General features: G+C 44.5%; 10 protein-coding genes across 12 annotated transcripts; 8 read left to right on the top strand and 2 right to left on the bottom strand.

Annotated features, from left to right (window-relative positions):
• Positions 1-6100: 6100 nt before the first annotated feature.
• Positions 6101-28058, bottom strand: LOC133370602 (uncharacterized). The gene is made up of 7 exons (XM_061597154.1): positions 27849-28058; positions 21207-21320; positions 17787-17933; positions 16372-16515; positions 14408-14542; positions 12048-12209; positions 6101-10251 (listed from the first exon to the last, which is right to left on the bottom strand). Exons 1-7 carry the CDS (start codon positions 27895-27897, stop codon positions 8783-8785), a joined length of 2220 nt encoding a protein of 739 aa, XP_061453138.1. The 5' UTR covers positions 27898-28058; the 3' UTR covers positions 6101-8782.
• A 23429-nt stretch (positions 28059-51487) lies between these two features.
• LOC133370605 (heat shock cognate 71 kDa protein-like) lies at positions 51488-71089 on the bottom strand. The gene is made up of 9 exons (XM_061597164.1): positions 70950-71089; positions 64479-64688; positions 63032-63237; positions 61387-61539; positions 60531-61086; positions 57144-57346; positions 55630-55828; positions 54285-54517; positions 51488-51938 (listed from the first exon to the last, which is right to left on the bottom strand). Exons 2-9 carry the CDS (start codon positions 64681-64683, stop codon positions 51747-51749), a joined length of 1947 nt encoding a protein of 648 aa, XP_061453148.1. The 5' UTR covers positions 64684-64688; positions 70950-71089; the 3' UTR covers positions 51488-51746.
• A 6910-nt stretch (positions 71090-77999) lies between these two features.
• LOC133370609 (interferon-inducible GTPase 5-like) lies at positions 78000-83217 on the top strand. 2 transcript variants are annotated; one of them, XM_061597170.1, is made up of 2 exons: positions 78000-78130; positions 79886-83217. In XM_061597170.1, the coding sequence occupies exon 2, from the start codon at positions 79908-79910 to the stop codon at positions 81129-81131; it is 1224 nt and encodes a 407-aa protein (XP_061453154.1). In that variant the 5' UTR covers positions 78000-78130; positions 79886-79907; the 3' UTR covers positions 81132-83217. The 2 variants fall into 2 exon arrangements, with proteins under 2 accessions (XP_061453154.1, XP_061453155.1); XM_061597171.1 differs by lacking the exon at positions 78000-78130 and adding an exon at positions 78207-78357.
• A 14661-nt stretch (positions 83218-97878) lies between these two features.
• On the top strand, positions 97879-121785 carry LOC133370735 (phospholipase A2 inhibitor and Ly6/PLAUR domain-containing protein-like). Of its 2 annotated transcripts, none has more exons than XM_061597443.1 (6): positions 97879-97911; positions 107425-107598; positions 114125-114229; positions 116306-116452; positions 119104-119241; positions 121081-121785. In XM_061597443.1, exons 2-6 carry the CDS (start codon positions 107523-107525, stop codon positions 121302-121304), a joined length of 690 nt encoding a protein of 229 aa, XP_061453427.1. In that variant the 5' UTR covers positions 97879-97911; positions 107425-107522; the 3' UTR covers positions 121305-121785. The 2 variants fall into 2 exon arrangements, with proteins under 2 accessions (XP_061453427.1, XP_061453425.1); XM_061597441.1 differs by having other exon boundaries at positions 97909-97990; positions 107358-107598.
• Positions 121786-128614: 6829 nt separating this feature from the next.
• Positions 128615-138409, top strand: LOC133370832 (phospholipase A2 inhibitor and Ly6/PLAUR domain-containing protein-like). Its single transcript, XM_061597702.1, has 6 exons — positions 128615-128648; positions 130870-130921; positions 132815-132931; positions 134185-134334; positions 136028-136168; positions 138188-138409. Exons 2-6 carry the CDS (start codon positions 130873-130875, stop codon positions 138331-138333), a joined length of 603 nt encoding a protein of 200 aa, XP_061453686.1. The 5' UTR covers positions 128615-128648; positions 130870-130872; the 3' UTR covers positions 138334-138409.
• Positions 138410-141355: 2946 nt separating this feature from the next.
• On the top strand, positions 141356-148723 carry LOC133370872 (phospholipase A2 inhibitor and Ly6/PLAUR domain-containing protein-like). The gene is made up of 5 exons (XM_061597751.1): positions 141356-141404; positions 143890-144006; positions 145151-145300; positions 146172-146312; positions 148549-148723. The coding sequence occupies exons 1-5, from the start codon at positions 141356-141358 to the stop codon at positions 148704-148706; spliced, it is 615 nt and encodes a 204-aa protein (XP_061453735.1). The 3' UTR covers positions 148707-148723.
• A 6765-nt stretch (positions 148724-155488) lies between these two features.
• Positions 155489-166009, top strand: LOC133370870 (uncharacterized). Its single transcript, XM_061597750.1, has 6 exons — positions 155489-155555; positions 159150-159263; positions 161736-161885; positions 162511-162654; positions 163705-163800; positions 165753-166009. The coding sequence occupies exons 1-6, from the start codon at positions 155489-155491 to the stop codon at positions 166007-166009; spliced, it is 828 nt and encodes a 275-aa protein (XP_061453734.1).
• Positions 166010-188127: 22118 nt separating this feature from the next.
• On the top strand, positions 188128-216002 carry LOC133370869 (uncharacterized). The gene is made up of 9 exons (XM_061597748.1): positions 188128-188217; positions 190846-190962; positions 192548-192691; positions 195395-195532; positions 200657-200761; positions 209756-209872; positions 211344-211493; positions 213113-213256; positions 214942-216002. Exons 1-9 carry the CDS (start codon positions 188157-188159, stop codon positions 215172-215174), a joined length of 1209 nt encoding a protein of 402 aa, XP_061453732.1. The 5' UTR covers positions 188128-188156; the 3' UTR covers positions 215175-216002.
• A 32166-nt stretch (positions 216003-248168) lies between these two features.
• Positions 248169-253224, top strand: LOC133370868 (phospholipase A2 inhibitor gamma subunit B-like). The gene is made up of 5 exons (XM_061597747.1): positions 248169-248217; positions 249769-249885; positions 250568-250720; positions 251685-251816; positions 253025-253224. Exons 1-5 carry the CDS (start codon positions 248169-248171, stop codon positions 253222-253224), a joined length of 651 nt encoding a protein of 216 aa, XP_061453731.1.
• A 12013-nt stretch (positions 253225-265237) lies between these two features.
• LOC133370867 (phospholipase A2 inhibitor gamma subunit B-like) lies at positions 265238-276383 on the top strand. The gene is made up of 5 exons (XM_061597746.1): positions 265238-265256; positions 271792-271908; positions 272951-273106; positions 274194-274331; positions 276235-276383. The coding sequence occupies exons 1-5, from the start codon at positions 265238-265240 to the stop codon at positions 276381-276383; spliced, it is 579 nt and encodes a 192-aa protein (XP_061453730.1).
• Positions 276384-278636: the final 2253 nt, after the last annotated feature.

Here is a 278636-nt window from a genome sequence, read left to right as displayed (position 1 = left end):
CGGGGGTCCTCTCAGAAGAGTTCCTCTCGTTCAGGGTCATGGGGTCATAGACCCCTTACTTTTTTGTTAGCAGGGTCCCAGCTGAGTACCTATCTGGGAGCCAATTGGCATGAAAAGGGAGCATGTTAGCTACTGGGGAGGTCCTTTTGTGATGACTGGAGACAATCAGAGTGAAAGGAGTTGAGTCAGCCACTGAGAAGGCTCTTTTCAGTAGTTAACACACAGCCTCCCCTGTCATGCTGATTGCCTCCGAGGGACATCGGTTGTAGTGGAGTGTGGACTCGTGAGAAGATAGGGAGAGCAAGGGAAGCAAGGGGAAATGGGTGTGGCTGTGAGGGGGTGTGGTGTGACTATCATGAAGGGACCCTGCACTTCTGAATTTGCCACTGGACTGCTGCTCCCCTGCTATGTCAGTGCACCACCAAAAGCGGCCCCCTTGTGTCCAAGCTCCTCTGGTCTGTCCCAGATGGCCACAGAAATGTGGAGAACTGAATTTAAGTATGGAAATGGAGAGGACCGAAATGGACAGATTCTTCCTAAGTTTCATCAGCATTGGTTCTAGGGAGGTGAATTTAATGAATTCAAATACCCATAAGAAGAAAACAGAACCCCCAATTTACAACATAAAGAGAAGGAGAACAAAACAATGGTGCCTCCTTCCCATTAAGACAACCACAGTGCCTCCTTCCCATTAAGAAAATCCCTGCGGGGGCCTGTTCTGCTCTGCTCTGCTCTGGAGTTCCTGTCATGCTGACTCACCTTGGCCTTAAAGGACTCTTCTCGGCTGGCTCAGTCAGACCTCTGAAAGGAACCAGGTTTGCAAAGGGGGGAGGGGTTGGGAGGAGGGAGGGAGGGCAGTTTCACATTCCTCTCCTGACTATGTCTCTGCTGCATACCAGTTCTTGCCAGCGGCAAGATATTTCATTGGGAAGCTGATCTGTCAGTTTCGGTTCTCTCCGTTTCTCATTCCTTCAGTCTTAAATTCAGTTCTCCATATTTCTACAGTACAGCAATTTACTTAAAAAACAAACCCAAAACCTCATGAAAAATTCCCAGCATGTTGGTGAGAAGTTCTCCTAATACACATTTTGATAAGCAGTTTTGACTAATGTACATATTTTTGTAAACCAATTCTCATTATATAATGCTCATTTTGTATGTTATTTTCACTCATATATTCATGGTTATGCACACTTTCCCTTAATACCTGCATTTTTTGTAAATGTTTGTGGGTTGGTGAACTGCCTCGCAAAATTCAAATACAGTAGGGGCCCGCTTTACAGCGCTTCGCTAACACAGGGGTCTCAATTAGATGCAATTAGACTAAAGCTCCACTCATACGGCGCTTGTTCCGCTTTTACGGCAGTTTTCAGGCATTGAGCGCCATTCTATTCAATGAGTTCTGCTTTGAAGCGGTTTTCGCTTTACATCGGGGGTCCGGAACGTAACCCGCCGTATGAGTGGGGCCCTACTGTAAGTGTGAATTTCAAAGGACGGCTGTGTTTCGGTTGTTGTTTCGGAAAGTGTGGATTTGATAAAGTCAGCTTTCGATGAGAACTCAGTCGAAATTCTCATGTATCCTTACTGCAGAGTTATGACTTTATCATCTTCCCATCCAGGTAGGACTTGCAGGGGAGGGCATCCAGGCCCCCACACTGCAGAATGAGTGGGAGGGCCTTTCAAACAGCAAATCCACATCAGACCAACCTACCACTAGGGATGGAAAGAACTGTCAATTTCAGTTATCTCAGTTTCTCACTTTTGTGATGTTAAACCCAGTTCTCTCCATTTCTGCAGCAATCTACATTTTTTTTTAAATCCTCATGAAAAGTCTCCACCATTTTAGTGCAAAATTCTCCAATTAAACACATTTTTTGTAGGCAGTTTTGACAAAGGTACAGATTTTTGCAAGCCATTTCTCATCACACATATATTCATTTTTATGCACCCTTTCCCCTAATATATGCATTTTTATAAATATTGTTGGCAAACTGCATCCTAAAATTCTAATAAATGCAAATTTTGAAGGATGGCTGCATTTCAGTTCTCATATTGTTTTGGAAAGCGCGAATTTGATAAATTCTGCTTGAAGTGTGAACTGAATCGAAATTCTCACCCATCTCTACCTACTGCACTGTTCTTTGCCTACCTGAGCTGCCAATGAACAACTCTCTAGGACTGTAAGCAACATTCCAGATGCTAAAGTCACCAGGGTGGGCCACTGAATGAGGCTGGGAACAGAGCAGGTCTCTGACCTGTAGCCATGATGTAATGGGGTGTGTGTGTGTGTGTGTGTGTGAGCGGAGAGGGGTTTTCAAGTCCCTCTTAAGCTTCTAAGGAATTTGCTGTGTCATAGCGCTGAGCTGTAAAACGCCTCTTTGGGGCTTTCCAAAGTCACAGCTAAAATCCAAGGAGTCAGAGACAGACTATTTCATTAGAAAGCAAGACCTCGGTTTTAATTTACTATTTTTTTTTAATTGATTGACTTCTGCCTTTATTCCAAGGAGCTCAGGGTGGCAAACATTATTCTTTCCCTCCCCATTTTATCCTCACAGCAACCTTGTGAGGTAGGTTAGGCTAAGAGACAGCGACTGGCCCAAGGTCACCCAGTGAAATTCATGGCTGTGTGGGATCTGAAGCCTGATCTCACACATTCAAATTCCTCAAAGTTCAAATTCTTCAAGCATTTCTATTCTCCTGCAGTCGTCTTTTCAGGTGTCTTTTTAAATCTTACAGTAAATATAGGACCTGGAAGGCAGGTGTGTAGTTGTCCAGGGTCTCAGGGGGTCTTAGACCCCTTACCTTTTTGGGATCCAGGTCCCTGCAGGGCCCCTATGTCTCCAGTGTCCTATGAGCCAATCCGCATAAAAAGGGAGCGTGTTGGACACTGAGAAGAGTCTTCTAACTTGCTCTTTTGTTAGTTTCCTGTGATTGGAGGCAATCAGTGAAAGGAGTTCCAATTAGTTCCTACTTCAAAAAGCCAAGTTGTGGAGAGGGAGAATTATGTTACTGCAAAAATGCTGATGATAGCATCCCATCTATATCATCAAGCAGTTTCTTAGTAGCAGGAGACAAATGTGTAGATACTGAATCCAGTAATTCAAGCAATATCTCTGACAGTGAGAAAGGACAGCCAAATGGTGACAGTGAAAGCAGTATTCAAGCCTGGCCAGATTATTCTATAATCTTAGAAGGTTGTATGATCTTAGAATGGGATGTGGCTTTGACTAAAATTAAGAGACCCTGCACTTCTGAATTTGCCACTACACTACTGCTAGGAGGCCAGAGTTCATATCCCCACTCAGACATAAAGCTGGCTGGGTGACCTTGGAACAGTTACAGTCTCTCAGCCTAATTTACCTCACAGGGTTGTTGTAAGGATCAACATGGATAGGGAGGAGAATCCTATATGCTACCTTGAGCTCCATGAAGGAAAGGTTGGGTATAAATGTAATACATAAATAAATATGTGCAGGTCCTGGCAGGGCTGGCACCAGGCATGACTGGGCCCTTGGGCACCAGCCTGCCCCAGACCCATGGCAGCATAGCCCAACACACCCCAATACAGGCGGTCTGGGGCTAATAAGCCCACCCGTGCACCCCACTAACCTCTCATGTCATGTGAATGTGTAATACACAGGCCTGCCATCACCCAAGATGGTGGCAGGGGGCATCATCCCTTAGGGAAGCCCCCGCTGCCATTGTGGGTAGATGCAGGCATGTGAGCAGAGCGCGCACGGCATTCACACTGACAGGAGAGGTAGGTGGGGTGTGCGTGCTGACTTATTGAATCCGGTGCTGTCTGTATTGCCTGGGAGCTCACTTTCTGCAGCAGGGTCGGTTGCTATCCTCCCACCCAAAGAAGGGGCCCTTCAGGGGCCACTGAGGCCCTCGGCCCTGGCCCAACCTGGCCACCCTCTGGCGCCAGCTCTGGGTCATGAGTGGACCTTGCCATCGCCATGTTACACTCCTTCCCCCCCCACACACACATATTCATACTATATGCTAAGAATGCCTGAAAAAACTTTAATCACTGGTGCATATATGCTTTTGTATACACCCAGTGAAAACTCTGTGGCCACCTCATTAGCAATCTCATTGAAAGCAAGAATTCTATACTTAGATCTGAGAATTTAGCTGGATTTCCTCTTCCCTAATTTAAGATCATTCCATAACGGAAAAGCCTTGGAGTTATAAATAAATGGCGCCCAGAAGAACACCCCTGGACTCCAAATCCTTCCTAATTTTATCCCACACCATGGAAACCAAACTTGACATTTCGTGTGGCAATAGTTAATTATTTTAAGGAAATGCGGTTACGGTTGTAGACACTTTTTAGAGAAATGAAACATTGGGCACCAATGTACATGCTACACATTTATTTATGTCAGTTTCAGAGTCAGGGTTCCTCCAAAGAACCTTCTGGGAATTGTTGTTTGCTGATGGTGCAGAGAATCCTCTGTCTGAGATCTGTATAGATCATTGGCTTCCTACCGTAAAACAATACTTTGCAAAGGTCCCTGGTGAAAGGGAACTGGTATTAAATCAGCTCTAATGTAGATATTTATTTATTTATTAGATTTATTAGTTGCCCATCTAGCTGGTTGTCCAACTACTCTGGGCGACGTACAGAATAAAAACATACAAATACAAATACATTAAAACATTAAAATATCACAAGGTGGAATTCTCCCTTCCTCCTGCACAACTTTTTAATATACAGAAGACCTCTTGGTTGCCAGGCCCAGCCTCCAAGAGGTCTTCTGTATCTTTAAAAGGTATGCAGGGGGAAGGGAGAATTCCACCTTGTGGTTTTTCTCATTACAGTGATGCAAGAACACCTTCACTTGGCTGACTTTCTCTCCTCCTAAAGATACAGGATCGGTCTCAGGCCCTGAACCTGGCAACCCAACATCAGAATCAGCCAGGAATTGAGATCTAAGGCAGGAACCAGGGGTGGGAGAAAGTGCCTTCACACCGGAGAAGCTAGAGGAGGATTTGCCAGTGTAGTACACATGGGGGTGAGTTTGCCCACTAATACCTCCTTCGGAGTCCATCAAAGGTCTCAGTAAATATCCCCTCAAAGTGCCACAATGCACAAGAGATTGTTTGCTCTTCCTGTTCGGCCCACATTTCATTGGATGCAGGGGTGTAGTCATCCAGGGTCTTGGGGGGTCTTAGACCCTTTACTTTTTTGAGAGCGGGGTCCCTATGTCTCCAGCATCCTTTGAGGCAATCACCATGAAAGGGGAGTGTGTTAGCCACTGAGAAGGGTGTTTTAACATGCTTCCTTGTCCTTTCCTGCTGATTGGAGCCAATCAGAGTGAAAGGAGGTGAGTCAGCCACTGAGAAGACTCTTCTCAGTAGCTAATGCTCTCGCCTTAGATGCTTATTGGCTGCTAGGGATGTCTGTTGTTGTTGTAACTGACATGAAGGGACCCTGCACTTCTGAAGTTGCCACTATTCTACCGATTGGATGCCAAGACTGGACACCCATCCTTCATTCCTTCTATTCTGAAGAGTGGAGAGGGACTAAGAGCATCTCTGTGAGCGAGCGCAGTGGTGGCTCTTGTTGGGTGCCTTTTTTCCATTGATTGGAAGGGGGGAACTGATGGAGCGGCATGCCCATCCTTTCTTATGTCTCTCTCTCTGCACTTTTAGATCTTGCAGCCATTTTGAGTTATGCCAAACCACCACAGCAATCATGTTGTGACTGGCACCCACGGAAACTTTCTCAAAATTCCAAATGCGCCCAATGGCCCCCAAAAGATTGGCCATCCCTGGGATAGGGCTTTATAGGGTCTGGTGGAGGGGGATTGCCCTTGGAGGTGTTTGCTGTCAAGAACGCTCAGACAGGCTGGTACTGTGACCTAGATGGTGCCCTCAAAGCACCTTTGGCCTGACAGGCTTGTGGTGGAAACAGAGCACTAGTAAGAAGGGTGAACGGGAGCCTTGACGTTGCTCATCGATGCAGATTCAGGAAGCACACAGGTCACTTATCACCGTTTTCTCCACTATGGTGAGATGTGTTTTATTTATGTTTGCATTACAGTCATTGTTTCTAAATTTGCATCAGTCCATAGAAATGAGTATATTGAAATGTTACGCAAACGTACATCCCCTTTATTTTATTCCTGTTGGTGATGCATTTCCTCTGTTTTGGCAATACGTAAGCAACCACCCGAGCACCAAGTCAGAATTTGTCCTGAGGAAGGCGAGGGCTTCCTACTCTGACTGACAGCAGCTCTCCACGATTGTAGGCAGGTCTCCTCATCACCTGCTACCTGACCTGTTACATTGGAAGCTGCCTTAGACTGAGTCAGGCCGTTGGTCCATCGCACTGAGTATTGTCCACACTTGAATGGCTGCAACCTTCTGGGGTTTCAGACGGGGGACATTCCCAGTCCTACTTGGAATCATAGAATCATAGAGTTAGAAGGCCCTAAGGCAATCATGTCCAACCCTCTGCTCAATGCAGGAATCCATGTTAAAGCCTATCCAGCTGCCTCTTGAAGGCCTCCAGTGTTGGAGAGCCCACCACCTCCCTAGGTAGATGCCAAGGATTGAAACTGGGATGCTCTGTATGCAAAGCAGATCCTCTGAGCTATGGCCCTTGCCCTATTAACCAGAGAGGCTGGGGATTGAATTTGGGACCTTCTGCACATGCACATGTTCTCTATCACTGGGTCCCCTCCTAGCTGAAATTGGAGTAAGACCTCAACACATTGAAGACACAAGATCATCAACAATAGCATATCTTGATTCCTTCCCCCTTTGCGCAGCACGTAGGGAGTGCCATCCAGAAATTGGGGAGCAGAAGTAACAGGGAATAAGATGGAAGACAGAAATGAGATCGACTCCACACAAGGCAATAAATCAGCCTCGAACCTGAGAGCAGCCGGATGGCTGGCCAGGGATGGGTTGAAGCTGAAATGAAGGCGGAGAAACCTGTTTTGAATCACAGCCACCTACCTCGCACGGCAAAAGTTAGCAAAGCCCCAACAGGGAACAAAATCACACACTTTGCACTCAGCAACTCAAGCTTTCTCAGAAAATTTATTATAGTTGTTATTGTTTAGCATCACAATTAATATGCAAGGCACTTCAACAAGAAATGCCAAGCAAAACTAAACAAGTCTCTGCCCCAAGACGCTTTCAATCTCACTCAAGATGTTGCTAGGAGGAAGAAAACGGAGGGGAAGAGAGTGTGTGTCAAAGCCCAAAGGATGATGAATTCCAGTATTTGGAGCTTCTTTGCAGCTGGGGAGGACTAACAGGCAGCAGAACTTCTGGCATGAATTTTGGGTTCGATCAGCATTTATCACAAGGAAAATCCCAAGTGCTTCAGGACTGAAGGGCTGTAGTTCAGTGGCAGAGGATCTGCTTTGCATGCTGAAGGTCCCAGGTTCAATCCCTAGTATCTCTTGAAAGAGACACACTGCCTGAAACCTTGCAGAGCTGCTGCCAGTCAGTGTAGACAATATTGAGCTAGATGGACCAATGGTTTGTTTCAGTATAAGGCCTGATTAATTCCTATGCTCCTATGAACACCTCACTTCTCTGTCTTGTGCACAAAATGGAGGTGGGAGTTCCAAAGGATATCTGTCCCATTCTGGTTTGAGGTGACTGCACAGTTCAGTCCCGCGGTGCACCCGGGGCCCGTCCAAACTGGGGCTTTATTGTGGGTGTATTCTGCAACATGCTCTTGGCACAACAATAGTGCATTAGTCGGGGATTTATTCTGCTTTACTATTTGTTCTGTGATGCTTCCCCAGTGCCACCACATTCTTGCTGTCTGGAGGGGCTATTGCACAACAAAAGCGGGACAAAAATAAACCAGAGCATTTGTGGTATAAGACATTGCAGGTTTTCACCAGGAAGTTACAGGACATGCACAGACTGCAAATGAAACAGTGTGACCGCCCTGAAACACTTGCAGGTGCAAACAGTCTCAAAATCAGGTTCACGCGTGACTGCCCAAATAGCATCAGGAGCACAGATCATCATTAATGTGCAATAACAAGGCTGGCTGGAGGGGGCCCCAGCACTGTGGAGCATGGATGCTCCTCTCCACTGCACTTTGTTCCATTTTGTTAATAACCTTCAAGATGCATCCAATGGTCTACAGATCAGGGTTGCTTTTCTGAGCTTGGAGGAGCATTGAGTGGGTGCAGCGTCTGGGAGCTTTTGACCCAGTGTTTTGCTATATATATCACCCTGTAGATTTCGCTATAAATACAGCACATGTCAATGTATGGTTGCACAGTTGCCCACCCTTGTGCATTACTCCTTTGATGCAAATGAACGAATACGACAAGAGTATGCAACGTCACGTGCCCCCAATTCACCTTACTAGCAACATTACAAAAAAGGGAACCTACCAGTATATTAAAGGTTAACTGCCCTAGTTGTGCATCCTAGTGGTTATATTTAATCTATACATCTCTGACTTCATGGTACTACAGTGACCTGATAGTGTGAAGGAAGGAGTTTCCAGCTCAGCTGGAATGTTAAGCAGACTCTTCTTTTGGATAAGGGTCGTAAAGAGCTTATGAAACATGGAGCATAATCCCAGTTCATACCAGGAGGATGCAAGATACCATTCTTTTCTTCATTTATGTATCCTTTAACAGGCACATAGGGTACGCGGAACTCTGCACGGGTTCCAAAGTTATTTTACAAAAGGAAGTGGGGTAGATCAAGAGCAGGGGTGGAAATCCAGACTCTTAGGTTCTAAAACAAACAAAGAAACAACCTACACCCCATCCCAGTCTCTGTGGATTTAATGTAACAGAGCAGCCAACAGGAGGGTGAGGGAGAAGAGACCAACACTGGACACGAGGCCAAAAGCTCCGCTGTCGAGGTGGACTTTGCCCCCTGCGTTGCGTGCTGGATTTTTAGCGTCACTAAACAATGAGGTTGTGGCATTCCTCCTGACGCCCTCTTCGGCGACTCGGCCCCCAGCTCCAGGCGAGGATGCCAGGATCACTCCAGGTCGACTTTGAGACCCTGGCCGTTTGCATGGGATCTTGTTCTTAGGGCGGGAGGTGCCAGCTGCGGCTCCCGAAACAAGGACTGTTCCAGCAGGGCTGCTGGTAGTGGCCATTGTGTTGGCGTTGGCCACAGCAGGGGCACCCGTCACAGAGTGTCCAGGCCTTGCAGTAGTTCCATCGACTGCAAAGCTTTCACTGTCAGTACCATAGGCAGTATGGCCATGGCCCACATTGGTGCTTCCTGCGGCACCAGCAGCAGGAGAGTCAGTGGACCCATGTCCTTCCATCGCGAAGACCCCAGTGTTATGACTACTTTCTGTGGGAGATGCGTAGTTTCCTCCTGGGAGCAACACAGCTACATTGGAAATATCTCGACTGGGGACAACAGTGCTTCCTGGCGTGTCGTTTTCATGGAAAATGTCTGTGGAAGCAGAACCCTCACGGTTGCCTTCGTTAGCAGCCATGAAATGGTCCCCGGTGCTGACGCCCTCCTCTTCCGCCTCACATTCTTCGTACTCTGACTCATCGCTATTGTTGGAAGCTGCCACGATGTTGTTGCTGGTGCTTGTTTCTGAGGAGGAGGAGGAGGAGGAGGAAGAAGAAGTGACATTCTTCTTTGGGACAATGATGGGTACCAGCACAACAACATTGCCATGATTGCCAGAAGAGGTGGTGCTGGCACCTGGCTCGCTCTTGTTCACGTTCGTGGCACCTGAGGGACCACCCATTACCATGTGCTCAGAGTCTGTAGCACCTGCAGGGGAGACAGTGTGGCCCTCAGTGTAACCATCGACGATATTCTCGTTGACCGTGTGTTCGCCTGCGGTCACCGAGTGGTCGCGGTGAGGCAACCCTGACACAGCATTGCTCTCGTTGACTGTAGACTCGCTCCCTTCCTTCTCAATGATTGTGTAGACCGCCTCCCTGTCAATGGGGCCCCCAGCAGATGGGGCTACACCAGCAGGGATGGGGGCAACCACCATGGTATTGTTTTCCTCCCCGTTGGTGTCGATGCAGTCTGGAGTGAGGCCAGCTGGCGTGGGCGGGACACACTCCACTGCCTCAGTGGTGTTGGCGCTGTCAGCCGGGATGCCGGGTTCCATCATGACACCGTCCACTATGCGGTTGTTGCAGAAGTTGCCTTGGCAACACCTGACTTCGGCATTGTCCAGCTCTTGCACCAAAGCCAAGAGAGAGCTCTGGCACATGGCCGGGGAGGCACAGCCTTTAAAGGTGATTTTGCCAAAATCCTTACCAGCTGCAGGTGGAAAAAAGGAAAAGAATAGAGGCTATTAGTCACAAGAGCTTACCGCTTCCCACAAGGTTGTCAGAGTTACAGCCTACAGCTGAGCTTGACCTGTGGGCCTTCCGGAAAGTGCAGCAAAGCCTTGCTCTTTGGGCCGCTGCCCCACTGTTGCAGAAAACAGGCCTCCTGGGTCCCAAGGAGCCTTCTGGGCTCTTGCAATCGAGGGATCTCTCAGGTAAACATGGTTAGAAGCAGGGACATTGTGGAACGGAGACCAGCAGCAAGCAAGGCTAGGGACGGGGGAGAAATTTGACTCAGCTCACATTCGAAGGCGAATGAACCTAACTCACACTTTCCCAATCAATGTGAGAAGCAAAATGCAGCCATCCTTCAAAATGTGCACATCTCCGAATTTTGGAAAGCAGCCACGTAATGTGTACAAAAATGCATATACTTAGGTAAAGTGTGTATAAAAATGCATCCATTACTGAAAATAGTATACAAAAATGCATCATATTAGGTGAAATTACATACAAAGATGTGTATATGAAGAGAAATTTGTATTAAAACACTGAGGAATTTTCATGAGAATTTTTTTTAAAAAATCACAAACTGGGGTAATAAGGTCCATTGTGGTCTAGCATCTTCAAATATCCCATTGTCTCTCTTTGTTTCTAACCCTGCCCAGCATGGAAGGGAAGTGAGTGACCAACAGAGAAAGAGATTGATCTACTCCCAATTGCTGTCCTAGTTTTAATGAAAGAGGAGCCTCTTCTCCCACATCCTGCATCCAGCACAGAGAGAAAGCTGAATGAAAGGCACAGTGTGTGAATGAGGGTAAGTGTGTGAAGGGGAATGTGGCTGCCCACCCATGAATGGGTATGTGTGGATGGGTGCTGAAAGAGAGAGATAAAAAGGTGACCTGCCCACTTTGGTATATTGCCCAATCCACTCCTGGCTCTGGCCCCGCCCACTACCACTACAGTAGGGCCCCGCTTATATGGCGGGTTATGGACCAGGCCCTGCCGTAAAGTGGAAATCGCCGTAAAGCGAAACCCATTGACTATAATGGGTCACGTTGTGTGAAAATGACGCGAAAATGCCACAAAAGAGCAAAATCGGCTTTAAAACGGGGAATTTCCCCTAACTGAAAGCCGCCGCATTAGCAGAACGCCGGAAAATGGAACTCCGTAAAGCGGGGCCCTACTGTATGTGGCCCCCAATCCCTTTCTCTTGAGGGCAAGGATGGGTGAATCTGTCAATTTTGGTTTTTCTCCATTTCTCATTTTTCCAGCCTTAAGTTCAACTCTCCACATTTTGCATCACTTTGCAATTTTTTTTTTAAAGTCCTTGTGGAAATTCATCAGCATTTTACTGTTAATTTCTCCTAATAACACACGTTTGTATGCACTTTTGCCTGCACATTTTGGTAAATCCATTTCCCTGAATATAATGTATTTATGTATATTCCCACCTGCTAATATATGCATTTTTATGCATACTATACCCTAGTATGTGCATTTGTGTTCCCATTGCTTGGCTTACTTTACTGGAAAGCTGCACTGCAGAATTTGGAGAATTTCAAATTTCATAGGATGGTTGTGTTTTAGTTCAGTTGTTATTTCGGAAAGTGCGAATTAGGTAGGTTTGTCTCTACTTGTGAACTAAATCCAATTTTCCTCCCAATCCCTACTTGAGGGAATGTGGACCTTCAAAAAAAAAAGGTTCCCCACTCCTGTCTCACTGGGGATGATCCTGGAAACCAAGTGTGTGCATGTGGCAGGGGAGTCCTTCAATTCGACACTCACCTTTACGGCTGTTGCCGATTCCCTCCAAGCACATGTTATGGATGCCTGTGCATTGCACAGTGGAGATGGTTTTGTTGAAGCACCCAGCCCCAGGGCTTCCGTCATCATCCACACAGCTGTAGCACTCCAGCCCATTGGTTGCCTGGCTTTGGATGTGGAGATCTAGAAGGGCAGAGTGAGGTGAGAGAAACAGCATTGAGGCACCTCTGTGTCATAATAACCAGGTTGCTGAGGAAAGCAAACCACCCAGGAATTCTCCCGTAGTTCACACAAATAGCAGATTGTGTGGACTGTACCTCTTCCATCCACAGGGGGCACATGCTGTTCCTGTGCTGAGAGAGCTGGACTGGTTGCCAATTTGCTACTGGGCCAGGTTCAAGGTTTTCATGTCAATTCACAAAGCCCCAAGCAACTTGGGCCCAAAGCACTGTAAGGACCTCCTTGATCACTGAGATCGTCTAAGGAGATACTTTGGATGGTCCTTCATGCCATGGAGATTCAGTCAATCTTCACCAGGGTCTGAGCCTTCAGTGTGGCAGGCCCTGCCCTGTGGATCTCCCTGCCATCATACATCTAGCACAAGGTGTCCCTGAATTCTTTTAGACTTCTTTTCAAAACTGTATTGTTCAGACAGGCCTTCAGAACCAGTGTTTATTGATACGTTACTGATTTTTTTAAACTGATGTTATTGTAGTATTGTGTTTTTATGTTGTACACTGAGAAAGAAAGGAGCAAGGAAGGAGCAAGGGAAACTCATCCCCTGTGGGTATCAGGAATCAATCGCTACCCTTTGCTGATGGTGTTTGAGGTGAGGGTTCAAGCAGCATGCCACAAAATTCTTGCCAAAGGAGAGATAACCAATCACAAAGCTGCTCAGGGCATTGTTAAGTAATAGATGTGCCCAAATGGACACCCAATCCTAGCTTTTGGACACCCAGTGGACACAAATGGACACAGAAAATCTAATCAATGAACCAAGAACACAAATTCACATTGGAAGCCACTGAAACACAGACTAGAAATATGAAACTCTAGTGAAATTCTATAGAAACAGAGGGGCACATTACACATTGATCCCTAGACTTATCACAAACCACCCAGTCTTTCTGAAAAACGTCTTGACAAAATCTCTCTTCATGTGCACTGCGATGTCTGCTTCTCTGCAATCTTTTTTCATGGAATAAGAATTCTGCTAGAGCATGGTGCAGATCATAAGCAGCAGTTTTTAATTGTAATTTGCTTTTGAATTCATGTGGATGGGCAGGCTAGTAAGAATTTTGCTAGGCTAGTAACTTGTGCAAATTCGTTTGCAAGGCTGTGTTCACTCCCTGTTTGTTTTCTGAGTTTGGTTTTTTTAAGTTTAAACCACTTTCGCCTCAGTCCAAGTGTCTGGGCTTGTACATTGTCGAGAGGCTTCCATGTGCAAGCCATTTGAATGAAAAAATGGACACCCAGTAACAATTCCTTTAAAAATGCCCTGAAGCTGCTTGAACAGCAAAAAGTCAGAACAGATCATGTGATACAGCAGAATCCTTTAACAGCTTGCATAACTATCCTCCCAAAATTAAGCTGCAGGGTGGGAGGGGGCAACATCTTTGAAAGATTGCCTCCGCCCACTCCTTCCTTTATGTGTTTAACATGCAGTGATGTGACAGCTCACAAGCGTGACTCGGAGCCAAAGCAGACATAATGTGTACTTTTTTGTTATATAAATATCAGCCTTGGTCGGGACCATAGAGGGTGGGGAAGAGGAGTTTAATTCTTTCTCTTCCTCTTGTGGTCCTGACAAAAATCACCAGTGGATGTTGTCTTTGAAACACAAACAGCAGCTTTAGAAAGGCAATTTTTGTTGGGGTCATGGGAAGGCAGTAAAGGGTGAACCCATCCCCTCATAGCAACCTTGCAGAGACTCAAGGCTGCTTAGACTGTGGATGGTATTTATATAACAAAACCATGATAATTGCATTCATGCAGTAGATATCACATCTACTTTGCCCCAAAGGGTCAAGAAGTTGAAGGCTAGCTATAAAAAAACAAGAAACAGACAAGGTGGAGGAGAACATTGGCTGCCCATCTGTAGAATTTACCCAGCATTTGGATGCATAAATCAGGGGTGGCTAATCTGCGGCCCTCTAGATGTTGCTGGACTACAGCTCCCATCATCCCTGATCACTGGCCATGCTGTCTGGGGCTGATGGGAGTTGGAGTCCCAACAACCTCTGGAGCATACGACACTCCCCACCACTGTTGCAGACGACTGAGATGACTGAGACATGCTTACGGTGCTGGGGAACCCAACACCACCACAAAACAAACGGTAAGATCCTACCTAACACCCTGTTATCAAGTTTCCTGGTTACCTGGGGTGAAGGTATTGCAGAGGGGTGTATCACAGCAGCTGGCATGGATGGTACGGCTGCCAGAGAAGAAGCTCAAGGTCTCCTCGCAGCGGGGGATGTTGGTACAGCCCTTCATCTTCATATTGGAATATTGACCTGCAGGCATAATAGATAGCATAAGACATAATTCCCTGCATCAGCTTCCCTCTCCTTCACCTGCCATCTCCCCTTCAGTCCACAAAGGACGAGACAGGGTTTGATCAATGCAGACTGGGTTGTAGCTCATTAGTAGAGCATCTGCTTTGAGTGCAGAAGGTCCCAAGTTCAACCACTGGCATCTCCAGGTAGGGCTGGGAATATCCCCTCCCTGAAATCCTGGACAGCCACTGTCAGTCAGTGTAGGCAATACTGAGCTAAGCGGACCAATGGTCTTACACAAGATAAGGCAACTTTCCTGTGTCCCTAAGTGGGTAAAGAGCTGCAGCCTTGAAAATGGGGAAGGGTGCCGGGCCGAAGGTGAGAGCAGGTGAACTGACGGGCTGTAGCTACATGATAGGAGCATGTGTGTCAGATGCAAAACATCTGGGGTTCAATCCCTGGCACCCCCAGACAGAGCTGAAATCCTGGAGAGCCACTGCCAGCCAGTGTCGACTATACTGGGTTACATGGACCAATGGTTTGACTCTGTATAAGGTGGCTATGTAACCTCACTGTAGATCAGAGATAAGGAACCTGAGGTCCCCATGATGGTGTTGGACTACAGCTCCCATCAGCCTCAGCCAGCTTGGATGATGATGAGAAATGATGGGAGCTGTAGTTCAGCAATGCCAGGAGAATCATAGGTTCCTCAGCCCTGCTATAGAGATGGAGGCTGCTCCTTCCTCCCTTGATTTTCCAAGCCACCCCACGCATGGCCAATCAAACCTGGCCCACATTAAGAGGTTGCTGAGGATGGACAAAGCCGATCGTCTTTGAGAAGGGGAAGGAATGCCACTGTTGCCAAAGTGACCACATTACATTTGTAATACGGACGCACACTATCTTTGCCGTGCTGCAAGAATGTGGTGATTTCACTGCAGCAGAGTGTGGCAAGACTCTAGTGTTGCTTGGGGCACACTCCCTTCTGCTGCAATTTTTGAGTGTCCACTTTTGAGGCATCCTGGAACAACTGCCATTAAAAGAGAGGTAAGAAAATGTTTTGCAAAATCAGCCCTCCCCTTTCATCTCAGCTCTGTTAAGTACAGCACCCCAGTCTGAGCCTGCTTTGATTGCACCTGATTTCCCCCCATTGCCTATCCTCCCCTACCCCCACAAACCCCTTCCATTCACCACAAGGCATTTTAAAGTGATAGTTTTGTGTCCAAATGGACACCCGGTCCTAGCGTTTGGACACCCAGTGGACACAAATGGACACATAAAATTTAATCAATGAACCAAGAATACAAATTCAGATTTGAAGCCACTGAAAGGCTGACTAGAGGTGTGACGTTGAATAGAAACAGTAGAACTTAGAGGGGCGCATTACACAATAATTCTTAGGGTTATTTCAAACCCCCAGCCTTTCTGGAAAACATCCTAACAAAACCTCTCTCCCTGTTCACTGTGATGTCTGGTTCTCTACATCTTTCTTCCTTTTTTTTTCATAAGAATTCTGCTACTGTAGGGTATGGATCATGGGTTTTTACATTTTAATTTGCTTTTGAATCCATGTATTTACTGGTGGGGTGGGCAGGCTTGATGTTGCTAGGCTGACAACTTACGCAAATGCATTTGCAAGGCTGCATTCACTCTCTGTTGTTGTTTTTGTTTTAGTCTGAGCTGCTCTCGCCTCAATCCAAATGGCAGGGCTTGCACCTGGTAGAGAGGTTTCCACGTGCAAGCCATTTGAATGACAAAATGGACACCTAGTAACAATTCCCTAAAAAATGCCTCGATTCACCACCTCCATTCTCCAATATAAATTCCCAGCTGCCCTCCCAACTTACCCAGTTTTCCAGTGATGTCGAGATCCATGCACCGGTCCTGATCCCCATTGCAGCTGATCTGAGTGCGGGCAGCTTCGGGGCACCAGGCACCCTGGGAGGCACAGGTGTGGCAGCGCATATGATTGACAGGGGCTGGATGGGAGACTGGGAGAAGAGAGAAGGGAGTTAAGCTTGGGCCTAGGAAGGGCTAGCACAGTGAGTTGGCAAAGGAGGGCAGAGGGAGAACAGCATCATATTTAACACCCAGCAGGGAGCCTGGAGATGTTTGCAAGGGGGGGGGAGGTTCAAAGCAATGAACAGGAAGGGTGGAAGGTTCAATGGGAGAGCATCTGCTTTGTGTGCAGAAGGTTCCAGGATCAATCTCCAGCATCTCCAGGTAGGGCTGGGAATGTCCCCAATCTCAAATCCTGAAGAGCCACTGCCAGTCTGAGTGGGCAATACTGAGCTAAGTGGACCAATTCTCTGACTCAGCGTAAGACAGCTTCCTGTTTTCCTATGTTCTTTGAGGACATGATGAATGTTGCCTACTTTTCTGGAGTATTTTTACAGTTGTTTGTTTATTTATTTAATATCCTGCCCTTCCGCCCAGAAGGAACTCAGGGCGGCAAACAAAACACTAAAAACACTCTAAAACATCTTAAAAACAGACTTTAAAATATATTCAAACAAAACATCTTTAAAAACATATTCAAACAAAACATCTTTAAAAACATCTTTAAAAAAAGCTTTAGGGCAGGGTAGGGACTATTTTTTCAGTCCAAGGGCCACATTTCCTTCTGGAAAACCTTCCGAGGGCCACATGCCAGTGCTGGGTGGGGCTGGAGGCAAAAGTGGGTGGAGCAATGAATGTAAATTTTACTTTTGTACAGTAGATTAGTTTCTACACACTAAACTACTGTGTATCTATAATGTTTTACATACATTTTTGTAGACCTCTCTTCAACTAAGTCCTCAGAATAGATCCACTGAAATTAATGACCCTAAGTCAGTCTGGTTCATTAATTTCAATGGGTCTACTCTGAGCATTGAATACCACCCATTATGTTGTAAAACCCTTCAGGATGCCTCATAGGAAGCGATTCATAAATGAAAACACATAGAACATATAATACATCCTTCAGATTAAATTTGAGAACAAATTGTGACCTCTATTTATGTAAAGTTCCCTAGGAAATGTCATGTATCTTATCAAGACGTCTTTAGCATCCCTCAGAATCCCTACCCAGTGACGACTGGTGGCTCTGATTTCAGCAGGGCTTTTTGGATAGCTCCTTGAAAATTTGGACTAAAATCTGGAGCAGATTCCCTGCCCCGCTGACATTGGAGCCACTAGCCTCCACTGTCCCTACCGTTTTACCCTTCATCCAAAATTCAAATCAAATTTCACATCAGGTGCCGAAAGCAAAGCAACTCACTGAAGTAGGTCTCGTTGTTACAACCGTCCTGGGCACAGTAGCGTGCCTGGTACGAAAGAGACACAAGGTGCGAGTTAAGGGAAACTGATTCATGCGGATACAGCTGGCGGGCACAGCCTTTCCTCACCGACTGGAATTCAAGGAAGGCTGGAAAGTGAAAGAGACAAACACATTTTGTAGCTACTAAGGAAAGAGGTTCACAAACTGAAAACTGCACCCAGTTTTTTCATTTTCGGTATAAAAACTGGAGGCACATTTAATTCTCACACTATATATTACGGACTTCGTGAAGAATTGCAAAAGTGACCCCCCCCCCCGACTGATTCCTCATGAGCAGATCTGGGCTGAATAGGGCCCTGCTTGAAGCCTGCCATGGGTAGGGATGGATCTGTCTATTTTGGTTCCCTCACTTTCTCATTTTTCCAGACTTAAATTCGGTTGTCCACATTTCTGCAGCAATTTGCATTTTAAAAAAAGAAAGAAAATCTTTGTGAAAATTCTTCAGCATTTTAGTGGTAACTTCTAATAAACACCTCAATGTATGCAGTTTTGACTAATGTACACATTTTTGAAAGCAATTTCTCCTAACATAATGCATTTGTATGTTATATTCACTACTATATTCATTTTTATGCACTCTGTCACCTAATAGATGCATTTTTGCAAACATTGGTTGGAGAACTGCATTGCAAAATTCAGACAAGTGCACATTTTAAAGAATGGATGTGTTTCAGTTCTCATATTGTTTTGAAAAGTCGAGTTTGGTAGATTCAGCTTGAAATGTGAACTGAATTGAGTTACTCTCCCATCCCTAGCCATGGGCACACTTGCCGCAAAGCCGCCTGAGCCTGAACCTTGAGCTACCACCGCCACCACTGCTGTCCCCCTTCCCTTGTCCATAGGTAGTGGTGATGGAGACCATGGCAGGTGACTGAGGTGTGCGTGTTCGCTCTCTTGGAATACATCCAAAGGATTAAGCCCCTTTCAGGGTGAATGGAAGAGCGTTCATACATTCATGTGTTCATGGAGTGTGTGTGTTTGCGTGTGTGTATAAGAACTCAGTGTGGAATCTGCAAAAAAAAATAAGGTACAGAATATCCTCTCTCCTAAAAGGCATTCCTCCCAGCCATTCCCAGCCAGTTAGTGTTCCAGCAAGTCATTCGCTCCAAAAGGGCATTCCACCCTCTTCGCTCCCACCACATTTTTCTTTTCAACTGTTGCTCCACCGTTTAGTTATTTAGTTAATTTGTATACCGCTTCATTCTTGAAAAGAAGCCTCTAAGTGGTTTAGAGTGTTGTGAAAAAACAAAAAACAAAACCACCTTTGAAACAATACAAAACATTTAAAACAAACCATCTTAAACATTAACATTAAGCATCATAAAAACCGCATTACACATTTAAGATAATACAAAACTTTTTTTTAAAAAAAGAACTTGAACATTAATATAACCTAAAGTAACTAAGCTAATAAATCACAGTCACTACTAACAGATTAAAACACAAATATACCAGGAAGGCAAACAACCCCACCCACCAAAACCACGAGTGTTTGTGTACAGGTGGCAGCATCACTCCCACTTCTGCTGCTACCACCCAAACTTACGCTCTCACCAAAGGTGGGGCAACACTACACACTCCCTACTCCTGAGCTCCCTCCTCTCACCAGGGAACACACACAATCATTCCACCCCACACACAGCACCCATAACAACAGTGGGTAACACCGCCATCCCAATTCATGCTACTGAGCATGGTCAGCTCTCATTGGGCTGGGTAGGGGGAGATTTTCATCCCTTTTAAATCTATCGAATTTGCACTTTTCAAAACAATATGAGAACTGAAACACAGGCAAACTTCAAAATATGCACTTGTTTGAACTTTGCAACGCAGTTCGCCTGCCAAACAATGTTTACAAAAATGCATATATGAGAGGAAAGTATGCATAAAAATGGATATATGAGTGAAAATGACATGCAACAATGCATTATATGACAAGAAGTGGCTTGCAAAAATATGTACATTAGTGAAACTACCTACAAAAATGTGTTATAGTAGGAGAAATTTGCACTACAATGCTGGTGAATTTTCATGAGGATTTTTTAAAAAAACACCCACAAATTGCTGCAGAAATGTGGAGAACTGAATTTAAGACTGGAAAAATGAGAAACCAAGAGAACCAAAGCAGACATATTTTTTCATCCCTGGCGTGTACTTTCGCAAACCGTAGAGCTCCATCAAGCATGCTGATGTCTTGCTCTTGTTTTTCAGTAACTCAAATTTCACTACACTCCTGCTGGCCCTCACCACCTGAGTTTGCTATTAGGACACGCACGCACGCACACACACACACGGGATGGGGGAGAATATCCGCTAAATCGGACCTGGCACTGGATTCCAGCTAAATTCGATAGTTCATCATTCTTTCAGACTGTCACCTATTTCTTGCTGCAGGCTGTGGCTGTAATCGGCATGGATTTATTCTTTTGATCTTTCCCCCCTATTTTACATTGAGTTACATTATGTTGAGTTAAACCATGAGGAACACTGTGATCGTTCATGTAAGCTACCTAAAAATTACACAATGTTTTTCCCGTTGCCAAAAAACAAGGGAGCACTGTGATCATTCATGTAAGCTACCTAAAAATTACGTAATTTTACCCACTGCCAAAACCCCACGTCAAATAGTGTCATCATTTACATGCGTATCTACATTCATAACTACAAAATTTTGGCCACTGGAAAAACAACCATGGATTGAATCACCCAAAACCATGCACAGCAAATGGAATCAGCAAGTGTGAGAGCAAACAGGAACAAAAAAAGGGCAGATCAGGATCAAACAATGGACTATCAGAATGCAAGAGGATCAGAACCATGTGGCAAACCCCATCCCTAACACACACACACACACACACACACACAAAATGCACACCCCATTCTCCTTGCAGCTGCAAGACAGCTTAGTTAGTATTCAATCAATCAGTTGCTTTATTTGCTTGTAGCCATAAGCCATTGCATGCTTAGTTAGTATTGTTCTCTCTCGTCCCCTCCTCAAATTTGCCCAGAAAGCACGGCAATAACCTGGTGATAAAGGCATGGCTTGGCACCTGTCAGCCATAACCAGGGCCTCCAACATCAACATCCTTCCCGCTCTCCCAGCCTTTTTCTCCTCCTTTTTTTTTGTTTATCACCAAGCCTAATATAAGGAAAAGTTATGTAAAACTCAAAAGCTAGCTTACTAGATTGTGGGTTTTTGTTTTTTTTTCATTCAGTCCTGATAATGGTATTAGGGTACAGTTCCCATTTGGATTAAACAACAACATGACTGCCACTATTTTTTGCTGAATGATAACCAGTGGTCCTTAAGAAACAAATGAACAGGGAGTATCTGTAACTATCGGTACACATGATACTTACTGACATAAGCCTTTCGGACAGATGTTATGCAGCTGGCAAAAGGTTCTTTGCAGGTCACATTCTCTCCAATGCAATCGTACTCGCCTTGGCATGTATTGCACTGCAGGCAAAAGACTGGAAGGAGATAAAGATAAATTAGTCACATCGAAGGGTGCTGCTTCCTCCCCCACCCCAGTCCCTTTATCATCTGCATGACAGGCAAATATTCAACAGATGTGCCTTTCCCTAATATGGGGAGATTCTGCTAGGGAGAGCAGCACCTGTTGGATGTCGTCTGCTTGTTGTGCAGCTATGGATCAGGGTTATGCAATGAGTTCAGTCCCAAGGATCACGTTGGGAATATGTCACGTGCTGGGAAAGGCTCCTCAGATTTTTATCTTTCTCGTTCCGTGCTATGAATATCATTTCCATGGTTCCACTTTGCATAATAGATTTCGCTTGCATGCCATTTAAAATAAACAAGCTAGAGTTGGCAAACATAAGTGCTTAACTCTGCAAGATTCTTATTCTGGAACTGATATGATGTGGGGGGCACACAGATAGCAGGACAAAATCAAGACCTCTGGCTACCCTCCATTGTATGTAGTGAACCTGCCGCATACACATCATACATTTAAAGCATATGACCTCTCCCAAAGAATCTTGGGAACTATAATTTGTTAAGGGTGCTGGGAAATCTAGCTCTTTGAGGTGTAAACTACAGTTTCCAAGATTCTTTGGGGGAAGCCATGTGCTTTAAATGTATGATGCTCAGGGGACTGAAAACAAAGCCCTATGAGGAGAGACTGAAAGAAATGGGCATGTGTAGCCTTGAGATGAGAAACGATATGGTAGCACTCTTCAAGTACTTGAAAGGTTGTCACACAGAGGAGGGCCAAGATCTCTTCTCGATCATCCCAGAGTGCAGGACACGGAATAATGGGCTCAAGTTACAGGAAGACAGATTTCAGCTGAACATCAGGAAAAACTTTCTAACTTTTAGAGCCGTATGACAATAGAACCAATGTCCTAGGGAGGTGGTGGGCTCTCCAACACTGGAGGCATTCAAGAGGCAGCTGGACAGCCATCTGTCGGGTATGCTTTCAGTTGGATTCCTGCTTTGAGCAGAGGGTTGGACTTGATGGCCTTATAGGCCCCTTCCAACTCTACTATTCTATGATTCTATGTATACACAGCTGGTCTGAAAAGTGACAGGGAAATGCATTGGAAAGTGTGAGATAACAATTGCTTGATGCAATATCATATGTAACCTCCCCTCAATGAAATCAGAATGAATGCTCAGTAAATAGTTGGCAATGTCTAGCTTCCCGACAAGCTCTGTGCAAACAAACCAGGATGAATGCTCAATAAAACTGGTCATCTGGAAGTGACAGTAGGTTGCAAATATGGCAGTTTAATTAGGATGCAATCCAAACATAAGAACGTGAAAAGAGCCCTGATGGAGCATACGAAAGACTTGTCTAATCAACACTCCCTATGCACAATCTTAGTTAAGCCTCACTGAACACAGTAGTAGGACTTACAGTAAGCACAGCTTGGTCTGAACTGCAAGAAGATGTCAAAGAGTAACTCATTCCACTAGGACTGCCTCTCCCTTTATGTACCAACCCGGACCCTGCACTCAGCATCAGAAGCCCTTCTTCGTGTGCCTTTGAAGGAGATGCAGAGAGTGGCAACACAAGAGCAGGCCTTCTCAGTGATGGCCCCCCATTTGTGGAAAGCTGTCCCCAGGGAGGTACACCTGGCACCATCATTATCCATCTTTAGATGCCAGGCAAAAACTTTTCTCTTCTCCCAGGCATTCTTACCTTTGGAAGGCTTTTGGAGGGCTTTTAAAGAAGGGTTGCTCCATCGCTCTATGTACTGTTGTTGTTTTAATTATATTTTAATCTTTTACTTTATTTTTGATTTTTTACTAACTGTGAGTCACTTTGAGTGCACATATGTGTGTAGAAAAGCAAATAACAAATTAATTAAATAAATAAATAGGTGAACTTTTAACACACAGTTTAAGAAACTCTGGGAATAGAAAACATGGTGAAGGTGGGTTCCTTTTTATATATAAAAAAACTCCCTCCTTTTGCATTTTTGTCATCACATTTAGACTAATATCTCTGCTGGTGGGTCACATCCACACCATAAATTTAAAGCACATTTAAAGCACATGACTCTCCCCCCTCCCCAAGAATCCTGGGAACTGTACTTTGTTAAGGGTACTGGGAATTGTAGCTCTGTGAGGGGTAAACAGCAGTTTCCAGGATTCTTGGGGGGAGGCCATGTGCTTTCAACATGTGTTAAATGTGCTTTAAATATATGATGTGGATGTGACTCGTGAGGGCAAAAACTATGAAGGGGGAAGAAGGGTAAAGAGAGATGAAAAAACTTCAGATGCTTGAAACGAAATGTCTTCCAAGGCATTTTGGAACAAATTCTTCTGCAGGGGCACTTTCTGAGCTGCAGTTCTCACCAAATGCACAGGTACTGTATTGCAGGGATGGGTTGGACTCCAGCTCCCATCATCCCATACCATTGGCCATGCTGGCTGGGGTTGATGGGAGTTATAGTCCAACAACATCTGGAGGATCACCTTCCTCCCCATCCTTCCTATAGTGACTCCTATCATGAGGACCAGACATTTACTCTTTTGTTGGTTTTTTAAAAAGAATTAAAGCAGGGTCCTAAGAACCTTTTCATGGGATGCACAGTTCTATGCATTGATAACCACACCCCACATATTAGCTTATCTGATGCCTAGGAACGCCTGGGCAGGAGAAACCAGGAATCCAAGGGAGAGGAGCCAAGAAGAGAATCAAGACTTGTTTGCTAATTGCTCTCCTTCCATCATAAGGTGTTTTGCAAATTCCATGTTTGTGGAGGAAGAAGAGGCGGCACCTGAGTGTTTGTCTTAAATTAGGGACAGATTGGTCTCAGGGTGGAGCTGCCATGGGCTGCTATCCAGCTCAGAGAGGTGGAAATGTGGAAGATACCAGGAATAGCTAAGAAGGCGTTACAGCTTATATATGCATTTCACTATTTCAGGGATGGGGCAACCCGTGGCCCTCCAGATAGGGCTGGAATACAACTCCCATCATCCCTGGCCATTGGCCATGCTGGCTGGGACTGATGGAGTTGGAGTCCTAGAACATCTGGAGGGCATCGCATTGGCTACTTCTGTTTTAAAGTGGCAGATTAGCTCCATACTGGTGAAGAGGGTCCCCGGCTGTCTTGTGCACATTGTTCATCTCTGAAGATATTCGGTGATGTTTCCCCCCACCCTCAGAACCCCCTCCACCCTACATGCAATTTATAAATCTGTTCCCATTCGTATGGAATTTCAGAATACCCGTTGCTGGAAAACGCAGGAGAGGAGAGCTGTTGAGCTCAGGCCCTCCTTGCAGGCTTCCCGTGGGCAACTGGTTGGCCACTGTGAGAATAGGATGCTGTGCTAGATGGGCCACTGGCCTGACCCAGCAGGCTGTTCTTAATACACAGATTTCAAAAGACACAGTGGTGGTTGTTCTGCCTGCCTGCCTGCCTGCCTTTTTTCTTTTCAATTTTTTAAAAACTATATTCCTGAAGGTCAAATTTCAAAAGCAAAACTTCAAAACCTTTTTTGAGAAATCAGATTCTTGGAGTTGGAGGAGAGCAGATTTTGAATTTCTGTGACATGTCATGTGAGATACAAAACATGTGCTGCCTTGAGGACTCCATAAGTTGAAGAAGATTCAGAGACCATAAAGAACATCAGAAGAGCCTGCCTGGATGAGTTTCAAGGTCCAGCATCCTGAACAGTGGACAATTGGATGCCTCTGGGAAGCCCACAAGCAGGACATAAGACTATTCAGTGCTATCCCAGCTGTTATTACCAGTCAGCAGTGCCTAGAAATCACCCCAGGAAACGCAAACACCGCACACCGTAGACATCATAAGAGAAAATCCATATCTGATGCCCTCTTTCTTTCTCTCTCTCCTGCTGAAGCCATAGGAACATACAGTACTGCCTTAGACTGAGTCAGAAGTAGAAACACTGGTCCATCTAGCACAGTATTGTATACACTGATTGGCAATGGTTCTGCAGGATTTCAGACAGGTTTGTCTCCCAGTCCCACTTGGACAGCTGGGGATTGAACCTGGGACCCCCTGCACGCAAAGCTGATGCTCTACCGCTGAGCTATGGTCCTCAATAACAGGATGAAAGAGCGTTGACTCTGTGGAGAAGCAGGGCAGGCTTCACCATAGGAAGCCTCAGCTGTGTGTTTAGCTCTGCCACCTCATCCCTGCGCTAGTCTTGAGCAAGCCAGAGCTCTTGGCCTTGAATTTCTTAGCTAGGGTTGTCAACAGACTGGAAAAGCCACAAAGTAGCCAGGTCTTCGTTCTTTAAGGAAGTCCTGCTGGAACCCAGAAGCGAATCTTTTCACAGTTAGAGCTAAACAATACCACTGGCCAACTGCTGACTTACAGTGCAATCCTATGCACCCTTAGGTGGAAGTAAGTGTCATGTTAGGGAATATGGTCTGTGTTTCACGGGTCCCAGTTCACTGGAGCCTGGAGTCATTCCAATCCAGGTTTTACACCAAGCTGGAGCTCTCCAGAGCAGTGGTTCCCCAGCTTATTTTCCCATGGGACACGCAAACACAGCTGAGGGTCTTGGCAGACAACTTCATGATTTTTCTGCCTGTTGTTGCAATTGCAATGCCTGTGTTAGTTGCTGTATGATTTTTAAATGTATTCTCGTAGGTTTCTTTTATTTCTTACATATTGCATGTCAGCAATTTGAATTCGACAGAATTGGAATTGGAATACAATAAAATACTGTGCAATTTAAGAAATAAAAGAAATGATAAAAATACATGTAAAAACCAATATGTATAGTTAATGCGATGGATGCGCCTTCTCCCATCTTCAACCACAAATCCAGAGAGGCGCCATGGGCCACCTGAATGAGGCTCATGGACCACTGATGGTCCATGGACCACAGTTTGGAAACCCCTGCTCTGGAGCAAGACCTGAGGGCAGCTGCAAAGACAGATTTCTGGTGGGCTTTTCTCTTACCGAATGAGTGTTAGAATTTGTTCTCAATAAAGTGGTTGGTTGTTACACTTTGTGGAAAGATGACATCTTATAGTAAATGCTGATTTACACAGTGGACTCATGTCTGAGTAGACCTGCACAGGTTTGCGCTGCAATTTTGTAATGCAGATACGCCCACAGTCATAAGGCACTCAGGCCATCAGCCAACTCCAGTTCTTTTTAGCCCATTGCATTTGAGCAATTACGCATTCAGTTAAATGCAGAATGTTTCTGCATAACAAAAACCCAACAAAGGCACCTTTTTGATGCTCCTAATGAGCCACCACAGTGTCACCTCTCTCAAGAGTGACATGTCAAAGGATTTGCTAGTTTTGGATACAGACTAAAAGGAGAAACCATCTTCAGGTTTCTTTTTCCTCAGTCTTAGCACAAGGAGGATGAAAGCACATTTTTCTTCTGCTTTTTTTTTTTTTAAAGGGCGGATGTTAAAGAGTTTGAAGTCCCAGAGTTTTTGCTGGTTGTTTGTCCTCACCAATAGTGGCTGATGCCCATTGGGAGTGGTGGGGCGGGGGACAGGGAGCCCAACAGTAGGTTGAACCAGAGCCAATGATGGGCAGAGCCAACTCATGCTAGCTTCACCCCCATCCTCCTCCCAGCTGCATTCTACAAGGGGCAACACTGAGACTAAGGAGAAGGAAGCAGCTAGCCAGTGCCATCCCCTGGTCTGTCTGTAAATAAGACGGCAGGCAGGTAGGAGGCTGGATGAGAGCAGATAGGTTGGTGGACAACACCCCATTTGCCCTAATAGGCTAGCCTCCACTGGTCCCCACCGATTACTTGGGGGCATATGTAAAATGGCAATTAATGCTTTAGTTCAGGTCTGTAAAACTTGTCAATAACCATGCCAGACCCAGCTTCCCAGCGATGGTTCATGGCTTACTGGTGCTGAACAATGCCCCCTCCCTCCTTTTTGTTTGCAGTCAAACACGTCGGCAGCCATGTGTGGCTAGTTGGGTACCCAGATTAAAAAGAGGACAGGGCTCCTGTAACTTTAGTAGTTGTGTGCATGGAAGCTGCACCTCCTGAAATTCCCTCTTTACTAAAGGTGCAGAGCCTTGTCCTCTTTTTCACACAGCCACTCTAGTATCTGGTTGGCTACACTTGACCTGGGTGGGGTGAGGGTCATAAGTGATACAAGCCTATTTTAGTTGCTTAATTTCAGCAATCAGTTGAATTTTGTAGCTGCTCTTCACCCACTAACTCAGCAATGGGACTTACTTCTAATAGTACATCAGGCTGTAACATTGATCAGAGCTATTCCCAAAATTTTGCGTAAAGTTTATAGCAAATTTGAGAGTCTACACCTCCTTAGTCTACAATCAAGTGTGATTCCGAGAAATGCCAAAAGAGTAAGAAGTCTCATCCAAGTGGGGTTTTGCACTCCAAAGACAGACACCTTGCAAAGCAAATGTGGACCTTCCTCCTTGGGCACAAGCACCGAGGAACTTCAAGGGAAGGCAAAGAATGCAGAAAAGTCTAAGAAACCCCTTGGCTGGAGTTCATGCAACAACAACAGCAACAACATTAATCCATCCTTGAGGTTGTGTTTACCTTGGTTGAGGAGCGCAGATAGCAGTAAAATTGTCAAAGACCTGGCCATCTTGAAACACCTCTAGGTTCCTTTTCTGTGTCCTGAGTCCCTGTCTCTGGTCAGCTGTCTGGCACTGCCTTTAATGACCTCCTAAATACTCCCACCCAAGCCTGCCCTTCTGCAGGGACCAGCCCTAAACAAAGGCGCCTCTTTGGGCTTCGATTGGTCCCAGGCTGGCATCCACCTCTTTCCTAACAGGTGGAAGAGGGCAGTGCTAATTAAAGTCACCAGGCATGTGAGCGTAAACAGTGGCACAAGAGGCACGTGTTGGATGGGACCCACCCGGTATCAATGTGACTCACAGCCGGGATTTCAGAAGAAGATGTTTGGAGCATCCCAAAGGATGGATGGGAAGGCGGGATGTGTCAGGCCTCAGGAATCCAACCCATCTGGTTGATGCAGGAGGGAAACCACTGGCGAAGGAGAGGAGACAGAGAGGGAGAAACCAAGGCAAGGAGAAAGAGAAAGGAGAGAAGCAAGGCCTAGGGATATTAAACATCACGAGACAACAGGTTTTTTCCCCTTTTATCCCATCCTTCCTCCAAATTGCTCAGGGTAACATTCATAGATCTCCCCACGCCCCCACTGTATCCTCAAAGCAACCCTGTGAGGTAGGTTAAGCAGAGAAATAGTGGTTGTCCTAGAGTCATCCAGTGAGCTTCGTATCTGAATAAGGATTTGCACCTTGGTCTCCCCAGGGCTAGGATGACACTCTAATCACTACAGTATGTGGGCTTTGATTTGCAATATACCCTTTGTGCAAGTGCCCCTGCAATTAGTGTCTGCCCTAGGTTTTTTTTAGGGGACAGAAGATGTTCAGCAAATCCTTCTGTACAGGGAGAGACTTTTGCCTCATCAGCAAGAGCATGATGCTCACTCATTTCCACCATCACTAGTCAGGGTTGCTGCCAGGTTTGAGGAGGTGCTGGGTAGGGATGTAAGGAGGCAGCGATTTCTGTCCCATCCTGTGTTCATTGCAGCCAGTGCTGTTTCCGTTCTGCTACAATTCAGCTTCTGTAATTAGTTACATAATCAATTTCAAGGCATGCGAATAGAAGGGAAACATCAAAAACAATGCAGAAAACTATGTAATTATTTACATAATGTTTTCAGACTTTAAAAAATGACAGCAAATACCTTTTGCATTTGCCTGCATGATTTACGCTCCTGACCTCCAGTGAACATGCAAGTTGCGTCCATGTCTGCTCCCATTATTGACGAACTTCTCCAATATCCCTGGCAGTGGGTAAGGTGCCCTGTCCTCTGTTTGACAGGCTGTCCAGTCCAGGTTTGGTTCAAAAGATAAAGAACCATAAGAAGAGAGGGCAGCAACCTTGAAGTTGCCTACAAGTAGGTAGCACCCGAACAGCAGACTGAGCGGGCACACAAGGTCAACCAGTCACTGTGGGTTTATCCAGTAAGGTCATCCTGTTCATGCAAGGCCTTCCACTTGTGCACCAGAGCGTCCCTCCCTCTCCTCTCCTCTTGCCCTCCTCCCTACAAATCTGCTCCGGAGGTTTGGGAGAAAACCCAGAAGAGATGGAGGGGAACACAGGGGGAAGAGAGGGCTGGGAAGTTTCATTGCCCAAGTGGAAGGCCTTGCATGGATGAGATTATTACACAACCCAGTTTTCCCCACTGTCATGAAGTGCATTAGATTTCTATTTAAATTGTAGCAAGCAGTTTGAAATATCTATCTATCTATCTATCTATCTATCTATCTATCTATCTATCTATCTATCTATCTATCTATCTATCTATCATCAGTCAAGAATGCTTATTTTATGCAAATGTTCTCATTTTGTCCTTTTTGGGGCATTGTGTAAGTGGCCGCTCCAGAGGGTTTTTTTGGGGGGTTAGGGGGAGATAACTTTGCAGCTCTCCAGTCCTTGCTTTTGTAACCATCTGCCTGAAAATGTACTCCTGAAGAGGGGGAAATGGAGAGTCTCCACATACTGGCCCAAGATGGTAAACTTGAATCGCTTCCAGACAACTTGTTTATTCTGCATTCGTCCTAATTTGTTTGCACAACAATTGTGGGGAGGTTAGACTACCTCAACTACATATCGAGCACTCATTCTAATTTGTTTGTGTGGAGGTTATATGATGTGACCTTGAGCAAAAGTTATGTCCAGTGCATTGTCCTGTCACTTTCCTTTTTGTAAATAGTCTGTATTTGGCGGGGATGAGGAGGGTTGCTGCTCAAGGGCTCCAAATCAACTCTGTGCAACCCAAATTTACCAATATGTGACTGAAACTCTCCTGAAAATAGCAGCAGTCCGAGAGCACCCTTAGAGTTCTGCTCAGATCTAGAGATGTGTGAAGGCTCTGGGGAAAAATGTTGGAGGGAATGTTGCCCCCCAATTTTTCCATTCCCCCCCCTGGGCTTTTACATCTCTATTTGGGTCACAGTGTGGAAGTGGGAATTAGAACGTGTTCTGAATTCCTGGAAGACCATGTGGTGTAGTGGTTAGAAGTTGCGGGCATGTGGAGAGCAGTTCCCACTTCTGGGATTGGACAGGGCCTGGCTCATGAAAGCAAGCAGGAGAGTCAAGATGCCTGTGTCCTCTTGGCATCCAGTTGCAACAGGGATGTCTCCGGGTCCAGCACAAGTCTCTTCTCTGCTTGGACTGGGTGTGTCTGCCCTTCCCAATCCCAATCTGGGATAAATAGACCTCACTTGGGATCCAAGCCCTAACTATGGGAACACTCAGATTGACTGTGGGGTAATTTAAGGCATGCGGCAAGAAGGGTGAGCACCAGGCTAGAAGGGAGGGGCAGTGAATGCTGTAGCAATACAAATCAGTAGGGTGAGGATTAAGGCATCACTGCAGCTTTTGGGAAGAATAGCTTTGCCACTTCTGCCTCTCCCCTGCCGCCTCTAGAAAAGAGCCCTGCATTTTAAACACTGCCAGAAATTCAACAAGAGAAGCTTTGCTTCATCACTGCATTTTCCATGCTGAAAAAATGATTAACCTGTTGGAATTCTTGGCTGTTGCCCTTCATCTGCTTGTGTTAAATGTGCAGCAGCCCTGCCTGGGGGGGGGGGCAAAGAACAATGGAAGGAAGCTTGCATGCAATAGGGACGAGAAGCACGTTTAGTGCCAAACTTGGGGAGGACCCCGGGTAAGAGAACAGCTTTCTGCAATTTGCTTAGAAAAGCAAGCTGCGCCAGTTGGTGAATCACAGAGCAGGATGGGCATGAATGGGCCATCCCTTCCTAGAAAGGCAAGCTCACTTGCAAGCTACCAGGCCTCCTACGAATCAACCTATTCAAATCCTCTAGTCCAGGTATGGGCAGAAGTTTCTTCTGGTAGATCTCTGGTGGGTTCCTGACTCGCAATGGTTTAGCAATCACCGGTAGATCCAGGGGTAGCAAAACAAAACAGCATTGAAAGGTATCTCTATTTTGTTGTGGTATAGTAAAGTTTGGCAACTAGCATTAACAGAGAAATGGACACAAGCAGAAAATTGCAAAAGGACAAAAATGCAAAAATACATTTGTTGCAGTGGTGGAGCTTTATTATATACACCAATGCAGTAGGCAATAAGGTTCCCAAAGCTTTTCAAAACCTATGGATTTCATAAAGGTGACAGATTTATTTATTTATTTATTTATTAAATTTATATACCGCCCGACTAGCGATAGCTTGTTTATTTAGATTGTTTATTTGTATATTTGTAAATAGATTGTTTATTTGTATGTTTTAAGTGCAGGAAAATCTGTTTTATATATGATGTACCCTCCTCACTCTCATTTAATGTATTATTTAAGCTGTATCAATAAAGTAAAAAAGTTCAAGGTTCTAGTTTTGGTGTACAAAGCCCTACACCGCTTGGGACCAGGATAGCTGAAAGACCATCTTACCCCTTATGTACCCAGTCGATCACTGCGCTTTGCAGGTGAGGGCCATCTTATCAGGAGGTCCATTCCGCACAACATAGGAAACAGACCTTTAGTGCTGTGGCACCTAATTCCCTCTGTTAAATATTAGACAGGCATCATCTGTGCCATCATTTTAGCACCTACAGAAGACCTTCCTTTCAACATGTCTTTTAAGTAGAGACCTTATCCCAGCCTACGTCTGTGTTGGAATTGTTTTTAAGATGTTTTAAAAGGTTTTTTTTTTTTTTAAGATGTTTTTCAGATGTTTTGTTGTAGTATGTTTTTAAAGATGTTTTGTTTTAATATGTTTTAAAGTATTTTGGTTTTATGATGTCTTAAAGTGCTTTTCATGTTTTTGTTTGCCACCCTGGGCTCCTTCTGGGAGGAAGGGAGGGATATAAATTTAATATTAAATAATATTTTTTTTAAAAAAAAACAGCGTAGATCTAACAAGCCTAACACTTACACAACCCATGTGTCAGCAGCACAGAGCAAGTACACTTCATGGCTGTGATTTCAGCAGCAGAACAAAGAAGTCTATGCTACTCAAGTGAATGAGTCATATACCCATTCAACAGCTGAAAATCCAAGTAAAACAAATTCTGAATGCAGATTCAAAATGTGAGCATCTAAATGAGGAGTTTTGCTCAAGTGGTATCAGATTTGCAATGTTTGCTCAGTCACTGAAAGCTCATTCTCAATCCTGAAGAATCTAGTTACAACCCTATTTCCATAGTTTAATAACATTTGCATATGGCGGAAACTGTGGGCAAGAGGCTGGGATGTCCTTTTGAGTGCCACATGGCAGCAGAAAACAGCTCTTGTAATTGTCAGGTTGCAAATGTGAAACACACATCTTGGCAATGGAGTTTGGCATCACCAGCCCTTAATTAGAATTAAAATGCTTCTAAGGGGATCTCCAGTCTAGAACGAAGGGAACCAAGCGGCTAATGGACCTGCCACCTCCCTGCAGAAAAGTGTTGCATGATTTTCCCTCAGAAAAGTGTTGCATGAATTTGGAAAGCCTGTTCCAAATTCTCCAATGCTGTTTATCACTGGCTGACTCACCTCTGTCCCTGAGTAGGGATGGAAGGATCTGTAAATTTTGATTCTCTCAGTTTCTCATTTTTCTAATCTTAAATTTGGCTCTCCACATTTCTGCAGCAACTTGCAATTTTTTTAAAAAAATCCTCATGAAACTTCTTCAGCATTTTAGTGTGAATTTCTCCTAATAAATACATTTTTGTATGCAGTTCTGACTAATGTACACACTTTTGCAAGCAATTTATCCTAATATAATGCATTTTGTTATGTTATTTTCATCAATATGTTTATTTTTATGCATATTTCCCCCAATATATGCATTTTTGTAAACATTGCTTGGCTGGAGAAAATTTGGATAAGTGCCAGTTTCAAAGGATGGCTGTGTATATGCTGTGCATCATATATGCTGTGCGTCAGGGTACAGCCTGAGGGTGGCATTCCCTTCATGCCAGTGGTGGGTGGAACAAATAATGGAAACCTTACCTTTGCACAGAAGGCTAGTTTCTACACACCCCTCTCTATTCTCTGTCGAGGGAAGCACAAGGCATGATCAGATTTCAAGGACTACCCAGGCCAAAAAGAGAAAAAAAAGTTCAAAGAGGGCATAAAGCAGGGCCACTGAGGGGTGTGGCCTGGGGAGAGGGATTTGGCTGCAGAAAGGGTATTGGAAGAGTCCTGAGGGCCAGACAGAGGGGATTGGAGGGCCACATTTGTCCCCTGGGCCTAATGTTCCCCATTCCTGCTGTACATGGATGATACAATTTTGGCTGCAAAAGGATCCCCAGCTGGAGAATTAGTTTGATATATATGATTAACACCACTCCCCACCTCTTCCTGGCCAGCTTCTACATTTATCATCATAGACCTATACATCTATTCTTGACCTAAGACCTGGCATATCCTGGCTTGGTTTAGAGATGGAAGGATCTGTCAATTTCGGTTCTGTCAGTTTCTCATTTTTCCAATCTTAAATTCAGTTCTCCACATTTCTGCAGCAACTTGCAATTTTTAAAAAAATGCATTCTCATGAAATTTCACCAGTATTTTAGTGTGAATTTCTCCTAATAAACACATTTTGTAGGCAGTTTTGCCAGAAATTTCTCATCATATAATGCATCTTTGTATGTTATTTTCCCTCACATGTTCATCGTTACGTGCACTTTCCCCTTATATATGCATTTTATAAACATTGGTTAGCAAACTGCATTGCAAAATTCAATGAAGTGTGAATTTCGAAGGATGGCTGTGTTTAGATTCTCACACTGTTTTGAAAAGGGCGAATTTGGTAGATTTGGCTTGAAATGCAAAGTGAATTGAATTTCTCCCCCATCCCTAAGCTTGGTTTAAGCTCCAGCCTCCCACTTTTGTAGCATCACAGATCTAAATGTGTTTCCTCGCAGGCTAAGATGGCACTGATCTCACACATTTTCTCATTGACATCACTGATACCAAATTTACACCTTATGTCCCGTCAAAACTCCCCTCCCACTCAGCCTTCCCTCACAGCAGACTAAAACCACACTGCAAGCAGGGCGTGTGAGAGAGTTTTAAATAGCTGGCTCCATTGCCAAACGGGAGTTGGAGCAGCCATAAAAAGCTGTACCTGCAGCCACAGTGGAATGCGGAACCAATTTTGCTCCATAAGCAGAGGAAAGGTACATACAATTAAGCTTCAAGGAAGGAGAAATCCAAAACCTGTCAGAGCAAATTACCCTTCCTCAAAGGTAAAAAAAAAAAGCTGTTCCCAAAAATTCCCCATACAAAAGAGAGAGAGAGAGAGAGAGAGAGAGAGAGAGAGAGATGGAATTCTTTGGTCACATCCACGTCATACATTTAAAGTACATGGGCTTCCCCCCAAGAATCCTGGGAACTGTAGTGTACCCCTCACAGAGATACAATTTCCAGCACTCTTGTCTTGGCAAACTACAGGATTCTTTGTGGGAAGCCATGCACTTTGAATGTATGTAAGGCACCCTTATACTATTTTAGACGCCTGCTAAAAACCTTTCTATTTCAGCAAGCATGTCTGGACATATAATTTAGTTATTTATACTTGTTCTTTAAAAGATTTTGCTGATTTTTATTTGTATGTTATTGGCCATTGGTTTATATCATTTTATGTATTCTGCTTAGGGATTTTTTTATTAAGTGGTTTATACATTATTCTAAATAAAATAGATACGATAAACTCAGAGGTAGGGGATGGAAAGAACTGTCAATTTCATTTCTTACTGATTCTGATTTTTCCAATCTTAAATTTGGTTCTCCACATTTCTGTATAATAATAATAATAATAATAATAATAATAATTTTTGTTGTCTGCCTCTCATCTGGAATATAGGTCCCGAGGTGGATTACAAAGATTTAAAATTGCAAAGCATGCATAAAAATATACAGAAATTTAAAAATACAAAACATATAAAGAAACCATATCCATAAAATCCTTAAAAACATCAAAACACGGGGGTAGAAGTTTAGCCTGTAGCTATCTGCTTGTTTTCTTTTCAATCCTCATGAAAATTCTTCATCATTTTAGTTCAAATTTATCCTGATAAATGCATTTTTGTCTGCAGTTTTGACTAATATAATGCATTTTTGAAAGCAATCTTTCCTAATATAATGCATTTTTGGATGTTATGTGCACTAATATAACCATTTTAACGGACATTTTCCCTGAATATATGCATGTTTGCAAACATTGGTTGGAGAACTGCATCACAAAAATTGGATAATTGCAAATATCGAAGGATGGCTGTGGTTCCCTTCTCATATTGTTTCCGACAGTGTAAATTTGATAATTTGCTGTAAATGTGAAGAGTCAAATTTCTCCCCCATCCCTGCTCAGAGGTACTGAACAACATCTTATAACAAGAATGACCCGCTTCCCTGCCCATTCATCTGATGAAACAACAACAGTCCAGATTATGGAGCCTAAAGATCAGTGGTGAGCAGCCTTTCGCCTGCAGAGGACCATATTCCCTTGGGGGCAATTTGTTTGTAGGGAAGAGAGGCAGGATAGTGGTGAAAATGTTGTGGACAGCGTGAGACAAAAGTGGTTTTGGTTAAATAATCTGGAGTAAAGATCACCCAGCTCCAATTTTTACTATGGCTACTACCTCAGATTAGAATTCCCAGTCCTAGACAGGTCTACTCAGAAGTAAGCCCTACAGGGTTTGATTGAGTTACTGTCTAAAGTTTACATGTGGATTGAAATAAGCAAGCTTCAAATAATGCCTAAAGCAAGGATGGAGGAACCAGTGCTCCCCACTCCCAGTGTTGTTGGACTCCAACTCCCATCAGCCCAAGTCAGCATAGCCAGTGGCTAGGGATGATGGGAGTTGTAGTGCAACAACATCTGGAGGGCCACCAGTTCCTCATCCCAGACCTAAAGGCCTTCTTCAAGCAGAGAAAGCCAGAGGTACAAAAGTTGTGAAAGCGTTCTTTCCATCTACCAAGCAAAGCCTCAAGCACCTCTGATGGGAAGTTAAAGGTGGAATGAATTCAAATTAAGAAATGAGACAAGGTCTATTTTACAAACAAAATGCAACCAGGGGAATGATTAGGAATGTGAGAGGCTGCCACAGAAAGGGAGTAGGCATTTACTTATTTTTAATAGCATCACACAATTAAGTCTGGATGACTTCCTCAGTGACAATTGTCTCCTGGATACAACTGATAATTGAGCATGATAACAGGAAGGAATTGGATTGCCATGTGCTATAGGAGAGGTCAAACTGTGTTAGCCCTTTTCTTGGAGTCACACACCAAATTGGCACATAAATGAGATCAAATGTTTGGCATTGATTAATCTGGAGGAAATACCACCCACCTCATTCCATACTAATTAGCACTGGATCTCCAATTCACATGCAAGCTTGTATTGAAAATGTAAGCAACACATTTCACATGTATAGTCCCTGTTTTCTGATACCCGTTCCTCCGATTTTGGCATATAGGAGAGAAGGAAATTAGGAATGTAGGAAGCTGCCTTATATTAAGTCAGGCCATTGGTCTAACTCAGTACTGTCAACACTGACTAGCAGTGGCTCTCCAGGGTTTCTGGCTGGGTTCTCCCCCAGCACTACCTAGAGATGCTGGGAGCTGAATTTGGGATCTTCTGCATTGCAAGGCAGATGCTCCACCATTGGACTATGACCCTTTCCTGAGTCCAATAGTGACTTGGCTCCAAAGCAAATGTGCATCTGACTGCAGCTGTGGTTATTGATGAAAGTAACATGAGACAACATGTGTTTTACCAAAGACACATCACCAAAAAGTAATGGATTATCAACACTCTTTACCAAGTCAGAGACGCTGGCCAGGTATTGCTTCAGGACAACCCACACTGATAGCAGTACTCATAGAAATCTGATACAAACTCCAGGAATGGCATCACGGATGATTGGGTTTCTACCAAGGGCCCACTCCCCAACAGGAGACCCACTGACAAGAGCCCCCTGGACTTGTTTTAGAGAGGCTCATTGAGGCGAGGGGGGCATGTCCAAGGGTCGTATGTTCTTATTAGTTTAGAGAAAGGTAAGTAGGGTTGCCAGGTCGGAACCATCCAAAAACCTGAGAAAATGGGGGCGGGCCCTAGTGACATCACGGGGCGGGCCCTAGTGATGTCATTAAGCATGATACATTAAGTATCAACCGCAGTTGCTTGGAGCATACCATTCAAGAAAAAATTATCTAATTGGCGATTAAAATAGAAATCTTACCTAAAATAGGGTGTTCCCAGGTCCATCTGAAGTGACAAGGTCATTCCTTCTCACAACCTTGGGGAGCAGGGATGCAAAATGGAAATGGACTGCCTTCAAGTTGATCCCGAATAGGGTTTTCATGGTAAGCGGTATTCAGAGGTGGTTTACTATTGCCTTCCTCTGAGGCTGAGAGGCAGTGACTGGCCTAAGGTCACTCAGTGACCTTCATGGCTGTGTAAGGATTTGAACCCTGGTCTCCCAGGTCACAGTTCAATGCCTTTAGGGAACATTTAATCTGGCTTACTTGCTTCTGGCAAGAAGGGTTTACGTGCCCTCAGGCCGGGCCATTATTGGAAGAAAGGAGCTTAGTATTGCAGAGATGTTAGATGGGAGCATAGATGGATGCCCCTGAAGGCAGTAATTCTAAACATGCTTACTAAGGAACTAAGCCCCATAGAACTCAATAGGACTTACTTCTGAGTAGATATGGTTGCAGCCATGTTAAGGACAAGGGAGGGCATTCTAGGCAAGCAGTTGGCAACTGCCTGTTAGCATTGTGCTGTTGCTAAGACTTGACTGGGGATCGTCCACAAAGTTATCCATAAGGCACTGCAACTTTACGTGTTGGCTGGCTACTGTTCTATCTGTCTCTATTCAAAGAAATCAAACAATCACAATTATACAATTACCTCTAGTATTAAGGTAAAGGTAAAAACATGAGAGGGAAATAAAACCAATAGCACCAGGTTACAAACAATTTTTTTTATTAACAAACACTGTCTTTTAGAGAACAAAGGCAGGTGACATCACCAATCAAACTGCTAATCATAATCCAGTTGCTAGTCCCAACTTGAGTAGAGACCCACTGAAGCAATGAAATTTACATGGTGTCAATTAACCAAGTTCCCATCGATTCAGTGGGTCTACTCTGGTTGGGACTAGCAGCTGGATTTAGGCATTTATCTCTTTTACGAAAGAGAAGGGGATGACATCCAAGGGATGTTCTCAGACATTACAAACATTATAAACAGTATTACTCTTTATAAAAGAAAAACAGAAATAATAAACAAGGTGCTTTCACTGTAGGAACTGGTTTTAAAGAACAAACAAGGCTGAGTTTAGAATTTGTCCTTCTCCTTTGAAACACAAGCTTTAGGCAACCTTTGCTCTTCCTTCACATATTTGAAAAAATCAGCACAGTTCATGCCAAAGTTTAATTTGACAGAAAGCTCTGCTTTGACAAGGGGAGATAACATACGGTTCCTGTCGTCAGTCCATACGTTGCCCATGAGTGAAAACACTCTCTCCACGAAAGCATTGCTTACGGGGATGGCAAACACTGCACTGACAACCTTCACCAGAATTCTTGATCTGATGCTCTTTAGCAACTTCACCCATTTCTCATCCAGAGGAAGATATTGGATTTTGTTAGGCAGGATCTGGTTGTATTCCCGAAGATTGCCTTGGAATACTTCTAGGAGGGGAGAACTGAACAGGTGCACTTTTTGTTGTTCTTGAAAGAACAACTTTATTTAGTTATTTTCAGTTTGCAAAAATTGTGAATTGGTGCAAGGTACTATGGTCAAATAATGAAATAGTGCATTCCCAGTGCACCGGGAAAAACCAGAGAACCTCCCCCTGCTCATCAATGGTGAAATTGTGCAAATATATGTCTTTTCATTCTGTTCCATGGAAAAACATATATTTGTACAATGTCACCATTGTATGGCAATTTTATTTTTGTTTTTATACAAGTAAAGTGAATGAATGAATGAATTGGTTGTATCCAACAGTGGCTTTGCACTAGTAGAATGCATGTGTACTCATGCAATGTGTGGCTCCTAATTTTTACTGTTGCCCCTTACTCATAGCAGCCCTCTATGCCTGCCTCCAGAATGTTTCAAATTACTGTGGAATATGGCACAGAGGGCTGCAGTTGACTGGTGGAACTGTGGAGAATTGGGTGCACCACTTTGGAACGGCGGCGGCGGCTCTTGAGGCACCTGCAGGGCCAGCAGACACTGCTTCCTCCTCCTGCGCCTGTGCCTGGCTGACTGGGAAAGGGTAGCCGGGCGGCCAGAGCCTTCAGCATATGCATGTGTGAATCACGCATGCGTGGCGGGGGGGCACTTGAAAACCAGAGATCTACCTATTTATGGTGAATATGGCCGGAGACCGGAGAGGGCCCCCTTATGCTCTTATACGGTCACATTTGACTTCAAAAGAGGAAACTTCACAAAAATGAGGGGATTGGTAAAAAGAAAGCTGAAAAACAAAGTCCAGAGGGTCACATCACTCAAAAATGCTTGGAAGTTGTTTAAAAACACTATATTAGAAGCTCAACTGGAGTGCATACCGCAGATCAGAAAAGGTACCGCCAGGGCCAAGAAGATGCCAGCATGGTTAACGAGCAAAGTCAAGGAAGCTCTTAGAGGCAAAAAGTCTTCCTTCAGAAAATGGAAGTCTTGTCCGAATGAAGAAAATAAAAAGGAACACAAACTCTGGCAAAAGAAATGCAAGAAGACAATAAGGGATGCTAAAAAAGAATTTGAGGAGCACATTGCTAAGAACATAAAAACCAACAACAAAAAATTCTATAAATACATTCAAAGCAGGAGACCATCTAGGGAGGCGATTGGACCCTTGGATGATAAGGGAGTCAAAGGTGTACTAAAGAACGATAAGGAGATTGCAGAGAAGCTAAATGAATTCTTTGCATCTGTCTACACAGTGGAAGATATAGGGCAGATCCCTGAACCTGAACTAACATTTGCAGGAAGGGATTCTGAGGAACTGAGACAAATAGTGGTAACGAGAGAGGAAGTTCTAGGCTTAATGGACAATATAAAAACTGACAAATCACCGGGCCCGGATGGCATCCACCCGACAGTTCTCAAAGAACTCAGATGTGAAATTGCTGATCTGCTAACTAAAATATGTAACTTGTCCCTCGGGTCCTCCTCCGTGCCTGAGGACTGGAAAGTGGCAAATGTAACGCCAATCTTCAAAAAGGGATCCAGAGGGGATCCCGGAAATTACAGGCCAGTTAGCTTAACTTCTGTCCCTGGAAAACTGGCAGAAAGTATTATTAAAGCTAGATTAACTAAGCACATAGAAGAACAAGCCTTGCTGAAGCAGAGCCAGCATGGCTTCTGCAAGGGAAAGTTCTGTCTCAGTAACCTATTAGAATTCTTTGAGAGTGTCAACAAGCATATAGATAGAGGTGATCCAGTGGACATAGTGTACTTAGACTTTCAAAAAGCGTTTGACAAGGTACCTCACCAAAGACTTCTGAGGAAGCTTAGCAGTCATGGAATAAGAGGAGAGGTCCTCTTGTGGATAAGGAATTGGTTGAGAAGCAGAAAGCAGAGAGTAGGAATAAACGGACAGTTCTCCCAATGGAGGGCTGTAGAAAGTGGAGTCCCTCAAGGATCGGTATTGGGACCTGTACTTTTCAACTTGTTCATTAATGACCTAGAATTAGGAGTGAGCAGTGAAGTGGCCAAGTTTGCTGACGACACTAAATTGTTCAGGGTTGTTAAAACAAAAAGGGATTGTGAAGAGCTCCAAAAAGACCTCTCCAAACTGAGTGAATGGGTGGAAAAATGGCAAATGCAATTCAATATAAACAAGTATAAAATTATGCATATTGGAGCAAAAAAACTGAATTTCACATAGACGCTCATGGGGTCTGAACTGGCGGTGACTGACCAGGAGAGAGACCTCGGGGTTGTAGTGGACAGCACAATGAAAATGTCAACCCAGTGTGCAGCAGCTGTGAAAAAGGCAAATTCCATGCTAGTGATAATTAGGAAAGGTATTGAAAATAAAACAGCCGATATCATCATGCCCTTGTATAAATCTATGGTGTGGCCAGATTTGGAATACTGTGTACAGTTCTGGTCGCCTCATCTCAAAAAGGATATTATAGAGTTGGAAAAGGTTCAGAAGAGGGCAACCAGAATGATCAAGGGGATGAAGCGACTCCCTTACGAGGAAAGGTTGCAGCATTTGGGGCTTTTTAGTTTAGAGAAAAGGCGGGTCAGAGGAGACATGATAGAAGTGTATAAAATTATGCATGGCATTGAGAAAGTGGATAGAGAAAAGTTCTTCTCCCTCTCTCATAATACTAGAACTCGTGGACATTCAAAGAAGCCGAATGTTGGAAGATTCAGGACAGACAAAAGGAAGTACTTCTTTACTCAGCACATAGTTAAACTATGGAATTTGCTCCCACAAGATGCAGTAATGGCCACCAGCTTGGATGGCTTTAAAAGAAGATTAGACAAATTCATGGAAGACAGGGCTATCGATGGCTACTAGCCGTGATGGCTGTGCTCTGCCACCCTAGTCAGAGGCAGCATGCTTCTGAAAACCAGTTGCCGGAAGCCTCAGGAGGGGAGAGTGTTCTTGCACCTGGTTGGCCACTGTGAGAATAGGATGCTGGACTAGATGGGCCACTGGCCTGATCCAGCAGGCTCTTCTTATGTTCTTATGCTGAAGACTCCGGCTGAAAACCGGAGATCTGGCAACCTTACTTCAGACCATAGCCTGGGGGTTTATATGCGGAGTTTCCATATGCCTTCACTTTATAGGATTTCTCCTCATTCCAGAATACTGCAGTGCCATAAATCCCCAGAGAGAAAAATAAGCACATTGTTGACTTGCAAGGATGAGTACTTTAATTTGACGGCTGTAGGCGTTAATGATAGGAAAATACCAGTCTGAAAGCAAATAGTCACTAATGCCTGGCATGGAGCATGGCATGCAGTGAGATGACAGCAAATGAAGCCATAGGTGGGAAAGGCCGAGTTTGTCTTATGCCTCCTCCCACTCTAAGGGGGCAGGAAGTGGGCAAAGGGGCGCATGTGCAGACATGTTTATTTATTATTTGATTTATATCCCATCCTTCGTCCCAGTAGGAGCCCAGAGCAGCAATGCAAAATAGCTCACCAGAGGAATTCTGTTTGGTGTTTCTGTTTCTTGATCATCCATTCACAATGTGCTGGCGATGCAGCAGCTGGTTTACATTTCAGGCTGCCCATCAGTTTAATTCTGGGCAACCAGTTCCTTGCTTTAGAAGCACAAGAAGCTCCCTTAGAAAGAGAGTCAGGCCACTGGTCCATCTAGCTTAGTATTGTTTACACATCGACTGACAATGGCTCTCTGGATTTCAGGCAGGAGTCCTTGCCAGCCTTACCCAGAGATAAGGATAAGGGAGAAATTTGATTCAGCTTGTGTTTGAAGCTGCACTTTCTGAAATAATACAAAAACTGAAACACAGCCCTCCTGCAAAATTCATGCTTATCTGAATTTTGCGATGCAGTTCTCCAACCAAGGTTCTAAACATGCACATATTCGGGGAAAACATAACGTGTTTATTTGGAGAAATTTATACTAAAATCCTGAAGAATTTTCATGTAGATTTTTTTAAAAAATTCACAAATTGCTGCTGAAAAAGGCAGAACTGAATTTAAGATTGGAAAAATGAGAAACTGAGAATACTGGGATGGACAGATTCTTCCATCCCTACCTGGAGATGCAGCCAAAGACTGAATCTGGATCCTTTTGCATGCAAAGCACATGTTCTACCAGTGACCTTCACCCTGCTGCCTCTTCAGGCATCTAATGGGTAGTCCAGAGGCAGAATGGGTTTGGTTTAGGGTTCTGATTCCAAAGCAGACAGAGTAACCTGAGAAGGGGGCCTGAGTGAAGAATGAGGGAAAATGGGGCCAGACAAGGCAGACAGTTGGTAAAAGGAGGGTTGCAGGAGAAAGGGAAACTGGGAAACTCTATGCAGAGCAAGGGGACCAGAAGCGCAGTGCTTCCAATTAGCAAGGCATGAGCATGGATATCCGGGGGGTGGGGGGAACGGGCATCTGCCATCCCCTTCCCCCAGATGAACCATAATATCCAGATCACTGAAGAAAGAAAAAGTTTCTAGCATCTGTAGAATTTGAAATATGAGGCAAAAACCTGCAGTCATTCTTCTCATTTTTCCCTGAGAAACTTGTTTGCTCCTCTTTTCAATTTTTCTCCAACCTGGAAAGAATTCTGAGGATGCTCATGGGCAGAACAAGCAAAGAAGCATTCCTAGCTGAGGGTGGGCCAGGCAGCAGCGAAGGGCAGAGACTTGTTGACCTTCACATTTTGAACTGAGTGAGCAGCTGTGGTCTTTGGAAGGGAGATGCTTAAACTGGATTAGAACCCAGCTCCTCGCTTTGCATCCTGTGGGGAGGAGGCAAAGGGTGTTGACTTGTGTTGTGTGGGCAGCTGTTATTGTTTATATCAATGAGAGTTTGCCATTGGTGCTCTGACTCAGGCAGGGCCTGGCCATCGTTTGCTCTCATTCCTGCCTCACTTTCGTGAGTCTGATTGTAGTTCTTTGACACATCCGGCTTCCTGGCGCTGAAAGAAACGGGACATTCCCCTTCCCACTTAAAATTCCCACTGACATATAAGGAGAGGTGTGGTGCAGATCCAGCCAACAGACAGTTGTAGGCCTTCCATTTGACATCTCATTGGTTCTACATGCCATTAGTCATTAGCCTGTGGCTAAGTATGCAGGGTTTACAGACTGGCATAACTACTCTGCCACCCCAGCCTCGAGATCACTGCTTATCAGGATGCATTTAAACATTGTTGTTTGTTCTTTGAGTGTGCAGTTAAATTCAACCCCACCTTCTTGATGATAGTATTCTTGAACAGAACAGTGAGTTCTAACTTGAGTAAATTCCATTTTTTTACAAAACAACATCTTAACATTAGCTATTGTTTCTCTCTGCAATGTTCCCTTTTATTCTCCCCTGAATAAAATGGCAAAAACTGACACTGCAATTCTTTGCATGACTAGCTCAGAAGTAAACTCCACTGAATGTGTGAGATTAGACTCGCTCTTTTTATGATTGTTTAGATCAGCGTTCCCCAACCTGGTGCCCTCGAAATGTTTGGTACTGTTGCTCCATCAGCCCCAGCCAGCTATGCACCCGGTGCAGGAAGGCAGGTTAGATGGTCTGAAGACTACAAAACCATGGTGCAGTGTAACTACAAATAAAACCTGCACATACGAAAACCTCAAGGGCCTTAAGATGCCGCAGCACAGGACGCAGCCTTATACTGAGTCAGATCATTTGTCCATCTCACTCAGTATTGTCTACACCAGGGCTTTCCAAACTGTGGTCGGTGGACCACCAGTGGGCTGCAAGTTTCATTCAAGTGGTCCACAGTGTGTCTGTGGATTTGTGGTTCAAGACAGAGAAGAAGGCTAGGACTGGGGAGGGCAGCTATGAGAGAACTAGAAAAGGTCCTCAGATGCAAAGATGTATCACTGAACACTAAGTCCGGTTCATTCAGACCATGGTATTCCCAATCTCAATGTATGGATGTGAAAGTTGGACAGTGAAAAACACGGGGAAGAGAAAAATCAACTCATCTGAAATGTGGTGTTGGAGGAGAGCTTTGCACATACCATGGACTGCAAAAAAGACCTATAATTGGGTGTTAGAACAAATTAAACTGGAACTATCACTAGAAGCTAAAGCAATGAAACTGAGGTTATCATACTTTGGACACATCATGAGAAGACATGATTCACTAGAAAAGACAATGCTGGGAAAAACAGAAGGGAGTAGAAAAAGGGGAAGACCAAACAAGAGATGGATTGATTCCATAAAGGAAGCCACAGACCTGAACTTACAAGATCTGAACAGAGTGGTTCACGACAGATGCTATGGGAGGTTGCCAATTCATGGGGTCGCCATAAATCATAATCCGCTTGAAGGCACATAACAACAACAACAAATTGAGATTGAATTCTATGGAGTTCAAGTTGTACTACAATAAAATATAAGAAATAAAAGAAGCAATAAAAATGGAATTAAAAATCATACAGCATCTACCATAGCACAAGCATTAAGTGGTCTGCCAAGACCCTCAGCAATTTTCAAGTGGTCCATGGGGGGAGTGGAGTTTGGGAACCACTAGTCTATACTGACTGGTAGTGATTTTCCAGGATTTCAGGCAAGAAGGCATTCCAAGCCCTCCCTGGAGATGCTGACGATTGAACCTAGGAACGTCTGCATGCAAAGCAGAGGTTCTACCACTAAATGAAGTCTCTTCTTGCTCTTTGTATGTGTTGGCTGTACAGGAAGGAACAGCCACTGCAGGAAGGCTCCTCCTTGGGCAGAAGACACAGAGGCTGTGATACTAGGTGAGTGAGAACCTGTGACTGCTCCTTACCCCATGGTTGGTTAGGAAGACTTGGTGATGATGGCCAAAGGTGCAACTGTTGGACACAGCACAAACAGTGCAGGACAGAAAGGGTGATGCAACGGTCTGGTCAGGATGGTGTAGGGGCCACCTTTACATATCTAAATCTGTTCATGGCTAGACAGCTAAGGAACAATAGTTCTGCTTTTTGACTCTTGCAAAATCCCCCACCTCTGCTATATCCAGCAGCAGTGAGTTCCGTAGTTTAATTATACAGAGCTATGATATGTGTCTTTACCTGGCATTACACACTGACTCATATCGACACCTTCCTCCATTACTGTGATTATCATTCTTTGTTATCATCTGTTTGGGCAGCAGTTTGGTGCCCTGACATTAGAAGGAACACACCATACAATGCTGTATAAACAAAACAACATACACACTTTTCCTCCTCCAAACATCTTACCGTCTGTGTCAAGGTTCTTTTCTACGTCCTGGAAATCATCTGTGCAAATCATGGGCGACTCCCATGCTTTGTAAAACGCACCCTGGCAAAGGCTGCTAAAGCAGTTGGGGTAGAAAAATCTGTGTTGTTTATAGGGAACACAAATCCATGGGAGGCTGACGAGGGCTTGAAACGTTCTGAGGACAATCTAGATCATCCAGCTGCTCAACAAAGTTTTTTTTTTTAAAGAATATAATTTTATTTATATAAATGAAAACCATTATATGTTTTAAAATACATCACAAAAAAGTTAAAAACAACCTAAAATCACATCACAAAAAAATAGGGTGGGTCCTAAAAAATCTACATCTCAGGTGACAAAGGCCAGGGTAAAGAGGTGTGTCTTCAGCAACTGCTGAAATCTGTACAGTGAAGTTGCTAGACGCACCACTACTTAGGGGCTGCCACAGAGAATGCCCTGTCCCGGGCCTCACACATGCGAGCTTCTGAGGGCGGTGGAACTATGAAAAGGGCCCCCCTCTGCTGATCTCAACAGCTGAGAGGGCCTGTAGGGAAGGATGGTCTTTCAGGTATTTGGGACCTAAGTTGCACAGGCTAGTTGTTACTAGCCACAACGGCTATGTTTTCCCTCCACTGTTGGAGGTAGTATGCTTCTGAACACCAGCTGGTGCTCAGGCCCTACTTGCAGTTCTCTTAGGCATCTTGTTGGCCTTACTGTGAGAACCGGACTAGACGGACCTTCGGCCTGTTCCAGAAGGAGCTCTTCTAACATTCTTGTGATGAGAATGGTAGTCCCAACAACACTTGGAGGGCCACAAGTCGGGGGAGAGCTAATGTAGACAGTGAAGCAATCTAAGCATCTTTGGTTTTGCCCCTGGATGGGCACGAATGACAAGTGATGCAAGTGATCAAATGACCGCTGAGTCTAAGGGGGTCTCAACCCACCTTTGGGGCATTCACGGATAGAGAATCTCATTTCAGCTGAGCCAAAATTCATCATTCTATATCAAAGGCAACACCCACCCCATAGGAATGCAGGAAGCAGCCTTATACTGTTACTGACTCATACCATTGGTGCATCGAGCTCACTGCTGTCTACAATGACTGGCAGTGGCTGTCAGGCAGGACTTCTTCGCTACTTGGAGATGCCAGGGATTGAACCTGGGATCTTTTGCATGCAAGGCAAATGCTCTGCCACTGAGCTACGGCCCTGCCCATGCCAGCCATACTACAGAAGAGCTCAGTGATAACTTGACAGGATCCTTCAAAGTGCTGCTTACAAAGCAAACAGAACATTAAATAAATAAATTACGGCAGGTTTTGAAACAGCCAGTTCTGCCATTTCTCCATGCCAGCACACATTGTGCCAACAGGAAACTCTTGCCCCAACCTGCTGACTTTCACTCACCTCTCCCTCTACCGGGCTTCTTTCTCTCCTGTTAACTTTTCCCCTTCACTAGTCCGCCATCGGGAGCAACATGTGCATCTCCTCATAGACCCCCAAATTAGGCATGCATGCAAATTTCTCCATGCAGACACAGAAAACTTGTAGCAGGCTCAGAGTAGAGCATCCTGAAAAATAGCTGCTTGTTTATTTAAAGGAACTTGTGCATTTCAAGCTGTTAAGATTACAAAGGCTGGGGTGAAAGTTGCAGCTGTGCATGGAAATGGTGAAATCTGAAATGCTGACAAGCTGTACCTATTAAAACACCCAGTTTGACACAGCAGCTTCATCATGGAAAGCGCTCTGATGCACCAAAGGAGCAGGTCTATCTACTCCTCCTTCCCTCAGTGGCCTATTAAATGCTTCTAGGAAGCCCATGGAGCAGGGAACAAAGGCAACGGCCTTCTTCCACCACTGTTCCCAGAAACCAGTATTCAGTGGTATATTGCCACTATCCATGGAGGCTCCATGTAGTTCTAACATGCTTTATATGGGGATTGCCCTTGCATCTGGTCTGGAAGTTGCAGCTATTGCAAGCAGCAGCGGCAGCCAGACTGCTCACAGAACAGGCTACTGGCGACATGTTAGTCCTCAGCTAACAGAACTGCACTGGCTGGGTCAGGTTCAAGGTTCTTATGTCACTTTACAAAGCTTTGACCAACTTGGGATTCCTCATGCTCTGAGGATCCATAAGGATTCCTCATGCTCTGCCTTGACCAGAGATCCTCTGATGGGCCACTTCTTGTGGTTCCCAACTCCCCCGAGGCTTGGTAGACCAAGCCTTAGGACAGCAGGCCCTGCCCTGTAAATCTCTGCCCATAGAGGTTTAGCAGCAATCATTCCTGCCTTCAGACGTCTCTTAAAAGCTGTTATTTACAGGCCTGTGCAATGTGAATTTCCTTTACGCCAACAAGCCAAAATTTATGGACGTTTTATCTTACTGTAATTTTTAAAATGCTGTATATCACCCTGCTGCATTTTAATGAAAGTGCAGTCTATAAATATCTTAGTAAATAAGATTTAGGGCTAATAACCATGAATTGACCTATCCTCCTCTATGCATTTGTTCAAACTCTTTATAAAGGCAGCAGCAAGCAGCACATTTTGTGACACCAACTGTGTTGTGCAAAGCAACCTGGTAAGGCTGAAGCAGGGATGGGGGAACCTGCAGCCCTCAAGATACTGTTGGACTGCCAACTCCCCTATCAGTCTGTACCTGGATGGCCAACGGTCAGGGCTAATGGGAGCTGTTGAACATCTGCAGGGGCACTGGCCTACATGACTGCACACAAGTCACACTAGTGGGCTCCCCTGGTGATTACATCTAATGCACATGGACCTTCTTACATCAGCCTCTCTTTCACCCTATTTAATATAATTTGTGTACAATTGGATTGTAAAAAACCCAAGCAGTTTACAAAACACGTTAAAATCATCAGTAAAAGTTACATTTTTAAAACAAGTAAAACAGTAGCAAACTAAAAAGATTAAAACTCGTCAACATCTACATGCTTGGATAGGCTTGTCTAACCAAACACCTTTTAAGCAGGCACCAAAAAGAATACAGCAAAGCCGCCTCCCTGATGTCAGCAGGCAAGGAGTTCCAAAGGGTAGGTACTGCCACACTAAAAGAATGATTTCTTGCAAGTGCAGAACCATAATGGTGCCTCTTCTGCAGATCCTTTGAACCAACGTGAAAGGCAGCTTGCAGCGGTAATTGTGATGCTTGGAAGGTAGCAGAGATGTGACACACGCAGTGAGGTATAGATCCAGGTAGCTAAGGGGCCCTAAACTCAGAATCATCCAGATGTTAACTACTTGTGCTGTAGCTGGGGGAAGGGGGGATGGGCAAATATATCAATTTCTCATTGTTTCCAATCTTAAAATTCTCCATCTTACCACTTTGCATTTTTTTTTAAAAAAAAAGTATTCATGAAAATAAACCAGCATTTTAGGGCAAATTTCTCTTAACTTTTGCCTAATATGCACATTTTTGCAAAGCCGTTTCTTCCAACATAATGCATTTTTGTGTTTTCACTTACATACACATTTTGCCCTAGTATGCGAGTTGTAATCACCTCAGTCCTACTCAGAGTAGACCCATTAAAATGAATGAACCTAAGTCATGAGTAGCCACTTTAAGGGGTCTACTCTGAATGGGATTAGCACAGGATACCACTCTATGCATTTTTGTACGCTTTATCTGGCTGGAGATCTGCATTGTAAAATTCAAGAGTGAGAATTTTGAAGGACGGCTGCTTTGGTTCACTCATTGCTTTGGAAAGTGCAAATGTGTTTGCCTTTAAACACAAACCAGGGCACATTTCTTCTGCATCCCTTTCTGTAGAGCATGGTTTGCATGCAAAAACGTCTGGTTCAAACACTGGTGTCTGCAGGTTGGGCTAGGAAGGACTACTGCACAGACTGTCAGTGTCACAATATTGAGCAAGATGGACGGATGATCTGACTTAGTGTAATTTAGTTTCCTAGGTTCACCTTTAAGAGTTCAGCATCATTATGCCATTGCTCTAACCACCTACAGGAAAGTAGATTGCAGAACCGCTGTAACCTCCCGCTGATTCTGACTTGTTCTTCTAAAAACAACCACCACCCTGCTCCTATTCTGCATGATCATGTGAAGTCCTCAGTTCAGGCACAGCCATTGTGGCAAACAGTTAGGACAAAAGGTTAATTAAGACAAAGCAGATTATTTTGGCAACTGAAAAAGCCAGTGTTTAGGGTGTGCCAGAAACTGTGGTTTACATACAACTCTGAGGATGACAGAGAATCCCGTGCACGGGTCAAGAAACTACATTACACTATCTTTGCTGGTTCTGGCAGGCGTGCGTAAGCTCAGCTGAATGTCCACCATAATACTTGCTTTCTTGGAGCCTCTCAACTCCAGCTCCTCCTTTTAGAGATGGGAAATGAGAACAATATGATGCATGCTGCCGCCAAGACATGCATGCCTCACCGCATCATGGGTTTTATAATTGCACAGATGGCAGGGAGCTCAACTGTTAACAGCATGACCAATTGCAACAGCCAGTTGATCTGTGAGGTCACTTTGGCCAAGCCATACCTACCTGTCCTATACCCCATATATACATTAAAACAGTGGTTCCCAACCTTTATGAGCACGGGACCCCCTTTATAAGCTGAAAAAAAATTGTGACCCCCTCCCCCCAGGGAGGCAGGCTGGCTGCCAGGAAGGAAGGGGGAAAGCAGCCTTTCTTTGCAGCCTTGCTTCTTTTTCCTTCATGAAAAGCCCTCTCCTCTCATTCTAAGCAAGGGCGTTGCCAGTAGTGGCAGTGCAAGGAGACAGGAATCAGTGATAGTAATCCCCTCTTCTTCCTGGTAGCTCCACCCTCAGCCTCCTTTGGCATCTGCCATGTGTTTTATAGGCAGATGCCTGCCCTTAGTGCGCCTGAAAGACACTCTGCCAATTTAGCAAAAGGCCTCCACTCTTGTTTGGAGCAAGGGGGAGGTGTCATGTGCAGTGCCAGTGGGAAGCAGACAGTGTCAAGGGAGTGAAGACTTCTTTAAAAAATAATAATAATTCATTTACTTACTGTTCACGGCCCCCTCTGGATTACTTCCCGGCCCCCAGGTTGGGAACCACTGCATTAAAAGAACGGCTGGGCCAAAAGGGATTTGCAGGCATCAGCTGATGGTTGGTCTCTGCAAAGCTCTGACTGTGCCAAACACAGGTCATACAACCTTACTAGCATATCAAGTGACTGATAGCTGATTTGGTATGGGCTACAACCTTGTGGATTTCTACACAAACCTCTTTAAACACACATACACACACAGACCAACAGATCACACTGGCACCAAGACAATAGAAGTGCAATAATTTATTCACGTGAACACCATCTTAGAAAGTCTCAGTATGGCAGTAAGGAGACATGCTCAACTCCATTACAGAGCAGAAACAAATGGGGTGGAGCAGAGGGGGCTGGGAAGAGAGTAAACAAGCTCCTTTATGTGCAGAGACTCATGGGGAGGGGAAGGGCAGAAGGAGACAGAGCGAAGCAGAATCCAGGACAGTTGGTGCTGCTCCCCACCGACGTGCAGGGTTCAGCAGGAGAAGGAAGGCTCTCAATCCACCTCTTCGATGGTGGGGCCAGAAGAGCCACCGCCAGCCCCTCCGGCTCCTGGGAAGCCCCCAGGCATGCCACCGGGCATCCCACCAGGCATGCCCCCTGCCCCTTGGTACAGCTTGGTAACAATGGGGTTGCAGACGTTCTGCAGCTCCTTCTGCTGGTGTTCATACTCTTCCTTTTCTGCCATCTGAGAGGGGAAACAAAGAAGAAGAGATGCAACGTATTAAGACAATTCTTAACTCCTGCGATTGAGAAAAAGCCCTCCAAGATAGCTCAAAGGGATCTACCTTTAGTGCCTGGCCCCTGCTCCTGAAGGAAGCAGCAGGGACTCGGTTAGCTTTGTTGGAGAGGCTGAATGCCAGTTGCTGGGAATCACAAGTGGGGAGAGGAATGATTGTGGCACTCAGTCACGTCCTGCTTTAGGCTTCCCAGAGACATCTGGTTGGTCATTGTGAGAACAGGAAGCTGGACTAGATGGGCCTTCTGGTCTGGTCCAGGAGGGCTCTTCTGATGTTCTTAATATATGGATATCAGGAGGAACATCTCACAACCCTGTCCCTGGAGCTAGACCCTCTAATTCAGGGTTGGGGAACCTGTGGTCCTTCCAGCATTGTTGGATTACAGCTCCCATAATCCCTGACCACTGGACATGCTGGCTGGGCCTGATGAGAGCAGGAATCCAAAGAAACATCTGTGGAGGACTGTGATGTTCCTATATTAATGTATATATGGTAAGTGTTGTTGTTTTAGAAGATACATGGTAAGTGGAATGAAAGAGGGGGAGTGAATGGGCAGTAGAATGCGAGATGATTGGCTGAGTGTTTAAAATGGCTGAATGTATAAAAGGAAGAGTGAGAGTGGAATCTGGGGGGTAGAAGAGAAAGAGTGGATTGCTTGGTGGGGTTTGAGAGAGTTGTTTGCCAGGAGAGCGTGGAGAAGGAGGGGGGTGGAGTTCAGATTAGTATTGAGTAAAACCATATGCTTATGTGCCTTAAGAAGAAATCTTGTTAATCTTGTTAGCTTTGTTATCTGTAATAAATACTTAATTTGGTTTACCAAAGGCCTGATCCTTGGATGGGGTTTCACAGACCAGAAGGGAGGGTAAGGTAATGACCAAGGCTGAAGGGGAACTGTAACAAATGGTGGCAGCGGTGAAGAGAATAACAATACCAGTATTCAGAGTCTCTGGGAATACTAGTATTGGGACGTTACTGGTGGTTGCCTAGCAGGGGGATCTGTTGAGATCTGTGCTAGAGCGGATAGGTAAACCATAAGAGAGTGCGGTCCGGACTGGTGGAGTCCCTGGTGGTGCCTAGAGACAGGCAGTAACCACGAGCAGGTAGGAACCTGACAGGGAGAGCCAGGGAAGGACGCATCACAAGGACCACATGAGTAGCTTCTCCCACTGTGGCTTCATCATGCATTTCCTGATGATGAAGCAAAGGGAATTTGTGGCATTGCCTCTGCACTCCCCCCCCCAAATATTCTTTAACTGCCAAACTTCAGCATTTTGGTTTACTTTTTCAGTCTCTTAAATCCAGATGTTTGGGGATGATGGACTACACTTCTTGAATTGCAACTGGCTCCACTGATTCAGAGGAAAGTCAGCATGCCATGTATTATACTTAGTTGAAAGTCAAGAGCACTCATCAGTCTAACTAATGGTTAATAGCCATCCCTCCCCAATAGGCCATGCTTCAGAAAAGACATATTTGATTTTCCAGTGGATTTAAAGGGGAAGTTCTGTCTCCCGGCCCCAAGTAAAGACACATTGCTTGGATGCCCCCTAGTGGAACACTGAACAACAAAACAGACCCACCGTTCAAGGCCCAACTCTAGATGCCTATACTTACTACAAACAGGCTGAGTTAAGTAACTTTTTTAATCCTAGAAAACAGAAGGAGGGATCCTGGTGCACTCCGGATGTTTTGACTACTCCCATCAGCCCCAGCCACCATGGCTAACGGGCAAGGATGATAGGTGTCGTAGTCTAGATAGAACGTTCGGAGACACCAGACTGCCTACCCCGCCACAGAATTGTAGTTTATTTTTGGGAGGGGGAAAACTACAATAGGTGCCCAATAGAGATTCTCAGCACTTTACGATGTTACAATTCCCAGTAAAACCTGGAAGGAAGCCATTATAATGCCTCTGTAGTAGTAAGAGCAAGGCCTTATCTATCTGCCTGTAAAGGAATTTGCAGTGCTATACCAAGAAAACCAGGGCACACTTCTTTTCTGCTACCGCACACTGCTTTATCGCAGACATTGCTGGACTCCAACTCCCATCATCTTACAGTTCTCCATACTGACAAAGGCTGATAGTAGTCGTGATCCAACAACATACAGAGAGTCTCAGATTCCCCCATCCTTGCATTCTTATTTTGATGCTTTCAGGATGTGCTTCATGCAGTTATACTTACCTTCACCTCTTGCCTTCCCCCTATGTGATTTCTTCCCAAGTAGGAAATGATGTCTGAGACATGCACCAGGCCACTGCCACCTCTCACATCAACTCCCCCTGTTAAACTCACCTGGTTCCTGTCCAGCCAGGAAATGACCTCATTGCACTTGTCCAGGATCTTCTGCTTGTCCTCAGGGGACAGCTTGTCCTTGAGCTTCTCGTCCTCCGCCGTGCTCTTCATGTTGAAAGCCAGGGACTCCAGGGAGTTCTTGGCCGCAATCTTCTCCCGCTGGACTTCATCCTCTGCCTTGTATTGTTCTGCCTCTTGGACCATACGCTCAATCTCCTCTTTGCTAAGGCGGCCTGCAACACACAAGAGAAGCCACTCAAGTTGATTACCAATTTTTAACCTGGGGATGGGGAAGCATCTACAGCCCCTTCAGATGTTTACTGTTATTATTTATAGAAATATTTAAGAGCCCACCAAATCATAAAAATACCCGGGCAGTGACAACACTAAAACATAAAACTCAATGAAAAACAATACAGATAATCAGTAAAATGACTGGCTAATCAGAACAGCTACAAAGGCCTGTTGGCATGAAAAGGTCTTCAAGAGATGTCTGAAAGTCAAAAGTTAGGAGGCCGGCCAAATCTCTGCTGGAAGAGTGTTCCACAGAATAGGATCAGTGGACACTAAATGCCCAACTTCTAGTTGAGACCAGCTGGGCTTCTGTAACACAGAGGAAAACTAAGAATTCTTCTCTGGATGAGCTCAGAGACTAAGCTGGGAGACAAGGTCTCAGGCAGTCAGTCTTTCAGGTGTCCTGGACTAGAGATGGGGGAGAAATTTGATTCAGTTTTCATTTAAGGTCAAAATGATGAGGCCCGCACTTTCTGAAGCAGTATGAGAACCGAACTCTGCCCTCCTTCGAAATTCACACTTATTTGAATTTTGCAATGCAGTTCTCCGACCAACCAATGTTTGCAAAAATGCATCTTTTAGGGGAACGTGTACATACAAATGAATACATTAATGAAAATAACTTACAAAAATGCATCATATTGCTTGCAAAAATGTTTACATGAGTCAAAGCTGCATATAAAAGATGCTTTTTATGAGAAATTTGCACTAAAATGCAGAAGAAATTTCATGAAGTTTAAAAATATATATATATTATGAATTCCTGCAGAAATGCAGAGAACTGAATTTAAGGCTGGAAGATGAGATGAGACTGAGAGAACCAGAACCGACAGATCCCTCCATCCTGATCCTGGACCCAAGTTGCTGCTGGGGCTTCAGCTTCCATCAGCTGTGGCCAGCATGCCAACGGTTGGGGGAATGGTTATGCTTAAGAGTCCAGAAACATCTGGTGGGCCACACGCTACCCAATCCATGTTCCAAGCGCACTGAAAACGCATGCATGCAACAGGCAACAGTCAGAGGCTGCACACCACCCACCCAGCACACTCACCCTTATCATTGGTGATTGTGATCTTGTTCTCCTTGCCCGTGCTCTTGTCAGCCGCAGACACGTTGAGGATACCATTGGCATCAATGTCAAAGGTCACTTCAATCTGGGGAACGCCACGAGGAGCAGGTGGGATCCCCGTCAACTCAAACTTGCCCAGCAAATTATTGTCTTTGGTCATGGCACGCTCTCCCTCGTATACCTATCGCCAAGGGGGGGGGGGGAGACAGAGACAAATGAGAACATGAGGTTATAAAGCAAAGCATGAGACACCGCCCCAACACACATACCACTCCACGCGAAAAATTCAGTATGGACAAAGTGTTGGATTGTGCATGAAATTTTGTCTTGAGCTCTGTACATACTCCCCTTCCAACTTAGCACTGTTTATATTTCCTTCCCATGCAAGTAGCATTAATAGAGGCCAGTTTATACCACTGATTGCTGTACAGCTTTTCCTAGACTGTTTCATTTGGGGCTGGAGGTGGCAAGAGAATTTATGAATAAATCCCTCCCCTCAGCTCTAGGAGAAATATATCTTCCTACATGTAGACGACTAGCATTGTCAGGAAAAAAAGCTGGGATGAATCTTTTGGATGTGCTACTTTTCTGTAGACAGACAGGTATCTCCCCCCCCCACCTTCTGGGTGCAGACTCCCTGCATATAGAGAGCTAGTATGAAATACTAGGGGGAAATACTAGGTTTGAACCCTTCTCCCAGGGCCCAGTTGCAGCAGACATATGTTAAAATTCAGGTCTGTTGTACACAGTTGCTTTAGTGACTGACATCTCACCTCTGGTTCTTTCCTCCCCAACTGTGCACCTTCCAGCCGGTCTGAGACTAGAAGCCTGGCCAGAACCAACACAGCTGGGAAGAGACAGTCCCTCACCCCACAACCTCTCGCCCACCCACTACTCCTCCATATATTTTTTTAAATAGTTGGGCTGAGTCACAGTGCTGTCTGACACTAATTTTCTACATACAGGGAATTTCTTCCCCTGTAGGAAAGGCATACAACCCCCCTCTCCCAACAGCTGAAAAGTGGGACCATCCAGAGCAAGGGGCTACCAATATGGCACCCAGGTGAGCACAAGGGCCTTCCCTGGCCCCCACAGGGTCCCCTCCCTCCGCTGAAATTAGGCTTGAAAGGCACGTTCTACTATAGCCAACAGAACGGTTGAAGCGCATGCTCGGTTACAATAGGCATGTGGTGCCCACGACAGCTTCGCTTTGCAAGTGTGGCCACAGTTCCAAAAAAGGTTGGTGAGCCCCGAACCAGAAGGCAAAGAGCACTAAACTTCTAACCTTCTATTTGGGCCACTGTATAAGCCACCCTTAGCTTAGATCAGCCAAATCAGTGCCTGATCGGATCCTGCATCCCCTCCACCCACTATTTTGATGATTCTCAGCCTTCACTCTTAAAATGCAATGCTCGGCAGGCATCCCGGTATCCTTTCCTGCCATTATCATGGCCACCCACTGCCACCAGAGCCTGCGTTTTCCCTCCCGCCCTTACTTGGATGAGCACTCCAGGCTGGTTGTCTGAGTAAGTGGTGAAGGTCTGGGTCTGCTTGGTGGGGATGGTTGTGTTCCGCTTGATGAGGGCCGTCATCACCCCGCCGGCTGTCTCGATGCCCAAGGACAGAGGCGTGACATCTAGCAGCAGCAAGTCCTGCACGTTCTCAGACTTGTCTCCACAAAGGATGGCAGCCTGGACAGCTGGAGGGAAAGAGGAGTGCAATGGGTCAAGGAGCAGCTAAGCCAACAGGCAGGTACCTTGTTAAGAGAGGAATGGGGGAACTGGCATAGTCCAGCCACACCTGGAGGACCTCTCTCAGCACACCTGACCACTGGCCACATTACCCAGGATTAATGGGAGTTGGAGTCTAACAAGGTGATTTCTGAGGTCTTCAACTGTTGAAAAACTGGCAAAACCCATTAAACAAGCTGAAAAGTTCACTACCCCTGCTATATATAATGGGGTGCTGTGACTTGTACGGTCCATCCCACCTTCACTTCTGTTTAATGGGTTTTGCCAGTTTTTCAACAGTTAAGTAGGGTGGACTGTAAAAGTCCCAGCACCCCATTATAGGGTAATATAATATATATTATAGGGTAATACCCAGCAAGGGTAGTGGATGTGGGGCCCTCCTGATGCTGGACTCCCAACAGGCCCAGCTGGCATGACCGATGGAGAGGCAGTCCAGCAACATCTGGAGGGCCACAGGTTCCCTACTCCCGCGTTGCATAGGTCAGGTGGCAGGCGACAGGGAAGACTCCTCTGCCTGAAGGGTCTGGACAGCTGCTGCCAGTCAGAGTAAACCAGGCTTCCCCAACCTGGTGCGTTCCAGGTGTTGCTAGACTAAAACTGCCATCATCCCTGACCCTTGGGCCATGCTGGTTGGGGCTGATGCGAGCCCAAGAACATCTGGAGAGCAAGGCTGGAGAAGACTTTGGTGGATCAGAGGAAGAAAAAAAGGGGGGAAACCCCCAAGACGCCAAAATGTGTATTTATGAAAATAATTCCAAAGCAGTTCATTAAAAAGACAAGTCCAACGCGTTTCGGCCACCTTGTATTCTGGCCTTCGTCAGGGGCGAAAATGGAAAGTAACTTTTGCTGAAGAGATTTCAAACAGTATAGCTAAAGGTTCTTTGTAAAAGGAAAGTATCCGAGTATCTTACTTTCCATCTTTGCCCCTGACAAAGGCCAAAATATAAGGTGGCCGAAACGCGTTGGACTTGTCTTTTTAATAAACTGCTTTGGAATTATTTTCATAAATACACATTTTGGAGTCTTGGGGGTTTCCCCCCTTTTTTCTTCCTCTGATGAACCAGATGCCATCCACCTTCGTAGACTTTGGTGGGCCAGATGGATCGCCTGTCCAGGAATAAGGCAGATTCCTATCGCAGACCTCAACATGTCCTCTTACGCCATCTTCAACGCTCTGAATGGGACAATCAGCCCCCATCATCCAGCTCCAGCTAAAGACTGTCTGTAGGACAAGTGCAGAAATGTATTCTTGTAAGCAAATGTGGGTTTGAACGCTAGAAAGCATCCCTTCTCATGTAAATCTTGCAGAAGCAGTTTTGCCTGCAGCAGGGCAACCTCTCTCCAGCCAGAGTGCGGTAGGGCCTTCTTATCCCCAAGCCTGCCTTTCCAAAGGACATCATCAACCTGCCCCACTCAAGTTGCTCGTCAGACCCAGTTACAGAAAATCCCTTTTGTGTGTGTGTGTGTGCGCCAGGCATAATGCAATGCTGTCTGTGGCTTTAGAAGGTCACTACTAAAGAATCCTACTCCTGTAAAAGACTTTTCCACATCTTTATAAAGCTTAAAGGGAACACTTACGGTTTCCCTTAACGAGGACACTCCCTGGTAGATCAGATGAATCGCTACTTGCTTTTTGTGCTGATGGGGCGGGCTGATGCCAATGCTACTCTCGTCAGCATTCCTACGCATTGTTATTAAGATGATACCATTAATGCTTAATGAGAACTATTTTTGACACTATCCCAAGAGGGAGGGGGAACCTGAGGGGCAGGGGTTGAATACACCCCTCCCCTTCGGCCTCTCTATCCAGTCCTGGGGACTCTCCCTAGACTCCTCCCAGTGTCTGCTTTTGCCTGGTTGGAAATGTACCCTTAAACTCTGACTATGCCTTTTGCTTGCCTCGATGGAGTGTGAAGAAGCCTCCAACTTTTACTTGGCTGGAACATAACCCACTGTGCAGAGATGGAAGAGCTGTGTATGTTGCTCTAACCATTTATGCCTCTGGCCCCACCCATCACTGGCGCGCCCTTGAAGGAATGCAGCTCTCGGATTTGAAAAAGGTTCCCTTCCTCTACTGCATACTATGCATTTTCCTTTGACGTGTCCTTTGTCCGGTATGTGGTATGGTCAGTTGGCTAGTAAATCCTGACCGACTGCTTCACCCGTATGCTGTAAGTTGGATTCCTGCACTGAGCAGGGGGTTGGACTCGATGGCCTTATAGGCCCCTTCCAACTCATAGAGCTCACGGAGCGAGCCGGGGTTGCTGCCACCTCGCAGCCCAACTTCACAGGGTTGTTGTGCTCCCGGCGGGGAAGGTCACCATACATCCTGGCTTGTAGTCCTTGGGTAATGCAAACGAATTCAAAAGGGTCATGAAGTCTGGCCAGTTGTTTCAGGGATGAGGTGGACTAGGCCTTTTGCAGCTGGATGAATGTGGAAGGGCAATGGGAATATGGCTCTTCGGATCTTGGGAGCTCAGAAATACATCCTGGGGTGTTCAGCGGGGCGTGCTTCGGAATGTATTCTAAATTGCATGAGAGAAATACAACTTGGGCCTGTCCAACATCGTATTTACTGAATCACTTCGATTAACACGTTTTGTACATCGCCCAGAGTGGCTGGGTAACCAGCCAGATGGGCGACTAATAAATCCAAGAATAAAATAAATAAAATAAACTCTATTAGTCTATGATTCTATGACTGTTCCAATCCCCATACAGTAGAGCCCCGCTAATACGGCAGGTTAGGGACCAGGCCCCCGCCGTAAAGTGGAACCCATTGACTATAATGGGCCGCGTCACGCGAAAACGCCGCAAAACGCCGTAAAAGCGCAAAACTGGCTTTAAAACGGGGAATTTCCCCGAATTGAAAGCCACCGCATGAGCGGAATGCCACAAAACGGAACGCCGGTAAGCGGGGCCCTGCTGTACTGGATTCCAGCTTTGGCATGAACATAAGGGCAGCCCTGCTAGATGAGGACCATCTAGTCCAGCATCCTGTTCTCAGAGTGGTCAACCAAATGTCTGTTAGAAGCCCGCAATAAGGACCTGAGTGCAACAGCAACTCTCCCCACTTGCGGTTCCCAGCAACTGGTGTTCAGTGGGCTTACTGCGTCCAGCATGACTCTTTACCTGCACCGTAAGCCACCGCTTCATCAGGGTTGATGCTCTTATTGAGTTCCCTGCCATTGAAGAAGTCCTGCAGAAGCTTCTGGATCTTGGGGATGCGGGTTGAGCCGCCGACCAGCACGATGTCGTGCACCTGAGATTTGTCCAGCTTGGCATCACGCAAGGCCTTCTCTACAGGCTCCAGGGTGCCGCGAAAGAGGTCGGCGTTCAGCTCCTCAAAGCGGGCACGGGTGATGGACGTGTAGAAGTCAATGCCCTCATAGAGGGAGTCTATCTCGATGGAGGCCTGGGTGGAGGAGCTGAGGGTGCGCTTGGCTCGCTCGCAGGCTGTGCGCAGCCGCCGGACCGCCCTCTTGTTGTCCGTGATGTCCTTCTTGTGCTTCCGCTTGAACTCCGACACAAAGTGGTTCACCATGCGGTTGTCAAAATCCTCGCCGCCCAGGTGAGTGTCCCCCGCGGTCGACTTCACCTCAAAGATGCCGTCCTCAATGGTCAGGATGGAGACGTCAAAAGTGCCACCGCCCAGGTCAAATATGAGGACGTTGCGCTCTCCACCTACCTATGAAATGAGATGTCCCAACAAGTTCAGAATTCCACCCTATTTTGGATCCGCCAGCCCAGGAAGCAGGGTGGGGAAACCTGTGGCCCTCCAGCTATTGCTGGACTCCAACTCCCATCAGCCCTAGCCAGCACAGAAATGATCAGGGATGATGGGAGTTGTAGGCCAGCAAACATCAGGAGGGCGACAGGCTCGCCACACTTGCTCTAGCCCCTCACAAAGAAACACCATGCATGTGCCTCTGTCAATTTAGCTTTGCCCAAAGCTAGCCAGAATTAAAAGGACGAAATCCCTTCTCACCTTTTTATCCAGGCCATAGGCGATGGCAGCTGCTGTGGGTTCGTTGATGATGCGAAGGACGTTAAGGCCTGCAATGGTGCCGGCGTCCTTAGTCGCCTGTCGCTGGGAGTCATTGAAGTAGGCCGGGACGGTAATGACTGCATTGTTAATGGTCTGTGGTGAAGGAGGAGGAAGGTCAGCAAGAACTAGGGGCTGTAACCAACTAAGTTTTATTCAGCGTAGACCCATTAATTAATCGACACAAATCAATCATGTTCACTCATTTCAGTGAGTCTCTACTGAGTAGGACTAGCACTGGATACAAACCTATGAACGTTCCCCTGTGCTGTTGGGGGCGGGAAAGGGGATTCTCTGTCTTCATTTCATAGTTGTGTCCTGTCCTGTGCGTTTTCCCTCTTTAACTCTACACTCCAAGCATTGTGCATGTGAAAGGCCCAGAGCTCCACCACCTTTCGCCTGAAACTCTGGAGGTATATAGACCAAAGGCGGCTAACCCCAAGTTAGGGGGACTAATCCGGCCTCCCAATCAATTCTTCCCAGCAACCAAGACCCTGCCGATTTTGGTGGCAGTGGTAAAAAGAAAAAAATTACGAGAAGTACCACCGGGGTGAGCAGAGCTCGGCACCCTGATGGGGACGCAAGCTGTCCCTCTCCCCAGGTGATGATTTGACAAGCAGAAAAGGGGAGGCACCCAGTCTCAGGTGACCTGCACAGATCACCTGAGAAGGAGGACCTGTGTGTGTACCCATGAGAGCGCATGTGTGAGAGCATGTGAAGCGGCCATAACCACTTTGGGCATGTGGGCCCCAGAGCTGGCCAAGGGTGAATGTGGCCCTCAGCCCAAAATCAGGCTAGGTACCCCTGCTCTAGACGGTACTGTGCTAGGTGGACCTTCTGGTATGATTGCCTATGCTGCGTCTTCCCCCCCACCCCAAACACACACTTTAAACCCTTTCTCAAAATCCACTTTTCCCATAGAGAATTCCTCTCACACTTGGCCCCCAATCACAGCCAAACCTAAATCCATAGCAATGTGGAAAGCTGCCTTATATGTAATCACACAATTGATTCACTTAGCTCACTACTGCCTACACTAAGGCCACAGTCACACTACACATTTATTCCACTATTATTCCACTTTAAACAGTCATGGCTTCCCCCAAAGTATCCTGGACAGTGTTGTTTGTGAAAGGTGCTGAGAGTTGTTAGGAGACCCCTATTCCCCTCAAAGAGCAACAATTCCCAGGAACTCTGGGGACTGTAGCTCTGTGAGGAGAGCAGCACCCTTCACAAACTACACTTCCCAGGATTCTTTGGGGTAAGCCATGACTGTTTAAAGTGGAATGAGAGGTGTGGATGGGGTCTTAACTGTCAACAGATCTCAAGAGATTTCAGACAGGGTTCTCTCCCAGACCCACCTGGAGATTGAACCTGGAACCTTCTGCGTGCAAAGCAGATGCTCTAACCGCGGGGATATGTGTAAATGCACCTGCTCACATTCACCCCTTGCTATCCATCCTTTGTCCCCCTCCAGCCAGAATTCAGATTGCAAGCTCCTCGGGCCAGGGATCTAGCCTTTTGCGTACAGAACTTATACCGTATAACCCCCCCCCCAGCTTAGGCCAACATCAGTTGTGCTACCCACCTTGCCCAGGTAGGCCTCAGCGATTTCCTTCATCTTGGTGAGGACCATAGACGAAATCTCCTCGGCGTAGAAGCTCTTCGTGTCCCCTTTGTACTCCACCTGCACTTTGGGACGGCCCCCATCATTGATCACGTGGAAGGGCCAATGCTTCATGTCTGAGTGCACCACGGGATCATCGTAACGGCGGCCAATAAGGCGCTTGGCATCTGGAAAGGAGAAAGACAGCCAGAGATGAGGCTCTCAGAGGAGTAATAAACAGTTTCTACTAACTGATGGCTACTAGGCTTGTGCTTAAATCGGGAATGGGGAACCTCAGGAGCCCCTCTTTTCAGCCCTTGGGACTCTGTCCAGACCACACCCCTGCACTGGCCCTGCCCCAGTGCTTTTGTCTGGCTAGAACGCGTTCTTGAACTGCAACTCTTGCTTGCCCGGACGGCGGAAGGGGAGGGGTGCGCCTATGTGTAGGACCTTCTGAGTTTTGCATGGCTAGAATACAGATTGCTGTACAGGAAAACATCCTTTGCTCTTCTCCAGGGGTGGGACACCTTACCTTTGGCCCAAGGGCCGCATGTCATTGCAGGAAGTTTCCCAAGGGCCGCGTGGCCAGTGGAAGGTGAAGCCAGAGGCAGAAGCGGGTGAAGCAAAGTGGATGCAACTCTTCCAGCGACGTTCCAGTTGTGCAGAAGTCAAGAGGCTTCTACACTTGTCTCCCCATCCAGGAAAGCCAGGGGTAGCACCCCAGTTCAAGCTGACAGTCTGACCAAGCAAAAGCACTTAAGGAGGTGGAGTAGAGCTGGGGATGGGCGTGGCCTATGAAGAGTACTGAGAGCCAGACAGAGGCCTGAAGGACTGTACTTGGCTCTCAGGCCTAGTTTCCTCACCTCTGGTCAACTCATGGTTGCCTCTGGCCCCATCCATCATGGGCATGTAGCCCCCAGAAGGCTGCATCCAGAATTTGTGCTTTAAAATGCAACATAGGCACCACCCACACCATACATTCAAAGAATTATGAAACCACTTCTCATGGCTTCCCCCAAAGAAACCTGGGATCTGTAGCTGGTTAAGGTGGTGAGAGTTGTTAGGAGACCCCTATTCCCCTCACAGACCTACAAATTCCCCAGAGTGGTTAAACAACCAATCCCTCTTCCCAGGGAACTCTGGGAATTGTAGTTCTGAGAGGGAAAAGAGATTTCCTAACAACTCTCAGCACCCTTCACAAACTACACTTCCCAGGATTCTTTGGGGGAAGCCATGACTGTTATTAAGAAGAGCTAAATGTATGCTGCAAATGTGGCCGCACACAGTCAGCAGTTGTAGTCCAGAACAGCCAGCACTAGAATAAATCCAGCCTCCAACAGTATCTCTGGGAAAAGGACACAGCCAGTCTCCTCAGCCTGGGTGTAGAACAAAGCTGTCATCCCTGGATGGCACCCCTCCCAGTTCTTACCAAAGACAGTGTTGGTAGGATTCATGGCCACTTGGTTCTTGGCAGCATCCCCGATGAGGCGCTCCGTATCCGTGAAGGCCACATAGCTGGGGGTGGTGCGGTTGCCCTGGTCATTGGCGATGATCTCCACCTTGCCATGTTGGAAGACGCCCACACAGGAGTAGGTGGTCCCCAGATCAATGCCGACAGCTGGACCCTTGGACATCTTGGCTGTAAGGGAAGATACGTTGATGATGTTAATGCAAGGCAGCGGAGAACGGCTCATAACCATATTTATTAGTATTTTACTTTATTAAATGAAATCCCGTCCTTTCTCCTGAAGGAGGCCAGGGCAGCAAACACACCAAAAACAGAATACAATTCAAGCTTCGGAAAACAGTTTAAAACTTCTTTTGAAAATCACCTCCTCTCACAGCTAATAATTTCAGGGTTGCCAGGGACAGATCTTTCAGCCACTAAATGCCTGAGTAAAAAGGAATGGGTTTGTTTTGGTAAAGGTTAATAAAGACGGAGACAGACACACCTCACTAGGGAGGGTATTCCACAAATGGAAAATCACAACTGAGAAGGCCCTGTCCCAGATCATTGTCACCTGGGCAGTTACAGACATTGCTCAGTGGTCGAGTACACACTTAAAACCAGGGCTGTGGAGTCGGTATGCCAGACCTTCGACTCCGACTCCTTCATAAATGGTAAATGTATATTAACTAGTAATAAATTTACTGTAGTAAAATGGTAGCACAAGGCATTTCATCACCACCACGTGAATCCAGAGGTTGGAAAAGTTATTTTTTTGAACTACAACTCCCACGAGCCCAATCCCTGGGGCTGATGGGAGTTGTAGTTTTAAAAAGTAACTTTTCCAAGCTCTTTTCCATGTGGTCTGGGACACATGGACCTTGACACTACCCAGTGGAAACTAGTGCCCATTGGGACAGGTAGGGCAGAAGGCAGGAAGACCAATGGCAGATAGACACAGCCAACTAGTTCTGGTTTTGCCCCCATCCTCCTTCCTGTTGAGTTCTCCAAGATCAACTCTGAGACTAAGGGGGAAGAGGTAGAATAATATGGTGCCCCCTTCCAGGTGTTGTTGGACTGCAACTCCCATAATCCCTGACCATTGGCCATGCTGGCTAGGGCTGATGGGAGATGAACTGTGTTTGTTTCAAAAATCTCAAAGCAGAGGCAAAGATTGACACAAGTGCAGCTTCAGCTCTATGTTACAGGAAAAAAACTATTAGTTTAGTACAGCCTTTCCCAACCAGTGTGCTTCCAGATGTTGTTGGACCACAATTCCTATCTTTCCTGACCATTGGCAATGCTGGCTGAGGCTGATGGGAGTTGTGGTCCAACAACATCTGGAGGCCCAGTAGTTGGGAAAGGCTGGTTTAGTAGCTTGTGTTACAGCAGAGAACCTGCTATGTGTATAAAACATCTGCACTGCCCTCTGCTGGATGTTTTTGTGACTGTACATTGAATAAAACCCTATGGAAAAAGCCATAACAGTCTCAGACATAACCAAACGAAAAATCTCCACAAGCCAGCCTGGAAGATGAGAACCAAAAACTACTGCTGCAGCTTGCATGCAGCAACCTTGCTGCAGGTGCCTTTTAGCTGCCCTGCCCAAAATTAAGGCTCAAGGAAGAAGCTTGAGTGCTCCTATTGTCTTAACTCCAAAGATCCACAAGACTAGAACTGCTGAAGCACTCTGTACATGCTCAAAAACCCTCTGTAAGCAGCTTGGAAATGCGCAACACAGTCCTATCTGTGGAAGAGCTCTGGATTCTACACCAGACAGCAGCCTCTGAATGGAGAATACTAATACAGTTAGAAGCTTTGGAGGGGGGGGGGGGGAGAGCAACTCCAGCTGCAAAACCACAGCTGGAGATCGAGATGTTTATTCCTACTTTCCACGGATGAACCTGTAAACAGATACTGCCTTCTACATGTTCTGTGGATGGGGCAGTACCACTCTTAAGAGCTCCTACTACTAGCACCGGAAGATAGGCAAAACGCACACAGCCTTTTTACAAAGTACTGGGGCTCAAGGCTCTGCTTTCAGATGCAGCCGCCGGCGGTTTAGAAGCCACGGTGTAGGGCGAAGAAAGGGGCACTGGGAATTGAAACAACAGGCCTGGATCCTATTCTCAACCGCAGGGAAGGGCATGACTGGCAGCTGCCAGTCTAAAGGGCACAGCTGTTGCTTGAGATCAGCTTTTAAAAAGCACACACCCCAGGCAGTGCCCAGCGCTGCTCTGTGTTGGGAACAGGGCGGGGCGGGAACAGCAGTTGGGGGTGGGGAAGGGCGGGAATCTTACGCGATGCGCTCTTCGCCTAGGCAGTGAAGATTTTTCGAGAACTCGGCTGCAGGGAGGGCTGAGAGACTGCGGCTGAAACGAAACTGAGGCTCTGCAGCGAGCATGCCAAGAAACTGCTCCAGGCAAAGGAGCGCATGATCCCTCACCCTATAGCCTCTCTCTTGCTACACAAGCAGTCTTTACTTCCAATACGACCTGGAAAGCCACCTACTAGACTCTACTTCCTTCCCTGGAGTTTTTTTTTTTTTTAAAGAGCCCCCCCCAACGTTTGGGCGGTATTAGCAATCCCATTCCCCACACTTAAGATCCCAAATACTAATAGTTGGAGGAAAAAGCAACTGAGTCCACCAAACCTATTAACAATAATGCTGAGTTTAGGGAACAATGCGAGGTACCTCTGGGCATAGTTAAGCAGGGGTGTAGTCAACCAGGGTGTTGGGGTGTGTGTCTTAGACCCTTTACTTTTTTGGGAGCAGAATCCCAGCAGGTTCCCTACGTCTCCAGCATCCTACAAGCCAATCAGCATGAAAGGGGTGTGTGTTAACCACTGAGATGAGTGCTTCCTTGCCCTTTCCTATGGATTGGAGCCAATCAAAGTGAAAGGTGGTGAATCAGCTACTGAGAAGTTTCTAGGCATTATCATTCATTCTCAACTCCACAGCAAGAAAAGGGGGAGGAGGCATGGCTGTGATTAACATGAAGGGACCCTGCACTTCCGAATGTGCCACTACACTTTTGCAGTTAAGAGTGTTTTTCCCTCACTTAAGTACCATCAGGCATAATCTCAATTTGGCGGGGAGGGGCTTTCAAGACATGCCGCTTCCCAATATATTTGTGCCTCAAAACCTGTGGGGCAAAGTTTACAGAAGGGATGGGGAGCCAGTGGCCCTCCAGATGTGGCAGGACCGTAACTCCCATCTTCCCTGATCACCGAGTATGCTGGCTGTGGGTGACGGGGGTTGCCATCCAACAACATTTGGAGGGATAAAGGTTCCCTCAGGAGAAACTTGATTCACGGTAAACCTGGTTTATGGTGACAAGACCACAAGGGCACTTGGTAATCTCGTTAGTCACTCTCAGCCTAGCGGACCTCAAAAGGAAGCCATCTTCTCCTGAGTTTGACCATCTACCTCAGTACTGTCTATGATTGGCAGCAGCTCTCTAGTATTTCAGGCAGGGGACATTCCAAGCCCTACTTGGAGATGCCAGGGATTGAACCTGGGACTTTTTGCATGCAACGCAGATGCTCTACCACTGAGCTATGCCCCCATCAACAATCACATGGGGGAAGGTAAAGAAGAGGACTGTGTATGCTGACTTGAGTGCCTTGGAAAAAACAGTAGTAACATTTGAAAAAACTGAACCTCGTTTCCAATGTTAAGCACATGAAACAAGGTCCTATATTTAGGTTTTTTTTGGGGGGGGCACCTAAATTTCACCATTTAAAGTTTTTCCTTTTGAAGACTAAAAAACTACGCTTTTAAATTCTCAAAGCAAAAGTTAATGTGTTCTGAGAACAGATCATTTCAAGCTGGTCCTTATGACATAGTAACAGCCAAGACTTCCCCCTCCCCCTATTGCAGATTTCTGGGCACCGTCCCCAGCATAGCACATTCCCAAAAGTCATTTATGGAATAGTAAAAAAAGATCTACTCTAGCCACATTTAACTAAAAGTTGGGATTAAATAGCAGCTCCCTTCCACCTTCTAGAAATGAGACATGGATTTGCATCTCCGGGGCAACCGAGTCCCACTGGCCCCACAAGTCGCAAAAAAAGAGCAACCTGCCCATAATGCCAGGCTCCTCCACCCCAACCCCAAAGGCAGCAAAGTCAGGCACAGGACAACTGGTGAAACCAACACTCTACCCTTAGAAGTTTGTCCAAGCAGGTTTATGTAGGTGTGTTATGTGTACTGAATTCATCCACATTAAACTTCCGGTGATATCCAGCTTTAGTCATGATCAGAATAAACCCACAAAAATCCATGGACTTAAGTAACTTTCATTTATTTTAACAGCTGTTTTCAAGAATATGGCAGGCTGCAATCTTGACACCCTACTTACCTAGGAGTAAACCCCATCGGGATCAACAGGACTTATGTCAGAGTAGGAATGGTAAATTAGATTATCACCCTCTGCAACTCACTTTGCCAGCTTCCCAACCAGCCTCTCTGTAACTGTGCTTTTACCAGCCTAGTTCATTTGCAAACATTAGCAAAGGATAAGAAATGCCTCTCGCCCACATAGTGAAATGCTTCAGCTGCCAATTCCTGCTGCCTCTTAACGCATTTGTTGTTGTCATGTGCCTTCAAGTCAATCACAACTTATGGTGGCCCTATGAATCAGCGACCTCCAGTAGCATCTTAATGCAGAAGAACAGTTTTCACCCTTGTCAGTTGGCAACAGCTATCAGAATTTCTCCTTTAAGAATCCACTCCGAGGGTAAGACAGCGGGATAAAAGAAAGTAATAACACCTAGTGCGCAATCTTTAAGAGGTCCACTCCCTACAGGCAGGGAACTGTTCACTGATTCATAGGCAGATATCGGTTCTTAGCTCTTTCTTTTTTTACCTTTTGAAAAGCGAAGGGGATTAGATGTTGAGCCACTAGACAACAACAGGACTACTAAGTTTCACAGGACCACTGTTTGCTACCCTGAGCCCCTTAAGACAGAGCAAGATGTACATCAAATCAGTATCCATCTGTATTTTATTTATCTCAAAGATTCTTAAGTCACCCTTCAGCCTGACCCATTCCGGGACAAATAGATTTAATAATAATGAAGCAGAAGAAGGAAATGGTTAAACATTGCGAAGCAGAAGTCACCAGCTAGTTCAAAGGTCCTCTTTGGAATGAGCGGCTGCCTCTTGCAAAGGACTGCAAGTACCACACGCTGGAAGATTGTCTGCCTGTAATTTTCCAGGGTAAATATCTATGTAATTGACCGCAATTTTAAAGCGCTAAGACCAAAAAGTGACAGGACGGGTTGGCCACCCCCAACAAAAACGGAACCAGAAGTCCCGGATCGACCCTCCCTCCTCCCCTCCACTATTTAACCAGTAGCGGCACCAGGAAAAAAAATCAGGGGACGACAAAAGAGACAAATCATATTTCTAGGTGGGCAAAATATACTGGGGGGGGCTCTTGCCCTCCTACCCCCACCCCTGTATTTAACTACACAAAATTAGCAATAATCGCCGATCTCAGGCACGCCTCCGCGCAGCTTTAAGCCTCCTAAAACGCAGTTGCGCTTTTTCACTAACAGGATTGATTCGCAGCCTCGATCCCATGCATCTGAAGCGAGCTTTTAACTAGATTCACTTCTATATGTTAGCTGCAATACTATATACCCAACCCGCGTATCTGGAGACAGCTGAACTGAATTCAATGGGACTTGCTTCCGGGGAGCCACGTATAGGATTGCATTTTGGATGAAGCGTGCCTAAGAATAAAACCCAAGCAACGTTTGCAATGGAGTCGCCTTTACAGAATAGCCAACGAGACGAAACTTCTGAGTAAAAAACGGCTTAAGGATCCTGCAACGAGACTTCAGCACCCGTAAGGGTCGCATCCTCCTCAGACTCCCCCCACTTTATGAAAAAAGTAGCAGAGGTATTTTCACCACCCCTCCTCAATTTGGGGAGTGGCAGTTCAAAATCCAGCCGTTTCCCAAACGTTTAAGATAGCAAATACAGCGATTCGTTTCCAAACTCAAAAGGCACCAGAACTCAACAAAACCCTTTCTTTCAACCCTAGATCCTAATGCAGGCTTTGTGGTTGACACCGCGGTGAAGGAAAAACACTCTGTACTATGCTCAGAAGCACTCTCCCGCTGTAGCATCTCGAGATAAAACCAGCCGCTCGAGATAAATCCCCGCCGTTAGGATAGAGAAACCGCAGCAACGAAAACATACGCGGTCTCTTTGCTTAAGGCGGCGTAGAGAAACGCAATCTGCAGGAACGAACCGCGCTTCGGTCCCTCCAGCGAGGGAACGAGAAAGATCCACTGCAATCCATAATGGGATCGGAGGAAACCCGCCCTACCCTGCCTGCAAAGCACCAAAAAAGCGCGCAGTTGTCAACAACTACGCAGCAACATAAACTTTTGATCCTTCCCACACATGAATGCATGCATGCAAAGAAGCAACGTTACCTTATGCACACAGTAACCACTTTTCTTTTTATAACTGGAGAGAAATAAAAACCAGTATTTCAAAAATGCACCACACTCCACAGGAGCTGCAAACCTTCGGCACACGCGCACCCCCACTTGCCTCTCCTAGGCTTTATAAACACACAACCCACCCCGCCCCTTCTCACTCGTGTGAGTGTATTCCCCCCCCATCTCTCTCTCTTTCCCCCCGCCCTTTAAGAGCGCGGACACTTTGCAGAAGCTTCTCGACTTGGCTGCAGATCCGTCCAATCCGAGCCCGGCACGGCGTGTCCCTCGAAGAGAAAGGGGTGGGGAGATGAGCGCGGGGCGGGGCTGAGTGTCAGCTATCGCCATTCGCTGTTCTGGACAGGACTGAGCCTCGCCTGGAACTTTCAAGAAACGGAGGGAGGGGTCGCGGGATCCGGTTACGCGCGTTTCCTCGTTTACACGGCAACTGCTCTGACACTCAGTGCCCTATAAATAAAACTGTCTCGGTGGAGCTATGAGTTGAGTTTCTAAATTTATCCTTTGGGGGGCGTGATTATTTTGGGGAGAAGGGCAGACAAGAAAGGACAGGAGAGAGGCTATAGCAGCACACTGCAGCTCGTGACTAAAGTTAGATGGTTTGGGCTGCAATCCAGTACATGACTACTCAGAAGTAAGCTCCATTGGGATCAATGAGACTTACTCCCAGTTAAGTATGTATTGGATTGCATCCTTGGAGGAGAAGGAAGGGGAAAACGTTTGGTTGTTAACTTTCTGAAGGGTGTTGTAGAAGTATGTCTATAATCTGCATCTCTGGGGCATCATTTGAACATGTGGTATGAAAAGAACTTCTGACCATGTGCAGAGTACTTGTCCTAAGTAGCATACTTAAGTTCATGAAGTGTTATGGTAAGGGTGGGGAACCTTTGGCCTTCCAGATGTTGCTGAACTACAACTCCCATTGGCCCTACTGGCTGGGCTGATGGGAGTTGTAGTACAACATTTGGAGGGTTAATGGTTGCCTATTACTGTATTAGAGTAAGCTTGCCTTCTCCTCGCCTTTTGCTAATAATAAGAGTCTGCAACAAATATTGCAGTGTAGACTGCTCCTGTTCAGTGTGCCAGGCAAGTTGGGGAAATATCTGGCTGCTGTAATGGGTGAACACCGGGAAGGAGAGTGGCTAACTTTTTTTTTAACTGCTCCTGTGCATTTAAGAACAGCTTGCATTTAGGGGTGGGAGATTGGATTAGATGCCTTCTAAACTCCCTCCCAACTCTAAAATTCCACACCACCATAACTTCTACCTGCTGGTTTCTGTTTGGCAAGTGGAGGTTACTCCTAGGTAAATGGGTACCACGTCTATTCAGAAGTAATTCTACAGAATTCATAAGGATTTACTCTCAGGTAAGTGGGGTTATGAATGCAGGCAACCTGTGTTTAGGAAGAGAAAATAAGTCTTACACCAGGGGTAGCCAACCTGTAGTTCTCTAGAAGTTGCTAAACTACAACTTCCATCATTATTTGCCATGCTGGCTGGGACTGATGGGAACTGTAGTTCAGCACCATCTGGAGGGCCTCACGGCAACATGCTTAACATGGGTTGGATCATGCCCTCCCAGTTCTGATTTAATTACAACGAAACTTTCAGGAAAGGTAGCCTGAAGTCACCACTGATGGAAAATGGAATGGCTGATTTCATGGAGAACACAATATTTGTTTAATATCCTCTAAATGTGTTTTCCTGTTAAGTGCATTTTATGGGTGCCTTTAGCACAAGTTTTCTAGTGCTCCAGTGTCTAGAGCAGCTACAGGGAAACATACACCCTCTGGGACAATAATTTGAATTCCCCTTGATGACAGTAATGTATCTTATCTTGTACTTTTCCATCCTTGGACAAAAACAACATCCTTCAGTAACTGTTGTTATCCTTCTTAGGGCCCATCCTACTATGAAGCAATTGCTTCAGGCAGTAGATTACAGGGACACAGAAATGTTATTTTTGCTTCTGATCTCAGGTGTGTTTCAGGTAAAAAAAAGGACCATTAGTTAATGTTGATGTTTTTGCTTCAAGTCCAGTCAATCATACTTAAGGGCAAAACTACACAGCATGCTTAACCTGCCTGCTTTTATTTTGGAGGGGGGAAAAAACATAGCCGGAAGAGTCCAGAATGTACTCTTGATCCAGATTGTGGGTCTGCACTAGTCTTCCGCTGAAAATCACTTCCTACCTCACTGCTGTTTGTCCCCAAAACGGCTAGGAGGAAACAATTTTCAGCAGAAAACGGAAAGCCAGTGTGGTGTAGTGGTTAAGGTGTTGGACTATGACCTGGGAGACCAGGGTTTGAATCCCCATAGCCATGAAGCGCACTGGGTGACCTTGGGCCAGTCACTGCCTCTCAGCCTCATGAAAACCCTATTCATAGGGTCGTTATAAGTCGGAAATGACTTGAAGGCGGTACATTTACATTTAGACAGAAAAAGAGCCAAAGTGGTATAGCGGTAAAAAGTGTCGGTCAGACTAGGATCTGGGAGACCAGGGTTCAAATGCCCATTCAAACATGAAACTTACTGAGTGCCCTTGGGCCAGTCACTATCTCTCAGGCTAACCTACCTCACAGGATTGTTGTGAGGACAAAACAGAGAGTGAGGAGAAGCATGGAGTTCCATGGGAGAATACAGGGAATATGAATGAATGAAAACATAAATTCAGCAGTGGAACTGGGAGCATATTCTGGATAAGGGCCTTGCAATGCTGTTTTCTAAAAAAGATAAAAGTGGCTGAGTGTCAAGTGAAGCATGCTTGTTTAAACACATGACCAACATCACGGGTAGTTTGGCCCTCAAGCTAGTCTTCTTCCTAAGCAGCTGGACATTGTGGCCTGGTCTAAGAGATGCCCAGCAAAGCCAAGTGGCCTCGGCTCACCTCTTCTGACCTTCTCAGCTAGCGTAAACTGATACCATTCTCCTTTTGAAGCGAAGGGGCTGCCCTCTCAATGCACCTCATAGGCAACTAACAGGGGTGAGTGACACCACCTTGCATCCACAGCGAATACGCTAGATTCCCTCTCTTGTCTTTAACTACAGAGACAAAAGTGCATTCACATGTGAAGTAACAGCCAGACACCTGTTATTGGATTCATTGGGGGGGGTGAAAGGGGGGGTGTCTTTTTTTTAACTGGCCATGTTGCTGTGCCTTTAAACTGCAGCACAACTAACAGAAATCAAGCTGGTGAAGCTTTTCCCATTGCTGCATCAGTACGTCAGAAAAAGCTTCACCAAAAAAGTTTCAACTGTTTGGGCAGAGTGTTAAGTACTTCAACAAGTTGGTCCAGATGTGAGCTATCTGTTTTTTTGCACCACGTGGTTTGCAATATATAGTAGGTAGTAGCCACATGTATGTGGTTATTATCACCGAGTTCCCCATTACTTTTAAAAAGTCTAGTTAAAGTTTGTGAGTCCCTTTAGATACCTTTTTTTAAAAATTTGTGCATTCATGTGGATTTGTGCTCATGATGGTGGTTATGCATGATCAATACTTTCAATGCAGTTTGCGCCTGCAAAAGGTGCATATCTGGAGAGGCTGAGATATTTTGGGGGGGGAGTCACCTTCATTGTGCTATAGTACAAGAGTGCCCATCCAGATAGCAATAATGCTGTAACATTGGGGAAGCATCATAGAATACAGTGGATGATGTGTGGACAGTCCACTATAAATCCATTGCCAATGCACTATTATTCTGTCAGTGCCATGTTGCAGAATGCACTCCCCCCAAAAGACACCAGCCTGAAGGGGCCCTTAGTGGCTGAAAGAAGGGTCCTGGTGAGTCAGGTGTAAAGAACCTTTGGTCCTTCGGATGTTGCTGAACTACAATTCGCATCAACCCCAGCCAGCATCATCTGAAGGGCCGAAGGTAATAGGTGGGTAGAGCTCCAGTCCTTCCATCTGCAATATTGGAGGTGATAATAATACCCTGTAATACCCACTTACCTTGCAGGATTATCTATTTATTTAGAATAATTTATAAACTGCTTCATCAGAAAAAAACCTAACCTGTGTACATAAAACAATATAAAATTCAGTAATCTAAAAGTAAGATCAGCAAAATGTAAACTACATAATGTATGTGACGTGCTTTGAACACGAAAGCAGTATAGAAATGTTATCTTTATCATCAATATTGGAAGCTGCCTCATACTGAGTCAAACCACTGGTCCATCTTGCTCAGCATTGCCTTCATTGACTGTCAGTGGCTCTCCAGGGTTTGAGGCAGGAAGCTCTCCCAGCCCTACCTGGAGATGCCAGGGATTGAACCTGGAACGTTCCACATGCAAAGCAGATGCGCTACAACTGAGCTATGGCCTTTCCCTAGTTTTAAAGCACCACCAAACCACCGAAGAGCTGCCTCACAAGTTATATTTTCAGGTGTACCCTTAGAAATTCTCTAGTGCACACCTGAACAGAAAGATAATATATGAATGGGACAAACCTTATGCATTTTGCAGACACATTCCGTAACTAACATGGATTGCCTGTGGCCTCTTCTTGAGTGCACGTTCAGTAGCAATCCCACGTTTGCTGCCATGTAGTGTGAAATGGTAAGAGGAGTTATGGGCTGGAAGAACTTGTGCATTATGTGCCTGCCACCTGATCTTGCATACATGTATACACTCAGAAGTAAGTCTGATAGAGCGCAACACAGCTTACTCACAAGACAATTATAGGGAACCTACAGAACTATTCTCCACTAGCTGCCAGGTTGTTTCGTGGAGAAGTTAAAGGTGCTTTGCCTAAAAGCTGTTTACAGTCTGGATCTGGGATACTCAAGGGAACATCTTCTCCCACATGTCCCCTGTCCCCTGTCCCCACTGAGATCTAGAAGCAACCATTCACTGCAAGTACTATAAAATTAGTGGAAATGCTAGATGGTTTTTGTTGTTTCAGAGTCCTGAGATTATGGAACATTTTTCACAAAATCCACTAGATCCAGCAGCTAAAATGCAGTTGTATATACATGTCTACTCAGAACGAAGCTCCATTGTTAAGGCTGCAATTCTGCACACACTTGCCTGGGAGTCCTGTCAAACTCAATGGGGCTTCTGAACAGACAAGTAACGGATTGCACTCTCCATCTGTTTAGGTGGGGCCTGAAAAACATAATTGGTTATATCCAATGCTAGTCCTACTCCACTGATATTAATTAACATGCCTAAGTTAGGTCCATTAATTTCACTGGGTCTGCTCTGAGTAAACCCTAGATACAACCTTTTACTCAGTTTTGTGTTTGATCACTGAATATTATTCTTTCTTTAAAATATTTATGCTTCACCTTTCCACAGTATAATCTATAAAGTGGCTAACATAAATTTAGATTAAAATCAAGAACATACTAGTGTAATTCTGTGCAAGTTGTTAGTGAATTCTTTAGTAAATATCCTAAGCATATTTACTCAGAAATAAACTCTTGCATTGAGCTGGGTTACCCCCAGGAAAGTGTCGTAAGTTTGCAGTCTGAGGCTGTATTCCTATACTCATTTACCCAGGAGTAAGTCCCACTTAATTCAATGGAACTTACTTCTGAGTAGACATGTATAGGATTGCTCTGCATGGCTATAAATATATTAGTTCTATCTGCAATTACTATTTACCATACTAAAATTATTTGATTGTTTCACGGGTTTTATTATTGATCGATTGATTTCCGTTGTCTATTCTCCCTCTCGGGATTTTTTTATTGAAAGAGGTTGAAAAATTACTAAAATTTTATGTTATTTAGTAATCAAAATACATTAAAAAGTTGGGCAATAGGATTGTAACTCTATGCTGGTCCCTATTAAAATTAATGTTAGCGCTCTGGAGCAATTATGGCTACAATACCTGGGAGAGTCCTATTGAACTCAACGGGCCTTGGTTCAAATTGGACAGTCAGAGGATTGTACTAACAGACCGCCCGCTCTAAATTCTCCTCCCTTCTGCCGCAAGCACGTTCCGTCGCCCTCGCCGTCTGTCGCAGCCCTTCGAACTGCCCGTCCAAGCAGAACAACCAATAGGAAAAAGGGGCGGAAGTCGGTCCTCCAATGAAAAGGAATTTTCCGACTTCTCTGGCCCCGCCCACTCAGCGATATTAGAGGCTTGTCGTGTAGACAAACTTTTATTATTTTCTTTTCCCCTTCCCCTTCGCGAGGCCCGGTAACCATGGAGACAGCAGAGCTAGGAAGGATGGCCTTGAGGCCCAAGATAGGCCTCTTGCGTTGCCAGCGTCTGTTAGGGTGGGAATGGGAAATGAGCGCCGTGGGTGGTGAAGGCCGCGCTGCAGCAGTGCACAGCTTAGTCCATCTTGCATGTTTACTTGGAAGTAAGCCCCCTTGAGTTCAGTGTCGCTGATCTTCAATGCAAAAGCTTTAAACTATTAAAGAGTTCCATAATCTTGCATACCTTGCTGGTGGATCGTTGGCTGATCCTTTCTAGGATCCCGTTTTCCATACACCGGGGATCCCAAACTGTGGTCCATGGACAAGGAGTGGTCTTTGAGATTCATTCTGGTGGTCCACCGTGCGCCTGTGGATTTGTGGTTGAAGATAGGAGACGCCGCATCCGTTGTATGAAATATTCACATTGATTTTTAATTGCATTTTGATTGCTTCTTTTATTTCTTATATTGGATTTTATTGTATCACGATTTCAATGCTATGGAATTCAGATTGTAATACAATGAAAAGAAGAAATAAAAGAAGCAATACAAATTCCATTAAAAATCACCCAGCGTCTAGGACGGCGCATTACAATTGCTGCAACATGCAGAAAAATCGTTAAGCGGTTCGCCAAAACCGTCAGCTATGTTCAGGTGGTCCATGGGGCGGAAATCTTGGGAACCACGCATACACAATCCTTCCCGAACCCCGACTGCCAGTTTCGCGACCTGTTTCAGGCTGTGATGTGGTGCACAAAGGGTGAAAGCTTGGAGCCGCTCAGGTTCAGCCCAGCTTTTGTTCTTATTTACATACGAGGTTACTATAGGCTGCTATTTTGTCAGGCTGGACCCAACCAACGCGTTTCCTGCGTGGCAGCGCCGCCTCCTTCCATGTGATGGTTTCTATTTTCTTTTCCTCCTACACCCGATCGAGAGAATCCTGTCCGCTTCCTGCTGCTGTCTAGTTTGCTGCTTTCCTCCTGAGAATTAATTTGGGGAATTGTGTGTGAGTATAGGGGAAGAGTTCAAGGCTGGCGGGAAGAAACAGGCATACAAAATACACCAATCAATTGAGTCAGAAGTAAAAGCGTTGGGCTGGTGGCATCTTTAAGGGCGGCAGATTAATTGCGGCAGGAGCTTTCCTGAGCATCCGACGAGTTGGGCTCTAGTTCACGAGCTTCTAGTCCGCAAGGAATCGTGGTCGACTTCAAGATGTCACAAGATTTTTTTGCTGTAAGACATTTGCTGGGCTACCCTTCTGGATAGGGAAAGGGTGGCTGGGGAAACCCGGCAGCCAGGATCGTGTTTCTGGTTTCTCTTTCGGTTTTCAACATCGAGCTTCTTGGATTGATAGTGGGTGGGATTGTGGAGACCTGGGTTTCTGTCTCCCGTTTGTGGATGGAGAAGGGACTTCATGTTAAGTCAAAACGGGACAGCAACCACCTGCATTTTTTAAAATTTGATTGATTGTTCTCTGGGGCACCCACTGGTAATTGGGAATCACAAGTGAGGAGAAAGCAGTGTTTTGCTTGAGTCCTGCTCGCTGGCTTCCCAGAGGCCACTGTGAGAACAAAGTGCTTTACTAGACTGGTCTTTGGCCTGATCCAGCAGGACTTTCATGTTCTTATTGCTGACTGCTGTTTTGTAGTTTTTTGTAGCCTTGCTCATTTACTTTTGTAATGTTTTCTAATTTAATTTATTTCGTTTCATTATCCTGTACTTTATTTATTTATATCCCACCTTTCCCCCAAGAAACTCAAGAGGGGTTGGTGTACATGGCTCTCCCTTCCCGTTTTAATCTTAACAACACCTAACAACACCCCTGTGAGGTAGGTAAGGCTGAGAGGCGGTGAATGGCAAAAGGTCACTCAGTGAGCTTCATGGCTTAGAGATTCAAACCCTAGTCTCCCAGAGTCATAGTCCAAAACCCTAACCATCACACCACACTGTATTTTTATGCTTGTGTGATGCTTCGAATGCTCTATTTGACTAGAAAAGCCATAATGATGATGATTATGTCAAGGAGGGTGCAAAGTAGGGCTGAGGAGGAGATATAGCCTGGGGGGAGCCCTGAGGGCCAAACAGAGAGTCCTAGAGGGCTGCATTTAGACCCTGGGCCTGAAATTCCCCACCCTCCTCTAAGTGTACTACAGTCCCCCCCCCCCCAAATTAAGCTCAATGCTTTTTAACCAGGTTTTCATTTTTAGGGTCACTCTTGAACAACAACTTTCATTCTGATAGCTGCAAACTATTTCAACTTGTTTCTGAAAAGAGCAAGTTGGCATCTCCCCCATGCCACATTTTTGTGGTTTGCAACCTTGCCTGAAAAGTGCAACGGTGCCAAACGCCGCTTCCACATTAGAGTTCCATAAAAACGTAAGAAAAGCTCTGCTCGATCAATCCTAAGACCTGTCCAGTTGAGCACCCTGATCACAATAAGCTTGAAAAGGGGACGTCAGCTGTATGGACAGCCCTTGGAGTTGTGAGGAGGGAATTTTGCTAAGTGCAGCTTTTCTTACCGCTGTGTGACAAAGAGCACCAACCAACATTCCCTCTTCTGGACAACTCATTAAAGGTATAGGAGCCCCGTCTCCTTTCGCATCTGGTTCCCCCATGAAAACAAAGAATCCTGATTTCCCATATTAGTTTTGGAAGGGAACTGATGCATAGCAGTTTACCAGAAGCTTGCAGGAGAACAGAAAGGCTAAATGGATGTGAATAGAAATAACCTTGACTCCCTTCTTTTCTCCTGTGCCTGTAGCAGAGGATCCACCTCGAAGGCCATGGAGATCCAGGAAATGGACCTGAGAGAGATGGGCTCCATGATCCAATCTCGCGTGGTCTTGGAGGTGTCCAGTCAGGTCCAGTCGCTCCTGGATGCCCTAGAGACCACCACACTAGAGATCGCAGTGACAGGCGAATCTGGTGCTGGGAAATCCACCTTCATCAATGCTCTGCTGGGGCTTAATGATGGTGACCCCCATGCTGCTCCTACTGGTGTAACTGAAACCACGCCTTCACCCACACCTTACCAGCACCCTCGCTTGCCCAGCGTCCAGCTGTGGGACCTGCCAGGCACTGGCACCCCAAGTTTCCAAGCCGAGCGGTACCTGCAACAGATGGGTCTCGAGAGGTACGATTTCTTCATCATCGTCGCCTCGGAGCGGTTCCGGCAGAACCATGCCGAGCTGGCCCGTGCTGTGGGCGCCATGGGCAAGCGCTTCTACTTTGTCCGTTCCAAGGTGGACCAGGACCTGTGGGCTTCGCAGCGACGAAGGCCAACCCATTTTCAGGAGCTTCAGGTGTTGCGGGAGATCGAGGTGGACTGCATCCGTCAGCTGCAGAAAGAAGGTCTGGATTCCCCCAAGGTCTTTCTGGTCTCCAGCTTCGAATTGCACAGGTTTGACTTCCAGCGCTTGCAGGATACTCTGGCCGAGGAGCTGGAGGACCACAAGCGGCATGTCCTGCTACTTTCTTTCCCCTCCGTCACCGCTGTGGCCGTGGAGAAGAAGAAAGCGTCGCTGCGCAAGCACATCTGGAAGAAGGCTTTGTTGGCCTGCGTCGTCTCAGCCTTGCCCGGCCTGCCTCTCCACCTCAATATCCCCATGCTCATGAACACTCTAGACTCCTACCGCAAAAGCTTTGGCTTGGATGACTACTCTCTGGGGGCCTTGGCCAGCGCGGTCTCGAAGCCCTGCTGCGAATTGAGAAGTCAGGTGTGTTCAACGTTGGGGAAGGATCTCTCGGAGAATGCCGTCCAGGCCATCCTGAGCCAAGCTGCCCTCTATGGACAGATGGCTGCCCGGCTGTTGAAGAACAAAGTGCCCCTTTTTGACAACTTGGTAGCTGGGGGCATCTCTTTTGTGGCTGCCTATTACCTGCTGCACACCGCCCTAGATAGCTTTGCGCAAGATGCCCAGAGAGTTCTAGAAAGAGCCTACAGTCTGGAGGATGAGGTCCAGGGCTCCCTCTGCTACCCTCCAGATCCTGGATTCATTTACGACTGAGTAAAGTGCTTGGTAGCCATGGACAAACACTCACCCACCCCTCTCTCTTTTATCCTCCATTTATGCTAGTCCTATGTCCCCATCACTTAGGTCCAACTGGCCCAAGACAATACATCCCAAGTTTCTGTGCGATCTTCGTGTTGACAGTTCCACCAAACATCCTGAGATAACTGCTGGAGAGAGGCCTTCCAAGAATGGTGCTACATAAATTGGAAATGTCCTGTGCAGTTTTTAATAGATATGGTGGGTTAAAGATCCTGGGGAATTTTCCCTAGTGGAGATGAAGTATGCAGTGGAATTACTTATCAGAATCCTACATACGGTGGCCGGCGATGCGTTGTCTTCTGGAAAATTCTGAATTGGAAAATTTCCCAGTGCAAATTAGGATAATTTGCATAGGGTAGTCTGCATAGGAAAATGTTCAGTTTGCACTGGAAAATTATTGATGACCTAGAGACTGATCCAATTTAGCATGTTTCTTTTATTAGTGTTTAATAAACAAAGCTAGAAGGGTTGAAATTGACAAGGTAGTAGCATGTTTGCAGTTGGCATCCATTGGTTGTTATTCATGAACTGAAGAAATGGAAAATGTTCCACTCTGTGTCATCGACGGTGGCCTTGACAAACACTCCATATTCTGCTGCCATAACAGTAGAACGATGCAGATTTAAATGCGTTCCTGGGCAGTGGTAGAGAACCAAACTCGTTGTGGTACCATCTTTCCTTCGTGAATAGCAAGCATGGTGTATGTGTGCTTGTGTGCAATTCTGATCAGGTTCATGGATTAAAGTTCCTCTCCACCCGTGCCATGGTCTTGATCTGACTCATCAACTGTTTGTAAAAGGAAAACAGCAATGCAAGGGGCCAACTACATGACAAATAACTTGTCTAGTTATTTCCCCTAACTGGGGAAAAGGTAACAAATTGGCTAAAAATGTCTCCAGTTGATGGTGACTGCAGGGTAGGGGTGGAGAAATTGCACCTCTCTTTTCCTTTCTTTGCAGGATATTTTCTTTCCCAGTGGCAACGTGGGGGGGGGGAGAGATGATAACTGAGAGAGACTACGCTTTTGTTTCTGACGTTAAATGGATTTAACAGTAAGGAATGCAGTGGGAGGGAGGCCACACAATGGATTGGAGCCAGGAATTTAAAGACTGTGCAGTGATGCAGCCAAACCAGAACATTTTGGTTGCGTGAAATAGGCAGCAGGAGGAGAAGCCCTCTAAATGGAGCGGCTGGCAGGCAACTTCTCCTCTGGATGCAGCATGAATCGCTTTGAAAACGCAGGCTTCAAATCCACCTTTCAAGGTTTGTAACTCTGCTCATTACCTTAATCTCAGGAATGACCAATTCTGACTTTACCAACCTGGAGCTATGTCATCTGTGAGCAGGTCCATTGTTTATAAGAGCCTTCGTGTATTCTTAAATAGAGACTGGCATGAGTGAGAGAGGCTTACAGCCATATTACCCTGAACATGCTCAATCTTGGAAGCTAAGCAGGGTCAGGCCTGGCTAGTACTTGGATGGGAGACTGCCTGGGAATACTGGGTGCCGTAGCGTAGAAGAAGGCAATGGTGAACCACCTTTGAATACGTCTTACCATGAAAACCCTATGAATATATACAAAAAAGATTCATAGGATTGCCATAAGTCGTAATTGACTGGAAGGCATATAACATCAACAGCGAGTGAGAGATGCCCGTAATGGTACTGTAAGGGAAGGTATTCATGCAGGGGGGGAGAACCTGTGGAGCTCCAGATGTTGTTGGGCTCTAACTCCCATCAGCCCCAGCCAGCATGCCTGATTGAGATGATGGGAGTTGTAATCCAACAATATCTGGCCGAAGGTTCTCTTAATGGAAGACAGAAGTGCTTCCAGGGCACTTTGATCATGAATCATGCAATCTTCCTCTGACGTTATACTGCTGATACAAATAGGTAACTTATGAGTCATTATCTTCATGTGCCAGCTCTGAAAATGTATTGATGGGCTCTCATGGTTTTTAAGATTGATACAGATTTTCTAATTAACAGTCTCAGTATTTCACAACTCAGAACAATCCCTTATTAATTTGCTCAGCAAAGTACGCCTTTATTTATCATCTGTATTTTTACAGTGTAAAGGATATTTCTATCCAATAAAAGTTTTATTCTTCTATATCTCGTCCTTTTGTGACTTGTTCATTGTACCCAAAGGGTCAAGGAGACCCATTTAAAGTGAAAAAGAGGCAGCGTTTCACACAGAGGGAACCTTAGAACCTACTTCTTCTCTTACACACAGTCTAGGTATTGCACATTGATATATTTAGCCTTAGTGGTTCTACCAAGGCTATGTTTAAGCAGTAAGAAATGAAGATCCCACATTTCAATGTTCTCTCTCTATTTCTTTTAAAGATTTCTTTTAAAAATTGATTTCTCTCTCTTTGATTTCGTTTGTAATTGCTGTAGCTGAGCACATCTCCTGCAGGATAGTGAAATATGCTCGATCAGTGTGGGCAGAAGGGAGATTTACTGGAAGATCTCTGATTGATCTACAGGAGATCAGCTAGGATTTTTGACTCATTTTTTAAAAATAGCGAAGTGATATTTCCATCTGATTACGTTGCTGAAATGAGGAAAGCCTGGTGATAACCTGGAGTGGGTTTTTCAGAGCGAGAGGTCTATGAACCCAGTTCAGTTCTGCCACAGAAAACAAATTCCTAGGCTCAGAATGTGCTCAGAGGCAATCTGTTCTTTAATCCTCAGTGTATGGCTTTTGTACCTGGCTCTCGTTGGTGGATCTTGGGCTCGTGTAAAAAACAATAGATCCAGCAAGTCTGTAGTCTGTGCTAGATGGTACCAGCTTTTATTTAGAGCCTGGTTATGGTATCCAGCTATCCCTGCAGAGTAGGGATGGAAAGATCTGTCAATTTTAGTTCTCTCAGTTTTCCAATCTTACGTTCTCCACATTTCTGCAGCAATTTGCAATTTTTTTAAAAACACCCATGAAAGTTCTCCAGCATTTTAGTGAGAATTTCTCCTACTAAATACGTTTTTGTATGCAGTTTTGATTAATGTGCACAGTTTTGCAAGCACTTTCTCCTGATGTAATGCATTTTTGTATGTTAGTTTCCCTAATATATTCATTTTTATGCACACCTTCCCCTAATATATGCATTTTTGCGAGCATAGCTTCGTTGGAGAACTGCATCACAATAGTTGGGTAAGTGCTAATTTCGAAGGATAGCTGTGTTTCGGTTTTCATGCTGTATTGGAGAATGCAGATTTGATGAATTCGGCTTTAAATTTGAACTGAACTGAATTTCTCACCCATCCCTACTGTAGAGCCATGTGCCTCTCCTGTGCTCTGTTTAGGATCACAGGGAACTGCCTTATACTGAGTCAGACCATTGGGCCATATAACTCAGTATTGTCTACTCTGGCAGCAGGTCTTCAGGGTCTCAGGCAGAGGTCTCACCCAGACCTACCTGGAGACTTCAGAGACTGACCATGGGACCTTCTGCAAGCACAGCAGATAGTATACCACTGAGCTATGGCCCTTCCCCAGGTTTCTTCAGAGCTCTTCCTCAACAGGTTGGAAGCAAGGACGCTGCAAGGAATGGAACGAGCTGAAGTGGCGGAGCTGCCTGCGTACTGTGATACATATCGGAATGCAACTATCGCGTGCTTTAGACAGGAGATGTAGTGCACTCGCTGAAAAGGCCAGGCACCTCTGTCCTAGCACAGCTATTTCTGGACAGATACAGGTGGCAATATTGACGTTGCTCAAACCTCAAGAACTCAGCCTTCTCCAAGAGGGAGAGCAGCAGTGTGTGGCAGCAGACCCAGGAGATTAGATGCAATGCACTGGCTGAAAAGGCTAGCAACCACTATCCTAGGACAGCTGTTTGGGGTCAGCTGTTTGGACAGCAGGCAAAATTGTCTTTGCTCAAACCTCAGGAATTCAGGAGGGAGAGTACCAGGGGTAGCAACAGACCACAGAGATTACAGAGGAAATAGGGATGACCGCAATGAGCATTGTGTTAAGGTGTTGTTAATGTAACAGGTTATTAAGCAGGGTTCTGTACAGCTCCCTGGCAGGGCTAATTGGATTTAAATCATGATTTAAACCACTTCTCTGGAGGACCTGATTTTAATTATTTAAATCAGTTTAAATCACTAGTGAGGGAGATTTTATTCAATCATCATTTTTAGTAGAAACACATTGTTTAATGTAACCTTAATACATATCCAGAGATGTAGGTTTCATTAGAAGGTACGGTACACACTAACAATTCTTAATTTTTTTCAGATTAATTTTAAACAAAAATGGGGCAATAATTTGGTCATTTTAATACTAAAGCAGAATGAACTTGTGAAGTCATTCAGGAGATGAACCAGCTCCAACTCTTCAGTTAATCTTATTTTTGTCACAATGTGCCTGAATCGCCACCACCAAACAGGCTTTTAAATTGTACTAATAAAATTGCTTATTTTTCTGGTTAGTTTTCTTCAACAAACAGCGACATTAACAAAACATGCACATGGCTTTTTGAAAGGTTAATTACTTCAGTTTTTGGATAAATTTTTAAGTTCTTTGAAAAATGTGGGCAATTTCAACCAGGAAAAGTTAGATATTCCTGGTATTTAGACTCTAATAAAATCGAGCAGGTTAATTCATATAAATAGTTAGGCCTATGGTTCCAAGAAACGGGATTATGGAATTCTCATATAGCATATTTAAAAGCGAAGGCAATGAAAAACATGGGTGCAATTACTCGATTCTATTTCACCAGTGGTGGAAACTATATTCCGGCAGCCATACGTCTAATTAGACATAAAATTGTCCCGATGCTGATGTATGGAGCTCATATTTGGACTCCATACTATAAAGGTCGATTGGATTGGATTATACACTCTGCCTTGAGATCTCTGTTTGGGGTCCCTAGATGTGTTTCTGGGGCCTCACTATTAGAAGCTGGGCTGAATTCTATAACTTGCTTAATATGGCTCTACACTATTTATTTTTGGATTCGCTGTATGAAGATATCAATTCCTGAATCTTATGTGGTATGTTTTTTAAATGATTCTTTTTTTAATGCTTCATGGCCCAAGCTGGTTATGGAGAAGATTATATCGGTGGGTTTATCTCCTTCTGAACTGTTAAAGATGGATTATAATATTGCCAGGACGATGGTAAAACGCAGATTAATTGATATAGATAATCAGGCATTAATGAGTTTGGCTAATGGCCCTTCCTCTCCTTGGGCATTGGGTTTGAGCATTCTCCCTCGTTCTGAGGGGATGAAATATCTATATTGGTTGACCGTCCCAAAATACAGACGTGCTTTCACGCTGGCTCGTTTTAACGTTCTTCCTTCCAATCTATTACAGGGCAGATTTAAAAAAATACCAAGAATTTTTAGATACTGTCCCTGTAAAGATACAGAGATTGAGACTATTTCTCATGTTTTATTTTATTGTAAATTATATGATCAGCTTAGGAATGATCTTTTATTCCCAATTCTCTTAAAATATCCAGGCCGATCCAAAAATATAATATTAATAATTTTACTACAAGGTCAGGATGTAACAATTACTTTGGCAGTTGCCAAATTTATAAATCAGGCCATACAGATTAGGAAGGACTTTTGTGGGTCCTGATTATGATGGATATTAAATGATATGCAGATATGTAGATTTATGTATAAATTTTATTTTTGTTGTATTGTTGTTGATTGTTGTTGATGTTTGCTGAGGTCTATGGATTGTGCAATAAAACGATTGATTGATTGATAACCAGGGATGTGGAGTTGGAGTCGGAAGCAATTTTGGGTGGAGTCAGAGTCGGTAGAAATGTGCCGACTCCGGCTTCAAAATAAATTTTGATTGACAATTTTTTTAAAATATAAATTCAAAATGGCAAAGAAGCTTCCCATGCAGTCAGCTGTAGTTGAGCATTTCACCATAACTCAAGATGGAAAACATTTTGTGTGTCAGTGTATGACACAGGACTCAGATGAAGACAAATGCTGTGATGCCAAGATCAGCGCATATTCAGGCAGCGATAAAAAGGCTCCTATGAGAGCTTCCAATTTAAAAAGACATTTACAGTGCTTTCCAGGGCTGTGGAGTTGGAAGCAATTTTGGGTGGAGTCGGAGTCGGACAGTAGAAAAATAGAGGAGTCGGAGTCGAAGGTTTGGCGTACCGACTCCACAGCACTGATTTCAACCAAGTCCACGAGAAACTTAAAATATTGGGTGGTACAGTTATCTCAGTCTTCTTCACCTTTGTCTTGTTCATTGTCTGGAAAAGAAATACAAGCTTTCCTGCTTTTTCAATTCCCAGTTTACTTCTCAATTTAGAATGAATTAGACCAAAGGAAGAAAAAATTTTCTCTGCACTTGCAGAAGAGGCTACCGCTGTGAAGAGCTGGATTACCACTTCAGTCTCCTCTAAATCAAATCAATCTCCTTATTCAGATCTACTACATTTCCCTAAATTCTCTGTCCATTGACCTCTATCTTTGAGAGGCAAGGCCAAGAGAAAGACAGGGAGCGCTTCATGTATGCCACCTGCAGAATTGGTTATCTCTGATCAGGTTATCTCCTATCTCCATAAACTGCTGTTAACATATTTATAGAATATAATTAGAAGTTGTATAATTAGTATTCCTGATGATATCTTTAACCTTTGTTCTTTTTTACTAATTGTTTTAAGAATATGTTGAAATCTGCTTTAAATTTAAAAAATCCAATTTATTTTTTTAAAAAAAACAGATTTTTTTAAAAAAAACATAGATTGTTTAGCAACCCTGCTCCTTGGTAGGGCTCTTTACACAGGCCTGCAGCAATGTTTCTTCTAGTCCGTGGGAAGAGAAGGGAGACTGGAGTCTGGGCCGTACTTAACAGGACAGGGCACAATTAATTCAGAGAATGCAAGCAGGACCTCTGGAATTTAGGGGTGGGTTTAAGAGAACTAGCCAGTGTGGTGTAGTGGTTAAGGTGTTGGACTAGGGTTCGAATCCCCACACAGCCATGAAGCTCACTGGGTGACCTTGGGCCAGTCACTGCCTCTCAGCCTCAGAGGAAGGCAATGCTAAGGGTCGCCATAAGTCAGAATCGACTTGAAGGCAGCCCATTTCCATTTTTAAGAGAACCAGGAATGGCAGGTGTCTCTTGGAAGTCTGAGAAGAGGGATGGACTGACAAGGGGGTTGCATTGCCATTTCAGTGGCATTTTCCCTATTGGGGAAAGGGCAGAAGGTGACCTCTTCCACATCAGCTACTTAAAAGTAAAACAAAGTTCCATCTTACAAGGTTTTGCTGCTGCTGAATAGCTCAAATGGAAACCTCAGCAAATATTCCATTTCGAATTTAGGACATCACTGCTGTCCTGTCCTTTACATACAGATCTGTATGTGGGCTTCCTTGTCCCTTGTCATTTATCACCATTGTTCCTTCCCCTTTGATGCTTAGGTGGTGCTGTGAGTGCTGTTGCTTATGAAGTAAAAACAGCACCACTCTCGCATGAGAGGCCTGGAACCTCACGGTTTGCAGAAGTATAAAAATCTTTAGAAAACAAAATCTTTGGGGAGAGGAACCCTAAAAACAGCCCATTGAGGACTGGATGTGCTTAGCAGACACGGAATGCTGACACTCTTATTATGGAATTTTTTTAAAAAAATTCAGGTGGAATGGAATGGCATAGCAGCACTTCATGCTGCAACATTTTGTTGCAGACCATTCTTGTTTTAGCTACAAGGAAAACAGCTTATTTAGAAATTGTCCATAAAAGCCTCTATGCAGAAAAGTTTGTAAGTTTCTTTAAAAGTTCATTTTCCCATGTGCAAGAATTTCTGGGACTCGCTAGATGGCACTCTGTCGTCTCTCTATTTACTGCCAACAATGAAATGTCATATATTGAATCACTAGGGGATGCTGTGCCACTGTCCAGCTAAATCTGGTAAAAGTACCTACTGATAAAAGAAATGCTTGGAACCTGTCTTTACATAAAGGGAGGTAACAGAGGAGGCAAATTAAAATGCTTACGAGGATATTTAAATGCTCCCCAGGAATGGAACCTGAATGAGTGCCAATGCTTGTTAAATGCTGGTTTAAGATCATGCGCCAAAGGTGACTCACACCAGGGCAGCTCATACAAAAGGGCATGGGGTTACTTTGGTGCAATGCAGTTGCTCTCAAACTCCCCACCACCATCATAAACCACTTGAAAATTGCTAGTGGCCTAGGTAGATCACCTTTAAAAAATGTTTGTTCTGTAAATTAAAGCATAGACATAATCCAAATTTTCATACCTTTTTTTCTTCAGGGCCGGTATCAATGTCAAAACCAGTGCTGTGTTATGAAAATCATGGGCCTCAGGATAGGGCCTTGTTAGCCTGCTTGATCATCCAGCCCTGGGGAAAAAAATGAATGAAGTGCAGGGCCAAGCAGAGGTACACTCGACTGTTCTGCAACTATTCCGTGGATCATCATTGGTCTACGGTCCACAGTTTGAGAACTTGGGTGTAATAAAAGACACGTTTGCAGAAGGGTGGACCAAATTTTAATCACCAAGGGAAAAATAATTGTTTTCATCAGGTTTCTTGTGGATATTTCTAACATTTCCTAAACAATTATGCGTAATACTTGTTAATGCTAAATAGAACAGGGGTTCCCAAACAGTGGTCTGTGGACCACCAGTGGTCCGTGAGCTGCTTTCAAGTGGTCCTTGACATGTCCGCATTCCATATTCGCATTGGTTGTGTTTTGTCTTGCTTTGCTATTTCTTATATTCTATGGAATGCAAGTTGTAATACAAGAAAATACAATGTAAGAAAATATAAGAAATAAAAGAAGCAAGAAAAAACAATTAAAAATAATCGAGCACAGTGCATTACAACTGCGACAACAGGCAGGGGGAAAAATCATTAAGTGATCTGCCAAGACCCTCAGAGCTTTTCAAGTGGTCCGTGGGGGAAAAAAAATGTTTGAACCACTGAAATAGAGCATCTTTACTCGGGATGGGGAACCATAGGCCTGGGGCCCGAATGTGGCCCTCCAAGCTGACCTCTCTGGCCCTGGGGCTCTTCCCAGGCCACACCCCTTGCTGGCCCCGCTTTGCCCCCTCCTTGAGTGTTTGCTAAGCTGGAGCATGTTGGTGAACTCTGACAATGCCTCTGTCTTGCTTCCCTGCCTGGAGGATAGCAAGGGGCGTCTGAGTTGTGTGTATAGAAACCAGCCTAATGCATACAGGTAAAGGCTGCAATGATTGCTCTGCCCACTTTTTGTCTCCAGTCCCATCCAGCACTGGCCTGGTGGCTCTGGAAGGTTTCCCAGAAAGGAATGGGGTTCTTGGGCTGAAAAAGGTTCCCTATCTCCGACCTACATCTCCAACAGGATCAGCAGGGCAGACCAAGGCAGGATACTCTGGCTGAGGTGGTGAGGTGGTGGAGCTGATTTATTCTATCTAGGATAGTTGAGCGCTCCCAGGTTCAAACTGGGTTGGTTCAAATTAACCTGAGCTGTTTCTCTCCCACCCACCCCCCATATCTCAGCTTAATCTGAGCTAATCTAAACAGATTTTATTCCCATCTCTCTATTCATTTGGGGCGCAACAGTGTCTTATCCTTAACCCCTTCCTACCCAGTGACTTTCCTGCTGCTGCTGTTTTAGTGGCAGGCAGGCAGGCAGATCCTTCTGGTGCCTCAAGTGTCACAAGGAAACTTAGGAAATGTAGATTTCCCAAGCACCACGAAGTTATACTTCCTAAATATAGATCCCCCTTCTCTTGCTCACTTGTGTCAGATGCTCTCTCTTGGCACTCCAGTTGTGGGATGGAGTGGCCCTCATTAAATTTCACTCAGAGGCCTTCCTCCAGGCGTCCCACCACATGAAATGAGGTGGGTGGCAATGGGGGAGAGGACCTTACTGGTGGTGGTCCCCTGTTGGTGGAAGATTAATGTCTGTTAGGTGTCGATCAAAGAACTTTAAAGTTTTTTTCCTAACGTATTCTTAAAAGGGCTTGCTTGTGGTTGTGTTTATGTAATGCCTTTCCCTGTTTTATTGTATTTTTATTCTGTTATTGTAAACTGACCAGGGAATTGTTGAACTGAAGGGCAGTACAGAAATGTTTTAAGTAAATATGTCAATGATTCAAGGGTGCTGTCTCCACTCCTGAACTCTGAAGTGGTACAGCCCAGATTCAGGTTTAAGAATGTCTGTTAGAACTAGCCCTTTGTCACAAGGTAGGATCCATTGGGGGTGGGGGCATAATTTTTTAGCTTCCACCTTCCACTCCTTCCCTTGCTCATTATAACAATCAGCACCATTGGAGTAACTATGCATCTAAGACACCTCCCCTGAAATTGTCATAGGCCTCATCTGCACCATACTTTTAAAGCACTATGAGACCACGTTAAAACAGTCATGGCTTCTCCCAAAGAATCCTGGGAAATGTAGTTTGTGTAGGGTGCTGAGAGTTAGGAGACCACCATTTCCTCCACAGAGCTACAGTTCCCAGTGTTCACTAACTACAGTTCCCAGGATTCTTTGAGGGAAGCCATGGCTGTTTACAGTGGTATCATAGTGCTTTAAACGTAGGATGCTGACGTGGCATACGCTAATGGTGAATAGCTGGCAAAATCAGTGCATTTCATGGAATAACTAATTTTCATTTTCCCCTAGACTTTTGTCCCACGTCTAAACAAGATGGTGAAGAAAAGTTGGCTTAAAAAAAAAAGCAGCCTTTCCCCTCAGGTTTCTAGTGGTTAGTTCTCTTTTCCCCTGGATCGTTGGCATCACCCTGGATGTCATATGTCCGTTAGCTGACAGAAATACAAGGCTACTTCTTGGGGAGATGCTGTAGCTTGGTAGCCAAGCACATGCCTTGCGTGCAAAAGGTCCCAGGTTCAATCCCTGGTATCCGGTCCCAGACAGAGACATGTTGCGGCAAAGGACAAGATGGTGCATCTCCCCATTCCATGTGCAGATGCCAACGGTGCTGGCAATTGAGTCTTACTTCAACACTGGGATGGGACAGCATCCTCCACCCCACCTGGGGGCATCATGCTAGTTTGGGGTGGTGATGGTGGTGCAAAGCAGGCAAGGTGGCACATCATAGCTCATTCTCCAGCAAAAGGAAATGGTTGAAGAGGCTTAGGAGGGACAGCTATGGAGGCTGTTCACCACCACTGTTTCCATTTCCTCCAACATCTGCTGCATAAGGCAGCTGCCTTGCTTTGCCTAATGATAGGGCCGGCTCTGCTGGCATCTCAGGGCCAGATGGCAGACAATGGGGAGAGTTTTTGGTCTGAGACCTTGGAGAGCCGCTGTCAGTTAGGGTAGACCAAGGATGGGGAACTGTTGTGGCTCTCCAGATGTTGTTGGGCTCCAACTCGCATCATCCTCAGCCAGCACGGTCAATGGTGGCTTATATTCACGAAGGATAAGGCAATCATTGACTGCTACCCATGATGTGCGATGTTCTACCTCCACTGTTGGAGGCAGTATGCTTCGGGGTACCAGCTGCTAGAAACCGCAGGAGGGGAGAGTGCTTTGCGTCCAGGTTCTGCTTGTGAGCTTCTCTAGGCATCTGGTTGGCAATTGTGGGAACAAGATGCCAGACCAGATGAACCATTGGCCTAATCCAGCAAGGCTCTTCTGATGTTCTTATGGTGGGAGTTGTGCTCCAGCAACATCCCATCCCTGCGGTAGACAACACTGAGTTAGACGGACAAATGATCTCAGCTGCTATCAACCAATTTCCTGTGTCCCTCCCTGAGCTGAATGTCACTCACCCGGGCGTGATAAGTCTTTTTTTTTTTACTGCCTGCCTGTCTGTGCAAAAGCAAGGACATTGCCAATCAGGCTCCGTTTCATAACCAACAGATTGCAGCGTTGTGAGCCTCCATTTGTGTTGGCCTACTTGAGGCTTTTGAATAGCTAACTTGCTTAATGGACACTGATGCTCATTGACGTTAGGAACTTAGCAAGATGCCTTCAGGTCACTGCCTCAAGTGAGGGATGCTGGTGGGGCAGGAAGTGTCTTTGCCACATGGCCTGCTCTGCACCCGCATGCTAGTTTGCTGCCCTCAGGTAGCAACTTTGGGCCAGTTACTTCCTCTCAGGATTGTTGTGGGGATTAAACGAGGAGGGGGAGAACCATGAACTTCTTGGAGAAAAAGGTGGGATATAAATGCAATCAATCAATCAATCAATCAAATATCATCCTTCGCCTCAGGCAGGAAAATAACTTGGGACAGACCTGGCTGCCTTATAACTTTCCCCCATACCCCTTCGCTTCCCGCCTCCCCCTTTGCCTTATACTGAGTCAGACCATCGGGATCATCTCGTCCACGATCGTCTACTCTGATTGACAGGGGCTCTGCAGATTTTCAGACCGGGGTCTTTTCCAGCCCTATCTGGAGGTCCCAATCAGTGTAGATCAGGGGTGGTGAGCCATATCTAACCCAAAGGCCTCATTCTCGTCCGGGCAACCTTCCAGGGGCCACATACCAATGGTGGACAGAATCAGAGGCAAAAGCAGACGGAACAATGGATGCAAATGTTACCTTTGTATAGTTGGCTAGTTTTACATACACTTGCACATCCCTCTCTGTCCTCCATCCAGGAAACCCAGAAGCATTATCAAGGGCATATTCCAGCCAGGCAAAAACGAAGGAGGGTGCATAGCAGGGATGGAGAGGGGATGTGGTCTGGGAGGAAGGCTGTGGTCCAGAAAGAGTCCTGAGGGCCATATAGGAAGGCCTGAAGGCAGAGCTTGGAAAAGTTACTTTTTTGAACTACAACTCCCATCAGCCCAATCCAGTGGCCATGCTGGCTGGGACTGATGGGAATTGTAGTTCAAAAAAGTAACTTTCCCAAGCTCTGCCTGAAGGGCATGTTTCGCTCCTGGGTCTGAGGTTCCCCATCCCCAAGGCAGACAATACTAGATTCGGCGGTCAAATAGTCTGACCTAGCATAGGTTTTCCACTATACGACATGTCCTATATTCCCAGCTTAAAAATCACTAGGGACTGGCTGCCTGAATTTAGGCATTTGGCTGGAATTTGGAATAAATGTTGCATCCATCCGATGGACAAACTGGCCTTGCCTGGGGTTTCTCTTGCAGATACATAATGAGGACTCCCCCTTTTCAAATGACGTGGGGCGCAAGGTAGGAATAAAAACCTGAGAAAAGAGGGCGGGATGAGACGCAGGGGACCTCCCCAGCTCTTAAAATAGAGTATGCACACTTCCTGATGGCTGTGACCTATGGTTACCCACCGCCAGCTTTGTCCTCTTATTTTTTTACAGCTTCTCCTTTCTTTGGGATTGTGCTCTTTACTAGCCGGGAGGAGCTCGCATTTGCGTGAACAAATGTTTGCAGAAAATGGGTAAATGAGTCCAAAGTCTCCTATCTCTGGCTTCTGAAGGTGCCACCTAGCCCACGATGGTTTGCTCACTGCTGTCACGTTACATGTTCTTCTGCTTTCTAGAGCAAAGGGGGAGAGAAGCAGGATCTCCTGGGTCCTTCTGCTTCTGAATCAGGGAGACAGCATTCAGAAGGTGGGGGGATGGAGAAGGAGGGCAGAGCGGGCCAATTGCACCTTCCAGATACACTTCCTGATCTGACCTGGGAAGTCTGGTCGTCCCATTGGAAACCTGGTGCTTAGGAGTGGGAAAGAAGGGCTAAGTCTGCAATCCAAAGTCCATTTCTCAAGGGGTATGTCCCATTGAACTGAATGGGACTCATTTCTGTCAGTGAACCTTTGGCTCTCCAAATGTTCCTGGACTACAATTCCCATCATCCCCAGCCATGCAGACTGGGACTGATGGGAGCCTCAGTCCAATAATGTCTGGAGGGCCACTGGTTCTCCATCCCTTCTGTAAAAATGAGGTTTTGGGTTGGTAAATCCACTCTACTCTGGCTGGCAGTGGCTCTCCAATTTCTCGGGCAGGGAAGAATCTTGCCTGTTCCCTGCCATCCCCTGAAGTCAGGGATGGGCAGCCTGTGGGCCTCCAGATGTAACCTGTGGCTACAACTCCCATCATGCCTGACCACTGGCCATGTTGCTGATGGAAGTTGGAGTCCACCGACATCTCGAGAGTCACAGGTTCCCCACCTCTGCTTTCAGTGGAGATGCCTGAGATGGAATATCATCCTTTCACATGCAGCGCCCGGCTCTACCACTAAACTACAACCCTTCTCCACTCTTGAGTTTATAAGTCCTGATTGTATGAGAAAAGGGCTATAGGGCTATGGCTATCTGTGTATTATCTGCAGATATTCCAGCAAGCTGCGATGGGGGCTGCAAAGAGGATTACACATCTAAAGTCTCATTAACAAGAGTCCAGGATTGAAATGTAGAATGTGCAGAACCTGAAACAGATCTTGTTAACTGACGGGCAAGTTCCCCCCTACTCAGATTGGACTGGCTCGTAATAGGCCAAGCAATTTTCATCCAGATTGATTTTTGAGTCTGCCCTGTAGCCAGCCAGCAGCCAGCCCCAACCCTCTGCCTCTTGCTCATCCAGTCAGCCCTCCAACTAGCATTCAAGAAATTAGAGGAGGAAGGGGAGTAAGACACACCCTTCATTTCCTTTCTTCTTTCCTTCTAGTTGCTGCTACTGGAGGACCAGTAGGGTGGGGGGCAGGAGAGAAGGAGAGGGATTGGAAAATTGTGTGCATGTTTTCGAGGAGTAGCTGCTTGAGGGGACAGAAAGAATTGAATTCTTCTCTGGTATGGGCTTTAGTCTAAGCCTGAGAATAATTGGTGTGAGTAGGGTCATAAAGCCTTGTGTTTCAGTTGCACATTATAAGCCTCTGAGGCCTGTGTATCCTAACTGGAAAACAGGAGTCTCAGGTCACTTCCAGACAACCTGTTTATTGAGTATTGGTCCTGATTTGTTTGCACAAAGGTTGTGTAGAGGTTAGACGATGCTGGCGATGTATTGAGCATTTATTTTCATTTGTTTCTGGGGAGGTTAAATGATGTTGCATCAAAGCAAGTGTTTCCCCACACTTTCCAGTGCATTCTTCCTGTCCTTATTGTAAAATGTCCCATTTTTTTTGGGGGGGGGGAGAAGCAGGTTTGATGTGTACAAGAGAAATAAGCAACTTGAATTCTGCAACCTGAAGTTGCTAGTATATAAATGAACACCACCCAAAAATATTGAAAGGCTATGTATACACCATTCATTTAAAGTTTAAATTTGTATACTTGTTTTTAATGTTCTTAATTGTAAACTGCCCAGAGAGCTTCGGCTATGAGGCGGTATATAAATGCAATAAATAAATAAATAAAAATAAAGCACATCTCCCACCCAAGAATACCAGGACCTGTATTCACCCTCGCAGAACTATGATTCCCAGCACCCTTAACAAACTAGGATTCTTTCCCTGGATTCTTTCTGGGGGGAAATGTGGTTTAAATGTTCTTTGAAGGTGTGGCGTATATGCAGCCATAGTCTGGAAGCGTCCTCAGGGACACCTCTAATTTTGTTTGAGAAATGGGGAAGGCGGTCAAGCCAGAGCATCAGCTCTCTGCAAAGTTAAAATTATTCAGGATACTACAATATTTAGGAAATAGCAGGAGCAGTGCTGATCCAGGGGGTGGAAAATTCCCCACCCTTTGCTGTTAGAGAAGAATGCCTTTTTGCCCCACATCTGGATAGGAATGTGTGTTTATCCCCCCCTTGAGATAAAATTCTGTCATCCTTCTTTGTGTTCAACACCTTGTATCAACGTGGGGTGGTGTTTTTTTTTTTTAAAGTGTATGCAGTGTACATATCAGCTGCTTGTAAAAAGTCACGCTTTTTATATACGTTGGCAAAATTCTCAATATATTTTTTACAACTGGTTGAAAGAAGGAAATGAAGAATTGAGTTAATGAACAGCCCACGTACCAGTTCATATCTTAGAATAGAATATACAAAATAGTTAATGTTCTCTATTATATTTTTGCCCTTTATAGTGTATACTCATCATAAAAGCCACTGAAGAAGACTAACTGTCGAAACGTGTCTGGCTATGGTATACATTGCGCATTCTGTGGGCATGGTTGTATGTACATTGGCCACTGTTTACAAGTTGCCCTTGATTTCCACACTGACATTGCCTTGATTATATTATATATTCTGTATTTTATTGTGTTTGGGCACTGATCTGTTTACATATTCTTTGGGCATTTTTTTAATACTATATGAGAACACATAAGGATTTTATATTAATTGTTTATATATTAAATTTTTGACATTATTTTATAATAATGCATTTTATGTCTGTACCTTAATTCTTTATGACCAAGCCAGACCTGGACCAGACAGACCTTCAAATATGTGGTGTTCTCTCAGATGCACCATCAAAGACAGCGATCGCATTTCTTCAATATAATGTTACTTCATTTATTTAACAATCGGAGGGTAGTTTTAGTATTTATGGTGCTGTCCTGTGCTAGCCCCACCTTTGGCCTTTCAGTGGATAACTATCCCATGCCTTTGTAAACATCAAGAAATCCATCCTCTGTTACGCCTGAAACCTTTCTTTCTATGGTGTCCACCCTCTTCATCAGGTTTAGGTCTCTGCATGTTTTTTATCCTGGGGACTAGTGACATTGGCACGACTGAAAACTGTACATGCATGGCATTATCTTTGTGCTTAATTACTAGCTCACATAGAAGACTCCTTTAAATAGAGGTTTTTCCTGTTTCGTGTTTTGCTGATGCAGGTGTGAGAACTGAAGGAACATCACACACCCCAAAAGCAAACTTGATGTGATTGTTATATGGTTTTATCAGTATCCTTTTTTTATGGTGTGGTGCCAGAAGTGGACACAGAACTGTACCTTGGACAGCTGCTGGCAGCCAGGGAAGACGGTACGGATCCAGGTGGAACAGTAGTTTAAGATGATCTAAGAGTGCCTAAAGATTATGTCAGTAATTTGTGGGAGAGATTCAGGGGCATACCGGAAATTTAGGTTTGCACAATTAAAGTGGATTAAAGTACTCTATCGCCTGGTGTAACAAATCTACTTTAAAAAAAAAAAAAAACTTTCTGTGGCTAGGAAATTGGTGGGGAAAGTGCATTGAAAAGTGTGGGATGAATAAACTATTAATGGGAAGATGTACAGTATAAGTATCCAACAAGCTTAGAGGTTTTCTACAATCACGCAGTACATACATTTTGTTAAATAATAAATAAAATGAATGTTCATTGTCATATAACCTCCCTGCAAATAAATCAGACCGAATGATCGATATAGCCAAGCTCCATATAAGCTTGTGCTCAATAAATGGGTTGTCTGGAGAAGCCCTAAGTCAGCTCTCTCTCTCTCTTTTATACATCTCAAACTATTTACCTGCACTAAGTTGGGCCTGGAAACACACAAAGGAACCTGTGGAAATGGTGTAAAAAAAAAAAGGGTGCCCCATATTCCAACCACTTGGCCTCCATTAATATCTGGGCAGCTGCATTTTGCACCAGTTGAAGTTTCTGAATCATCTGCGTAGGCAGTCCTGTATCACATATTTTGCTTCTGGATTAAATAGGAAGAAAAATAAAAGGACGGCTGGCTTCCTCACCAAACCAGTGCCATAGTGTGAAAATCAATGGCCCTAGGCCAGGCCTGAGAAGGACCCCTTTAACTGGTAAATGTTTAGGGAAAGATTAGTAGATGCTCCCAGTGCTGTATTGTGAAAATCACAGGCCCTAGCTAGGGCCTCGTTAGTCTGTTCGATGAAAAGCCCCTGAGCAACAGCTTTGATTTCCATCAATATCAGATTTTTTTTAAAAAAAACCACCACAAAATCAAGTGCAGGACCAAATGCAGATATCCTTTACTGTTTTACAGTCTTTCCAAAGACCACCTGAATAGAGTTCGCAAACCACCCATGGTCTGTAGTAGATCCCAGTTTGAAAAACTCTATTGCAGATTCCTTCTTTCCCCTACTAGATGAATATCAATGTTTCCTACAGTGGGAGACAGAATCTTCAAAAATACATTCAGATGTATTTGCAATCCTGTAAGCATAAAAATTGCCTTTATGGATCTGAGAAAGGTCCATGTAGTGCAGAGGTGGCAAACCTGTGGCCCTCCAAATGTTGTGGCACTACAGCTTCCAGCATCCCTGACTATTGGCCATGCTGGTTGAGGCTGATGGGAGCTGGAGTCCAACAATCTTTGGAGGGCCACAGGTCCAACATTTGCTTTCCACCAATAGTCAGACAAATGCCTCTAGGTGCCTACAGGCAGGGAATGAATATTATAGCATTCTGTCATTTGTCCAAAGCATCTGAGTAACCCGGGAGACTGGTTGCATGGGGAGGACCTCCCCTCCACACACACTTGCTTATAGCCTTCAATGCAGTGCTATAAATACTTAAAGTAAGATCCCATTTCTTACATTTACTGTTCCCAGATTTACACCTGGTGCGGCTTTCTGAGCCGCTTACAGCTTAGCTGATTTATGACTGACTGTATTTATTTCACCCTAATCAAGGCAAAGGGAAAGTTCCCACAGTCTGGAAAGGAACAGTTTTAAATACCTGCAGTAATTCTCCAACCAGGCCTGGAGAAAACAGAGGTGATGTCAAGGTAGGGTCAGGGGAACAGAGCCCCGGAATTTTGGCCCCTAGGCCCTCCAGCTCCTACATTCATTAGGGTCACCAAAATGCCAATTTTGAGTGTAAACCACTTTGGGAGTCAAACTAGGACTGCATATGTGCCATAAATTTAAACCATATGACTTCCCCGAAGGAATCTTGGGGACTGTAATTTACCTCTCACTAGGGATTAGAATTGTTGGCCTGTGCTGGTTTGAAAGTATTCTGTCAACCAAACAGGCCAGTATCTATTTGAGTTTCCTGCTGCTTTTACTGATCTGTTCCGCCCCCCCGCACAAAAAATATTTATACTGATATTTTAAAAGGAAATAGCAACACTTGTAAAGGAAATATTGATATTTTGAAAAGAAATATTGGTATTTTGAAAGGAAATATTGGTATTTTGAAAGGAAATATTGATAAAGGAAATATTGATAAAATTGTCATTCTTAATATCAATATTTTAGAGGTGGATTCTTTTTTAAAAAAAATCTGTTTTTCAAAATAGCTGTGGAAAATTGCTACATAAAAATCTGATCCATGACAATAGAGAATAAGCAAATTAATGGAAGGTTTGGTACCAAATCCAAACTGGGCGTAATTCTAGCACAGCCCTATGCCTCACAGAACTTCAGAGGAAGGCATGTGCTTTAAATGTGTGTTGATAATAAATGCGTGTTGATAATAAATAACAATACAGTACGTAGATATATTCAAGACTTTGGGTGCTTTAAAAAACAACCACCACCACCTCCCTCTTTTGGCATGACACCACTGCCCATAAATTGGGAAAGTGTAGAATCAGTGCTATTTGGGAAGGGCCTCCTCACTGTGACAACCGCACAGTGAAAGGTGCATGTAATATGGTGGCTTGCAGTGCAATCAAGGATGGGGAGCCGTTTTCAGACTGAGGGCCACATTCCCTCCTGGACAACCTTCTGGGGGGCCAGAGGCAGACCAACAAAAGTCAATACCTTTGTACACTAGGTTAGTTTCTGCACATATGCATGCACCCCTCTCTGTCCTCCATCCAGGCATGCAAGAGGCATGATCAGAGTTCCAGGAAGCATTTCAGCCAGGCCAAAACACTCAGGGAGGATGCACAAGGACATGAGGGTGTGGCTGGGGAAGGGGTGTGTGGCCAGGACAAAAGACAACACAGATTTGTGTAACAGATTGCATATTATTATTATTATTATTATTATTATTATTATTATTATTATTATTATTATTATTATTATTAATTAAATTTATTAGTCGCCCATCTGGCTGGTTGTCCAGCCACTCTGGGCGATGTACAAGATAAAAACAATACATTAAAACGTTAAAATTTAAAACCATAACAGTAAAAACCTAACCCACCCCAAAAGCCTAAAATATGCTAAGTTGTACGTGGGGATGCAAATTTAGAAACAATGGCTATAGTTTAATTAGCAATATGATACATCTCTCCATCGTGGGGAAGAGTGTAACCAGGTGATCTGCTTGCCGGCTCCCCAGATGCTAACTGCTGATGGGCAACTCTCTCCCGTCTTAAGAGTTCTTTATCTTTAAATCAGGCAACACAACCCTTCAAATTGAGGACACTTTCATTTAGAGGACTGCCCTTTGGCAGCCATTCAAATGGAGGATTGTCCTCGAAAGTAGGACACATGGCCACCCTAGTGCAGATTAGGGATGTAAATGTAAAATGTAAATGTAAATTTAATTTTTAGGTCGCCTATCTGGCCGAAGCCACTCTAGGCGACGTACATATTAAATTCAATAAAATACAATAAATACAGTAAATACAGTAAATACAATAAAATACAGATAATCAACAATAACAAAATAGCAGCATATTCAGTACATAGTAATGGGCATTAAGTATATAACTAGCCCATCCCGATAGTCCCAAAGGCGTGACCAAACAGCCAAGTTTTTAAGGCTCGGCGGAAGGTATCCAGGGAAGGGGCATGCTGGATATCGGACGGGAGGGAATTCCAGAGAGTGGGGGCCGCCACCGAAAAAGCTCTCTCTCTAGTCCCCACCAACCTGGCCACTTTTGTCGGTGGGATTGAGAGAAGGCCCTGCGTGGCTGATCTTGTCGGGCGGCATAATTGGTGACGCTGGAGGTGCTCCTTCAAATAAACCGGGCCGAAACCGTATAGGGATTTAAAGGTTAACACCAACACCTTGAATTGGGCCCGGAAAACTACTGGAAGCCAGTGTAGATTAAACAATACTGGTGTAATATGATCGCGGCGACGGCTGTTTGTAAGTAGACGAGCTGCCGCATTCTGTACCAGCTGAAGTTTCCGGACCGTTTTCAAGGGTAACCCCACGTAGAGCGCATTGCAGTAGTCTAATCGAGAGGTGACCAGGGCATGTACTACCAGTGGGAGCTGATGAACAGGGAGGTAGGGTTGCAGCCTACGTATAACGTGTAATTGGTACCAGGCTGCCTTGCTCACTGCCGAAATCTGAGCCTCCATGGACAGCCTGGAATCAAGAACAACCCCAAGGCTGCGGACCTGGTTTTTCAGGGGCAATTGTACCCCATTAAGCCTCAGGTCAACAGAACCCAGCCTACCCCTGTCTCCCACAAGCAGTACCTCGGTCTTGTCAGGATTTAGCTTCAGCCTGTTCCTTCCCATCCATCCATGAGTGAGAAATTTAATTCAGTTTGCATTTGAAGCCAAATCTACCAAATTCACACCTCCCAAATCTTCAAAATTCATACCCGAATTGTGTGAAACACTTCTTTAGCCAATAAGTTTTTTAAAAATGCATATATTAGGGTAATATATTCATTTTCCAGGATTCTTTGAGATATATTCATTTTTATGCACACTGTATGCGTTTTTGTAAACGTTGGTTGGAGAACTGGATCGCAAAATTCAGACAAGGGCAAATTTCAAAGGGTGGCTGTGTTTCAGTTCTCATATCGTTTAGAAAAGTGCAGATTTGATAGATTTGGCTTGAAATGCGAATTGAATCAAAATTCTCTCCCACCACTAGTTCGCACACACAGGCGAGCAGACAGCAATAGCAACACGGTGGAGGAGGAGGGACAAGGAGACTTTGGAGTTGGCCATGGGACCCCAGCTGGGGTGTGTGGACTTCTGTATGTGCCCGATGATGCCAACCTCTGACGCTGGCCCTGCCAGCAGCTACTGCCCTGCCTGCATAAGCCAGGGATCTGTGATACAGGTAACACTGGTAGTTTTATTGCCAGGCAGTGAAACAAGCCCTTCTGTTTGACAAGTCTAGCTCCGCTTTAGAGCAAAGGTCTTAATACATGCCAGCTGAATGCCAGCAGCAAGATTCGGGGACACTGCTTCTTTGTTCTCTATGGCTGGAGAAGGACTTTGCAACAGATCTTTGAGAGAGAGAAAACACACGAAATATAAATAAATGCATGTCCTCTTTGTCCAAGGAGAGCCTCTCTCAGATACATAGCTGCAGCCCTCGCTCAGCTGTGCAGGTCCAAGGCGGCATTCACACAATACATGGTGTGATAGCAGACAGGGAAAAGTTTTTCCCCTCTTTCTCATCACAGCTGAACTCATGGACATCCGACAAAGCTGAATGTCGGGAGATTCCGGACAGATAAAGGAAAGTGCTTCTCCACACAGTACACAGTTAAACTATGAAATTTGCTCTAAGAGGCAGTGATGGCCACCAACTTGGATGGCTTTAAAAGAGGATTAGACAAATTCATGGAGGAAGGAGCAATCAATGGCTACCAGCCATGATGGCTCTGCTCTGCTTCCATGCTCAGAGGCAATATGCTTCCAAATACCAGTTGCTAGAAACTACAGGAGGGGAGAGCGCTCTTGCACTCAGATCCTGCTTGTGGGGTTCCAATGGGCATCCGTTTGGCCACTGTGAGAACAGGATGCTGGACTAGATGGGCCGTTAGCCTGATCCGGCAGACTTCATATGTCCTTAGGACATATAAATGAGCATATGCAAATCTACCACATTCTCTTTTGTTCTCTGTTTTGGTGATGCATTTCCTCTCTTTTGCCAACCAGCCTCCCCACACACATGTGTGGACACACACACACACTCGGTGCCATTCAAAACAGGTCACTTCAAGCCCAACCCATTCTCTCGGGGGGGGGGAATTATTAGCAGAGCAAGAAAATGCTGCATCATTTTCATTACTCATTGTCCTGCAGGGCTTTTGATCAGATGTTCGGTGATGCAGGGTGAAGGGAAGACTCTACTGTGAGGCATTGCCCACATACCTCCAAGCTTGTCTTTCCATCCATAAGGGCTAGAAACTTGAACAACAGATAAGAAAGCCAAAGTTATCACCTAGCTGAATTCTGTCCCCAGTACTGCATTCTGTGCTTGTGCTGCAGAGCCGGTCCCAAAGGGTGGCCAGGTTGGGCCCTTGCTGAGGGCCCCTGGAGCCACAGAGGCCCCTGAGAGGCCTCTCAATAGGGTGGGGTAGGTCTCTTTTTTCCACAATCCGCGGCAGAGTAGCTGCCACAGATCGCAGGGAGGGAGATTCTTCCGCCTGCCCATTCACTGGCTCCACCTACCTGTCTCTCCTATCTTTTGTGGCTGCGCAGGCTGTGTGTGCAGGACTGCCATTAACCAAGATGGCAGCTGAGGTTTCCCAAAGGGGCTGAAGCCTCCGGCGCCATCTTCGTTGATGGCAGCCATGTGTGTGCATAGCAGCCCGTGCAGCCACAAAAGACAGGAGAGACGGAGCCAGCGAATGGGCGGGCGGAAGAAGCTCCCTCCCTGTGAGAGACAGGTAGGTGTGTGTGTGTGCGTGTGTGCATCACCCCAATCTCTGGACTCTCAGCTTTCATTTTTTTTAAAAATTAAGTACTTAGATGGTCTGGTTCAAGAGACACATACTAAAACGTCACACACACACACACATCTTCTGTTAAATGATCTTCTGGCTGAACTTTCAGGTTTGTAGCCAATAAGTGAAGTCAGGGTTGTGCTTGACAAGGGATTTGTTGACCTTCAGGAAATAGCTAGAACCCATTGCAAGGCCAGAAGACTGTTGCCTTTTCCTGCTTGTCTGAAAATCTCATAAATTGAGTAAGTTTATAGCCTTGACCAGTAGCAAAAGTCCCTTTCTCTCTGTTTGCAGGTGATCTAGAACAAGATCACAGCAGGATCTTGGTAGGCATGTGCAGTAAACAATTTCAGTTATAATTATAATAAAAGTGTACATGCAGAGTTTTTTTAATTACTTGCAAAAATAGCATTATACATTTTATCTTTCAAATAATTTTTAAATAGAATTTTTTTTAAAGTATACAAGCAGCGTATGATGCCATTACAATGTGTTACACTTTTCTAATTATAGGGAGTCAAACAAGTTTAAGTTTTCCTGGGCTGTTGAAGAGAGCAATTTATTTGTCTAATTCATAGCCTGTTTTGAAAAAATTCCCAACATGAAGCCTTAATCCTCTACTCGCTTTTCTGGGAGTAAAGCTGCAATGCTAATCCCACATACCCAGAGTAAACCCCATGGAATTCAATAGGACTTACTTCTGAGTATACATGGTTAGAATTATGCTGTAGATCAATGCGACTTTTAAGTGAAAAGTACAAAAGATTGTGTTTGTGTTGTAAATCTTTCCTCCTCCAAACCTATTTTAAGGCAATTAGGCAGGGGTTACTTGGGTGTCACTGCTTTTATTTTGTAGGAAACTAATACTGATTATATATATTGGTTGCGGAATGCTGAGTTGTCTGCCTTACTCATAGGAATCTTGTTGTGGTTGGTATGGTATTGCATTTTGGAAATCATCACTCTCTTTTTCTATTTGCATTTAATTTACCTTTAACTTCACTCCTTTACATCCATAGAAGCAACAACAGTGGTTCCATGTGCTCAGCTCAACTCCCTTAAGCCCACTGATGATGCACCTTGTTGGTTGCATGATGGTTTGTTTCTTGCCCAATAGTGGTAAAAGAAAATTCACATGCTGGGAAGTGTTATTGCAATTGCTGTTGTTCCAAAGCTACTGCCTGTGAAGGTAGACCAAGCCATGTGTGTTTTCTCTCTGTCTATTATTACTCACTGGAATTGGGTTGGCTGTCAAAGTGAGTTTATAGCAGCTCACATGTAAGGCAGGAAAGGGTAGAGAATCTTCTTACTCTTACTCATTTCTCAAACCTCTTTCTGAAGTGGAGGGTCAAGTCTGTAAAGACGTTTGGAGCAGTCACTTTAAAAGGCAGGCAGGGCATACCAGGCAGGGGGTTGCCAACCCTGCTTGGATATGGATATCTTTGCAAAGGATCCCTAATCAAGCCTTTCCAATGACACAATCCTAACCATATCTACTCAGAAGTAGGCCCTGTTGAGTTCTATGGGGCTTAGTCCTTTAGTGAGTTTAGAATTGCAGCCTTCAGGAGCATCCATCTTTACTCCTGAGCACTCCCATCCAACATCTCCACAACACAAGGCTCCCTTCTTCCTACAATGGCTTTCTGGTGACTGGCCTGGCCTGAGGGCACTTAAACCCTTCTTGCCAAAAGCAAGCAGGCTAAATTAAATGTTTCCTACCTAGGCTCATTAAGCAATGAGAAGCAACGATCCCATCACTTCAGTTGGACCTGGGAATACCCCCATTTAGCTAAGATTTCTATCTTAATTTCCAATCAGAGAAACATTTTTGCTCCAAGCAACTGTGGTTAATGCTTACTGTATCATCCTTAATTACATCACTTGGGCATGCCCCTGCAATCTCAGGGCTTGAAATGCTTCTGATCTGGCCAACCCCATTGCAGGTGCCAGGGGAAGATCTCAAGAGCACTTTTGCGCCCATGGGCATCATGCTGGCAACCTTTGGCCTAGAGTCTACTCAGCTTGACCTACATAGCTCATGACCCACCAAAGATGAATGCTGTATCTTTGCCTACCAAGAGCTTCACAGCACATTTCTTTTCACAGTTCAAGTCTGGCAGCAAAACCAAGAGTTTTATCAAACACTGAAGAGGCCACCATAGTTGGCTGGTGGACCATGTTCAGTTTTGTGGATCATAAAGCCTCAAAGCTACTGACCTGTTTACATGATAGTCCCACATATTTACCAGTTGGATTTTCAGCCCTGACCCAAAAACTCTTCATTTATTGCAGGGGTGGCTAATCTGTGACGCTCCAGATGTTTTCAGGCTACAACTCCCATCATCCCTGATCCTTGGCCACACTTGGACTCTAACCACATTAGCTACTTATGAGTTAACACAGCCTGCCCATGGTTGAGAAGAAATCCACATTAGCAAATGCTTAGAACAAGTCAATGCTGCAAATATAGATAGCTACATTTTGCAGAGCAGGCAGGAACCAACACAGTGGGATTAGGTAGACCTGTCTTTATATCTCCACTCAACCATGAAGCTCCCTGGGTGATGTACTTTGCTCTTTCTCAGCCTAGCCTACCTCACAGGGCTGTTAAGATACAAAAGCAAGGATGCCTGCCTGCTTGAGAATCATTCAAGGAAGCGGGGTGCAATTGTAATTAGAACCTGAAGTAATATGCGTGCCAACTTCTCCCAAAGGTAGAACTGCATCATATTTGCCCTCAGAGTTATTGTCAGAATCCACCACTGATTCCAAGAAGCGCTTGCACCTCAGGTATGCACTCCAGCACAATAAGTGGGGCATCTACTTTATAGGTATTTATGCTACACAACACTCCTTTTACTGGACCTCAGCTGAACAACTCCCTGGATGATGTAACAGCAGCCCCATCTATATAATGCCCTCTACGCGGAAATTGGGACACCAGAGGCACTCAGGCTCAGCACTGATCCCAGCCCTGCCTTCTCTCGGACGACACCATGCTGGCTGTCTTCCTTCTGTGTCTCCTGTCAGCACACTTGGTTACCTCTGAAGACGAAGAAGCCTCTCCAAAACGTAAGCTATCCCACTTTAATGGTGTCCATTTTCTTACTAAGCTGTTAAGGGACAGAACGAAAGGCCAGTAGATTGGAAACACTTATCAGGTTCAGCACCACTACAAGAGATTTTGCAGAGAACTTTCTTAGCACGGGCTGATCCCTGAAGGGAAACAAAGAACAGCGGGACTGTATGCGAGGGCTAGTGTCTGCCTGTCCTTGGACTTGTAGACGAGCATTTTAGTGAGCGCATTTGGCAATGGGAAGAGCTCTGGTAAATCTGCTAACCTGCTGGGAAAACAAACTACTGCTATAAGGTAGGGATTGGCTGAAATACGCAATATGCATCTTCAGACAGGCAGCTCCGTTGCCTGCTATCTAACCATCCAAAACGCCATCCCTCTGGAAGTGTTCTACTCCCCGTTTTTCCTTCTCTTGGCACTTCTGACAAAATATCAACACGCCCTAGGCAGTGGCAGGGGTGGTAGTGGCGGTGAGGTTAGGGCCACGTAGCCATCGATCCAGCACTCCTAGCAGGACCCGCATACATTCTCTACCTTGCCATCAGCCAGTCACAGCCTCATCCAAATAAGCAACAGCTTTGGGAGTGTGGCTCCACAGCTGTTCTGCTCTAGAGGGTGCTGGTGCTCTCAGGGCTAAGGCCCATGTCCCAGGAGATATAAGCTTCTCGCCAAAGTACTTGCTAATACAGGAAGGCTTTCTCTTCCAGCACAGTCCAAACAAATCAAGGCTGAACACAAGGGATCAGCCAAGGACCAAACACGATCCAGAAGCCAGGTCAAGGAACAATCCAAGGTCAGTGTCACAGGAAGTGACACTGTGCGCTGTGCCACACGGCAAGTAGGAAATGGAAGAGCCAGGCACAAGACTGCCAGAGACCTACATTATTTCCAGCAAAGGGAAGGCTCAAAAGAGAGGCTGTATATACTCTGGCCTCCTAAACCCCACCCTGCCAGCAGAGAAGGAGAATCAGGGATTGCTTTCTCCTGAGTTGACCCCTTATTCACAAACAGACAGATGATTCTGGTTCCATAGACACACACTGTGTTGTGATTCTTTGGCCGAGGCCTGAGGCTTTTGGCACCAGTGCACTCCAGCACTGACACAGTTCCAGGGGTTCTCCTCTTCTGACAGTTCCAGGGGTTCTTCATCAGGTATCAACCCAGAAGACTCTCAAAGGAATCCTTAGCACTGGATTAAAGGGGCAAAGCTTGCTTCTCAAGACCTTTGACCTGTGGGGTGTCCGCAGGGCCGGCGCCAGGCATGCCAGGGCCCTTGGGCACCAGCCTGCGCCGGGCCCCAGCACACGCCCACCCCACCTACCTCTTCCTGAAGGGCCCCTTCTGGATCATGGGAGTGCTACCTACCCACCCACCCTAAGGAGGGGTTTTTAGGGGCCCTTGGCCGAGGCCTGACCTGGCTGCCCTCTGGCTCCGGCCCTGGGTGTCTGGTTCATCCCCTGAGGACTCAGTGTTGGGCATCAGACCAGGGCTCGATATGATGACTCTGCTCCACCAGAAGCACTGCTGCTTCCAGTTCAATTGCCATGCTTTCTTACAAGGAATCCTGGGAATTTGAGTTTGGTGAAAGTGCTGAAGTTACTAAGTTAGTAACATAGATATGACCTCAGTGTACAAACTACTATTCACACAGTATGAAAGACAGAAATAAATGTGTTTCTTGGGAAATGTTTCCCAGGGACAAGATGCACTGGGGATGGGGGGAAAAAGAACAGCTTTAACAAAAGATGTGGAATCATAGGAACAGAAGCAGCTGCCGCTGATCCATCTAGGTCAGTATTGTCTACACTGATTGGCAGCAGCTCTCCAAGATATCAGACAAAGGGTGTCTCTCCCAGTCCTACCTGGGGATGCTGGGGATCAAACCTCAGACCTTGTATCACAGCTATGGTGGAGCCAGAACCAATGACATGTAGAGATGTCCCATGACTAATTGTAAGTACGAAGGGAGGGAGGCAGGTGGAGGCAGGCTGCGGTTGGTGGGCAGTGCCCCATTTGTCCTAAAGGGCTAATCTACAATGGTTTGAAGGGCCATCTGGTAAAAGTCTACCTTAAAGATCTAGAACCATTAAATGGGAGATTAAGAGGAGCCTTGATATTGTCCAACTCTCAGAGAGGTTTAACTACCAGTCCACCTTCCCAGGGAACTCTGGGAATTGGGGTCTCCTACCAACTCTTAACAAACTACAGTTCCCAGGATTCTTGGGGAGGGAGGCATGACCGTTTAAAGTGGTGTGATAATACTGTTTTAAATGTATAATACAGATGGGACCTATGTACTCGGTTCCCTTACCTGAGTCATTTGCATCAGAGTTGTTCTTCCTTGCCCTCGCTCGCTTGAGATCTTCCTCTGATTGTTTCCCAGTGACTCCTGCAAGTACTTCCAAGAACGGAGTGCGTTGCCCATTCTGCGACAATTGTAGCCAGGCCCCTTGCAAGGTCACAGCCCACTAGGGATGGAAAGTTCTGTCCATTTCAATTCTCTCATTTTTCCCACTCTTAAACTGAGCTCTCCACATTCTGCAGCAATCTGCAGGGTTTTTTTTGTTTTTAAAAATCCTTGTGAAGTCTCCAGCATTTTAGTGCAAATCCGCCTAATAAAGGCATTTTTGTGTGCAGGTTTGACTAATGCACACATTTATGCAAGCAATTTCATTAATATATTCATTTTTATGCACATTTCCCAATAACGTATGCATTTTTGTAAACCTTGTTTGGTTGGAGAACTGCATTGCAAAATTTGGATAAGTGTGAATTTCGAAAGAGGGCTGTGTTTCAGTTCTCACGTTGTTTCAGAAAGGGCAAATGTGAGCGATTCGGCTTAAAACGTGAACTGAACCAAATTTCTCCCCCATCCCTACAGGCCACGTTGCCTGCGGAGGGACTGAAGAGAAGTCTATTTCTCTTGCCAAGATACACGTTGGTATTTCTTCTCCTTTTTCCAATGGGTGATGTTGGAAGCCCTTACAGATGGCTTCTGCTTTATAAAGTTTTCATGTTTCACTTGAGATGAGGGTAGAAAATGGGATGAAGGTAGCGATGAGGGAGATGGGATCGGGAGGAAGCATCCATTTTATCTACAGCCCTGAGTTTCTGCTTGTGAAAAAGGCAGTATGGCTCCATGAGACTTAGGTCACACCCGCACCATAAATTTAAAGCACTCATATACTTTAACAATCATGGCTTACCCTAAAGAATCCTGGGAAGTGTAGTTGGTGAAGGGTGCCGGGAACTGTAGGTCGATCAGCACTCTTTGACAAACTACAGTTCCCAGGATTCTTTGGGGGAAACAAAAACTGTTAAAGTGGCATATGAGTGCTTTAAATGTATGGTGTGGACGTGACCTTACCAAATGCCCCAGGATTGCCTTTATGATCACTCTGGCATTTATGACTACCGTTTTGTTTTTGTTTGAAAAAAGGGTCACCCTTCTGTCCCTCTTTGCTCCTTTGGTCCTGCTACCCAACATTAAGGCTGGCTGACACAAAACTTCTTCATACAGAATGCACATTTTGAATTTAAAGGGGGGAGTGGTCAGGAAGGGGAAAAGATACCACCCCCAAAAAACTTTGCCAAAGCAAGTATTTTTTTTCACCACAGACTATTTTGTGGTGGCACCTCTCCTGGTGTTTGAGTAAATACCAGTTTTGTTCCACAAAAATCCCCTCGGAATGACATAATAATAATTTCATTTTATATCCCACCTTCATTTTATTGTTATTATTTTCATTTTATATTCCACATTCCTGTATATAGTGCCCAAGGCAGTTAGCTACAATGATCATAAAAATATAATAATTGTTAAACAAAAAAACAGACGACCTTGAACAGTAAGATTAAAAAAAGAAGAGCGGTGGGGATACCATTCTGGTTTTTCTCCATTTCTAATTTTTCCAGTCTTAAGTTTATTTATATATTTAAGACATTTACATCCCACTTTCTAAGCAGTGTTCAGTTCTCCACGTTGCCACGTCGGTTTGTGTGTGTTTCCTATAAAAAAGGAAAATGTTATCATGAAAATTCATTAGCAGGCTAGTGAGAATTTCTTCTGATATACACTTTGGCCACATTCAGATCATATATTTATTTCACTTTAAACAGTTAGGAGATCCCTCTTCCCCTCACAGACCTGCAATTCCCAGAGTTCCCTGGGAAGAGGGACTGACTGTTAAACCACTCTGAGAGCTGTAGCTCTGTGATGGGAATCGGGGTCTCCTAACAACTCTCAGCACCCTTCACAAACTACCCTTCCCAGGATTCTTTGGGGGAAGCCATGGCTATTTAAAGTGGAATAATAGTGGAATAAATGTGTGGTGTGAATGTGGCCTGTACCTCAGTATATTCATTTTTGTGCACATTACGTCAATGCAGTGCAGAATTTAAGGAATGGCAAAAAAAAGCTCTTCTTGACCTCACAGAAATCCCTGTTTCATTCCATTTAGATTCCCCCAAGACAGCACAGAGTCATCTTGACTGGTAGCCACCGAGAGCTCTTAATTTGTCTAAACCCCTTTAAAGCAATCTGAGTTGGTGACCATCACCACATCTTGTGTCAGCCAATTGTATAGTTTAATTTTGTGGCTCTTATAAAATGGTCCCTCCCTTTGGCTTATGAGAGGATAGAAGGAGATTGGGAGGATTTCAGCCATTCCCTTCCTTCTTAATTGTTCTGCGGGTCATCATTGTCTGGTATTTCGACTCTTTCTAAATGCCAGTTTAATGGTGCGAACATTCATTCTGTAACTGAAGCATGTGCAGTTTCTCACAGCGTTCGGTCCTCTCGGTTTCTTTAGATCTTTCACATCCCCACCCAATATTCCTGATGCATCTGTGTGCATTGATTATAGACATACAGCTTGAAATGCAAACTATCAACTTTTTTCCCCATCCCTACTTTGGATGCTGTCATCCTGGAACTGGGAGCAACTTTTAACAGTAAAAAAGAAAAATGAGCTTGCCACTACTGCCGCAGCAGCCACAGGTGCCTTTAGTCCTTCAGCCCAGTTGCACCTGCCCTCCAGAACACAATGCCCATTAAAGTTAGACAGTCTCTGACACTGTACGCATTTTATTCAATGCTAAAACTGTTTATTATAATAATTATTATTACAGGTTTTATTTCTTTATTTACTTATTTATTTTATTGAATTTCTATCCTGCCTAGCTTCGAGGTGGTGGGAACCAAAGTGGTTTCCCCCTCCTCATTTAATCCCCACAACAACCCTGTGAGGTAGGTTAGGCTGAGAGGCAGTGACTGGCCCAAGGTCACCCAGTGAGCTTCATGGCTGAGTGGGGATTCGAACCCTGATCTCCCTGATCATAGCCCAACACCCTAAACGTTATACCACACTGGCTTTAGGCTATCTGATTTAATTTCTGAGAACTGTTGAACTGTTTTATTCTTATTATTTTATTGTTGTATGTCACTATTGTACGCTGTAAGGTATAGCGGTTTATATTTCAAGAAACATAAACATTTTTTTAAAAATGGAACAATGCAAAAATTCCCAATGGACCATTTGCACTTTGGAAGCAAGGCCAAGTAATCTGGAAGTCCAGAATCCAGAGAGAGTGTGGGAGGAGAGGGTTGTGGGGTTTTTTTTAAAAAACGATCTCCAATGATGATCAATTTGTGCCATGGTCAGGGATGACGGGAGTTGCTTCTTGTTGTTTTTATTATTAAATTTATATCCTGCCCTTCCTTCAAAAAGGAGCCTGTGGTAGCAAACAACAAGTGCTAAAACAATAAAAGCATCTTAAAAACCATTCCAATGTGGATGCAAAGTTGTAGTCCAACAACATCTGGAGGGCCACAATCTCCTCATCCCTGACTTAGAGCCACCCTGTTAAGACAATTAGCAATCAGTTCAGGCCTGACACAAGAAAGTGCTTCTGTGCACACAACAACCCAGAAATATTAGGTTGTATTGAATGGTAGCCCTACCCAGAGTAAACCCATTGAAAGTAATGATCCTAAGTTAGTTGTGTCCAGGGGTGTAGTTGTCCAGGGTCTAAGGGGTCTTAGACCCCTTACTTTTTTAGGAGCAGGGTCTCAGCAGGGCCTCTATGTCTCCAGCATCCTAAGAGCCAATCAACATGAAAAGGGAGTGTGTTGGCCACTGAGAAGAGTCTTCTAACATGCTTCCTTATCCTTTCCTGCTGATTGGAGCCAATGAACAAAATGTACAGGCACCACTCTTCTCATTGGGGGTGAGAAACTAGCCTGCTCCCTGCCTTTCAGTGTTTATTCTCCCTCCCCAATTTTTTCCCCCTGTGGACTCCCATGTTGCTGAAGGCCTATAGTTGATCACAGCAAAGAGAACTCCGGGCTACATGGAATTAGGTCTGATTTGGCAGGACGCTTTTCAGGTTGCGGTACCTACTCCAGGGAAAACTTTGCCTGCTCCCGGCATTGCAAGCTGAATGGGCCACGGGCTTTTGTTTGCTTTTGTCTAATGCTAGAGGACACTTCAGCCTCATAGTTAAACAATGTCCTTCTCTCAGCACCTCCAGCCCCCCTGGAATGTGTCACCCTTGGTGGAACTGGAAAGGTGTGTGAAGCGACGCAGACAGACTGTGTGGCCATCATGGATTGGAACACATTGACTGGTAAGAGACTTTGAAGGGCTGGCCTTGGGTGGCGCCATCCTCCATGCTATGCCACAATCTGGCTGACTGGAGGTAAACATGGGGGCTGGAAGTGATGTGGTGCGCATGAGGTTGGCTGGCTGTCCAATGTAGACACACACACACACCTGTGCCCTGTTGCATAAAGGGAAGGGATGTCTGACAAAACAGAGGAGGACAATAGTAGAGGCAACAACCCTGGGCCTCTCCCATAGCATAAGCAAAGGCTGGGATGGAAGGGATGGCAAAGCAAGGAGGAGATGGGAAGGACACTGGGGTGCATGAACCCAGAGGCAAGTGAAGACTGGGAGGACACAAGGAGGAGTATAAGGTGAGAGATATAGGAGAACCCTGAATGGGTTTGGCCTGCTAAAGGGATTCATATTATAATGGCTGGCTGCTGGGAAGAGTCCCAGTGGTGAGCTGAGTGTCTGAACTCTGGGGGAAAGAGGTAAAGACCCTGTTTGTGCCTCCTCTGAGTAGGAGGTAGTTCTGGAAGTCCAAGGACTTTCTCCTTTGCTACCATCCACCTCCTACAAATAGAATTTTTCACAGGTTAGATATACAACAGGAGCAGGAACCCTTTTCCAGCCTGAGGGCAGCATTCCCTTTTGAGAGCAAGCTTCTGCGTGCCATATGCCAGGGGTGAGCAGGGCCAGAGGGAAAGGCAGGTTGGAGGATGAATGTCATGTTTACGTTTGTACCCCCAGGCCAATTCCTACAGACTCTCAGGCACCTCCATCCAGGCAAGCAAACATTGTTGGAAAGAGTTAAAGGATGCATTCCAGCCAGGCCAAAAAAACACACCCCCAAGGAGGTTGTAAAGCAAGACCAGTGAGGAGTGTGGCTTGGGGAGAGAGGGTTGGCTGTGGTAATGGTGGTGGTGTGGCCCGGGAAGAGTCAGATCAAGAGGCATGGAGATCGCATTTGGCCCCCAGACCTGAGGCTCCTTCTTGATAAAGAACTTCCCAAACTTCCTTCAGCAAGATGGACAGCCTTATGGTGGGGGTGGGGGTTCGGCTGTACAGGAGGGACCAAAAAGGTGTTACTGCATCCAAGAAGGACCTCAGGGATGTGTTGGGGCTGAGAAGTCTAGCTTCCATTTGCCATCATCATGCTGATCCTCCTGGTAGGGCAGGGCCCGATTAAGCTGAGGAGGGCCCCTAGGCTAATTGGTGTTTGGGCCCCCCTTCTCCTCTTAGGCACGCATGTGTGACATCAACCAAGATGGCGGTAGATGGTTCAGCCCCTTAGGGAAACCTTGGCCGCCATCTTGATTGATGGCAAACCTCAAAAAACAGTGGAGAAAAAGGTAAGTGAAGCAGGGGGAAGGTGGGCGGTTCGGAAGCTCCTGTCCCGCGATCCGCGGCTCCTGTCCTGCTTCCGCGGATCGTGGAAGGAGAGTGGAGGGCCCTCTGCAGCTCCAGGGGCCCTCTGGCCAGTGTCCCACGGGCCCCCAAGAGCTCCAGGCCCCTAGGCTTCAGCCTACTAAACCTAATGGATAATCCAGCCCTGTGGTAGGGTTTGGATCAACAGGGTTGCTGTGTGTCTTGGCTGTTTAGGGAAGCCACAGTGGAACTGCAACACATCCTTGCAGATCTCCATGTGGTTATTCCTAGTGATGCTTTTTACGTGGCGGGTGAAATGGGCCACATGCATGCCAGCAAAAGAAAACCCTTTACTTAAAAACAAACGAGAGACGAACAGGCAGCAACAAATAATGACTGACCTGTTTTGCCAGGAAGAAAAGAAGTTGCTTTATGCTAAGCCAGACCCATTGGTCCATTCTTGCTCAGCATTGTCTACAGTGCCTGGCGGTGGGTCTCTAAAGTTTCCGTTTCCAACTGGAGATTGTACCTGGGACCTTCTGCACGCGAAGCAGATGCTCCTATGCTCCGATACGGTTTTGGTCCGGCCCAGCAGGGCTCTTCCAATGAGCTGTATACCCTTGAGATGGAAGATGCCAGGTAGCATTGTGATAATAAAGTTAGGCCGAGGGTGAAGCGTTTGAAGCTTTTGACCTCTTGTTTGTCTTTCTCCTCACCTTGCGAACTGAAGACAAAAACAGTAGCTTATACTATGGATGCAGAAACAACGAACCTTGTGACCGGACTTTCAGCTTCAGCATTGCGAAAGGGAAACGTTTGGCCTTAAGCTCTGCCTGCTGTAAGACAGCTAACTGCAACCAAGACTTAGTGGTACCAAGTAAGTCATCACCTGCCGGCCTCGCCAATGTCGGAATTGCAAATCTGTTTCAGACTGTCGAAAAAACTTTCAGATTTTGCTTTTGAAACTGGGCAGTAGGGGTGGAAGGATCTGTGGGTTCTCTCAGTTTCTCATTTCCCCAGTCTTAAATTCAGTTCTTGGCATTTCTGCAGCAATCTACAATTAAAAAAAAAAAATCTTCATGAACATTATTCAGCATTTTAGTGTGAATTTCTCCCAATAAATACATTTCTTGTATACAGTTTTGATTAATGTCCACATTTTTGCAAGCAATCTTTCCTAATATAATGCATTTTTGAATGTTATTTTCACTAATACACTCATTTTAATGTACACTATCCCCCTAATATATGCATTTTTGTAAACAATGTTTGGTTGGAGAAAAGCATTGCAAAATTCAAATAAGTGGGAATTTGGAAGGACAGCTGTGTTTCAGTTGTCATAGAAGCTGTTGTCCATCCGTCCCCCCAACCCCCAATCCTTACATAAGGAAAGGTGTCAAACTTGTGTCTCTGGGTGTGTTGCTCCAGTGAATGTCCTCAGGGCCTAGGGATCCAGTCCTAGGAGATATAAGGCTCTCAGCAAAATACTTATCAGCACAGGTGGGGTTGCTGTTCCACCGCAGTCCAAACAAGCCAAGCTCAAGGACGGAGAATCAGTCTAGGTCCCATCATGATCCAGAAGCAAGGACAGAAAACAGTCCAAGACCAATATCACAGGGAGTTCAGCATGGTACGACCTAGCAAGGAGACGCAACTAGAATCAGAAAGAAGAAACAAGGAGCCAGAGACCTGGGGAGTGTCTGGTTCAGCCTTTGAGGATTCAGGCTCTGGCATCAGGTCAGGGCGAGGGTATGGCGCTGGGTCTAATTATTTATTGAGCTTTGTCAGTGTTAAAACAACATCCAAAGAAGTGTTTATGGGGTCTCAGTGGGTGCCCGCTCCTTGCCGAAACCCCCAGATTTGGGACCAGGATCCTTGATGAGAGGATGGTGTAAAACAAAGGAAGGCTGAGGGGAGGACAGTAGTGGCTGGCATGTGGGTGGAACCATCCTCCTGGAAATGGCGTTACTGTAGCTTATCTGGATGGGACTGGATAGTGCAGGGTGGCAGCAAGCTCAGGGCTGTGTAGATCTACCGGTGAGCCTATCTGGTGCTCTTGTGCATCCGCACAGCTCCCACTCTACGTCCTCCTTGCCCTGTTCCATTCTCTCCATGACAGGGCTGCTGTTTCTCATTTCTCTCCCCACACACAGCACTAGCAGCCAGTGTGATGTGACGGTGCCGCTCTCCTCATGCTGACGTTGCAGCAGCTTACCTAGATTGTCAGGTTGGGGAACGGGCAGGGGGCAAGGGCAGGGCTGCATGGATGCACTGGTAGGGCCTCCCAATCCAGGGCTTCATGTACGGAAGGGGAAGCTTCCTGCTTATAATAGCCAGTGAGAAGGGGACATTCCCTACAGTTAAGGCAAGGGAAGCAGGAAGTGGGCATATGAAAGGCGCAGGAAGGGGAAGGTCAAAGAGGAAGTTGGGCATGTAGATAGGGTTACCAACCGTACTCTTTTAAGAGAACATGTACTCTTTTTGAGGTGGTAAAACAGCGTACTCTTACTTTTCACTTATCGAAGCCAAATGTACGCTTTTTGAAATGACTAAATAATGGTAACCCTATATGTAGAAGAAGAGGAGCTGAGTGTAAGTAAATATCTGGCCTCCTTTCCTGGGCTGGAGTAAGAGAGAACCCAAGCAAGCCTGCATCACTCGCCCACTTCTATCGCATCATGCCAATCTTTTGGTCAAGAATCTGCTTCATTTCCAGAAAATTGTATGTATTTATTTATTTAGCAAATGTCTGGCCTTCATCCAAAACAGGGCAGTGTGTAAGAATAACAACAACAACAACAACAACAACAACAATAATAATAAACTGTATTAAAACAATCAGTATTTTAGAAATCTAAGCAAAAATTAATTAATTAAGTTCATTGCCTTTGTGCCTGAGGCCACAAAATCTTCCTTAACTCAGATTTTAATCTGAGTTGGAGAAGATCTTCCTCCATCCCTGCTGTCCAGCCTTCCACACACCCCTCCCTCCTTTTTACTTTAATTTGCAGCTCTGGGGGGGGGAGATTTGGGCTTTTTTAATTTAGAGAAAGGGTGAGTAATATGAGGCATATAGAGGCATATACAGTTATGCGTGAGGTGGAGAAAATGGATACTAGAACCACAGGCCATCCCATGAAGATGAGTGCTGGAAGATTCAGGGCTAATGAGGTATTTCTACACACAACACATAGTTAAACTATGGAATTTGCTCCCAGAAGTGGCAGTGATGGCCAGCAACTTCAATGGCTTTCAAAGAGGATTACACAAATTGATGGAGGAGAAGGCAATGGCTACTAGCCACGATGGCTATGCTGTACCTCCACTGTCAGAGGCAGTATGCCTCTCAATGCCAGTTGCTGGCACTCAGGTCCTGTTTGGGGGCTCCTCATAGGCATCTGCCTGGCCACTGTGAGAACAGGATGCCATACTAGATGGGCCTTTGCCTGATCCAGCAGGAGTCTTCGTCTGCACTCTTGTTAAAGCTTTCCACATATGACAACTGCCTCTCTCCTCTTTGTTTCCTAGTTCCTTCAGCTTCCGACATGGAGAATGGGCTCATTTGTGCAGAAGGATGTTATTCTACGAGTGATGCTGATTGCAAAGGAGTTAACATTTCATGCACAGGAGATGAAATTAAATGCTTCAATCTAACAGGAAAATCAGGTAATCCTGAAAGAACAGCAGGGGAGGAGGGCTGGGGAGGCAAAATGCTGCATCTGGCAAATCCAGAGGTGGCGCAAACATGAGGCAAGATGGGATGGCCATCTCAGGCAGCAGGAGTGAGCATTCGCGTGCTGGCAAATTCAGAAATGCAGGGTCCCTTTATGATAGTCACAGTCCCGCCCCTCTTTTTACTTTTGCTGCTGGGTTGAGAATGAGAATGAGCGCAGTAGGATTATGCCCATGACAGGATGTTCATGAGGTGTGGGCATTGTCCATTGGCTTTGGCTTTGCTGCTGTTGCTACAAGAACTAAAATATCTTGGGAAAGAGAGTCAGCACTGGACTTTGTGCATGCAAAGCATGTGCTCACGGCTCCTTCTCATAAGTTTCTCTCATACCACCAGAACTCTGGGACACCCAATGCAGCTGAGGCCCTATCTGCACTATACATTTAAAACAGTATTATACCACTTTAAACAGTCACAGCTTGCCCCAAAGAATCCTGGGAAGTGTAGTTTGGGACGAGTGGTTTAACAGTCAATCCTTCTTCTTCCAGGGAACTCTGGGAATTGTATCTCTGTGAGGAAAATAGGAGTCTCCTAACAGCTCTCAGCACCCTTCACAAACTACAGTTCTCAGGATTCTTTAGGGGAAGCCATGAGTGTTGAAGATGGTACAATACTGTATACTGCACATAGGGCTTGAATGTTGGAAGATTCAGGATGGGTGAAAGAAAGTACTTCTTCACACACACCAGTTATGTCAAATACCAAAAATTAAATAATAAAATAATATGTTTTTTTAAAGAAGCTCCCAAGACAACCACCCAGTACATATCTAAACTGTGGAATTCACTCCCATAAGTAATCATAGAATCATAGAATAGTAGAGTTGGAAGGGGCTTATAAGGCCATCAAGTCCAACCCCATGCTCAATGCAGGAATCCAAATCAAAGCAGAAAGCATAATGATGGCTACCAACTTGGATGGCTTTAAAAGGGCATTTGAGAAATTCATGAAGGATAAGGCTATGTTCTACCTCCAGTGTCAGAGGCAGTATGCCATTGGATACCAGTGGCTGGGAATCACAAGTGGGGGCAGTGCTCTTGTACTCATGTCCCACTTGCAGCTTCTCATAGGCCTCTATGGAAAGTTGGCAAACTTATTCCCTAGTTGTGAGATGTTCGTCCAGACCTGTGCTCTCTCTCTCTTCTCCTTCTCCACAGTCCTCCCATTTGGCCAAATTCCATGTCTAGAAATCCTATTATGAAATTATTTCCACAAGATCTGATGGCCAGAGGTGCTGTCAGGAGGAGGCCTAGGGGGGCTGAGTCCCAGGTCCTTTGCGATGGGCTCGAGATTGCCCCCCCGTCTCCTACTTTTTCTTTTAATTTACTTTATAGGTGGCATGCTGCAAAGCCCAATGAGCATCGGACCCCAGGCACCCAGCATCTAAATTTCCCAGACCCTTCTACACATATGCATCAGTATATGAACATTTGTGTTCTGTGTTCGTAGCAACACTCCTGCCAGCGGTGGCTGGTGCCCATTGGGCCTGGTAGGGCAGAAAGCTAGGAGACCAGCAGTAGGTGTAGCCAGAGCCAATGACAGGCAGAGCCAAGTCATTCTAATTTTGGCCCCATCCTCCTCCCTGCTCAGTTGTACAAGGGCAACGCTGAGACTAAGGAGGAGGAAGCCTCCCCTTGGACTGGTTGTGAGTCAGAAGACAGGCAGGTGGGGACTGGCTGAGGGCAGACTGAGGTTGGAGGGGCTGTGCCTCATTTGCCCTAATTGAGCAGCCTCCACTGACTCCTGCTGATGACCACTATGTCTACCTGCAGATGCAAAGACCATCGTTGCGAAGGGTTGTGGAACACAGAGCGTGTGCCAACTCAAGGGCACTGTCCTGACTATTGGTGGAACTCCCTACAATGTGTCCATGGTAATGTGTGAGGAGGCCGAAAGCCCTGTGCCCAATAGCAGCAATCAGATCCACGGGAAGAGTTCCTTCCTTCTCTCGCTGCCCACTATCGCCAGCGTTCTCTTTATGAAGCTTCTCTGCTAACCTCTGTTTTCCTGACAGCCATCTTGAAGGGTCCATGCCATGACCATTATGAGTATGAATGGATGAATCTGTCAATTTTCTTAAGTTTCTCATTTTTCCAATGTCAGTTCTCCACATTTCTGCTGCAGTTGGCAATTAAAAAAAAATCCTCAGTAATTTTTTCCAGCATTTCAGTGCAAATGTCCCCAAAGAAGCACATTGTTGTATACATTTTGGCTAATATACACATTTTTGCAAGCCCTTTCTCCCCTAATGAGAGCCAGTGTGGTGTAGTGGTTAGAGTGTTGGACTACGACTTGGGAGACCAGGGTTCGAATCCCCACACAACCATGAAGCTCATTGGGTGGCCTTGGGCCAGTCACTGCCTCCTAGCCTCAGAGGAAGGCAATGGTAAGCCACCTCTGAATACTGCTTACCATGATAATCCTGTTCATGGAGTCACTATAAGTCAGGATCAACTTGAAAGCAGTCCATCTCAATTTTTCTCCCCTAATATAATGCATTTGTGTATGTTAATATTAGCATTAATAATATTAATTATTAATTATAATATTAATTATTATTAATTATATTAATAATAATTAATTATATTAATTATAATATTAATATAATGCACACTTTCCCCTAACGTATACATGTTTGAACACATTGTTTGGTTAGAGAACTGCATCGCAAAATTCAGAGACGAGCAAATTTTGAAGGATAGCTTCAGTTTCAGCATACTGGTTTGGGAAGTGCACAGTAGGTGCATATTAAGTGCACATTTATTTGATATGTAAACGCAATGGAATTTTTTGTCCATAGGGATGGGAAAATCAGTTAATTTTGGTTCTCTCAATTCCTCATTTTTCCATTCTTAAATTCAGTTCTCCACATTTCTGTAGCAATCTGCAATTTTTTTTAAAAAAAAAATCCTCATGAAACTTTTCCAGCATTTTCATACAAATCTCTCCTAATACATTTTTGTAGGCAGTTTTGACTAATGTACATATTTGTGCAAGCATTTTTTCTTAGTATAATGCATTTTGTGTGCTTTTTTCACTCATATATTCATTTATACCGACGCTTTCCCCTAACATATGCATTGTTGGAAACGCTGGTTGCTTAGTGAACTGCATTGCAAATATTGAATAAGTGCAAATTTCAAAGGATGGCTGTGTTTCGGTTCTCATGTTGTTTTGGAAAGTGCGAATTTGATAGATTCAGCCTGAAATGAGAACTGAATCAAATTTTTGTCCGATCCCTACACTCCCATCCCTATTTAGGCACCATGATTCCTCCTCCTCTAGGTGTATTTTGGGGGGTCCCACCTGTTTTCTGAATGAAAGTTTCGAGGCCCAATAAAGAGCATTCAGTCCATAATGATTCTATTTGTTTCTGCTGGATGACTCTCAACACAAGTTCAGTGAAGGCTTCAGCACTGAAAGGCCCCACTCAGGAGCATCTTCTGTGGCTGGAAGACATGGTGTCGGTGGCAGGGAGCCAACAAGGGATCACTGTGTTGTTTCAACATGTATGTTTCTTCAGATTGATTCATAGAGTGATTTGCCCATTGTGGGGCAAAACAGCGCTCCTTATCTGTGTCTGTAGTTATTGCGTGAAAAGAAAAGAGGTGGACCTCATTTAAACACAAAGAGAACGCCAAAACCCTAAACCAAAAGTAGAACAAAAAAATGGGCAAGGATCTGGTCATGTTTCCCTGCCTGGACCATAGACTCATAGAATTGTAGAGTTGGAAGGGGCCTATAATGCCATCGAGTCCAACCCCCTGCTCAATGCAGGAATCCAAATTTAAGCATACCCGACAGGTGGCTGTCCAGCTGCTGACCATTCTGAAGATTTTGCACTGCTAGTGGAAGGTTAGGCATATACACATGTATCTGTTTATATAGCTTTCAAATATTTGACTTTCCCCAAGGCTTTGGGATGGACACTGGATCACCATGCTCTTTATAATCCTTCTTTATAATTATAATGTTTCAAGATGATGATGAATTATTTAAATTTATATCCCACCCTTCCTCCCAAAGGGAGTCCAGGGTGGCAAACAAATGATACTACGTTAAAACCATTGTGGAAAACATCTTCAAAAACAATCCCATCAATTAAACAATTAAAAAACAACTCTATCACCTTCTACTCCACCCATTTCTCTGTTGCTTCATCTTTGGGCCTGCTGCTTTCTCTGTGACCCCCCCTCCAAAACCAAACGCTCTGCGAAGTCTTTCCTTAAGCTCTTAAGCCTCCTCTTCCCTCTGACACAAAGCCTAAGGGTTTGATCCTATACACCCAGGGAGGGAAACTTTTTTGTTTTTTAGCCCAAGGGCTGGATTTCTTCATGGATAACCTTCCACAGGGGCCACGTGCCAGTCCTTGGTGGCAGCAAGGGGGGGGGGTGGACCGAGGCAAATGTGGGTGGTGCAACAGATATGAAGTCTTAGCTTTGTACAGCAAGTAACGTTCCAGGCCTGCAGCAGTTAGAGGTTTCTGTGCACTCCTACACCTCTCCCTCCTCCATCCAGTCAAGCAAGAAGCATGATCTCAGCTCAAGGGTATGTTCCAGCCAGGCAAAAGTGCTTGAGGAGGATGTGGAGGGGTATGTGGCAGCCTGGGGAGAACTCCAAATGCCATGAACAGAGGCCTCAAAGGCCATTTTCAGTCCCCAGGCCCAGAATTCCCCTCCCCCCATGCACAATGACAGTTTAAAGTAAGACTCACTGAATTCAGTGACTTGTACTAGAGTTACCAGGTCTCCGGTTTTCGGCCGGAGTTTCCGGTTTTGGGGGGGCCTCCGGCTCTCCGGCTAGCACCCCTTAATCTTCAGACTCTGTTTCTAGGTGGTCTAGTTCCTGAGATATACACCAAAACGTCAGCCCCCCCACGACTGTTTAATCTATTTAACTGATACGATGCTGAAGTTGGTTCCTAGTTCCCAGTTCCTTATTTGCTTGAAAGTTCAAAACACTAAAAAAGAAGAGTTGACAACTACAGCACCTTCAAACCAAACTTAACATGTCTCTGAACCCCAAAATATATGTTGGGGTACCCTGTATGATATATCACTGTGATCGGGGGACTCTCCCCGTCAAGAATAACAATACATTTATGCAATCAAAATCATCAGGCTTCTGAAATTATCATAAATACATAATGATGTCATAAAATAAAAAAAATAAGTAACTGGGGGTGCCCACCCCAAAATCTGCTCTGGGATAGGACAAATCATATACCCCAGGAAAGGGGAGGGTGTCCTCTACGAGATGCCTGTGCATCCCATCCGGCTCAGAGCTTCTGCTGGGCACCAGGCATGCACGGGTGCATCAATGCAAAATCAAAATGGACAAAAACACATAGAAAAAAATAAGTAACTGGGGGTACCCACCCTGAAATCTGCTCTGGGACAGCATAAATCATATACCGCAGGAAAGGGGAGGGTGTCCTCTATGAGATGCCACTGTGTCCTGCCTGGCCCAGAGCTTCTGCTGGGTGCAGGGCACAGAAGAGGGCATCTATACAACATCAAAGCAGAAAAAGACATACAGGAAAAATAAGTAATTGGGGGTGCCCACCCCAAACTCTGCTCTGGGCCAGGACAATTCATACAGCCCAAGAAAGGGGAGGGTGTCCTCTATGAGATGCCACTGTGTCCTGCCTGGCCCAGAGCTTCTGCTGGGCGCAGGGGAAGGATGAGGGCATCTATGCAGACAGAAAGGGTAGAGAATCTTCTTACTCTTACTCATTTCTCAGACCTCTTTCTGAAGTGAAGGGTCAAATCTGTAAAGAAGTTTGGAGCAGCCACATTAAAAGATAAGGGCAGGGCATTCCAGGCAGGGGGTTGCCAACCCTGCTTGGATATGGATGTCTTTGCAGAGGATCCCTAGTCAAGCTTTACCAACAGCACAATCCAAACTATATCTACTCAGAAGTAAGTCCTGTTGAGGTCTATGGGGGCTTAGTCCCTTAGTACATGTGTTTAGAATTGCAGCCTTCAGAATCATCCATCTTTACTCCCGAATGCTCCCATCTAACATCTCCACAACACTAGGCTCCTTTCTTCCTACAGTGGCCTTCTGGTGACTGGCCTGGCCTGAAGGTACTTAAACCTTTCTTGCCGAAAGCAAGTAGGCTAGATTAAATGTTCCCTACCCAGGCTCCATCTTTTAGCTAAAATGTCTAGCTTAATTTCCAGTCAGATATTTTTTTTAATTGTATGCTCCAAGCAACTGTGATTGATGCTTAATGTATCATACTTAATGACATCACTTGGGCCCGCCCCGTGACATCAGTTGGGCCCGCCCCTAAAATCTCAGGTTTTGGGATGCTTCTGACCTGGCAACCCTAACTTGTACCTAAATGTTGATAGGGTCTAGCTGCCCTTATTTGTAGGGACATGGGAAGCTGAATTATCCTGAATCAGATCATTGCTCTGTCTAGCTCAGAACTGCTGGCACTGACTGGCAGGGGCACTTCAGGCAGCGGAGATTCCCAGCCCTATCTGGAGATACCAGGGATTGAACGGAGGTCCTTCTGCATGCAAAACAGATGCTCTGCCACTGATCTACACCCCTCCACGCGGTTATCCTCTTAGAACATAAGAAGAACCTGCAGGCCCATCTAGTCGAGCATCGTGTTTTCACAGTGGCCAACCAGATGCCCATGGGAAGCCCGTAAGCAGGTCCTGAGGGCAAGAGCACTCTCCCCTCCTGCAGCCACCGGCAACTGGTTTTCCGAAGCATACTGCATCTGACCATGCTGGCAGAGCACAGCCATCATGGCTAGTAGCCATTGATAGCCTTATTCTCCATGAATTTATCTAATCTTCTTTAAAGCCATCCAAGTTGGTGGCCATCACTGCCTCTTGTGGCAGCAAATTCCACAGTTTAACTGTGTGCTGCATGAAGACGTATTTCTCTCTCTCTCTTTCTTTCTTTCCTTTCTCTCCCTCCCTTCTCTCCTTTTGTTATTCCTCAAACTGTAAGCTCCTTCAAGTAGGGACACTGATGCTATCTGGACGTTCTTCGCTCCTGTGTTGAACAACATGGGACCAAGTAGCTCCACCTCGTGTGGATGTCAGAGGCGGGGCATGCAGTGTCAGAGGCGGAGCCAGTAAGCACAGGCCCCACCCCCTGCTCCTGTGTTGTCCAAACAGAGTTTTCATCTCCAGCTTACATTACTATGCAAAGCTCCACGCATACTTGTGGTAGAAAAAGAACGCTGACCACTATGATGAATAAAGTGCCCGCTGTATGTAGTTTCCAATATGTTGTCAGTGGCTTGTTTGTTTGTATTTATAAAACTTTTATAAACTGCCTACTCCTATAATATATGAAGGTAATGCACAACAAGATGTACAGGTACAGTCAAACATAAAATGCCATTCGAAACAAAGCAGAACAGTCCTAAAAAGGGTTGGCTCATCTTGGGGGGAAAGATGTAAACAGTTGAACAGATCTGGAGAATTTCTACTGGAAGAGTATCCCACAGCATGGGAGTGGCAACACTGAATGACCGACTTCTAGTTGAAGCCAGATGAGCGTCTGAAATATGGGGGACAACTAACAGCGCCCTTCCAAACAATCTCAGTGACTGAGCTGGGATATTAAGGCTCAAGTAATCCTTAAAGTGTCCTGGACCCAAGTTATTCATGGTTTTGTATATTAATAGGAGAACCTTGAACCTGGCCCGGGAGCATATGGGTAGCCAGCGCAGATGTTTTAGCCGAGGTGTTGCATGCTGCTGGCCATCTGCCCCCATCAGTAGCCTCGCTGCTGCATTCTGCGCTAGCTGGAGCTTCTGGATCAGGCCCAAAGGCCGGTCCCACATACAGTGCAGTGCAGGAATCAGTTTACCAGACTACAGTGGCCAGGTTACCCTGATCCAGATATAGCCATGGCTGATGTACCGGACAACACTGGTCAAAGGCATTCCTAACCACAGAGGTCACTTGGGTCTCTAATGACAGAGACGTACCTAGGAGTACCGCCGAATAGTGGTGGGTAAATATGTCCACTTCTGTTTCTCTCAGTTTCTTGTTTTTCCAGTCTTAAATTCAGTGCTCTACATCTGCATATGTTTTTTTAAAAAGTCCTCATGAAAATTCATCAGCATTTTAGTGTGAATTTAATGTACACGTTTGCATGCAATTTCCCCTAATATGCACATTTTTGCAAAACAATTTCCCCTAATATAATGCATTTTTCCTGTTATTTTCCATAACGAAGCTGCTTACCTGCTCCTTCAGAGGGAATGCAACACCATCCCTGAACAGGCATTTGGGCAGTTTAAGTTTGTTTCCCAAGATCTCCAAAGGAAAGGACTGTGTAACATAGCACTGACCCTCTGGTCTAATCTCCAGGCAGTCCTGTCATCACTTTTGATACCATTTATCAAATACCATTTATTTGTCAGCGCAATATCCCATGGCATAGAGTTCCGTCGGTTGTTCCATAGACTGATTATATGCTGAAAGATTTCCCTTTAATTTATTGTTAAACTTGCTGTGCATACACTTCATTAGTTGGCCATTTCCTATTGGTTCCTGAAGGGATCCAGGAATTCACCCCCCAAAAACCCCAAATAGATGGGAAGAGTCTACTTCATTGCTCCCTCCCTGTTTATGTCTGTGGAATCAAGTATATATATACTCGAGATGCATTTGATTTTTAGTCAGTGCTTCAAAACTAAAAAAACCCCAACTGTCCCTGAACAGAAATGCAGTCTCCAGCGTTCTCGCTTTTAAAGACCTGTCAAGATTTTGGGGTCTGCCAGGTGACAGCTGAGCTATCAATAAACTCAAGTGCTTGAAAAAGCATTGCGCATAGGATTTTGCAAGTGCCAGTGATCAGCTGATTATCAGGGCTTGCAGTGCTTGTGCCCAAACAGGTTGACTTTGAACCTGTGTCACCAGACATTATAGTGACATCAGGTGATTGACAATTGGGCAGCCCCACCCACCTGTCAAACTTGGTCCACTGCGATGGGGGTGGGGGTGAGATAAAGGTTGGATCAATTTCCCCAGCCCTGAGATAAAGGCAGGAAAGAGAGGGGGGAAACTCCAGATCAATAGCCTATGTTTCCCCCTCCTGATTTTGCTGAACTACATCTCCCATCATTCCTGACCATTGCCAATGCTGGCCACTGGGGCTGATGAGAGTTGCAATTCAGCAAGATTTGGATGACCATCTCTGCTGTGGACTGATAAGCAGAAGGGGGAAGAACAGACTGGTGATGTCATAATCATGTCAGCCAATAGAAGGTGTTCTTAGCCTCCATTGTTGCTGGGTGCATGTTCCTGAGAAAAATATAAGAAGCTGCAGCAACTATTCTTGTTCTTCTGCTTACCAAGTATGTAACTGATGTAATTATGGGACTGTCAGTGAAATATGAGAGTTAGGAGAAATCCCTGTTGGTACGCAAAGGATATCTGGCTTCCAGACAGCATCTAATGGATGGCATCCAATGGGTGTTTAGTCTCTGACCAGGAGCAGCTTAAATCTCATATCTGATGCCAAAAAATACCAACAGATGCCAGCATAACTTAACAGGCTTCTCAATGTTTACTCAGAAGTAAGCTCCACTGAATTCAATAGGATTTAACTCCCAGGTAGGTGTCCATAATACCAAGCGCCCCTAATTGGAGGTAAGACACATTGAAATCAAGTGAAACTTACTTCAGAGCAAACATGCTTAGGATTGTCTTGTGAAGACCTTACAGTGTGATGTGAAAATTTACTATTCAAAAGGCAAATTCTTATTTTAGATCCCCAATTTCCTACAATAACAACAGAAATTAAAAAAAGCATTGGCTTGGCCAAACGGGAAATTGTGCAACTTTTGCTTTCTTTGCAGCTACCTTGTTTCAGTGCTAGTTGCAATTATCAAAGCAAGGCTTCATTAGATATCCTGGGATTGTACCGTGGCTGCAATGAGCCTTTTGCTGTTATTTATTCATTCATTTTATCTAGTAAGTAGGCCCAGCTGCAGCAGCACATTAATGCCCTGCACGCGCACACCTGCCATCGCCCAAGATGTTGGCAGGGGTTAGTTGATGCCCCTGCTGCCATCTTGGGTAATGGCAAGCATGCATGTGCACCATGCTGACACAATGTCACAGGAAGTGATGTGTTGGTGGTCGGGGGTGTTGTCTGGGAGGGTGGTTCCTGCTCCATAATCCATGCCAGCATTGGGTTGCCGCATGCTCACATGTGATGCTTGCGTGGATTGCATAGTGGGAGTGACACCCTCCCAGTCCCAGCAGCAGGGGCTCCTGTGATCCGCGGGGGTCTTTGGCCAGTGCCCAGCCTGGCCACTCTCTGCTGCTGGGCCTGCTAATAAACTTTATATACTACTTAATAATAATAATAATAATAATAATAATAATAATAATAATAATAATAATAATAAACCTCAGCAGTTTACATAGGCTGTGTATGCACCATACATTTAAAGCACATGACTTCCTCCAGAGAATCCTGGAAACCATAGTTTGCCTCTCTCAGAGCTACAATTCCCAACACCTTAAACAAACTACGGTTTCCAAGATTTTTTTGGGGGGGGGAATGTGCTTTAAATGTACAATGAGTACACAGCCCTATAGTAGTATAAAATTGCTTTCTTGTGTATTTTAATTATTGTGTGTTTAAATTCTAGTGCAAGTTTTAACTATTCTCTATTTTAACAATGTTGTACAATTGGTTTTTATGTTTTGCAAACCACTTAGGAGCATTGTGCAGCACATACAGTAAATAAATAAATAAAATTTAAAAATAGCAACAAAAAGATTAAAACAGCTACACATCATAAAGGGTCAATATACAGAGAAATTTAACATTTAACAAAACAAAACTAAACAAATGCACTTCATGAAACAACATGTTTTGCCTGAACAAAAAAGTTTTTACCAAGAGTTAAAAGCAAACGCTCTTGGCTGATATTAACAGACAGGGTGTTCCAGAGCACAGGTGCTACCACACCAAAAGGCAGATTTCTGGCAAGTATGGAACAAACATTGTGTAGCTCTTGTCAGTGTGCCAGTTCTGCAAGTTGAAGTGGTCAAGTGGACACGTACAGGGTAAGGTGATCCTACAAGCAAACTGGTCCCCAGCTGTTAAGGGCTTTATATACTAACATGTTGAATTTGGCCAGGTAACAAATTGGCTGTCAGATCTTATCTTTGAGTGGGGGTCATAAGAACATAAGAAGAGCCTGGCTGGATCAGGCCAGTGGCCCATCTAGTCCAGCATCCTGTTCTGACAGTGGCCAGCCGGATGCCCATGGGAAGCCCATCAGCAAGACATGAGTGCAAGAGCACTCTCCCCTCCTGTGGTTTCCTGCAACTAGTAGCCATGGATAGCCTTTTCCTCCATGAATTTGTCTAATCCTCTTCTAAAGCCATCCAAGTTGGTGGCCATCACTGCCTCTTGGGGGAGCAAATTCCATAGTTTAACTATGCGCTGTGTGAAGAAGTACTTCCTTTTGTCTGTCCTGCAGCAATTGTGCTGCAGCATTCTGCATTAACGGCAGATCAAGCTCCAATTTTCCTTTCTCTTTCTTATGTGTTCCCAAGACCATGCAGATGTCGCTGATCTTCTACCTCTTCTTTCTCCTGCTTGCTACAGGTAGGTCCATAGGGCTTAACCCCTTAGGCCAGGGGTAGCCAATGTGGTGCATTCCAGATGTCATGTGAGAGAGACAGAGCGCATGTGTGAGCACACGTGCATACACCGGGGCCCAGGGCGAGCTGGTGCCCAAGAGCCCCAGCATGTCTGGGTCTGGCCTTGTGGGTGAGCATAGCTGATGCTTGGCTTGTTGGTATCCTGTACACCAGGATACCAGTGCACTGGTGACCCACAAAGAGTGCTGCTCCTGCTGAGCGATACTTTTTTTTTTACAATAGTACCACAGTTAACGAAGTAGATACATTCCTGGACATTACTTCTTTAACAGAAACTTTGGTGTCAGAGGTAGGAATAACATGGAAAGAATAGGGATAGGTTCCGACACCACAAGAAGGAATTTCAACATATTTCAGCAAACGCTTTATTCAAAACTAACAATGCACATGTCTGAAATGAAATGACCAGGTCAGGTAAGCCTTGCATACAGACCACTCAAAGGCTTTGTACACTCGAGCAGGCAGGCAAAGGGCAGCTACCACCACCACCACCACCACCACCATAAGATTGGTCTCTCTCTCTCTCTCTCTCTCTCTCTGTCTGCCATTCTCCCCTATACTCCAGCAGATGTGTCTGCAGTAAACAGTGCTTCCAGGGCACCCAAAGCACTGTTTACTGCAGAGGCACCTGTGCCAGCTGGCAAAAAGCGCCATTCCAGCCACAAGTGAGAGAGCTGCCTGAAGCAGTTGTAATCCAATAAACAAGGAACCACTATTTTGACTATGTCCTAGTGTGCCCCACACCTGAAAAAGACTTCTTCCCTGGAGGATTTCTTAACCGTCTCACTGTATTGCTAAAATTAACCGGAGATTTGTACATACAGTATCCAGCTGTTCACTCACAACCAACAACAGACACTCACATTGCTTGCTTATATATAAATGTACACATCCAATGGTCCAGTTAGGTAATTTTAGATTCTAGACTTAATAGCCTTGTAGAGACCCTTTTTTTTTCTAGGTGCCATTGGATGGTATTCAATGCCCTCCTTCCATCAGCTATAAGATTTATGCTTGCACAATCGAACTTTGCCCTTTCTCCTGCTCCGGAGGGTTGAAGGAACCCCTAGAACAGATTTAGGGTGTGCATGGGGGGGGAGATGTGGGAAAGTTCCATTGCGTAAGTGTATAAATCCTTGCATTACCTGAACAAGAGACGTAGCGCTACTTTGAATACAAGTTACTTCATTTGTTTCCAAATCTGGTCAGCTGGCCCTTATGTGTTTGTGGGACCCTCCTGTTCATTCTCATGAGTGTGGTCCTGGACATCTGCCACACAGTCCAGCTCGGGTGGTGTCACTGTATGTATCTGAGCCTTTTCATGCATGTTCACAAAACTAGTAGTATAGGGTTGCCAGGTTCCTGGCCTGAGACTGATCCTGTATCTTTAGGAGAAGAGAAAGTCAGACAAGTGCAGGTGTTCTTGCAACACTGTAATGGGAAAAACCACAAGGTGGAATTCTCCCTTCCCCCTGCACAACTTTTAAAGATACAGGCAACCAAGAGGTCTTCTGTATCTTTAAAAGCTGTGCAGGGGGAAGGGAGAATTCCACCTTGTGGTTTTTCCCATTACAATGTGGCAAGAACACCTGCACTTGGCTGACTTTCTCTTCTCCTAAAGATACAGGATCAGTCTCAGGCCAGGAACCTGGCAACCCCCTATGAGAGGTCCTGGAAGGGGCTACAGAGAACTGGGGGATAGGAAAGGAAGAACAAGGGGAAGATCTGCAACAGAGCATTGAAGCAATGATACTGAAGGTTTGCATACTTCCACCTGACAATAAAGAAGCTGGGGTTGTCCTTTTCATATTATTCTGCTGTTTCTTCTCCCTTCCAGGAGTTTGCTTGTACTGTGAACGCTGCAGTAGCAGCAGCGACTTGTGCACTGGTACGTCGCATTTGTGCCCAGGATCTGAAGATACTTGCCTGATCTTCACCACAGAGAACACAGTTGGTGGGTGACTTGACCTTTGCCAGTGGTGGGTGGAGCTACAGCCAAAAGTGGGTGGGGGCAGAAGACAAAGGTGAACAGAGCAACAGGTGGACCACAACTGTCTAGACATCACCCCTTTGAGCCATATTTGCCATCCACTGCTCACCATGCCCTTTCCTAGCTATAAACATCTGAGTGGAAACACCATCCCTTCCTCCTTCACTCTACCCTCCACCTCCTCCTTCTTCTTCAATTTCTGTTTGTAGTGGTATAATGCAGAGCTTTTCAAACACATGTTGTGGGACTCCAACTTCCCTCATCCCTGGTGATTGATTATGATGATTAGAGGTGGCGGAGAAATTTGATTTAGTTTGCATTTAAAGCTGAATCTATCAAATCCCCATTTTCCAAAACAAGAGGAATCATAGGAATCATAGGATAGTAGAGTTAGAAGGGGCCTATAAGGCCATCAAGTCCAACCTCCTGCTTAATACAGGAATTCAAGTTAAAGCATATCTGATAGACAGAAATGAAAAAACAGATGGCAACTCTATCCGGTGTTCACTCTCTTCTTTTTAGAAAACTTCACCTTGTGTGTGTGTGTGTGTGTGTGTGTGTGATGCTGCTCTTCTGTGCTTTTACCAATCATGAGAACCGAAATCCAGCCATCCTTTGAAATTTATACTTAACTGAATGTTGCAATGCAGTTCTCCAGCCACTGTTTACAAAAATGCATCTATTGGGGGAAAGTGTGCCTTAAAAAGAATATATTGATGAAAATAATATGCTAAATGCATTACATTAGGAGAAATTGCTTGCAAAAATTTGTACAAAAACTGCATACAAAAAAGGAGAAATTTGCACTAAAATGCTGGAAATTTTTCAGGAGCTTTTTTTTTTTTTAAAGGCAAATTGCTGCAGAAATGTAGAGAACTGAATTTAAGATTGGAAAAATGGGAAACTGAGAGAACTGAAATGGTCATCCTTCCATCCCTAATGGTGATGAAGAGGCTTGCTCACACAGAGGAGTAGCTAGACATGGGCTTCTATAAGCCATGGACCCTTAAAGGAGCACCTCATGACTCCTGTTTTAGAGATCCTGATCATTTCCCAACCATGGGGTAATCTCTCCTTGATTGTTTCATTATTTTGATATTACTAGCCTTTATTTATTTATTTTACCTTTGAAGGCAAAGCAGGATATACATGTTCAAAATAAAGAAGTAAGTAAATGGGTGTTGGTTTTATTTTTCTTTCCTCCATGAAAATCTCAGGGAATGACAGATGGTTATCCACATACAAAGGCTGCACCAAGAGAGAGTACTGCCCTCCAACTGCCATGACCTTCACTTTCCCGAACCAGCGCAAACGGAGAGCCGCCAAGTGTTGTCACAGGGATCTTTGCAACAGTGGAGCAGTGTCACGTACTACTACTACTACTACTACTACTACTACTACTACTACTACTACTACTACTACTACTACTTAAATTGATTAGTTGTTTGTTACCCAAAATTCTCTTGCAATATTGTTAAAAACCAAAATATATCATACCATAAAACAAAATAATAAGCCACAAACAAAGCCACAGAAAGATTGGGCAGCACACTAATACAAACTGCATCATCCCATTCTATCAAATGCCTGGGAGGAAAAGGGGAGTCTTCAGCTGCTGCTGAAAAGATGTCAATGAAGGCACCAGGCAGACGTCACGGGGGAGAGAATTCCACAGATGGGGAGCCACAACTGAAAAGGTTCTCACCCTTGTCACCACCCTCTGAGCCTCCCTTAGAGGGGGAACCCAGGGAAGGGCTTCAGAAGAAAATCTAAAGATGTGGATCTAAAGATTCATATCAGGAATGGTGTTTCAAAAGATATTGGGTCCCAAGCCATGAAGAACTTTATAGGCCAAAATCAGCACTTTGAATTGGGCTTGGAATCCTACAGGCAGCTGGTGAAGCTGGAACAGATGTTATATGATCTGTTTGCCTTGAACCGGTCAACAATTTCAAAGCCCCCTCCTCTTCTACGGGGAAGTACACATGCCAAAATGAACTCCAGTACCAAAACTATGATTTACAATCATATAGCATGTAGCACAGTGCATTACAATTGCTACAACAGGCAAAAAAACAATTAAATGGTCCCCCAAGACCCTCCACAATTTTCAAGTGGTCCATGGGGGGAAATAATTGGGAGCCACTGATTTAGTATCATCTAGGTCACTTAAAGCACATGGCTTTCCCCAAAGAATCCTGGGAACTGTAGTTGGCTAACGGTGCTTTGAATCAGCCCTGTGAGGGGTAAACAACAGTCCCCAGGACTCTTTGTGGGAAGCCATGCGAGTTAAATGTGCTTTAAATGTATGGTATGGCTGTGACCCTTGAGTGACGTAATAATGTTCTCACCTTCAAAACCCAGGGTGGCTGAATATGTACATGGGAGCAGGATTGCACCTCTCCAGACATTTGTGTGTTCAGCTGGAGCTAAGACTAGGCTTTGGATGCATGCAGCTATAGGCGTGTATTGTCCATTTGAATGATCAGGACCACTGGCACAATCGAGATTCCCAATTACACATGCAGACCTTACTGTCACACAGTTGTATGTACACAAAGCCTGTGCTGATCTTTGGCTGAACACACTGATTTTACAGGCAGGGTTGGCAAGTGTGACCCCAAGATGCTCATTGACTCTGCAGTTGAGAAAAGGGCTTGGGTGCAAATGTATCCTCGCAGCCTTATTTTCATGCAGTTGGGCACACATGGAGCCCATAGTCATCATCTTTGGTAGAATGTGTAGAGTTCTGGGGCAGGGCTAGCAGGGGTGATCCCACATCCCTTCTGTGTGTCCGTGTGCATGTGTGAATGTGCTCTCGGGGACAGTTATGACACACTGCATATGGCAAGAGGTGCAAGCATTTTTGCTCAAAGCAAATTCAAAGCAAAGTTTGGTGGCTGAAATTTTGGTGAAACGTTTGAGGAATTTTGCAAAAAGCCCAAAGAAGAATAATGAGAAGATAGGTAATTTAAAATCATGAAATGTAACTGGTGCAATATTTGGGGAAGCGTGAGGGGGGAAGAGGTTGTTTTTAACCATTTCTGTGTCTGTTCCCAGTGCCACGGCTAGGCACCAGGCCGAATGGATTCAAGTGTCCTGGATGCTTCTCGGAGTCTCCAAAATGCCCAACTATTGAGATATTAAATTGCCATGGCTGGGAACGCAAATGCGTCTCCTACGATGTGACCGTGGAACAAGGTAAGACCTAGGTGATGCAGCGGTGGTTAGTGCCAAATGGGACTGGTGGGGCGGAAGGTAGGGAGGTCCAACAGTAGGTGGAGCCAGAGCCAATGACAGACAGAGTCAATGAATTCTAGGTTTGTTCCCATCCATCTCCCTGGTGAGTTCTACAAGGGGTTACAGGAAGACAGAGGAGGAGGAAGAGGAGGAGGGTGATAGCCAGAGCCACTCTCTGGACTGGTATAAGTGAGAAGGCAGGCAGGCTGAGGGTAGTGCCCCACTAGCCCCAGCGGGCCAGCCTGCACAGAAGAGGTGCCTGTCTGTAAGGTACCATCCCCATGAGGTGAAACAATGAAAAAGGACGCAGGGCACAGATAATGGGTGTAAAGGGCAGTGCAAAGATGTCTATTCAAGAACTGATTCTGAAATGCTGAATATTGAATCTTGGGTATCTTTATATTAATATTTTGAGAAATACCTTTTTTAAAAAAGCAACCATCACCTCTAAAATTAGGGCTTGGGGAGAAAAGAGTTCATTATGTATTTTAAGGTGGCCCTGCCTCATTTGCACCTCCTGAACCAATACACGAACTGAAACACAGCTACCCTTTGAAATCCCCACTTCTCTGAATGTTGAGATGCAGTTCTCCAACCCAAACATGCATACAAAATTGATCATCTTAATAGAAAGAATGTACAAAAATGCATTATATTCTGGAAAATTGCTTGCAAAAATGTGTGTATAAGACAAAATAGCATACAAAAACATGTACATGAAGTGAAATGCACACCAAAATGTGTAAAAATTTTCATGCAGACTTTTTTTTTTTTTAAAGATTGCAAACTGATGCGGAAATAAGGAGAACTGAATTTAAGGCATTTTAGCATGTGTTTTTAAATTGTTTTTATATTGTTTTGAATTTTAAAATTGTGTTTTAAATTGTTTTTAAAATATGTTTTTAAATTGTGTATTTGTTTTAATGTTTTTGATTGCTGTAAACCGCCCAGAGAGCTTGGGCTATGGGGCGGTATACAAGTGCAATCAATCAATCAATCAATCAATCAATCAATCAATAACTGAGAGAATCCAAAATTGACAGATCAATATATCTGTATCTAAAACTTGATTATTTTTAAAGACAATAAAGTTGGGATGGCCCCCCGTAACCGTGGCACATTTTCGTAGGAAGGGCTTCACAGTTATGGGCCACACATATTTAGATTTATTTACTGATTGACCGATTTAACAAAATTTATATACTGCTTGAATATAAAGACCTCTAAGTGGTTTACGAAAAACATTAAAATTGTCAATAAAACAGTTAAAAACAGGTAATTAAAACATATTTAAAATAATTAAATCAGCTGCTTAAAAAGATTAAAACAGATCAACATCTATGTGTCTGGATAGGCTTGCCTAAACAAAAATGTTTTACGCAGGCACTGAAAGGAATACAGTGAACATGCTGATGTAGCATCACTTGCACATAAGTATATTTACATACAAAATCTGAGCAACCTATAACATTACCTTGTAGACTATCTCTGTTTCTTGCAACTCAAACCATATCATGTGGCCCTCAGATGGTTGCCCAGAAGGGAACGCGGCCCTCGTGCTGAAAGGTAGTCCCTACCTGTGGCTTACTCAGTTGCTGCAGCTGCCACCACTACATTCCAATTAGCGCCAGGCACGTAGGTTGGGGAGTCCAGAATCCAGAGTCTCTGGGCAAAAAACGGAGACCTGGCAACCCTAGGCAGGCAGCAGTCTTGGGCCCTGCCAGGGCACTGGGGTCCAAGCAGCTGCCCAAAGATGCCATATGCTGGTGCTGTATATTTAAGAAAGGGGCAGGGAACTGGTGGCCCTTTAGATGTTGCTGGACTCCTACTTCCATCAGTCCCAACAAACATGGCCAACAGTCAGGGATGATGGAAGTTGTAATCCAATAGCAACTGGAGGGCCCTTGGTTCTCCAACCTTGCTTTAAGATCAGAAAAGAGGCAAGCCACCCGGAACTGACATTTTTCTCAATTCCTTCAGGTGAAGAGATCTACACTTTCACTAAACGTGGCTGTGGGACCAAGCGCTCCTGTGTGAACGAGCCACTTATTCTTGGGTTGCCTGGATCGTACATAGAAATGTGGAAGAAAGCCACGTGTGCCCCAGCCCAAAAAGACCTGCATTAGTAAGGCACTAGTCCCTGAGAACATAGTTAAATGTCTGCTGAGGCTTCCCAGCAGATGCAATAATGTTAACAATAAATAAACCCAGGCATCATTCTTAGCTGGTAATTTCCATTTCAACTGTTTTAGACAGTATTATGATTTGACTTTTTTTTTTGCAAGTGAATAAAATCATGTCAAAAGTGAAGAAGTTTTGCTTCTTTAAGGCTCCCGGGATGTTTCTAAATAATTGCAATTTTCATTGTTAACCGTAGTCTGCATTTTGGAATTCACGGCAACATGAATTTCCTTGTAAGCCAGAAATGTCGATCATTTTCACATTTCAATACCATAAGTAAAAGGCAGGACACCCCTGGCCCATAGGCCAGATTTGGACCAGCACAGGACACCAACAGGTGTCCTGCCCACCTGTCAAAGTTGGCCCACAGGTATGAGAACAGATAAAGATCTGGTCTACCAGGCGAAAAAGGTCCCAAACTCCTGCCCTAAGTTTATTCATGTTTATTGTCACTCTTTCCAACAGTCAAAACTTGCTGCACTTTGCAAAGCGATAAGTAGCCTTTTCAAGAACCCAGTCTTGTGCCGGCAAGAGATACTGAGAAGATAAATCCAAGTATAAACTCAATGTGGACTAGGCTGACGCACCCAGAAAAAAAGGCATTTATTTATTTATTTATGTTCCATGAACATATTTATATGCCACACAATAACAGTGTTCACTGGGCAGCTCTCAGAATCGACAAGATATAAAAGTACAATTGGCCATAAAACGACAAAACAGCAGATTTAAATAGATGAAAGAAATCATAAAAAGAAAGCCAGTGTGGTGCAGTGGTTAGAGTGTTGGACTAGGACCTGGGAGACCAGGGTTCAAATCCCCATTCAGCTATGAAGCACACTGGGTGACCTTGGGCCAGTCACTACCTCTCAGCCCAACCTACCTCACAGGGTTGTTGGGGGGTTTAATTAGGAGGGGGAGAACCATGTATGTCACTTTGAGCTCCTTGGAGGAAAAGTGGGATATAAATGCAATAATAAATAAATAAAATAAAAAGGCTTTACATTGAAAGCTGGGAAATTAAGCAAGGTGGAGCATTTGCCTTGCATGCAAAAGGCCCCAAGTTCAATCTCCGGCATTTCCAGAGAGGGCTGGGTAGTTCCCCACAAGAAACCCTGGCAAGTTGCTGCCAGTCAGTGTAGGCAATACTGAGCTAAATGAATCAAAGGTCTGACTTAGAAGAAGGCAGATTCCTGTGTTCCTATGTCTTTGCACAGTGCTGAAATGATCTCAACATAGGCAACAGGTGAGCCATTCTGGGGAGAGCATTACACATCCAGGGTACAATCATGGAAAAGGGCCTCTCCTAAGTTGTCACTCACCGTATTTCACTATGCCTCTTATTACCACAAAACCACTGACTTGAGAACTTGTTGCATGTAGCTGCATCAAGCCAAAGGATGGGGAACCTGTGGCCCTCTGGCTGTTACTGGGCTGCAATCACTCCTGACCATTGGCCATGCTGGCTGCAGCTGAGGAAAGTTGTTGTCCAGCAGTATCTGGAAGGTCAAACCTTCCCCAGCCTTAATTTAGCCCAATTGTCTACTCTAATGTAGAGCTGCCAACTCTTCAAATAAAATAAAATGATCATCTAGTCCTTGCATGGGGCTTGGGGGTACAGCTTCTGGATCCGAAAGTAAAGCCTAGAGGGGATTGGCTGATGGAGGCCAGGGTGAAGCCCAGTGAGTTTTGGATGGCTTGGAGGAGGAGTCCAGCATAGGACCTACCTACTCATCTAAGTCATTTTGGGTAAATAAAATCATCTGATGGGAAAAAACATCCTTGCTAGCTTTGCCCTTTGCTTTTTGGGGATGACTGCCCCAAAAGGAAAAATAAAAACCAGGACTTGCCCCTTGCTTTTCTGACAACTAATGCTAAAGCAAAAGACAGACTTTAAAAAACCAAAATACAAACAGCCTGTCTCTGGTACTCGGTATGTGAATCTGGTTTACAGGGGGAGCGGGCAGGGAGCAAAACCTGAGACTATGATCTTAAATACTCAGGTAGGTTCATATAGGCAGCATTTACTTCAGAGTAAATCTGCTTAGAGCTGTGCTCTAAGGCTGCATACATTTAAAGCACATCCCCTGTACCCCAAATTCTGGAAACTGTAGTTTGTTAAGGGTGCTGGGAATGGTAGCTCTGTGATGGGTAAACTACAGTTCCCAGCTTTCTTTGTGGTGGTGAAGTGTGCTTTAAATGTGCTTTGAATGTATGTACACAGCCCAAAGCACTTGCTTTTTGAGATCAAAACGGTGAGTTGTAATTGTGAGTTCTACAGTCCTCATTCAAAAACTGAGTGACCGTACTGGAAACCAGGGTGGATTTTTTTTTGCGTTTGTAAATGCAATGCGAATCCAACACTGTTTTTATTCATTTAATTTCCTCTACAAATCGCTTACTATGAAACATCTCAAAGCGATGTAACAATAATGACATGTACAAAGCAATTTCGCAAATTAAAATCAAGTCAAGCAACGTCATGGATAAAACAATTTTATATATAAATTGTAAATGTAACTATAATTAACCAAATAAAACTAACGACTGCAACAATGGGATCCTAACTGGACTGTGGTGGCAAGGAGTCCCTTAGTCCCCTAGTCCTTTTGCTCCATGGATGTAGTGAATGTCTGGAACAACCCTCATTTGAGAGCCTGCTCTCTCTTTCCAGGCTATCCATTGGCCTCAGTCCCAGAAGCCTGAGAAGGAACATTCATTTGCCCTTGCATGTCGTCATGGCCACCAAGCCCAGAACAGGTGTTGGTTTCCCCCAGTGATTGATCCTCTCTGGAGCCTGATGGACCAGGAACTGTTTCACACACCCCATCCTCCTTGCATACCCCACCCTATTACTCTTTCCAGCTCAGGAGCTATAAATCCACACCAGCCAGCCTAAACTAGGCATCCTCTCATGCAGCTACCACCTCACCTCTTCCTCTTGCTCCCTTGCGAGTTCCCAAGACCATGCGAACATATCTGGCCTCCTGCCTCTTCTCCATCCTGCTCACCACAGGTAAGTCCACAGGGTTTAACTCTGTATAGAATAGGGTTGCCAGGTTCAGGGTCTGAGACTGATCCTGTATCTTTAGGAGAAGAGAAAGTCAGCCAAGTGCAGGTATGCTTGCAACACTGTATGAGAAAAACCACAAGGTGGAATTCTCCTTTCCCCCTGCACAACTTTTAAAGATACTGAAGACCTCTTGGTTGCCAGACCCAGTCACCAAGAGGTCTTTCAAGAGGCAACCCTAGTATAGAATCAGGATGGCTATGGGTTGCATCCAACCTGAGTTAGTCATGCAGGTTAATTCCACCTGGTCTACTCTGAGTGTGACTAGCCTTGAATACAATCCTATATATTTTCTCCAGGACCAGAGGCCCTTACGCTTTGATTACCAGTTACTGGAGAGAAAAAATGGTGGGAGAGAGCTATTGCCCTCATGTCCTGCTTCTAAGCTTCCCAGAGGAATCTGGTTTGGCATTGTGGGAAACCGGATGAGATGGGTCATGGTCTGAGCCAGCAAGGCTCTTCTCACGTTCTTAGGAATCTCATTGTCAGAAGGGCCTCAAACCTTTTAAAATGTAGCATTTTCTTACCAAGTGCTTTCCCGACGGATCTGGGTCGTGCCTTGCATTGCAAAACGTTGGAGCATGGGTCTGTCACACACCATGGAGAATGACCTATCCTTCCTAGCACCCAGGGACGATGACAGCCAATAATAAAGTGAGAGCAGGAAAACGTGGAGCAACATCACATCATGGCATGGACACTGCCAGGGTGGAAGGGGAAGAGAAGGTGAAACAGATAGCTGCTTGTTGGGAGATACATTTATTTACTTACTTACATGTATATCCTGCCCTTCTTCCCAGAAGGCACCCAGGGTGGCAATTTATTGCCATGATAATAAATTTTAGAATATTTCTTTTAGAAATACTAATTTGGGAAGGTTGATAGCTGAGTGTCAAAGCATCTGCTTTTCATTCAGAAGGTCCCCAGCTTGATCCTTGGCATCTCCAGGTAGGGTGGTGAATGCTCATTACCTGAAAACTTGGAAAGCCACTGCCAGTCAGTGTAGGCAACACTGAGCTAGATGGATCAATGGCCTGACTCAGTTCAGTTTCTGAGCTGGATTCCTATGTTCCTAATTTTATTTTATTACATTTCTGTCTTGTCTGTCTTCCATCATGGAACCCAAGACGGTGCATATGCAGCTCCCAGGAGGTCTCTCATCCAGGCACTGACCAAACCCAGACCTTCTTAGCGTCAGCAAAGTGGTGGCCTCAAGCGCCTTCTGGCCATACCCTGGGGCCATACCCAATAGAAACTCAAATGCCTATTCATCCATTACCCCCACATTTCCTTTTGGTTAGTTTGCTTGCTTGCTCATTTATCCTTGGCTTCTTGCAAATCTCACAGGGACAGCAGTCCACCTCTACCCTTTTCCAGTTCCATGGTGTGGTTTTTATGTCTGTAAGATTGCAAAACACTCTGTGTCCATATATAGTCTTGCTGGAGGTTTTTTTTTTTTTTTGTTAGCTATTCCCCAATCAAACGACAGCTCTGTGAAAAGGAAAAAGAAAGACGATTAGCAAAATCAATGTCTCCTTCCTTGACAACGCTTGCCTCAAATCCATAAGTGACACATAGAAGAAGCCCCAGCTATTTCGGGGGGGGGGTTGGACAGAGTCATGCACACGGTGGCGGCTGGTGCCTATGAGGGCTGGTGGGGCGGAAAGCAAAGCGACCAATGGTATGTAGAGCCAGAGCCAATGACAGGCAGAGCCAGCTAATTCTAGTTTTGCCCCCATCCTCCTCCCTGCTCAGTCTGACACGGGGCAAAACTGAGGCTAAGGAGGAGGAAGGTGACAGGCAAGGCCACTCCCTGAATGGGTTGTAAGTAAGAAGGCAGGCAAGTGGGGGTTGGCTGAGGGCAGACTGAGGTTGGTGGGGTGGTGCCCCATTTGCCCTAGTAGACCAGCCTCCACTGTATGCACAGTGCATGTTTTTTCACATACCCCCAACCACACACATTGATATCAGCAATCAGCATGTGGGTGGTCGCAGTGGATGCCTGACATGTAGGTAACATGCATGCCGGGATACCAGGAGCTAAGTACCCCATAAAAGCACTGCTTTTGTGCTGGACTGTGCTTTTTATTATTGCTAAAATTAACACCACATTTGCCCATTTTCACCTATCCACCCATCTCCACCGACAGATGCCCACATTTCTTTTTGTTTGTTCGCTGTCTTAACAGGGTCACAAATCCCACCTTCTTCACGCCACTTTTCACAACGTTAGAGGCGTGGCTCACCCCACAAGTGCCTGCAGAGAAGCAACAGGGGGAGAATGAAAAATGAAAGAAAAAGGAAGAAATCTGGGGAGACTGGTCTGCAGCAGAGAAGCCACCAGATTTAAGGCTGGCGTGTCATCAGCTGACCATAACTACGCCTGAATTGTCCCCCTCCTAACTGATTCCACTGCCTCTCTCTTTTCCAGGTGTTTGTTTGCAATGTGAGCAGTGCAGCAGCAACACTGACTCCTGTACTGGGATGCCACATCTGTGTGGACCGTCTGACAACGCCTGCCTCACACTCACCACAGAGATTGTAACTGGTGGGTGACTTTCTTTCTTTATTTTAGGACTTTTCCTCCCTAGGTGGCATATGTGTGGTTCTGGTGCAGTCTCCCATCCAGGCACTGACTAGACCAGCCTTGCCCAACCAGTGTGCCTCCAGATGTTGTTGGACCACAACTCCCATCAGCCTCAGGCAGCATTGCCAATGGCCGAGGCTGATGGGAGTTGTGGTCCAACAACATCTGGAGGCACACCGGTTGGGAAAGGCTGGACTAGAGCCAGACCTGATTAGCTTCAGACATCCTGATTTGTTGAACCACAGTTTCCCCAGTATGACTCAACTGGTTTTTAAAATCTCCCTACAAAGCAGAATTGCACACTGGGATCAAAGCTGGTTTGTTCTAGTTTGTAAGAGAGTGCATAAACTACCGTTTCCTGGTTTGGACATAGCAGGGAAGCTGTCATTTAACAAACTAGGAAGTAGCTGCTCATGCTGGGCACTTTAGAGGAGGACAGAAGAACGGGAGGGATTTTTAAAATGTTTATGTTTATTTTCTTTCTTCCATCGTTCTTCCATCATGGTACATGTGGTTCCCATGCGGTCTCCCATCTAGGCACTGACCAGATCCACACCTGCTTAGCTTCAGCAAAGTGGTGGCTTCATGTACTTTCAGACCATACCTTGGGATTTTGTCCAGGGTGGGGGAAAGAGGGTTACTCCACTGTGGAGAGCAGTATTCTCAATGGGCAGTGAAATGAGGGTGGGGTTGATTTTTAGTGGGGGGATAGTTGAGCAGTGAGTAGGAACTGGGAGAAATCTGAATCATTCTGCATCTAAAGGAGAAACCTACCTAATTAGCACTTTCTGAAACAAGACGGGAAGTGAAATGCAGCCATCCTTCAAAATCCTCAGGAATTTGCAGCGCAGTTCTCCAGCCACGTACCGTGCACACAAATGCATATACCGTCAAAGTGTGTATTTAATGCATATATTTTTGAAGCTGATGTACAAAAATGCATCATATCAGGGGAAATTGCTTTGCAACAATGTGTACCTTAGGCATGATTGCAAGGATGTGCGTATTAGGAGAAATTCACACAAAAATACTAATGATTTAAAGTGGGATATACAAACTAAATGCATGTTGCTGGTTTTCTTCTGCAACCCTCCCCTCCCACCAGGGCATGACATATGGCTGGCCACGTATAAAGGCTGCACCAAGCTCATGTACTGCCCTCCGTCCCCCATGAGCTTCACCTTTCCTAATCAGCGCAAACGGAGAGTAGCCAAGTGTTGCCGCAAGAACCTTTGCAACAGCGGAGCAGTGACATGTAAGCGCCTCACCTCCTTTACACCCATAATCCACCTCAGCCTCTAAGGGGCAGTGTCAGAGTGGCTCCGAGGGATGTATAATGGCTCTTCCTAGGGACACGCGGGCATGAAAAGCAGGGACACAAAGAACGGCAGCAGCTTGCTCGGGCATGGGTGTAGGACTTCATTCCCGGGCCCCAAATGTAGCCCTCCAGGCCCTTCTATCTGGCCCTCTTAACTGTCCAGCCTTCACTGGCCTAGCTTTTGCACCCCAAGTGTTTTTGTCTGGCTGGAATGCGTCCTTGAACTCTGGGTTGCCTGGATGGAGGAGAGAGAGAGGGGTGTGTGAGTGCATGTAGAAACTGGCCTCCTGTACAAAGGTCAGCATTGACATCCATTGCTCCACTCGCTTTGTCCACTCACTGACATGTAGCCTTTGGAAGGGTTCAGCCTTGGGCTGAGAAAGGTTCTCTACTCCTGTATAGGGGAGAGGTGCCTATAATTGTGGTGGCCTTTTACCAAAAGCCCTGCCCTACCACTGCGTTTGAGAATGCAAAGCCACAATGGGGATGTTCTCCCTCTGCTGTCGGAGGCAGGGTGTCTCTGGATGCCAGTGGCTGAGAATTGCAAGTGAGCAAAGTGCTGTTGCATTTGGGTCCTGCTTACAGGCCTCCCAAAGGCATCTGGCTGGCCACCGTGAGGACAGGATGCTGGATTAGAGGGCCCTTTGGCCTGATCCAGCAGACCTCTTCTTAAGCTCTTATCAGGTTTGCAATAGGCCCAAAGAGGATCAGTTGGAAGGTGTGTGGGCGCCTTCCATTTGGAATCGTGAAACTGACCGGGTGGGAGATGGGAGAGGCTGTTTGCAACCATTTCTCTGCTTGCTTCCAGTGCCCCGACTACGAACCAGACCAAATGGACTGAAGTGTCCTGGATGCATCTCAAAGGATCCAAGATGCGTACCCACCGAGATCATAAAGTGCAATGGCTGGGAAGATAATTGCGTCTACTATGATGTTTCTGTAGAAGACGGTAAGACTTGTACTGTAAGAGTTTGCGCTGTAATGTCATCTTGTGTCAGAGCAATGGGAAGAAGCAAGGGCTCAGTCAATGGGTGTACAGGGTAGAGCAAAGCTGAAGCAAACATCTGCACTGTTTGGGGACACAATGAGTGTCAGGGTGATGTAGCGGTTAGAGTGTTGGACTTTAGACTCTGGAGACCTGAGTTCAAATCCTTGCTTAGCCAGAGAGCCTTGCGCTTGTCAAGTGTTCTCTCGATCTTGTCTCCATCACGGGGTTGTTGTGAGGATAACTTGGAGGATCCACATATGCTGCATTGTGCTCTTTAAAGGACGGGTGAGGTCAAAATGGAAGGACGCGAAAGAAGACCTGGCTGTGAATTTTAACATTTTGAAATTTTGATTAGAACTTTTGGGTGTTGCTTAAGAAAACTGATTTTTTTTTTTTAAAAAATAGGTTTTTAAAAACAGAAACAGAGATCTTTACTCTTGTTGAGAAGATGTTATGGCAGGGGTCAGCATCCAGAACTGGCTCGCCTTCTATGGGCCACTTTGGCAGGTGGGCAGGGTGTCAGGTGGTTCAATGGCTACTAGCTACGATGGCTGTGTTCTGTCTCCATTATCAGAGGCAGTTGCTGGGAAACACAAATGAGGAGAGCGCTGTTGCATTCAGGTCCTGCTTGCAGGCTTCTCATAGGAATTTGGCTGGCCACTGTGAGGACTGTGAGTGCTGTGAGTGCTGGGCTAGAATCATAGAATAGAAGAGTTGGAAGGGGCCTATAGAGCCATTTCCAGCCCTCTGCTCAATGCAGGAATCCAGTTTAAAGTATACCCGACAGGTAGCTGTCCAGCTGCCTCTTGAATGCCTCCCATGTTGGAGAGCCCACCGCCTCCTTAGGTAATGGTTCCATTGTTATACCGCTCTAACAGTTAGGAAGTTTTTTCCCGATGCTCAGTTGAAATCTGGCTTCCTGTAACTTGAGCCCGTTATTCCATGTCTTGCACTCTGGGACAATCGAGAAGAGATCCTGGCCCTCCTCTGTGTGACAACCTTCCAAGTGCTTGAAGAATGCTGTCATATCTCCCCTCAGTCTTCTCTTCTGCAGGCTAAACATGCCCAGCTCTTCCAGTCTCTCCTCACAGGGCTTTGTCTCCAGTCTCCTGATCATCCTTGTTGCCCTTCTCTGAACTGTTCCAGTTCATCTACATCCTTTTAAAGCTTGGTGTCCAGAACTGGATGCTGTACTCAAGATGAGGCCTAACCAGTGCCAAATAGAGGGGAACTTGTACTTCACATGCAGTTTGGAAACTGCACTTCTGTTAATGCAGCCTAAAATAGCATTTGCCTTTTTTGCAGCCACATCACACTTCTCCTTCTTGCATGTAGTATTGCTGAGTCAAGTATCCCCCATCTTATAACTGTGCATTTGGTTTCTCTCTCTTAGGTGTAGAACTTCGCACTTATCTCTGTTAAATCCCATTGTGTTGTTTTCAGCCCAATCCTCCAGCCTATCAAGATCACTTTGAATTTTGTTTCTATCCTCCAAGGCAGCCTTTCCCAACCAGTGTGCCTCCAGATGTTGTTGGACCACAACTCCCATCAGCCTCAGCCAGCATGGCCAATGGGAGGCTGATGGGAGTTGGGGTTCAACAACATCTGGAGGCACACTGGTTGGGAAAGGCTGCTCCAAGGTGTTAGCTGTCCCTCCCAATCTTGTATCATCTGCAAATTCGATAAGATGTCCATCTACTCCAGCAGTCTGTTCTCACAAGTGCCAAATAAATGTATCTGGGAAGCTCACAAGCAGTACCTGAATGCAACAGCACTCATCTTAACTGTGATTCCCAGCAACTGGGATTCAGAGTCATATTGCCTTCTGATACTATAGGTGATACAGTGACGAGGAGCAGATTACCTCCAAGGTTCCTTCCAACTCTCTGATACTATGAAATGATTGAAAAATATGTTTGTGTGTGTGGAAATCAACTCAAGTCTACCAATAAAGGCTATGCATAGTGTCTAAAAAACCGATGCTTCTCAAATGGTTATGAAATTCTCCTTTTCTAAAATGGTTAGTGCCAACAGCAAGCCCAGACTAGATGGGCCTTTGGCCTGATTCGACAGCTAGGCTCTTCTGTTATCCTTAGGAATGAGTGGCCGTGACAGGTAGTCATCATGGGAGAGGAAGGGACAATTCATCTTTGAATACAGTTCTGTTGAGCTGTTATTTTTTTCTCTTTTCCAGCAGACCGCAAGATCCACACTCATGCGAAACGTGGCTGTGGGACCAGACGAGCTTGCCTGAACAAGCCACATATTTTTGGGATACCAGGACTGTATATGGAGATTCTGGAAAATCCCCAGTGCACTCCTGCTCCCAAAATGTTCACCGAGATTGGCAAGTAGGTAGTCCCTCAGGAAAACATGCCCGATAAAGAGCTAAGCTAAAGGTCTGCTGAGGTGTCTGTCAAGCAGCTAAAGCATCAGTTTTTACCAGGAAATGTTCATTGATTTATAAAGTGGGGTAATTAACCCCCCTTTTGTGTATGTGTCAAAAATCAAACTGAATAAAATAACATCAAAGGTGAAGAAATCTTGCTTCTTGAAGGCTTGCTGCATGTTCCTAAATCATTGGACATCCCCTTTTCTTTGTTAGCAAGCTCCAAGTTGTTAGGCATGTGAGCCCCATTTGTGCCATTACATCAGTTATGGAGAGGGAACAGGCCCAATCCTCTTTGGGTGCGCAGCCACCAGTCATTAGTTCTGTTGGCTTCACTGGGTGGTTCTTAGGAACAGGGCCAGGGAATGGACCAGAGGGAGAACCATACATAGGAAGCTTGGTCTGCAGCTTTGGCATTGTCGTCATCAACTTCCTCGGCCACCCTTCCTAGTTTAATGTCTTACTTTCACTGCAACATGCATTGTCTTCCAAGACTGAAATGTCCACCATTTTAATATTTGACAAATGTCCTAATTTTGGTGCATGCTTATCGTCCCTCTTTCCAACACGCAAAACTAAGCCTATATTTGCAAAGTAGCATGATCCACTTCAAGCAATCAGAGAGAATTGGCAGGTAAGTTCAATATTGGTATGAAGTCAATGTGGACTCGTAATCTGCACATGCAGTTAGAAAGCGATACCATGGCCAGATTCAGACATAACAGGTGACATTTAACATCAATCAGACTTAGAACAGACCCATTGATTTGAATGGATATACTCCTTGTATGCCTAATGTTGGATATCACCCAGCATCCCCAGTCTAACTAGGGTGGCCAGGTAAAAATAGAGGCAGGGCTCTTGTACCTTTAATAGTGGAATGTCATACCAGCTATCCCTGCTGAAATTCCCTCTTCTGCACCACAAAGGTGCAGGAGCTCTGTCATCTATGTGACACAGCCTCCCTAAGTCCAAGGAAGTATGGCACATTGGAGCAGAAATAATGAGATCAAGAACTATGTTGTGGTCTAAAGGCGCAGGATGTCACCATTTTGCTGAAGCTAAGCAGGTCTGGTCTAGTCAGTGCCTGGATGGAAGACTGTCTGGGAGCTGCATATGCACCACCTTGGGTTCCATGATGGAAGACAGAAATGTAATAAAATAAAGATAAATGTAAAAAATCCCTCCTGCTCTTCTGTCGTCCTCTGAAGTGCTCAGCATGAGCAGATACTACTTGGTTTGTTAAAAGACAGTTTCTCTACTATGTCCAAACCAGGAAACTGTAGTTTGTGCACTCCCTTGCAAACCAGGACACCTATGTATGTATTCGTCTCGCTCTTCTTGAAAGGAACTGATTGCAAGTGGCCATTACAGCATCCAGTGGCAATGAGTTCCATGGTTTAATAGGTTCCATAGCACAGGCATATTCTCCTGTAGCAACAGAAAGGCAATCAGTGCTGCAGTGCCTTAAGTTCTAACTGATGGTGTGATCTTCCTCTCCTAGGCACTTTCCTAAATTGCATCTAGAAAGTATATATGGGTATGGGTACAAATTCTCAAGATGTTGTTGTTGGCTATCACAATAGTCGGAGACTATGAGTTCCATAAATTGATCATGGCAAATGCAACGTTTTCTGACATTACTATTTATTTATCTATGGCATTTTTGTACCCCAAACTTCAGCCAAAAAAGGGCTGTCATGGCTTGCAAAACTAAGATGCTCCTTGCTCTCAAGCTCACAGTCTAAAAAGACATGACACATGAGGGAAAAAAGAATGGGAGGGAGGAGGGAAAAGCCAGCTCAATCCCAAGGTCTTCAAGTTTCAGGTGACAATGTCCAAGTCAGGAGAGCTATGATAGGTGAAGCTGCATCTATTGAAATTTCCCCCACATTCCACATAAGTACTGAAGTGTCAAGAAGAAACATGTTCCACCATGTAACTTCAGCAAGGAGGGGGGCAGAGTTTATGCTGCTGTGCAGCTAGACACATTTTGTGCGGTGTCAAAAATTGTGCAGTGTGAAATAAGTTTTTGTGCATCTGAGCATATGGGATTTCAGAAGGAGCTAGGTAGTTTCTAAAAAAGAAATAGATGAGAAAAAAGAAAAAGAAAATGAGGATAAATATTGGTTCCTTTTAAATCTTCACAACCTTATAATAATAGTCAGTGCTTTTTTGGTAGAAAATGAGGTGCTGGTACTCATATTTTGTGGGTGCCGGCACAAAATGGCTGGCATGGGCAGCAGAAACAAGAGGTGCCAGTACTCTGTACTGGTGAGTACTCTCACAAAAACAGACCTGCTAATAGTATATTATGGGACAAATTACTTGATTAATTTGGGGGTGAGCTGCTTGTGCAACAGGAAAAAAAGCTTAGAATAAACCCTGACTGGTGGGCAGGGAGGGGACGTACCCTCTTACTTGGATCCCTTGGCTTTGGTTTCAAAGGCTTAAGGCAAACATTAACTTGTCAGGAGACGTCGTCATGGCTGGTAAGCTTGCAACAAGTACACATTTCACTCAATAATAATTGCTGCTTCTAGAGCCAGATGCACCCTGGAACAAACAGTTCCACACACTCTGCCTTGGTGGCCTGTACCTAAGTAAGTTGATCTGGACTTTTTTCAATGCACACAACCATTAGCGATGGGGAAGAATTTCGATTCAGTTTGCATTTAAAGGTGAGTCTACCTAATTGGCACTTTCTGGGCCTGGCAAGCAAGAGGTCTTCTATACCTTTAAAAGTTGTGCATGGGGGAGGGAGAAGTTCACCTTGTGGGTTTTCCCATTACGGTGTTGCAAGAAAACCGGCACTTGGCTGAATTTTCTCTTCTCTTAAAGATACAGAATCGTTCTCAGGCCCTGAGTCTGGCAACCCTATATAATGGGGGTGGGGTTTTCAGTGTAGGAGAGGATGAGCCAATCCAAGCATGAACTGAGCAGAAAGACCAAGATGTGTTTAATGTGTTGTGAATTTGCCTTCAGTGTGCGTGCTGCAAAAATGCCACCAGCTCTTGTTCTGGGCTTCTGCAAACCTGCAAAGAAGCTGAACATGCCTGCCTCACTCTCTCAGTAGAAACCAGAGTGGGTAGGTAGCTCAGGGTTCCCAGGCATTGCCATAGTGTTCTAGCCAGGGGCATTGTGCCTTTAACGATTGCATGATGTGTAGAATCACAGCAAACACAGCTTTCCCCCCTTTCAGCATACTGGGGGGGAAAGGCAGCCCTCCACATACGCAGTCCAGATGAGGGCTTGGTGTCATCCAACGTATCATATGTTGGGATCCAAGGAGACCTGAGCTCAAAGCTCACTTGGTGGATTTAGCCCTGTTCTCCCCCTTTTTTTCAGATTATCCTACCACACAAGACTATTGTGTGGCTATAATGAGATAATCCAGTCAGTGTCAGCTCCAGGGTTTGGAGAATCCATCTGGGAATCCATGGTGGAAGAACATTGGTCTGCACGGGCTAGCAGCATCTGTCCAGGGTTTCCGGCGGGATTCTTTCCCAGCCCTATCTGGAGATGCCAGGGGCTGAAGCTGGGATCTTTTGTATGAAAAGAAGGTGCTCTACCACTGAGCTATGATGCTTCCTCCAAGAAGTCGCCACTCAAGGTGGCTGCATGGAGGGAGTGGAGAGGACCCCAGGCTGGCTTACAAATCCCTAGCATGCCTTGGTTTGATTGTCTTCTCCCATCCTGCAGGTGGCAAGAATGAGACCTTTGTCAAAACAAGGCTGTGGGGCCAAACATATCTGCACGGATAAGCTGGGTGTTTTTGGAATTCCAGGACTGTTCCTTGAAACCCTGACAAAGGCAGATTGCAGCCAGGCTCCTGAAATAGACACCTACGATCTCGCATAGCTTCTTTGGAACGTGAATGCTTCCCCGATGAAAAGCCTTCCTTTCGCCCCTTTAGCTTGCCTAAAGTATCAGGGTGATCTTGCAGGAATGGGCCATATCCAGGCAGTGTGTGTAGCAGGCAGTTTCTTTCAGCATGGGGCATGGAGGAGCAATGGAGAATATTCTGGCTTTCCTCCGGTACAAAATAAAGCACAGTGAAAGTTAATGAAAAGTCTGGTGTGCCTCTTTTTTAACGGAGAGGTCCCCAACTTGATAAGGCAGATTTCTATTATAAACAAGGGTGAGGGACCTCAAGTCTTGGGGGTGGGTGAATGTGGCCCTTCAGGTCTGCCTATATGGCCCTCAGGACTCTCCCCACACCACCCCCTCTCTCCCCAGTCCCCCCCCCGTTGGAATCCCTAGAACACGCCCCATCCCACACTCCTCTCCCAATCCTCCAGCGTGGTTTTTGCCTGCCTGGAACATGCTCTTGAATTCTGAGAATGCTTCTTATCTAGACTAAGAGCAGAGAATGGGTGAGTAGAAAAAAGCCTACCAGAGTAAGATAAAATTTACATTCGTTGCTCCACCTATCTTTGCCTCTGGTCCTACCCACCTCTGGCCTGTGGTCCTCAGAAGGTTGACTAGAAAGGAATGCTTTCTGTTGTACACCGCCCAGAGAGCTATGCTAGTGGGGCGGTATAAAAATTTAACAAATAAATAAATAAATAAATAAATGCAGCCCCCACTCCTGGTCTACCCTGAGTGGCAGCAGCTCTCCATGGTTTCAAACTGGGGACATTCTCAGTAGGGATGGGTCAGAATTCAGTTTGCATTTCAAGCCAGATCTATCAAATTTGCACTTTCCAAAACAATATGAGAACCAAAAGACAGCCCTCCTTTGAAATTGGCACTTCTTCGAATTTTGTGACACAGTTTGCCAACCCAACAAAGTTTACAAAAATGAAAATATTTTGGGAAAGTGCGCATAAAAATGAACATATGAGTGAAAGTAACATGCAAAAATGCATTATATGAGAAGAAACTGCTTGCAAAAATGTGTACATTAGTCAAAACTGCCTACAAAAATGTGTTTATTAGGAGAAATCCGCACTAAAATGCTGAAAATTTTTCATGAGGATTTTTTTTTTAAAGTCACAAATTGCTGCAAGATCACGGAGAACTGAATCTAAGATTGGAAAAATGGGAAACTGAAAGAACTGAAATTGACAGATCTTTCCATCCCTAATTCTCAGCGCTACCTGGAGATGCTGGATATCGAACCTGGGTGGGAGCTGTTGCTTGCAGAGCAGTTGATTGACCCCTGACCTATGGCCCTTTCCCCAATATGACTTTGAAGACCCAAGTGGCATCCATAGCAAGATGATCATGGTGTACCAGCTCCAGCCCTCCTGGGCAAGGGTAGCCTTGGCATAATTATCCTTGTGCAGATTTGATTACAGCAATGTATTATATGTGGGCCAGTTCTTTATGCAGGCCATTCAGAATATGATAGCTATTGGCTGTAATGGACTGGTTGGAAAATATCTCAGGAGTGTATTAAGCAGCATTTAACTTACATTCTGAATGGGAACATTGGCTTGAGCTTAGAATTATCTGCACAAAAATAATTTGTTTAGACCTGTTTGATCCAGAATTTGTGGAAGAGAATGGTGTTCGCAGCTCCAGATGAAGGAGAGTTTTCCAAAACAGATGGAGCTTAATAAACAACCCATTACCAGCAGCACTGCAGCATGTTTCCTTTTTTGTTTTGTTATCTTTTCCCCTCTTTTTTTCATTCTGGAAAAAATCTCAGTAGGATTCAACAAACTTCAGTTCACTGGCTTGAACGTGGTTACCAGGCACAGTTCAAGCTGTTGGTTTTTGACCAGGATATTTGGAAGGCTGGCTTCCTCCATGTGACACTGCCTTCTTTCTTGGCTCTTCGTCAGAGGGCCTGCTTTAGGTGTCTCTGATGTTAGGCGCGTGGTGATGTTAGCCTTCTCAGAGCAAATGTAATGAAAAGAAACATTGTCGGCTCACATTAAAAATAATATATCAATCCTGACTAGGTATGGAGGAGAAATTAAATTCACATTTCAAGCTGAATCTATCAAATCCACACTTTCTGAAACAATATGAGAACTGAAACGCAGCCATCCTTTGAAATTTTCACTTTTCTGAATTTTGCAATGCAGTTCTCCAACCAACCAATGTTTACAAAAATACATATATTGTGACGAAAGTCAATAAAAACTAATGTTCATTAAAATAAGACACAATAATGCATTATATCAGGAAAAAAATGCTTGCAAAAGTGTATATGTTTGTCAAAACGACATATAAAAGTGGGTTTATTAGGGAAAATGTGTGCTAAAATGCTGAAGAATTTTCATGAGGATTTTTTTTTATAAATCTCCAATTGCTGCAGAAATGAGAGTGAAAAATGAGAAATGGGGAGAACTGAAACCAACAGATTCTTCCATCCTTAATCCTGGCACACACCCATACACACCCACAAGTATATATCTCGCTGTCCACATGTCCAAAGAGATATCCAAATGAGATCGACAATTATAAGCTATACGTTCAAATGTAAAAATGGCAGTCAGATCTTCACACCACTGTCAAGTGGACGGTGGATGTTTATCCATCCAGTCTTTGAATCAGTTGCTTCTGCATAAGGGGATGCAAGAAGTGATAGCTTGTCACTGCCATTAAGCCATAGCCTGTGGACTGTAAAAATACTTAAAAAAAAAAGAGGATTCCATACCCAGCCAGTCTTCATTTGCTGACAGGTGCATCAACTGTGCCACTCCCTGCCTTTAAATAGACCCCTTCGTGCAGAAAAAGCTTCACTATTGGAGAACTGAGCCCAGTCTGACATTATCCTGTACATGACGTCGTGATGGCTCCCTTTGTTCCCGTTCTCATGGCCTCTCTCCTTGGGGTAGCTTGGACAGCAGGACCAACAGGTATGTTATCCCCCCTGGGTAGCATTGAATGACACTCTTCGGGGGTGGGAGGGTGGACAGGTGGGAAAAAAAGGGGTAGAGCTCCAACACCTTTAATAGTTTGGCAGAAGAAGGAATTTCAGCCCCACTTAGGAATGGGAGGATCTGTCAATGCCATGGATGCCACTTTGGTCTTCAAAGTAATATTGGGGGAAGGGCCATAGGTCAGGGGTCGAGCAATTGCTGTGCAAGCAGAAGGTCCCAGGTTCAACACCCAGCATTAGGGATGGAAAGATCTGTCAATTTCAGTTCTTTCAGTTTCTCATTTTTCCAATCTTAGATTTAATTCTCCACATTTCTGCAGCAATTTGCAATTTTTTTTAAAAGAAATCCTCTCGAAAGTTTTCCAGCATTTTAGTGTGAATTTCTCCTACTAAACACAGTTTTGTATGTGCTTTTGACTAATGTACACATTTTTGCAAGCATTTTCTTCTAAAATCGTGTATTTTTGTATGCTATTTTCACCAATATATTAATTTATACACATTTTCCCTCTGCAAGGGAAAGTCCAGTCTCAGTAACCTATTAGAATTCTTTGAGAGTGTCAACAAGCATATAGATAGAGGTGATCCAGTGGACATAGTGTACTTAGACTTTCAAAAAGCATTTGACAAGGTACCTCACCAAAGGCTTCTGAGAAAGCTTAGCAGTCATGGAATAAGAGGAGAGGTCCTCTTGTGGATAAGGAATTGGTTAAGAAGCAGAAAGCAGAGAGTAGGAATAAACGGACAGTTCTCCCAATGGAGGGCTGTAGAAAGTGGAGTCCCTCAAGGATCGGTATTGGGACCTGTACTTTTCAACTTGTTCATTAATGACCTAGAATTAGGAGTGAGCAGTGAAGTGGCCAAGTTTGCTGACGACACGAAATTGTTCAGGGTTGTTAAAACAAAAAGGGATTGCGAAGAGCTCCAAAAAGACCTCTCCAAACTGAGTGAATGGGCGGAAAAATGGCAAATGCAATTCAATATAAACAAGTGTAAAATTATGCATATTGGAGCAAAAAATCTGAATTTCACATATACGCTCATGGGGTCTGAACTGGCGGTGACCGACCAGGAGAGAGACCTCGGGGTTGTAGTGGACAGCACGATGAAATGTCGACCCAGTGTGCGGCAGCTGTGAAAAAGGCAAATTCCATGCTAGCGATAATTAAGAAAGGTATTGAAAATAAAACAGCCGATATCATAATGCCGCTGTATAAATCTATGGTGCAGCCGCATTTGGAATACTGTGTACAGTTCTGGTCGCCTTATCTCAAAAAGGATATTATAGAGTTGGAAAAGGTTCAGAAGAGGGCAACCAGAATGATCAAGGGGATGGAGCGACTCCCTTATGAGGAAAGGTTGCAGCATTTGGGGCTTTTTAGTTTAGAGAAAAGGCGGGTCAGAGGAGACATGATAGAAATGTATAAAATTATGCATGGCATTGAGAAAGTGGATAGAGAAAAGTTCTTCTCCCTCTCTCATAATACTAGAACTCTTGGACATTCCAAGAAGCTGAATGTTGGAAGATTCAGGACAGACAAAAGGAAGTACTTCTTTACTCAGCGCATAGTTAAACTATGGAATTTGCTCCCACAAGATGCAGTAATGGCCACCAGCTTGGATGGCTTTAAAAGAAGATTAGACAAATTCATGGAGGACAGGGCTATCAATGGCTACTAGCCATGATGGCTGTGCTCTGCCACCCTAGTCAGAGGCAGCATGCTTCTGAAAACCAGTTGCCGGAAGCCTCAGGAGAGTGTTCTTGCACTCGGGTCCTGCTTGCGGGCTTTCCCCAGGCACCTGGTTGGCCACTGTGAGAACAGGATGCTGGACTAGATGGGCCACTGGCCTGACCCAGCAGGCTCTTCTTATGTTCTTATGTTCTTATATGCATTTTCCCTAATATTGCCAGGCCCGGCCTGCAAGAGGTCTTCTGTATCTTTAAAAGTTGTGCAGGGGGAAGGGAGAATTCCACCTTGTGGTTTTTCCCATTACAGGGTTGCAAGAACACCTGCACTTGGCTGACTTTCTCATCTCCTAAAGATATACGATCAGTCTCAGGCCAGGAATTTGGCAACCCTAGTCCGACTTGGTATAAGGTAGCTTCCCGCGAGATTCCTTTTTCAACATGACAACTAGACTTGCAAGAGCCCTGCCTTCTTTTCCCACTTGGGCACCATTCCCTATATTGGTGGGAAGGTGGGATATAAACGCTTTAAAGAATAGATAGATATATTTACCATGCAGTGCTGAATATGTTTGATCAGAAGTAAGTCTTATGGAGCTCAATGAGATTTACTCCCAGGTAAGTGGATATTGGATTGAAGCTTAGCAGAACAATCCTTTCTTGTGGGGGGGGGGGAGGAGGAAGGAATTCCAAGGTGGATTTGCCATCAGACCCAAAGCCCTGCAGCTCACTGTGGCCATGGTTGTTGATGAGGGGGGGATGGTATTTTCTCTCCCCCCCACCTCTCTCTGAAACTTATTCCCATTCATTCCAATGTGAGAGAACTAATTGCATCAGCTCCAGGGCTAGGATAGTGCTTTAGGGCCATTTGGGGGGAGCATGTCTGGGGAATGTAGAATCTTCTAGATCCAAGACCTTTCTTGGCATGCCCCATCACCCCTAACCTGCCCCATTTTACAGCTCCTGCTGGTGGGAAATTGCTGGTAGAACAGGGAAGGTAATGTAGTTTTCCACCACCCCAGCAAGATTTCAGGTGGTGGGCTCTCTGAGAGGGAGGTTCACAGTCTCCAACATCCCCTTTCCTTGAAACTTCACTTGGACAGCCCATATCTACCCAGATGTAAGCCCCCTCCTGAACTCTGTGGGGCTTGCTTCCATGTAAATGGGGTTAGGATTAGAATTAATTGGTTCTGCCTCTCATTGGTATTGGCTCTGCCCATCTTTGGCTCCACCTACCATTGGCCTCCCTGCCTTCCACCCTCCCAGTCCCAACAGGCAGCAGCCACTTCTGCTGGTAAAATGTGCCATGTTCACAGGTCTGGGTGACCCAGGAGCAGAGCTTGGAAAAGTTACTTTTTTGAACTACAACTCCCATCAGCACCATCCAGCACCGTGCTGGCTGGGGCTGATGGGAGTTGTAGTAACTTTTCCAAGCTCTGCCCAGGAGTAGGACTGGAGAATCTCAAAGCCGGTTATGTCAAATACCAAAAATAAAATAAAATATAATGATTTTTAAAAGATGCTCTCAAACAGACACCACCCAGCACATTGTTAAACTATGGAATTGGCTCCCATGGGAGGCAGTGATGGCCACCAACTTGGATGGCTATAAAAGAGGACTCGACAAACTCATGGAGGAGAAGGCCAACAATGGCTACTAGCCCTGATGGCCATGCTCTCCCTCCATAATCAGAGGCAGTATGCCCTGAATACCAGTTGCTGGAAACCACAGGAGGGGAAGAGTACTCTTGCACTCAGGTCCTGTATGAGGGCTTCCCATAGGTTTCTGGCTGGCCACAGTGAGAACAGGACACTGGACTAGATGGGCCACTGGTCTGATCCAGCAGGCTGTTCTTATGTTCACCCTTGTAACCTTCTCTCTAGATTGCCCAAGGTGTCAAGCACCTACCCTAATGTGTTCAGCATCTTCAATACCAGTGAAGTGCGCCGGGAATGATGACAGCTGCATCAGCGTAGAGGATGCAAACACGGGAATAGGTGAGTGGTTTCGATTTGAATGGCAAACATTTCTATGAATAAATAGGGAACTTCTAGCCTGTAACATTTTCACCTTTTTACCTGTCATTGCAGTATGTTTCCACACACCTCTCTCTCTGAATGTTTTAGGGATGGGAGAAATTTGATTTAGTTTCACACCTAAAGGTCAACCTACTTATTCACACTCTGCAATCTGCAAACCAAAATGCAGTCAGTTACAATTCTCTGAATTTTGCAGTGCAGTTTTCCAACCACTGTGCATAAAAATGCATATATTTGTGGAAAAAAACAGGCAAAAAAATGCATTATAGGAGGGAAAGTTGCTTTGCAAAAAGTTGCATACTAGGTAAAATTGCATACATATAGGAAGGAGAGGCAGACACGGGCGGTAAGAAGGAGAAACTATGAAATGGAGGGTCCTACTGGGTGGCTGTGTCTTCATGGGAGATGGTAGGGAGACAGGGGCATGGGGCAAATCAGAAGGCCTGTGCAGAACCCTACTTCTAACCTCTTTGGAGGACGACAGTTCCCATGGTTCCTACTTTGGGAGCCATGGTATTTAGAGGTTTAACTGCAAGATTTCAGTGCTTCCATTCCCAGTGCATCAGATTCAGATGGGATGGATGTTTTCTACTCTCCAGGTACTATTGGTCAGACAAATAGGTTCTTTGCTGAAATTTCTCCTGAAACTCCTACACTACAGGCTTCCTTCTGTGACTTATGAGACTTCCCAGCTATCATCAAAATGACCTCCATTTCCAGGAGATGGCTATTACAGAAAGGCTATTACAAAAAAGGGAGAAAAGGACAATGGAATAAAAAACAAGGGGATGATACAACTCGCCTCTGAAGAACAGTTAGAACGTTTGGGGCTCTTTACTTTGAAAAGAAAAGGGAAGTGGGTGAGGACATGCTACAGTTGTAAGATATGATACAGCCAGAGCTTGGAAGATTACTTTTAAAAAGTAATAAATTACAGTTACAATTACATGGCCCCAAAAATAGTAATTACTGTTACAATTGCTCTGAAAGTAACTGGTTACTTTACTTTTTTTCAAAAGTAATCACTACAATTACATTTCAGTTACTTAAAAAAACAACTACAAGGTGCTGGCCTTGGCTGCTGCACATCTAAGCAGGCAAAAACAACATGGTGGTCTCTCCGCTGGTAAGGGAGGTGGGGAGGGAGGCAGAGGCCACAGCTCAGTTCTTTGCACATCAAACCAAGTGCAACCCCCCCCTCAGCCAGCCAGCATAATCTCTCTCACTTAACCACCTCCCAGACCCTGCCCTGCCACCAACTAAGGGATACTCACCCAAGCAAACTTTTCCCCCTGAGATGCAAAAAAGTTAAAATACTGCAAATGCAGCACAGTAGCCAGAGAGGGTGGTGGAGGCCACTTTGTGTGCCGAGTGCAAACACAGTATTCACACACACACACATTGTCATCTTTCACCTCCATTCTGCTGCCGCCTCCTTCTCCTCCTAGTGTTGTTTTAGGCTACTTAGATGTGCAGCAGCCACGGCCAGCACCTTGTAGGCTTTTTTTTTAAAAAAAGTAACTGGAATGTAATTGTAGTGATTACTTTTGAGAAAAAGTAATCAGTTGCTTTAAGAACAATTGTAATTGTAATGGTAATTACTACTTTTTTGGGCCATGTAATTGTAATTTATTACTTTTTAAAAGTAATCTTCCAAGCTCTGATCACCTCATAAGAACATAAGAAGAACCTGTTGGGTCAGACCAAATGGCCCACCTAGTCCAGCATCCTGTTCTTACAGTGGCCAACCAGATCCCTATGGGAAGCCCACAAGTAGGACCTGAGCACAACAGCACTCCCCCCTCCTGCATTATCCAGCAACTGGTATTCAGAAGCATGCTGCCTTCGACCAGGGAGGCAGAGCATAGCCATCATGGCTACCAGTCATCGATAGCCTTATCTTCCATGAATTTGTCTACTCTTCTTTTAAAGCCATCCGGAATGGTGGCCATCACTGCCTACTATGGCAGAGAATCCCATTGTGTGAAGAAGTAATTTCATCCGTCCTGAATCTTCCATCATTCTGCTTCATGGGACGGCCCAAAGTTCTAGTGTTATGCAAGAGGGAGGAAAACGTTTCTCTATCCACTTTCTCCATGCCATGAGTAACTTTATACGCTTCTATTGGTATGCCTCTGAATCCCAGTCATGGGGGAAGAGCAGTAGGCTATTGAGCCCATGCCCTGCTTGTGGGCTGCCCAGAGGCATCTAAGTGGCCACTTTGAGAAGAGAAAGCCGGATTAGTGGACATTTGATCTTATCTGACAGGGCTCTTCTTATGGTTTACAGAATCCCATTGCTAAGTCTGGCTGGGCCCTCGCAGAGCTGCTTGCCTGCCCCTCAAAGTTTGTTCCATCTGTAGCACTGGTGGCCAGAGTGTGTTCTGCAGTGTTGACTGGGGTTCATTACATTTTCTAATGGCTCAACTAGGTAACACTGCAATGACCGGAAGTGCCAAGTCATGTGCAAAGAGTGCAGACAACTTGAACGGCAGCCTTGCCTTTGAGTTTGGAGATGGGGTATATCTGAAGATTGCTTCTCGGCTTTGCAACGATACGAACTGCCAAGCATCATTCGACCGTATGTCATAGCTTTTGATTCTTATTATGTGCCTTGTACCTTTCCTTTTCTATAAGGGAGCTGGGAAAAGAATGTTACATGCCCAAGGAATTTGTCCCGTTTTGAAAAGATGGCATCTGGCGGTATGCAATGTCCCCCCACCCCAATAAGTTCTGGGCCTCAATTTGGTGATTTGGATCTGGCCCTGATTTGATATGGATTTATTTGGACCTGGTCCCAATCCTGGATCTGAATCAAAATTTAGAAATCCGAATCTTTGGGGCCCCCATTGACTTGCATAGGAAAACCAAAACAGCCATAACTTTCTTGGGTTTTTTTTCCAGATAGGTGGAGGAAATTTAGAGACATGTTAGCCCCTCAGAGGGGTATTAACCCTGCCAAATTTCAGGCAGGTAGATCCAGGGCTTTTTGTGCTAGCCACCTGAAATTTTGTGCCATCCCCTGGGCTGGTTGTAAGAAGACAGGCAGGTAGAGGCTGGCGGACGGCAGACTAAGGCTGGTGGGGCAGTGCCCCACTCACCTGTATAGACCAGGTTCCACTGACCATGGGGAAAGGCAGATGCAGCTATTTCATACCTGTCCAGATGGCCTTGTCTAATACTCTGTGTCTTGGGTGGATTGGCAGGTTTTTTAATCCAAAACATTCTGAATGGAAAGTATTGCCCCAAGTGCTACAAGCCAGGCTACGAAAGCTGTGAGGATAACGGGACTGTGCTTTGCCGAGGAGACATGGTAGACTGCACTGCCATTCATGGGAAAATATCAGAAGGTAAAGCTGAATTATCTTTATTATAGCTTTATTTTTTCAAAATATTTCTCATACCTGAGTAGTCTTCCTTGGGTTGCACTCAACTTTAGTTATACCCAGAGTAAATCCATTTAAAGGAATGGGCATGACTACCAAAAGTCCATCAAGTTTGCTTTAAAACAAATGCAGTGTACACCTCTACTGAGAACTGTAGGTTGGTGAGCAGGGCCAGCACCAGGCATGCCGGGGCCCTTGGGCAACAGCCTGCCTTGGGCCCTGGCACATGCATGCACTCACACATGCACGTCCCACCTACCTAACTTTCCCTTGGTGAATGCTGCCCACACATGCCTGCCATCCACCAAGATGGTGGCTGAGGGTTCCCTAAGGGACTGATGCCTCTGCCACCATCTTCATTGATGGCACGCATGCGTGGTATGCGCGTGCATCCCTGCCATCAACCAAGATGGTGGCAGGGGCATTAGCCCCTTAGGGAAACCTCGGCTGTCATCTTGGTTGATGGCAGACTTGCACCTGCAGTGCAACCAGCATTTACATCAAGGTGGGGCATGCGGGTGGGTGTTGCGGATCTGTGCGGCAGCAGGGGGGGTGGCTGGGAGCTCCCTCTTGTGATGCGCAGTAGGGTTGGGAGCCGATGCTGCTGCAGATTGTGGAAGGGAGGACTACCCATCCTATGAAGGGACCCTTCAGGGGGCCTTTGGGACCCAGGGGTTCCTACCAGGTCCCAACCTGGCTGCCCTCTGGCACCAGCCCTGTTGGTGAGGGTAGTGAGGAAACTGCTAAAGATCCCCCTCAGAGACATCTACACACTATAGAATGTGAGAAGAATTTTGGACTCTACCATTTTAGGCAGTAGGTGTGTGTGAAGGGTATCATATTTTGGATGCTTCTCCCAGCCATCCAGCGGCATTCAGACCCCTGTGACCTGAAGATTCTGACATTGTTTAATCTCAGTTCCTGACTCCTGCCTTTTTTTCTTCTCCTCTTTTGCCCAACTTTTCTTCAATTATACTTTCTTATTCCTTTGCCTTCTCTGCACCTTTCCTCCAGCAATCTTGACAACTGGAATGTTTGTGAATATTACATGCCCTTACACCAACTCACCAAATCTGTGTCAGAGGCTGTACGTCTACAGGCGTAGCACAAGTTTGGTCAGGCGTTGCCAATGTGGTGCCCATGGGCACAATGGTGCCCTTCAGTACCTATGAAGCCTCTGAGCCCTCCTCCCACTCACTGCCCCCAAGGCCATGTGGTGGTTGGGGTGGTTACTTCCCCCCCTTGAAAACTACATAGAGCTAGAGGAGGAAGTTGGAGGACTGATGCTCTTTCTCACTTCCTCTTTCAGCTCAATGAGCTTTCCAAGGCTCAGATGAATTCTACTGGATCTGACTTCTACCCAGAAAAGTGAAGTTTACGTGCACATTCCTGTGTGTGTGTGTGTGTGTGTGTGTGTGTGTGTGTATGTGTGTGTGATTCAGGGAAGGGGGACTGAAATGTCTGCAGGAGCATCAGATTCTCCTTCATTAGGCCCCTAGGATCTTCAGAACCCCACGTGGCTTCTTACCCTTACTGCTAAGGCTTTTTCATTGCAGCACCTCTTTCTTACTTTTGTTTCCAAGGTGCAGGGCTTTCCTCTCTACACCTGTGTCGAACTGCCTATAGCATAGCAGTTCCCTTCACCTGCCCGTGCTATTCTGTAAGATTGCCTTACTGGCTTGCCACTACCGCCAGAATTAATTTCTCTCTCCTTCCTGGCTCTAACTGCAACCAGTCCATCTTATTCCATCTTCTCTTCTCCTGTCCTTTCCCCCCTTTCAGTGTCTGCTCTCTTCTGTTCATACATCTCCTGGGACCTCTCCTTTAACACTCCCACATTGCCTTTCTGTTGCTATTTTGGGCATCTGCTTAATGCTCTCTGGCTGCCTATCTCCAGCTGCCCCTCCTCAGGCTCACCTGTGTTTTCATTTGAGTGAGCCCAGGAGAGGAAGGTGGTGAGAGGCAGTTGAAGCCACTGCTGTGGTGTCCTCCTGACAAGAGGATTTATTTATTTATTACATTTATGCCTCGCCTTTCTCTCCATGATAGAAGCCCAAGGCAGCTTACATATGGTTCCGAGGCAGTCTCCCATCCAGGCACTGACCAGACCGGACCCTGCTTAGCTTCAGCAGGGTGCTGGCCTCATGTGCCTTCAGACCATAGCCTGGGACCATCTGTCATCTATGGCCCTTGCTCAAAAATCTAAATGTGCCTACAGACCTAAAAAGGTAGCAACCCCTAGTGTGGGTGGATTCCTACCTGCAGCATGAAGTAGTACTTTGAAAAATCAGTCAATGAGGGGAAATGCTTAATTGGCAGAGCTGCAAGTTTAAGGGCATAATTGCTTGTATGTCAAGGCTCTTTCTGTTTTTGTGTGTTATCGTGGCTGCTTACACATCATACATTTAAAGCACAAGACTTTCCCAAAGAATCTTGGAAACTGTAGTTTGTTAAGGTTGCTGGGGATTGTATGTCTGTGAGGGGTAAACTACAGTTCCCATTTTTCTTTGGGGAAAGTCATAGGCTTTAAATGTAGGGTATTATGTACACAGCTCATAACTGGGAAGAAAATGTAAAAGAAAGCCCTTCTGTTGAACAATGAGTGTTGGCTTTTGTTTAGTAAATCAAAAGCTACTTTATTCTGTTTTAAAACAGGAGTTATATACCACTTCATTATCAAAACCTCTAAGCAGTTTACCAAAAATATACATTAAAAATAAACCAGATGTTTAAAAAGTTGACCGATTTTCCTTCCCAACAATATAAATATAATTACTAGGGTGGTTTTTTTTTTTAAAAAAATCATTATATAAAATAAAATTACATATTAAAATGCACGTCTAATTTACATGCCAACACCATACAGCAAAGGTGCCTGCCTAATTCGTCTTTTGGAAATTCAAAGAGGCCTTTGCTACTGAGGTTTTGAAAATAAGTAACAACGTGCATGTATTTCAGTGTGATCGGTTTGTGGGTAAGTTAGAAGGCAGAGGATGAAGCAGCTCAACATGATTTAATTGTCTGACAGCTTAGCTAATAACATGCCTTTCTTTCCCCATTAGGTGATACTACAATTTCCTTTGCTGCCAAGGGGTGTGTTAGCAAGTCTGTGTGCTCCTTGCCAACTGTCCCAATGACCATCTCATCGGGAGTTTTCAGCTACACATTTGTCAGTGTCGTCCCCTGTAAAGCAGCCAACAGCGCTTTTGCAACTGTGAGAAGGGCAACTTTCACCCTGGACAGGGAAAACCTTGGTCCTCAAATGGCTTTCTTCTTTCCATCCTTCCTTGGCTTTTTTGTGGTGAAGATCCTCTCCTAACCAAGACAAAGCTACCTGGCCTCTTCAGTAGCGGTGCTGTGCCCAGAACCCTGCTGGAGTCTCCCAGAAAGTGATGCCCTGAATCTATGTTTGCCGCCCAGAGAGCTGTTTGCTAGTCGGGCGGGATATAAGCTGAATAAAATAAATAAATAAATAAAATAAATAAAGAAAAATAATTTTGTATCAATAAACTGAACAGCTCTCATCTGCATGTGAAGATGAACGAGAGAGGGAGGGTCACTGTTGGGGTTCCTCCCTGGTTTGGAAGTGGGCAGGGAATAGAATATGATTAGCAGAAGTTTTCCACATCCTTTTCAAAGGTCACAATTGATACAGGGCCTCCTATGCTTTTTAGGGATGGGGAAGACTGTCAGGGCGCGCTGTTGACCCAGGAGCCCCCAAACCCTGCTCCTCTCCATCCTCTTAATGGTTGGCTGCTTTTGTTTAGGAAATCACCAGCCTTCTCCAAGTGTACAAGCAGAGATAAAAACAAGGGAGAAGGAACAGCAGCCTCTATTTCCCCTTCCCTCTCTGTTGGGGCAATGGTGTGGATTGAGCGCAGAGGGACAGAGCAAGTGAATGGGTGGGAGGGAGCAGGGACAGGGGAAGAGCCATAGCTCAGCGGTAGAGCATCTAGCTTACATGCAGAAGGTCCCATCTCCAGATAGGGCTGGGAGAAATCCCTGCCTGAAAACCCTGGAGAGCAGCTGCCAGTCAGTGTAGACAATATTGAGCTACATGGACAAATGGTCTGACTCAGTATCAGGCAGCTTCCTATGGCCCTGTGCTATGGTGACCATGGAAGTGGAGGTCCATGCAGAGCTTCCAACCCTAAATTCTGGAGCTGATACTGTCTGACAGAGTAAACATCTATGACTCTAAGTATTGTGGACCTAAATAAATTATTTCTAGTCTACTGTGGAGGTCAAATGAGACTTTTGATGGGGCAGCTAGAACTCGGGATTTCTGTTACCATCTCCTACAGCAGAAATAGCCAACATAGCCAACATGGTGCTCTCCAGATGTGATAGGACTACAATTCCCATAATCCCTGACTATTGGCTATGCTGATCTGATAGGAGTTGGAGTCCAACAACATCTGAGGGCACCATATTGGCTACCCCATTACTATAGTGTGGGGAACCTGTGGCCCTTCAGATGTTCCTGGACACAAACTCCCATCAGCACCAGCCATCATGGCCAATAGTCAGAGATGATGGAATTTGTTGTCCAGCAGCATCTGGAGGGCCACCATATCTGGAGGGCCATAGGCTCCCCCACCTCTAATGTACAAGTAGAGTAGGCAAATTTAGAATCATGTTTTGGTGACTGAGAGCATCTGTCCTTCTGAATCTCTAGGTGTCGCTGGACTCTAACTCACATCAGCCCCTGCCGAGATGGCCAGTGGTTAGGGATGATGTGAGAGTTGTTGTCTGAAAACATCTGGAGGAGCACAGGTTCTCCACTCCAACTTAAAGCTTAGCTTAACTTGACACATTCCTGAAACATGTCCAGGAGCTCAGGGACATACTGGGGTAGTTTTAGCATAGCAATAAAAATAAATAAATAAGAACATAAGAACATAAGAACATAAGAAGAGCCTGCTGGATCAGGCCAGTGGCCCATCTAGTCCAGCATCCTGTTCTCACAGTGGCCAACCAGGTGCCTGGGAGAAGCCCGCAAGCAGGGTTGCCAAATTCCTGGCCTGAGACTGATCGTATATCTTTAGGAGATGAGAAAGTCAGCCAAGTGCAGGTGTTCTTGCAACCCTGTAATGGGAAAAACCACAAGGTGGAATTCTCCCTTCCCCCTGCACAACTTTTAAAGATACAGAAGACCTCTTGCAGGCCGGGCCTGGCAATATTAGGGAAAATGCATATAAGAACATAAGAACATAAGAAGAGCCTGCTGGGTCAGGCCAGTGGCCCATCTAGTCCAGCATCCTGTTCTCACAGTGGCCAACCAGGTGCCTGGGGAAAGCCCGCAAGCAGGACCCGAGTGCAAGAACACTCTCCTGAGGCTTCCGGCAACTGGTTTTCAGAAGCATGCTGCCTCTGACTAGGGTGGCAGAGCACAGCCATCATGGCCAGTAGCCATTGATAGCCCTGTCCTCCATGAATTTGTCTAATCTTCTTTTAAAGCCATCCAAGCTGGTGGCCATTACTGTATCTTGTGGGAGCAAATTCCATAGTTTAACTATGCGCTGAGTAAAGAAGTACTTCCTTTTGTCTGTCCTGAATCTTCCAACATTCAGCTTCTTTGAATGTCCATGAGTTCTAGTATTATGAGAGAGGGAGAAGAACTTTTCTCTATCCACTTTCTCAATGCCATGCATAATTTTATACACTTCTATCATGTCTCCTCTGACCCGCCTTTTCTCTAAACTAAAAAGCCCCAAATGCTGCAACCTTTCCTCGTAAGGGAGTCGCTCCATCCCCTTGATCATTCTGGTTGCCCTCTTCTGAACCTTTTCCAACTCTATAATATCCTTTTTGAGATGAGGCGACCAGAACTGTACACAGTATTCCAAATGTGGCCGCACCATAGATTTATACAAGGGCATGATGATATCGGCTGTTTTATTTTCAATACCTTTCCTAATTATTGCTAGCATGGAATTTGCCTTTTTCACAGCTGCTGCACACTGGGTCGACATTTTCATCGTGCTGTCCACCACAACCCCGAGGTCTCTATCCTGGTCAGTCACCGCCAGTTCAGACCCCATGAGCGTATATGTGAAATTCAGATTTTTTGCTCCAATATGCATAATTTTACACTTGTTTATATTGAATTGCATTTGCCATTTTTCCGCCCATTCACTCAGTTTGGAGAGGTCTTTTTGGAGCTCTTCGCAATCCCTTTTTGTTTTAACAACCCTGAACAATTTCGTGTCGTCAGCAAACTTGGCCACTTCACTGCTCACTCCTAATTCTAGGTCATTAATGAACAAGTTGAAAAGTACAGGTCCCAATACTGATCCTTGAGGGACTCCACTTTCTACAGCCCTCCATTGGGAGAACTGTCCGTTTATTCCTACTCTCTGCTTTCTGCTTCTTAACCAATTCCTTATCCACAAGAGGACCTCTCCTCTTATTCCATGACTGCTAAGCTTCCTCAGAAGTCTTTGGTGAGGTACCTTGTCAAACGCTTTTTGAAAGTCTAAGTACACTATGTCCACTGGATCACCTCTATCTATATGCTTGTTGACACTCTCAAAGAATTCTAATAGGTTACTGAGACAGGACTTTCCCTTGCAGAAGCCATGCTGGCTCTGCTTCAGCAAGGCTTGTTCTTCTATGTGCTTAGTTAATCTAGCTTTAATAATACTTTCTACCAGTTTTCCAGGGACAGAAGTTAAGCTAACTGGCCTGTAATTTCTGGGATCCCCTCTGGATCCCTTTTTGAAGATTGGCGTTACATTTGCCACTTTCCAGTCCTCAGGCACGGAGGAGGACCCAAGGGACGTTACATATTTTAGTTAGCAGATCAGCAATTTCACCTTTGAGTTCTTTGAGAACTCTCGGGTGGATGCCATCCGGGCCCGGTGATTTGTCAGTTTTTATATTGTCCATTAAGCTTAGAACTTCCTCTCTTGTTACCACTATTTGTCTCAGTTCCTCAGAATCCCTTCCTGCAAATGTTAGTTCAGGTTCAGGGATCTGCCCTATATCTTCCACTGTGAAGACAGATGCAAAGAATTCATTTAGCTTCTCTGCAATCTCCTTATCGCTCTTTAGTACACCTTTGACTCCCTTATCATCCAAGGGTCCAATTGTCTCCCTAGATGGTCTCCTGCTTTGAATGTATTTATAGAATTTTTTGTTGTTGGTTTTTATGTTCTTAGCAATGTGCTCCTCAAATTCTTTTTTAGCATCCCTTATTGTCTTCTTGCATTTCTTTTGCCAGAGTTTGTGTTCTTTTTTATTTTCTTCATTTGGACAAGACTTCCATTTTCTGAAGGAAGACTTTTTGCCTCTAAGAGCTTCCTTGACTTTGCTCGTTAACCATGCTGGCACTTTCTTGGCCCTGGCGGTACCTTTTCTGATCTGCGGTATGCACTCCAGTTGAGCTTCTAATATAGTGTTTTTAAACAACTTCCAAGCATTTTCGAGTGATGTGACCCTCTGGACTTTGTTTTTCAGCTTTCTTTTTACCAATCCCCTCATTTTTGTGAAGTTTCCTCTTTTGAAGTCAAATGTGACCGTGTTGGATTTTCTTGCAATTGGCCAGTTACATGTATGCTTAATTTAATAGCACTGTGGTCACTGCTCCCAATCGGTTCAACAACACTTACATCTCGCACCAGGTCCCGGTCCCCACTGAGGATTAAGTCCAGGGTTGCCATCCCTCTGGTCGGTTCCATGACCAACTGGTCTAGGGAATAGTCATTTAGAATATCTAGAAACTTTGCTTCTTTGTCATGACTGGAACACATATGCGGCCAGTCTATGTCCGGGTAGTTGAAGTCATGCATTACTACCACATTTCCTAGTTTGGATGCTTCCTCAATTTCATATCTCATCTCAAGGTCTCCCTGAGCATTTTGATCAGGGGGACGATAGATCGTTCCCAGTATTAAGTCCCTCCTGGGGCATGGTATCACCACCCACAACGATTCTGTGGAGGAGTCTGCCTCTTTTGGGGTTTCGAGCTTGCTGGATTCAATGCCTTCTTTCACGTATAGAACGACTCCGCCACCAATACGTCCTTCCCTGTCCTTCCAATATAGTTTATATCCAGGGATAACCGTATCCCACTGGTTTTCTCCATTCCACCAGGTCTCCGTTATGCTCACTATATCAGTGCTCTCCTCTAAGACCAAGCACTCCAGTTCTCCCATCTTGGTTCGCAGGCTCCTAGCATTAGCGTACAGGCACTTGTAAGCAGTGTCTCTCTTCAAGTGTCTTTGGCACTTGTGGTTAGGCCTGTGGTAATTTTGCTCTTCTGAATTTATATCCTGTGCCCCTGCTCTCACAATGCCTACTTCTAGGCCTACCCCTTTTAAAATTTCATCATTTCTTTGGTTTTTATCACAGGGGGGAGGTTTATTCCGAACCGGACCTTTCTCAGCTCCTGTTGGGTTTTCCCCCTCAGTCAGTTTAAAAGCTGCTCTGCTACCTTTTTAATTTTAAGTGCCAGCAGTCTGGTTCCATTCTGGTTCAAGTGGAGCCCGTCCCTTTTGTACAGGCCCGGCTTGTCCCAAAATGTTCCCCAGTGCCTAACAAATCCAAACCCTTCCACCCGACACCATTGTCTCATCCACGCATTGAGACTGCGAAGCTGGGCCTGTCTGGCTGGTCCTGCGCGTGGAACTGGTAGCATTTCAGAGAATGCCACCTTGGAGGTCCTGGCTTTCAGCATCCTACCTAGCAACCTAAATATTGCTTCCAGGACCTCATGGCTGCATTTCCCCATGTTGTTGGTGCCAACGTGCACCACGACCACTGACTCCTTCCCAGCACTGTCTACCAAACTATCCAAACGACGGGCGATATCCGCAACCTTCGCACCAGGCAGGCAAAACACCTTGCGGTCTACATGCCCATCACACACCCCACTGTCTATGTTCCTAATGATCGAATCACCCACTACAAGGATCCCTCCACCCCCTGGAGATATATCCTCGGCACGAGAGGATAGCTGCTCATCCCCCAAGGAATGGGTCCCTTCTAAGGGATTGTTTCCCTCTTCCTCAGCTGGATGCTCTCCTTCCCCGAGACCATCGTTCTCCATGATAGCAGGAGAGCTATCATCGTTGGAGTGGGACACAGCTATAACGTCCCTGAAGGCCTCCTCCACACACCTCTCTGCCTCTCTCAGCTTTTCCAGGTCCGCCACCTTGGCCTCAAGGAAATGAAGTCGTTCCCGGAGAGCCAGGAGCTCATTGCACCGAGAGCACACCCACGACTTCTGTCCAACAGGCAGATAGTCGTACATGCTGCAGGCGGTGCAAAACACTGGAAAGCCCCCACACCCCTGCTGGCTTCTTACCTGCATAGTTTTGTTTAAGGTTTATTACGTCAATGGGTTGGAGACTGCGGTTTAGTTGAGGTCAGGGAACAGACGGGCAGAGTAGGGGGCCTTGGCCTCCTCGCCCTGCTGCCGAACTCGCTCTGCTGCTTAACTCGCCTTGACGCTTCGTCAGCTGGGGCTCCCTCTAGCTCTGGCGATGGACTTAATCCCTCTTCCCACCCACCCCATTTTATGTCAATACAATATCTTTGTGACCTTTGAACAGAGCTAGATGCAACATGTGAACTCTATTGATATGCTGAAATAGTTGTTTTCTTTTGGGATGGGAATTTCCATGAGCTGGTGGATAACATTTGCCACTTTTAGCTGTGTTAGTTGACAATATTTGCATGTTCTTTTCAGAATTACTGCAGTTCACAAATTAAAAACAAAGGCAAAACTCAGCAGATGAACGGATGCTTCTTTTATACTCTCCTGGATGTGCACATATAGAAGAGCGAGTCCTTCTGTGTGGCTGGTTGAGAGGCTATTTGGGGGCAGATTCAGGAATCCATTAAAAGGTGGTTCAACTCAGAGCTTGGAAAAGTTACTTTTTTTGAACTACAACTCCCATCAGTCCAATCCAGTGGCCATGCTGGCTGGGGCTTGTCATGACCCCCGGACCACCAAGGTACTGGGTTCATGCATCAGACTCAGACCCCCACCCTTAGGGAAATGAGGCTGGAACCAAAAGTTACTACTTCACCCTTGCCAAGGCTGTGTACGCTCACAACAACCCTGCAAGGTAGAAGGTAGGCTGCCACCACCCCTGTATACTGGTCCACTCAGAGCCAGGGGATCTCTGAGCCCAGAAGATATATAAAACCAAGGTCCTAAAAGGCAAGAGTCACAGTTACACTCCTTGCCAGGCACCTCTGGTTTAACACTTAAAATCCAAGCCTGTAACTTCTTAACCCTCTTTGGTAGTTAATGACTGAGATGGGTCAAGGTACTGAATCCAGAACCACCCTTTCTCTCAATGAACACACCAGGTTAAATAGAAGTAGCTTTATTAAGATATATAAGTGCACATAACATATAGCAGCAAGTAATCCTTTAAAACCATTCACCCAACAGGGGTTTAGGTTCTTACAAGAGAATTCATACACACAACAAGAAAATAACAAACTAACTCACCTAACTACTTACACACGAGGTAGTTGGTTGCGTGGCACCTCTACTAAGAGAGATGGATGTTCAACATAAAGCAATGGAACCAGACATAGGTTGCCTTCCCATAAGCAACCCCTGGAACCATAAGGCAGAAAGGTTTGGAACTCTGGTGCCAGTCAGCATAGGCAGAGAACAGAGAACAAAGGCTATGGGTCTCTAGCCCTATACTTAAAGGAAAAGGATCCTAACGGTCCAAGATTAATTGACCAATCAGGAATTGCCTGATGTAACTTTCTTCTCGATGTTTCTTACATTTTCGCGCCTTCAGGCCCCCCTCCCAACTGTGTTTTCCAACTGTACAGGCCAAGGATGACCTTGGGTACCAGGCACTTGCTAATCAGCAAAGATAAACATGTGCAGCTTGTTAAGGCTTCTCTAACCATCTTCAGCTGGGAAGTGAAACTCAGATTTGCAAATTGGCAAAGGCTTGTCTTTTCCAACTGTAACCGTCTCCCAGAGTCCCTTACTGGAGCCAAAGTATTGCTATTAGATTTTTAATAACTCATGACCATTACAGGTTCATGACAGGGCTGATGAGAGTTGTAGTTTAAAAAAGTAACTTTTCCAAGCTCTGGTTAAACTGTCAGGTATTTTAACGCTTAAATGCTTTTACAATTTAATTTAAGTGACCATTTTTTTGGGGGGGGGGAACTTAACATTCTGTTCTGTAAAACTGAATACTGCTTTTTTTTTTTTTTGGTGCATTGTGATAGATGCGAAATGCAATGGAAACAAATTGCTTTTTGCTCCTGGCTATTCACCATGTCAGTTGGCTGTGCATAGGCCCATATATTATGGTGGTCAGTCCCTAAGGATGAAGTGGAGTAGCAGTGATGGGAAGAATCAAGGCAGAATGGTCAGAACACAACGTTACTATGCTACTAAAATTGTATTAACTATTAACACAATTCTAATTTTTCAACATTTACAAATGTCTCGTGCTTGTTTATCATCCCAGTTCCTTAATCTGCACCTAGTGAAGGGGGCAAGTTTCTTTCTTACTGAGCAAGTGGATAGAATCCTTTTTGCTCACTTTTGCCTTATTTCTTCACAATCAAGAGGATTAAAAATTTTATTTATATATTGAATTTATATTCTCCCCCTTCCTCTCAGAAAGAGCCCGGGGTGGGAGACAAAAACACTGAAACCGTTTTAAAACATCTTAAAAACAAATGACTTTAAAATATATCAAAACAAAACATCCTTACAAACACATTAAAACAAAACATCCTAAAAAGCAATTCCAGCACAGACAGCAGAGTGGGATAAGAAATTAAGAGGACTTAAAAAAACATAACGTTGAAAATTCAGGTAAGGAACCTGGAATATCCCCAAGGATAGAAGAGAATGTCCATACAGCCCCCCTGGGAACATTGATTCGCTTGTACAGAAGAAATCTCTATTGGATTGTAGCCTTGATATGTTATGTGTGTGTGAATATAGGTAGTCTATGACATAGGTATACCAGATGGCTGCCCTTTTGCCAGTTCTCTATTGTGAGAACAGGATGCTGGATTAGCTGGGCATTTATCCTGATATAGCAGAGCACCTCTTAGGATCTAGCATGCAGATCTGTGTGCATCACCAGGGAAAAAATCTCTCCCCTGCCTCCCCAACTGTTGGAAAACCACACCTTGTCCCAGATAAGATTTGATGAATTGGTCCTTTCCTCGGGCAAAATTCCTCTGCCAATTTTGGTTTCTCTCAGCTTCTCATTTTTCCATTCAGTTCAATTCAGTTCTCCACATTTCCACTTCAGTTGGGGATTTTGTTTTTTTCCTCATGAAAATTCATCAGTATGTTAGTGTGAATTTCTCCTAACATACTAATTTTTCCTTGCAATATTCTCTAATATACAAATTTTCCAAGCAACTTCCCCCAGTAGAATACATTTTTGTATATTATTTTCATTAATACATGCATTTTCATGCCAAATCTCCCTACTATATGCATTTTTATACAAGCTACTTGGGTGGAAAGCAACATTGCAAAATTCAGAGACATGTAAATTTCAAAGGATGACTGTGTTTTATTTTGTGTATTGGTCCAGAAAGGATGTTAGTTAGGTTCACCTTTAAATGCAAACTGAATCAAATTTCTCCCCCTTCTCTATCCCTCCTGCAATTTTGCTACCCACAAACAGTGTAGGGAATTTCAGGAGGCCATTTTCACTCCATCCTATTCCACAGAGAGGTTCGCCTCATTTTTTGAGGATTTTGTGATAGGAGAAACTCCCTTAACAGTAAGAGCCCTCAACAGTGGGACAGACTGCCTTTGGAGAATGTGGGCTTTTGTGGATGGCCATCTGTCAGGGGATTGTAGCTATGTCCTACATTGTAGATCCTGCAGTCAGCAGCTGGTTGGACTAGGTGTTATTCAAGGTACCTTCCAAAGTATATAGTTCTATGAACCTGGAATTGGATTCGAATGCCTTCATTCTTCTGCACAACTGAGACAAGCAGACAGATTTTTACAAGAAATTACCATCAAGGTGAAATCACCTTTTATATGTGTAATAAGAAATAACTGTTGGAAAAAACCAAACCCACCTCCAGAACACCACTGTTTGTTTAGTAATTGTTTCCCTGCTGTTCATATGGCAATTAAGGATCATAACAAGGTTATTATGCTATTGTTGCTCAGCTCTTATACCTTCATCCTGGCATCCAGGGAACTTGCATGATTCATTGATTGCATTTTATGGCTGTTTTTAGTCATGACGGGAGATGGAAAATGAATACAAGCATTTTGGATTAAGCTATATGCCTATTCTCCCCGGTCTGAAATGTAACCTGCACCCTACCCATACATCCCGATTGCAAGGAACTTGCAGCTTTCTGCTCTATAAAACCCTCAATCCCAACCTAGACCACAAACAGTCACCATGCAAACCTGCCTCATCTCCTCTATCTTCTCTGCCTTGGTAACTGCAGGTAAACACACCTCAAAATTTGTTTTGCAGTTGAGTTGACCAGGAAGAGGATGCTGAAAGAGAAGTAGACCGGGAGGCAGGGAGGAGATAAGGCCTTTGGGAGCAAGGGTGAGAGATGGTGAAAGAAGAGACAGAGAGAGAAGTAGCCAAATGGGACTATAGAAAGTCAGATCACTGGTTCGTCTAGTTCAATATTCAGTATTGTCTACACTGAGGGCCACATTAGATATGATGTTTGCCCTCACACAGCTGATTTCATATACATCTGGCACAGGCAACCCCAAGCCAGACAGGACATAATGTGGGAGAGATGGCTTTGACCTTTTGTGTTCAGCCAGGCCCCTGATCAGAATCCCCCTTCCCATTTGCAATGGTGCCAGTGAAAGCTTTTCTCCCATTGTGAATAGTAGGCATGGGAGATGGGGGGGAGTGATTCTGATCAGGATTAGTGCAGACGTTTGCTACATAAATAAACAAACATTGGAGCCCTCACTTACCTTCAGATCTTTCAGTCCCTAAAATAAGTAAACTTAGAGTGACAAGAAGACAGTAAACAGATATTTGGAAAGCTGTCTTCTATCATTTGTCCCGTAGGCGTCACTGTTGCTTATAGTTAATACCTCCCTCCTGATTTTTGTTTTTGCTTAATCTTATACTGTGGAAACTCATTATAACGCTTCTCACTGTACTGTGGATTTGGATGTACTGTGGGTATAACCATGCCCCCTAAGTAAAATACTGTATACAGTGCAGCGGTTTACACATTTCCTGCCTCTTCAAGTTTGCTTTGTGGTGTGCTCTTACTTCAGCCTTGCTTGTTACCCTATTATTTTATTTCTTATACCATGTTTTTTGTCTCTGTGCTTCTTGTCCCTGGTGAATCCTCTGTTTGCTTCGCCTGGGTTTTCTGGGTTTTTTCCCCCTCCTAGCTTTCTTTTAAAAAAACCTATTTCCTGACATCCCCCTCCTTCCCTTTTCCTTCCTGGTTTTATTTTCCCTAAGAGATGCTTATCTCATGAGCCTTCTCCAAGTTCTTACATTACTGTCTGTGGAGCTTTATTTTTAACTTTTTTTCCCCTCTGTGCTACCCTTCCTGCTTCTTGCTTCCTGCTCTATTCCTCAGCTGCAGTGCTGGTGGGCTTTTTTTTGCCTCTCTAGGAACCAGTACTCACTGGTTTCAATCCTTTCAGTGCAGTTTTCATTATAACACAGAACCCCTATCACATAGATGCATCCTTTGTCCCCTGACCCCTGTGTTATAATGAGCTTTTACAGTAGTTAAAACTGTTAGGATTTGGTTATGATCTCAAGCCATATATGAAAAAAAACACTTCTAGTCAAAAGCAGAGGTGTGTGCCTTCAGCATATGGCAGAAGCTATACAACAAAGCTGGCAGATCAACCCTTGTAGGTAGGGAGTTCCACAATTCCACAGGAGAAAGCCGTCTCCTGAACTGCCATTGCACCACACTTCTGAGGGTGGTGGAACTGCAAAGAGAACCCCCTCTGCCAATCTTAACACCCAAAAGAGTCTGTAAGGATGGAAGTGGTCTTTCAGATATTTGGGGGCTAAGGCAGTTAGGGTTTAAACACTAATGCAAGCACCTTCAATTCAGCCTGCAATTGAAACAAACTGGCAAGCAGTGCAACTGTCTTACAACAAGTTCCGCATGGAACCCTGGTCAGTAATCTTGCTGCTGCATGGGTTTATCCATTAAGGCAATAAAGAAGGCCAGAGTAATGCACACCCCTTAGTTCTCAGTTCTCTCATTTTCTCATGTATTCTCTTAAATGCAGTTCTTCACATTTCTGCTGCAATTTGCAATTTTTTTTAAAAAAAAATCCTCATCATTTTAGTGTGAATTTCTCCTAATAAACACATTTTTATGCAGTGCTGAGTAATGCATACACTTTTGCAAGCAATTTCTCCAAAGATAATGCTTTTTTGCATGTTATTTTCATTAATATATTCATTTGAATGCAGACTTTCTCCTAATATATGTCTTCTTGTAAACATTGCTTGGTTGGAGAACTGCATCGCAAAATTCAGATAAGTGTGAATTTTGAAGGATGGCTGGATTTCAGTTCTCATATTGCTTTGGAAAGTGCAAATTGGATAGATTCAGCTTTAAGTGTGAATTGAATCAAATCTATCTCCCATCCCTAATGTGCATTCACCTCACTCTCTTTAAAAGCATCTTTGATTGGCCCATTCCACCTCTCAAATGCCCTCTCCAAAATGTGACCCTCAAAGGCTTGGCCACGAATGATCCTCACTACCTATAACCTGACAGTAGATGTGTTGCTATCTGTTGAAGACCAGGAAGAAAGGAGTTGTATAGTGTGGGCAATGGATGACTCATTTACCTACTCTGTCTTTTCTTGAGTCCATCATTCTCAGTTCTGTGATCATTTCCCTCTTGTTTCTCTTAGTACAGCCAGTCAATACTGCAAAGAACAGCTTCACCTGCCCATCATGCTGTGCCAAAGGTTCACACATATGTGAAGCTGAATGGTCCATGGATTGTACTGGATCTGAGAATCATTGTGCTTACATCATGTGCCCCATGGAATCATGAGTAAGCATCAGTAAATTAGCAGGAAACAGTTTAGGACAAAACCCAGCAGGAAAGGTGAATTCAACGGATTTGAATGTGGCTTGTCTCAACTAGAATTCAGGAGGACTTTAGGGGAAACCAGGAGTAATTTGAGTGTAGTTGGTTAACATTTAACCTGTTCTGGAGTGAGTCAGCTAGATATTGATGGGTTTCCTTTCCATGTAAGGATTAGTCAAGAGAGATACATTCAGTGGGTTTATGACACTAAGCTAGAAGTGGTTCATTTAGGTACCCTGAGATCTCCCAAATCAATGGTAGGAACCTCAGGCCTAGAAGCTAAAAGTGGCCCTTCTCTCTATCTATCCAACTCTTGGGATCCTGTCCAGACCACACTCCTCCACAGGCCACACCCACTGCTCCACCCATGTTTTGCCTCTGGCCATGCCCACCAATAGCATGCACCCACCCACCTTGGAAGCTGTGCATGAGGAAAAGAATTCCTTGGGCTGAAAAAGTTTCTCTGCTTGTCTTAGATGGAAAGGCAGGATTGAAATGCTTAAAACAAAGCCAAACAAAGCCAATAAAGACCATGGTCTTTATTTATTGTATATAGTGGAGCAATAAGACACAACCACATCTTTGACTAGACTTGATATAGATATGAGAAATATGAGAGTATTAGAAACTGTCACTTTGTAATGACATGAATTGTTAATCCTGCATAGCTGATGATAAAATTTATTTTTGTAACGTGAACTTGGCTCAAATGGATGTATAACCACTTTTGGAGGTTATTGTCTTGCTTTGGGTCTGTTATCTAAACTGTGTATTGCATTACATATTTTTCTATGTATGCACCTTCTCTGTAACTATGCAATAAAAAGAAAAACTAACAAAGCAAAACAATGAGTGGTTCCCAGGTCTGGGGATTTCACTCCCCCTGAAGGAACAAGTGCATAGCTTGGGGGATTCTTCTAGATCCATTGCCGTCCCTTAGGGCAGAAGTGGCATCAGCGGCTAGGAGTGCTTTCTGCCAGCTTAGGTTGGTGTGGCAGCTATGGCCATTCCTGGATTGTCAAGATATTGATAACCTCTAGACTGGATTACTGCAATGTGCTGTATATGGGGCTTCTCTCAAAGTTGGACTGGAAGGTGCAACTAGTGCAGAATGCTCCAGGAAGGCTTCTGGAGGGGGTTTGTTTTTTGGCTAAAAGAGCTGCAACCAGTTTGCTACTTTGCCAATTCTTGCCACTGACATATAAAGTCCTGACTAAGTTACCTCTGGGAACACCTTGCCTTGTACACCCCTGCCCAGTCTTCAGGAAATACACTCTTCCTAGTGCCACAGGCTCTTGAAGCTCGTCTTAGGTCCACTAAAGCCAGGGCCTTTAGTGTAGTGGCACCTACACTTTGGAACGCACTGCTTAAAATCTCTTCACCCAAGCTTTCTCTGAGGGGTGATCCTGCTGTGTTTGATGTATTAAGCTGATCTACTGATTTGTAATGTCTTTTGTATTTGTCTTTTCATTATGTTTCTCCAACTTTCTCAACAGCCCAGGTCTCTCCCTTCCTCCATCTCTGTCTCTCATCTAGCTATCTAGAGAGAGAGAGAGACAGAGAATGAGAGTGAGAATGGGAGAAAGCACACTTCCTTCTTTCATGCAAGAACAAGATGCAATGAAGTCTCTTCTTCCCTTCCCACTCACTGAATTTGACTCCTGCCCAAGTTCCCAGTCTCCCAGTTGCTGCCTACTAGCTATCCCTCCTCCTGAGATATGGAGGAGGGAGTCAGAGGGCACTGCAACTCTCCTGGCACTGACTGTCCTCTCCTTCAATTCTCTCTGCAACAGGAATGACTGGACCCGTGACCATGAGGGGCTGTGTCAGTGAAGTTGCCTGTCCTTTATTGGGAATGGCTAGCCAATTATCTGTGCCTGGGATCGCTGAGATCCAAACAGCCAAATGCACCGATGGGGCAGCCAACACCATCCCAGGATCATTTGGACTCCTCTTCTCAGCTCTCAGCGGGATGTTGCTGGTGAAGTTTCTCACTTGATTCCCCCAGCCAGCACCGAGATTGGGGGATCCTGTTTAAGTTCTTCCTCTCTGCTGCTTGCTTGTGGCTATTACTAGGCCAAATACAGATGCTATAGAGCAAGGATGGGACACCGTAGCCCTGGGGGCCAAATGCAGCTCTCCAGTCCTCTTTATCTGGCCCTCAGGTCTCTCCCCAGGCCACACCCCTCACTGGCTCTGCTTTGCACCCTCGTTGAGTGTTTTTGCCTGGCTATTATATGCCCTTAAACTCTGATCCCTGTTGCTTGACTGGATGGATGATAAAGATGTGTATGTGTGCGTGCGTGTGCACATGCAAACTAGTCTGGTATCCAAAGAGAAAATTTACATTCTTTGGTCTGGTCCCTCCCAGCTATTGCTGCCAGCCAATGATGTGTTAATTGAGGCTGATGGCTCAACTATCAGCTGGGGCTTAACTCTTTAGGATTATCTCAGGCTTCCTTCCTTTGAAAGCAGGAAGGCAGGCTTCCTTCCTTAGCGAGGGGGGGGGCTGTTTAAGGACTTTGACTAGTGGAGTAAGAAAGGTTAACTAGCTTTTACTCTATTTTTATTTTATTTGCTGACAACAACCACTTTTATCAGTGCAAGTTCCCCTGTAGTTTTAAGTGGTGCCTTGCACTCTGGCCTGGACAAACTAGACTAGCTTTTGGCTGCTTTTAACCTAAGCAAGGGGCTGCGACTTCCAGGTGAGTCTTTTTTTGTTTTTCCACCTAGAACACCATGACCTTTCTTTAACCTAGGGAAATAGAGCTTGTGGTTGTGTTTAAGGAAGGCTAAAGCTGCCCTTTTTAGCAAAGACTGAGTGGACTCTCTCCCTGTATGTATTGGTGGAGTTTCCTTTTCCCCCTTCTCTCTGACTGGAATTTAGCCTTGTTTACAGTGTCCCCTGAAGCTTTCCTGCTAGGGGGGTGTTGAAAACTAGCTTTCTATAGGCTTCCTACCCCTAAGATCTGTCTCCTAAGATATAGGTTCTTTGGCTCCTAGCTCAGGGTGACCCTAGGCTCCCCTTATCACTTATTACTCTGAGCTGTTTTAATTCAATTAAATAATGAAATAAATGAAGACAGTTCGGAAGCTACAGCTAGTGCAAAATGCGGCGGCCAGATTGTTAACAAGGACCAAGCGGTCCGAGCATATAACACCTGTTCTGGCTCGCCTGCACTGGCTACCAATATGCTTCCGGGCCAGATTCAAAGTGTTGGTATTAACCTATAAAGCCTTTTACGGCGCGGGACCACGATACCTGTCGGAACGCCTCTCCCGATACGAACCGGCCCGTACACTACGGTCTACTACGAAGGCCTTCCTCCGGGTTCCGACTCATAGGGAGGCCCAGAGGGTGGTGACAAGATCTAGGGCCTTCTCAGTGGTGGCCCCCGAACTCTGGAATAGTCTCTCTGAGGAGGTGCGCTCGGCGCCAACATTATTATCCTTTCGGCGCCAAGTTAAAACCTTCCTCTTTTCCAAGGCATTTTAATTTAAGTTAACTTAATTTTAAATGTGCTGTAACTGATTTTAGATTGTTTTATTTTTATATGTTCTGTTGTATTATATTGTGTGATTTTATTGTATTTCTTGTGTTCACCGCCCAGAGAGCTATTGCTAGTCGGGCGGTATAAAAGTCTAATAAATAAATAAATAAATAAATAAAAGTGTTGGTTGTGACCTATAAAATCCTATATGGCCTAGGTCCAGGCTATCTCTTAGACCATATCTCCCTATATGAGCCTGCCCAGGCCCTGAGATCTTCAGGAGAGGCCTTTCTCTCAGTCCCAACACCCTCACAAGCACGATTGGTGGGGAGGAGAGAGAGGGCCTTTTCAGTGGCTGCCCCTAGGCTTTGGAATTCCCTTCCTAAGGAGGCAAGGATGGCCTCCTCTTTATTGTCCTTCCGTCGGCAGGCAAAGACTTTTTTTATTCCAACAGGCTTTTAGAATAAAAGGTGGTTAGGACAGTTCGTTGAGCGGTTGCTGCATTGTCTATTGCTTAATTGCACTATTTTAATTTGTTTTATTTATTTTAAGTGGATGTTAAATGTTTTAATCTTGCTAATGGTTTAATCTTATTTTAATGTAGAATTGTGAATGTTTTAATCCTATGTATTTATGTTGTTGTAAGCCGCCCTGAGTTCCACTGGAAAAAGGGCCGGGTATAAATAAAGATAATAAAATAAAATAAATAAATAAATAAGCCCAAAGTTATCTCTGGAGAACGTTTGGGTCAGCACTAGATACTTCCCATTTGGATAATGCTAAACATAATGTTTTAGAATGTGTAAGTGCAGCCAAGCACTTTGTGATCTGACATTTCTCATCTAGCACATTTCTCATCTAGCAGTGCACTTACCCGCTGGATGATATCCAGGACTTCACCGTTTCACAGTGCCTCCCCCAGCTCTGCAGAAGTAGAGAAAGTTGGCCTGAATCAACTTCCTAAAGCTCTAGATTTTAATTTTAAAACAACCACACAAGATTATAGCCCTCAGCACCTGGAGGAATTTTGTAACCCGAAGGGAAGGCCGAGAAGGATGGCCTATAACAGGTGGGCAGCCGTAGGCTTTGTGGTCAAATGCAGCCCTCCAGACCTCTCTATATGGCCCTTGAGACTATCCTAGGCCACACCCCTTCACCAGGCCGCACCTCCTCAGCTGGCCACACCCCTCACCAGCCCTGCTCTGTGTCCTCGAGTGCTTTTGTCTGGCTGGAATGTGTCCTTGAACTGTGATAATGTCTCTTGCATGCCTGAGTCAATTTGATTGAGATACAAAAATGAAACTGGAAGTGGTAGTCCTTGTAAAATGTAAATCACACAAAGCGTGACTGAACAGCCATTCCTGAATGTTAGGGTTTGCTTGCTTTTACTGAGGGAGGGCAGGATTTAAATTCTCTACCAAAAGATTTGTTATCAGAACAGCGGGTTATTGCTGGATGTTGTGACCCAGGATGGGGGGGGCAGCATCGAGGAGGGGGAGTCTGACTTTGAGGACTGGGGTGATGAGTTGAGGGAGGAGGGATCACAGCGTGCCCAGTCACCTGGTCTCCCTGCAGGAGCACAGCAAGAGCTGTCAGAGTCTACTTCTATGGACATTTTCCTCTCGCCTGCACCTGAGGTGCTGCCTTGCCAACTTGCTGATCCCCAGCTGTGTGCCCAGCAGCTTCCTACATCTGAATAGACTGTTAGCCCCCACCATTTGGAGGGGGAAGCCGAGGCCCAGCCCCCTTTGCCCCATTCCCAGCGGCTTCAAAGGTGCTAAGAGCAACGAGTTAGGGTTAAGGAGGAGCCGTCATTTACGTGCAAAAGAGAAACCTACTAAAGTGGGAGTTGCTGAGTCAACATCTGTGGCTGCGAAGACAAGCTTAGTCAGTGTTAGTGAGGGAATTAGTTCCTAGAAAGCATAGTTAGGTGAGCGAGTCGAAAGGCTTTTGACATATCTGTAACCTTAACAAAAAGGGAAAAAATCACAGAACCGAGTGCACCTGAATTTCTCGGCTTCGGGCAGGACACTGAACTTCTTAAATATACTTTATGTCATAAAGTTTAGGGGGTATTAGTTTAAAAAAATCTAAAAGGAGCTGACTGTAATCCTTTTGTGAAAACTCTCTTTTTGGTATGGCATAAATTTAAGAATAAATTATGTCCACAACTGTCACCCCTAACAGTAGTATATTATAATGAAATGGAAAATATTTCCTCATTCCTATGTATGAAATCTCAGGAGCAAAATGATCTGGTGGAGAGCTAAGGAAAGCGGGGAGATAGGATGACCTAGAATTATTAGGAAAAAATGGGTTAAGATCAATAGCCACTGTTTCAGTATTTCTAGATACACCATATGGTTAAAATGTTAATAATGTAGCCTGGCCCTATAAGAGAATACACGCTTTTTGAGATGCTTGTTCCATCCTCAAGGTTAAAGGGTACATTGACAAAGCTGTACAGAATTAGATATAAAAAATTAGATTATAAAAAAAAATGGGGAAGGTGAAGCCCTATATTAAAATATTCCTGTGAAAAGGTAAAGGTGTCCCTGCACTTATAGTACAAGTCATTTCCAACTCTTAGGATGACGTCTTGCGACATTTACTAGGCAGACCGTATATATGGGGTGGGATTGCCAGTTCCTTCCCCGGCCTTTCTTTGCCTGCTAGCATATGCCGGGTACTCATTTTACCGACCACAGATGGATGGAAGGCTGAGTGGACCTCGACCCCTTTTACCAGAGATTCGACTTCCTCCTTCCGTTGGAATCAAACTCCGGCCGTGAGCAGAGCTTCGGCTGTGTTACCGCCACTTACCACTCTGCGCCACGGAGGATCTGTAAAAATATTCCTGTAACTAACTGGAAATGGATTTGGAACGCAGAGCATAATTAGATTCATACTTACAAAAGCTTTTGGAAGTGGTTATTCAGATGGTATCTCACCCTGTTAAGACTGACCCACATTTATGCTGGGGTTAATTGTGCTTGTTGGTGCTGTAATTCCATTTGAGCACATCAAGCCATATTTACTGGACATGGCCTAAGAATTAATTTCCATTTTTTTTAAAAAAAAAAATCTTACCTGCTTAGAAGAAATGACTGGCTATAATCATCAGACCCCTGTGATTGGTTTTTTTTTTTTTTTGTCAGATCAGTAATTCCATCTGATGTTCAGGAAATAATTATTCATCATCTTATGACAGCTAGAATGTCTATTATCTAATTGCAACTGGTAGTGGCAACTGGAGGCTCCATGTGAAACCACTCTGGGTTTTAGTATGAACTTACAAGGAGCTGTCCATTAATAGGTTTCAGCACTCTGGACAGCTCCTTGAAAGTTTGTAGTAAAACCCAGCGTGGATTCATTGCCCCACTAACACTGGAACCACCAGTTTCCACTGTAGGGGGAGGAACCTGTGGCCCTCCAGATGATGTTTGATTCCAGCTTCCATCAGCCCCAGCCAGCATAGCCAAAAGGTCAAGGATTATGGGGGAGTCTAGCAACACCCAAAGGGCTACAGGTTCCCCAGCCCAGTTATAATGGGAAGGGGGGGAAGTCCCAACAGTGTTAGATGACAAATCTCATGCTCCCTAGGAGAGCATCCCACGACCATGGGACTTTGTAGATCACCCTCTAGGCCAACCGAGCAAGCGATCCATGGGCAATTTTAAAACATTAAATGCTAACTGGCAGGCTTTTCTTTACTGGCTCCATATGGAGTCCCTTAAGCAAGAAGGTGGCAAGCCAGGCCAGATCCTAAGGCTTGTAGCCATAAATGGCCAGAATGCCTGCATTGCTCTGCTACTCACAGGCATCTTCACTGTGGAGGGAGTGGAGGGGCCTCCTGTTCATTTACTGAGTCTGATTGAGTGGCCTCTGCTGTATCCTGAACATCTTCCAGTGGTGGTGGTGGTGGTGGGGGTCTGGAGCTGCATCTAGGGTGGGTCTGCTTGTTCCCTCTCCTGGGTCTGCTGTGCCAATCCCCTGCTCCTCATCCTCCTCTGAGGACTCCTCCCATGGAGGCATGACACCAGGTAGCAAAAATAGCAACAACAATATAACATAAGCCAACATACTGTAATAATCCCAAAGTTCAGGAGTCCACTGAGCCTGAGACTGATGCAGGAGCACCCCAAAGAACCTCCCGTATGACCAGGGCCTGTGGGGCCAGATCTAGTGCCCTAATGGGCACATTTCCTTGAGCCTGAGAAACCAAAGTACCCCACTGCTCCAACGGTGCAGCAAGTGCACCAGGCACTTTTATGAAACAGAGGGCGAGTGCTTACCTACGGGCCTTAGGGTTGGCCCTTTGAGAATCCAAAAGATATCCACAAGGTGGTGGAGCCTGGGAGAAATACCCAAGGGGGCAGGGGCTTTAAAAGGCTCAGTCTGTTCTCAACCGGCTAACTGGGAGCTATCCATGGTCCTGACATGCAACTCCTGGCCTGCCTTGTTATCTTTGTCATGGGGTCTGGCATCACACTAGAACATGATGTGTATGGGTGTGTGAGAGAGAGATAGCAGAGATCCCTTCCCCCCTGAATGGGCAGTGCCAGCCTGTAAAGCAATATTTGTTTTGCTTTATATTTTGAATTGTTTCCTAGGCTGTTCTCACTCATCCGTGCCTCATATTAAGGCATTTTTAATCATTTTAAAAGAATGAATGAATAAATGAATGAACCACAATTTTCCCCAAAGCAACAGCATATTTTTGGAGCTGGCCAGGATTCTATCTTGACATCAAATTTGCAAAATGTCCAACTTGTTTCTCCTACATGGGCTACATTCAAAACCGCAGCAGTTAAAATATGCCCTCCCTCCCTCCCTACACTCATCTGAGGAAGGGCAGGGCATAGCCCCCTTGATAAAAGTGAGGAGGGGAATGGGGGTGATAAGATTTGGACATTCCACCCAGTCCATAACTTTGTGCCGTGGTAGATACAAATAATTTTTTGGCAGGGTAAGAAAGGCAAAGAATTGCCTCAAACTTATGATCTTTAGCCAACGAAAACTAGAGTCCAGTCCTGTTCCCCATTCTTGCAAAAATCCTCCCAGAACTAGGGATGATGGAGGGATTTGATTCAGTCCTCATTTAAAGGTGCACTTCCCTAATCCAATCTTCCCCAAAGAACAGGAGAACCGAAACACAGCCATCCTTTGAAAAGCATGCTTTTCCAAATTTTTCAGTGCAGTTCTTCAGCCACGTAATGTGTACAAAAGTGCGCCTACCTTAGTAAAGTGTGCCTAGAATGCATATATTGGTGAAAATAACATATACAACGCATTCTGTTTGGGGAAATGGAGTGCAAGAATGTGTATGCTGGCAAAATTGCATACAAAAATGTATGTTTATTAGGAGAAATTTGCAGTAAAATCTTGACAAATTTTCATGAATTCTTTTTGTTTGTTTGTTTAAAAATCCACAAACAGATGTGGAAATGTGAAGAACTGAAATTAAGAGTGGGGAAAATGAGAACTGAGAGAAACCACTAATGGCAGATTCACCCTGTCCCTATCCAGGATAAGACAAGGTGAATTTTGCCAAGTTATATTGAAGTAGCAGCAAGGTGTGAGGCTTTTCCAAAAGAAGTGCAGAGAAAAAGCACATCAGCAACCCTGATCAACAGGCAGCAGAGTATGCAAGGTGGACTTGATTGAAAGCATGGCTGTGCTTTTTAGACCTCCCTCTAGGATCAACACTCGGACACCTCCAAAGTTTCCCAGATTTGCTTACAATCATCCTCCCTGACTGGGGGCAGGAGTGAGGGCGGGAATGCTCTTGGACGCCTCCTCCCTCTTCCTCGTAAGTGTTTGGATGCTTTCCTCTGCAATAAACCACCCCACTATTTCAGATGCAAACATTGTTTGCTGCATGCAGCGTTCGAGTGTCTGCCTGTCATTCCAGCGCCAAGCATTATGTCTGGTGCTGTGGACAGCACTTTCACTGCCTGCCTCCTTTCCATATTCATATCTGTGGGTGAGTATCTTGTCTTGGGATGGGAATCGCTTGTGATTCACAGCAGGGTGGGCTGTCAGTGTAGGCCACAAGAGGCCTGAACCCCCATTCTTTTGTGCTGACTACTGAATCTCTTTCTTGCCTCTTCCTTTTAAAACTTTGTAAAAAAAACTTGGCTTACAGGGTGGTTGGGTGTGTTGTAAAGCTCAGTGCTGGTGTGATCCTAGCCATCCAGCCTCTTAATTTGCCCAGAGGCACTCAATACATTCAGGAATATTTGGTTCTGGGCCTGTTGCCTCCCTGCATCCCGAATCCTTTAAGCACTAAGCAACACCCTGCTTCATGGGTTCTAAGCCTTCCATTGCTCTGCTGCACGTGTTAATTAACTCCAGACTCTTTGCCTTAGCTTTGTCCTCTTGCAATGGGTAATTGCTACTTATGGCAAGGTAGCCAGTGTGGTGTAGTGGTTAGAGTGTTGGACTAGGATCTGGGAGACCAGGGTTCGAATCCCCACTCAGCCATGAAGCTCACTAGGTGATCGTGGGCTAGTCACTGCATCTCAGCCTAACCTACCTCACAGGGTTGTTGTGGGGATTAAATGAGGAGAAGGACAATTGTGTCGGCCACCTTGAGCTCCTTGGAGAGAAAGGTGGGATAGAAATGCAATAAATATATAGAAAACTGTACTGAAAGGGGAAGACTCGGGACCAGCCCTGCTGGGCAGCGAAGTGAAGCAACTTCAGGTAGCACCATGAACAGATGAAGGCAGGAAAAGGGTGGGGTCTGAATGATGCCACCAGATTTTGGAAAGTACTGGCCCTATTTGATGTGTGTGTGTGTGCACGCATGTGCATGTGCATGCACATATGCCATTTGGTTCTCCATCAGCACTGGGAGTACTATTAGCGTTGTGTTGCAATGGGTGACCACTGTGAGAACAGGATGCTGACTGGCCACTTTGAGAACAGGATGCTGGACTAGATAGGCCATTGGTTTGCTCCAGTAGGCTCTTCTTACATTCACACGTTGCAGTCAACCAGTATACAATCTGTATACCTGTGTACACAAATAGTTGAGCTGCACACTCAGGCAGTTATTCGTATGTCGCATTCAGTGAGTGTACAGTCTATGTACCCTACAAACTACACTTCCCAGGATTCTTTGGGGGAAGCCATGACTGCTTAAAGTAGATTGCATGCAGCTTGTACCTGTGTTCAGTGTAAGGTGTGAACAAACCTATTCTCTTGAGGCTCTGGGATAGTCCGATGGTTTTGATGATGGGTGGCTATGATCACTGGACACTTCCCATGTGCACCATTAAGATGGAGGAACAAAAGAGGTTTATGAGTCTCCACTGGCTCCAAACATATACTCTTGCTTTTGGGGATGGATGTGTAGGGGGGATTATGCCTCTTTGCAGCCTAGCAGAATCCGTAATAGTATTTGTTTGTTCCCTGCCTACTTGACATGCTTATTTCGAGCTAAACAGATACACCCCAAATGTCATAACACAAGTGAAAATGCTCTTTTTTAAAAAAAAAAAAAGGAAGAGAAAAACCTGGTCCTGGAACTGCCAACTACATGGGAAAGTGGGCAAGTACAAAAAGACGTGCAGATCTGAAAAAGCTCAGTGTGTGGAGTGAGGCTCAAACGACAGGTAACAATTCGACATGCTTTGAAACAAGCATGCTTAAGCTGGCCACTTTTGTAGGGAAATCTGCAGAGCAAGCAGAGGAGTTTAACTTCTTTTCCCCTGTTTGTCTCGGGACAAACCAGGATCTCTCAGCCTCAGTGCTCCATTTGAATAACAGCAAATAACTGTTCTTAGTCATCTCTCGGGGTGAAGTGGGGTAGGGTGGAAATAGGGAAATGGTCTTGAAACATAAGGGCTGTTGCAGAGCTTTTGTTTCAGTGTTATTTCAAGTACTTATCGAGCTGTAATTATTTATGGGAATTTATTACAATTACATAGGAATAGAGGAAGCTGCCTTCTACCAAGTCAGACCATTGGTCCATCTAGCTCAGTAATGCCTACAATGACTGGCAGCAACTCTCCAGGATTTCAGGCAGGGGTCTCTTCCAGTCCTACCTGGAGATGTCAGGGGTTGAACCTGGGACCTTCTGCATGCAAGGCAAATGTTTGACCACTGAGCTTTATTTGACTTTGCTGAAATCTGCTAGTGTTTATTTTGTTAGCATTTCGTTGTTTTTGTTACTAGGGTATATGTATTATCCAAAGCTGCCTTGGGAGGGTTTCAGCCCTTAAAAGCAGCCTATAAATATTTCAGTTTATTTAAATAATTAAGCCTAACCTCTAGAGCTCTCTCTCTCTCTCTCTCTCTCTCTCACTGTGCCAAATCTTGCTTATTGTATTGATTAATTCTGATTCCTAACAATATTTTCTCTGTTTACTACAATTGGCACATTCTACCAGGACACCTAAAGGTTTCTATATTGTTTTGGAAAGCACAAATTGAGTAGGTTCACCTTTAAATGAGAACCGGATCAAATTTCTTCTTTGTTCCCAACCTTAGCTTTCCTTGTTAACTCTTTTTTTTTTTAGCAAATCAAAGAACAAGGTAAGAGGGAAAAAAAGAATAGAAAAAGGAGAATGAATCTGATTGATAGTTCTTTCCCCCTCACTTTTAGGGGTGACCCTGGAGTGTCAAATTTGTGAAACAACTGGGAGGAATTGCCACGGGCCTAAGCAAACTTGCCCTCCTGATTATGATCGGTGTGGTATCATTCTGTTGGACAGGTCATTTGGTAAGTGCAAACGGCTTGAATTGGCTGGACAAATTTGGAATTGTTTTCACTTTTCTTTTTCCTTGGGCTGGGCTGAAAGGCAAAGCAATCTAAATGACAGGAAGTCAGCATAATTTAAAATAGAGTTTGACTTATGCCACTCCTGTTTCCAGTGTAACTTTTGGGGTTGGTAGGTCATGTGACCAAGCTGAATGGAATGCCCCTCCGGAATGCTCCTTTGCTGGGATTTACCCTGGCCTAAATTGATGACTTACACCAGCATATCTCCAGCTGAGCAGGGATGAGGGATTTCAGCTGTAGTGGTTAGAGTGTTGGACTACGACCTGGGAAACCAGGGTTCAAATCCCCACACAGCCATGAAGCTCACTGGGTGCCCTTGGGCCAGTCACTGCCTCTCAGCCTCAGAGGGAGGCAATGGTAAACCCCTTCTGAATACCGCTTGCCATGAAAAACCCTATTCATAGGGTCGCCATGAGTTGGGATTGACTCGAAGGCTGTCCGTTTCCATTTTCAGCCCTGGTTGAGCCCAGGCTCAGTCAGCTCAGCTGGAGTTCCGCCTGTTCCAAACTCTGCTAATTCAGAACTTGGCTTTGGATTGCTCCCTTAGCCACTGATAACAAATACCCCGCAGAGTAGGAATCCAGTATTGCCTGGGTCCCTGTTACAGTTTAATTATCTGATACTGATTTATTGATTTATGGCATTTTTATATGCCATCTAATTAAGCATGTCCTCTGAGTAGTTCGCAAAGTAAAAACAATAGCATACTCAGACAATTAACAACTAACTCAACAAATAGGAAAGCAGCAGCAGCACAAAATCAGTGTAAAATCAGCATAAAACTATACTGGTTGATGCTCTGTCTGTGGCACTGAGATTTAGGGATCATCGTTCAAGCTTTTGAAACCTCCAGGCTTGATTACTGTTGATTCATCCTCTCTGTGACTTCCCTTTAAGAGGGTTCAAATGGGTCAGCCCCATACCGCCTTGGTATAACACCAACCTTGCATGTACTGAACTGGATTCCGATTGGCTTTCAAACACAATTAAATGCCACTGGTGTTGACCTTTAACTAGATCTCGACAATGTTCGGGGATACTTTTTCCCAAATGAGTCCACCACTCTGAGATCTGCAGGTGAGGCCCTCCTTTATTTCTGGGTACAATAACCAAAACAATCTTATGCACCTGCTCAGTTTGCTGTCCAGATACTGTTGATGGACAAGTTCAAGAGACTGTCTCTTCTTATGATTCTTTATCTTTAAACTGGACTTCAAATGGGCAACCCTTCCAATAGAGAACTGCCTCTGCAAAATGGGGCACCTGTGGCCATCCTAATCAAGACCTTGGAGAACCACTGCCACCAGATGGAGGAGGCCAGCCTTCTCTAACCTAGTGCCCTCCAGAACCTTTAGACTACAACTCCCATCAGCCCTAGACAGCACAGTACAGTAGGCTAGATGGACCTCACTGTAGCTGTAACCAGGTTCGTATGACATTTGGACAAGGTGCTGAGCTGTGTGGTCAAGAATTTGCCTGCCCTAGATGCATCTCAACTAGCACGTGTCTTTCTTGATCCCTACAGGAATAAACAAGCAGACCACCGTGAAGAAGTGCGCCCAGCATAGAGACTGTGACAAAGGCCTTGCTGTTTTCAACATGGGCAAGGGACGAACAGTACTGGGCAATCTTTCCTGTTGTGTGGGAGAGTGCAAGAGCACCAGCCCCTGTACGTCATTGTTATGCCTCCTTAGCTTTTCCTGTTTACCATATGTAATTCTCTGAAAAAATACCCTATGTCTTCTGTCTTCCATACACCCCATGTCCAGTTTTAAGCCCACTGGGCTTGTGTCAGTGCATGGCCTGATCCAGGGATCACCAAAATGGTGCTCATGGGTGCCTGCACACCCACCAATACCTCCTATGGCAGCCTTTCCCAACCAGTGTGCCTCCAGATGTTGTTGGACTACAACTCCCATCAGCCTCAGCCAGCATTGCCAATGGTCAGGAAAGATGGGAATTGTGGTCCAACAACATCTGGAGGCACACTGGTTGGGAAAGGTTGTCCTATGGTCTTCATGAAAGGTCTCGGTATATGTGCTGTCAGGCATCCACAATGCACAAGAGACTGCTGTCCCTGCCCAGTTCTTGTTCACACTGGCTCAACCTCTAGGAGGAAGGTAGGATATAAATTTAATAAATAAAGAAAACAATAAAGAAAGAAACCTCTTGTTCATTAAATATGCACCCTTAGAGATGCCCACATGTCATTGAATGGGGGGGGGAATCAGTTCAGTTCACAATCAAAGCCGAATCTATCCAATTTGCTCTTTCCGTAACAACATGCGAACTGAAACACAGCCATCCTTCAAATGCTTATCCAAATGTTGTGATGCAGTTCTCCAGCCAAACCATGCTGACAAATGCACGTATCAGAATGAAATGTGCATAAAAATGAATATATTAGCGAAAATAGCATAAAAATGCATTATATTAGGAAAAATTGCTTGCAAAAATGTGTACATTAGTCAAAACAGCATACAAAAATGTCTGTGTTAGGAGACATTTGCACTAAAATGCTTTAAAATGTTCATGAGTTATGGTAGAAATATGGAGAACTGAATTTAAGCTTGGGGAAAATAATGAGAAGCTGAGAGAATCGAAACAGATTGATCCTTCCATCCTTAATGCCATGATTGGACACCCACTCTGTTCTGAATAGCAGAGAGGTGCAAAAGCCTTCTCTCTGTGAGCAAGTGTGACAGTGGCTGATGTAGGTGCCATTTTTCACCACCATTGATGGAGTGAGGGAGGCTGATGAGGGGCATATCAGAACCTTTGGTCCCCTTTTCTGCTCTTTTAGATGTAACAGCCACTTCTATGCCATCCCAGCCCTCACACTAGCCATTTTGTGAGTAGTACCCATAACACTTTCTCAAAGTTCCAAATGTACATTCTGACCCCCAAAGGTTGCTGATCCCTGAATAAAATAATAACAGGATAATCCAAATATATCAGAAACCCCACTGCTTCTTCAATGTTTATATCACGGGTCTTTATTTTGTCCTCCTTTCCCTTGGAATTAAATGTGTGTATCTATAACTTCTAAGCTGGGGAGAGGCAGTGATACCTGACTCACTCCCTGAGGTCAGTAGATTGCAAAAAGAAGCCAGACCAAGTTGAGAAGCCAGGTTCTTAGCGTTTATACCAGGCAGGGCCAGTCCAGAGACTTCATCCTGCCTGCCAGTGGATGGGGGATGCGGAGGGATTTGATTCAGTGTGCATTTAAAGCCAGATTTATCAGATTTGCACTTTCTGAAACAACATGAGAACCAAAACACAGCCATCCTTCAAACTTCCCCCAAATGTTGTGGTGCAGTAATGGATATAATGGATTATATCAGCAGAAATTGCTTGGACAAGGTATACACTATCCAAAATAGTGAAAGAATGTTCATGAGGATTTTCTTTTATTTTTAATTGCCAGTTGGTGCAGAAACCTGGAGAATTTAATTTAAATGAGAAACAGGTAGAACCAAAATCAACAGATTCTTCCATCTCTACTTCTAGAGTGTTTTGAGGTCTGGGCACATACATGCAGAAGCTCACTGAGGTAGCCTCCAGTTTGGAGACCCAGAGATTCCTTCTTCAAGATGTGTTGCCTTTGAAAATAGGAGTTCTAAAGGCATTTGTGGTGTATGTTTCCAAGCTCAATTCAAGGTGCTGGCTTTGACCTATAAAGCCTTGCACGGCTTGGGACCACAATACCTGATGGAACGCCTCTCCCGATATGAACCCACCCGTACACTACGGTCAAGATCAAAGGCCCTCCTCCAGGTGCCTACTCCAAGGGAAGCTCGGAGGATGGCAACAAGGGAGAGGGCCTTCTCAGTGGTGGTTCCCAAATTATGGAATGATCTCCCTAACGAGGTGCAACACTGTTATCTTTTCAGTGCCAGGTCATGACTTTCCTCTTCTCCCAGGCATTTTAGCATGTGTTTTATATTGTTTTAATTTTTTAAATTGTGTTTTAAATTTTTTTTAAAAGATGTATTTTAAATTGTATTTGTTTTTAGTTACTGTAAACCGCTCAGAGAGCTTTGGCTATGGGGCAGTATACAAGTATAATAAATAAATAAATAAATAAATATTGCATCAGGCCTGTCACCAAGGCAGTATTTAACTCCAGCTTCTTGAAGCTGTGAGCTTTCCCTACCATGCCCACAAAGGCTGTGGCTCCTCTAGGTAACACGACTTAAGCGGGCAGCAGCTGTTGCAATGAGCAGGCCATCTCGCCAGCCACTCTGCAGCTTAGGATGAGCTCAGAAATTGGCCTGGTAAAGCTAGCTGTTGTGTGGTTTTTATCTTCTTCCCAATCACCTTGGTTGCACCGCTCATCTTTCATCCCTGCTCTGTCTCTTAATTTTTGCAGTGCCCTCCCGAAAAACCACACTCAGTGGATACAAATGCCCAGCCAGCTATTCTCTGCAGAATGTGAACAGAGAAGAAACTGTCGAATGTGCTGTAGGCGAGCTCTATTGTGCTGAATTGTTTCAGACTCCAAATACAGGTAACACACTTTGATACTCTGCCCCATCTGCACTATGCAGTTACAGCAGCATCACACCACTTTAACAGTCATGGCTCTCCCCAAATAATCCTGGGAACTGTAGTTTGTTAAGGGAGCTGAGAGGAGACCCCAATTCCCCTCACAGAACTACAATTCCCAGAGTTCCTTGGGAACAGCAATAGATTGTTAAAAAACCACTCTGAGAATTGTAGCTCTGTGAGAAGTGTCTCCTAACAGCTTTCAGCACTCTTAACAGACTACAGTTCCCAGGATTCTTTGGGAGAAGCCATAACTTTTTAAAGTGGTATGATGCTGCTTTAAATGTATAATGCAGATGGGGCCTCCCTCTCTCAAGCGTGTGTACACACACACAGCGGTCATTTATGGAGCATCAAAAACAAGGCAAAAAATGACACACATTTGCATAAAATTTGTCGATGCTAATGTAAGCAAATTTAGAAGCAATTTTTAAAATAGAAACAAGAACCAAATACAGGGAGTGGGATGGAGAGAAGCTAGGATCCAGAGGACGTGTCGGTATGTCCTGTCTTTGCTTGTAGAGGGAAGGGCTGGCACTACGGCATAGAAAGGCCGTTGACTGAACTATCCAAGGTAGAGTTAAGAGTCTCATTCTGAAGTGCTGCTGGCTGGTGGAAGAGGCAGCGCTGAGAGTGCCAAGGTGTAGAAAACTCCCTTTCATGGAGGATCCCCTCACTGTGGGCTGGGAGTGGGACAGATTTGGGTGTAGAAGACCCAGTCCAGTCACTCTCATAGCCCTGATTATTTTTTGCTTCCTTTTTTTTTTCTTCTTCTTAGGTTTGTCTTTTTTTTTTTTTCATTTGGAAATACTGGCTTATACCAGGAGAGTCAGAAGCAGGAAGCATTATGGTGAACCTCACAGATTTTCAGGGGAGGGGTTTGTTGGATGTTGGATCGGGCACAAGCAGATGCCCAGAATGCAGAACAGACTAGTGACAGGCTAGATCCCAGTTGAATCACTCAGCCAGACAAGACATAGGTTTTAAGAGTCACTTTTACTGACATGAAAAGTTTCAGGATACATTTACAAGCTCTTTCTCTCTACTAACAAACTCCTCGACCCCCCACACTCTGCCAGTTTCAGTTTCCAGCTATATACTGATAAGACAGCTGGTTGTCCTGGCAACGTGTCCTTGAGGAGTGCACGTCCACTCCAGCCTTGTGAGCTACTTGGCCTTGTAACTCTGCCATGGAAAAATACTCTTAGGAACTTTTTACTTGCCAACAGGGTTAGTTGTCCACCCAGCCTCACCTCCCGAAGAAGCTCCGGCTTCTCAGACATTGCTGCATCCTTGAAGAATATAGTTGTCCTAAAGGGAATAGTAAAACCGTGTCCAGTGTACATGGATGTGTAAGTGTAGTGTATGTGATTGTAGGATCACAATGAGTCATACTATACAGAAAATAGCACTTTTTAAAGCTGCCTCTTCTCCCTGCATGATAACCTGCCCCTGACAGCCCCGGGTGGCTCCGGGTCCTCGAATCCAACCTGCAGCGATTCGTGGCTGTCAGGACGCAATTCGGCCGAGGCCCAAAAATATCCAAATGGGCCCAATTTGGCTCGGGAGTCAGTTGAAACCAGTGCACAGCCCGAATGATTTCCCCCTTTTCATGGTTATACAACAAGCCAAAGGGGACCAGGAAAGGAAAATCAAAGGCAGTGAAATGGTCAGATCCAAAGCCCTTCCTGGCCCATGCCAGCAGGTCAGACAGTGGGGAGTGGTATCTACCCCCTTTTAAAAACCGTCATCTTTATGCTTGTCTCTGCCCCTTCTCCTAGATTTTCCCTCCTGTTGGCCGCACCTTCTGGAGTCATGTCTGGGCAATGGGAGAGCTTTGGATCATGCAGACCTGAAGCCTGCTCCGATTCGCCCATTCACCCACAGTGCTTTCTGTGTGCCCTCTTTGCAACTGGTACCTTGATGGTGGAGGAGCAGCAGTGTTTCATGATGGCTGGTGGGAGAAGAGATGCTTCCAAGGGTGGGCCTCCCTCTCCATCCAGCCCTTGGGAAGCCATCCTAGGGACTGTAGAATTGCACTATTAATGTGATTTGACTCAGATGAGAGAAAGCCACAATGCAAATAGCCCATAGGAACATTTATTATGCCAAAGCACTTGGAAAACACTTTATTTGAATGTAGAACACCCAGTGTGTAGTGGAGACCATTCTCCCAATCCCGATGCTGCATCTTGTTTTTTAAGCTGTGCCTATGGATATTACTGGATTTTCCAGTATGTTTCTTACTTTGTTATTACTTGATTATACAGGTTTTATCTCTATTTTATCTCTTTTGTAAACCCCATTGCACACTGCTTAGAAATGACAGTGTTAAGCAGTATGATCAAGTGTTGAAATAAATAATATATAAAATATATTCTGTAGCTGAAACTCAGGTTTGAAAGCTAAGTTGTGGTAAATTTGAGTTGGCTGCTCTCCTCTGCTCAGTCGTTCCCCTTCCTGCCTTTCTTATTAAGGGCATGACCTCTTTGAGGCCTGCCGCTGACAGCTGCAAAAAACCCTCCTCCTTTGAATGGGAGTGGCAGGAATGAGAGCTCAATGCCAGCTAAATCTCATTAAGAGCTGGAATCCACCCCAGTGTAGGTTGGGATTGGCCTGCAAAATTATTTTCTTCACAGCTTGGCAAAGGATATGCTCTTCGTGACTTTGCTCAGAACGGAATGTTCTCTTGAATGGTTTCTAGTGCTTCTGCTTAAAAAAAAAAAATCAAGGGAGTTCTGAACAATAAGCCCATTTCTCCAAATGAGCATCTTAGTGATCAAAACATTGTGTGGAGAACTGCATTGCAAAATCTGGATAAGTGCAAATTTCGAAGGCTGACTGTGTTTCAATTCTCATAACGTTTCAGAAAATGAGTCTCGACTTGAAAAGCAAACTGAATCTAATTTCTCCCGCATCCCTAGCTGTCCCACTGAGTTTAGTGGGACTTACTCCCACAAAAACATACTGATGAATCTGCAAAATGAAGTAGTAAACCAAAGTATGGGGGGCGTTTCACAAAACCATTTCATTCCAGATTAGGTTTGCCAGGTCATAAGCATCCCAAACCCTGAGATCTTGGGGTGGGCCCTAGTGATGTCATGGGGGCAGACCCTAGTGATGTCATTAAGCATGATACATTAAGCATGAACCACAGTTGCTTGGAGCACACCACTCAAACAAAAAAATTCTCTGATTGGAAATTAAGATAGACATCATAGTTAAACGAGGGTCTTCCCTAGTCCAGCTGAAGTGATGAGATCATTCCTTTTCACCTCCATAGGGAACCTGTGTAGAGAACATTTAAACTAGCCTACTTGCTTCTGGCAAAAAGGGTTTAAGTGCTCTTAGGCCAGGCTAGTTACCAGAAGGCCATTGTAGGAAGAAGGGAGAGGGTAGTGTTGTGGAGATGGGAGCACTCAGGAGTAAAGATGGATGCCCCTGAAAGCTGCAATTCCAAACACATTTACTAAGGGAGGTCAACAAATGTGTGTAATTATTAATCCCTTGTGAATCACAACCCTGACTTCACTTATTCGCTCCAAACCTGAAAGGGTGGGGTTAGAACAGCAAGCTAAGAACTCATTTAACAGAAGTTGTGAGGGGGGGCAGCAGTGGCTGAGAACCTAAAATGTTCTCTTGAACCAGACCACCTAGAAACTTTTTTAAAAAAATGAAAGCTGAGAGTCCCAAGATTGGGGTGACTTACCAGGAGAGCTGGAGAGGACTCAAAAAATCTGGAGTCTCTGGGCAAAAACCGCATACCTGGCAACCCTATTGCATTACCATGTATGTTCGTGTGTGTAATTATTAATCCCTTGTGAATCACAACCCTGACTTCACTTATTGGCTGCAAACCTGAAAGGGTGGGGTTAGAATAGCCAGTTACAAGCTCATATAACAGAGGTTGCGGGGTGGCAGCAGCGGCTGACATTTTAGTGTACTTCTCTTGAACCAGACCACCTAGAAACTATTTTTGTAAAATGAAAGCTGAGAGTACAGACTGTTCTTCCACAGTGATCACTTCTAGCCAAATAAATGTACCATGGGGTGATGTGGGCCATCGCAGGAACATCATTACAAAACAAGAACTTTTGTGAGCTCTTCAGAGTTAGCCAGACTAACGTTGGAAAGATCTGTCAATTTAGATTCTCTCAGCTTCTCTTTTTTCCAATCTTAAATTTAGTTCTCCACGTTTCAGCAGCAATTTGCAATTTTTTTAAAAAAAAAAATTCTCATGAAAATTCTCCAGCATCTTAGTTTGTATTTCTTTTAATAAACAATTTTTGTAGGCAGTTTTGACTATGGGAAGAATTGTTGCAAACCATTTTTCATCATAGAATCCAGTTTTGCATGTTATTTTCAGTCATATTTTGATTTTTATGCACACTTCCCCTAATATATGCATGTTTGTAAACATTGTTTGGTTGGTGAACTGTATCACAAAATTCAAATAAGTGCAAATTTGGAAAGATGGTTGAGCTTTGGTTTTCATATTGTTTTGGAAAGTGTGTATTTAATAGATTCTGCTTCAAATGTGGACTGAATCAAAATTATCGTCCACTCCTAACCAGACCCAGCAGCAAGATGTGACTCTCAAGTTTACTCCTGTGAATAACAGAGGAGGGAAGAATCATTAATTTCTGGACTGCCATTTAGCAAAAAACACAAAACTGGGTTTGGCTGAAATCTGGCTGCAGTCATTGCTGTTGCATATTTCTCAGATTTATTCAGAAATGACAATTGCTCTGCCAATCCTCAAGATAGGGATAGCATTGTACTAAAATATGTTAGTGTGAATTTCTCAGGAGATCTTCAGCAATGGGGGCAGGACAGAGAACAGGGGAGGGCTGTTAGAGTTTTTTAACTGTCCTTCCCTTTTATGGAAACTGTTTGCTTTATTTTGTGAAGCTGCATCAGACAGAGGCAAAGGCTGTGCTAGATTCAGAATAATCCTTTGAGGATCTGATGAAGTGGGCTGAAGCCTATGAAAGCTTATCTAATAATCAGCTTGTTGGATTTTAAGGTGCCACAAGACTCTTTGTTTTTTTTGCTGCAAGACACTACTACAGCTACCCTTTCTGAAATTGTTGGATTCAAGATTTTCAGGCCACCTCTGATCCCAGGAGAACTCTAAGAATCATGGAGACCCCACTGGCTATCTGCCTTCTTTCCATCTTCATTGTTACAGGTGAGTAGATGAGGCAGAGAAACTTTTGAGGCTTATGGGTTCCAATTGTAGTTGAGCACAAGCTGAATATGAGCCAACAGTGTGATGTGGCTGAAAAAAAGGCAAATGCTCTTTTAGGCTGCACAAGGATTAGTTCCCCTCTGTTCAGCACTGGTTAGGCCTCATCTTGAGTATTGTGTCCAGTTCTGCACATGGCACCTTAAGCAGGATGCAGACAAACTAGAACAGGTTTTGAAGAGAGCAACAAGTATGATCAAGGGACAGGGAAAAAAGCCCTATAAGGAGAAACTGGAATCCCTGGGCATATTTAGCCTTGAGAAGAGAAGACTGAGGGGAGGTAGTATAGCACTCTTCAAGTAGTTAAAAGGCTGCCACACAGAGGAGGGCCAGCATCTCTTTTCGTTCATCCCAGAGTGCAGGACACAGAATAATGGGCTCAAGTTGCAGTAAGCCAAATTTCGACTGAACATCAGGAAAAATTTCCTAACTGTTAGAGCAGTATGACAATAGAACCAATGACCTACGTAGGTGGTGGGCTCCCCAACACTGCAGGCATTCAAGAGGCAGCTGGACAGCCACCTGTCAGGTATGCTTTAATTTAGATCCCTGCATTGAGCAAGGGGTTGGACTCGATGGCCTTATAGGCCCCTCCCAACTCTTATGTTTTAATGAAACAACAACTTCACTACATGTATCAAGAAACATCCACAGATTTTTTCCTCATCAGAGCCAGTTTAGGAGTAAACAAGATTTCTGAGCAAGTGAATTTATTAATACCTGTGTCAGTAAATTGAAATGGGGAATACTATTGGTGCTGTGTCACATGAAGGGGTGTTCACATGTTGCATTCAATGAGTGTACAATCTGTGCACATGTGTACACAAATAGTTGAGCTGTACAGTGATTCACAGGTAATGGTTAATGAGTGTGCAGTCTGTCTACCTGTGTACAGAATACCTGGGCTCTACAAATGAACAAGAGTAAATACAAACCTGATATGAAGAAAATAAACCTTGACAAGAGAACAAATGGAAAAACAACAAAAATCAAGGTCTAAATAGGTCAAAGATAAGATAAATTACAAAGATAAGATGCACAGCAAAAGTAAAATAATATGTCAAATATGCCAGATGCTTTTTGACTTAGTTTAAGTCTTCATCAGTGACATCTATTTGGACAGTTCCTCTTTATGCGTTGATTCAATTTGTACATTACGGATGAACTATGTTGCTGCTGCAGATAAATATAACTATTTAAATTGGAAGCATACACATGTTGTAAACAAGCAAGAAATATTATTATTATTATTATTATTATTGGGCTTATATTATGCTGCCTTACAGAATTATTGTCTTGTAACTCTCACATATCTGCACATATCTTTGTAATTTTCATATTTCTGTAATTGTACATCTCTGCATTTTATTGGTACATTGTGAGGTATGTGTATATTTTGTTTTTGGAGTCAACATTTTACAGCACACTCTGTTACTAAAGTGCCTGTGCATTTGAAATTGGGCTTCTTTGCGCATTCTGTCAACTACCAGCTTTGTTTATATTTTCTGCTATTTATTTACATATTTTTAAAATCTTATTATGTCTGTTTAGATCTTGACTTTTGTTGTTTTTCCAAATGAACAAGAGTACGTTTTTCCACTCATTTTTTCACACATGAGGAGAGACGGCTTGCACCTGTGTCCATTGTGTAATGTCATGTCAAGTAGGGATGGGGGAGAAATTCGATTTAGTTAGCATTGAAAGCTGGAATTATCAAATTTCGACTTTCTAAAGCAGTATGAGAACTGAAACACAGCTATCCTTCCAAATTCACACTTATCCAAATTTTGCAATGCCATTCTCCAAACAATGTATACAAAAATGCATCTATTGGGGGAAAGTGTGCGTAAAAATGAATATATTCATGAAAATAACATACAGCAATGCATTATATTATGAAATATTCCTTGCAAAAGTGTGTACATTAGTCAAAGTTGCGTACAAAATATGTTTATTAGGAGAAATTTACACTGAATTTTCAAAAGGATTTTTAAAAGAAAAGTTTACAAATCCCTTCAGAAATGTGGAGTTAAAATGAGAAACCTAGACAACTGAAACTGACAGATCCTCCCATCCCTGCTCTCAAAGCTTTGCTATTGCTCGATGACTTGTAGCTACTAGATGTTTTCCACTTGCTTGTGTTGAAAAATAGTTTGGAAGCCCATGGAGGAGATACAAGTTGCAAGAGGTTAATTTGGCTGGCTTCAAAGATATGCTGTGTTGCTTTGCTGGAAATTAATGCTGCTTTATGCCGCTGCCTGACTGGCTGTGCCTGTTTGGTCCTCCTTGCTCCCATGCAACATAAATGAGTATATTGATGAAATAAATGCATAATGACAAGCGAAGAGCTACGGCTAAAGTACTTTAAGCTGTCAACCCTCTTTCTCCCGGAGGAAATGATTATGCAAACAGCTGGCCCTGGAGCTCCTTTTCATTTGGTGTACTGAGGAGTGCAAAACAAGGTCAGCCAATCAGGTTGTGCTTATCTGTAGCTAATGACCATTACAATATCAAAACACAAACACGACGCCCCCAAACCAAGAGTACAAAACAATATGCCCATTTCAAAATGCTTATTTGATACAGTTGATGCTTGGCTGGCTGGGAGAAGAGCCATATAAGATAGGCTGACAACAAAAAAGTGAAACTTGACATTAGGAAAGATGTTCAAGGCTATAGAAAAGGAATGCCTAAATATAGGTTGCTTATATCCTTGTAGATCGTTCAGTAGATTGTTGGCTGTGAGTGCTGGAGGCCAGAAAAAGAAAGGGGCTCATAAGAACATAAGAAAAGCCTGCTGGATCAGGCCAGTGGCCCATCAAGTCCAGCATCCTGTTCTCACAGTGGCCAACCAGATGCCCCCAATAGGAAACCCGCAAGCAGCACCTGAGCACAAGAGCACTCTCCCCTCCTGTGGCTTCTGGCAACTGGTTTTCAGAAGCATACCACCTCTGACCATGGTGGCAGAGTACCGTCATCATGGCTAGTAACCATTGACAGCCTTCTCCTCCATGAATTTATCTAATCCTCTTTTAAAGCCATCCAAATTGGTGTTGCCCATCACTGGCTTTTCTGGGAGTGAATTCCACAGTTTAACTGTGTGCTGCGTGAAGAATTAAATCTACTTCAGATTATTCTGTGCCAACATCACACGACACACACATCCTCAGGATGCTCTCAGTATTCAACCATCTGGATGTCTGAAGCTTCTAGGCACTCCTGCATGTTCCATTCAGGGGATATGACTCTTTATGGAGGATGATGATGGCTGTGTACTACCTCCAATGTCAGAGATGAGTGGGGAGAGTGCTATTGCATTCATGCCCTGCTTGCTTGCTTCCCAGAGAAATCTGGTTGGCCGCTGTGGGAACAGGATGCTGAACTAGATGAACCTATGGTCTGATGCAGCATGTCTCGTCATGAATTCTTAAGAAGGTTCATGAGATCTCCATTTTGCTGAATCTAAGCAAGTATGGTCAGTGCCTGGATGCGATGCCACAGGATGGATAAGCCTGAGCTAGGATTTGCTGGCAAGGCAAGTGAAAACATCAAGTTGGTAAGTTCTCAGAAAATATTTATTAGAGAACAGGATGAAGAAATAGCAGATATTTACAGCCCTTGATTATTGTTAGGACATCTGATAACAGCTGTGCCGATCTCCTGTGGATCAAAGTGGATCACACTCTCTCGGCTAGGGATGGAAAGATCTGTCTGTTTTGGTTCTCTCAGTTTCTCATTTTTCCAGTGTTAAATTCAGTTCTCTACATTTCTACAGCGATCTGCGATTTTTTTAAAAAAAATCCTCACGAAAATTCTCCACCATTTTAGTGTGAATTTCTCCAAATCAACACATTTTTGTAGGCAGTTTTGATAAAGGTACACATTTTTGCAAGGCATGTCTCATCATTTCATGCCTTTCTGCATATTATTTTCACTCATGTATTCATTTTTATGCACACTTTCCATTAATATCTGCATTTTTGTAAATGTCGTTTGGTCGGCGAACTGCATCCCAAAATTCTAATAAATGTGGATTTTGAAGGATGGCTGTGTTTCGGTTCTCATGTCGTTTCAGAAATTGCAAACTTGATAAATTCTGTTTGAAATGTGAACTGAATAAAAATTCTCACCCATCCCTACTCTCAGCCCTCCAGGACACAATACAAATAATAATTTAATAATAATAATTTAATTTTTGTGTCGCCTATCTGGCCAAAGCCACTCTAGGCGACGTACACAATTAAATTCAATAAAATACAATTTAAAATACATAGCAATACAATACAGTCGACAATAAAGGATTAAGTTATAGCATAAAACAGTAAGTAAACAACAGGCATTCAGTAATAGTGATAAGAAGCTTAGCCCACCCCGGAGGTCCCGAAGGCCTGTCCAAAGAGCCAGGTTTTTAATGCTCGGCGAAATGTATCCAGGGAAGGGGCATGTCGAAGATCGAATGGGAGGGAGTTCCAGAGGGTGGGGGCCGCCACTGAAAATGCCCTCTCCCTAGTTCCCACCAACCTAGCTGTTTTCGTTGGTGGTACTGAGAGAAGGCCCTGCGTGGCTGATCTAGTCAGGCGGCTAAATTGGTGGTACTGGAGGTGCTCCTTCAGGTAAACTGGGCCGAGACCGTATAGGGCTTTAAAGGTTAATACCAACACCTTGAATTGGGCCCGGAAAGCAACTGGAAGCCAGTGTAGATGAACTAACACCGGCGTAATGTGGTCACGGCGGCGGCTATTTGTAAGCAAACGAGCCGCCGCATTTTGTACCAGCTGTAATTTCCGGGTCGTTTTTAAGGGTAGCCCCACGTAGAGCGCATTGCAGTAGTCCAGTCGAGAGGTGGCTAGGGCATGTACTACCAGTGGGAGCTGATGAGCAGGGAGGTAGGGTTGCAGCCTCTGTATCAGGTGTAGCTGATACCAAGCTGTCCGGCTCACTGCCGAAATCTGAGCCTCCATGGACAGCCTGGAATCAAGAATAACCCCGAGGCTGCAGACCTGATCCTTCAGGGGCAATCTTACCCCATTGAGTTCCAGGTCAACAATACCCAACTTTCCCCTGTCACCCACAAGCAGTACCTCGGTTTTATCAGGATTGAGCTTCAGCCTGTTTCTTCCCATCCATCCACTCACGGATTCCAGGCACTTGGACAAGGTCTCCACAGCCAACTCCGGTGAAGATTTAAACGAGAGATAGAGCTGCGTGTCATCAGCATATTGGTGACACCGCAGCCCAAATCTCCTGATGATGCCACCCAGCGGTTTTAAATAGATGTTAAATAGCATGGGAGAGAGAATAGAACCCTGTGGCACTCCACAAGTGAGAGGCCAAGGGTCTGAAATCTCATCCCCCAATGCTACCTGTTGATGCCTGTCAGAGAGAAAGGAACGGAACCACTGAAAAACAGTGCCTCCTATTCCCAACCCTCCCAGGTGATCTAACAGGATACCGTGGTCAATGGTATTGAAAGCCGCTGAGAGATCCAGGAGGACAAGGAAGGTGAATTCTCCCCTATCCATAGCCCTCCTCATATCATCAACCAAAGCGACAAAGGCTGTTTCAGTACCATGTCCAGTCCTGAAACCCGATTGGTATGGATCCAAATAATCCGTTTCCTCCAAGTGTGCTGACAGCTGATTTGCCACCACTCGCTCAATGATCTTGCCCAAGAATGGTAAATTCGAAATAGGGCGAAGGTTGTTCAAAACTTGGGGATCCAAGGAGGACTTTTTCAAAATAGGTCTTACAATTGACTCCTTGAGGGCCGGTGGCATTACACCCTCCTTCAAGGATGCATTTACCACCACCCTAATCCCTTCGCCCAATCTTTCTTTACAGTTCACAAGGAACCATGATGGGCCAGGATCAATCAGACAGGTGGTAGGCTTTACAGTTGAAAGTACCTTGTCCACATCCTCAGAAGGAAGAGGCCAAAACCGATCCCATGAAACCGGATTGCAGCTGGCCAACTCAGGATCATCTACTGCATCCACGGCGCACGGAATCGAGTTCTTTAGATGTTCGACTTTATCTGCAAAGTGCTTTGCCAATTTGTCACAGGAAGCCTTAGAATGTTCCAGGGGTTCCTGAGCGACTGGACCGACCAGGCTTCGGACCACCTGGAACAGCTTCCTGGGACAGCACTCTGCGGATGCAATAGAGGCAGCAAAGAAATCCTTCTTTGTTGCCCTTATTGCCACCTGGTAGGCAGCTGTTGCTGCTCTAACCTGTGTTCGGACATCTTCAGAACGGGATTTCCGCCACCGGCGTTCTAGTCGTCTCACCTCCTGTCTCAGACTACGCAACCGGGGTGTGTACCACGGTATTGTCTGAGTTCTATTCAGGGGGAGAGGACGTTTTGGAGCCACCCGGTCTAATGCGCTGGCGATTCCCTCGTTCCATTCCCTCACCAGTGTTTCGACCGGGCGACCTTCAGCAGGTTCCAGTTCCCCAAGGGCAGTCAGGAATCCATCAGGATCCATCAGGCGCCTGGGGCGGACCATTTTAATAGGTCCTTTACCCCTGCGGACGGTGTGTGGCATCGAGAGAACAAAGTTCACCAGATAGTCTGGTGTGTTGTGTTTGATACAGGCCTCATATAGTGGAAGGATGACTGATTTTGCGAAGTCATCCTGAGTCATGTATTGTTAAGTGGCCGAGAGATGGTGCTGCTAATCAAGGAAATACTGTTTAGGTGTTTACTGTTCTTGTTTTCACTGTCTACTTTATGATATCATAAACAGAACAATAGATAAGCCACTAGTTGTTTACAGTTTCCTGTCCTTTTGTTGTTCTCATGCTGATAAAGTGAGCCGGGGGTTTACAGCTCAGCAATTATCTGAGAACTGTAAATATAAAAATATAAATAATGGCATGCTAATAAGCATGGTTTCTGGCCTCTAAATGTACATAAATAAAGCAGAGCTTGGAAAAGTTACTTTTTTGAACTACAACTCCCATCAGCCCCAGCCAGCTTGGCCACTGGATTGGGCTGATGGGAGTTGTAGTTCAAAAAAGTAACTTTTCCAAGCTCTGAAATAAAGCATTTGTACTTGTCACTTCTCATGTTGGTAACCTTCTATGTGAGATTACACTGGATGGCTTCCTTGTGTCCAGAGGACTCTAACAGTTATTGTCCACTTGCAGATATCCTCTTCTGGGCAAATGTTCGAGTAGATGGCCTTGAATGAGATGGATTATTAATGTAGAGTAGGGATAGACAGATCAATCTGTTTCTGGTCCATGTCACTTTTACACATGTTCATTCATAATTTCTGAATGATATGAATGAATTTATGAATGAATGACTGATTAATTGATTTTATTTATTTATTTTTGGATTTATATCCCACCCTTCCTCCCAGCAGAAGCCCAGGGTGGCAAACAAAAATGCTAAAAACACTTTAGAACATCATAAAAACAGACCTTAAAATACATTAAAACAAAACAATGTTAAAAACATTTTTAGAAAAGCTTTAAAACATATTATAAAGGGTTAAAAACATATTGTTTAAAAATAGTAAAAAGCAGTTCCAACACAGAAGCAGACTGGGATAGGTCTCAACTTAAAAGACTTGTTGACAGAGGAAAGTCTTCAAAAGGCACCAAAAAGATAACAGAGATGGTGCCTGCCTAATATTTAAGGGGAGAGAATTCCACAGGGTAGGTGCCACCCAGAGCTTGGAAAAGTTACTTTTTTGAACTACAACTCCCATCAGCCCAATCCAGTGGCCATGCTGGCTGGGGATGATGGGAATTGTAGTTCAAAAAAGTAACTTTTCCAAGCTCTGGACTGCCACCACACTAAAGATCTGTTTCCTATATTGTGCAGAACGAACCTCCTGATAAGATGGTATCTGCAGGAGGCCCTCATCTGCAGAGCACAGTGATCAACTGGGTACAGTAGGGCCCCGTTTTACGGCATTCCGCTTTCCAGTGTTCTGCTGATGCGGCAGCTTTCAATCAGGGGAAATTCCCCATTTTAAAGCCGATTTTGCGTCATTTTCGCGTGACGCAACCCATTAAAGTCAATGGGTTCCGCTTTACGGCGATTTCTGCTTTACGTTGGGAGCCTGGTCCCTAACCCGCCATATAAGCGGGGCCCTACTGTATATAAAGGGTAAGACGGTCTTTCAGGTATCCTAAATCATAAATCCATTCCATCTTGATCCTGCATTAATCTCTGAAAAGGTAGTTGCATCCAGTACTAGTCCTATTCAGAGCAGACCCATTGAAATTAACAAACACGACAAAGTTGGGTTCATTAATTTCAGTGAGACCATTCTGAATGAAATGGAGCTGAAAAGTCTGCACAAAAATTCATATTCAAATAACTATATGGATTTTTAATAGCAAATGATGTATTTAAAGATGTGTTTTATCCCAGTGTTTGCATTAGACCCCAAAATAAATAGTTTAATGCATTTTGGTACATCTTCAAGCCAAGAACTGTATTGCATTTGGAGAAGCGCAAAATCCAAAGGACAATTTCATTTTGATCTTCTGGGAGGCACAAACAAGTTCAGTTTGCTTAAATAAGGGGCCCAAACTAACTTCTCCTTGATCCCTATTCTTGACCCATTTCAATCAGTCCTCCACCTGTTCTATTCTGGTCTATTCTATTCTGGTATAGAAACAGCTTTGCTCATCCCGGATGGATGTCTGCTGTTGGAAGAAAGACAGGGGAAGTACAAGTCTGTTATTTCTCCTTGCACTCTTGGAAGCTTTTGATACTATCAACCATGGAATCTTCTGGACTGTCTCTGATCGCGTTTATTCTGTTGTATTTTGAAATGTTTCACTTTGTAAACCACCCTGAAATGGAATTGAGTGAAGGATGGCATATAACTATTTGAAACAAATAAAACATATATGTGCATCCACACTAAAGAGATCACAATCTGGTTAAACCTTCTTAATTTCCCTGTTTTTTAGGGGCATCTCTGGAGTGTGAGGTGTGTGAGAAATTTGAGCACACTTGCAATGGAACTTTTCAAACATGCTCTTCTGGTTATGACAGATGTGGCATTGTTCTATCAGAGAACACTCTGGGTAAGTGCATGACATTAATGGCTACCATCAGGGTCCACTGAACAGAATAAATTCAGAATTCTTCCCAGTTTCCTCTTCCACGGTTAGGGCAACTTAATTGTTCATACTAAGAACTCTACAAAATAGGACTCTATCTAGAGTTTGTGTGCCTATCCTACTCTTGTTGGTGCAGGATTTCTTTAAAGGTCCTTGCATCTCAGAATCCAAATCCTTTATCTCATCGGAGAACAGGGAAATGAAAGCTACTTCCCCAACTTGGGAGGAGTTGACAGTAATGGTAGCCTAGACAGTATGAATAGAATATTCACAGTGGTATAAGTAGGGGAATACACACCCCAATCTCTTCAGAATTAATGGGCATGACTAACTGTGGTCCATTAATATCAGTGTGTCCCAGAACATACTTGGATAGAACCCAGTAGTTTGCTCTCATCACTGAGAAACTGCAGCCTGGGCCTGCACACACATTAGAATGTGTTGGATGGCAGTAACAGAGGCTGTAAATTGCCTGGAGTGGAATTAAAAATGCCACCCATTTCTGCTGTCCAATTTGTCGGTTATGAGAGTGGGACAGCACTGATTTCTGGTGTGTGTGTGTTTGTGTGTATAATTATTAATATAATTAATAGACCAGGGGCTTATCGGAACAAGCGGCTACAGCAGTGCCTCTCCCACCCCCTCATTTCCTTGTTAAAAGTGTGATCTGACCATCACTGCAAGGACCCTTCCTCTTAATGGCCCAGTGGGGCATCATAATGCCTTGTAAGAAGCAGTCCACCAAACAGGGTAATACACAGGTCAGGGGGGAAGGATGCCTGCTCTAGAAAATAGGTAACTTCTGCCACCAGTTGGAATAGAGCAGTCTTCAGCAACCTGTGGCCCTCCCTATGTTTTGGACTCCAGATCCCATCAGCACCAGCCACCATGGCCAGTGGTCAGGGGTGATGGGAGTTAGAGCCCAAAAACATCTGGAGCACATCAAGATGGAGAAGGGTGGAACAGAGAGAACTGGGTTGAAGGATCAACAGTCAGATTTTATGTAAAGCAACACAATGCTTGCCCCAAATGCTGAGAAACAGGGTCAACACCATCTTGACTCTTTGGCTCCATCTGCACTATACATTTACAGCAGTATCACACCACTTCAACCAGTCGTGGCTTCCCCCAAAGAATCCTGGGAACTGTAGTTTGTGAAGGTGTTGAGAGATCCCTCTTCCCCTCACAGAGCTATAGTTGTTGGAGTGGATTAACAATCAATCCCTCTTCTCAGGGAATTCTGGGAAGTGTAGCTCTGTGAGGGGAACTGGGGTCTCCTAACAGCTCTCAGCACCTTTAACAAATGACATTTCCAGGATTCTTGGGGAGGGAGGAATGGAGCCATGACTGTTTTAAAATTGTATGTTACTGTTTAAAATGGTATGTGCAGAGGGGGCCATTTTCAGACATCTTGTTTCCCTTTTGATACTCACAGGAATAAAAGTGAAGGCCATTATAAAGAGCTGTCTGCCACACAGTGCCTGCAGTAATGACTATACTGTTATCAATATGGGCCAGGCCGGAAGAGTAGTGAGCCAAGCTTTTTGCTGCACAGGAGACGAGTGCCGGACAATGACTCCCACCCGTAAGTTGCTTGCTGAGCTCCTCTGTCCTTTCATCACTTTGTCATACCACCTTTAATGTTTTTCTTAAAAAACATCAACAATCAAAGCCAAGCCAATTCTATTCCTCTCCTCCTTCATTCTCCAGTTTAATTCAATGAGCTCGTATTGATGCACTTCATTTATTGATATATGGTCCATTCAGTAGCAGCAGGAGAATTCCTAGCGCACAAGGAGCCCTTCTGATTCTGCAGGATGAGTTTTGGATCTTATATCCTACTCCTTGGGAATTGTGTCTGTCATTAGAGAAGAGTGAGATCCCCTAAGGTGTATTTCAATGGTGTGGGGACTAACACAAAATGTCTGCCATGGGGGTATGGCATAACACAAAATGGCAGCCACATGTAAAGGAGTGGGAACACCACAAACTGGTGTAGGCATGCCCCCCCCATCACTGGGAAAAAGACCCCTGCTTCAGCCACCACCACACAAACTCTCAGAGAGAAGCACTTGGCACTTCTTTGTTCAGAATGGAAAAGAGGGTGGGTGACTGATCCTTGCATCCAGTGAAATGTGGGCAAGTTCGAGTGGATATGTTCAATGTAGGAGAGGCCAAGCAAGGAACTGGGGAGGAAGAGCAAACAGTCTCTTACATATTGTTGATTTTTAAGGGGATATATTTACTGAAACCTTTTGTGGGCGCTATAGGAAATACTGGTGGGCACATTGGTGTATGTGGGTGCCACTTTGATGACCTTGCTCCACTTGAAATGGGCCTGCCAATCATGAGCAAAGGGAATAATGCTTTTGAAACAATCACTTTCCCCTCTAAATATTCTGAATTTACTCATGATTTCTGTCCTCCACAAGGGACTTAAAAGTAGTCTAGTCAAACAAGAGCTGATATCAGGGCCGGTTCTAAAGGGCGGCCAGGTTGGGCACTGGCCCAAGGGCCCCGGAACTACAGGAGCACCTGAGGGGCCCCTGAGGGGCCCTCCACCCCCTGAGATCCGTGATCCGTGCCCCCCGCCCCCCACTTACCTGTCAGACGGCTTTTTAGTATTGCCCTTAATGAAGATGGCGGCCGCAGCTTCCCTAAGGTACTGAAGCCGCTGCCGCCATCTTAGTTGATGGCAGAGATGTGTGCAAGTAGCACACACGTGTGCCATCAGCAAAGATGGCGGCGGAGGCTTCATTCCCCTTAGGGAAGCCATGGCCGCCATCTTCATTAAGGGCAATGCTAAAACAGACCTTCATTAGAATCATAGAATCATAGAGTTGGAAGGGGCCTTGTAGGCCATCGAGTCCAACCCCCTGCTCACAGCAGGAAATCCACAGCTAGAGCATCTCCCGCAGATAGCTGTCCAGCCTCTGCTTGAAGACATCCAGCAAAGGGGATCCCGCCACCTCCCTAATAGAAGGGCAATGCTAATGCCCAGACAGTTAAGGGGGGCCACGGGGGTGTGGGGAGGGTGGGGGGCCACAGGGGTGTAGGGAAGGTGGGGGGCCGGGGGGTGGGGGGCCAGGGCAAGCTGATGCCCAAGGGCCCCCGCATGCCTGGAGCCGGCCCTGGCTGATATGTCCCATTTTCCTCCTAATAATCTTGGTGGCGCTGGTTTTCTTTCATCCCAAATTTGTGCAGTGAAGCCGAGAAGCAACATACCAAATGGTAAGTTCTGCCCAGCCTGTTATGCTGTGCACCATGCTAAGTGTGAGCAAGAGGAAACGATTGAATGTACTGGAGATGAGGATTATTGCTTTGATGGCTCTGGAACAACACAAGCAGGTAACTAAACACATATGCATATGCAGAAACAAATCTACACACACAGAAAAATTATTATTTTACCATTCCAATCAGTGTAGCTTCATTCTGAAAGGTATCCCTTATCTAGATTGGGATAGCGTGACCACTGTAGTCCATGCATTGGTGACCTTGAGACTGGATTAATGAAGTGCACTTTATGTGGGGCTGCCCTTGCGCCTGGTCCGCAAGCTCTGCCTCGTGCAGACTGCAGGGGCTGAACTGCTGTTGGGGCAGATGGCCAACAGCATGTGACACCTCTGCTAAAACATCTGCTCTAGCTCCACATGCGCTACAGAGCAGGGTTCAAGGTGCTTGTGTTGATATACAAAACTCTGAGTAACTTGGGTGCAGGATACCTTAAAAACTGTCTGAACCTATATATCCCAGCCTGATCACAGAGATCATTAGTTGTCCCCCATGTTACAGAGGCCCAACTGGCCTCAACCAGAAGTTGGGCATTGAGAGTTGCCGGTCCCATTTTGTGGAACCCTCTTCCAGCAGAGATACTGTAGGCATCTTCATTTCTAACCTTTGGATGGTTCTTGAAAACTTTTGTGTTGACTGGCCTATTCAGTAGTTCAAAATTTTAAGATGAGCCAGTAATTTTTTATGATTATTCTGCATTGTTTTCAATGGTATTTTAACTCTTCTGTAAATGTTATGCATACAGCCCTGAGGGGTGGTCTGTGCATATTTGTATAAATAAATTGGTGCTGAAACATAGATCTGGCCCTTCTATTAGGCAAAATGAGCTGACCAGTTCAGGCAGCAGATGCTGAGGGGATTCTGGATTCTGTAAATCTGGATTAAATGGGGAAGGGGCAGGAGTGATATGTGGCATCAGTTTGATGAAGATGACATTGTGTGGACCTGCAACAAATTTGCATGTATGGGCAGCACCAAGTCCATAATAAACTGCTGTGTGGAAGTGGAGCATGGAACTCTCTTCTCAGCAAAGAAAGCATAGTTCGAGGCTGTTTTCTCTGAACCACTTCAGCATCACTTTTATATGTGACATCAGATGTAGGGCAGGTAGAGATGTGACTGCCAATGCACTCCCAACTATGCATTGACAAGGAAAATCAGGCTTCTGCTCGAGAGGAATTTCCTCGAGCACTCGATGGCTGGTGCTTTGAAGTCCCAAGTTTGGGACTTCAAAGTGCCCAATCACTTGACATTATTGTCATGCCAGGTGATTGACAAGTGGAAAACCCACCCACCTGTCAAATTTGCCCTGTGGGGTTAGATCTTGATAAGGAACTGGACCACAGAACCAAAATGTTTGCCTTTGGCCCCAGCTCCCCCCTCCTTCTCTCAGCTGAATCTGTGTTTTCACACACAGAAACAGAAGAGGGGTGAGTGGTTACTACAGTGCATCCCAATTCTCCTGGAATTGATTATTTATTTATTTAATCAATTTATATCCTGCCCTTCCCCCCAGAAGGATGGCAAACAACAAGCGATAAAACACTAACCGATATCTTTAAAAGCATATTAAAAACAAATCTTAAAAACAAAACATCTTTAAAACATTTTATATATATCTTTACAAACCTCTTAAAAGCAATTGCAGTACAGGTGCAGACTAGGATACGTTTTCTGCTTAAAATTTTTATTGAAAGAGAAAGGTATTGACTGGTAACCTGCTGCAATTCTTTCTGCAGGAGAAGTAGTGTTTGAGATCCAAATGAAGGGCTGTATAAACAAAGCTGCCTGTTACGAAGCGCAAGACTATTCTACCTCCTTTTCTGGGATGAATGTAGTTGCATCCAGAAAATGCATGCCGGCCTCCAGAAAGTCGATGCGCCACAGTGGATGCTCCAGGATCACTCCAGCATCATTTGGACTCTTCCTTTTACCCCTTGCTGGGCTCCTGCTTGTGAAATACCTTCCATAACTTCTTCCCCAGGACAGAGATCCAGATGAGAACGGAACTTTAAGCTCTGAAGTACTTACAACGCTCCCATAAGCTTTCTCCAGAATTATATAGCATTCCTCAGTACTTGCCTTACTACTTGCCCCATAAGCTACATGCAATGCTGGGGGGGTAACTAACTTTCTATGATCACTCTCCTTTTAGACCTATCTGATATTGCATCATCTTCCAGTAATTCTCTCACCTGTACTCACCATGTGGAAAAACCAACTTCCCCAGTAAGCTCAGAGGCACGTTACCAAATTCTTCCAAGCTACACAGGAAGTGGATTGGACTGTGAAAGACCAACCTAAATTGTGTTTGCATTTTGACAAATTTGTAGGGCAGTACAATATCGCAGAGAGGAGGTCAGGTCTCCTGCTCCCCTGGTGCATTCACTAGAGCTGCCCAATTTCCCTGCTTTTTAAAGTTTGATAAAAATATCTGTTGGCTACAGGTACGTTCTTAAACTGCAAGGCCTTTTGCCTATTAGTGAGTTTCCCTGCGTTTTAGTCTGGGCGGTAAGAAATGGGATCCTGTGCAAGTTTGCTAAGAATGATCTGACTGTTTTGTGTATCGCCATGGAAATTTAGAGGGTTGTTAAGCAAGCATTTTTAAGTTCACGACTATTAAGTTTTGTAAGGTTTTGTTTTGAAATAAGCTTATGGGAAGCATCAGAATGGCATGCGGGGGTATTTTCAATTTAACACTGTGGAATGTGAAAAATCCATGTCAGCTATAGTATACAGCCACTCTTGTGGCTGTATAATATCACTAACACAAAAACTAAAATACAACAGTAAATACAAAGTTATAGCTTTCCTGCCAAATGTTCTTAGCTTGTTCCACCACACAGTTTCTCTCTTAATCTGGGTCTTGCTAATAGCCAGAGGAGAGAATTGCTTTTGATCTTTCACCTCAACTTCTTCAGTTGGGTACCACCAAAACAATTACAAGCCCTTATAAAAAATAGGCAGAAACTGATAATATCGAGGAACTCCACAAAGCAATTTAAATGTAAATCTATGTTTAAATTAAACTTCACTGCCAACCTGTTTCCAAGGATTCAGGGCCTACAGAAAGGAGACAACAGGCATCACCTGAACTGCTGTGAGATAATAAACCTGCTGCCCATAGTAGTGGCTACTTCCTCCCTCAGTTCTCCCACTGAGTATGTGCAGTCCTGTTAAAGTCACATGCACGAGTGGGTTACATTTGCTTTCAAGCTGTAATTGAGGGAGTTGCTAGATATTGGGTACTGAACCTGGGACTTTATGCATGCAGAACATGTGTTCTGCCATAGAGCTGTGGCTCCTCTCCATGATTTTTTCCTGCTGCCCCCAAGAGGTGCCTGCTGCTAAGTGCACAAACTAAGCACACAAAGCCAAAATTAGCAGCACAGCCTTTACCTGTCAGATTCCAATGCATAAAGCACATAACTTGCTCTCATAACCCTAATAAGTTATCACCCCACCCTCTCACATAACACTAGAACTCGTGGACATCCAATGAAGCAGAATATTGGAAGATTCAGGACAGACAAAAGAGAGTCCTTCTTCACACTGAAAGCCAGTGTGGCATAGTGGTTAGAGTGGTGGACTATGACCTGGGAGACCAGGGTTCGAATCCCCACACAGCCATGAAGCTCACTGGGAGACCTTGGGCCAGTCACTGCCTCTCAGCCTCACAGGAAGGCAATGGTAAATCCCCTCTGAATACCGCTTACCACGAAAACCCTATTCATAGGGTCGCCATAAGTCAGAATTGACTTGAACGCAGTTCATTTCCATTTTTTTTCTTCACACAGCACGTAGTTAAACTATGGAATTTGCTTCCAGAAGAGGCAATGATGGTCACCAACTTGAATGGCTTTAAAAGAGGATTAAACAAATAGATGGAGGATAAGGCTCAGTGGCTACTAGTCATGATGGCTGTGCTCTGCCTCTTTGGTCAGATGAAGTATGGTTTGGATACCAGCTGCTAGAAGCTGCAGGACAGGAGGGTGCTCTTGCACTCAGGTCCTTTTTGTGGACTTTCCATCATGGGTATCTGGTTGGCCACTGTGATCCTGCAGGGCTCTTCTGATGTTCTTGGATAGCTGTGAGCTTAGAAGAAACTTAGTTTCAGTGCTGCACTCATTGTTTTCCCCCTCTGAGGTTGACTGTTTCTTATGAGTATGGATGGGAAAGAAATTAGATTCTGTTTTCATTTTAATGGGAAACTGTCCAATTTGAACTTCGCAAACTGATACATGAACCAAAACACAATTGTCTTGAAATTTGCACTTCTCTGAATTTCGACATGCAGTTCCCCAACCAAATAATGTGCACAAAAAGGGATAAAGTATACTTTAAAATGTATATATTCATGAAAATAAAGTATAAGGGGGAACTGCTGTGTATATTAGTCACAACTGCACACTAAACTAGAGATATTAGCAGAAAAGTGCAAAAATATGCTGACAAATTTTCATGAGGTCTTTGGTTTGTTTGTTTGTTTGTTTGAGTGCAAACTCCCATGGAAATGTGGAGAACTTAATTTAAAATTGGAGGAAAGAGAGAACTGAAATGGACAGATTCATGCATTGTCTGTTTTTGTTGGAAGCTTCCCATGTGAACCCATAGAGAATGTCATGGAATCATAGAACAGTCTACTTGGAAGGGGCCTATAAGGCCATCCAGTCCAACCCCCTGCTCAATGCATAAATCTATGTTAGAGCATCCCTGACAATTCAAACAAAAACCTCTGCTCTTGAATGCCTCCAGTGTTGGCGAGCCCACCACTTCCCTAGGTCATTGGTTTCATTGTTGTATTGCTCCTCTAACAGTTAGGAAGTTTTTCCTGATGTTCAGCCGAAATCTGTTTCCTGCAACTTGAGCCCATTATTCCATGTCCTGCACTCTGGGATGATCGAGAACCTTTCAAATACTTGAAGAGTGCCATCACATCTCCCCTCAGCCTTCTCTTCTCAAGGCTAAACATGCTCAGTTCTTCCAGTCTCTCCTCACGGGGCTTTGTTTCTAGTCCCCTGATCATCCTGGTTGCCCTCCTCTGAACCTGTTCCAGAGAAGAGAAGGAAAAATACAGTCTTCCAATACATGGGGATAAGGCTATGAATAGCTACTAGCCAGGATGACTATACTGGGGAAGGCAGTATGCCTCTGAATACTGGCTGCTGAGAATTACAGTGGGGAGAGTGTCTTTGCACTCAGGTCCTGCTTGTCAGCTTCCCAAAGGCCTCTGGTTTATCACTGTGAGAATGAGAGTGTTGGGCTAGATGGGCCTTTGCCCTGATCCAGCAAGGCTCTTGACATGCTCTTAACAACACTTACATTTTATATGGTCCCTAAAATCATTAGGAACTGTACAAGAACCAGAAGAGAATAAAAATAAATATGGGCCCTGCAAGCAGGCTGATGATGTAAATTAGAAGCAACATATATGAGGGAGAGAGAGGAAAGGGTCAGCTGGAAGACCCAGGGAAAATGTTTTCTAAGGAGGCACTTGGACATCCTCTGGAAGGAGAAGAGTTAGATGTGAAGGAAGGGCCTTTGAGTGGCAAAGAATGGAAAACAAAACGTTCAGCACTGCATGCTCATCGACATATAATATAAATATTGGCACACACCAAATATGCAGACATATTCCAGAGATAAGTTGTTTCTTAGTAAAACAAATCATTGACTTCGTTTATGTGAGTTAGCTAAGAGAGGAGCTTTTGGACACACACTAGAGGCACCAATTGACACTTCACTCATATATAGCCCTAGGAAAGGATAATTCAGGCTCCCACCTTCTGGACCACTGAGGACACACACCTGTGTACTGACTGAGACGAGCCTTAGCAACTGCACTCGCCACCCTTGAGAGAGTCCATCATCTCACTACATACCTGGTTTCTAGACGTTTACTTCTCTCAGAGGGGTATGAATCCTTGATTCTTGCCAATATGGGAATGCAGAGTAAAGATACTTTCCATAAGTCACACTGTGCCAGGTTCCTCTTACCCAGCATTCACCAACCTGGTGCCCTCCAGATGTTTTTGACTACAATTCCCATCTGCCCCAGCCAGTATTTAGGTATTTCAGTATTCTAATCTTGAAGATGGAGAAGTGGAGTGAGAGGTACAACTGTTTGAGCACAATAAATGCCCTTGTGAATAAGAGGAGTCCTCATTTTCTCACTCTCCAGCATAACTGTATGATTAATTGATTAATTGTATGAGTTGTATGTGCAGCAATTTTTGCACAGGTCCCACCAACCGCTGGTTCTTCCTGTGCATGAGAGAAGGGGAGGACAAGCTCTTTTCCAAGATACCATCTGCAGTTTGTTTAAGCTCTTGCGTGCTGTTGTTTAATCTACCAATCTGTTTAAAGGTATATGCCTGTAGAATACGCACCCATAAAAGCATCTCCACAATACTGACATTGCAGCTAAAGAGTTAGTTAGTTAATTAGTTGGTTAGTTTTTCTTACATATATATCCCACTTCCATCATGGAACCCAGGTGGTCAACCATCCAGACACTGACCAGACCCGGATGTGCTTAGCATCAGCAAGGTGTTGGCCTCACGAGTCTTCAGACTAAACCTTGACCTGCCACTGAGCTATGGCCCTTCTCCACCTCTGCTCAGTGGTGAAGCTCACTTCTCTCCTTTGGCCCGTTATCTGCCAGCCTAACCTACATAACAAAAAGGGTTGCTGTGAGGATAAAAACAGGATGGGAGATAGGGGCACTTCACTGGAAATCCAGATCGCAAACAGAACTGTGCACGCCTGCCCCAACCCAATCCAAGCTGATTTAGGGAACACCTGCCTTGACCTGGATCTAGCCCCAAATCAATTTCAGGGGGTGAGGTTTATGTTTAATTGAGGGTTTTTTAAAACCCCAATTAAGCATGTGGTCTGGAGAGGGCAGGGGAAGAAGGAGATACTGCATCTTCTCCCCCCCCCCCGAATGAGAGCAGGAGGGTCCAATCCTGCTGGGAAGGTGCTTGTGAAGAATTACCCTGCAGCCAGCAGGATTGAATCCTGCTGTGATCTGCCTCCCCAAAGAGTTCCCTGCACGGAACAGACTGACAAAGTAGACCCCTGCAGCCTTCCCACCCGTCCACCTTGTGACAATCCCGGATCGCTTCAGGCAGCCTGACCTGAGGTGATCTGGGACTGGCTTGACCTGACTTGCCCCAAGCCCAGATCACCCCGAATTGTCCCAATTCACTTTGGGATTCACCCAAATCCAGTGCACAGCCCTAATTATAAATATAGCTGGCAGTATATAATAGCAGTTTCTGTTGTGATTTCAGGCCCCTAAGAAGGCAGGACGTGCTTACCAAGGGCTTACCAATGAAAGCCCAAGGATGCCAGGAAGCTGAATTTATCTGCACTAGAAATGGGGAGAGAAATTTGATTCAATTCAAGTTTAAAGCCAAATTTATCAAATTCGTACATTCTGAAACAACATAAAAACTGAAACAGCCATACTTTGAAATTCACACTTCTCTGAATTGTTCAGTGCAGTTCTCCAACCAAACAAGGTTTACTATAACTATGTTTACAAATATTAAGGGGAAGTGTGTACAATATGTTGGTGAAAATTCCAAAAAATGCATTGTATAAAGATAAATTGCTTGCAAAAGAAGGTGTACATTAGTGAAAACTACATACAAAAATGGAGAAATTCACACTAAAATGCTGAAGAAGTTTCATAAGGATTTTCTTTTCTAAAAAATAACAGATTGCTGCAGAAATGTGGAGAACTGAATTTAAGATTTAGAAATAAGAGAAACTGAGAGAGCTGAAATTGACAGACCATTCTACCCCTGATCTACACAACGATTTCTCCTTGTATTTGCATTTTTGGGGCCTCCATTTCCTCTTCTCTATATATACACTATGGCAGTGATGTCATTGGCTTCATTTTGATCTTCCTTTCCCAGCTGTCTGTGAGACAACCAGGCCAGTTGTTTCTATCCCATTGAAGGAGAAAGCAAACTGGTTCTGGGTGGAAGCTCACTGTCCTTTTCAAGGAGAGCAGGGGAAAAATCGGTCGGGACAGCAGAGGAACAAAGGGAGAGGGCAAACTCCTTGAGATCTTCTTGGCCGTTTGCTATAAAGCCTTCCCTTGCCCAGTTCATAGAAATTCGACAGGACCACAAGCCTGAATGTTGATGTATAAAACCCATCTGGACTAGTACCAAGACTCTTTCCTTTAAAATCCCCCAGATCTCAAATTCCATTTAACTTTCATGCTAAGAAAAAAACAGCAACCAAGGGATGTTATCCCCAGATAAATGTCTGAGGCTAGTTTCTACATGCCACCTCACACACCCCTCCATCCAGACAAGCAACAGTCATTCTCAGATTTCAAGGGCACATTCCAGCCAAACTGAAATACTCAGGCTACTTTTAGATTAGGTACTCCATGGTGTTGTGTCCAGGGGCCTGGGACTCTTAGAAATAAGAACCTGGACTAAGGCAATGGTAGTTAAATGAACAGACATATTTCAGAGTACTTGCCTTGTTCAGAATTACATACAGACCAGTGTTCTTCCTTCCAGAAGTCTCTGTAAGTCCTAGGGTTGGCCGGCTATGTTAGCCCAGAGCATTCTGGAATCCTGGCCTGGATCACGGAACACATCTGCCATAGATACTACACATGGATGGGGAAACTCAGGTTAACGGGCCAAATGCAGCCCTCCAAGCCTCTGTCTGACCCGTAGGAGTCTCCTCAGGCCATACCTCCTACCCTGGCCACACCCCTCACCAGACCTGTTTTGAGTCATCCTCTAGAGCTTTTGCCAGGGTGGAATATGCCTTTGAACTGTGACAATGCCTCGTGCTTGCCTAGACGGAGAATCTCTGTGTGTGTGTTGTGTGTGTAGATACCACTGCCTTTTGCATGACTAGAATGTCACCTATTGTACAAAGGTACAAACTGCATCTCCACCCACTCTTTGCCTCTGGCCCACCCACCACTGGCATGTTCCCCTCAGAGATTTGCCCATGGGGAATGCTGCCCTCAGACATATGTACTGGAATTGTTTTTTAAGATGTTTTTAAATATGTGTTGTTTTTAAGATGTTTTTAGTGCCTGATCATTTCTTTGCTGCCCTGGGCTCCCATTGAGAGGGAGGGATATAAATTTAATTAAATTTATTATTATTATTATTATTATTATTATTATTATTATTATTATTATTATTATTATTATTATTATTATTATTATTAACCATTCTTGGGTTTCGCATTCTGAGGTCTTGGTGCATAGCTCAATGAAAATGAACAAGGGTGAAAAACAAATTTCACATTAGGGATAACTTTAAAAAGGAACAGAAATAAAACAGCCAATACTGTAATGCCTTTACACTAGGGATGGAGGAGAAATTCAATTCAGTTCACATTTAAAGCCAAACTGCTCAAATCCACACTTTCCGAAACATTATGAAAACCAAGACTCAGTCATCCTTTGAAATTCGCACTTATCCGAATTTTACAATGAAATTTTCCAATCAAGCAGTGTTTACAAAATGCATGTATTAGGGGGAAGTGTGCACAAAAACAAATATATTAGTGAAATACAAAAATGCATTATATTAGGATAAATTGCTTACAAAAATGTGTACATTAGTCAAAACTGCTTACAAAAATGTAAGTAGAAATTCACACTAAAATGCTGAAGAATTTTCATGAGGATTTTAAAAAAACCCTGCAAGTTGCTGCAGAGATGTGGAGAACAGAATTTAAGATTAGAAAAATGAGAAACTGGGAGGCCCAAAACTGACAGTTCCTTCCATCCCTACTTTTTACAAATCTATGGCATGATTGCACTTGGGACACTGAGTACAGCTTGGGTATCACACAGCACTTCTCCCTCCCTCTTTCACTCAAAATGTTCAGACCATGGTATTTCCGATCGCTATGTATGGATGCAAAAGTTGGACAGTGAAAAAAGCAGACAAGAGAAAAATGGGTGGGAAGCTTTGGTGACCTGCAGAGGGAGGGGGAAGGTGGTGAGAAGAGTTGATGGGGGAGTTGGAGTTGGTGAGTGAAGCGATCAGGGGTGCAGCCCTTAGTAAAAAGAACAGTGAGTAAAAAAATACAAAACCCTGGGTTGCTCTGAGTTCTCCATCTAGAAAGGCGGAGAGGATCTTCAGTTCTTTCACAGAGTAATCCTATAATCACATTATGCTGGGACTGGAGATATACTTCCACTATGCTGGCAGAATTCCCTCTGTATCCAAACCATGCTCAACCCAAGAGGGGAGGTGAAAGGAAGACCAGAGGTGTAGTCTAAGGGTAGTCAGAGCTTGGAAAAGTTACTTTTTTGAACTACAACTCCCATCAGGCCAATCCAGTGGCCATGCTGGCTGGGGCTGATGGGAGTTGTAGTTCAAAAAAGTAACTTTTCCAAGCTTTGAAGGTAGCCAATGTGGTGCCCAACAGCATGCATGTGCCAGCAGGGCTCTTCCCTCCACAGGGTTCCCTCCATCTAGTGAAATAAGTTTTGAAAGGAATCAAGTTGTGGTGTGTGCTTGGTTGTGGCCTGCAACACTTTCTCCAGTTTGCAGATGTGGCCACAAGCTCCAAAAGTTTGGTGATCCCTGATGTACACTAAATAATTATATTAGGATGAGAGCCTTTGAATGTCTCCAGTAGGATCCTCTTCCCCCTGTGAAGTTCAGGTTTGCTTCAACTGGCAGTTATTATGGCTAAGCCCTAGACAGACTACATTTCCCAGGGTGCATCTGAAGTTAAACTGGCAACATTCTAGTACTGCTTTCCAGAGCAGGATGTTGTTGGCTTGCTAAATATAGTGTGTGAGATGCATTTAAAAAATATATGCTTCTGTTCTAAAAGCTCCAAAAGGAGAAGCTATGTATCTCTCAGGGGTTAAGTAAGAACAGAGAAAGTCCCAGTGACCCTGAAGATAAAGAAGCCCAAATTGGAACTTTGATGAAGAGAGAAACAAATGAATCCATTCACTTGTTGGTTTCTGGTTTTGCAGTGTTTGGGAATTCTGTCAGTTCCAGATTTGAGGGGTCTTCAGATAAATGTCTTCTAATGCATGGCTGGGGAACTTCTGAACCTCCAGAAGTTATAGAACTCTAGCTCCTATCAGCCCTAGCCAGCATGGCCAATGATTAGAGTAGTCCAGCAACTTCTGGAGAGCCACAGATTAACCACCCCTGTGCTAGTGGCTCTCTTCCTATATTGGTGCCCTCACCATGTGAGTCAACCTTGGCGGGCTTACCTGCAGCACCCTAATTAGTGTCAAGCAGACAATATAAATTTCTCACAATATCCTGGACTGAGAGGTGATGCATCAGAGGCATTGTTGGACATTTAAATGGCAACTTTCAGAACCAGCTGCCCATCATTAAATTGGAGCAGCGGAAAAAAGTTTGGAAGAGGAGCCCAGGTTATGTGGTGGCAGGTGAAAATTGCTTTGTGCTAGGAGTCTTTAAAATTGATTGTGTGAGTTGGGGGGGGAGTAAAATGTATAGAAAAGGGAAGGAAGAGGAACAAATATCCACCAGCCCTACAGCTGGGGGTGGAGTGGAGATAAGAGGTACATAACATGAAGTAGAGGAAGCAGATAGGGAGAAATTTGTCTCCACCTCTCACATTGCTAAAACTTGGAGGCATCCCATGAAACAGACAAAAGAAAGTTCTTCACAGATCATATCGTGAAACTATGGAATTTGCTCCTACAAGAGATAGTGAAGGTCACCAACTTGGGTGGGTTTAAAAGAGGATTAGACAAACTGATGGAAGATAAGGGTATCAATGGCTGCTAGTTACAATGCCTATGTTCTACCTCCACTGTCAGAGTTGGTACGCCTCTGAATAACAGTTGGGAATCACCAGCGGAGAGCATGATCTTGCACTCACGCCCTGCTTTCAGGCTTCCCATAGGCATCTGTCTGGCCACTGTGAAAACAGGATGCTGGATAAGCCTTTGGCCTGATCCAGCAGAGCTCTTATGATGCTCAACATTTTAAAATGTGACACAAACAAATGCAAACCGAAAAAACAACAAGAAGGAGAAACACAATATGAAAATGATATGAATGTAAGCCATTGTTTTTTGGGAATCAGAAAGTGATTGGAAAGGGTGGGATTGATGCCAGCTAACCTACCACTCTTCTAAATGTCCTGCCCACAAGAGAGACAAAGCTTGCAAAAGATTGATGAATGATTCCGTGAAATAAATTATTTCCATCAACATTCCTCCCCCAAAGCACTGTGATTGGAGAGCTCTGATAAAACAATTCCTACTGACTTGAGCTAGACTTGTCTATAAAAATGAGCTATCTCTTCCTTCTTCCCCACTCAAATCACAGCTGGACTTTTCCCTTATAGTCACTTTTGTTAGAATTTTAACAAAAACACTCTGCAGCTTTTTTTTTTTAATGACTGAGTCAACAGAGCGACGTGAGGGTTTTTTTTGGGAGGGGGGGTGCTGGCACTGCTCCAACGCAGAGGACCTTGTTAACATTGTAATTTAATTTGGACAAGTACAAAATAATGCCCCAAGGTACCCCAATTTGATTTGTATATTATATTTCATACAGAGCCAATGCACAACACTATCATCCAGCCTGTAAATTCTCCAGCTCCACTTGGAGCTGTCTATGGTCCTGCTTTGTTGCCTGAGGTCTGGCACCGTTTTTCTATCTCTTCCCTCTGGACTTGACCTTAAACAGGATAAGCAGTGTTGAGTGCACCCAACATGCCCACCCAGTATGTTAGCCCATGATGGACAGATCTGATCACCTCTCAGAAGTGCCAAAACACTTCATGCCCACCTGAAGTATTTTATTCACTGCTTGATAGCATCACTTGAGAGCCACCATACTCTGCTACTGCTGGAGACCATGGTGGAGCATCACAAATGAACACTTGCGTCCTTTGGGCAATTCGAGCTCTTCGTTCTCTGTAAAAACTACAGTCTATACATAGCCCAAGAGCCACAAACAAGCAAAGAGGAACTGCTCAAAGGGATCTCCGTGCCAGCAGGAAATCAGGAAAGGATCTTCACATGCAGGAGACAAGCAAGAACTGGGAGGGAACACACAAGCACCTCTGGAGTGTGGCTAGTCTTTCTAGAGAAGCTGGGCTTCCTGAGAAGACAACTACCTTTTCCACGTACATGAACACCAGCAAAAAAGACCACATTCCTTTTAAAATCATCGCAGACAGCCTTGTTCACACAGCCCTTGATAGCAACTGGTGGTCCTGCAGAGATAGGAGAAGGAAATGACAGTTAGCTGTAGGGACAGAAACAGAATCCATTTTAACTGGATTCTGCTCCTGCATACTTCTGAAATGGTTTCTCAATGAAAACTTGGAGATGTGGGTGGGAGCCTGGTTGGATTCAGGAGAAGAGTTTCCAAATTTCTCTGGGGAAGGAGGGAAACACATCTGCTAAAACCTTCTGGTTTTTTTCCTTATTTATTTTTTAAATCTGAAATCATGCAATAGTGCAAGCATGAAAAGACAAGGTGGTGCAATGATTGTATTTCATCATTGCAAAAATTTGCACATTGGAAAAAATAGATTTTTAAACAGTGGGGGAAATGGGATCAAATTATCTTAAGATTTCATGAAAGACCAAATGCTAAAAAGGAACTCTATTCCCACTCATACCCCTGGGGAGAAGCAGCTGATGGAGTGACAGATCATTGCACAATTTCTCATCCTGCAGTTGTAGGTCAGGCTCCCGCCCTGGACAATAAAATAAAATGTGTGTGTGTGTGGTTTTTATGGTTATATTTGACTAAGTCATACTCAGAATAAACCCACTGAAATACAGTATGAGAGGTTTAGGACAGAGAAAAGGAAGTATTTGTTCACACAGCTCGTAACTGAACGATAGACTTCATTTGCACAAGATATAATGGTGATTGCCAAATTGGAGAGCTTGAAAGGGGGATTAGACAGGAGGATAAGGCTAGCAATGGCTATTAGTTATGATGGGTATGTTAACTCCAGTATCAGGCAGTATGTCTCTGAAACCCCATCACTGGGTGTAAAGGGCCAGCCAGATACCCTCCCTTCTGAACAAAATAGTGTTTTGCATAAGAATGTTAACGCACAGTATAAGACGTCTAGGCAGTCAGCCAACATTCCGGCTGTTTAAGAGGAGGCTCCTTATATGTTATGGTTAACACTACAACATTCAACTAGTTGTTGACACTAGTCGTGCTTGCTGTCTCTAGGAAAAGGCACAGAGAGGCAGCTAATGCTGCTTCTAGCAGGCAGCATAATGGATAAGGCCATGGGAACATGCCTTTCCTTTGATAGAAAAGTGAAAGAAGGCCAGGTTTTATAGCACTCATGACACCTCAGCTCTGCTGGAGTGTGTGTGGGGGGGGTAGAAGAAAGCAGGAGGAACCATCCATCTATTCTGTCCATGACATCGGATGGGTGATGTAGCATAACATGTGCTTCTAACTTTGGCTCTGTAACATGACTTAGAGTTTAACTCAGTCCTTCATCTATTGTAACCTAACTAAGATGTGCCTTCAAAGTCTTATACTTTGATATTAAATGGATTTCAGCAACTTCTTTCATGCTGATATGTATTCCTATTTTTCTGTTTCTGCAATTATAGCTAAGGCCACCTAGAATGCATTTTATTTGTTGTAGTGTGCAAGATATGAATAAATAGCATATATTATAAAGACTGTTCTATTGTCTGAAGTCTGACTCCCACATAGAAAATTTCTGGTACCTCCCTAGGCTCAAGAAATATTGAGTGGGACCTCTTCTGTTCTCTGCCTGCACTGGACGACTGCTGTTGATAACCTGTGAGCTTAGGTAAACTAATGTTTGACATACAAGGACTCTATGTAGATAAGGAGAAAGGGAGAAAGCAAGAACCCTCGACCCTATGCATTCACTGGCAAGGGGGCTGGCCTTGTCAGTATCATGGGGATCACAAATAGGTCAGGGCTATTGTGCTCATGACCACATTCACACCCTACATTTATTCCACCATTATTCCACTTTAAACAGTCATGGCTTCCCCCAAAGAATCCTGGGAAATGTAATTTGTGAAGGGTGCTGAGAGTTGTTAGGAGATCCCTATTGGCATCATAGAGCTGCAACTCTTAGAGTTCTCTGGGAAGAGGGACTGACTGTTACTCAGGGAATTGTAGCTCTGTGAGGAGAATAGGAGACTCCTAATGACTCTCAGCACCCTTCACTAACTACACTTCCCAGAATCCTTGGGATTAAATTATGACTGTTTAAAGTGAAATAATAGTGGAATAAATGTAGGGTGTGAAGGTGGCCCATGTTCTCCTTGTAGGCTTCCATAGGCATCCGGTTCACCACTGTGAGAACAAAATGCTGGAGTGGATGGACATTTGGTTGGATTCAGCAGGGCTCATCTTATGTCTGTTTATAATTACCTGTCATTGCAGTCCCAGAGATGTCAAGGCAATATTCTTGGTCTCCGGTACATTTGGTGATCACTTCCTCATCACATGTATAGTTCTGCTGAACATAGCAGGCTGGGCATTCTATCCCATTGAATATGGTGTTTATAGCTTGTGGTACTGTGAGAAAGGTGAGACAGTCAGATTTGAGATGAAGGAAGAACAGAGCTGCAAAAATAAGGACGGAATGACATATCAAATCCTTGCTTCACTTTCTCCCAGACTGATGGGTAGCTAGTAGGTCCAGGGGTTCACTGATTTGTTTCAACAGCCTCTGACTGCTTTCCCTGGATACTGTGGTGGTACCATTTCACTCAATGGGAACAGTGTTTACATGCCTATTCAAACATTTTGGTCTGCAGAACTTGCATTTTTACAAGTGCCACATAATGTTCATTCCACATTTGCAAGGAGCTGTTCCTTTAGTGTGGCAGTACCTGTGCTTTGGAAGTACCTGCTTACTGACATTTAGGCAGGCTCCCTCACTATATTGTTTTAGATTCCTGCTTAGGGATGGATGGTTCTGCCAGTTTTACTCCTCTGTTTCTTATTTTTCCAGTCTGAAATTCAGTTCTCCACATTTCTGTAGGAATTTGCATCTTAAAAAAAAAGTCTTAATGAAAATACTATAAAAAAGCCCTGAGTTAGAATTTGCTTGCAAGAATGTGTACATTAGTCAAAACTGCATCTGAAAATGTGTTTGATAGGAGAAAATTTGTACTTAAATGCTGAAAGGTTTTCATGAGGATCTGTTTAAAGAAAAACTTGCAAATTGGTGCAGAAATGTGGAGAACTGAATTTCAGACTGGAAAGATGAAAAACTGAGAGAACTGAAATTGACAGATCTTTCCATTCTGACCACTGGAACAGTAACTTCTCCAAGCCAGGCAGTGACCCATTGGGAGTCTAAGCTTCCCATTCCAGATCGGTTTTCCCTCAACCTGGTCCCTTCCAGATGTTGTTGGATACCAATTTGCATCAGCCCCAGCCAGCAAGGCCAATGGTCAAGGATGATAGGAGCTGTATCCTTTGCCAAAAGGAAAATGCTGCTGGTTAAAAATGATACAGTTGAAAGTGTTATGGTAGACTGGGCAGTGGCAGCTCCATGTTAGTGGTGCAGTGGAATCTGCTCCAGGTTTTCATGTGAACATTCAAGGGAGCTGTCCAAAGTGCTTCAGCACCTTGGACAGCTCCCTGAAATTTCAGACTAAACCTCAGTGTGGATTCCACTGCCCCACTGACATGGAGCCACCAGCTGCTGCTGAGACTGGGAAAAGTCAAAGGGTCACATCAGTGGCCTACCAGCGATGATCTTGCACTCATCTCCCATGCAGCAGGTAAGCTGGCTTGATATGATTCCAGACTTGCCCACATTAAATGTGGAAGGGCCTCTGCCAGTGCAGTCACTGGAGAGGAAGCAAAACTTGCGGGTGGTCTTTAGTCCTGTAGGGATCAAGGAGAAGAAAGCTTTCAACAGAAGCTGCCATAAATGATTGACCCTGCAATTCAAAGGATACTTATCTAGAAAAAAGACTCGGTAAACTCAACAGTGGGGCTGGCGGCTCCATGTCAATGGGGCAGTGGAATCCGCACCAGGTTTCAGCCAGAATTCAGTGAAGGAGTTGTCCAAGGTATTTTTCTTGGGGAAAAAGAAAGAAAAATAGGACTAAAACCCAGAGTAGATTTCACTGCTCCACTGACATAGAGCCACCATCTGCCACTGAAACTCAAGTTGGTTTACTTCTGAGTAAATATACTTAGGGCTGGATAGTAAGACAGTCCAGTCCATAGAAAAGAGAACTATGACATTTTTGCATCCCACCCCCACCCTCCTGACACACACATTTGCTGGACCTGGCTGGAGTTGAAACTAACCTGTTGTGTTTATTGTTACTGCGATGCCGCATCTGTTGATCTCAGGAGGGCAGATTAACATAGGTCCGTTACAACTGTCCCCAGACTGAACACAAGCCTCGCATGTCACAGAGTCCCCTAAAGCAGAAAGAAGGAGGATCAAACAGACTCAAGCCATATTCACTGTGGGCAGGACCCCTTGAGGATGTCTTTTTGCTGTATGAGCTGATGGAATGCTCACTGAGCCAGGGGCGTGTGTTGTTGGAGACTCCAACTCCCATCATCTCTAGCCATTGGCTGGGCTCACTGGGGCTGATGAGCACTGGAGTCCAACCACACCTGGAAGGCTGCAGGTTCTCCATCCCTCCTTGAAGCGCAAACCCAAGTAAGGGATGGAGGAAGGAGCCACTCCATTCTCATGATTTGTGTATCTGCCTTGAGCAGCCTTAGCCAACCTGGTGCCCTCCCGATGCTCTAGACTACAATTCCCATCAGCCCCAGTCAGCAACATTTGCTTCATTTTGGAGAGGGTGGGGAACTAGATCTGGCTGGTTGGCCAGATTCTTACCTCCCCCACCCCCAGTGGGCCAATTTTAACAGATGGATGGGCCTGCCCTCCTGTCAGTCACCTGCTGTTCTTATGACATCAGGCAACGACTTCAAAGGGGCTTTCTTTAAGCAGCCCACATTGCCACATCTTTATCTGCCCCACACTTGATGTTATGTATGACATCAGGTATGGGGTGGGTGGGCATGGCTTAGCAAATGCAGCCTTGCGGGCCAAATGGGGAGACCTGCTGGGCCTAATAAAGGTCACGTGTCAGAGGTTACCCACCAATGATTTTGGGGTTCACCCTGAAATTCACCCTGCAAAAAAACAAAATTCAGGTGTAATCCCAAAATGAAAAAAGGAGACCAGCCTTAGTTTCTATATATTTAGAGGACTCCTCACATATGCTGTAAACTGCACACCTGGTGGAATTCTGACTTCCATGTAACTCTAAAAAGTGCAGCATATTCATTTATTATCTCATTCTTCTCCCCAAGGAGCTTTAAGAAGTGTACATGGTTTTCTCCTCCACCTCCATTCTGAGGGGCTGACTTGTGACCCCTGAAATGGTATCAAAGCAGCCTGTCCTATTTTGCCACCTGAGAATACCATGGTGGATTGAGAGCTGCTGTTCAGGTCCACTTTTAGAGAAACCAGCACTATTGTAGGGGGTGTGGCCCAGTTTTGCTGCCGAATGGATAGGCACTTGACTTCTTGGATTCAATATGAGGGAAAAGATATGCGATGCTGAATTCTGCCTAAATATTCGCTTTGTTACCCGAGTAAAATCATGTCCTTAGAAAATATTCATTAATAGGAAAAAATGCTTGCAGTTTAAGAACATACCTATAGCCAAACAGATATTTCTATCAAACTTTTAAAAGAAGGGAAATTTAGGTTGGTCTTTCACAGTCCAATCCACATTGTGTTTGCATTTTTACAAATTTGTAGAGCAGTACAATATCTCAGAGAGGAGGTCAGGTCTTCTCCCCTGGTGTATTCACTATAACTGCCCAATTTCTCTGCTTTTCCAAGTTTGAATGTGAAAAATCCATGCTGGCTATAGTATGCATCCAGTCTCGTGAATGTATAATATTCGACATGTACATATTCTACATGTAGTCTCCCACTCAAATTTAAACCAAAGCTGTCCCTGGCCTTATCCACACCAGACATTTATCCCACTTTAAATAGTCATGACTTCCTCCAAGGAATCCTGGAAAGTGTAGTGTGTGAAGAGTGCTGAGACTTGCAAGGAGATGCCCTATTTCCCTCACAGAGCTACAATTACCAGAAGAGGGGCTGTTAAACCACTCTGGTCACTGGAGTTCTGTCAGGGGAACAGGAGTCTCCTAACAACTCTCAGCACCTTTCACAAACTACACTACCCAGGATTCTTTGAGGGAAGCCATGACTATTTAAAGTGGAATATATACTGGTGTGGATGTGGCCCCCGATTAGTCTAACAAAGCAGCTGATAGTCTCAGTTTTAAAACACTGACAGTTAGTTCTTACTGAGCATGCCTGCACTATCATAGTCTCCAATGTTAATTTTCTTTAATTAATTAAAAATCAGCCATGCATTTTTGTAACTTTTAAACTGCAGAAGATAGTCAGAGTATGGGGCAAGGTCAGTATTAGGATTACAAGTAACCTGTGAACATAGCTGATTTTTAATTAATTTCAACAAATTATGACCACTAACAGAAAAAAAGTCCAAAAGGTCTCGATTTTTTCCTCTTGTTTTATACTTTGAACTCTCAGTTCTCCCCGAGTGTTTTATGTATCACAACAAAAACGCAAAGGGTTGCTAAGCAAGATTTTCTGAGTTCAGGACTATAAGTTGTGTAAGATTTTGTTTTGAAATGAGTTTATGGGAAGCAGCAGAATAGCATGGGGGTGTTTTCAGTTTAACATGGTAGAATGTGAAAAATCCATGCTGGCAATATTATACAGCCACAGCTATATAGAAGCTTAAGAAGAACCCTGCTGAATCACGCTAAAGGTCTGGTCCAGCACCCTATTCTCACAGTGGCCAACCAGGTGCTTATGGGATCCACCTGGATCAGCCTGATCCATCCATCTGGATCAGCAGGATAACAGCTCTGCTGGAATAGGCCAAAGGGCCATCTAATCCAGCATCTTGTTTTCACACTGGCCATCCAGATGGGAAGCCCACAAGCTGAACCTGAGTGTGACAGCACTCTCCCCACTTGTGATTCCCAGCAACTGGCATTCAGAGGCATGCTGCCTCCAACAGTGGAGGTAGAACTTAGCCATTGTGGCTTGTAATCATTTTTACTTTCCTCTTAGATTTGGAACATACTCTGTTTTTCATGAAACCGCTTTCAAAACGTTAGTATGAATATGAATTTCTGAATGATCTGTGATTTAATAATGTCAGGTTCCACCTGTGCTTACCTTTCCTGGCCAGGAATAGTAGCATTCCTGCATGAAACCAGCAGAAGGCAGGATGTTGCATCAGAGTCCTGAGTCTTTGGGAAACTGCGCTGAAGAGGGAATTAAGGTAGATGCCGCTTGTCAGATCACTGCAGCCAGTGCCGGATTTAGACTTGGTGAGGCCCTAAGCTATATAAAGCTTGGAGGCCCTTTGTTAAAAAATTGCGCCATATATATATTCAGTACACATAAAATTTTAAAAGCCCCCCAAAAAAATTCTGAATTTTTTTGAGGCCCCTGCGGATTGTGAGGCCCTAAGCTGTAGCTTGTTTAGTTTATGCCTAAATCCGGCACTGCAGCAGAGGCCAGGAATGACTCTGCTCACCTTCCAAAGACTAAAGAAAAGAAGACAAAGATGCCTTTCACTATCACTCCTTTTTTATTCAATAGGGAAGGGGTGGGAAACCTTGTCTCAGTTCAAGAGCTGCATTTCCTTCAGACAACCTTTCAGGGGCCACCTTTCAGTGGTGGATGGAGCCAGAGGCAAAAGCGGGCAGAACAATTAATGCAATTGATGCAATGAAAGCTCTGAGTCTGGTGAGTCTATTAATGCCTTCCCCCCCCTTATTTGTGATGAACGGGGAAGAATCCTCACTGGCACCCTGCCCAGACTTCACCTGTGATGAGACAGGCTCTCTCTCAGAGGGAGAGCTGAACATTTCTTCAAGGTCACTTAGAAAAGAAAGAAAAAGTTTGCAGCTAGAGAAAATTCTCCCTGCTCATGGAAGGAGCCTCCGCCTTGCTGCAAAGACTGGAAGGTGCTAGATTTAGCTTGGACAAGTAAAGTGCCCACCCGTCTCTCTTTTATGTAGAGGGTCTTCTGAGCATGAAAAGATTGTTGCAACAACTCTCCCATGTTGCTTCCATACCTAGTTCTGTATCCTGATTCAGGCCTAGAATGTCTGATGCTGTGTTCCTGTACTGTCGTCAGGAATAAAGTGTTTTGCAAAACCCCATCTCCAAGTCCTGAGTCTGTTTGGGAGCCAGGACACAAAGTAATGGAGCAAACCATTCCATTAGACTTCATGAGGCCAGATACAGCAATACTCCTATGTCCTAGCCCTTGGATTGGCTCAAAAAATTACCTGAGTTCTATCATTTCCTCTCCCCTCCACCCCCTCAAGTCATTTCTGAGATAATCAGAGGTGGTCTTTGGAACAGAGTCTTGTGGCACCTTAAAGACTGGCAGATGTGCCATGACATAAGCTTTTGAAGTATCAAGCACATTTTTTCAGGCGCGTGAAATGAATCTTGGTTGGCAGTTATATAAAGGAGAAGATTGTAAGGTAGGAGTTAAATTGCAATGAGATGTAAAATTACAGTCAGCGATAATTAGAGCTTAAATGTATGCTAAATATGCACACCTCTTACACTTCTTCCATGGTGGTGATAATTTACGAAGCATTGCAGGGATGATTATATTAAGACCTGTAATGGAGAAGTGAACCACTCACAAGAAACAGTCATAGAAAGCACAGGTATCTTGGTGTTGGTTACCTAGAATGATAAAACATAAATCAATCCTTTGTTTTGATTTAACTCATAAGCATTGGCACTGAACTTCTTGATGAATTGTAATTCAGCTGTTGCCTCTTGTATTCTTCTTTTGAAGTTCCTTTGTTCCAGAATGGCCCACCTTAAAGAAGAGAAAATGACAGACCACAACTTGTTGTCACTGATAGTTCTCAGCTGAAACCACTCAAAGTTATCATCAGTGATCAACAGCCCATCCTCTGAGCTTAACAGTGGTGGTTGGTGCCCCTTGGGACTGTTAGCACAGAAGGCAAGGAGACCAACAGGATGTGGAGCCAGACCCAATGAAGGATGGAGCCAGAAAGAGGCAGAGCCAACAAATTTTATTTTTGTCTTCATCTGAGGCTGAGGAGGAAGAAGATAATAGGCAGTCCCACCCCTTGGACTAGTTGTAAGTAAGAAGTCAAACAGCTGGGGGCTGGCTGAGGACCAACTGAGGTTGGTGGGGCATCACCCCATATGCCCAAATGGACTAGCTTCCACTGGTACTTTTATATTATGCCAGAATAAATTTGTTAGCCTTTAAGGTGCCACAAGACTTGTTGTTGTTGCTGTAAGAGACTCACATGGCTAATCCTCTAGAAACACACACACCATGCACTATCTGGTATTGCCCCCTTTTTTCAGCCCCCCCCCAAACCTCATTGCTTTCTCATCTTTGCCTTATGTAAGTTCAGCCTCTAGTCAATGAGTCCAAGTTTTCTGACATTTTAGCTTCTCCACTCTGGGCATAGGGAAGTCCAGGCCTGTGAGCATCATTCAGATGAGCGCTAACTGAAGGGCTACCCTGCTACAAACCTCAAACAAGATAAGCATACACACCCTTGAAAAGTGGAGGCAGCTGCATAGACTGAGCTAGGGCAAAGAGGAAATGGAGACAGAGGTAGAGGAAGCCCTCATCTGATGTGCTTCAGCATCTGCATGCCAGTAGTGGGTGTTACTCCTAAGCTTCAGTTGAAAAAAAGATGCTAGTTGCTCAACTTGAACTCCTATTCTGATGTAGCCTCAGCATAACTGTTCCTATTGTGATGCCCTCTCTGGAGGAGCCCATCAGGTGGGTCAGTTGGGGTTGCATCAAGTCAGGCAAACTCTTATGACTTTTTGTGGGGTCCTTGGGCACAAGAGCATAAGAAGAGCCCTGCTGCATCAGGCCAGTGGCCCATCTAGTCCAGCTTGTTCTCACAGTGGCCAACCACATGCCTATAGGAAGTGTACAAGCAGGACCTGAGTGCACCTGCCTGTATCTCTGACCTTCCACCCCACCAAGTCACAGTGTTGAGTCAGCAAAAGAAGGAAAGAAACTGCAAGGATCAGCCAATTTTGCCAGATAGGCAAATAAAACAAATAAAATAAACTTACTCCTCCCCACCCCACTAATCCCTGTATATCACAGCTAATTTTGCCGATAAGAAATGCAGAAAGTAAACAATTAATACAAGAAAGTACAAAGTTAGACCCATTAACACAACTGGGCAGTACATTTATCAAGTATGTTGCAACAACATATATCAAGTGTATTGTAGGCATTAGTAGGCAAAGAGTTTCCACGTTAGAGATAAGCTTTGCACCTGCTACTGTCCACAGAACAAGCTGCTGTTGGAGGCTTAGCACAGGGGTTCGGTTAAAAAATGGTAAACCAGATATGAAAGCCAGGGGAGAAAGTGCTGGGAGTAGGATCAGGGAGAGCTGTTAAGATCATGGCCCCATTTACACTATACATTTAAAGCCCTGTTATGCCACTTTAAACAGTCATGGCTTCCCCCAAAGAATTCTGGGAACTGTAATTTGTTAAGGGTGCTGAAAGTTGTTAGGGGGCCCCTATTCCCCTCCCAGAGCGACAACTCCCAGAGTTCCTGGGAAGAGGGATTGAAGAAGAAGGGGCAGGAGCCATATTTCCTTTATGTATATCTTTCAGCAAGGTGTTCAGCAGAGAAGCACCTATCTATATCTGTCACAGTTACTAATAAAACATGTGATGTGCTTTTTAGACTGTCTTGCTATTCATCTTATAGTAGTGTTGGGATGGTTTTGTATCTATTTAAAAATACAGACATTTTCCTTGTTATGTTGGATGAACACTTTTAGTATTATGCATGTTTCCGTTTGTTTATTTTTATAGCATTTTGGGATTTTAAATCTTTGCAAAGTGCTTTTAGACTCTTTCGTAAGCATCATTCTTGTCAGATGAACTTCTTATACATATTTTAGCAGCACTTTATGTACATTTTTTTGCCCTCACCCAATTCTGCATGCAAGTCTCAATGTAATCAATCGTCATCATGATAAATGTACACTTCCATCTGAACTGAGATCCTCTGGGCTGCTGACAACTACCACAGGACAAATAAAGCAGCAAATATGTATTGCAGCAAACATATCACAGTGACACCACAGTACCGAAAATCTATTCAGGTGTTCCTCTCTTCTGTGTGAGGGAGATATCAGGGTTGAGCTCACTGGCCTCACCTCTTTTGTCGAATCCTAGTTGGGTCAATTCCACCTTATCAGCATTGGGGGCAAAGGTTTCAAATGGACAGTGACCCATATGATTTAGAATCCTCACTGCGCAAGGTTCTGAATCACACACCCACATGTGCAGAACAGGCTCTCTCCTTCATACCTTCCAATTAACATCTCCAACATTTTTTTTTACTTGCTTTTGTTGTGTTTTTGATAGAGAGAGATGGAGAACAGCAGCAGGGATCCTCCCCTTACACACGCACACGCACACACATGTTTAACTTGTGAAATTCTGGGGGTGCACCTGCAGAATAACAAAGGATTCCAACATTTGGGGTTGTAACCAACTAAGTTCTACTCAGAGTAGACCCATTGAAATGAATGGACCTAAGTTAGTCATTCCCATTCATTTCAATGGGTCTACTTTGAGTATGACTAACACTGGTGACAACCTGATCAGTTCCACTCCAGTTAAGCATAGCTGGCATATGAGATCCTCAAAACCTGGGCAGAAGCAGATACCATAAGCATCTCTATTTACCATCTTGAATTTTTTTTTTCTTTGCCAGTCTAGAATGGCTCAGATCCTTCTGTATCTTTTGGGCATGGTGGAAAAAAATGGAGATCATTCTGGAGAATGCATCTTCAACAAAGTTGCAGAAGATAATGAATAGCTTCTACTGTACGTTAATGAATAGCTTCTACTGTACGTTAGTTGTTGTTGGGATTCTTTGATCATTGTAAGGGGGAAAATGTATTTTGATAAGTGGTGGCAAATCCAAGTGACCTTACGTTGTGTAACAATGGGCCAGGGTGCAAGGGTGTAGTCATCCAGGGTTGTGGGGGGCAGGGTAGACCCCTTACTTTTGGGGGAGCAGGATCCCAGCAGGGTCCCTATGTCTCCAGTGTCTTACAAGCCAATCAGCATGAAAGGGGAGCATGTTAGCCACTGAGGAGAGTCTCCTGGGAGATTTCATTTTCTTCTTGCTGAACCTCAAAAAGACATACACTCGTCTTGCATTCATCACTCAATAAAGCTCTAAACAAAGTAAGAAACTGAAAGCTCATTTTATTGTGTAATTTTAGAAGGTTGTATAATCTTAGAAGGGAGTGTGGTTATGAGGAGGCATGGTGTGACTATCATGAACTCTGCACTTCTGAATTTGCCACTACACAGGGTATTTGAGTGCTGGTGGCCTATATAAGACATAGAAGCTTACCAAACAGGGGACTGCAACAAACTGTTGCGCTATATTTCATGTGTGTGTGTGTGTGTGTGTGTGTGTTCATTATTGACAATGTGTGAACCGAGATGTAACTATCCTTCACTTCTCTAAATTTTGTGACACAGTTGTCCAACCCAAAACTGGGTACAAAAAGCCTATATTGTGGGACAGTGTGCATAAAAATGCATATATTTGCGACAAAATAGTGAAAATAACACAAAGTAGGGGCAATCAGGAAAAAGTGCACAAATGTGCATGCTGGGCAAAATTACATTCAAAAATCTGGATAGTCAGAGAAATGTGCATTAAAACATTGATAAATCTGTGTGAGGACTTAAAAAAAACTTCCACAAACTGCTGTGGAAATCTAATGAACTGAATTTATGACTGGAAAAATGAGAAATGGGGGGAAACTAGAACTGACAGATTCATCCATCCTTATCTCAATTTGAACCAGGAAGTGACTTATCCAGAATGAATTAGATCAGCTGCATCCCTATCTGGACAGGGAGGACCTCACCTCAGTTGTCCATGCTCTGGTAACCTCTCGATTGGATTACTGCAATGCGCTCTAGGTAGGGCTGCCTTTGAAGACGGTTCGGAAACTACAGCTTGTGCAAAACGCGGCGGCCAGGCTGATAACGAGGACCAGGCGGTCTGAACATATAACACCTGTTCTGGCCCGCTTGCACTGGCTACCTATATGTTTCCGGGCCAGATTCAAAGTGTTGGTTTTAACCTATAAAGCCTTATATGGCGCGGGACCACAATACCTCCTGGAACGCCTCTCCCGATATGAACCTGCCCGTACACTACATTCAACATCGAAGGCCCTCCTCCGAGTTCCGACTCATAGAGAGGCTCGGAGGATGGTTACAAGAACTAGGGCCTTCTCAGTGGTGGCCCCCGAATTGTGGAATAGTCTTCCCGTTGAGGTGCGCTTGGCGCCGACATTGCTATCTTTTCGGCGCCAAGTTAAAACCTTTCTCTTTGCTCAGGCATTTTAGTTTAATATGTTCAATTCTGGTTTTAGATTTGTGGATTTATATATATATATATGTTTTGTACCGATTTATGTGATTTTATTGTATATACCTTCTGTTGTACACCGCCCAGAGAGCTATGCTAGTGGGGCGGTATAAAAATCTAACAAATAAATAAATAAATAAATCTTTCTATACGTTCACCATCCTCTTGTTTCAACCACTCAATTCTATTTCCCCCTCCCACTCTGATTTTATTTTATTTTGTATGGTGTTTGGTGCCCACATTCTATGCCATTGAGTTAGTATGGGACTCTTTCTGAGTTATTTTGCCCTGCTGACCTTTGTTATAAAGGTTTGTGTGTGTGTGTGTGTATCTATAAACCTTGGGTGGTGCAATCATGGGAATAATCAAACTGGTATTAGGATTTATGATGTCATATTCAAATCTTTCTAAGTTAATATTTTATGCCAAAGCTGCTCCCTCCTTCAGAAGCCTGGGTATGCCAGAGTGAATGTGCCATAAATGACCTAGGAGAAGGCATTCTCCCCAAGGAGCACCAGGACTGCAGACCTTAGAGACTTGTGGTAAGTCATACATCCCATCTGTTTTGGAGCTCCAGACCTGTACACACTTAGGCCAGAAAATAGATACTAGATACTTTTTCAGAGATATGCAAATGGTTTGGAAAAGAGGTCACTGCTCATGATGAGGCTGCTATTTTTTAAAAACAGGTTCTGTCCTGTGTCTCTATCTAACAAAGGAGTGAGGTACTCAGGATGATTATATAAAAAAATAAGGCTAAAACAAATAGTCATAAACAGAGATTAAAATTCAGTGATGTTAAAACATTACAGTGTTAACAGACCTGGGAGAACAGAAAGGGTTTTTTTTTCCTCATGTCAAAAAGACATTAAAGTAGATGCTGTGTGAAACTCTTTAGAGAGACAATTCCATAGATGGAGGAGGGCACACTGCATAAGGCCCTGCCAGTCACTGTCACCCTCAGAATGAGGGACACTCAGAGGATGAATCCTCCACCCGAGCTGCTGTTAAAGGCAGAGGAGTAGGCCAGGCCAGCTTTCCTGGTCTAGCTGTCAAACCTACTTGTGGTGTGCATCCCCAATGCCAGACTTATTTGGAATAAGGTCACATCCACACCATACATTTAAAGCACCCTTGCACCACGTTAACAATCATGGCTTCCCTCCAAAGAATCCTAGGAACTATAGTTTGTCAAGATTCTCCTAACAACTTTCAGTACCCTTAACAAACTACAGTACCCAGATGGGCAACCTCATTTTCTGTGGCCCTTGATGCCCCCTGAAGCTGTCCCAGTTTCCCATCCCATCACTTCTTTCCTTTCTGAAGGTGAGTTTCCCTCTTTTATGCCCACTTGCACATGTATGAAAATATTCTAGTCTCCACTGAGGAGGGAAAACTGTGTCTTTATGATGCACTTAATCTTAACATTCAAAGACCTGAGGGGAAAACAGGTCTTCCATTGGTCATAAACATCTCAGGGGGAAGAGTCGGTCTGACCATGATTGTGTTTTGCTAAGAACCACATTAGTCAGTTACACTCCATCTGTTATAAGAAGGGGGGCAAATCTTTACCTGGAGCTTATTATGAACTGACACAGGTGTACAGAGCAGTTATTTATAAAAAGAATACAAGAAGAGCCTGCTGGATCAGGCCAGTGGCTCATCTAGTCCAGCATCCTGTTCTCACAGTGGCCAACCAGATGCCCACAGGAAGCCCATAAGCAGGACCTGAGTGCAAGAGCACTCTTCCCTCCAGTGTTTTCTAGCAATACTACCTCTGACTATGGGGGCAGAGCATAGCCATCATGGCTAGTAGCCACTGACAGCCTTATCTTCCATGAATTTATCTAATCTGTTTTTAAAGCCATCTAGAAAAGAGCTGCAGAGAGGGGGGATACAGAACTTACTCATGCATGCCATTTTAGAGGACAATAAATTATTTTGGCAGACTGTTGCCTCTCAGCCTCAGAGGAAGGCAATGGTAAACCACCTCTGATTACCATTTACCATGAAAACCCTATTCATGGGGTTGGCATAAGTCAGTCCATTTCCATTTTTATTGGAGCATTGATAGATTTCCATGAACCCCCACCTGTCATATTGCTGCACAGGTGTGGGAAAGTTATTTTTCTGTCATTTTTCACGATCCTGACATTTTTTCTTCATATAACCATCTCTTAATGGCAACCTGTAACTTCTGGTAAAATCCTTGATCTGAGTGTACACCTTAAATCTGGCAAAATTCCAGGCCCAGAGCCTATAGAGTAGGGATGGGATCCATTGGCTAGTGCCAGTTCGAAAGCAATCCATCAGCCTAAGAGGCTGGTATCAGTTTGAGTTTGTTCTTTGTCCACAAGCTGCTGCTTTTAACTGATCTGGGTTTTTTCCTGTCAGAAAAAAATATAGATATTAATATTTTTATAAGATATCTATAGGAAATTTTGATAAATTAAAGGAAATATTGACACATTGAAGAACATATCAATAAAAATACCAATATTAATATTTTTAAAAATCTGTTTTCAAAAACAGCCATGGAAAATCACTACATAAAAATCTGATCTGCAGCGATAGCAAATCAGCGAATTAATGGAAAATTCGGTACCAAATCTGAATTGGATGGAATTCTATCACATCCCTGCTATAGCTCCCAAAATCTAAACCAGAATGGTGGAGTGCCTTTCCCCAAGTCCCTTTCTCTTTTATCAATACAGCTGGAAATATGCCCAACAGTAAAACAATAATTGTCCCTATTTTATTTATCTTTGATGGAAAATAATAGCATTGTTTTTATATATATAAAAACATGTCTATAGTGCCATGTCATAAAATATCAGGGTGGTGTGCAGCATTAAAACATAAAATGACATTGAAAATAATAATCATTAACGTGACTGGCTCATAAAAAAAATTAAACAAATTAAAATTAAACAGCTACAAAGGCCAATCAGGATAAAATATTGGGGAGAAAAAGGCTGGGATTAAAGGTGGTTGCTTGACTTTAGACCAGTGGTTCCCAGCCTGGGGGCCGGGACCCCCAGGGGGGCTGCGAAGTAATCCAGAGGGGGCCGTGAACAGTAAAGAAATGAATTATTTATTATTATTTTTTAAAAAGTCTTCACTCCCTCGACACTGTCTGCTTTCCGCTGTCGCTACAGATGACACCTCCCCTTTGCTCCAAACGAGAGGGGAGGCCTTTTGCTGAAGCGCCAGAGCGTCTTTCAGGAGTACTAAGGGCAGGCGTCTGCCTATAAAATACATGGCAGATGCCAAAGGAGGCTGAGGGTGGAGCTACCAGGAAGAAGAGGGGATTACTATCACTGATTCCTGTCTCCTTGCACTGCCGCTACTGGCAACGCCCTTGCTTAGAATGAGAGGAGAGGGCTTTTCATGAAGGAAAAAGAAGCAAGGCTGCAAAGAAAGGCTGCTTTCCCCCTTCCTTCCTGGCAGCCAGCCTGCCTCCCTGGGGGGAGGGGGTCACAATTTTTTTCAGCTTATAAAGGGGGTCCCGTGCTCATAAAGGTTGGGAACCACTGCTTTAGACCATTGTTGTGTATTAGCTCACCTGGGAGAGGAATATGCTGACAATAAACTGTAAGATTTTTTTTTCTGGCTTTATTGATCTTAAGTCTGCTTCTGACTTCATTCCAGAGGAATTGCTATAGTCTAAATCAGGGATTCCCAAACTTTAGTCTGTGGACCACGAGCTTCATTCAGGTGGTCCATAGCATGTCTGTGGATTTGTGATTGAAGATGGGAGATGGCACATCCATTGCATTCAATATTCATATTGATTTTAATTGTATTTTAATTGTTTTCACTTTAAAAATCTATGCAAAAATAGATTAAAGGATCTGGCTCTATTTCTTCCCTCTGCTGAGTCTTACTCTTCTAAATTGCCTACTGCCAGAATTCCACTTTGTCGATGATGCTGTACTCTCATTGTCTAGTATAGGCTTAAATCATGTTATCTGCATTTGGGGATTATTGCCGCAAAAACGGTTTGAACATTAATTACAGTAAGTGTAAGGCTTTAGTGTTCACCAAAGTCCATAAGCAATATAACTGGACCTATAACAATAATGCTATAGAGTAAGTTTCCTGTATAAGATTTCTGTACAAATATGGAACACCAACTCCTGGTATGAACAATATGAGCAGGCAATTGATTCAGCAAATTCCAGCTAGTAGGTCATTACAATATATTTTTTCTTTATGCAAGAAGCTTGCTTTATTCCTTTATTCATAAATCCATTTCATCATGTGCTTGCATGAAAAAACATCTGTATAGCAATCATATTTAAATATGTTTAAAGTACATGCTTAAATATGTATTTGATTACAAGCTACATTCGTAAATATATGTTCTATCACAAAATACATATTTAAATATGTATTTTAGCTCAACATATGTATTTCTAGTAGGGTTGCCAGGTCAGAAGCATTCCAAACCCTGAGATTTGGCAGGGCAAGCCCTAGTGATGTCACAGAGGTGGGCCCTAGTGATGTCACGAAGCAGGCCCCAGTGATGTCATTAAGCATCAAGCACAGTTGCTTGGAGCATACCACTCAAACAAACAAAAAATTATCTGATTGGAAATTAAGATAGAAATTTTAGCTAAACGAGTATGTTTGCAGGTCCAGCTGGAGTGACGGGATCATTCCTTCTCACTGCTTAGGGAGTAGATATAGTTAGGATTGTGCTGTTGGTAAAGCTTGACTAGGGATCCTCTGCAAAGATATCATAAGAACATAAGAACATAAGAAGAGCCTGCTGGATCAGGCCAGTGGCCCATCTAGTCCAGCATCCTGTTCTCACAGTGGCCAACCAGGGGCCTGGGGGAAGCCCGCAAGCAGGACCCGAGTGTAAGAACACTCTCCCCTCCTGAGGCTTCCGGCAACTGGTTTTCAGAAGCATGCTGCCTCTGACTAGGGTGGCAGAGCACAGCCATCATGGCTAGTAGCCATTGATAGCCCTGTCCTCCATGAATTTGTCTAATCTTCTTTTAAAGCCGTCCAAGCTGGTGGCCATTACTGCATCTTGTGGGAGCAAATTCCATAGTTTAACTATGCGCTGAGTAAAGAAGTACTTCCTTTTGTCTGTCCTGAATCTTCCAACATTCAGCTTCTTTGAATGTCCACGAGTTCTAGTATTATGAGAGAGGGAGAAGAACTTTTCTCTATCCACTTTCTCAATGCCATGCATAATTTTATACACTTCTATCATGTCCATATCAAAGCAGGGTTGGCAATTCCCTGTCTGGAATGCCCTGCCTGCCTTTTAACATGGCTGCTCCCAACTTCTATACATACTTGACCCTTCACTGTAGAGAGTGGTTTGAGAAATGAATAAGAGTTAACAAGATTCACTACCCTTTCCTGCCTACCATGCGGGCTGCTATAAACTCACTTTGTCAGCCAAACCAATTCCATTGAGTAATAATTGACAGAGAGAAAACACACATGGTTTGGGCTACCTTCACAGGCAGTAGCTTTGGAACAACAGCTGTTGAAGTCACACTTCCCAGTATGTGAATTCTCTTTTTCCACTATTGGACAAAAAACAAACAATCATGCAAACAACAAGGTGCATCATCAGCGGGTTTAACAGGGTTGTGCTGAGCGCATGGAAACACTGTGGATTCTATGGATGTAAGGAAGTAAGGTCAGAGGTAAATGAAATGCAAATAGAAAGACAAAAACAAAAGGCAGTAACACTTTCCTAAATGCAATACCATACCAACCACAACAAGATTCCTATGAGTAAGACAGAAAACAGCATCCCACAACCAGTCAGGGTTCCTAACCAAAACTAAAAAAATCCTGGCAGCCAATCAGCCAAGGTCACAGAAATCCCCATGCAACACAACCTGACCTGTGGGCTGCAGTTACTGCAGAATGCTGTGGCATGATTGCTGACATGGGTGAGACCCTATCAGCACATAATACCTCTGCTCTGAAATCTGCACTGGTTGCCAATTTGCTACAAGGCCAAGTTCAAGGTGTGCTTCCCATGTTATGGGTGACACATAGTACTTGTTCTGCTCTTATAAGGAATGGATCCTTAAGTGTGGCAGCAGCTATGCTTTGGAACTCCCTGCGTAATGACATTAGGCAGGTACCTTCATTGTACTCTTTTTGGCACCTGCTAAAACATTTTTGTTTAGGCAAGCCTACACAGTCATGTAGAAGCTACTATTTTAATCTGTTTTTAACTCATTATTGGTTTTATTATTTTGAATGTTTTGAAATACCTGTATTTAACTTTTTTTGCCAATAATTTTATTGTTTTAATTCCTTCTGTAAACTGCTTTTTTACAATAAAGTGGTAAATAAGTGTTGTAAATAAAATACACAAATTTTAGAGTTAACCATGGCCTTTGGGTCTCTTTCCTCTTTTAGGAAAAAGGAATCTTCCTTATACAGGCCATTAGGTACTATCTAGCTCAGTACTGATGGCATAGACTAACATTGGCTCTCCAGGATTCCAAGCAACAGTATTTTCCAGAGATTGGATTTTAGACCTTTGTATGCAAAGCTTGTGCCCTGCCACTGAGCTACAGCCCTTCCCCTGTTTAAAAAAGTATCTTTTAAAAATGCTCTTTTCAATTAACTAATGAATGCACATCATACCTAGTGCAGATCCACACCATTCATTTAAAGCATATTCAACACACATTTGAAGCACATGAATCACACCACAGAATCTACAGAAGTGTGCAACTTTTGCTTTCTTTGCAGCTACCTTGTTTCAGTGCTAGTCGCAATTATCAAAGCAAGGCTTCATTAGATATCCTGGGATTGTACCGTGGCTGCAATGAGCCTTTTGCTGTTATTTATTCATTCATTTTATCTAGTAAGTAGGCCCAGCTGCAGCAGCACATTAATGCCCTGCACGCGCACACCTGCCATCACCCAAGATGGTGGCAGGGGTTAGTTGATGCCCCTGCTGCCATCTTGGGTAATGGCAAGCATGCATGTGCACCACGCTGACACAATGTCACAGGAAGTGATGTGTTGGTGGTCGGGGGTGTTGTCTGGGAGGGTGGTTCCCGCTCCATAATCCATGCCAGCATTGGGTTGCCGCATGCTCACATGTGATGCTTGCGTGGATTGCATAGTGGGAGTGACACCCTCCCAGTCCCAGCAGCAGGGGCTCCTGTGATCCGCGGGGGTCTTTGGCCAGTGCCCAACCTGGCCACTCTCTGCTGCTGGGCCTGCTAATAAACTTTATATACTACTTAATAATAATAATAATAATAAACCTCAGCAGTTTACATAGGCTGTGTATGCACCATACATTTAAAGCACATGACTTCCTCCAGAGAATCCTGGAAACCATAGTTTGCCTCTCTCAGAGCTACAATTCTCAACACCTTAAACAAACTACGGTTTCCAAGATTTTGGGGGGGGGTGCTTTAAATGTACAATGAGTACACAGCCCTAAAGTAGTATAAAATTGTTTTCTTGTGTATTTTAATTATTGTGTGTTTAAATTCTAGTGCAAGTTTTAACTATTCTCTATTTTAACAATGTTGTACAATTGGTTTTTATGTTTTGCAAACCACTTAGGAGCATTGTGCAGCACATACAGTAAATAAATAAATAATTTTTAAAAATAGCAACAAAAAGATTAAAACAGCTACACATCATAAAGGGTCAAAATATAGAGAAATGTAACATTTAACAAAACAAAACTAAACAAATGCACTTCATGAAACAACACGTTTTGCCTGAACAAAAAAGTTTTTACCAAGAGTTAAAAGCAAACGCTCTTGGCTGATATTAACAGACAGGGTGTTCCAGAGCACAGGTGCTACCACACCAAAAGGCAGATTTCTGGCAAGTATGGAACAAACATTGTGTAGCTCTTGTCAGTGTGCCAGTTCTGCAAGTTGAAGTGGTCAAGTGGACACATACAGGGTAAGGTGATCCTACAAGCAAACTGGTCCCCAGCTGTTAAGGGCTTTATATACTAACATGTTGAATTTGGCCAGGTAACAAATTGGCTGTCAGATCTTATCTTTGAGTGGGGGTCATAAGAACATAAGAAGAGCTTGGATCAGGCCAGTGGCCCATCTAGTCCAGCATCCTGCTCTCACAGTGGCCAGCCAGATGCCCATGGGAAGCCCATCAGCAAGACATGAGTGCAAGAGCACTCTCCCCTCCTGTGGTTTCCTGCAACTAGTAGCCATGGATAGCCTTTTCCTCCATGAATTTGTCTAATCCTCTTCTAAAGCCATCCAAGTTGGTGGCCATCACTGCCTCTTGGGGGAGCAAATTCCATAGTTTAACTATGCGCTGTGTGAAGAAGTACTTCCTTTTGTTTGTCCTGCAGCAATTGTGCTGCAGCATTCTGCATTAACGGCAGATCAAGCTCCAATTTTCCTTTCTCTTTCTTATGTGTTCCCAAGACCATGCAGATGTCGCTGATCTTCTACCTCTTCTTTCTCCTGCTTGCTACAGGTAGGTCCATAGGGCTTAACCCCTTAGGTCAGGGGTAGCCAATGTGGTGCATTCCAGATGTCATGTGAGAGAGACAGAGCGCATGTGTGAGCACACGCGCATACCCCGGGGCCCGGGGCAAGCTGGTGCCCAAGAGCCTCAGCATGTCTGGGTCTGGCCTTGTGGGTGAGCATAGCTGATGCTTGGTTTGTTGGTATCCTGTACACCAGGATACCAGTGCACTGGTGACCCACAAAGAGTGCTGCTCCTGCTGAGCGATACTTTTTTTTTTACAATAGTACCACAGTTAACGAAGTAGATACATTCCTGGACATTACTTCTTTAACAGAAACTTGGTGTCAGAGGTAGGAATAACATGGAAAGAATAGGGATAGGTTCCTACACCACAAGAAGGAAGTTCAACATATTTCAGCAAACGCTTTATCCAAAACTAACAATGCACATGTCTGAAATGAAACAACCAGGTCAGGTAAGCCTTGCATACAGACCACTCAAAGGCTTTGTACACTCGAGCAGGCAGGCAAAGGGCAGCTACCACCACCACCACCACCATAAGATTGGTCTCTCTCTCTCTCTCTGTCTGCCATTCTCCCCTATACTCCAGCAGATGTGTCTGCAGTAAACAGTGCTTCCAGGGCACCCAAAGCACTGTTTACTGCAGAGGCACCTGTGCCAGCTGGCAAAAAGCGCCATTCCAGCCACAAGTGAGAGAGCTGCCTGAAGCAGTTGTAATCCAATAAACAAGGAACCACTATTTTGACTATGTCCTAGTGTGCCCCACACCTGAAAAAGACTTCTTCCCTGGAGGATTTCTTAACCGAGGTCTCACTGTATTGCTAAAATTAACCGGAGATTTGTACATACAGTATCCAGCTGTTCACTCACAACCAACAACAGACACTCACATTGCTTGCTTATATATAAATGTACACATCCAATGGTCCAGTTAGGTAATTTTAGATTCTAGACTTAATAGCCTTGTAGAGACCCTTTTTTTTTCTAGGTGCCATTGAATGGTATTCAATGCCCTCCTTCCATCAGCTATAAGATTTATGCTTGCACAATCAAACTTTGCCCTTTCTCCTGCTCCGGAGGGTTGAAGGAACCCCTAGAACAGATTTAGGGTGTGCATGGGGGGGGGGAGATGTTCACAGAAAGTAGTTTGTTAAGGATGGTGGGAACTATAACTGTGAGAGGGAAAACTTCATTTCCCAGGATTCTTTGGGGAATTCATGCACTTTAAATAAAAGATGGATGTGCTTTAAATGTATTGTGTGGATTTGCATTGTTTCATAAGCTTTGCCTTCATATAAATAATTTTAATTAATTTTTAAAATTGAAATCAAGAGAAATCAAATTGAAGAGTTGATTGGGGTGGAAACCAGTATATCTGCTTCAAGCTGGTGAATATCAATTTACATAAGGCAGGCATGGAATTTTGTTGCACTTGACCAACTTATGTGCGACCCAGCCTCTTTTCCAGACAGTTAACTTATCAGGATGTCTGCGCATAGACCTTGCTTGTGAAACCTTTTGTCCTTTCTTCCATAGCTGACTCTTTGGAATGTGAAGCTTGCATAGACTTGAACAACAGCTGTAACGGCACTATGGTGACTTGTGGTGCTAATGAAGACACCTGTGCTGTCAGTTTCAGTGAATCCATAGTAGGTGAGTGAGAGGGATCTCCACCACCTCCAGGCCAGTGCATAGGTCTTGGGTTTTGCAAAGGGCCTATCAGAGTGCTTTATTTTGAGTCAGACCATTCATCCATCTACCTGCAGTGGTGCCTATTTAGACTGATTGTAGCTCTCTTAAAGTAGCCTCCCCCAACCTAGTACTCTCCAGATGTTTTGGACTACAACTCCCATGACCTCTGAACATTGGCGATGCTGGCTGGAATTGAAGGGAATTCCCTCTCCCAGGAGCACAATGAGTCTAAAATGTGAGGCAGAGGAACATAGGGACATAGGAAACCACCTTATACGAAGTCAGAACAGTGGTCCATCTAGCTCAGTATTGGTCTACATTGTCTGGTAGTGGGTTCCCAGGGTTTCAAGTAGGGGTTTCTCCCAACCCTACTTGGAGATGTTGGGGATTGAACATGGGGCCTTCTGCATGCAAAACAGTTGCTCTAACACTGAGCCACAGCCCTCCCCCAGAGAGAGATCTTTCCCAGCCTCCTGCTCTATGAAATACCTTAACTCAGGGATGAGAAACCTGTGACCTTCTAGGTGTTGCTGACCATTGGCCACGCTGGCTGGGGCTGATGTGAGTTGTAGCCCAACAACATCTGGGAGGCACCAGCTTGGGAAAGGCTGCCATAAATCTTTATCTTATTCTTTCTCTGCAGTTGAAGTAGCAGGCCAGATTACAGTGAAAGGTTGTGCATCCTCTCATGTCTGCAGCGGTGAACCATTTTATCTGAATTTTGGCCAGACATTCATTACCAGAGGAAGTGTTGTCTGTTGCAAAGGGGCTGCCTGTGCATCTGCTTCTCCTGAATGTGGGTATAGCTTTTACTTTCATTCTCTTTTCTTGAATCTGTGCCCCAGAGATCAAGTTATAACTCTGTGTGTGTGTGTGTGTGTGTGTGTGTGTGTGTGTGTGTATGAGAGAGAGAGAGAGAGAATTCAGGCTGCATGCTTCAGCTAATTAATCAACTAGAATTTGGGGTGAGGTGAGGAGCCTCCCAGTAGTCAAAATCTCTTTAGCAACTTTTCAGCCTCTGTCGCTTTCCCCAGGTTTCATGCTTCAGATTTACAAAGCATTTTGAAATGTTCAAAACACTCCATGTTTGAAACCTCAGTAATCCTTACAACAACCTTGCATGGTAGGTTGTTATTTACTGCCTATCATATGATACAGGTAGCTTTCCAAAGTCCACCAAGTGTGAGTCTATGGCAGAGAAAAGATTGGAATTGAGGATTTCTGAATCACAAACCAGTCTTTTTGCCACTGTGTAACAGAGGAGAAGGGAACCTCAGGCCCGGGGGTCAAATGTGGCCATCCAGGCCTCTCTATCTGATCCTTGGGACACTCTCTAGGCTATACTCCCTCACCAACCTCCTCCTCCCCAGGCCACACCCTTCACCAGTCTTACTTCACAAGCTGCTTGAGTGTTTTTGCCTGGTTGGAATGTGGTCCCTGAACTTTGATCACACCTCTTGCTTGCTTGAATGGAGGGTAGAGAAGGGTGTGTGCAGAAACTGGCCTACTGTATAAAGATAAAGTTTATATTTGTTGCTCCGCCCACTTTGGCCAGCACAGGCATGTGAACCCAGATGGGAAAGTGGCCCTCACCAGTGGTGGTTGGCAGCTCCATGTCAGCACCTTGCACAGCTCCTTGAATGTTCAGACTAAAACCTGGAGCAGATTCCACTGCCCCGCTGATATGGAGCCGCCAACTGCCACTGCTGTTGTAGTTTTTCTTTCCTTAAGCCGTCTCTCTTTGTCTCTCTCTCTTTTAGTGCCACCAGTGAACAACATAACCAATGGAATGAAATGCCCAGCTTGTGTTTCTCTGTTAGGCCCATGCTCTACAGATGTGGCAGAATGTACAGGAGCTGAGAACTACTGCATTGATATTGTCTACCAAACTGGTAATTCTGATTGGATATGCCATGTTGATTTTGAGCAGGGATCAGCTGAGCAGCAAATCCTGTCCCATTTTGGTTTTACTGGCTTTCTGTCATAGGTCTGTTCTGTCCTGTCCTGTCCAATGGTCTGTATTTTGCAAGCGTTTTGTAATGATCACTTTAAAACATACGATATGCAAGGCTATATCGAACGTTCATCATAGAGCAAACGCAATGAGATTAATGGACATGACTAGGGGAACAATCCTGAGTCATGGAAGCTTGCATAGTTTATGCTGGTTTAAATTAAGCTGGCATAAAGTACACCAGATCCAAACCCTGTTCAGGAATGAGGCTACTGTCAGTTGAGCCAGCCCAAGCCCGGCAGAAAGAAAACAAGGCTTTAAAATAGAGTTTGACTTACACCACCCTTTTTGCTGGTGTAAATTCTATGGGGTTGCAAGGTCACATGACTGAGCTGAATGGTGTTAGGATCCAGCTTAAGTCCCCTGCCCCTTGGTCCTACTTTCACCACTTCCCCACAATACCCATTTTTGGGGACTTATGACGGCTGAATTTATGCTGGCCTTGGCTGAGCCAGGATGAGAAAGTTATGCCAGTGTATCTCTGGCTGAACCGAGATAAGGGACTTTCACCAGCATAGCCTGGCTGAGGCAGGACCCAGATGAACTGCCAAATCCTAACTCGCTCATCCTAGCAGATCTAGGGTTAGGATTGTGCCCTTACTTAGGTCTATTAATGTTGATTCTGAGTAGAATCTAGTTCACTGCATCCCAGTTTTTAATGCATTCAGCAGTGACACATACATTTTGTATGCACCTTTTTTGTGCATACCAAGAGAAGAGAAAGAGCTCAGAATTAAGTATGAGGGAGGAAATCATTTGGCCCACTTTTCCAAGCAGCAGACAGAACCAATCTGATGCTCCCAGATTTGCTTGCACATTGGAACACTCTCCAAAATTTTGAGCTGAACCTGCTGATAATATACGTGCACATCCTTCAACCATCATAAACTTGAGCCTTTTTATTGGTATTGGGAAAAACATGTTTGTGATTTTGATTTTTGTTCTTTCTTACATTGTGAAATTCTAATTCTCTTAGGCACCTTGGGCATGTCAATGGATAGATGGGAAATAAATGAAAGTTTTTGGGGTGCTAATTGCTGGGAATAGTGGGGCCCCAGATCTCCCATCTTTGCTTTTCATCTCCAGGTGGGCCTGAAATCACCATAAAAGGTTGCACTACCAAGACTTACTGTGCTGCTTTACAGCAAAATATCGCAATAACCCTCAATGTACCTCCTTCTGCAATTATAAAAACCAAGTGTGAACCGGCCAATAAGGCACCTTTGTCATCAAGATTTCCACTTCTGGCCCTCTCAGGGCTTCTGATGGTGATCATCCTCTTGTAAGAACTCCTCCCCGTCAGCTCTGTGAAAGGCCTTCACTTTCATGTCGTTCGCTGGTTTCGATTTTGTTCTTCAGAGGGATTTGTATTTCTAGTTATTTTATTGAATGACAATGAATTAAAAAGGTGTTTTTTTAAAAAAAGAAAAAGAAAAGAAATGAGAATGAAATCCTCTAGTGAAGGTTGGTTGGCTGAGGAGCCTGCACAGAGACAGGGAACCCTTTTCAGCCTGAGGGATGCATTTCCTCATACAAATGGAATCTGGGAGAAATTTGACTTAGTTTGCATTTAAAGCCGAGTGTATCAAGTTCACCCTTTTTGAAACAATATGAGAATCTAAACACACCCTCCCTTCAAAATTCACACATATCCAAATTTTGTAATGTGGTTCCCCAACCGATGTTTACAAAAATTCATATATTAGAGGAGAAATGAGCATAAAATGAATATATTTGTGACAATAGCATGCAAAACTACATTATATTGGAATAAATTGCTTGTAAAAATGTGTACATTAGTCAAATCTGCACACACAAATGTGTTTATTGGGAGAAATTTGCACTAAAATGCTATAGAATTTTCATGAGAATCTTTTTATATATAACAAACTAGCAAATTGCTGCAGAATTGTGGAGACCTGAATTTAAGAATGGGGAAAAAATGAGAAGCTGAGAGAACAGAAATAGACAAATCCTTCCACCCCAACTCATGGACAACCTTCTGGGGGCCACCAGCTAGTGATGTGCATGGCCAAGGACAAAAGTGGGCCAAGCAAAGGATGTCACTCTTTCAATCTCCATTACTGCAAACAAGAGGCATGATGACAGTTCAAGGATACATTTTTGCTAGGCACAACCACTCGGGAAGGTGAGAAGCAGGACAAGTGAAAGGTGTGGCCTGTGGAGAGGGGTGTGGCCTGGGCAGGGGGTACGGCCCTTGAGGAGTTCTGAGGACCTGATAAGGAGGCCTGAAGGGCTGCATTTGGCTCCCAAGCCTGAGGTTCCCCACCTCTGAGTGACAGGATTCAGTGGAAGCCCTGCTGGGGGTGGGAAACTCCACCATCATAACACCTGCATTAAACGTTATCTCCTACACTACTCTTTTTATGAAACAGTATGAGGCAGGACGCTGTGTCAGATTATTGCCAACTTCTCAGACTCAGATGAAGAATGCATCACCTACTTGATGGCAGATGCATTTCCTTATGTTAGCTATCAAGTGGCTATTTTTACTCTTCTACCGTTTAAAATCAGAAAGAGATCTATTTTGCAAATCCACTTAGACATCTGGCTAAATTGTAGTTTTAGGACTTGCCCTAGAATCTGGGGCCTTTCTATTAGTGTTGTAACTACTGTTTGACATTTTGAATTCACAGTTTTAGTTTATTAATTTTTGGATGTATGGTGTTTTAATGCTTTTATATTCTATTGGCTATGTAACGTATTAATGTTCTTGTGTATGTTTTTATTTGTTGTGTTATCACCTGTGGTTACAACATAAAACTTACTTACTTATTCATGCAATATTAGAAGATATCATATATGTAAGACCAGAATGAACATCACCATTTTATTTATTAGGGGACAGGACAAAAAAGAGGGCAGAAGGGGTGATACTATTTACATTGCCTAAAAAAGTCATCCAACTGTGCTTGTTGTATAATTGCTAGGGTAGTGCACTGGATCCAGCCAAAGGCCAGATCTTGAACCAAATTGACCCAATTCAAGCCAATCCAAACTTTGGCCAGATTAAGTCATAAAGTGGGGTAGTCTGGCAGTTGGGGGGGGGATTAGAAGAGGTAGGCAGCCTCTGCAGGTTCTGCTTCACCAGTGCTTCCCTGCAGGGAACTCTCTGCTTATCAGCTGAGTGGAGGGTTCAGTCCTGCCCTTTGCAGGGGTCTGCTTTGTCAGCGCATTCCCCACAGAGAATACACTGGCAAAGCAGGACTGAGCACAGCAACTCTTTCTCCCCCCCACTGACCACATGTTTACTTAGAATTTAAAACCCTAATTAAACATTGGGGCTGCTCCACCGCCAAATCATTTTGAGGCCCGGACCTTGGTTGGGCCAGGCTCAAATTATCCCAGGTAGGATTGAGGGTGAATCAAAGTTTGGATTGCGGGGATATGCACAGCCCTAGTAATTACCCTGCCTCTAATACACACGGAAAGAGTGGGTGAGAGCACTGCTGGCTGCTGTCCCCCATGTTTTTCCCTGGAAGGTGAAATTAGCAGCACCATGTCAAGAATATGGGAACTGGGTGTGCATTGGAGGTAGCACCCAATAAGCACAGTGTCGAGTGATGACCATTAGCCCACATTGGGCACTACACCTCCCAGGAATAGCATTGCTATAACACCTAAGCCAGGGGCAGCCAACCTGGTGCCCTTCAGATATTTGGACTACAATTCCCATCAGCCCCAGCCACCACAGCCAGTGATCAGGGATGATGGGAATAGTGCACAACATCTGTATGGCTCCACATTGGCTACCCCTCACTTAAGCTGCGAAGCCTCAGCCATCCTTCTTTAGCTACAACCCGCCATGGTATCCACTGGTGATCACTCGCAATTCCTAGTTCCTTCAGTCCCCGCTTGATGGGTAGGTCTTGAATGTCACTATGCTGGGCTACGGCTGGACACCATAAGCGGAAAATAACACATGGACACCTGTGTAATTGAGCACATTGAGGTCTTCTTCTCTGTAATGCCTTTGGTCTGCTTGTGGCTTTTGGTTGGCCACAAGCATATTGGGAGGAAGAACTGATCAAATGGGATCCTCTGGATCTTTTTGTTGGAAAAAAATCAAGCAAAGATGATCAGAAGAAGGAGCCCAGCAAAGGCAGGAAGGAGGAATCCAAACAATCGGGGAGCAGCATGAGCCGGCTCAGAGGCAAGCTTGCAAGTCCCTGTTCCGATCGCACGGAATGTGGTGATATAGAAAATACCCTCGTGGAAAGCATCACAGAATGCCTCATTCACACAGCCCTTGATGGCAATTAGGATGGCCAGGGGTCCATATTCTGCAGAGACATTGGAAGGATATGGCAGTCAGTCAGCATCAGAGGACTTGCAGTATCCTGGGATTGGGAAAAAAAAATATTTTGGTCAGGAGTACATAGGAAACCAGGGAGCTGCCTTATATATCTCACTGGATTCCTGACTTCTTTGCCATTTCAGAGCCTATTGTGGGATTCATTTTGGAGAATTACCATTAGGGCTGTGAACAGACACACACACACACACACACAACTGCCCTGTGGCTGCAATCCGGGAGGGACATCAGGCCAACCTGGGGACCACCCAAGCTGGCTTAGGCGACTCCTGAATAAGTTTTTGGGGTGGGGCTCTGTGATGTTCCTGATTGTAATGCAAATATGGTAAGTGATGGTTTAATATAAGACATATGGTAAGTGGAGTGAGTGAGGAAGGGGAGTACATGGGCTGTAGAATGCAGGATAATTGGCTGAGTGTTTGAATGGCTGGAAGTATAAATGAGAGGATGACAGTTGAATCGTGGTGGTGTTTTGTGGGGGTGTGTTGATGGTGTGTTGGAGAGGTTGGTGTGGAGAGTATAAGGTGGCTGTTGAGAGAGTGAAATAGGAGTTCTGAGGCAATTATTAGGAAGTAAAGTACATAAGAGAACATATATGAAACCATACGCATGTAAACAATGTCTTAAGTAATCTTGTTATCTTTAATGCTTAATAAATATTTCTTGGTTTACTAAAAGCCTGATTCTTCAGCTGGGATACACAGACCAGGGGGGATGGCAGAGTAACCAAGGCTGAAAAGTAATTGTATCGAATGGTGGCAGCGGCGGAGGAAAAGATATTGTATCCAGTACCACAGAGAAACCCAGAGCTGTAAGCTTCAGAGGCAAAGGCTTCGGGGGGGTTGGGGGTTGGAAATTACCTATACCCATAGACACAAGGTATCGAGATAGCCAGGCAGAGACTAAGACACAGTCTATAGGCTATAAGGGATACAGAGTGTTGGGTAGTGTGGCCTAGCAGGGGGGTCTTTTGAGATCTGTGCTAGTGCGGTGAAAGGTAAAAATAAACCTGACGTTCCTGACTGGGGGTGGCCAGAGGTGGGCTGCACATCATAAGGTGGGGCTGACAGTGGTTAGACATCACTAGTGGTCACAAAACAGCATTGCGCAGAAAGGGGAGATCCTGGGAGATGCTGTTTTGCAAATGGTTAGGAAAGCCCTTTGCAAAACGGCATCCCCCAGGATTGTCCCTCTGGCTCTTTTAAAAATAGCATCATGCAGCAGGGAGCCATCCTGAGGAATTCTATTTTGCAAAGGGCTTTTCTGCCAGAAAGCCCCTTACAAAACAGCACCTGCCCTCCCCCCCCCGGGAGAATCACTGCCTCTGCACATCAGGAAGGAAGGAGAGCCGTGGATGTCTCTTCTTCCTGCCTAATACTCTACCCCCTGACAGCCCTGGGTCAATCTGGGTTGTCACAAGATGTGGCTGTCAGAACCCAACTCAGTGAAGGCCCAGAAACATCTGAATGGGCTCAGTCTGGCTTGGGCCTCAGCCAAATTCAGTGCACAGAACTAGTGACTATAGCCCTATTTATGTGTCCAAAAGAATGTGTGAGAATTTATGCTGGGGGTGACGAGTGGGCAAACACATGCCACTCCAATATTCCCATGCACACTGGGTGGATATAAGTGGATATGACCAGAATAGCTCCCCAAGCCAGATCAACACACACATCCTGGTAGCTATTGTTCTATACCAATGGACATTTCGGAGCATTAGTGTGGTTTGGATACTGGTGGGAAGAGTTACCTAGAGTTCCACTGAATGCAAACTCTGCGATGCCAGACATATCAAAGCAATAGTTTTGGTCTCCCTCACAGTGGGCAATCTGTTCTTGCTTGCATCGACCTGCATTCACAGAAAAGCAAGCTGGACATTTCTTCCCATTGACTGTCATGTTTGGAAGTGGCACTGTGAGGGGGAAAATGAGGAAGGCAGACTTGGGAAGGAAGAAGAACAAGGCTACAAAGATGATAAGAATTCTTTGAGAGTGTCAACAAGCATATAGATAGAGGTGATCCAGTGGACATAGTGTACTTAGACTTTCAAAAAGCGTTTGACAAGGTACCTCACCAAAGGCTTCTGAGGAAGCTTAGCAGTCATGGAATAAGAGGAGAGGTCCTCTTGTGGATAAGGAATTGGTTAAGAAGCAGAAAGCAGAGAGTAGGAATAAACGGACAGTTCTCCCAATGGAGGGCTGTAGAAAGTGGAGTCCCTCAAGGATCGGTATTGGGACCTGTACTTTTCAACTTGTTTATTAATAACCTAGAATTAGGAGTGAGCAGTGAAGTGGCCAAGTTTGCTGACGACACGAAATTGTTCAGGGTTGTTAAAACAAAAAGGGATTGCGAAGAGCTCCAAAAAGACCTCTCCAAACTGAGTGAATGGGCGGAAAAATGGCAAATGCAATTCAATATAAACAAGTGTAAAATTATGCATATTGGAGCAAAAAATCTGAATTTCACATATACGCTCATGGGGTCTGAACTGGCGGTGACCGACCAGGAGAGAGACCTCGGGGTTGTAGTGGACAGCATGATGAAAATGTTGACCCAGTGTGGGGCAGCTGTGAAAAAGGCAAATTCCATGCTAGCGATAATTAGGAAAGGTATTGAAAATAAAACAGCCGATATCATAATGCTGTTGTATAAATCTATGGTGCGGCCGCATTTGGAATACTGTGTACAGTTCTGGTCGCCTCATCTCAAAAAGGATATTCTAGAGTTGGAAAAGGTTCAGAAGAGGGCAACCAGAATGATCAAGGGGATGGAGCGACTCCCTTACGAAGAAAGATTGCAGCATTTGGGGCTTTTTAGTTTAGAGAAAAGGCAGGTCAGAGGAGACATGATAGAAGTGTATAAAATTATGCATGGCATTGAGAAAGTGGATAGAGAAAAGTTCTTCTCCCTCTCTCATAATACTAGAACTCGTGGACATTCAAAGAAGCTGAATGTTGGAAGATTCAGGACAGACAAAAGGAAGTACTTCTTTACTCAGCGTATAGTTAAACTATGGAATTTGCTCCCACAAGATGCAATAATGGCCACCAGCTTGGATGGCTTTAAAAGAAGATTAGACAAATTCATGGAGGACAGGGCTATCAATGGCTACTAGCCGTGATGGCTGTGCTCTGCCACCCTAGTCAGAGGCAGCATGCTTCTGAAAACCACTTGCCGGAAGCCTCAGGAGGGGAGAGTGTTCTTGCACTCAGGTCCTGCTTGCGGGCTTCCCCCAGGCACCTGGTTGGCCACTGTGAGAACAGGATGCTGGACTAGATGGGCCACTGGCCTGATCCAGCAGGCTCTTCTTATGTTCTTATGTTCTTATAAGGAGAGAAATCACAGAGATCAAATGCTTTCTTCATTGAACTACTTTTTCAGTCCCTCCAATGCTGCTGAGTGACTTGACAGCCAGTGTGGTGTAGGGGTTAGAATGTTGGGCTAGGACCTGGGAGAAAAGGATTTGAATCCCCACTCAGCCATGAAGCTCACTGGATAACCTTGGGCCAGTCACTGTCTCTCAGCCTAAATTCCCTCACAGGGTTGCTGTGAGGATAAAATAGAGAGGGAGAATCATGTACACCACTTTGAACTCCTTGGAGGAAATGACAGAGAGAGAGAGAGTCTGGGGCAGATTTTCTATCAGTCCAGGATAGTTATGTCCATCATTGCTTGCTTTGCTTTGATACCTGGTTGATATCACAGCATTTATAGCAGGGATGGGGAATTCGTGTCCCTCCAGCTGTTGTTGGACTCCAGCAACATCTGGAAGGCCTCAGGATCAGTCACAACTCCTTGATTTATAGGGAAGAGTCCATGAATTGCACAACAGTAGGGTTAAAGTAATGCCCTATCTATTCTGTCTGAGATGAGACTGCTTCAGGGATTCAGCTGAGCGTGTGAGTCAAACTGTGGCCCCAGCATTCCCATGTATTCCTAAGGCCTGACCCCTTCCTCTCATGGGCTTCACATGCTGGCCTCAAAAGTCTGCAGGGAGATTATAACAAAGGCTGAGTACTAGATTCAGCCAAAGCCTGAATCCTGAAATGAATTGGACCAATTTGGAGGGGGGGATGTGGGTGAGGCGTGAAGACAGCCTCAGCTTGTCCCAGATCAGATTGGACTGCTCAGAGAAATCTGGGGCTGTCAGGGGACGGGGTGTCATACAGGAAGGCTACAGGGATAATAATAATAATAATAATAAAATTTAATTTTTGTGTCGCCTATCTGGCCGAAGCCACTCTAGGCGACGTACAAACTAAAATTCAGTACAATACAATACAATACAGATAAAATACAATGAAGTCATTAATCACAACAGCATGAGATCAGTTAGGGCAATCAATAGATAATAAGTATCCCAAAAAAGTTAGCCCTCCCCGGAAATCCTAAAGGCCTGTCCAAAGAGCCAAGTTTTTAAGGCCCGGCGGAATGTATCCAGGGAAGGGGCATGGCGAAGATCGAATGGGAGGGAGTTCCAGAGAGTGGGGGCCACCACTGAAAATGCCCTCTCTCTAGTCCCTACCAACCTAGCTGTTTTCGTTGGTGGGACTGAGAGAAGGCCCTGTGTGGCTGATCTGGTTGGGCGGCTTAATTTGTGGTACTGGAGGCGCTCCTTCAGGTAAACTGGGCCGAGACCGTATAGGGCTTTAAAGGTTAATACCAACACCTTGAATTGGGCCCGGAAAACAACTGGAAGCCAATGTAGGTGAAATAATACTGGCGTGATGTGATCACGGCGGCGGCTGTTTGTAAGCAACCGCGTCGCCGCATTCTGCACCAGTTGTAGTTTCCGGACCGTTTTCAAGGGTAACCCCACGTAGAGCGCATTGCAGTAGTCTAATCGAGAGGTGACCAGGGCGTGTACCACCAGTCGGAGCTGATGAATAGGGAGGTAGGGTTGCAGCCTCCGTATGAGATGTAATTGGTACCAAGCTGCCCGGCTCACTGCCGAAATCTGAGCCTCCATGGACAGCTTGGAATCAAGAACCACCCCGAGGCTGCGGACCTGATCTTTCAAGGGTAAACTTACCCCATTAAACTGTAGGTCAACAGCACCCAACCTCCACCTGTCACCCACAAGTAGCACCTCGGTCTTATCAGGATTGAGCTTCAGTCTGTTCCTTCCCATCCACCCACTCACAGATTCCAGGCACTTGGACAAGGTCTCCACAGCCATCTCTGGTGAAGATTTAAAGGAGAGATAGAGCCGCGTGTCATCAGCATATTGGTGACATCGCAGCCCAAAACTCCTGATGATAGCTCCCAGCGGTTTTACATAGATGTTAAATAGCATGGGAGAGAGGATAGAGCCCTGTGGCACTCCACATGTGAGGGGCCAAGGGTCTGAAACCTCATCCCCCAATGCTACCTGTTGATGCCTGTCAGAGAGAAAGGAATGGAACCACTGCAAAACAGTGCCTCCTATTCCCAATCCTTCCAGGCGATCTAACAAGATACCGTGGTCGACGGTATCAAAAGCCGCCGAGAGATCCAGGAGGACAAGAAAGGTGGATTCTCCCCTATCTAATGCCCTCCTCATATCATCCACCAGAGCGACCAAGGCTGTTTCAGTACCATGTCCAGTCCTGAAACCCGATTGGTATGGATCCAAATAATCCATTTCATCCAAGTGTGCTGACAACTGGCCAGCCACCACTCGCTCAATGATCTTCCCCAAAAATGGCAAATTTGAAACGGGGCGAAAGTTGTTCAAGACTTGGGGATCCAAGGAGGCCTTTTTTAAAATAGGTTTTATAATTGCCTCCTTGAGGGCTGGTGGCATTACACCCTCCTTCAAGGATGCATTTACCACCGCCCTGTTCCCTTCGCCTAATTTCTCCCTACATTTCATAAGAAACCATGATGGGCAAGGATCAATCAGACAGGTGGTAGGTTTTAACGTTGAAAGCACCTTGTCCACATCCTCAGAAGGAAGAGGCTGGAACCGATCCCACTGAACCAGACTGCAATTGGTCAACTCTGGATCCTCCACTGCATACACAGCGTACGGAATCGAGTTCTTCAGGTGCTCGACTTTATCAGCAAAGTGCTTTGCCAATTTGTCACAGGAAGCCTTAGAGTGTTCCAAGGGTTCCTGAGCAGCTGGACCGACCAGGCTTCGGACCACTTGGAACAGCTTCCTGGGACAGCACTCTGAGGATGCAATAGAGGCAGCAAAGAAATCCTTCTTTGTTGCCCTTATTGCCACCTGGTAGGTGGCTATTGCTGCTCTAACCTGTGTCCGAGCATCTTCAGAACGGGATTTCCGCCACCGGCGCTCTAGCCGTCTCACCTCCTGCCTCAGACTACGCAACCGGGGTGTATACCACGGTGCTGTCTGAGTTCTATTCAGGGGGAGAGGACGTTTTGGAGCCACCTGGTCTAATGCCCTGGTGATTCCCTCATTCCACTCCATCACCAGGGTTTCGACCGGGCGACCTTCAGCAGGTTCCAATTCCCCCAGCGCAGTCAGGAATCCCTCTATGAACAATTATAACAAAAGTATGAAGATACAATCATAATATAACGGTAAAACAGTTACATAGCGTGGCAGGAACAATCATAATAAAAAGAGTAAAAGCTATGGAACAATAAAACAGTTATAAGACTATGGAGTAATGGGAACATCTGGAGGGGTGAATACCCTCCGAGATGATTGGGCCGCAAAAATGTATTTAGCTACTAGCAAGGTAGTTTCCCTGCTAGCCACAGACAGAAGATAAAAAAGTAAGCGGTCAAGTGGTTTGTGAGGAAATTTATTTATAATAGGAGTTATAAATTTAGAACGAATACCATCATATAAAGAACACTCAAAGACGACGTGAAATAAGGTTTCTATGCTGTTAACACCACATGGACATAAGCAATTTGCATAAGGAATGCACTGGAATCTCCCTTCTAATAGGGCGGAATTGAGACAGTTGAATCTAGCCTTCATAAAGGCTGAATCAATTAACTTATGGCTGGAACTAGTCTGACCCAGAGCTTGGAAAAGTTACTTTTTTGAACTACAACTCCCATCAGCCCAATCCAGTGGCCATGCTGGCTGGGGCTGATGGGAGTAACTTTTCCAAGCTCACCAGTACAGCAGGTTTCTTCCTTTCAGATCCCAAATCAGAGGCTGGCAAGGGGATTCAAAGAAATAATCCATCTCCCCCCCAATCCAATATGTATATAAAACAATATATAGAACCCCATCTAGTTGTTCACCTTATAACTATCATTTCCACTTATTAACATTTATAAGAATGTTATTTAGCATACTACAATAAACTTTTAAAATTTTTAATAAGCCCAAATCCCTCTATTATATTACATTTCAGATCCATAACTTACGAATGTAAGTGTCCTGCTGTGCTTACCTTTACTTGTAAGTAATAGCAACATGCCTATATTAAACCAGCACAATGTGAGAAGATGCATCAGAAGAGTGATTTTCTGGGCTTTTGGTAACTGTGCAGAAGAGGAAATTTGGGCTGACACTGCTTAGTACACATCACAGTGCTGCAGGAATGGCTCCACCCACCCTAAAAAAAAACGAAGAAAAGGGAAAGCATGTATATTCTCATGAAAAAAATTCAGCATTTTAGCGAATTTCTCCAAATACACATTTTTGGCTGCGGTTTTGACTAATGTACACATTTTTGCAAGCAATTCCCAATATAATGCATTTTGTATGTTATTTTCACGAATACATTCATTTATATGTGCATTTTCCCCTAACACATCCATTTTTGTAAACATTGGTTGGCTGGAGAACTACATGACAAAATCTGGATAAGTGTGAATTTCAAAGGATAGCTGTGTTTTGGTTCTCATATTATTTTGGAAAGTGCAAATTTGATAGGTTTGGCTTTAAATGTGAACTGAATCCAGTTTTTCCCTAGCTGGTTGAGAGGGTGCAGTGCCATGGACCTGAACTCCTGGCGCCGGCATTCACTGCCACTCACCCAGACTGTGGATTCGGGATGCAGCAGCAGTGAGTTCCAGGAGGAGCAGGCACATGAAGAAGAGCACTGGATTACATTGCCCCAAACTCACCACCACCAAGTCCCACAAAACAGCACTACTACCCCCCAATTTTGCCACCCCAATGATGTGTGGCAAAATTGATGGGGGCATTTTGGTAAAAAAAAAATGGGGGGAGCTGGGCGCTTACTTGTGTCAGTGCTGCTTTTGGACATCTGGCTGAACCATATTTCCCCCTTGTAATGACACAATGTGCTATTTTGTTTTGAGCAGACTGCTGTTTTGTTTTGGTTCTTAAAAATAAACTGTTCCAATCTGATCTAAACTCATAAAACCAACTTGGTAAGCCACAGTTTGCTGTCACTCTGCTTAGGTTTCCTTGCCTTTGGCTTCTTTTGGGAGTAGCCCCTTTTCTTATAGCACAGATCACCTGTGCCTTGAACAGCAGCCCCTCTCTTGGAGTTGCACCTTTTTCTGAGATGGAGACAAAAGTGGACGGGGAAAACGTCACCTGCTTCATCTTCAAAGGCAGAGGCGCAGGGACGGTTTGAAAGGGTGTCAACTTTGCTACTTTCTCACACAATGCTAGTACCTCCATCAACCCCTCATGCCACTGAGATGTATTGGCTGGTAGACCAGGGTTCAAGTCCCCGCTCAGTGATGAAACTCAGTGGGTGACCAGTCTCTCGGCCTAACCTGCTTCTCAGGGTTGGTGTGAGGATAAAATGGGAAGAGAACCCTGTACGTCACCATGAGAAAGGAGGGGGTACATATATATATATATATGTATAAATAAATAAATAAATGCCATCATCATAAAACCACCTCTGAAAGTCCTGGAGGAAGGACTCTTGTCCTGTCCCTACCTGCCATTTCTTTTCTTCTCAGTCAATCAATCAGTTTTTGTTTTACCTACAAGGCCACAACAATCAATATAAACACCCGAGTCCCGACTCCTAAAGAGCTGTTGTCACTATAGCAACTTCATCACTATGGTGACGGAGGATGAAGGTAAGACAGGATTCATAGGCCTTCGACTGCCATGTGGGAAAACTTATGTGGCAGTCATGTGACTCCTGGATCTCCTCCTTTCTCCGCAACTGTCAAAGCAGGGATGGGAAACCTTTTTATTATTTCTCTTGAGGGCCATATTCCCTGGGGAGGGGGGGTGAAGTCAGGTGAAGACCGTTTTTTATTCTCCCAGGCCTTTTAAAACTCTTTACCCCTACCCATTGGAACGAGCTGTTTCTGCTGGGTTTTGAATGATACACTGTTCTTGCTACGTTTCTAGGCAGGAGATGGAATTGGTTATGGTGTGTTTTTTTTAAATTGAATTAACGTTTGAATATTTTAATATCTTAATTGCCTATTTCCTGACCTCCGGGATTGCCACCCTTTGCCAGTTGGGTGGTCAACAAATATTCTAAATAAATAAAGGAGCTTTCTCCTGCAATCTGAAATATACCTCAGAAAGAACAAGATTGTCCTCTCACTAGTCATAACTGTGTTCTGTTACTGCTACTCCCCTGACCGCATCTGCACTAGATGCATCGATCCAGATTGGGCATGGCAAATACAAGCATATGCTGAGAAGACTGGTTCTACATTTTCATCCCTCTGTGTGCTCAAAAATCCCTCCCTATGAGCCCCTAGTCCAGGGCCTTATTCCCTTCTGGGTAAGCTTCCAAGGGCCAAATGTCAGTGGTGGAGAGGGCCAGAGGCAAAAATGGGTGTGGGAATCAATGCGACGTTTACTTCGGTACCATAGGGTAATTTCTACACACACTCACACACCCTTCTCTATCCTCCCTTCAGGCAAGAAAGAGGCGCAATCAGAGTTCAAGCCAGGCAAAAACACCTGGGTGCAAAGCAGGGCCAATGAGGGGGGTGGCCTGAGGAGGGTTCCATGGGGCAAATTGAGAAGGCTGAAGGTCTGCTTTGGACCTCAGGCCTGAGGTTCCCCACCCCTGCCCTAGACCCTCTGGGAGTCCCTGTCTCATTATTTAGTGTCTGCACCTGTTCTTTGTTTCTCTCCCCACCTTCCTTCCTCTCTGTTGTGTGAAACACTTCTGGGGGAGTAAGTGCTGATCTGGCAAATCACAATATTGGGGAAATCTCTGTAAAGAGGAATTGTAGAATTCCGCTCTGTAAATGAAAGCCTCTTGAACAAGCTCTCCATTTAACAAAGTTTGGTTGGAAAGCAACACTTAGCATGTCAGTCATATTAAGAAACATATAACAAAATATGATATAAGCACATTTTTAGAGTTCAAGGAATTAGAAGAGTAAACAAGTTTACCTTTAGAGTAAAAGGTAAGAACAGGGGACTGTGAGGGTGATGTGACAAGAGAGTAAACTAATATAGCAAAACCATTAGATCATCATTTACAGAGATCCTGGGATGAACATCCTATAAAAGGTCCTATGTTAAGCTATGCAGGAGCTCACTCACCCTCTCATCGTCCTTGTCAAATGGCTCCCCTACCATCAGAAACTATCTACATGCAACTTTAGTCTTGGGTAAGAACTCACCTACAAACTGTCTTAATCAACCAATCTAGCAAGATTTTGTGCTGTGTTGGGATATTTTAGCTAATGTTTGCAAAGGGGTTAGATTATTAGAATAGGGATAAAATTGCACGTGTGAATGGAACAAAATCTAAAACAGTAAAAGTGTGAATACAGCAATTAAAAGGCATTCTGTGTCTGTCCTCTTTGGGGTTGACCAGTATAGAATTCCATATGTCACTCGGGCCTTAAAACATCCCTTTTGGATGCCTTTTGGAAACCTGTTTTTTTTTAAAAAAATTAAAAAATGAAATATTTTGGGAAATCAATGACTGGTAATCAATAACTTGATTGGCTAACACAGAAAGCTATGGGAAATATAATTTTCTCAGGGTGCCTAACAAGCATCAGGAACCCAGGGAAAAACTACATTTCCCAACACTCTACCCTAGCAGTGTTTCATGCACCAGAAAGGAGGGAAACAGAGCTCTCTGCCCCGCCCCAGTTTATCTTGGAAGGGGATTATGGTCAGGGGGGATTATGTCATGTGGTTAACCTCCCCCCCACTGCATGATGCAGAATGTTTCAGGAAGCAAGAAAGGAATTGGACAGATGTTTCCTCTCCCACTCTCCAGAGCCCTTCCTCCTTGCACCAAAATGCTGAGCTTGTATGCTTGATCTGGGTAGGGAAGACCGAGGTGAGGAGGTCAGGAATGGTTCTCTAACACACCCAGCCCATCTGGAAAGGCTTGAACAGAACTACAAAGCACTTGTTCTAGGCTGGTTGGAGTCCTGAGTAAGAACAGTCTATATAGGGAATGGGGGTACACAACAACAATGCATTTCAGATAGGTATGGAAGGATTTGTCAATTTCCATTCTCCCAGTTTCTCATTTTTCCAAACTAAATTTTGGTTTTCCACATTTCTACAGCAATTTGGGAACTTTGTTTCTAAAAATACTCATGAAAATTCTTCAACGTTTTAGTGCATATTTCTCTTAATAAACATATTTTGTATGCAATTTTGACTAATGTACACATTTTATAACAATATCTCCTAATGTAATGCATTCTTGTATGATATTTTCATGAATACATTTATTTTTATTCACACTTTCCCCTAATCTATGCATTTTTGTAAACATAGTTTAGCTGGAGAACTGCATCCCAAAATTCAGGTAAGGGCAAACTACAGAGGATGGCTGTGTTTCAATTCTCATATTGTTTCGGAAAGTGTGAATTTGATAGATTCAGCTTTAAATCAAACTGAATCAGATTTCCCCTCCATCCCTAGATTCAGGGTGTGTGATCTTCTGTTAATATATTAATGTTTGACTAACTTTCCAGTAGCACAGACTTATCATTATAAAATGATAACTGTAAAGCAGGAAGGAATGTGGTGCAACACACACACAGATACATGCACATAGTTACTGCATCTTTCTACTTCAGGAATTTGTCAGAGAACACACCCATCAAAATATGTCCATGTGCCAGATGCGCAAATGGGAATACGAGTATTATTCCTCATAAAATGTGTCAAACCGAGCAAGAGTATTATGTTGAACGGGTTCCTTGTGTATTCATACATCCCAGTAAGTGTACTTTGGCTAGTCATTTACTGGAAATCTACTTAACGGCATATTATTCATTGTGTGGGTTCCAAGTTGTCCTTCTTCTTCATCACTGGACTCTGACATGCTTTCAGGAACCTAGGGATCTGCCATATATTGAGTCAGTTTCTTGGTCCCTCTCACTCAGTATTGTCTACCCTAGGGGTGGGGAACTGGATCTGGCCATGTAGGCAGAGGTACAGCACTTTGCAGGTACCACATTAGATGATTGGAGGTGCCTTCAAAACCCCTTTTACCCAGCTACATCTTTACCTGCTGCACACATGATGTTATATATGATGTCTGGGGTAGGGCAGATGAGCTTGGCTTGGCCAAAACAGCCTTGCAACCCAAATGGAGAAGTTTGGTAGACCTAATTAGGCCTGTGGGCCAGAAGTTCCTCACCCCTGGTCCACACTGACTGGCAGCAGATTTCAGATGGTGGATATTCCCGGCCCTACCTGGAGACCCAGAGATACTGAAGATTGTAGCTTCAGCTTACAAAGCAGACCAGCTTAAGGGCAACTCTCATATCAACTCCCTTGGAGGTTTTTCATGCTGAGGTAATCTAAAATAAAGCAGAACTGATGTAGCAATTCTGAATCCCTTTGAACAGAACAGAACGATAGACATCTTTGCATGTAAGGATGATAGAAATGCTACGACAACATATCTCCTTCATTAATAGAGAGTCGGCTAAATTATTGGCCAAAATGTGAATTCACCATAGCCATGTTGGATTCCAGTATGGCAGCTACCTCCACTACTTCCTCAAATGGGCAACAATATGGTTTTTCAGTCATAGCCATAGATAGACCACCTCTGACTGAAGTACATCTTTGTGACTTGTAGTGATGGGTTCCATGCATGCTAACAAACTTACTCTTCTTGCTTACTGTTCTGTTTCTGCAGATACTTCAGGCCACAGAGGTTGCTTCATCTGAGATATAAAGTTTACCATCACTCATACTGTGAGCTTCCCATCACCATGCAAGCTTTCTTGGAACTCTGCCTCATCTCTGTGCTTCTTACGATAGGTAGAGTGGCCAATCTCCTATAGAAAAGGGAATTGTTCTATTAGGATGAATAGGGCTCAAGTCAGATTCAAGGTGGCACCAAATGGTGTCAAGTCATTGGTGCAAATATCCAGAATAACTCTACTACAGGGGTAGGGAAATGGAAATGGCTGGCAGGCTGGATCCTTATTTTCCCCACCTCACAAGTGGAGTATGTTTGAGCTGTGGGTTGCGTTGCCCATCTGTCTATCACCTGACATCACAATGACATCAGGTGACCTGCTTTTGCCCACATGGACCATCAGCTGATTTTCAGGGTATGCAAAGCTGCCTTGCAAAACCCCTTTGGACCAGCTGTGCCTTTACCTCTCCCATCATATATGTTATTAAGTTTAGGGCAGGTGGGCATGCCTTGGTCAAAATGGCTTTGCAGGCCTAATGAGGAGGCCTGGCAGGCATAATCAGGCCAATGGGCGGGAAATTCCCCTCCCCTGCTCTACAAAGCTGGCAAACAGAAGATTAGGTTGCTAAGGCAAGCATGGAATTGGAAGGGGACAAAGAACACTGAAACCATAAACCTTCTTCTCCTGTGGCGCCATTCATGTTTACAGGATACAGAAGAGAAATGGCTGGAAAAGAGAAATGGTTAACTTATCAAGAACTATTAGAAAATGTACATGGAGAATATATAATGAAAGAGAGAGAACAACTGACAAAGGAAGGATATAGTTCTCAATGGTTTGCCTATTTACAATTGTTAGAAAGATATAAAATGGACAAGAAAATGTATGGGTTTGATATAAGTAAATCTGATTTTGAAATAGGTTTGTGTACAAATGATGAAAATATAATTGCGAAAATGTATAAACTCTTACTGAAAATGGATATGGAGGAAGAACAAGTAAAAGAGTGTATGGTAAAGTGGGCAAAAAAATTTGGTTATAACATACAAATGGATCAATGGGAAAATATGTGGAAAAAAGGCTTGAGATTTACACTATGCTATAATCTTAAAGAAAATTTCTATAAAATGATGTACTGTTGGTACATGACTCCAGAAAAGTTGTCAAAAATGTATAGTAATGTTTCTAATGTTTGTTGGAAATGTAAACAACAAGAAGGATCATTTTATCATATGTGGTGGCTGTGTAAAAAGGCAAAATCATTTTGGGCACAGATAGGTAGGATGATGCAAAAAATTCTAAAGATAAATATTCAGTCAAAACCAGAATTTTTTTTATTGGGTTTTATGGATAAACAAATAGAAAAGAAATATGGAAGAATAATATTATATATGATTACGGCAGCAAGATTATTATATGCACAAAAGTGGAAAATGGAATCAATACCAACAACGGAAGAATGGCTATTGAAATTAATGGACTTAGTAGAGATGGATAAATTAACATGTTTACTTAGAGAAAAATCGACAGATACATTTCTTAAGGAATGGAAGCCTCTCTTAGACTTTTTGTTGAAAGATCAAAATAAAATGATGATATTGGGATTTGACGATTAACTAAGATAGCCTATGGAGAAAAGTGATCCTGTATGTATATATTAAGGGACAGGTTTGATATATATTATATACTTATAGCTGATCTGCGACAAATCGGAAGTCAACTATTTTATTTTTATTTTGTTGTTGTTGTATTGTTATGTTTTTTTACTTTGTTTTGTTTGTCTTTTGAAAAAATTTGAATAAAAAAATTATTAAAAAAAAAAGAATACTAGGAGTGCTCATCAATCAACTTGGCTACATGAATAGGCAACAAGTTCTCCTTGATCCTAGGAAGAGGCAACAAAGGCAATGTTGTTGCTCTCACTCCAGTCCCTGATCAAAATGTCAGAGATGGTGTGTGTTGCAATTTCACAAGAGTGCAGAAGAAGAAAGAGTGTAGCACTAAGAGCAGAATTCAGCATCTGAAAAAACTGTTTTAATTTCTACAGAAGTTTTCTAGCCCTCACACTTGTGGGCGGGGTCACTTGAAGGTGTTTAGGCAGTGCATTCTGAAAGCCCAGAAACTTCTAAATCTGTCTCAGTCAGATTTCCAGGGGATTCCACTGGGATCCAGCGTTTTGCATTATCCATTGATCCCTTTCATGGCTAGCTAAGCCTGAAGAAATTGTGCACAATAATTAAAAAAATGCAGAATGAAAAATAAAAGAAAGTACACAGATCTGCTCAGTTTGCACATTTAGGTTGCCTTGTGTGTGTGTTGTGTATGTGTTTAGCACAGATTGTACAGAGACTGTGTAATAGGTCTAAGCTTCTAGTGGTATGAAAGAGAAACCGGGGGGCATCATTTTAACTACAAATGGGTGGGTTTTACCCTTTTGTTGAGCTGATAATTTAGAAGTCTATCCATCCCATTTACTGTAGCTCACCTTTTGTCTTCTCTCCTCCAGGTGCCTCGTTGGATTGTGAAACTTGCATTGCCTATGACACCAGCTGTGTTGGCAGTAGGATGACTTGCAGTGCTGGACAAGATACCTGCATGGTCGGTTTGAGCAAAACCTCAGTAGGTGGGTGAGAGAGATCATAAGCCCAGTCTTGACAGTGAAGTGGCTACAGGTTCCATGCCAGCTTCACGGACTTAAAAGGTGAACATGCTTTATAGTGAGGCAGACCACCACCTATTCCCACTCCAAGATCCACCAGTGGGAACTGTTAGGTTGGTGAGTACCAGGGACAATGCCTTTTCCATGGGGTCCCCACATCTTTGGAATACCCTCCCCAAGGAAAGACATACAACTCTTTCTTTGTTGGCCTTTTAAAAGAGTCCTAAGGACTCGAAATTACCACATTCTGGTAATTGCTTACGACTGTTTTTTAATGTTTCTTTTCTCCTCTGCAGCTAATTTCAAGGTTGTCTTTTTGTTGCTGCTATTGTTGTTGTTATTGTCTTCCATTTAAAGATATTGTCTACAGACCTTGACATAGTTTACAGTAAGGAACTTTTTTTAAAAAATAATCCGAATACATAAACATACAATAAGCATACTGTAATTTCAGATGGTTTACATTAAGTTAAATCAAAATAAATAAATACACACTATTCAGGTAGGCAACCAAGAGGCACAATCACAGTTCAAGGACACATCCCAAGCAGGCAAATGCACTCAAGGAGGGCATGGAGAAGGGCTGGTAAGGGGTGTGGCTTGCTGAGAGCCCAACAATGAGAGCTGAAGGGCCACACGTTCCCCAACCCTGCATTAAAACAAGCAGGCCCTGAAAAGCCCTGGTTGGAGACTCTATCCGGACATAAGAATATAAGAAGAACCCTGCTGGATCAGGCCAGTGGTCCATCTAGTCCAGCATCCTGTTCTCACAGTGACCAACCAGATACCTATATGGGAAGGCTGCAAAGAGGACCTAAGCACAAGAGCTCTCTCCCCACCTGTGGTTTCCAGCAACTGGTATTTGAAAACATAGGGACTCTGACAATGGAGGCGATCATAGCCATCACAGACACTTAGGAACTATATGGGAAAAGTTGCCACACCATGTTTGGCTTACAGAGGGGGACGTTCTAATAACATGCATGTATTTCTTCTTTGTCCTCAGCTGGATTCAACATTCCAGCTGCAGCAAAAAGCTGCCAGTCTCATGAAGTCTGCAATTTTTTGGAACCAATTTACATGGATTTTGGCAAGAGAAATTTCATCAGGGCAAGAGGTGTCTGTTGCTTAGAGGATGCCTGCATCACAGCCTCTCCTCAATGTAGGTATAGGGTTGTTGCTCTTTCATGTCCTCTTCTTCTACCTTGACAATAGCATGATCACACCATTGTGGCTGTGACATAAGAGAGGGGGATGCATTCTGGGCTGGAAGCTTTAATGGCTACTTATTGATTGATGGCATTTAATCACATGCCATTTCATCATGGCATAATTAATCATTTGCATGTCTAAGCAGTGTAGATTAAAACAAGCCATACACCAACAACAGAACAGTAAAATAATCATAAAACCAAACATTACCTTAAAATGCCTGCTGGAACAAAAAAGTCTCAGTCATGTGCCCGAAGTTGAGCAAGGAGAGTGCCTTTTTAAATATCAGTTGGGAGGGAATTCCATTGGGCTGGGGTCCATTACACTGAATGCATGGCTTCCATACATCTAAGCCATGGGGGATCACCAACAAAGACTCCCCCAAAGATCCCAGTAATTGAACCAGAATATAAGAGATCAGGCAGTCCTTAAGATATTCTGGACCCAAGTGGTGAAGGGCCTTGTAAATTATTACAAAACCCTTGAACCTGGCCTGTTAACCCATGGGCAGTCAGTGCAAGCTGTTAAGTACCAGAGTTTTGTGCTGGCAGCTGTGGCAAAATATCTAATCCTTGGATGACATATATTAATCAACAATGCTGGCCAGAAACTGACAGCTTTGGGGGAATGAAAGATCTGCATGACAGATGGGTTAATTTCTGTGGATGAAATTAGGGATGCTGTGAACAGTTGAAACAGGGCTGCTTGCCCAGATTATTACTCCTGCTTGAATGAGGACTTGCAAAGCATTGTCCCTCTGTCCATGGGTCACATAATGTGAATCAGGTGATTCACCAGTGGGTGCCCCCATCCACCTGCCAAAGAGGGGAGGTAAGAATCGAGCCCACCAGCCATATCCAATTATCCTGGTTTAGAGCAAGGGAAGGGGAGGGGAGAGCTGACGTTGAGGGTATTTTGCCCCCAGGCCAAGATGTTCATCACAGAGGCAAGAGATGAACCCAGGATTTTCTAAACACCAGGTCAGTCTGTCACCTACTGTGCTCTCCTTACGCTGATGGACACCTTTTGCTTCGCAGTACCGCCAGTCAACACCACAACCAATGGAAACCAATGCCCTGCCTGCTTTTCCTTGTCAAGCGACTGCTATCCAGAGTTGCTGGACTGTACCGGATCTGAGAACTACTGCTTTGAGCTGGCCACACAAACCATAAAAGGTAATTGATTGCATATTGCATGTTGCTTTTGAGTTCCCTTCTCTCCTCCCCAGCTGGTAGCCACCTTTGTCTCAAGTGCCGGATTGGGAAGGGCAACGGATCTGCATTCCCTCACTCAGCTACCTCCTTCTGCCACTGCTTATAGCTCTGTGGGAGTGCTGTTGCCACTTGGCTACTGCTGCAAAAATAGTCAGCAGCTCCCCTTTCCAGGATGTCTGATGGTGTTGGATCATCTAGGCCTCATTCTGCGGAGGGATCCTTCCTCAGAGGGTGTCACTGTGAGTGAGGCAACACTAGAGAACACCCTGCTACTGCCAGGTTTCCACAGCAAGGCTGGTTTAAACTTTAACAGCCAGAAGCTGTTAAACTTTACACAGTTTATGACTGCTGGACTTTAATGAGTATTTGCTGCCACAATGGAAAAGCAGCAGCAGCAGTAGCAGCACAGGCACTCTTTGGGGCCACCTTGCCCACAGAGTTCTTCTACTCTGGAAGAACTCTACATTCTGTAGGGTCCTTTGATGATCAAGGCACTGCCAGGTGTGAGGCCCCAGAGCATGCTTGTCCTGCCACCACTGATGCACAGACAAAAACAACAGATGGGGGAGGAGGTTATAGAGTGGGGGTGCAGCTCAACCTCCAGCGGAAGAGATTCTGCTCCTGGCCCTGCCCATCCTCTTGGGTGTGGACTGATTTTTAGCTCCAGTGATGTCACCTTGCAAGGGAGGCAGACGCAGAGCTTGGAAAAGTTACTTTTTTGAACTACAACTCCCATCAGCCCAATCCAGTGGCCATGCTGTCTGGGGCTGATGGAAGTTGTAATTTAAAAAAGTAACTTTTCCAGGCTCTGAGAGTACATGGATCCAAATGCATATGTAAACACGGGGGTTGGGGATAAATGACAGAGAAAGCACATATATTTGGGTCAGGGAGAGACCAGATCTGGTTCCTGGGCATCTCCAACTTGGAAGTTTGTTAATGGCAGAGCTAGAAAAGGCACTCTGTCTCTGATCTTAGAGAGTCACTGTGAACTGGAGTGTATTATGCTAGAGATGGCCTAATTAGTCAATTTCATTTTTTTTCTCAACTTCTCATTTTGCCAATCTTAAGTTCAGCTCACCTCATTTCCTCATCAGTTTGCAATTCCTTTCTTTAAAAAAAAGTCTGCATGGAAATTCATATGCATTTCCATGTACATTTCTCCTAATAAACACATTTTTGCACGCAGTTTATATGAGTAATATACATTTATCAAACATCACAAAATCAGGAGATGTGCAAATTTTGAAGCAAGATTTCATTCTGGGTTGCATATTGGTTCAGGAAGTGTGAATTAGCTAGGTTTTCGTTTAAATGTGAAACAAATGAGTTCCTCTTCCCTCTTCACATAGTACTGAGCTAATGTAATGTAATGAGCTTTATGATTCTGTTAATCATAAAGCAACTTTATGCCCAAATAACACACCCGTTTTCCAGCTCCTTCCCACAACCAAATACGTGGCTAAAGGCTTTCCTGGCCATTTTTTCTTAATTAATGTTATTTGTTATTTACTTTAATTTTTGTAAATTGTATTGCTTTTATGGATGTATTTTTATTGATGTATTTTTATATTTGTGTTTATTTTTCTTTGTAAGCCACCTTGAGGGCCTTTGGCCGAAAGGCGGGGTATCAATACATTTAATATAACCTAACAACATAACATAACTTCACATGTTCAAGGGTCACAGTCAGGGAAATATGTATGTACAAGAACCAGGAGAAAAGCAGTTTCTTTAGGTAGTTTTGATTTTCTTAGCCACCTTGAGCACTCCAATGCAAAAGCAGGCTATAAACTTGATGAACGAATGTGTTTGGGCAGTAATGACTGAAGGGACATCCCTGCCCTGATCTTTTCCTGTTTAGGGGAGAGTATGAGCATCACCCTGAAGGGCTGTACTACGGAGTCTTTCTGTGCTGCATTGCAAAGTGGCAAAGTGAGCTTGGCCGATATTGGTATTTCTTTGGCAAAAGCTGGATGTCAACTGGCCAAGCAGGCTATTCCATCAGCTTGATACCTATTAAACAACCAGGTCCCTCCATCACCTGGATCCCTTTTCTTGGCTCTCTTTGGGCTTCTGTAATGAACCGCTTGCAGCAACTCAGCACTGAGGCAAGCCACCTTGTTATTCGCATGCAACGTTACCTGCTTCCGATTCAGAAGGATGTCTTCCTTTATGTTTTTATGAGTGAAAATGAATAAAAATGAAATGAAAAGAAATGATTTGGCATTTGCTTAGTTTCATTGCCTTTGGGGACAAAAAGAGCCGGTGTAGTGTAGTGGTTTGAGTGACAGGTTGGGACCTGGGAGTCCAGGGTTCAAATCCCTGCTTAGCCATGAAGCTCACTGGGTGATATTGGGCCAATCATTACCTCTCATCCTAACCTATCACGCAAGGTTGTTGTGAGGATAAAATGGGAAGGGCAACCATGTTGGTACACCTTCTTGAGCTCCTTGTGGAAAAGGTGGAATATAAACAGAATAATCACCAACAAATAAATAACAAGTAGAGGTCAGCACTGAAACAAAATGGTGTTAAATCCACAATATGACTGCTTTTAAGGAGCCTTCCACTCCTTGGAGGAAGGGTGAGCTAAGTGCTTGGGAAATGAATAATCCTCATTTCAAGATGTGTACCCAACCAGTGCTACCTCAGTAGAGATACCATCATTAACGGATCCCCTTTTGGGGAAAGACAGGTTATGAATAAGACAGTATTCACCTTGTTGTTTCTTTGGTACAATGCCAAGGGGCGAGATCCAGAGACCAGACGGGGGGGGAGGGAAAAGGACCTGAGATCATGTCAGCTGCAATTTTTTGGCTAATTTGACAGCAATCACATCCTCCAGGACTCTGATTGAAGCCTGATTGGGCAACTGAGGGGGCACACGAGGACCCCTATAGGGGATCTGAAAGGCTTCAGAAAAACTAGCCAACAGATAAGAGGCTGCTGCCCTGTCGGGATATGTATCAAGAAGACGGGACAGGGCACCAGGCTGTATAGGGTTACTGGCCTTGTGGCATACCTGAGCCACCGTCCACTCCTTTCCAGTGTGTGCGTTGTTCTCCACCAGTGGGCCTAACTTGGTGAGCATGGCCACAGGAAGAGCTGGGATAGTCTGTTCCACAGATACTGCAGGCATGCTTAAAACGGCAGGGGCGACAGGTACAGCAACCCTCACTGTTGTAACTCCAGCACACCTGGTGTGAATGAACCCACTGCTGCCAGGAGCTGTTGCCTGCACTCTTACTAAGATATGCCTACTATCAGCCCATTCACTCTGTATGGGTGGTGAGGGGGTCATGCAGCATACCCACATGCCTTGATGTTTGACATCCCGTCGCAGTGTGGGACCGAGGGCAGCACACTGACATACATTCTCATCATATCGCAACCATGCAGTCCCGGCAAAATCCCTGAAAGCACTGTGTATGATAGCCTGATATTTGAAAATCGACAGTGCCCTCTATGGGTAGGCCTGAGTCATGATGTCCATGTATGGTACAGGCATTGAGCCAATTAGCATTGAGCCAATTAACCTTCTTTTTCTTAAAAGCTTCTTTGTCCTTTGCATCCTCCCCTTCCTTTGCCCTGACTTCTGGCTCCTGGAACAGTAACGTAAAAAGGTCGATATACCACCCCCACCAAATCTTCTCCTTCATTGCCTCCAGGAGGTAATCACTCAAGTAGAGCGCAGTATCACCTTGTGAGTACTCTCCTGTGGGAAGGGCAACGGCTGAGCCCACGACCAAATGTTAGCTGAAGGAGGCTGCCACGGGGCTACTGCCACAGTGAGTCAGTGAGGCTGCACTGGCACTACTCCCCCATGTATACCAGCTGGGGTGAGGGTACAGCAATGTCAGCCATGATAGGGGGCTATGCCTGGTCCACAGTGTAGGCACATTTCAGGACTCACTGGATAATAAGTTTGGCAAAGCAAGAACTGGGAGATCCCCAGCAACTAGATTCCTATCTAGTCTTCTTTCCAGCAGTGGCCTATGAAATATCTCTGGTAAGCCCACAACCAGGACATGAGGACAGTAACCTTTTCATGCCATTTCCCAGCAACTGAGATTCAGGGGAATACTACCTTTGATACAGAAAGTAGCATATTGTTGACTATTAGCCATTGATAGCCTTATCCTCCATAGATCTGTGTAATCCCCTTTTACAACCGTCTATGTTGGTGGCTGTCATGATATCTTGTGGCATCACATTATGTTCATTTTCATATAAGATCTGACTCCAGATGGGCCTGTTATGCCT

The sequence above is a fragment of the Rhineura floridana genome, chromosome 15, assembly GCF_030035675.1.
Source record: "Rhineura floridana isolate rRhiFlo1 chromosome 15, rRhiFlo1.hap2, whole genome shotgun sequence".
Lineage (NCBI taxonomy): Eukaryota > Metazoa > Chordata > Lepidosauria > Squamata > Rhineuridae > Rhineura > Rhineura floridana.
This window is presented reverse-complemented; position numbering and strand designations above follow the sequence as displayed.

What these genes read in the sequence shown, in the direction of transcription:
- LOC133370609 (XM_061597170.1), top strand. Translation starts at nt 79,908, where the DNA reads ATGGAGATCCAGGAAATGGACCTGAGAGAGATGGGCTCCATGATCCAA.
- LOC133370869 (XM_061597748.1), top strand. Translation starts at nt 188,157, where the DNA reads ATGTCTGGTGCTGTGGACAGCACTTTCACTGCCTGCCTCCTTTCCATA. An exon ending in TTCCATATTCATATCTGTGG is followed by an intron (nt 188,218 to 190,845) that starts GTGAGTATCTTG and finishes CCTCACTTTTAG; the next exon opens with GGGTGACCCTGGAGTGTCAA. An exon ending in CTCTGGAACAACACAAGCAG is followed by an intron (nt 213,257 to 214,941) that starts GTAACTAAACAC and finishes TTCTTTCTGCAG; the next exon opens with GAGAAGTAGTGTTTGAGATC.
- LOC133370735 (XM_061597443.1), top strand. Translation starts at nt 107,523, where the DNA reads ATGCTGGCTGTCTTCCTTCTGTGTCTCCTGTCAGCACACTTGGTTACC. An exon ending in CGAAGAAGCCTCTCCAAAAC is followed by an intron (nt 107,599 to 114,124) that starts GTAAGCTATCCC and finishes TCCTTCTCTCAG; the next exon opens with CACCTCCAGCCCCCCTGGAA. An exon ending in CCAAGACTTAGTGGTACCAA is followed by an intron (nt 116,453 to 119,103) that starts GTAAGTCATCAC and finishes TTTGTTTCCTAG; the next exon opens with TTCCTTCAGCTTCCGACATG.
- LOC133370832 (XM_061597702.1), top strand. Translation starts at nt 130,873, where the DNA reads ATGCAGATGTCGCTGATCTTCTACCTCTTCTTTCTCCTGCTTGCTACA. An exon ending in CTTTCTCCTGCTTGCTACAG is followed by an intron (nt 130,922 to 132,814) that starts GTAGGTCCATAG and finishes TCTCCCTTCCAG; the next exon opens with GAGTTTGCTTGTACTGTGAA. An exon ending in CAACAGTGGAGCAGTGTCAC is followed by an intron (nt 134,335 to 136,027) that starts GTACTACTACTA and finishes GTCTGTTCCCAG; the next exon opens with TGCCACGGCTAGGCACCAGG.
- LOC133370868 (XM_061597747.1), top strand. Translation starts at nt 248,169, where the DNA reads ATGCAGATGTCGCTGATCTTCTACCTCTTCTTTCTCCTGCTTGCTACA. An exon ending in CTTTCTCCTGCTTGCTACAG is followed by an intron (nt 248,218 to 249,768) that starts GTAGGTCCATAG and finishes TTTCTTCCATAG; the next exon opens with CTGACTCTTTGGAATGTGAA. An exon ending in TGATATTGTCTACCAAACTG is followed by an intron (nt 251,817 to 253,024) that starts GTAATTCTGATT and finishes TTTCATCTCCAG; the next exon opens with GTGGGCCTGAAATCACCATA.
- LOC133370867 (XM_061597746.1), top strand. An exon ending in CATCACAGCCTCTCCTCAAT is followed by an intron (nt 273,107 to 274,193) that starts GTAGGTATAGGG and finishes TTTGCTTCGCAG; the next exon opens with TACCGCCAGTCAACACCACA. An exon ending in GGCCACACAAACCATAAAAG is followed by an intron (nt 274,332 to 276,234) that starts GTAATTGATTGC and finishes TTTCCTGTTTAG; the next exon opens with GGGAGAGTATGAGCATCACC.
- LOC133370605 (XM_061597164.1), bottom strand. Translation starts at nt 64,683, where the DNA reads ATGTCCAAGGGTCCAGCTGTCGGCATTGATCTGGGGACCACCTACTCC. An exon ending in CCTATGGCCTGGATAAAAAG is followed by an intron (nt 61,087 to 61,386) that starts GTGAGAAGGGAT and finishes CTCATTTCATAG; the next exon opens with GTAGGTGGAGAGCGCAACGT. An exon ending in CCTGGCTGGACAGGAACCAG is followed by an intron (nt 51,939 to 54,284) that starts GTGAGTTTAACA and finishes TTCCCCTCTCAG; the next exon opens with ATGGCAGAAAAGGAAGAGTA.
- LOC133370602 (XM_061597154.1), bottom strand. Translation starts at nt 27,897, where the DNA reads ATGGCCAGGTCTTTGACAATTTTACTGCTATCTGCGCTCCTCAACCAA. An exon ending in ATCTGCGCTCCTCAACCAAG is followed by an intron (nt 21,321 to 27,848) that starts GTAAACACAACC and finishes ATCTCCTTCCAG; the next exon opens with TCTTTTGCCTGCAGTGCAAT. An exon ending in AATCGGCAACAGCCGTAAAG is followed by an intron (nt 10,252 to 12,047) that starts GTGAGTGTCGAA and finishes TTCCACCTGCAG; the next exon opens with CTGGTAAGGATTTTGGCAAA.
- LOC133370872 (XM_061597751.1), top strand. Translation starts at nt 141,356, where the DNA reads ATGCGAACATATCTGGCCTCCTGCCTCTTCTCCATCCTGCTCACCACA. An exon ending in CTCCATCCTGCTCACCACAG is followed by an intron (nt 141,405 to 143,889) that starts GTAAGTCCACAG and finishes TCTCTTTTCCAG; the next exon opens with GTGTTTGTTTGCAATGTGAG. An exon ending in CACCACAGAGATTGTAACTG is followed by an intron (nt 144,007 to 145,150) that starts GTGGGTGACTTT and finishes CCCTCCCACCAG; the next exon opens with GGCATGACATATGGCTGGCC.
- LOC133370870 (XM_061597750.1), top strand. Translation starts at nt 155,489, where the DNA reads ATGGCTCCCTTTGTTCCCGTTCTCATGGCCTCTCTCCTTGGGGTAGCT. An exon ending in TTGGACAGCAGGACCAACAG is followed by an intron (nt 155,556 to 159,149) that starts GTATGTTATCCC and finishes CCTTCTCTCTAG; the next exon opens with ATTGCCCAAGGTGTCAAGCA. An exon ending in TCATGGGAAAATATCAGAAG is followed by an intron (nt 162,655 to 163,704) that starts GTAAAGCTGAAT and finishes CCTTTCCTCCAG; the next exon opens with CAATCTTGACAACTGGAATG.